The sequence below is a fragment of the Bos grunniens genome, chromosome 6, assembly GCF_055505025.1.
Source record: "Bos grunniens cultivar Pamir isolate PY7600 chromosome 6, Bosgru_T2T1.0, whole genome shotgun sequence".
Classification (NCBI taxonomy): Eukaryota; Metazoa; Chordata; class Mammalia; order Artiodactyla; family Bovidae; genus Bos; species Bos grunniens.
Genome location: NC_141170.1, coordinates 4,245,723 through 4,526,547, shown reverse-complemented (window position 1 = coordinate 4,526,547; position 280,825 = coordinate 4,245,723). Strand labels below are relative to the sequence as shown.

At 52.3% G+C, this 280,825-nt stretch overlaps 5 protein-coding genes and 1 long non-coding RNA gene across 42 annotated transcripts in view; 4 read left to right on the top strand and 2 right to left on the bottom strand.

Annotated features, from left to right (window-relative positions):
- Window positions 1-80,305, top strand: part of KIAA0232 (KIAA0232 ortholog) — an 82,582-nt gene extending 2,277 nt beyond the window's left edge. For 2 of the 17 annotated variants that reach the window (XM_086404690.1, XM_086404685.1), the window contains exons 2-9: window positions 29,517-30,015; window positions 45,440-45,577; window positions 56,051-56,117; window positions 57,334-57,415; window positions 60,934-64,243; window positions 70,795-70,906; window positions 75,260-75,357; window positions 77,754-80,305. In XM_086404690.1, the coding sequence (XP_086260816.1) occupies window positions 29,785-30,015; window positions 45,440-45,577; window positions 56,051-56,117; window positions 57,334-57,415; window positions 60,934-64,243; window positions 70,795-70,906; window positions 75,260-75,357; window positions 77,754-77,933 (4,218 nt within the window). In that variant the 5' untranslated portion in view covers window positions 29,517-29,784 and the 3' untranslated portion in view covers window positions 77,934-80,305. The other 15 variants (XM_086404684.1, XM_086404683.1, XM_086404681.1 and 12 more) reach the window with 15 other exon arrangements.
- A 21,472-nt stretch (window positions 80,306-101,777) lies between these two features.
- TBC1D14 (TBC1 domain family member 14) lies at window positions 101,778-211,152 on the top strand. Of its 21 annotated transcripts, none has more exons than XR_015165116.1 (15): window positions 101,778-101,817; window positions 112,376-113,111; window positions 147,233-147,353; window positions 174,795-174,913; window positions 176,811-176,893; window positions 178,204-178,321; window positions 181,697-181,803; window positions 185,646-185,726; window positions 186,820-186,914; window positions 187,684-187,755; window positions 188,588-188,716; window positions 189,860-189,969; window positions 204,952-205,210; window positions 206,282-206,446; window positions 208,682-211,152. XR_015165116.1 is itself a non-coding variant. In XM_086404658.1 (14 exons), exons 2-14 carry the CDS (start codon window positions 112,393-112,395, stop codon window positions 208,745-208,747), a joined length of 2,079 nt encoding a protein of 692 aa, XP_086260784.1. In that variant the 5' UTR covers window positions 101,778-101,817; window positions 112,376-112,392; the 3' UTR covers window positions 208,748-211,152. The 21 variants fall into 21 exon arrangements, 17 of the variants coding, with proteins under 17 accessions (XP_086260784.1, XP_086260787.1, XP_086260800.1 ...); XR_015165115.1 differs by lacking the exon at window positions 101,778-101,817 and adding an exon at window positions 102,213-102,366; XR_015165117.1 differs by lacking the exon at window positions 187,684-187,755 and having other exon boundaries at window positions 208,682-209,064.
- Window positions 127,055-127,616, top strand: LOC147370216 (uncharacterized). The gene is made up of 2 exons (XR_015165120.1): window positions 127,055-127,368; window positions 127,469-127,616. It is a non-coding gene; the product is annotated as an uncharacterized LOC147370216 (long non-coding RNA).
- A 2,873-nt stretch (window positions 211,153-214,025) lies between the features above and the next one.
- On the bottom strand, window positions 214,026-217,909 carry CFAP184 (cilia and flagella associated protein 184). Its single transcript, XM_086404675.1, has one exon. It carries the CDS (start codon window positions 217,642-217,644, stop codon window positions 215,983-215,985), a length of 1,662 nt encoding a protein of 553 aa, XP_086260801.1. The 5' UTR covers window positions 217,645-217,909; the 3' UTR covers window positions 214,026-215,982.
- Window positions 217,910-218,277: 368 nt separating this feature from the next.
- Window positions 218,278-234,088, top strand: TADA2B (transcriptional adaptor 2B). The gene is made up of 2 exons (XM_086404676.1): window positions 218,278-218,641; window positions 230,420-234,088. The coding sequence occupies exons 1-2, from the start codon at window positions 218,372-218,374 to the stop codon at window positions 231,431-231,433; spliced, it is 1,284 nt and encodes a 427-aa protein (XP_086260802.1). The 5' UTR covers window positions 218,278-218,371; the 3' UTR covers window positions 231,434-234,088.
- Window positions 234,089-235,488: 1,400 nt separating this feature from the next.
- Window positions 235,489-249,544, bottom strand: GRPEL1 (GrpE like 1, mitochondrial). Its single transcript, XM_086404677.1, has 4 exons — window positions 249,463-249,544; window positions 246,045-246,207; window positions 244,092-244,173; window positions 235,489-236,589 (listed from the first exon to the last, which is right to left on the bottom strand). The coding sequence occupies exons 1-4, from the start codon at window positions 249,522-249,524 to the stop codon at window positions 236,243-236,245; spliced, it is 654 nt and encodes a 217-aa protein (XP_086260803.1). The 5' UTR covers window positions 249,525-249,544; the 3' UTR covers window positions 235,489-236,242.
- Window positions 249,545-280,825: the final 31,281 nt, after the last annotated feature.

Genomic DNA, 280,825 nt, shown 5'->3' with positions numbered 1-280,825 from the left:
TGTTACACAAGTTGCAACCATTTAAGAAAAGTAAATGGAATTTTAGCAACTCTTAAAGATGTCATAGATCACTCTGTGCTTTATTTTGCAGTAGCGTTTTCGAAAGCAGTAAGATTGTTTTTATTTTGCTTTGTGTGGAGCAGTGGGGAGCCTAGGTTCTCCCTGTTGTAGCAGCATTTGACTTGGAGCAGTTAATGGCCCTCTGAGCCAATTTTCTCATCTGTAAAATGGGGAGAGTAATGATACCTGTCTCACAGGATGGTTGGAATGATCAGGTGAGGGGAGATGTGAAGTCGTTCTGTCAAGATTCAGTCCCGTTTAAAATATTAGTTGGTGCTAATGTGTCAGGGCTTCCGATTCCTCTTCTGGCTTACAGCTTTCTTAGGCTCCTCCCTGACCCTTCCTACCTGCACTTTGCCCGGCTGTCAGGCCATGTCTCCTAAACACAGATTGGATCTTGTCAGTGTCTGGCTCAGAAAGCTTCTAAGCCTGCCTGTTGTGTGGAGACCGGAATCCAGACCCGGCAGTACCGCGTTTCAGGCCCCCGCAGTCTGGCCCCAGCTGCTCTGAACCTCACCTGTCCTCTTGGTTCCCTTCTCACACTGCCCCGCGAGAGGGCTCTCGGTTCTCGCATCAGCCTAGCCGCTTCATCCCTCTTGTAATCTTTTTCTCCGGTTGGAATGCCCTGTCTCACTTCCACCCACTCCACTTTTTTAAAAGTCCACATCTGATTTTAGGTCCTCTCTGGAGCCCTTTGGAAACCCTATCAAAGTGAATTATTCATTTCTGCAGTCACAGTCCTCTATTTTTACTTTCATTATTGCCTGTGTCACGTGTTGTGCTTGTTAAACTCTGGCTGTGGTGACCGTGTCATTGTTTTATCCCCTACCTGAAAATGTCTAAATGTTTGCTGAATAAAGCCAAAGTCTGTAATCCACCTTATGAAGAATATTATTATTATAAAGTATTTTAATAACAAACATCAGTACCAACCACGGCACTGGGAATCTGGGAATGAGGTTTTAGGATGTTGAAGATACTGAGCATATTGCTTTTCAATTATTTTTGATCTCTCATAAAACACCAAGTGGTATTTTTATACAAAAATAACAGCCACTTCTGCCCTGTGTGTTGAAACTTTGAGGGTTCACAAAGCCAGCACTGCCGACTGAAGCCAGTCTCTTGGGAGAGGGGATCGGAGCACACGTTTTAAGACATTCCTTACCTTTGAAATAAAATTGCATTCCCAGCAGATTACCAGCTTTTTGTTTAAAACATTTTTGGTGGGTTTATTTTTTGGAGATTTTTATATTCATAAAAAGTAAACTGCTTTTGAGTGTGCTTGTTTAGAGTCCGTCAGGTCCGGATTTGGAAGACTCAAGTTTGTGTCGGCTCATCCCTCACCCCTGGGTCACTGTAGGCAAGTTAGCTGAATCTCTCTTGAACTTCTGTTTCTTTATTTCGTGAGAAGTCTGTGCTATTCTTGCTTTGCAGTGTCACTTAGGGTGGCTGTTCTTTGTGTACCGTGTGGCCTCGTTCAGATAAAAGGTAAGAGGATGGCATAATTCACAGAACGTTCGTCCTCCTCGTCCCCCAGCCTGCAAACTTTCTTGAGTCTTCTTTTTCTTGACGAGATTTTTACCAAGTCTGCCTCTGTGTGCCTTTTCCATCAACCTTTTTTTTTTTTCCTTCCCCCAGTAGTTCCTCTGTCCCTGCCGTCCCTGGCTCTTGTCTGTCCTTGTGGAGGTTGTTCCTGTAGGTAGGCCTGCTGACCGGCCTCCCTTTCTTGAGTCCTCCTGTGTTCTGTTACCAGAATTATTCAATATGTAAAATCAGGTCATATCATACCTGCCTCCCCCAACCCCGCCCCAGGCATATAGCAGAGGTTCTTAACATTTCCCTCCATTCCATCACACCTGAGGGTTATGACCTAGTTCTGTTGGTAGGCTTACTCCCACAAAGATTTTCACCTTGGAGGCATCACCACCTGGCCAGCTGAGAATTAGTGTTAAAGGGTTAGGAAATCATTGAGACCTGTGCCATCTGGCACCATTGTAACTTTCAGCTTCATCTCTCACCACCTGGTATTTCGACACTTAGACCTCTGGCCACTTCCATGATTATTTGTCCGACTTCTTTACTCTGGAATGGCTTTTCTGCCTTTTTTTTTCTTCTTAGCAGAATCCTTGATACCGAAGGCTTGACTTCAGTGCCGCTGCGTCTATGAAAGAAGCTTCCTCTGACTTTCAGAATCAGCTCCTCACTGTCTGCTCACACGGTGCTTGAGGCTGCCCCACTCAGCTGTTTTTTCTTTCCGACTTTTTAGTTTATTCGTTCCATGGATTATAAACTCCTTAAGGAAAGAGAGGAAGTTCTTGGCCGTGGCTGACTCTCCCTCTACTGTGTCATGCCGTCTCTCACACAGTTCTTGCTGGTTAAAATGCTGGGTTGAGTGCACGCGAGCAGGCTCTGTTCCCTGAACTAGGCAGAAGGGGCGTGGGGTTGGGATGGCTGCACGTGCGAGCCTCATGGATCCACGTGACACTCGGAGCAGGGCCCAGCGCGTGGTCAGTGCTCAGGGAATGGCAGCCTTCACCTGGTAATTGCAGCAGGTATAGTGGTTGGGTAGGTGTGTCGATTGAGTATACGTTGGTTACTGTAACAGCGTTCCCAGATTTAGTTCTGGCTCCTGTGTAAAGGAAAAATAATAATCATCCGGTCTCCCCACCTTCACTCGTCCACTGGTTTTGGGAAGAAGCGAAACAGTGAGTGTTGGGTTGGAGGGCGCTTTTACAGAAGCAGATGCATGGTGGTGGTCCGGAGTCGCTCTGAAGACCGAGTACGTCTTTCTGTCGGTGAGCTTAAGAGAGTGGAAGAGGGATTGCCGTGTTTTCTCCTCTGTTGTTCTTTGGTGTTTTTGTTGTAATCTGGCAGTAGAATCTTACACCTATGTTTCTGTTTTCCTCTGCGGCTGCGCGGGGTCTGGTTGCAGCGCGTGGGGCCACTCCGGTCGCAGTGCCCAGGTGTCTCCCCAGTGGGGCTCCTGCTGCGGAGCGTGGGCTCGAGGACTGCGGCTTTGGCCTGTGTGGTGCCCAGGTTTATCTGCCCCTCAGCATGTGGACTCTTCGCAGACCAAGGGTTGAACCCACGGCCCCTGCACCACGGGCAGCTTTTTAACCACTGAACCAGAGGGCCGTCCTCCTTCTGCAGTATCTGTCATCACTTGAAATGGTGTTGCTGCCATCACCTCCGAAGCGCCTTCCTGTCCCTGGGGCTTCTCCGTAGTTCTCTGTCGCTTCCTGTGTCTGCTCAGCAGTCTTGCTCCCGGGCTGGAGAGGGAGAAGCTTGGTGCTGAAAGCCAGCTGTAATTCTGAAACTTTTAATTAAACATTTAGTTACTGTTTTTAAGATTATACGCATTAGTGCTTGACAGGTTGTATCCAGCGTGGTGTCTTTGATTTTAACGTAATATGAAATTCCCTAAACTTGCAGCAGCATAAGAGTGTGTATCGATTGCTACTTTACTTACGTTGACCTTACTTATGATTATGAACTTAAAAAAAAAGAATCATTGGAAATCTATATATTCCTAATCAGTCTCTCTTAAAACCCGCCCCAGAGAGTTGAGGGCAACAGGCCTATCCCAGGGGAGGAGCCTAGCGTGAGTTAGAACTAAAAGCAGTGGGACAGTTTAGAAGGTGAATGATCGCAAAACCGTCTGCAGGCGTGTGGCTTTGTGTCCGTGCTCTTCGTTAAGGGAGTGGTGGGAGAATGTGCGTTCTGTGAGCGCGGGCTGTGTGTGTGTGCGTGTGTATCTGCATGTGGTTATGTGACAGGAAGCAAGGCCGGGCGCCGTGTGTGTGTGTGTGTGGGGGGGGGTGTGTGTGTGTGTGTGGGGTGTGTGTGTGTGTGTGGTGTGTGTGTGTGTGTGGGGTGTGTGTGTGTGTGTGTGTGTGTGGTCTCTAGTACCGGCACAGGCAGTGGTCACTCCGCCCAGTGCACCCCCTGAGCCAGTCACGTGTGGAGGCGGCGGCGGGCCTCGGCACGTCTTCAGATTTCTTTTTCGGTGATAAGCGTTGCTAACCTCAGTTAACGGGGTGAGGTAGAGAGCAGACAGGGATTTGTTTTCCCTTCCAGCCAGGGGTCTGTTTCTAGCCCAGTTACATTTCCCAAAGTACCTGTGGTGTCTTAATCCCAGGACGCAGGACTGTTTCACAACTGTTTGCCCAAGTTTGGGCATCTAGTCAGACTTTTATTTATCTATTTTTCCTTCGGTTACTAGCCTTTTCTTAGGTGTCTGATAACCTTTTGCTCCTCGTTAGCATCTTCCTTGAAGATTTTCACGGTGAGAAAGTTGAAAACAATACTTCATTGAAGTATAGTCTACTTACAAAACTGGATTAGGTTTGGTCTCACGACATACTGATTCAGTTATTTTTACACATCGACAGAATGTCACCAGGAGAAAGCGGAAATTGAATAGACGCGTTTGTGGCCCTTTATTTGGCGATGGTGGTGGTGGTGACTTGCCACTACTTCCTTTGATTACCACCCTAGATAATGATTACTGATCATATTGTTAATTTTTTGTTAGTATTATCAAAGCTGTTTCTTATTTTTGTAAAATATAAAACTTAATTTATTAAAACTGTATTTTGTATGGTTTACCAAAACACTGTTTTGAATATGCGTGTGTGCTCAGTCACTAAGTCGAGTCCGACTCTGCAACCCAATGGACTGTAGCCCTCCAGGCTCCCCTGTCCATGGGATTCTCCAGGCAAGAGGACTGGAATGGATTGCCATGCCCTCCTCCAGATCTTCCCGACCCAGGGATTGAACCTACAGTCTCCTGCTTATCCTGCCTTGCAGGTGGATTCTTTACTCACTGAGCCACCTGGGAAGCCCCTGTTTTGAATACAGGCAACTCTTTTAAAACCTGTTTATTTACTTATTTTTTTAAGCCAATTTTTTTTTTTTTTTAAAGTACATGTTGCAAGGCGATCCAACCAGTCCATTCTAAAGGAGATCAGCCCTGGGTGTTCTTTGGAAGGAATGATGCTAAAGCTGAAACTCTAGTACTTTGGCCACTTCATGGGAAGAGTTGACTCATTGGAAAAGACTCTGATGCTGGGAGGGATTGGTGGCAGGAGGAAAAGGGGACGATGGAGGATGAGATGGCTGGATGGCATCACCAACTCGATGGACATGAGTTTGGGTGAACTCTGGGAGTTGGTGATGAACAGGGAGGCCTGGCGTGCTGCTATTCACGGGGTCGCAAACAGTCAGACACGACTGAGCAACTGAACTGAAATCTAAAAAAGCAGTAAGTTTCAGTTGATTAGACAAGCCTCCTCTTTCACTCCCCGCCCATCCTGTACTCATCTTAAAGAATGACTGATCAACTTCTTGGATGTCATAGAAGAAAAATTATGTCTGTACTTGTAACTTGTGGAGTCATAGTGGAGAGTGTGATGTGCAAACACTTTGTATCTGGAGTGCTTTCCGTGTCAGCATCTGTATCTTTACTGCTTGTGTAGATCCACTTCACTGTTTTCTTTGATGTGCCTGGTTTTCTGTGGTATGGATGTGCCAGAATTTAGTTGATGGAGCAGACTTCCAAGTTGTTATTGTAACACAATAACAACATTTTTGTACATAATGTTTTGGTGAACTTTCATGAGAAACCCCCTTACTCTAGGCAGCCTAAAAAAAGAAAAATGAACCAGCAAGTTTCTAATTTCTTTAAATTATCATTGATAATGATTATGATATTAATAATTGTCATAATCATAGTATTAATGATTGCAATCATTAATTGATCAATTAATGTGCTCGATTAAATGATGATATTAAACATTTTCTTGGTGGCTTTATTAGTTTTAATAATTTTAGGACATCAACCTGGGCATTTTCTTCTTTAAAGTAGTTGTGAGGATTCAGTTCAGTTCATTCGCTCAGTTGTGTCTGACTCTTTGCAATCCCAGGGACTGCAGCACGCCAGGCTTCCCTGTCCATCACCAACTCCTGGAACTTGCTCACACTCATGTCCATCGAGTCGGTGATGCCATCCAACCATCTCATCCTCTGTCATCCCCTTCTCCTCCCACCTTCGATCCTTCCCAGCATCAGGGTCTTTTCCAAGAGTCAGCTCTTCACATCAGGTGGCCAAGTATTGGACCTTCAGCTTCAGCATCAGTCCGTCCAATGAATATTCAGGACTGATCTCCTTTAGGATGGACTGGTTGGATCTCCTTGCAGTCCTAGGGACTCTTAAGAGTCTTTTCCAAAACCACAGTTCAGAAGCATCAATTCTTTGGTGCTCAGCTTTCTTTATAGTCCAGCTCTCACATCCATGCATGACTACTGGAAAAACCATAGTTTCAAGTAGATGGACTTTTGTCGGCAAAGTAATGTCTCTGCTTTTTAATATGCTGTCTAGGTTGGTCATAGCTTTTCTTCCAAGCAGCAAGCATCTTTTTATTTCATGGCTGTAGTCACCATCTGCAGTGATTTTGGAGCCCAAGAAAATAAAGTCTGTCACTGAGGATGACAGTCCTTAGGGTACTTACGGTCATTTGGGGCTTTATTTAATTTACAAGTGGTCAGAGTTGGTGGTGAAGGAGGAAGGCGAGGGATTCTTAGAAGCAGCTACAGAGGAGAGTGAGCTCACGCTTGTTAAAGCACTTCCTCCACATGAGGCCTCTTGTTGGGGACCTTAGGTGAACTGTCTGTTGTACTCCTCCTGACAGCTCTTGAGAGAGGTGGTGGCGTCTTCATTTTACAGATGAGGAAGCTGGAGCCCAGAGGTCTCAGGACACTTCCCTAAAGTTAACACACGACACATGGCAGAGGAGGAGCCCCAGCGACTGTCTCTGTAACTTAAAAATGGATGTCCTGTCCACGGCCTGGCTCTTCTGGAGATTCATTCATTTCCACAGTACTTGGCTGTGCTCACAGTGTCCCAGGCGTAGATGCCGAGATGGTTAGACGTGTGGGAGACTTCCACGAGGGGCCGAGGGAGGGAGTGGGGTGCTGGGAGGAGCCCTCGGCTTCCCCCTGATGCCATCCTGCTCATGCAGGAAGGAGCAGTGGCAGAGGGCTGGGCAGTCTGGAGACAGCCTCGGCCAGGCTTTGGGCTCTGTTGGAAGACGAGGGCTGGCACCCCCTCTTGGTCAGCACTGCTGGGAGCAAGCAGCCCGAGGGACACGTGGCCTGATGTCTTGGCCCTGGAGACGCTGCATGTGCAGCGGCCGGAGGCTCTGGTCAGCTGGGCTGCCCATGGCAGGCGGTCTCAGGGGACTGTTTGACCACCCGTGGCCCCCCACACCATCCTGTGCCAGTGGGTGGGGGTGGGGGAGAGTCAGCAGATGGACACACGAGCCATGTGAAGACGTAAGGCCAGAGGGCTGCTGTGTGTTTAGGGTGGACAGGGAACGGCTCCCTGGTGAGAAGACCCTCGAGCAGAAACCTGGGGGAAACGAGACAGATGGAGAGCCATCTGAGAGGCAGAGCAGCGCTCGGGAGGGCAGAGCAAGTAGAAGACCCCCATCCTGGGTCATCATGAAGGCAGGACCAGGAGGACTTGCTGATGGGTTGGATGATGTGCAATGTGAGAGGGACCGGAGGAGTCCAGGCTGATTCCAGAGCCTTTGGCTTGAGTAGCAGGAGCATGGACTTGCCCTTGATTGATGTTGGGAAGGTCATGGCAAGGATGCTGGTGGTGGTGGTGAGAATGTGTGGGTTTTTATTTTTTTTATTTTTAAGAGACGTGAGTTGAGATACTGATTAGACACCTGTCTGGTAGCTTGATGGCTCTATAATTTTGGGATTCAAGAGAGAGGAGGAGGTGAGAGGAAGTGCGGAGTGATCTCTTTGTAGACATATTTACAGTCATGGGAGTGGAGGTCAGCTAGGCCTAGCTGTTTAGTAAGGTAGCCGCCTGAGCCACATGCAGCTTCAGAGTGCATGAAATGGGGCTAGATTGACTTGAGATGTTCTGTGTCAAATATGCACCAGATTTCAAAGACTTAGTATGGGGGAAGAACGTAAAATAAGTCACTAATGACTTGTACCTTGGTTATATTTGGAGTGATATTTGGGGTCTCTCAAGTTATAAATATATTATCAAAATGAATTTCATCTGTTTTTCTTCTTTAATATGGCTGCTAGGAACTTTTAAATTACATTGGTGTGACTTGGGTTTTGCTGCTGGATCGTGCCAAAGGAGGAAGTGAGTGTAAATAGAGAAGTGCCAGTGAGGCCAGGGCAGAGGAGGGGTGGGGTGGGGGTGGGCATGGTTGTAGTCTCTGCAGCTTGAGGGAAAGAAAAGTGCCAGGGAGCAGGGCACCCCGAGCCCCTCTCCCAGACGGGCGTGATTCCAGGAGGGAGCAAGGCTTGGAGCTGGGCTGTCGAGTGGGCTCTCCCACTACCTTGTTTTGTTTTTGTGTTTTAAGTGCATCTCATCAGAACAAGAAGGCACCTTTCCCACAAGAGCTATAACATAGCCTCTGCGGACGCAGCCCTCGGCAGCAGGGAGGACCCCACATTCAGAGGACTGGACGCAGTTCACACAGGCAAGTGACTGTAATCCTCAAAGCCTTGCTCCCGAGGCTTCCCCTCATCTTGCAACCTTCCCCTGATGAAACGACCGTGAGAATTCGTTGCCTTCCTTTTCCCGTTCTCAGCCCCAGAGTGAACCTCGCTACCGTGTTACCGTCCGCTGCCTAAACCTCTGTTTGGTTTTCTGGTTTACAGGTAGCTCGGGTGGTTGGTACCTGCTCGGCGTGATTTCCACCCAGCCCCATTCCTCACCCCCAAGCCCACTTGTGGCCTGCCCAGGGCTCTGGGGCTGCAGGCGTGCCTGGGCCTTGGCTGGCAGCATGTGGCCCGGGGGTGCCTGGTGCCGCTCGGGACTGCTGTTTAGTGTGTCAGGAAGTGGACCAGGCGTCCCTGGTGGCTCGGGGTCAGCATCTGCCTGCAAGTGCAGGGGATCTGGGGTCAGTCCTTGCGTCAGGAAGATCCCCTGGAGAAGGGAGTGGCAACCCTCTCTAGTGTTCTTGCCTGGAGAATTCCATGGACAGAGGAGCCTGGCTTGTAGCATTGTGCAGGAGGCAGTGACCAAAACCATCCGAAAGGAAAAAAAATGCAAGAAGGTAAAGTGGTGTTCTGAGGAGGAGTCAGACACGACTGAGCAACTGAACTGAAGTGAGGAGGCTTTACAAATAATTGAGAAAAGAGAAGCAAAAAGCAAGGGAGAAGGGGAAAGATATAGCCAACTGAATGCAGAGTTCTAGAGAATAGCAAGGAGAGATAAGAAAGCCTTCTTAAGTGAACAGTGCAAAGAAATAGAGGAAAACAAGAGAATGGGAAAGAGTGCAGATCCCTTCAAGAAAATTGGAGGTATCAAGGAAACTTAATGCAAAGACGGGTATAATAAAGGACAGAAACAGTAAGGACCCAACAGAAACAGAGGTTACGAAGAGGCGGCAAGAATACATGAAGAGTTATGCAGAAAAGGTCTTAGTGACCCGGGTAGCACGACGGTGTGGACACGCAGCTAGAGCGGACATCCTGGATGGTGAAGTCAGTGGGCCTTAGGAGCATCGCGGCAAACACAGCAGGTGCAGGTGATGGAATTCCAGCTGAGCGATTTCAAGTCCTAAAAGATGATGCTGTGAAAGTGCTGCACTCAATATGCCAGCAAATTTGGAAAACTCAGCAGTGGCCACAGGACTGGAAAAGGTCAGTTTTCATCCCAGTCCCAAAGAAGGAAGGTGCCAAAGGATGTTCAAACTACCGCACAATTGCACTCATTTCACGTGTTAGTAAGGTTATGTTCAAAATCCTTCAAGCTAGGTTTCAACAGTTTGTGGACCAAGAGCTTCCATATGAACAGGCTGGGTTTAGAAAAGGCAGAAGAATCAGAGACCAAATTGCCAATATCCACTGGTTCATTGAGAAAGCAAGGGAATTCCAGGAAAACATCTGCTTCACTGACTGCGCTAAAGCCTTTGACTGCAGATCACGACAAACTGTGGAAAATTCTTAAAGATGGGAATACTAGACCACCTTACCTGTCTACTGAGAAACCTGTATGCAGGATAAGAAGCAACAGTTAGAACCGGACATGGAAGAACGGACTGGTTCAAAATTGGGAGAGGAGTACGTCAAAGCTGCGTACTGGCACCCTGTTTATTTAACTTCTATGCAGAGGACATCATGCAGAATGCCAGGCTGGATGACTCACAAGCGGGAATCAAGATTGCTAGGAGAAAGGGCAACAACCTCAGATATGCAGATGACACCACTCTAATGGCAGCAAGTGAAGAGGAACCGAAGAGCCTGTTGATGCGGATGAAGGAAGAGAGTGAAAAAGCTGGCTTAAAACTCAGCGTTCAAAAGACGAAGATGATGGCATCTGGTCCTAAATTCATGGCAAATAGATGGGGAAAAAGGAGAAGCAGTGACAGATTTTATTTTCTTGAGCTCCAAAATCACTGTGCACGGTGACTTCAGCCATGAAATTAAAAGACACTTGCTCCTTGGAAGGAAAGTTATTGACAAACCGAGACAGCCGTATAGTCAAAGCTATAGTTTTACCAGTAGTCACGTGTGGATGTGAGAGTTGGACCGTAAAGAAGGCTGAGAGCTGAAAAATTGATGCTTTCAAACTGTGGTGCTAGAGAAGACTCTTGAAAGCCCCTTGGACTGCAAGGAGATCAAACCAATCAATCCAGAAGAAATCAACTCTGAATATTAATTAGAAGGACTGAGGTTTCAGCTCCAGTATTTTGGCCACCTGGTGCAAGGAGCCAGTTCATTGGAAAAGATCCTGATTTGGGGAAAGCTTGAGGGCAGGAGGAGAAGGGGGCAACAGAGGATGAGATGGTTGGGTGCCATCACTAACTCAGTTAACATGAGTTTGAGCAAGCTCCGGGAGATTGGTAAAAGACAGGGAGGCCCGGTGTGCTGCAGTCCATGGGGTCGCCAAGAGTCGGACACGACTTAGCAACTAAACAACAACCTATATCAGGTGAATGTTTGTGCTCTTAGATGTTATACGTTTTTTTCCCCTTCATTTCATTCTCTTGTTTCCAGAAAAACACACTTGCAAATCGAAGAACAGTGTTTCTAAGCTTTTTCACTGACCATGCGATAGACACTGTCACAGAACCGAAACGCGTCTGAAGTGGAACGTATCCGGGCCCTGCCTGTGCAGGCCGGTGGTAGCCTTGAAAGGGCTCAGGGAGCGCCCTGCCGTCTCTGTGGCTGCACTGGAGCAGGGCCCATCTCGCTTTCTCTCCAGCTCAGGCCTCAGGTCTCCCAGCTTCTCAAGATGCCTCCAGACCTGTGGGGACAGTGAACCGTATCCAGAAACCACGATTAAGAAAGATATGCTGGGGGTGGGGTGGGGTAAGAATCTGCCTACGCACACAGGGGACACAGGTTCGATCCCTGGTCCAGGAAGATCACACCTGCCTTGGAGCAGGTAAGCCTGTTCACCACCACTAGCTCAGCATAGCCCTGGAGCCTGTGCTCTGCAACCAGAGAAGCTGCTGCAGTGAGAGACCTGGGCACCGCAGCTGGAGAGGAGCCCTCGCTTGGCTCAGCTTAGAGAAAGCCCAGGCGCGACAGTGAAGATCCAGCACAACCAGATGAGCAGATTAATAAAAAGAAGGATGTGCTAGATGTGAAGCAAAACGGCTTGTCTTTGACTTCAAAATCGTATGCCAGCAAGGCTGCAAGTCAGATGAGGGGTGAACGGTATGGCAGAGAGGACACAGCTTTGGACCTGGGCCCACAGTGACCCCCATCCTGACCCGGGACCTTGAGTGCTTGCTTCAGTTTCGTAACCCATCAGACGAGGAGGTTTGGCTGAACTCAGTGCTTGTTGATGGCTGTGAAGGCCGGATCTGCACAACTTAGGGGCCCAAACGTTTGCTGAATGAATGAATGGGGAGAAGAATTCTTAGCCCAGGGGACTTACTGCATGAGGCAGTGGGTGGGGTGACGGGCAGGCCCCCCACCCCTCCCTTGCCTGTGCCCCTTCAGCCCCTCTCAGATTTAGTCCTGGGATCTACCACTTGATAGCTCACATGGTAAAGAATCCGCCTGCAATGCAGGCGACTCCGGTTCGATTCCTGGGTTGGGAAGATTCCCCTGGAGAAGGGCTAGGCTACCCACTCCAATATTCTTGGGCTTCCCTGGTGGCTCAGCTGGTAAAGAATCCGCCCGCAATGCAGGAGACCTGGGTTCGATCCCTGGGTTGGGAAGATCCCCTGGAGAAGGGAAAGGCTACCCACTCCAGTATTCTGGCCTGGAGAATCCCATGGACTGTGTAGTCCGTGGGGTTGCAAAGAGTCGGGCACAACTGAGCGACTCTTCCTTTCACTTTCTACCACTTGGAGAAATGTTTGAACAACCCTGGGTTAGGTGACCCCTCTCTGAACGTGAAGATGGTGTGCTTCCAGGGCTTCCCCTGTCACTTCCCTGGACACCTTTTACCAGGATAGAAGTTGCAGGAGAATAAACGCAGTTGAAGTCACACGTAGGGTGAGCTGTGCCGCAGACATGTTGTTTCCTGGCGCAGCTGAAATAGGGTCCCACTGCCCCGGCGGCTGTGAACCACAGATGTTTGTGCTCGGTCCTGGAGTCAGCAGTCCCCTGTTGTCGGCAGGATTGGCTCCTGGAGACTCTGCAGGACGACCCTCTTCGTGCCCCTCTCCTAACCTCTGGGACTGCATTTCTCGGTCTGCAGGCACACCAGTCTGGTCTCTGCCTCTATCTTCGTGTGACGCCCTTGAGTGTGTCTGCCCAGATTTCCTCTTCCTTCTGAGGGCATCAGTAGCTGACACAGGGTCTAAACAGGTAGATCGAATAATGAATAGTGGTTGGTGGGAGAATGAAGAGGAGTTACTAACGGAAAGTGATTACGTTGCCTAGAACTTTGGTTAGCGCACTCGAGTTCTTAAACATAAAACAGCGTTTCCATAGAGCGGAATCGTGGATTCTGCCTCTTCTGCAGAGCGAACGATGTGCAAGCACAATCGTTCCGTGCATGTGCTGAAGTCACGCTCTCTGAGCTTTTAAACCACTGGGCAGCACGCCACCACTGCCTTCCCAGTGAAGCCGCCTGTGCCCCCCACGGTGTCCTGCACGAAGTAGACTCACCCCAAGTGGCGGCTGTTTCTGATGTTTCAGCTGAGGGACCTGTGACTCCGATGGGGCCTTTGATTCCTTTGTGAGTCCTTTGGTGGGCGGGTGCTCTGGAAAGCAGGAGCAGACAGTTCAGCATGCAGAGTGGGGATTCGGACCTGCCCAAGGGGGCCGCACCTGCACGCGGGAGGGAGCCCGTTGGGCTGCCGGGCAGGCCCCAGCCCAGCCTTGCTCCCCTCCCGCCACGGGGAGCCGTGTATGCGCGCCAGTCAGTCACCGCTTGTAGGGCAGTCCTGGGGAGGGGCACAGTGCGGCCAGTGGGGTGGCATTTTTCTTAGAGTGTTTTTTGAGTGACTTGGTTTACTGGTTGACCTTCTGGAGAAATGCAGGATAGGGCTGTTCCCCTTTGTCTCTGACTCCACTCAACTCCGCCCCCCCACCGTCTGTGTGACATGTACATATGTGTGTAGGGGGGTGACACCCCCTGTGTATGTAATGTGTACATATGTATGTGCAAGGGTGATACTCCCACTGTATATGTAACATGTACACATGTGAGAGGGGCTACACCCCCACATGTATGTAACATGTACATGTGTGGGGTGACACCCCCACTGTGTATGTAATATGTACGTGTAGGGAGGGACACCCCACCATGTATGCAACATGTACGTGTGTGGGAGTGACTCCCCTCACTGTGTGTGTAACATGTACATGTGTGTGGGGGGAGACAACCTGCATGTGTGTAACATGTACGTGTGTGGGAGTGACTCCCCTCACTGTGTGTGTCACATGTACATGTATGTGTGGGGAGACAACCCCCATGTGTGTAACATGTACATGTGTGGGGTGACACCCCCACTGTGTATGTAATATGTACGTGTGGGGAGGGACACCCCACCATGTATGCAACATGTACGTGTGTGGGAGTGACTCCCCTCACTGTGTGTGTAACATGTACATGTGTGTGGGGGGAGACAACCCCCATGTGTGTAACATGTACATGTGTGGGAGTGACTCCCCTCACCGTGTGTGTAATATGTACATGTATGTGTGGGGAGACAACCCGCATGTGTGTAACATGTATGTGTGTGGGAGTGACTCCCCTCACCGTGTGTGTAATGTGCATGTGTGAGGGGGGGTTGGGTGGTGAACAGAGTGATGGTTCACATTAAGCTTTTCTTTCCCAGATTAAACACACTGACTTCCTGAAACTTACATTATTTCACGTGTTATCTATGCTGACCCACTGTTTTCTTGGTGTGGTCTAGACTTCCTTGATTTTCTGCGTGTTTTCAGATATTTATCAGTCGCATGGAGATCCTTGGAGCAACAGCTTCTCAAAAATTTGAAACCCTGTATGCTTCTGCTGCTGCTAAGTCGCTTCAGTCATGTCCGACTCTGTGCGACCCCAGAGACGGCAGCCCACCAGACTCCCCCATGCCTGGGATTCTCTAGGCAAGAACACTGGAGTGGGTTGCTATTTCCTTCTCCAATACATGAAAGTGAAAAGTGAAAGTGAAGTTGCTCAGTCGTGTCCGACTCTTAGCGACCCCGTGGACTGCAGCCCACCAGGCTCCTCCGTCCATGGGATTTTCCAGGCAAGAGTACTGGAGTGGGGTGCCATTGCTTTCTCCAGAAACCCTGTATAATGTGGATTAAACTCTCATCTCATTTAATCCTGCCTCTCTCTTTCCCCTGCTGGTTCAGCCGCTTTGATGATCATTGGGTCTCTTATAGAACCTGTGGTCCACTTGTGCTGTGTTCATGCAGGACGGGATCCCTGGAAAGCCAGACTTAGATGCAGACCAGCGCCTGAGGTCACCCACTTTGGGGCCAGAGGACCCTCTTGGGTGGTTGTGAGTCCTTACAGGATGGTCTGCATCGGTGAGGAGCTTGACTGACTCTGGCATCAGCTCAGCCTGCTTTCAAATCCCAGCTCTTCCTCTTTTTTTCTGGGGAAATTCATCTTCTCAGTTTCAGTTTCTTCATCTGTAAAAAGGGGACGCTTAGGTGGTAAGGCTTAAGTAAGCATAAGCTGCTTCTGCTGTTGCTAGAAGAAAACCATAGCTTCTGCTATAAGGAAGAAAGGATCTTTGCTCACTCATTCTGGATACAGGTGACTGAGCTGTATCTATGATCTTAGATGTCAAGTAGCAGGAAATGTGCTTAACCAATAAAGAATGTTTGTGGAAAACCTAGACAGACATCCTTCTTAGTGAGGAAGTGTGGAAACGTTTCCTGAATAATCACGTACATGACACAGGACGCCCCGCTGGGGCTGCTGCCCTTCCCCGAGCTCCGCAGCCCAGACCATGCGTCAGTGGGGGCGGGATGCGGGGAACAGAGCCGCCGGCCTGCGCAGATGACGGCCGTGGAGAGGACCTAGGAGCATCTGGAACCTGGTATCTGGGAATAAAGCTAACAGCCATGGTCCATGTAAAAAACTTAACGATTTGAACACATCCATGAAATCTTAAGGTTTTGACCTGTATTGGGGCTCTTTATATAAATCATTTCACTCTGTCTTTTGAGGGAAGGAGTTACTTGGTTTTGTTTTTTACATTTAAAAAGAAAATTTTTTTTGGCTACCCCTTGTGGCTTGTGGGATCTTAGTTCCCCAACCAAGGATCCAACCCACGCCCCCTGCATTGGAAGCATGAGTCTTAACCTCTGGGCCACCAAGGAAATCCCAGAGAGTTTTAATTAGTATCAAATTCCAATCCAAAATGTATCACCTTTGTTGAGTACCACACTTTGCTGAGTACAGTATTTTAAATACATATTTTTAGGAATGTTGTACTGTTAGTCTGTCTTTAAAGTACTTACATTTGGGGGGTTTTGGAAAAGTATATCTGTTTCACTGATCTAAGGAGAATTACATAAGACAAGTAGGAACTTGGGCTCCAAGTATCATCGGGCCTCTCAGGGTGTTTCCCAGGTTCAGGAGTGCCTCGAAGCACACTGAGTCAGTAGCATTTCTGAGGTTTTCCACACATTTGTTGGATCAGGTACTGTACTTCTAGCCCGCGTCTCCACCAGCCCCAGAGTGTACCCTCTGAGAATCATCCTTTTTCCTCCAGTGTGGATCCACTGGCCAGCTGGATCACTCTTGGCTGTGGTTCAGCCCTTAACATCGTGTGTTAACATCAGGTGCCTGCCTTGATCCCCTGAAAAATAGCTTGGTGGTTGTGTGAAATAGAAGCAGACCCGAGACCATCTCAGTGGCTGTGGGCACCCCCACGGTGTTCAGGTGCCTGCCTGCCTGCTGTGCTTGTCTTCTGCGCCACTAGATAGTCACAGCGCGGAGGATTCGGGCATCAGCTGGTGGCCTCTACGTGTATGTCATCAAAGATAATAAATGAGGACCCAGGCATGCCTGGGGAAAAGGGAGACTCTGGAAGTTTCCAATACCACAAAGGGGTGCTGATTGATTTTACTAAATAGAATAGTACAATTTATGCAGATTATTTATAGAAAAGGAGAAGGATACACCTAATGATCTCATTCCTAAATTAATCTTCAGTTTTCTTTTTAAAAATTTTTTTAAATTGGAAACTTTTGAAAATTATTGTTTTGGCTGCGCTGAGTCCTTGTGGCTGCTTCCTCTGGGTGCAGAGAGTGGGGACTGCCCTGCAGTTGTGTTGCGGAGGCTTCTCATCGCGAGGGCTTCTCCTGTTGCAAAGCACAGGCCCTGGAGCGCTCGGGCTTCAGTAGGTGTGGTGCACAGATAACTGTCCCGCAACACGTGGGAGCATCCCAGACCGGGGATCGAAGCCTTGTCCCCTCCACTGGCAGGTGGATTCCTAACCACTGGACCGCCAGGGAAGTCGCAGGTTAACTTTTCAGCCCTCTGGAAACTGAGGCTGTAAGGACCTTAGGTGATCTGTGTCTTGCTTACAATGTGGGCCTTAGAGAAAGTGTTAATTCTTTGTGGTTAGAAGATTATGTTTACCAAAGCACATTCTGAGGAACACAGAACCAGTCGGTCTTCAGCAAGCGTGGAGATGAAGCTTTGTCTCCTTCCTGGAGGCGCCACAGGCCTATTACTCCCATAGTAAAAGTTTCAAGGTGTCCTAAAATTAAAAAAGAAAACACTGCTTTTATTTCAGCCCTGGTATTTTCCTAACTCATGCAGAAAGGAAGTAGTTCTATAACAGAAGTGATACATTTTTATGCCACCTAGCAGGCTCTCTCTTAAACCTTGACACTGTTCATTTAAATACCTTCCTAGGGGCTATACTATGGTGTCTCAAGAGTCGCATCTAAACCTTGGTTTAACCTTTGAAGCATGTGATCAGTGGGCGCAGAATGGAAGTGTGTATAGCAGCCCTGTTCTGAGTTCTCAAATCTATATCACTTTGCAAAATCAAATAGACAGTTTTATTTTGATTCTTTAAAATTTCTGACTAGTAAGATACGAGTCAGATAATCTGTATAAAATTTTTATACTGAATTAGGTATCTCTCGTTGACAGACCTAAAACATTACCAAATATTGTTTATTACCTAGGTTCATTTTAGAGAACTGTAATATGTATTAGTACTACTGTTCATGGGGTTCTCGAGGCAAGAATCCTGGAGTGATTTGCTGTTTCCTCCTCCGGTGGGCCACATTTTGTCAGAACTCTTCACTGTGACCTGTCCATCTTGGGTGGCCCTGCACGGCGTATTTCATAGCTTCGTTCAGTTAACACAAGCCCTTCTTCCATAGCAAGTCTGTGATCCATGACAGGGGAGCCTGGCATCTGCATTCCACGGGGTCACACAGAGTTGGACGTGACTTAGTGACGGAACAACAACAATACATATTGAGTAATACAGTGGCTTTTAATAGTAACTACCAAAAAATTGGCTCACTTGTCTTACTCTTAGTGAGTTGTAGGATTTCCGGCCATTTTTCTCCCACTCATTGAAACTCAAGATAGATGACTTTGTAGTTTTGAGATGAGTAGTTGAAAGCTGTAAAATTTCTGTACATAGACATTTTGACAAGCAGCAAGTATTTGAAAATTTACTGTAATACACAGTGATCTGCTCTTTTACTTGATAGAATGTTTCATCCTTGACAGAGTAGTTTTCATTATGTTGGAGCTTTTTGCATTTTTAAAAATTCCAAAAATCTGCCTTTTTTTTTTGTTTGTTTTGTTTCCAAATAAACTTGCTTTTGAAACTTCACCGGGGTCCAGTGGTTAGGAATCTGCACCCCACTGCAGGGGCACAGTTGCCATCCCTGGTCAGGGAAGATCCCTGTGAAAACAAAACTAATAAAATCACTTTAGGTTTGTGAAAATATGCATTTCTTAGAGTAAGATCAATTTAACTTGCTCCTAACTGAAGTTTTTAGGTTCCTAAAATTTAGTTTGTCTCTTTTCCAACATTTTTTCTAAAAGCTGTCTAGAATTTCATAGTAGTGAACTTTGTTTGAATTTTTGGGTTTTCTTTGATAGCTGCTTTGTAATCTTTGAGACTACTTCTTCACTTCATATATATTTCCATCTCCCTTCCCTGGTGGCTCAGACGGTAAAGCGTCTGCCCGAAATGTGGGAGACCCAGGTTCAATCCCTGCGGTGGGAAGATCTCCTGGAGAAGGAAATGGCACCCCACTCCAGTACTCTTGCCTGGAAAATCCCATGGACAGAGGATCCTGGTGGGCTACAGTCCATGGGGTTGCAAAGAGTCAGACATGACTGAGCAACTGCACTTTCCTTTTGACCCAGATGGCTTCATATATGTTTTTTAATCCTAGGAACTGTATGACATGAAATTTGCCCCTTTTAGGGGAAAAGGGGGCATTTTTCTAAATCTCTATAAAGACTTTTTTAAAGGCATAAAAACTACCATTTTACAGCCCTGCTAAAGAATTCTGATGTCTAAGCTAAATACCTCATTGGTTACTGTACTGTGACAACCTGCAAATAAATTATAATCCTTGAAAAAGCAGTTCAACTTTTCAGACCGGAAGTATTAAGTGGTGAGTAGTGAATCAGCAAGTAACTGCCAGTCAGGTCAACACTTAGAAACAAAGCAGGGTTACTTGACGTAAGCAGTTCATCTCCTTCATATTTAGCCCAGGTAAAGCTATCAGAACATAAAGGCTGGTCTGGACTTTGGTTTCTATAAGCATTTGACAACAGCACGGTCAGTAGAGAAGAATCCCCCCAAGTTGGACAGTTCTTGCCTTTTATTCATTCCCATGTCACACTTGATCTGCGCCTCATCTGTTTGCTTTAATGGGAGTCTGTTCGGTGCTTCTGGTTCTTACGCAGAGCAGAGCGCTTTCACCTGTACCTTACCTTCATGTAGTCGGTTCTTCCTCTTAAACAGACACTAACCAGGGTCTGCTACGAGCAGCAGTCTATTCAGGCATTTGCTAGTTACTTTTGCTATCAGGTGGTAGTCTTATTTTACCCCACTCCAGTACTCTTGCCTGGAAAATCCCATGGATGGAGGAGCCTGGTGGGCTGCAGTCCATGGGGTCGCTAAGAGTCGGACACGACTGAGGAACTTCACTTTCACTTTCCACTTCCATGCATTGGAGAAGGAAATGGCAACCCACTCCAGTGTTCTTGCCTGGAGAATCCCAGGGACGGGGGAGCCTGGTGGGCTGCCATCTACGGGGTCGCACAGGGTCGGACACGACTGAAGCGACTTAGCAGCAGCAGTAGTAGTCTTATTTACATTCATGAAAAAATTCATTTTGTTTGTCCCTGAAGAATCTACACTGATCATTTCTGGTTACCTGGCTAGTAAAAGTGGAATTTCTTAATCTATTATGCAGTTCTTCCTGTTTGCACAGAAGGAACTCATGTCCTGCACTAGATTTGTTGATTGCATTATTTTATAATGGAACCTTATTTCCTAGGTCTGGACACACTTCTAGATGGGAAAGAGACTGTAGATCTGATTGTCCATTTCTGTGTAGTTTTCCAGTTACATGGCTGAATAGGTGTACATGACCAGCTTTTAGCCCCTGATCCTGTCCTCAGTGACAGAGCTGTGGGGTAGAATCCATAGATTCTCTGTGGGTTTTCCCTTCTAGCCATACATTGGCTCTGGAGCCAGGCTACCTACTAAAGAGAATAAGCTGTACCTTGTGTTCCAAATCTGTGCACTGAGATCTGAAAATAATTGGCAAGGATTAGATGTATATGCCTAACTCACGCATTATATGAGTGCCCTCTCTGGTTTCCTGGCAAAAGTTATTTAGGAATTTTGTGAAAGTGGTAGAATATGAAGAGTCAGTGTTTCAGACGTCTATCTCTTTATTCTCGTTTCTGTGTTCTTTTTTCTATTTTATACCCTTTACCCTTCCCCTTCAAAGGCTTTTCAATCCTTTGGACACCCAAATTGAAAAATTATGAAAAATTATGAAAAGATAGTCTCAGGTAATATAGGCCCCTTTGATGAATACTGAGCACTTTTTAACAATTTTTTGATGAAACTGGTAGTGAAAAGGACCAGTTAAAAATAGAGTGAAGGCATGAATTACCCCATACTAGGCCACAGGGAGGGCAGTGGGCTCGGTGGGGAGAAGTCTGCACCATGCCTGAGACGCGGTGAGCCCCTGGGAGGCGTGTGTGCTTGGGGCTTCCCAGGTGCCCCCAAACACCCCCTCCCATGCCAGTGTATGAATACTGTTTTCTCTCCCAGACTCTCTCCCTCAGAATTCATTCCCCCAGTTAGATTGGGGAGTATTTGGCCAGACAGTTTTGATCACCTGCCAAAGGGCTCAGCACTCTGCTGTACAGCACCTGGACCATGTCAGGCTAGGCCCTGAAGACCAACCTCATTTGGAGGGAACCCCCGCACAGGAGGCGCTTGCAGAAGCATGTGAATGGGGGGTCCCTGAAGGACGAGGCTGCTGAGGACAGTGAGAGGCCTCAGTGTCGCCAGAGAGCACAGATCACCCTGTGCGGAGAAGGCTGCTTAGGGGCCCAGGGCGGGACTCCACCGCATTACCGCCTAGCTGCTCTTATCTTTGCAGCGTTCATGCCTGCCAGAAACCTTCCTGAGTGTTAAAATGAGTCTCTTGTATGGATTCTTTTTGCAATGTTTTAATTCATCCTTGGCTTTGAATATTCCATGTGAATATTTACCAGATGGCTGGGGTCAATGTTTGGAGAAGGCAATGGCACCCCACTCCAGTACTCTTGCCTGGAAAATCCCATGGATGGAGGAGCCTGGAAGGCTGCTGTCCATGGGGTCGCTGAGGGTTGGACACAACTGAGCGACTTCACTTTCACTTTTCACTTTCGTGCATTGGAGAAGCAAATGGCAACCCACTCCAGTGTTCTTGCCTGGAGAATCCCAGGGACAGGGGAGCCTGGTGGGCTGCCGTCTATGGGGTCGCACAGAGTCAGACACAACTGAAGTGACTTAGCAGCAGCAGCAGCTGGGGTCAACGTTAGACTTACCATGTCAGACTGTAGAGTTGTTTCTTGTCGAGCCCCCTATTTGTTGCCCCTTGAAGTAACAGTGAGGACTGGGGCTGTTGATGCCTGTTGCTGCCCGCCCTTCTCCTCCCTGGCACCCCCACCCACCTACCCACACCCCTTGTGTAAATGAAGTGAGCCCCTGAAACTTGGGTTGGTTGATGAGGTGGGAGTGACTCGCTCCAGGAGAAGCTTTCAGAGCTCGGGTACACACTTGGGTTCAGATAGTCTGTTTTTTCTCTCACTTCTGGACTGGCGGGGTTCAGGGCTGGCGGCCAGGGTCGTCCTGTGTCCCAGAGTGGTTCTGCTCAGTGATCGTGCCAGGCACCCATGCCCGTCCAGGACGGACACGTAGCATGAGCAGGATACTGGCATTGGTGTTCGTCTCCAGCCATTGGGAGTGGTTTCTGCAGCACACCCGCTCCTGGACTAAATAACCTTCCTCCCAGATGTTGCCCTTGGCCCCCCGTCCTGTGTATCCTCAGCTTTCTTTTGTCTTTTATTTTTGCTCTGTTCAGTTCAGTCGCTCAGTCTGTTTGCGACCCCAGGGACTGCATCCCGGAGCCTGCTGAAACGCATGTCCGTCACGTCACTGATGCCATCCAACCATCTCATCCTCTGTCGTCCCCTTCTCCTCCTGCCTTCAATTGTTCCCAGCATCAGGGTCTTTCCCAGTGAGTAGGTTCTTCACATCAGGTGGCCAGAGTATTGGAGTTGCAGTTTCAGCATCAGTCCTTCCAATGAATATTCAGGACTGATTTCCTTTAGTATGGACTGGTTGGATCTCCTTGCAGTCCAAGGGACTCTCAAGAGTCTTCTTCAGCACCACAGTTCACTGCATCTCTTACCATTCTCTCCAGTCTGGCTTTGTTGTTCCATAATCATAACTGTGTGCGTATGTTCTGCTGTAATGGAGTCTAACTTGTTGAGATGTTTGAGGCCTCTCAGACCTAAGGGTGACGCTTTGCCAGGTCCCTCACACAGCTCCTCTGGGACGCAGGTAGGCACCCCACCTTCTGGTACAAGGAGGAGTGTCAGTGCAGTTTGCAGGCACGTGAGGGGCGTGGGAACTCTAGAAAAAAGAGCTGACGGTTCTCATTTAGCCCAACACAGTCATCTGCTGGAGAGCGTCAGAGCCAACCTCGTCAAGTAGAACTTCTGTGATGAGAGAAATGTCCTGTGTTCCGTATTCACAGGGTCACCACTAGCCACATGTGGCTGTAAGAGCACTTGAAATGTGGCTGAGGAACTGATTTTTTTAATTTAAATAGCCAGTGTGACTAGGGGCCACTATTAGACAACGTAGTAAGGCTCTGGAGCAACACTGGGGTGACATAATGTTAGGTGAAAAATGCAGAATATGAAAGTACATATTCATATTTAATAAGTAGAAGTGATGAAAGCTTTTAAGTTCTGTGTGAAAATAGTCACACAAACACTGACAATCATACCAGTATACTAACAGTGAACTACACTAGAGTGGAGAAATTGTGTATGTCTGCCCTTCCGCTTCCATATTTTAAAAAAATCCTTTAAAAAACCTGTACAGTAAGAATTACAGTGTATTATAAACTTGCACATAAAGAAAAGGGCTCCGAGACCCTAAAAGAATGCTTCAGCAAGTGAATATTTGCTTGAGCAGAGCTTCGCAAGATTTACACCTGGCCCAAAGAAGCCATGTTTACGACTGGTCATGGTCCAGTGCTCTCTGCGATTGGCTGTGCTGTGACACAGCTAAGTTGAGAAGACAGCCCACAAGTAACATGTATGTTCCGTGTCAGAAAGAGTGTGCTTTTTGAAATAATTTTTATGAGTCTTTGAGCAAACCTAAAAATATGTATGTCACCAAAAAAGAAGTGGGGGGGAGCACCTTAGTATGTTTTAGTTTCTGCCGCGTGTCTTTTCCACTTGGAGCACTAAGGAAGCTGAGCTGCAGAGAGTGTCTCCTGTAGATTTGAGAACACTGATGGGAGCTGCCGTTTGAATTCTTTTCATCACTGTTTGTGGTGCTGCAAAGAGTGTAAGAGGAGGGCACTGTGTTTCTTACAACATTGTTACACAGGGGAGGAAAATTTGAAAGGTCAGTGGACTTCTTCAGAACCCCCCATCAGCACCCCCAGCCCTGCAGGAAAAAACCGAAACTGCTTCATCATTAAATTACTCATTTGAAGATTGTGGCATTACCATGTTTTGTCTGGCAGTTTGCTGAAAAAATTCTTACGTAATGACTTAGGTACTTAGACGTGTTTTCTTTTCTTCTAGATAGAGAAATCATTTGGGACTAATTGTATCACTCTGAAAACGTGGACCAGATAATTAAAGAATTAAATGCTTTCATGTTTAGGATTCAGTTTGTGGTTCTGGTTCCCTGTCTGATCGTAATGTGTCACAGGCCCCAGGGCCCTGACTGCTGGAGACGGAGAGTGACGTGGGGTTTCTTGTGTGGGGGGCGGCGGCGACGTGGGAGTGAGCAAGGCTTGACGGACGCTACCCCCCCTGCCCCCCACTCCACCAGGCTCACAGTAATAACTTGGCCTGGAGGCTCTCTTCAACCCCCAAGTGTTCGCGGGGTGATGTTCATTCACTCCCAAGACTATTTTTAATTCTAGAGCCCTTGAAACACGTGGAAATGGTACAGTGGGCCGCACAAGGAAAGTGCTGTGTGCTGAGCGCCCGCGTCTGTATTACTGGGGACAGTGTGGCCTAACAGTGCATCTGCCATGGTCCAGACCACGGGAACCGGGCCGAGGGGTCCTCGGTGCTCCTGCGGATGCGCGCGGTCCAGAACACGGGAAATGGATCCAAGGGGCCCATGGCGGTTCTGCGGATGCGCACAGGCCGGAGCACGGGAAACGCGGCCGAGGGGTCCATGGCGCTTCTGCGTCCATCCTCTGCACTCCACGACTTGAGCTCTTCACAGTCCCATTGGAACTTGTGCTAGAGACAAGACTGTTCCTCACAAAAGCAAAGACTCTGCTATGACTAGAACTAGGTTATTGTAAACGAAGGTGATTCCATAGTTTTTTTTTTTTAAGGATAGTGAGGTAATTGAGTATTTTTTGTACTAAAAGCTTAACGTATTTTACATAATTACTGTTCTTCAGATAATCTTATTAGTGAAGAATCCTGTAAGAGTAAGCAGACAGTTGACAAGGGGAGTTTACAATAATACCCCCTTCCACGGGTGTGACATTTGGTGAAATGCAGAGGCCACAGATACTTGGAGGCGTTTCTCGCTTGCTCATTTGCAGCAGCCTTGTGAGAAGTTGAGGGGTCGGGAGAGCAAGGATTTACTATTCTCTTTTCCAGATAAGTTATGGGCACCAAACCTAGGTCGGTGCGCTTTCCACTCGTCTGTCTTGCCTACATGAATTAAAGAAGGCGCATCCTTCCATGGGCATTTGATTAGCTATATATGTATGTTTTGGTTTCAAACCATTTAAAATTTAAAGTAAAGACAAATTCTAAAATGAGAGTATTATTCTTGGACCTTTAAAATTATCATTTATGCAGCTCACTCTTTAGGATGGTTTGGGTTAATTTTGCATGGGAGAAGGATGCTCAAGATAATTTGAAGGCCCTTTTTTCTCAGTGTAAACCTTTGTAGAAGAAAAAGTTGGAAAAATGGGACAAAACAGCCTGTGAATATATATGGTTGTGCTTTTTCTCTTAGAGAACTTTAACTAAATGCAGTTTACCTTCATGCTAACTAAACTTCATGTTCTGAAATGAGTGTGAAGGCAAATAGACAGAGTTTGGCATTTTGGTGTTTGCCAGCTGTGTTCTTGAACTTGCCAGGTGAATAATAAGTGGGTTTTGCATATGCTTGTTGCTGCTGCTGCTAAGTCACTTCAGTCATGTCCGACTCTGTGTGACCCCAGAGACAGCAGCCCACCAGGCTCCCCCATCCCTGGGATTCTCTAGGCAAGAACACTGGAGTGGGTTGCCATTTCCTTCTCCAATGCATGAAAGTGAAAAGTGAAAGTGAAGTCGCTCAGTCGTGTCCAACTCTTCGCAACCCCGTGGACTGCAGCCTACCAGGCTCCTCCGCCCATGGGATTTTCCAGGCAAGAGTACTGGAGTGGGGTGCCACTGCCTTCTCCAATATGCTTGTTAGATCCCGACATTGTTTTGGCCAAGTGGTTAAGCAGGTAACTCTCAGTTCAGAACTAGAATATAAAGGCTTCCATTGGGTCAAATGTTTGCTCCTTTGCCAAAGGCTTGCAGCTTAGGAGAAGGGAAGCTTAGTTAACAGCCCACTGTTTATCCCTGGGTCACCTGTTAACAGTTCAGGTTCACAGCGAGGAGCTTCAGGAACGTTTAGACCTGTCACTGTGGTACTGGAGTGCTGTCTCAGACCCTTGTTGTTAGGGTCCTCTCCCCGGCACTGCTCCACTGACCACGTAGTCTGATGCCCCTCCTCCCTGACACACTGGCCTTTCCTCTCTTTCCTCCAGTCCTCTGAGTCTGTTCTGTGTGGACAGTAAAAGCAAACTATAACCCCTAATGACTGTAAGGATACGGGCAATTTAAAATTTATATGAAATTGACTATGAACACATTACGGCAAGACTCTCTTAGGGGTAATGATGCAAGGTTTTAACTGGCTTTGATGAGATTATGGGCACTTGGTGTGTTTGGCTTTATTTTGTCTCTCACCTACTTCTTGGGTCCTTTCCCTTGGCTAAATCTCTTAATGACAACAGAGAGAATCCCACAACCATTTTAAAATAAACATAGTACACTAAATAGTTTTTGTTTTGTTTTGTTTTAATCAGTCTTTACAGTGAACCGAGTCTGTTGTGTGAATTTTTAAAGTCTTTATGCATTTAAAAAATGGAGAAAAGCCTTCCACTAAGTTGCTCGCAGTGAAACAGATTTGTAGAAGTTCTCTGGCCAAGACAATTAACATCCCCTTCATTAATGGTGTTTTTCTGATTCCACTGTACTCTGGATCTGACGTATATTGTTGGATTCAGGTTCCTAAACTTTTGTTTAGAATTTTTTGCATCTGTGTTCATGAGCCATCAGTTCAGTTCAGTCGCTCAGTCGTGTCCGACTCTTTGCGACCCCATGAATCGCAGTACGCCAGGCCTCCCTGTCCATCACCAACTCCCGGAGTTCACTCAGACTCACGTCCATCGAGTCAGTGATGCCATCCAACCACCTCATCCTCTGTCGTCCCCTTCTCCTCCTGCCCCCAACCCCTCCCAGCATCAGAGTTTTTTCCAATGAGTCGACTCTTCGAATGAGGTGGCCAAAGTACTGGAGTTTCAGCTTCAGCATCATTCCTTCCAATGAACACCCAGGACTGATCTCCTTTAGAATGGACTGGTTGGGTCTCCTTGCAGTCCAAGGGACTCTCAAGAGTCTTCTCCAACACCACAGTTCAAAAGCATCAATTCTTCGGCGTTCAGCTTTCTTCACAGTCCAACTCTCACATCCATACATGACCACTGGAAAAACCATAGCCTTGACTAGACGAACCTTTATTGGCAAAGTAATGTCTCTGCTTTTGAGTATGCTATCTAGGTTGGTCATAACTTTCCTTCCAAGGAGTAAGCGTCTTTTAATTACATGGCCACAGTCACCATCTGCAGTGATTTTGGATCCCAAAAAAATAAAGTCTCTCACTGTTTCCACTGTTTCCCCATCTATTTCCCTTGAAGTGATGGGACCGGATGCCATGATCTTCGTTTTCTGAATGTTGAGCTTTAAGCCAACTTTTTCACTCTCCTCTTTCACTTCCATCAAGAAGCTTTTTAGTTCCTCTTCACTTTCTGCCACAAGGGTGGTGTCATCTGTATATCTGAGGTTATTGATATTTCTCCAGGCAATCTTGATTCCAGCTTGTGCTTCTTCCAGCCCAGCGTTTCTTATGATGTACTCTGCATAGAAGTTAAATAAACAATATACAGCCTTGACGTACTCCTTTTCCTATTTGGAACCAGTCTGTTGTTCCGTGTCCAGTTCTAACTGTTGCTTCCTGACCTGCATGCAGGTTTCTCAAGAGGCAGGTCGGGTGGTCTGGTATGCCGATAGTTGCATCCTATATTTTTAATCTCAGACATTGTAGTTTTCATCTTTAGATATTTGATTTTTATTATCTTTTTTGAACTTATGGAATATAGTCATAATTGCTGTTTTAAAGTCTTTTTCTCCTCCTTCTAACTTTTGTGTCAATTCTGGATTGGTTTCAGTTCATTTTTCTCCTCATTTCCACTCCCTTTGTGTTCCATTTCTTTGCATGCCTCCTAATTTTTTAATTTTTTTGGCCACACTGTGCAGCTTGTTGGATCTTAGTTCCCTGACCAAGGACTGAACCCAGACCCTCAGCACTGAGAGTGCAGACCCTAACCCCTGGACCGCCAGGGAGTTCCCACATATCTGCTAATTTTGATTAGGTGCCAAATGTGGTAAATTTTATCTTCTTGGGCGGTGGATATTTTTGCATTCCTGTAAATTTCTTGAACTTTGTTTGGGGGCCTTAGTGAAAATAGTTGGAAGCAGTGTGGCCTGTGGGGCCTTGAATTTTAAGATGTACTAGGCAAGTCCAGAGCAGTGTTTACTGTAGGGCTAGTGACTGCCCATTACAGCGTCAAGACCCACTGAGCCCTCTGCCTGATGTGGCCGGAACTGTGAGGTTTTCCAGCCCCGACTGGTGGCAGCAAGCAGTGCCCCCGGCCGTGCTGAGCCCTGGGCCCGTCTCCGCCTGTGCTCTGTGATGACCCTCTCCTGTGTACTGGCCGGGTCTTCGCCTGCGTGCCCCGATCAACACTCTGTGGAAGGTGCAGGAGCAGCCCTTGCCAGTGTCTGCTGATTTCCTCTGGGCAGCTTTCCCCTCCTGGTACATTTTCCCTGTGATCTTCAGCTGCCTTACCTTCTCTCACCTCCTAGAGCCCCTGCTTCAGGTCCCCGCCTCGTCGTGGGGCGCCGTCATTGGATGAGCACTGCCTCGTCTACCTGCTTCAAGTGGTGTCCTGATTGAATGTATTGTTTAATTGGTGATCCTCCTGGCATCCTGAGATCCACACATGTTAAAAGAATTTCGGAAGATGTTTTAATTTTGAGAGTCAGCTGGAAAAGTTTAGCAAGTAAAAACAGAAAATCTTTGCTTTGATTTATCTAGTTTTTATAATTCAGAAAAGACAGTATGGTAAGGAAGATTTTAGAAAGTAGCAGAAGCCATATGACTGTGTTTGCATGGTCAGTCGTGTCCAACTCTTTCTGACCCCATGGACTGAAGCCTGCTAGGCTCCTCTGTCCATGGAATTTTCCAGGGAAGAATACTGGAGTGGGTTATCATTTCCTACTCTAGAGGATCTTCCCTACCCAGAGATCAAACCTGCCTCTCTTGTGTCTCCTGTGTTGGCAGGTGGGTTCTTTACCACTGTGCCACCTGGGAAGCCCAGAATACATTAACCTAGTAATACATTAATCTAGTGATATCGTCCTGGGGTGGATTTAAACCTGTATGTAACATCTAATGTGTAGTTTGAGATGAAATGCAGGAAGCTGAGTCTTAAATTTTTGGTAAGGAGGGTCTGTCTTTCTGGCTTGATGCTCTTACTAGAAATAACTATTGATACATTTTTTAAAAGTCATTTTTGGTAGCCCTCTGATTGTCTGCCAAAATTCCTATAAAAGCTGATCCAATGAGATTTACCTATTACTGTTAGTCTTCATTTTCTAGTGGCATAAATTAATCAGAACTCTAGCATAAAGCATATTATGACTTAATAAAGCCATTGTTAGATTAGTTTGACATGTTGAAAGGGTTAATTTAGTGAGAAAAGCTATTAAAAGAGTGGCCTGTATCACAAGTGATCAGAGAGTCAAACAGGAATCGTTTATTTGGATTTTTTTCAAAAGATCAATAATTTATATCTGTACATAATGCTACCTTTTTTCTCTCTTATTTTTGTAGGTTCTGCTGGAGACTTACATTTGGCCTCGATGTGAAATTAAAGTAGAACATCGTATCTAAATGTATGTTAATATCAGGATGTTGATTCATTGGTCATGCCTGCAGAGGGAAATTCAGTTGTAGATGGCTGACTGCCAGCAGAAATAAATGTTTACCCTAGATGTCCAGCATCTCTCCTTTTTACTGGAGTGAAAATCCCCTCCAGACACCAACAGAACGTCACTGCAGAAAATGCTTCGCATCTTAAGGATGTCAGCCACCTCAGTTCATGCGCCCTGTCTGTGCAGTTGCTGTGGACGATTTACCATCTGAAAGCTCCTCCAGCTCTTACCCAGGCCCCGTATCTGTCTCTGAAATGTCTCTGCTTCATGCTTTGGGTCCCGTGCAGACCTGGCTGGGACAAGAGCTAGAGAAATGTGGCATTGATGCCATGATTTATACTCGATACGTCCTCAGTCTTCTGCTGCACGACAGCTATGACTACGACCTGCAGGAACAGGTATTTACGTGCTGTAAATGTTTTGTGAAAGCTCATGATTGTGTCTGCATGTCTGCATTTTTCCTCCCGAGAGTGCTTTCGTACTCTGGAGCAGGTAGACGGCTGTGGTCCAGAAACTTTTAAGCTGATGAGCCAAGTCACCGAGCACACTGGTGCAGTCACTGTCTCTGAGACTTGATCGACGTTCTGGCAGACTCTGGATCTTCTCGTGGATGGTAGTAGTTAGGTGACCTGCTGCCTTGGAGTAGCACTGCTCCAGAATGTTGGTTTAGGAAAATGAGACATGATGATAACAAGTTTTAATCATTGTGTCTATTAATACTGCTTAACGTTTCAAACTTTAATATTTCATCTCCAACAGTGATGATAAGCTGCTTATTAATCCAAGTGTGTGTTTTGAATCAGGAGAGTTAAAATTTTGATAAAGCATATAACTTTAAATACTCAGTGGATATGAATTTGAGGAAACTCTGGGACATAGTGGTGGACAAAGAGCCTGGCATGCTGCAGTCCCTGGAGTCGCAAAGAGTTGGACACGATTTTGCGACTGAACGATAACCAAATGACCTTAAATGAGCCATTATACATATTACTTGACTTAGGTGCGTAGGTGAATAAAGCAAACAAATCTGTGTTCTTGACAAAGATCTCAACTTTGGTCTCACTCACCAGGAGAAGCTGCTGAGTATGAGGCTTGCTGAAAGGGAAGCAGAGCTCTCAGCACCGAGCGGGTGGTTTCTGAGTGACTGCGGGGCACAGATTTCACCTAAAAGGGAGTGGTTGGGGACTTCCCTGGTGTCCGGTGGTTAGGACTCTGCGCTTCCATTGCAGAGGCCGCAGGTTCAATCCCTGGTTGGGGAACTAAGATCCCACATGTGGCGAGGCGCAGACAAGCCAAAAAAAAAGAGTTGAGTGTTTTGTGGGCAGTTCTTAGTTGTTGTTTTAAACCATTGTTAGGAACACTGAAAGCAGGAACAGACTTTCATTGACACCAGAAACTGGCTTTGACGTTCCGAACCGCAGAGGAGTCTCATAAACACGGGGGCTTCACGGCAAGCCCCGCCCATCACGCGTTGCTGGTGCAGCGTGCTCTTCACTGCTGGGGTTTGCTCGTTCTTTCCACATTTTCCTCGCTTCCAGATTGGCTACTGGCCTGTCTGGTGACAGTTGGGACAAGTAAGGTTTTGAGGGAGTTGACGTGTAAAAACCTAATCATCAGAAAATGTGTTATTTTGGTGGTCAATAGTTTGTATGATTTTCTTGCCGAAGCTCTATTATGTTCCATCATCTTTCCAGTAAATGTAAATATACTTTTTTAGGGGCAAGTAAAATGTTAAATCCACCAAATAGACTAGAGATCTGTTCAAGAAAATTAGAGATACCAAGGGAACATTTCATGCAGAGGTGAGCACAATAAAGGACAGAAACTGTATGATTCTAACAAAAGGAGAAGGTATTAAGATGTGGCAAGAATACACAGAAAAACTGTAGCAAAATGGTCTTAATGACCTGGATAACTGTGATGGTGTGATCACTCACCTAGAGCCAGACATCCTGAATGTGAAGTCAAGTGGGCCTTAGCATGACTATGAACAAAGCTAATAGAGGTGATGGAATTCCAGCTGAGCGATTTCAAATCCTAAAAGATGATGCTGTGAAAGTGCTGCACTCAATATGCCAGCAAATTTGGAAAACTCAGCAGTGGCCACAGGACTGGAAAAGATAAGTTTTCATCCCAGTCCCAAAAAGCACTGCACAGTTGTACATATTTCACATGCTAACAAGGTAATGCTCAAAATCCTTCAAGCTAGGCTTCAACAGTATGTGAACCAAGAACTTCCAGATGTACAAACTTGATTTAGAAAAGGCAGAGGAACCAGAGATCAAATTGCCAACATCTGTTGGATCATAGAAAAAAAACAGATAATTCCAGAGAAACATCTACTTCTGCTTCATTGACTTCACTAAAGCCTTTGACTGTATAGATCACAACAAACTGTGGAAAATTCTGAAAGAGATGGGAATACCAGACCACCTTACTTGCCTCCTGAGAAACTTGTATGCAAGTCAAGAAGCAACAGTTAGAACTGGACATGGAACAACAGACTGGTTCATAATTGGGAAAGGAGTACATCAAGGCTATATATTGTCACCCTGATTATTTAACATCTATGCTGAGTACATCATGCGAAATGCCGGGCTGGATGAAGCACAAGCTGGAATCAAGATTGCAGGGAAAAACATCAATAACCTCAGATATGCAGATGACACCGCCTTAGGGCAGAAAGTGAAGAAGAACTAAAGAGCCTCTTGATGAAGGTGAAAGAGGAGACTGAAAAAGCTGGCTTAAAGCTCAACATTCAGAAAACTAAGATCATAGCATCTGGTCCCATCACTTCATGACAAACAGATGGGGAAACAATGGAAACAGTGACAGACTTTATATTCTTGGGCTTCAGAATCACTGTGGATGGTGACTGCAGCCATGAAATTAAAAGATGCTTGCTCCTTGGAAGAAAAAGCTATAACAAACCTAGGCAGCATATTTAAAAGCAGAGACGTTACTTTGCTGACAAAGGTCCGTCTAGTCAAAGCTATGGTTTTTTCAGTAGGCATGTATGGACATGAGAGTTGGACCATAAAAAAGGCTGAGCACCAAAGAATTGATGCTTCCGAACAGTGGTGTTGGAGAAGACTCTTGAGAGTCCCTTGTATGGCAAGGAGATCCAACCAGTCAATCCTAAAGGAAATCAACCCTGAATATTCACCGGTAGGACTGATGTTGATGCCGAAGCTCCAATACTTTGGCCACTTGATGTGAAGAATCAACTTATTGGAAAAGACCCTGATGCTGGTAAAGATTGAAGGCAGGAGGAGAAGGGGTTGACAGAGAATGATATGGTTGGATGACATTATTGACTCATGAGTTTGGGCAAACTCCTGGAGACAGTGAAGGACAGGGAAGCCTGGCGTGTCACAAAGAGTCAGAACTGACTGAGCGACTGAACAACGAGCAACAACTAAAGTACAAGAATTAATATTTCCAGAAATGAGGAAGGTGTTTCTGTTAACTTAGAAATCATATACTTCAGTTGTAAATATATACTCATGAAACAAGTCAGAAGTATTTAAGTGTTAGATGCTGTAGGACATTGAAAGGGAAAAAACGCAGGACTGCTGCTGAGATTCCCGTTGAACACTTAGGTGATCAGAGTTGTCTGTGAACTCCTGAGTTCTTTCTTCACTGTAGGAAGCTGGGGACGGGTCCTGGCCGCCATCAGCACGCTCCGTGTTTGCTCCTCCCTGTTCTGGTTCATGTTTAGGACACAGGACAGATAAAGGTCAGTGGAAACAGAGCATGCCGAGAATCACAAGGAGAATCCACTGGGAACCAGAAGGATCCTGAAATCCTTTTCTGCTTGTCCCAGGCTAGCACGGTGCCAATAAGTCTCATGCTGATGGGGAAGGTCATATTGGAAATGTCCTTTCATAGGAGAGGACCCAAGGGTCAGCCAGCCCCTCGGTAACTTTTCCGATCCTCGAGGAGGAGGATATGCTCAGAGTCAGGGCAGGGAGCCACGGAAGGCGCTGAGCTGACCTCCTATGGCTCAGTCTCCGGCCAGCAGGTGTGCTCGGGAGCCCGCTGTAGGCGACGAGGCATGCCACCTCCCTGGTCCCTGGGTCACACCCACGGTGGCCTCACCCCCCCACCCCCGCCCTGTCCATTGGAGGTCAGGTGACTCCGCCTTGGGGGTGTTTGTTTTCTCACATCTTTTCTCATCCCTCAGTCCTTGAATTAGCCTGACCTTGAAGACGACTAGTTTTAAGGTCATGGCTGCAACTACTGACCTTATTTGTCATGATGAATTCATGGCTTTCTCAGTTTTGGTTAAAAGAAACAGAGCTCCTGAGGTCTAAGAAACAGGTCTGTGCTTGTCCCACCCTCCCTGGACCACCGGGGAGGAAGTGCAGCTGATCAGGCCCTCATCTAGGTCGAGGCTGACAGGCAGCCAGGGTTTTAAGTGTGACCCTCTGATCTGGGCGGGGCTGGGAGTACATTGTGGCATCAGCTGATGCCTGTGTAGTCCTGGGCAACAACCGCCTTCTAATGTGTAGATACTGTAGTTGGGTCACAGTAATTTTACTTCCACAAGGTTTTCTTCGTTTTTTTTTTTCCTTTTTGGTTATGATTACCATATTCTGATAAACGTATGCTTAGCTAAACCAGGTATTCAGTATAAACTACTTTTAGCTGTAAATATAAACCACTTTTCTAATGCATCCTTTCGAGGCCCAGATCACCTTTCTGTGAATGCACTTCTGACAGCTCCTGACGAAAACAGTGTCTTCCAAACTTGACCAGGTTTCTGCTCTTCATTATGGTTATTTGAATGTCTCTCCCAGTAATTTATACGATGTTTAATGGCAGAAATCATATAATCATCTTAAAAATTTTTTGAAATGATTTCAAACATCCGAAGAATTGGAAGAATAGAGCAAAGACTTTCAGTCAGCCCCTTATTGCTAACACGTTCCCACTTTTGCTTATTTCTCCCCTCTGCTTTTGATGCCCATCTCTCCTACATGAATCAGCCTATTATTTGTTGGTTGCATTTTCTCTAAGCCACAGGACAATTATAAAGTCCAGGAAATTCACTCCAGCACGTTATGGCCTAGTACACTGCTGATGCTCAGTGATGTCCTCCACTGTAGTTTTTTCCTCGCCTAGGGTCACGCATTGACTTTCGTGGTCACGTCTCTTTATGATTTCTTTTAACCTGGAGTGGTTCCTCCTCTTTCCTTTGTGTCTCATAACGACATTTTTGATGCGTACAGGCCAGTTATCTTGCAGAGTGTCCCCCTATGGGTGCGTCTGCTTCCTCTCATTTAGAGTCCGCTTACGCCTCAGTGGGGAGAAGGCAGTGGCACCTCACTCCAGTACTGTTGCCTGGCAAATCCCATGGTCGGAGGAGCCTGGTGAGCTGCAGTCCATGGGGTCACTAAGAGTCAGGCATGACTGAGCGACTTCCCTTTCACTTTTCACTTTCATGCATTGGAGAAGGAAATGGCAACCCACTCCAGTGTTCTTGCCTGGAGAATCCCAGGGACGGGGGAGCCTGGTGGGCTGCCGTCTACGGGGTCGCACGGAGTCGGACACGACTGAAGCGACTTAGCAGCAGCAGCAGCAGTATGCCTCAGGGCAGTGGCATGACACAGGCGGCGAGCCTCCTCCTTGGTGCGTCGCGGCAGACAGCACGCAACACCGGTCTGTCTCACCCTGGTGGACGCTGACTTTGGTTCCACTGATGGCCGCCAGGTTTCTGCACTACGAAGCTGAGCCCCTCGCTGTGTGGTTTTCAGGTCACCAGTTCAGAGGAGACTTGATGAGCTTACGTCCATGGATGGCTCCCACCTGGATCCGTTGCTACTCTGATGGTCACGAAATGGTGATTCTTTGTCTGACTCAGTTATGCCTGCTCCTTCAGTCATCGATGTTCTGCTCGCAAGGGCCTTCATCTTCTTAGCGTTCGTGTTCCTGTGGTGTAGAGAGCAGACCTCAGGCCAGGTGCAGTGCCGCCGGCCGCTTCCCGCCATGTCTTGAATTGGTTTACTTTTTAAAAGAGGGTATTTGTTTGTTTACCTGTTTAGTTAGGTGTTTATTTGGCTTGTCTTAGCCTCAGTCTTCCTTTGACCACCATATTTAAAAAGAAACCTCCCATTCTCAGTCTTGTTTTCTGCTTTATTTTTCTTCATAACACTTGTTTAACCAGTGAAGTTGCTCAGCTGCGTCCGACTCTGCGACCCCATGGACTTTGGCCCCCCAGGCTCTTCCATCCATGGGACTTTCCAGGCAAGAGTACTGGAGTGGGTTGCCATTGCCTTCTCCAGGGGATCTTCCCGACCAGGGATCGAACCCAGGTCTCCCGCATTACGGGCAGATGCTTTACTGTCTGAGCCACCAGGAAGCCCGTGACACTTGTTACTGCCCAGAATTGTGGGATTGTTGGCCGTGTTTTCTGTCTGTCTGTAAGCCTCCTCCGCTGGGATATACAGTTCACAGAGCTAGGGACCTTGCTTGCCATGTTTTCTGCTGTATTCGTAGCCCTTGAGACAATTCATGGGATGCAGGAAAGGCTCAGATGTTTATTAAAGAAAGGAACAGACGTGTGCTTCTTTCTCAGGCGTGTGACTTGTGTGTGGGTCGGGAGGGGAGCATGGTGGAGGTGAGTGCAGAGGCCGTAGCTGCACGCTGGGGCCTGCCCTTCAGAGAAGCTACTGAAGTTTCTTCCCTCCTCAGCACTGCCATCTCTCCCATCTTGAAGTGTACACATTTCCGTGGTATCATATGCACTCATAATGTTATGCAGCCATCATCCGTCTCTGAACCCTTTTCATCTCATAAAATGGAAGCTTTACAAAATTCCCCCTTCCCCCAGCCCCAGGCAACCACCATCATATCGGTTGGCCAAAAGGTTTGTTGAGGGTTTTTTCCCCAAAAATGTTAAAGTAAACTCTAGTGAACTTTTTGGCCAACCCAATGCTTTCTGTCTTTATGACTTTTGACTACTCTTAAGGACCTCTTATCAATGGAGTCATGTGATATTTATTTGTTTCTTTGTGACCAACTTATTTCACTGTGCATCATGTCCTCAGGGTTCATCCGTATTGCAGCAGGTGTCAGAATCTCCTTCCTTTTTAAGGCCAAGTAGTAGTCTATCATTGTAGAAGGCAATGGTGCCCCACTCCAGTACTCTTGCCTGAAAAATCCCATGGACGGAGGAGCCTGGTGGGCTGCAGTCCATGGGGTCACTTAAGAGTCGGACTCGATTGAGCGACTTCACTTTTCACTTTCATGCATTGGAGAAGGAAATGGCAACCCACTCCAGTGTTCTTGCCTGGAGAATCCCAGGGATGGGGGAGCCTGGTGGGCTGCCATCTATGGGGTCACACAGAGTCGGACACGACTGAAGCGACGCAGCAGCAGCAGCAGCAGTATTCTATCATACGGATATGCCACATTTTGCATATCCATCCATCCAACAGTGGACACTCGGGTTTCTCGCATGTTGAAGCTACTGTGAGCAGTACTGTTGTATGAACGCAGGTGGGCGAATATCTCATCAAGACGCCGCTTTCAGCTTTGGGAGGTATTTGTCCGGAAGTGGAACTGCTGGACCTGTGGTGGTTCTGCTTTCACGTGAGCTGCACTCTGGTGCATTCCCACCAGTGATGAATGGGGTTCCGTTTCTCCACATCCTCACCAGCACTTGTTCTGTCCTGTTGGTTTGTTAGTTTTTCACAGTAGTCATCCTAATCGGTATCTTGTAGGTTTCACTTACATTTCCCTGATGAGTAATGATGTTGAGCATCTCTTCATTTGTTTATTGGCCATTCGTGTATCTTCTTTGGAGACTCTCAAGTCTTTTTCCCGTTTTTGAATCTCTCTTTGTTGTTGCATCTTAGGTATTCTCTACAGGTTTTGGATACTAACCCCTTATCGGATATGTGGTTTGTGGATATTTCCCCCTCCTTGGGGTTTGCCTTTTCACTCTCTTCATAGTGTCTTTCATTGCACTAAATTTAAAAAACTTAATGAGCCCAGTTTGTCTGTTTTTTCTTTTGTTACCTGTGTCTTTGGTGTCATATCCAAGAAATCTTTGCCCAGCATTTCTAAGTTTTAGCTTTTGCGTATAGGTCTTTGATCCGTTTTGAATTAACTTTTATATACGTTGTGGGTTAAGAGTCAAATTTCCTTCTTTCGCATGTGGTTATCTAGTTTTCCCAGCATCATTTGTTGACAAGACTGCCCTGTCCTCATTGAATGGCCTTGACACCCTTGTGAAAAACATTTTGAGCATGACTGTAAGGGTCTGTTACTTGGCTCTCTGTTCTAGTCATTGGTCTGTATGTCTGTCTTTATACCAGTACCTCACTGTCTCGATTTCTGTCTCTTTGTCACAGTTTCTTGTCTCTTTTTTGGCTTCTCCATGTGCTATGTGGGATCTTAGTTCGCTGACCAGGGATAAAACTCCAGCCACCTGCATTGGAAGTACAGAGTCTGCACTGGAAGTACAGAAGACCACTGGACTACCAGGAGAGCCCCAGTTTCAGTTTCTTTTAAATCCCTTAATTAATTGTATCTTCTCCCTCAGAGTCCATCATTCTACAAATGTAGCTGGATTACTGCATTTTCTATTTTTGCCTACAGGTTGAGAAAGAATAATCCTAGAACTAATTGCTCGTTGAGATGGATCATTTCTGTATTCAGCAGAACTTTTTGTTCTTTTAGCCCACTTGTAAAGTACTTTGCAGTATATCCCCATTAGCTTAGCATTTCACGGCTTGGAAAGGCTAGCATTTGCAGTGTTTTCCTTTACCATAATCTTTAACAATAGCAACTGACCCATCCTGCGTTCCTCAGGCGTCTTGCTGCATATACTGTATTTCAACAACCATTCACTTAACAGACATTAAATTAACTTTATGCATAAGGAGTAGGAGTTAGTAATAATGGTGGGTGCACAAGTTCATGTCCGCAAACTCCCTCAGATACCATAGTAAAAAGGGTGGGGTTTTTCAGTAAAATCTTTTCATGCAATAGAGAAGATGGTCTGACTAGAAATACTGCATTTAGTGCACATTTATAGGTTTTTACTCACCACGTGAGTGCCCATGACATGCTGGGCATTGATGGCGGCAGGATGGTGGAGATGACTGGGGATGGGCCCTGAGAGACAGCTGCCAGGTTAGGGGTCCCTGCCACGCTCTGGCTGCAGAGTCTGGAGCAGAACGGTCTTGAAACAAACTAGCGGTCGAAGAGGCAGCAGGGCCTGATGCTGGGAGCCCGGGGGCGGGGGGGGGGCGGGGAGGGGTGCAGTGAAGGGTGGGAGGAGATCAGCCTGAGAAGGGTGAGCAGGAAGCAGGTTCGCAAGAACCTGTCATTGTGCTCCACTGGGGGATGGATATTTTAGTCCCAGAGACAAGACCACCTGCTGCTGTATTTAGTCAGCAGTGCCAAATGGCAGCATTGTGGTGGGTGAGCTGGGTTGGGCAACTGAAAGCAGGAAGGCCAGTGATGAACATGTTGTCTGATGACCTAGTAGGAAAAAAAGGATGTACTTAAGGTGACATTATGCTCATTTAATTTGTGCTACTCACTGAGAGGCAATTTACAGTTCCTTTGAGCTGTTAGAAGTGAATTTATTACTGAGGCCTCTCTTCAAATTCTAGCTGCATCTTTCATTCACACGCAGTCACAAATCTGGCATACATTGGATTAATTGGGAAGGAATGTCATATATCTAGAAGTCCGGAATCAGGACTGCCCCCGCCTGGTTCAGCAGAGCTTCCCTGGGTGTCCTCAGGGCATCCGCTTGGCACCCCTCCCCGCCCCCGCCTCCCCTTGGTTCTGCAGCTTGGTTCTGCAGCTACTCCCCAGGGCTGGAGGGCACAAGAAGGTGAGCATCACATTTGGCAGACGTTCTGTGCACACGCTGTGGTTTTTCCAGTGGTCGTGTATGGATGTGCGAATTGGACCATAAAGAAAGCTGAGCACCGAATAATTGATGGTTTTGAACTGTGGTGTTGGAAAAGACTCTTGAGAATCCCTTGGACAGCAAGACAATCCAACCAGTCCATCCTAAAGGAAATCAGTCCTGAATATTCATTGGAAGGACTGATGTTGAAGCTGAAACTCCAATACTTTGGCCACCTGATGCGAAGAGCTGACTCATTCAGACCCTGATGATGGGAAAGATTGAAGGAAGGAGGGGAAGGGGACGACAGAGGAGATGGTTGGATGGCATCGCCGACTCAATGGACATGAGTTTGAGTTCACTCCGGGAGTTGGTGATGGACAAGGAGACCTGGCGTGCTGCAGGCCATGGGGTCGCAAAGAGTCTAAGCGACTGAACTGAACTGAACCACAGGCTCCAGAGGATGTGGTCCCTGCGTTCCCAGCAGAAACCTTTCTGGGCAGGGGAGGTGCTTTATTTAAACTGCTCACTTCTGATTGGTCATCTGCCTCTCAGCCAATCCTGTGGCCAGACGCATGAAACGAGCTTATTACTATTCAGCCAATCAGGGCGCAGAGCTGGGAGGAGCCTTAGTCCCATTCAGGCGCTGGTGGTTCTGGAGTTCCAGGACTGCTAAGGGGAAGCAGTGGGCGACGACAGCAGACATCAGTGATCCCAGCTGTATTTCAGAATGTTGTGTTCTTTTTCTTCCTCCAGCTCTCAATTGCCTTTGTGATAGAAGACAGCAAGACAAAGTCAATCAAAACTCTAGCTTTAAGTTCCCTCGCGATAGTGTCCAAAGAAGTACCTAATAATAGGTTCTCGGCCGTAGCTTCTTTGGGGACTTGATAATTGCGTTTTATCTTCAGGGTTATGACTTTGAAAAATCATAAGTTGGTGTAGTGAATTCATTGTTGATCAGTCGCTCAGTCATGTCCGAGACTTTGGCGACCGCATGGACTGCAGCATGCCAGGCTTTACCGAGTCTACCTACTGCATGTTCTGCACACGCTTAATGTTGTATGTTCGTGTCCAAGTGGACTTTTAATGAGTTTGCAGCATAGAAAATATAACAATAGAAGTATAGAGCTTCTTTTACACTGTTCTTTTAAAACCTAATTGCTAGTTTAATTCTAAAGGTTAATAAGTCATAATACATTCACAGAGTACATGAAGCCCGAAAATAGAAAAGGGGAGCTCTCAAATATAGTAAGTGGAAAGAGCAGAATACAGAACAGTTGTCGCATATGCTAGCGTGTGTATAGCTTTACCTATAGACTTGATGCTGTTTCTTCATGAATTCAGCCTAAAATCACAAGGCAAAATAGCACTTAAATGAAAATTTGTAATATGGTAGACTCACTCTGGAGAAGGCAATGGCACCCCACTCCAGCACTCTTGCCTGGAAAATCCCATGGATGGGGGAGCCTGGTAGGCTGCTGTCCATGGGGTCGCTAAGAGTCAGACACGACTAAGCGACTTCACTTTCAGTTTTCACTTTCATGCATTGGAGAAGGAAATGGCAACCCACTCCAGTGTTCTTGCCTGGAGAATCCCAGGGATTGGGGAGCCTGGTGGGCTGCCGTCTATGGGGTCGCACAGAGTCGGACATGACTGAAGCGACTTAGCAGCAGCAGCAGACTCACTCTAACAGCTAACGTTGCTTGAGTCACAATTAATGTCAGGTTGCATCATTCATTATGTCAAAAGTTAAAACAAGAAGCAAAACCTCCATTCCCGCACAAATCTGCACTGGGTATGTTGTGCAGTTCCAGCAGCATCTTTCATGCCTTAACACAGTGCAGAGGAAAATGTCTTATTTTGAAATCTGTAACGGTTCAATGCAAAGCTCCCACTTCACTTTCACTTGGGAGTGATTGATCTGCAATGTGATAACACGTTGAAAAGGTACATATCAAGAGAGGAAGCGAGCAGAATTTTATAAATGCCTTCTAAGCAACAAATAGTTTCCATTAAACCCATGCCTGTTGATTAATACCAGTATTCAGCAGTATCTATTTGTGTGAAAAGGCATTTTCAAAGATGAGATACATAAAATCTTACAAATCAGCATTAACAGGACAGTTAGGTAAGGGGGGAAAAGTCATCAGGTTGGAAAGGAAGAACGAAAACTCTTTCTAATGACTTGATGTAGTGTTATATAGTAGAAAATCCTAAGGAAGGAAATTAGAAAAATTCCATTTACAGTAGAATCAAAAAGAATTAAATTACTAGGAATAAGTTTAACAAAAGAAGTCAAGACTTGCACAGTAAAAGTTACAAACATCATGGACAGAAATCAAAGAAAACCTAATAAATAGAAAAGCATTCCATATTCATAGTCGGAAAGCTTAATATCCATAAAGTTTCAGTGCTCACTAAGCTGATCTGCAGGTTCAAGGCAACCCCTGTCAGAATCCCAGCTGCCTTTGTTGCAGAAATTGGCAAGCCAATCCTGAAATTCATGCAAAATGCAAGGGATCCAGAATAGCCAAAAGAATTTGAAAAAGAACAAAGTTGGAGGACTCACACTTCCAATTTTAAAACCTACTGCACGGCCCCTGTAAGCAAGACAGTTGATCCTGGCCTGCATGTGACTGGGTGTATGTAACAGAAATGAGAGTTCAAAAATAAACCTTTGTAATTTCCAACTAGACCCTTCAGTGGGCAAAGAAACACCTTCAGTAAAATGTGCTGGGACAACAGGGCAACCGTGTGTAAAAGAATGAAGTTGGACTCCTGCCTCATACCACATGTAAATATTAAGTCAAAATGGGTTACCGGCTGAAATGTAAGAAATGAAACTGTAAAACTTGGGAGAAGACATGACTTGGGTTAGGCAGTGATTCTCTAGATAAGGTACCAAAGCACAAACAGCCAAAGAGGACATCAGTGAATTGACTTCATCACAGTGAAAAGCTTTTATACATAAAAGGACATCATCAAGAAAGTGAATAGACAAGCCTGGTGTCTCTTCAGAAGGTTGAACCCTAGAGTTAACCATGTGACCCAGCAGTTCCACTCCTAGATATATCCCCAGCAAGACTGGAAATGTATGTCCCTAGAAAAACTTTATTTGAATGTTCATAGCTGTGTTATTCACATTAGCCAAAAGGTGAGAAGAATTCAGATGTCCCTCAGTGGATGAATGGATAAACAAAATGTGGTGCATCCATGCACTGAAACATTGGTCATAAAAGAGGATGAAGTACTGATGGTATGCCACAACATGCTTGAGCCTTTCAGGTATTACACTGAGCAAGAGCAACCAGGCAGGAAAAGAAGTGGATTGTGTAATTTCATTTATACGAAATACCCAGCACAGGAAAATCCATAGAGACAGCAGGTTAGTAGTTACCAGTGAGCTGGGAGAGAAAGGAGATGGGACCTGACTGCTGGTGGGTGCAGGGCTTCCAATTGGGGTGATGAAAAATGTTTTAAAATAATGATTTTGCATTACCCTGTGAATTATACCCAAAACCCCTGAATTGTATATTTAAAAAGTAAATTCTGTGGTATGTGACAGACGAAGCAAGTACCAGACACTTGTTCTAGGCGAAGAGCTATAGGAACTCTTTTCATTTCTCTATTTTTGACTTACAAATTTTCCATTAAAAAAAAAACAAACAACTTTTGACTGTTCAGGGAGTCTGACCTACAAGAAAAATTGTAGACTCCTCTTCTGTTCACCAAGAGTCAGGCTCCTTGGTGGTCTCTTCGTACATTTTTCTCAGACATTTGAATGCACATTAACAGGTGTGTGTGTTTACTTGAACCCAAAATGAAATCATACTGTTGTATGAACACCTTGTCTCATATATGTTGGGAATAGCTTCTCATGTCAGTGGGTGTGCTTCATAATCTCCTTAACAGCTGTGTCTTACTGCCTGGTCAGTTATAACTCGTGCACCAAGTCCTCCTCGCTTGACATTTAAGTTGTTTGTCCATGTTTGCTGTTGAGAACTATATGATGAACATCACTATAGCAAAATCTGTGCACATTTTGGTGTGTTTTTTTTTAGGCTAAATTTCCAGAAGTAGAGTTATTGATCAGAAGTGCATATTCGTGTTTAAGACATTGGATGTGTATTGTCAAACTGCCCTCCCGGAGGACCGTGTGTCCATGTGAATTTTGAAAGTCCCTCTGTCTGTCTATGAAAACTTTATTTGGACCTTTAAATGTGTTATTACTCCTGCTGAGCTTAAATATGGCTTCAGTAGAGAAACGTGTTCATAATGCTTGGTAAAGGGAAAGCCAGTCTCAGCAACTGAAACAGAAAAGAGCTCTGTCCTGAGTAATTACACAGAAGTTTTCTACCTTTACTTTATACACCCTGAGCAGCAGAGCCAGATTATGACGGTTCTCCGCCTTCAGAAGCTTTGGCTGTCCATTGTCATGGGTCTGTTCCCATTCTGTGAAAGGACAAGCTCTATCTCCAGAAGATATCACTGATAAGAAATGTCAGTGTCAGGCTTTAGATGTCATGTAGCCAAACATTAGATAAGCTGGAACAGACTTGAGAGCTCTCACTTGGCCATCAGGCACATTTTCCCTTGGCAAATGGAATCGACACCACTCAGCCAGAAAATGGTTTTTGGATTCATGAGATCATCAGACGTGCCCAAGAAATTACGTAAAAAGTATGTTAATTACAATGTGTATGGAGAGAAGGGTCCTCCCACTCTTTACCTGGTGTTAGAAAAGTAATTTTTATGTATTTGATCAAAGTAAAGACTAGATAGACAGTTGATGGTATATGAATTTGATCCTTAAAGATCTTTTGAATTAATTATTATTGTGCTTTTCCTTCTTTATTCCAGCTCATTCATTAATTCATATCCATTTCCTGAGGGCTTACGGTAGGCCAGATATTCTTTGGAGTAGTTTTCTTAATTTGCCTTAGTCTTTCTTTCTAATCTTTTTTTTTTTTCCTAACTTGTTGTATGTCCATTGGTTTTAATAATAACTTACCAAATGAAAGGCAAAGTGAAATAGCCGAGCAATTAAAAATATTCAAGTCCCCGTTTAGGGAAGTGAAGTAAACCTATTGGAATATTATGTAGCCAAAGAATTTGTAGTAACATGCAGGTAATTTTTACAATATAAGTTAAGTGCAAAATTATACAGACAGTGTGAATTCAATCATGCTTTTTCTTTTTTAAGTGTGTGAAAATTGTTCTAATTTTCACTGGTGGTAGGATCATGGAAGATTTGCTTTCTTCCTATTTTTCAAATTTTCCTTAGTTTTTATAACAGGCATATATAATCAAGGGGAAAATAAGAATACTAACATAGAATATTTTATATCTGTTGCTTTCTGAACTGCAAGATATAGAAATAGGAATGAACCATCCAACTGTTAAATGTTAAAATCTGTTAGTAAGGGACTTCCCTAGCTGTCCAGGGGTTAGGACTTTGCCCTTCTACTGCAGGGGGCCATGGGTTTGGAGATCCCGCATGTCATGTGGCATGGCCAAAAAAAAAAAAAAAGCTAGTAATATGAACACTTGCTATTGACAGGTGGGAAGTACAGAAAAGAGGACATTTGTGTGTATAGTTTTTTATACTGAAATTTAAATAACACTGAAATTTGCATATGAATGTCTGAGTTGTTTATTAGCATTTCCTACAAACATAAATGGGTGAGATTTATTGAGATCATAAATCCTAAATAATAATCTAATACTAATCTCAGTAATAGGTATTAAAATGATGGATTATCCTGAATAGTCTGGTTGATTATTCATTACTGTTCTGATTGACATCGTTCTATGGCCTCATAATTTATTAATGTGTACCAACTTGTGAATGAAGATATTTGTAGAGGAAATGTGTACGTAAGTATGTGGGAAATAATAAGTGTTTGAAACTATGTTGATCATTGAATCTGGTCTTAATTTTATTTCAGGAGAATGACATCTTCCTGGGCTGGGAAAAAGGAGCTTATAAGAAATGGGGAAAGAGTAAGAAGAAGTGCTCAGATCTAACTCTTGAAGAAATGAAAAAACAGGCCGCTGTCCAGTGTCTTCGATCTGCTTCTGATGAAGTGAGTTTACATTTGGTTTCTAATACTTAGGGGAGAAAAAGGGGGGAGGTGTTTCATAAAAGTTTATAAATAATAAATCTTGACAAAAAAAAAAAAAACTTAGAAAAATAAAGTACTCATTATCTTACCACTGTTCTGTAAATATTACCATGTTTTCCTTTGTAGCATTTTTCTGTATGTATTGAGTTTTCTATGATGTGTTTTTTTTAAGTACTATTGTGATTAGAGAATACCTCATTTTATATCTTTTCCCCACTCAACATATATTTCATTTTGTTATTACATTACCTTTTAGTGGCTAAGTTGCATTATCCAGTAATATTCCAATAGCCATCTGGTATTGGCGTGCTGCGATTCATGGGGTCACAAAGAGTCGGACACGACTGAGCGACTGAACTGAACTGAACTGATGCTCTTTGTTACTGGATGTGTAGATTGCTCTTTATTTTTTGTTACACTGTCTAGAATATTTTCATGTGTGCTGTTTCCACGTCTCTATTATTTCCTTTGGACGCGTTGCTAAAAGTGTGATAACGACTCTAACATTTAAGATCACTATATTTGCTTGATTCGTAACTTTTTGGTTGTTTTTAAAGAAAATACTGTAGGATGATGTTATTGCTCTTTTAACATTTCATGTCAAATATTTCTCATGTCCTTCAGCAACCTGAAATAGAATCGTTTTAGAGTATAATCACCTATTTAAATTCATGCAACGAGTTCTTATTTTATTACTCACTATAAGATGTAATCTCTAAGATCATAACTACTTAGAAAATTATTTTGCTTTTACCATGCTATTTGACCTAGGCGCTTTAGGTGCCTTTATAATACAGAGTTAAAGTGAGAAGATTCCTACAGCGTTTCTATTATAGAGAGGCTTCTGGCCTTCAGAAACTTCCTCCCTAAATTATCTCATGGTCTGATGTTGGGGTAGCCAGCTTCGCTGCACTTGATAATCCGCATATTCTGTCTGACTGCCGCCTACCATATGTGTCTTTCCAAGCTCGTTCAGCACTTCCCAGCTGTGTGTTCTCATCCCGCTCGGAGCCGTCTGTGGGAGCCCTGTCTGTACGTTCCTGTCTTCCCTTCAGAGCTGTGCCAGGACTCTTGCGTTCCCCTGCTTTGCCTCTCTGGGTGCCAGCAGAGTGCGTGCCTGTCACGTAGAAGGTACTGGCTGTCTCTCGAGCTGAGTGAACCCCAGTCTCTGCAGGAAGAGTTCCGCGTTCACCCCGTCCTCGTCTTCCTTTCCCTCCCCCACTTCAACTTTGTTAACTTCAGGTTTCTTGAAGCTGTTGCCTCATAGACTGTGGGCTAGGAGTTTGGAAATACCGCTCAGGTGGCTGTCTTAGGAACCTTTTCGTTACAGAGCGAAAAAACGTAATGAATCTCGTTTAAGACAAAGTGGAAATATACCTGAAGGAAACAAGGGTCTCTCACTGCAAATGCAGCAGCCTGAGCTGGGAGCCCAATGATTGACAGCCAGAGTTATTGTGTCTAATGACCCACAGTCTCTCATCTGCTCCTCTCCCTGTTTCTGGGTCATTCCTTCTCTACCTGAAGTCTGGTATCCAAGCCCGTTCAGTTAGAGGGAAAATCTGATTGGCTGGACTCGGGCCATTTTCCACCTCTGATTTGATAATCTGCATCAAGGGGACAGAGCCGCCTGGAGCAGGGGCTGAGTGACAGAAAGTCCTCAGAGAAAAGGGGGTGGCTGGACAGTTACCCAAAGAGTGTTTCCTGTGTGACCCTGAAGAGGGTAGTAGATTGGGAAAGGAATTCAGAGCTTTTAAAGGAATTCAAAATGCAGATGGCTTTTGAGTGAGAGGTTAGTTCAGGTAAATTCTCTGGGCCAGACCCAAAGGCACTGCTGCTGAGTCATGGCTGGGAGGAAATCTGAGTAGGGGCTTCAATCTGGGAAAGGATCTTATTTCTGCTTTGGACCAAAGTTGCTGAGAAATGACTCTAGCCTTTAACTCGTGGCGAAGTGGAGCGAAAGATGAGGAGCTGAGGTCAGTGGGCGAAGGGGGAGTAGAGACAGCTGAAGTGCAGGACAGGACCCTGTCCTCCTGCAGCGAGGAGCCGGTGGGGGGTTGGGGGTGCCCACGGGAGCTTGGTCAGGCAGAGAAGACAGCTCTTTAGCCTGGCTGTCAAAGGTGGGGTTTCTGTTTTCAAAACCAATGAAGCATATATGTCTTCTTTCCTCCTTTTATTAAAAACTGTTGCATTGCTTTTCCCTAACAAGGTTTTTTTTTTTTTTTTCCTAATCTTATCAAATGAAAGTTGGCTGAGGAAGTGGACTTGCCAGGCATTCACCAGGAGCTTGGTGTAGGCCGTTTGCAAGTCCCCTGGTTTTTCTTTCTAGACTCTGCTTCATTGAAAAGAGCAGAGCAGAGAAGGCCCCGTGTGGGTAGTTTCAGCACAGATGTCTTCTATTTTGGACACAGTGTCTGTTGTATGCGGGTGTGTTGTTCCTTCCCCAAGTACCGAGGACGGTGATATCTGCGGTTTTGCGCTTTGCTCTCTCCCACGCAGGTTTGATACCAGCTTCACGTCCTTCTCCGTGCAGCTCTGTGTGGTCACGGCAAACTGATGAGGGCCAGAGCCACTGACAAGTTTACAAGCTGATCGACTGCAGGGTTAGTGGCGCAATCGCGAGACAGGGACGCAGGTGATGCTCCTGCTGTGTTAGGTAGGTAGATAGGTAGCGGTGACGTCACGTGTTACGTGTGAGATGAGTCTTGTTTCTTGCCTGTGTGTGCGTGTGACCGCTGCAGCTGCCGCGCTGGCCGTTCCTGTAAAAGCACGCACCGTCTTCAGGCTCTCAGCCGCACCGTGGTTTACGCAGAACGGCGGCCTTCTCTGACTGCACTCCGCATCCCTGTGATGTGATGCTTGTCCCCATTCAATCCTGGCACCAAGCTGTCCCCACGCTGGAGCGGGCCTCTGGACCTGCCCCCCCGTGTAGTCCTCTGAGAGGAGCTCAAAACCGCAGGCGGGTTCAGTCATGTCAGAACCTCGTACGCCGGCTGGTTTGGTGGCACTGTGAAGCGGCGTGAGCTGCGGCTCACTCCTCCAGGGGACCCTGCTCTGGAATGGGCTTCGTGGTCGTCAGGTCCAAGCTGAAACTGCCTTTGCTACACTCTTCATTCGCACATGCAGACAGCATGGGATTCTCTGGTACTCGTTGTTCTCTGTGACGTTTCGCATTCGCTCCGAGTGCAGCTGGTCCCGGGGCCGTAGAGAGGATGGTGCTGTGACTCGGTGATGGCCACTGGACGTCCCCCAGTGGGCATGTCTCACACGTGATGTCAGCCTGAGCTGCTGTGGGCAAGGGCATGTGCTGCTGTGGTTAAGTGGACCTGGACCCCCTTTCCCCCTTTCGAGAACGTAAAACCGAAAGTTGAACTGTGCCAGTGATTGTTTCTTGAATCCTCAAGTTTACTTGGTTTTGTTTTCTCTCCGTAGAGTTAGAGCTTTTCGTATCGTTTGGTTTTGTCTTTAATAATTATATTTGTTTCATTTTTATTGAGCTAGTTAAAACTGAATCAAAGCTAGTATTTCATCTCCCATTTGGGGAATGATTAGGATATTAGAAACTCAACAAGGGCCCTGTTTGGGGAAGAAATAAAATTAGGATGCAATGATCACTTATTGAAAGTTATTTCTGTTAACTTAGTTTTGAAAGTAACAGCATGCTGCTTACCCGGGGTCCCTGACTCGATCTGGTTATTTAAAGACCAGAGCCTTGTAAAGAATCTATGTCTTTGGTACAGGGGAGTCTCATTGCAGTTGCTCATGTTTTCTCAGTGAGCTAAGTTCACCAGTGACATTCTTTTTGCCAGTAAAAGTTCACAGTACATCTCAATATTTCACATACGTATTGTTTATGTGCTCTACAGAGATGTGTATAAAAAAACACGTAAGGTTGTTCGTGGCGGTTTACTGTCAGGGTGAATTTTGACCAGGTCCATTGTTCCTTTGCCCGCCAGCATCTGAACTTAATTCATTCTGGATTGCAGAGCGTCCAGTGATAGCTGATACTTACCGAGCCTTTGACTGTGCAGGGCCCGTCTGGGCGCCCTGTGTGCACCGCGAGGGGTGACGCCGTGCTCCCTCTACAGGCCAGACCCCCAAGAAGCCAGCGGGTTTCAAAGCTGAGATGGTCCCAGTCGCTGTGTTTCACAGCCAGCCCTGCCCGCGGAAGCCCAGGCCTTATCTCCTTGGGCAGAGATGGAGCTGGGCTTTCAAGGAAGCCTATAGGCCCTAATGAGGGCTCCGGCTCTTCCTCGGAGAAGCCTCGAGTGTTGGAGAGCTGGGAGCAGAGGAGGGATGCCACTTGACTCACCTGCCAGCAGCGTGCCGTTGGCCGTTACGTGGAGTGCACCGGCCGGGAGAGGCTGGGGAGGTCGCCGGGTCACCTGCCAGCAGCATGCCGTTGGCTGTTACGTGAAGTGGACCGGCCGGGAGAGGCTGGGGAGGTCGCCGGGTCACCTGCCAGCAGCGTGCCATTGGCCGTTACGTGGAGTGCACCGGCCGGGTGAGGCTGGGAAGGTCGCCGGGCAGAGGTGGACCCAGAAAGCAGGTGAGAGGCTGTTACAGGAGTCCAGAGGCTGACGACGATCAGGCCTGGTTGGATTCTAAATACATTTGGAAGCAGAGCTGACAAGCTCGGGTGTGGGGTGGAGCCGCAGCCCCCAGCCTTTTTGGTACCAGGGAACAATTTAGTGGAAGACAGTTTTTCCCTCTGATGGGATGGGGGGCAAGGGGGATGGTTCAGGCCGTCCTGTGAGCCATGGGGAGGGCAGATGAAACTTTGCCGTCCCCCCCAACCTCCTGCTGTGCGGCCCCAGCCCTGGGGGGGTGCACCCCCTGCAAGGAGGGCAGAATCAAGGAGGACAGCCCTGAGCACCTGCAGGAGTGGATACGTCCCTTACCAAGGAAAGGGAGTTCGGGAAGGAACACTAGCTCTGAGTGGATGCATATGAATTAAGACTTGAATGTGAGGTGCCTGGGAGAGCTGGCAGAGATCTTGAAAACGCAGTGGGATACGCGTGTCTGGGGTGCAGGGGCTGGTGGTCTGGGCCAGGAAGTCATGTAACAGCCCACCTGACGCTGGTCTGGCTGGGGGCTGAGTCTGTGGTCTCGCGCGTCTCCAGGGGCTGAGCCGGCTGCTGGGAGAGGAAGACATTGGGGAGCGCAGTCCTGGGGGTGTCGGGTCTTTTTCTCTCTTTAGGAAAAGGTGGGGATATTTATAGGAAATTTCCTGAACTCTTAAGCACTCTAAGCGAGGGTGTGAAAAAGGAAACAAATGGGACGTGCCCCCCTAACCATCTGAGGGTGAGGGCATGAAAAGAGGCATACGGGGGCTATGGTGTGAAGCCCGGAGCAGCGTTGAGCCCCTGTGGACACGGCCGGGGAAATGCGGAGCTGTGAGCAGGGCTTGAGTGGCCACGTGCCCTCCCTGAGCATGCCCTCTCTCTCTGTGGGCACCGCCACTCAGAACCCACCGTTCATCTCCTGTGCACGTCCGTGTCCTTCTACTGAACGTTCTGTGAGACGGCACCCAGACGCGGGACTGTTCTGCATGTAAACTTTCGATGAACGGTATCGTCCTGTATGTGTTTTATAACTTGTTTTTAGTTAACGTTTTGAACGATTTTATCTATGTTGATAGTATGACCTTTTCACTGCTCACTGTCCATTGTAACACTTATAAAGCTGCTTCTTCTCCGGGTCATGGCCCTCTCGGGGGTTTCCCAGTTCTGACCGTGGTAAAGACCCCAGCAGGGACTGTTTCTGAGGCCCCATCCTGGGCAGTGCTTTTCCTCAAGGATGTCCTCTGTCGTCAGCCTGCTGAACTCAAGTCGGCTGTTTTTCACCATTTTTTGGCATCACAGGCTGAGTATCTGATGAAAGCTGTGGACCTCACTGGAAAGATCGTCTTTTCTTACACACCTTTGGCCCGTGATAGGCTCTTCTCTCCTCCTCTGTAACGCAGACTAGAGAGTGCTCAGCAGTGAGAGCTGGGGACAAGGCCGTGGGCGGGTGGGTGTCGACGCTCCTATGTTCAGGGATGGGACTCAGAGCCCTCACAGGAGGGCAGAGAGAGCCTTAAAGTTACTTACCCTTGGATGTGTTCTCATCATCGTGACCACGTGTCCCACTGCTTCCTGTGGCACCGTGCTTTTATGACTCCCTGGCCACCAGAAGGCCTAAGTCTGTGAGCCCTGGAGTACATTCTCGGCGCCCTCCCTGCTCTCCCGTCTGTTTCTTCCTGAACGGTGCTGTGGGCCAGGCTGGGCCCCTGTGTGAGGGCTCAGCCCGTTGCCACCCACGGAGCGGGGACCGGGCCATCCGGGCTTGCCTTCCTGGCTTGTCCGGTGCCTCCACAGGGCCAGCTCGGAGCCAAGACCCTCTCCGCACGAGGCTGAGGCTCTGCTGATGGCAGATGGAGCCAGGAGTCAGCACCCCCAGAGGACAGGCGTCGCCCCTGCCCGTGTCTCGCCGAGGAGTCCCTGCAGACCCGTGGGGCGAGTGCCCAAGACCCGGTCCCCAGAGCGCATGGCGAGCAGCTTCCCCATCCCATCAGTACTTCCGGAGAGGTGGGAGCCAGGCAGGAGTGCAGCAGCCAGCGCCTCTGCGGGAAAGTGTGAGATCTCATGGTGAAACCCGGAGGCTGATGGTGGATCCGCATGGCCCTCTTCTCCCTGGCTGCCACAGCTCTGAAGCCTGGGGAGCTCCTCACTGAGGAGAAGGTTGCTGCAGAGAAGAAACAGTCAACTGGCAAGATGGTCTCCTGAAAATCCTAAACGTCATGATGGAAATGAAAGGCTGGAAGAAGGATGGGAAGGTGTAGCTGAGGAAGTCTCCCAGGAAGTAGACCCACAAATGAAGCAGCGGCAAATAGAAAAGATAAAAGAAGTTGGGGATCAGTACAAGAAGTCAGCTTCCCTGGTGGCTCAGAAAGAATCTGCCTGCAATGCAGCAGACCCAGGTTCGATCTCTGGGTTGGGAAGTTCTCCGTGAGAAGGGAATGGCTACCCAGTCCAGTATTCTTGCCTGGAGAATTCTGCTGACAGAGGAGCCTGGTGGAATCCATGGAATCGCAGAGTCGGACACGACTGAGCAACTGACATGCATGAAGTGAAAACCCCGCTATTTGGAAGCGGTGCTCTTATCATTCCCAGACGTGGAAAGTAAGGCTGCAGTAGGTGGATGAGTCACAGGCGGCCACGTGGCTAACCCTGAGGTGAAATTCAGACCCACGTCTATCTGACTGCACCCCCCAGCCCCCGGTCCTGCATGAAACAGGCAGTTGAGTGTCCCTGCGTGTCACACCTGTCAGTGATCACAGGGTTGGTGTGGGGCTATCTGTCCAGCACTTAGGGGCTGTCCAGTCCAAAAAGGTTCTCCATAAAAGGTTAGCCTTTGAGATGATTAACATAGCCACAGAAACCTTTGTGGAGAGGAGGGATAACCAGGCAGGACAAGTCAAGACTGCCTTTGTTTTCTTGATGCTAAAGATTAAAATCCTTAGCTGAGAAGGATGGGAAGAGAGGAGGAAGAAGCACCGTGCTGTGGGGTGGGAAATGATAGAAGTTTGTTGGGAAACCAATGAAAAAGCTTTCCCAGAAGCAGGGGGACAGTACGTCGCTGAGGGTCTGACCGGGGGCTCCCTCATCCCGGAAGTGCCCCGGGTCCGCCCTGAAGCCTGGGGGGAGTGAAGGCAGCAGAGCCGCACCGTGCCGTCCAGGCAGGACCCGGAGGACCTTGCGTTCTCCGGATCAGGTATGTTTCTCTTTCTTAATCGTCCAACCTCAGACTCAGAGCAAAAACCCCAAGTGTTGGAAAAGCTATGAATCAAAAAATGAGACTCTAGGAAATGAAAATCATATCCACTGTCTAGAGATGGCACCAGTATGCGGGTGACTTGACGTGACAGGCACGCTCACCTTGGTTTACTCTGGGGAAACTTGAGACGGGGGCGTTCAGAAACGAGGAGCGGGCCTGCGCTCGGGGACCCAGGCCCAGGTCCATTGCTCCGGGCTGTCTCCTGGGACATGGGAGTTGGTGGAGTGTAAGCTCCACGGGGACGAGGGGCTCATCTCGCAGGCTGTTCTGAGTGAGGGAGGAATAAACGAGTGAACGGTCGTTATGGAAGACTGCCTCCCGGACCTCTCCTGAAAGCACCAGGCTCTGTGTCTGGTTTCCCAGTGTAAAGATGTGGATACTGTGATTTCCATTTTAGAGTGATCCTATAGCCTGCAGAGAAATTTTTCATGTTGGTTTGATACTGGGTATTATCCATCTTGCAGCCAGAAAAGTGGTTCTTGAGTTGAGTGGTAGAACGTTAGTGTTTCTTTTTTTTTATCTACAGCGTTTTTCTCCCTTTGAGTTATCCCTAAAGCATGAATATAATATACTTCTTTTTCCTTAAAATACTGTAGGCTCTGGGTGTTCTTGAATGCCCTTGTGGATATGCTACGCTATTAAAATATGATAATTAAAATTATCTAGTTAATATAATTGGGAAGCAGGATAAGATTTCTCATTAGCAGCACCAAGTCCACGCTTCAGAATGCCTGCTGGGAGATGACAGGGTCCAGTACAGCTTTTGACGCCCTTTTTGTCTCTCAGTTTGCTCATGTGATAATCCATGGTCTAACGATTGTGTGTGTGAGTGTGTGCGTGTGTGAGTGTGTGTGTGTGTGCGTGTGTGTGAGTGTGAGTGTGTGTGAGTGTGTGTGTGTGTGTGTGTGTGTGAGAAACTGTAGTTAGGATGCTACAGGAATCAAGGAAGGAAGACAGGCCTGATGGGAGTGCCTGTCCCTTGTGGAGCACGCATGTTGCTTCTCTCCCATTTGCACTCCTAAGCTGCATTACTGTCCAGAGCAACTGAATTTTACAGTTGCTTGGAAGGAATTTCCAAGACAAAGCCAAAAAGTGAGTAGTGTCCGGTGACTGTTGTCATGGCTGGCCTGTGGAGGACAGTACGTGCCCGCTGGCTCAGAGCCCTGACCGGAGTGGAATAAGCGATCCCTCGGGCTCGGTGTTCGGCACTGGAGGCTGGCGCCGGGTTTAGGAACGGCGACACAGGCTTGCTGTACCGAAGAGCAGCGTGCCGCCGGCAGTCAGCTGACACTGGTGTTAGGTTCATGGTCCGGAGGAAATGGAATAAAGCAGCCATACTCATCCCACCTTGAACACTATGGTAAGCGAGTCTCCCCGGTGGAATTGTGTAGTTGGAGCTGTGTTTATGACTTAGTCCCTGCCATGGTTTCTAGGGCTTCTTCAGGAAAGGTCAGCTCTCTCCTGGCCTGTTTCCCCTTTTCTCCTTCTGTCCTGTCTCCCGTCAAAAGCTGTGCTGTGATGTGGATAGCGTGTAACTTAATCAGTGTGTACAATTAGCTGTTCTCATTGTGATCCTTCTCGCTGCTCAGACGGTGTGACTGTGCGGTTTCTCCTTTAGGATATCTCTAATGCTCGTGCTGAGTCATTTTGAGGGACGCAAATGGGGTAACGTTCTATTTTTAGCTCCTCGAGGCCCCGAGAGGGCGAAGGGCATTGGGATCCTGTGTGTCCGCTCGGGTCATGCCCACCTAGAGGGATTCGGTTCCAGTTTAAGTAGGACTTTTCAGCTGCTGAGTAAACACAGAGCTCCTGGGAAATGCGTTCACTTTTCCGGTACCTTGTGAAAGGTTGTTTCCTTTTCCTCCCTTGAGAGAAAGAGAATTTTACAAGTTTAAAAGTCTGCCTAGTGAAAGGTTTGCTCACGCCTGTTTGCATCATTCATTTTTCCGTCGAGTGAGGCTCTTATTCTCCCCCCACCCTCCCACCAATTTCCGACTCTCCCACACCCTCTCTTAAATTTTACCCTGATTCTTCACAGAGGCCAGTACCCTATCCATGACCCGTGCGGTGCAGCTTCACATTTGTTCACAGTGATGACATATGTTTTCCATCTGCTCTTTCTGTTCCAGTCATGAGTGTTCACTTTAAAGAGAAAAAAAGAAAAAGAAATCACCTGTTTTCTTTAGACCGTGAACTGCTAAGAGGACCGGAAGGCGATTTTTGTGATTTTAATTTGTATTGAGCCCCGTACAAGCTCTTTGCTCACCAGATGTTACAGATGTTGGATAATGTTTTTTTGATAGTGACGGACTCTTAGCTGTAACACAGGCATTTAGGTCCTGAGGCTCCCCTGTGAGCAAGCTGCTGTACCCGCCGGAAGACAGAGCCAGTCCGGGAGTTTCCTAAGAATTGTTACATTCTATCGGCAAGTGCTGGCGAATATGCTTTATTAGTAAACTACATCTGCTGGGTTGAATCTACTGTGTTCATTTAAATATGGATGGTGTATTTCTTTTGAAACGTGAAAGATTTCTAAAGCTTTCCTGTTAAGACGACAGTGTACAAACAGCTTGACTCTTCCGTACCTGGCAGTTACCATGTGCGTTTCTGTCCCCACAGAGCTCTGGCATTGAGACTTTAGTGGAGGAGCTCTGCTCCAGGCTGAAGGACCTGCAGAGCCAGCAAGGTGAGAGCGCTGTCCCCGCGGGCTGTCCACGTCCACCACGCAGGGCACAGGTCTCAGAACTGATCGGAAAGAAAGAGCACGGAACCACAGTCTTCATACCTGGCGTGTCGCCAGGCCGGTGTCCTGCCCCGTCTTTGGCTGTGGGGGGCTGCTGGTCAGCCCATGGCCATCCTCTGCAGAGAGGTCCCTGCTCTCAGAGGAGTGACTTCATCCGCCGGAGCACTCCCGGAGAGGAGATGAAGCTCTGGATCGGGAGCAATCATCTCTCGTCTTTTCCATCCTCCCCGCTCCTCCCCATCATCCCAAACTAACACTTGCCCGTGTGGCAGCGAGGCCTGCAGAGGTGTGTCGCCTGTCAGTTCAGGTTTGCCGCAGGAATTTCTGCCTTGCGCCTTGACGGTTTGGGAAAGGCAGACTCGACAGGCCCATCGAGTCATTGTGATCTGTGAATGCTCACAGCTTCTTTCCCCAGCATTTCTGCATGCCCGTAGAATGAGAATTACCTGTTAAGGGTGTTTCTTTTGCTTGTCCCCTTCATGGTCATCTTGCTGTGCACCCCCAAGTCTCGAGCCTTTTTAAAGGCACAGTTTGTTTCTAATCTGAGGGCAGGATCGTGAGCTAAGAGTTGAAACACAGCCCTTGCTCCCCTAGATGCTAAGTAACAAAGCTAATTGTAGTAACTTTCTTTACATATCAGTTTTAATCAGGAAGAGGCGATATAAAGTCCGTGAGTGCGGAATCTTGTGAGAAAGTATTTTTGGAATCCAAAGAGATGTTCTGTTCTTGCAGTGTAATTAATAAGCACCCAGGGGATTTCAGTCTTGTAACCAAGTGCCTCTAGCGTGCTCTGTCAGGGATGAGGTCAGAGGTCTCAGTCCAGTGTTAATGTGGCTGAGCAGAGTTTTCCCTGGCTCACTGAAGAAAGAGGTTTCTTTCTTTTTGGCCGTGCCACGGAGCATATGGGATTTTAGTTCCTTGACCGGGGATGGAACCCACGCCCTCTGCAGTGGAACCGTAGACTCTTAACCCCTGGACCACTAGGGAAGCCCGTGAAGGAATAGATTTTTATTAAAAAGATAAACTGGTGTAGAGGTCTTTTTAAGCCACAGAAGCCTGTGTAATTTCTGATTAAATTTACTTGAGAAACTTTCAAAAATACGAGCATTTACCGACTTGATACAAGACAAATCTTTCTGAATTTTTGTTTCGTTAACAGAAGAGAAGATTCACAAGAAGTTAGAGGGGTCTCCCTCTCCAGAGGCAGAATTATCGCCCACAGCGAAGGATCAAGTGGAAATGTACGTCAGGTTGTTCCGCGATAAAGCCGCGCTAACGACTGCCCTGCTGCGTGGTTGACAGGTTTAGTTTGCCATCTTCGGTTTAGTTGCTATTTTATGACTCAGGAATCTATTGAGCACTTACTGTGTGCCTGACACAGAGAGCTCAAAGGTGAAGGAGCTGGTCTTATCTTTTTTTCACACACATTGAATCAATATTTGTGAAACTGATAAAATGAACAAGGTTATTATTTATGGTCCGTTCACACATGACCTTTGAAATCCAACGCCCGTCCTTTGAGCCAGCTGTGGGAATTAGGATTGTCCTTGTTTTACACACAAGGAAGCCAGCTTCCCACTACTGATTACCAAGGGAACCTGGGCAAGTCATGAACCCGTGTCAGACTCGTTTCCTGAAGATGCTTTTCTGCTTTCTTCATAAATGGTTTGTATTTAAATTGGCCTCATTGTAAGCAGACTTCCTTATCATACAGGTCATTGGAATCTTCCAAACTTGTAAATCTTAAGCGGAAAGCAGGATGTCGTTGGTCGTGTGGTGTGTGCTATCCGGTGTGGCGCGTGCTGTCCAGCGTGACATGTGCTGTCTGGTGTGGCGTGGCGTGTGCTGTCCAGCGTGGTGGCGTGTGCTGTCTGGTGTGGCGTGGCGTGTGCTGTCCGGCTTGGCGTGATATGTGCTGTCCAGCGTGGTGGCATGTGCTGTCCAGTGTGGCGTGGCATGTGCTGTCCAGCGTGGTGGCGTGTGCTGTCTGGCATGGCATGGCATGTGCTGTCCAGTGTGGTGGTGTGTGTTGTCCGGCATGGCGTGGCATGTGCTATCTAGCATGGTGGCGTGTGCTGTCCAGTGTGGCATGTGCTGTCCAGCGTGGTGGTGTGTGCTGTCCAGCGTCATGGCATGTGCTGTCCGGCGTGGTGGTGTGTGCTGTCCGGCGTGGCGTGTGCTGTCTGGCATGGCTTGGTGTGTGCTGCCCAGCATGGCATGTGCTGTCCGCGTGGCAGCGTGTGCTGTCTGGCATGGCGTGTGCTGTCCATCGTGGCGTGTGCTGTCCAGCATGGCATGTGCTGTCTGGCATGGTGTACTCTGTCCGGCGTGGCGGTGTGTGCTGTCCAGTGTGGGTTGCATCCCGACCCCTCGAGTCCAAAGATTTCATATAAAAAAGAATGTAAAGCATTACATTAGTGTTTTTACTATTGCATATATGTAAACTGATCATGTGGATATATTTGGCTGAGTAAAATACACTGTCGAAATTAATTTCATTTGTTTCTTTTTACACTTCTAACGGGACTCTGAGAACATTAAAAATGACTTACAAAGCTCACAGTATGTTTCCATCAGACAGCTTGGTGTAGACTGAAAAGGAGAGTCCAGCGTAGGCCCTTGAAAATCCGGCCCTGCATCACTCTGTGTGTGACCTTGGCTGGCCTCCGCGATGACAGTCCCCACTCTGGCAGCCAGTCTGACTCTCCTGAGTCTTCCTTGGCCAGTCTAGTCTGTCTCGCTCTGAAACTTTCCGTGGCTACCAGTTTCCTAGCAGACCGAAACCCTGTCTCGAAACGCTTCCACGCCAGCCTCCTGGTTTCCCGCCCCATGTTGCAGGAGCCACTGCTCTCCCGAGGCGTGGGGCCAGTGTCTTCGTATCCTCGCCCAGGTTCCCACGCCGCACAGCCGGCGCTCACCAGACCGCAGCATGCCTGGAGCATCAGGCTCAGGTGTGGTCCACCTCATCTGATTGTTTCGGGCCTCGCCAGAATCCATCCCCTTTCCCGAACCCTTAAATCCCACGATCGCTGCCATTTCCGATGGCCTGCTTAACCAGCGGGGCGTCGCACTTGGCTTCTGAGGAGGAGACACGGTGGCAGTCAGCGACTCACTGTGCATGTTAATTCCTCCCCTCTTCACAGCTCTGTGAGGTAGGTACTGTGTTCAGCCGTTTTCTAGGCCACGGGTTTAGGACCTGTGCCTAAGGTCACAGAGCTGGCAGAGAGCAGAATGAGGACTCGGGCCCAGGGAGTGTGGCTTCAGAGCGTGTGCTCACAACAACTTTGCTCTCCAGCTCTTCACCCATATGTTTCTAGTGCATGCGGCAGCCGTGTAAGAGAGGCCCCGGTACCCCCGTTTTCCAGGTTTTCTGTGCGTGCCAGCCGTGTGAGAGAGGTCCCGGTACCCCCGTTTTCCAGGTTTTCTGTGCGTGCCAGCCGTGTGAGAGAGGTCCCGGTACCCCCGTTTTCCAGGTTTTCTGTGCGTGCGGCAGCCGTGTGAGAGAGGTCCCGGTACCCCCGTTTTCCAGGTTTTCTGTGCGTGCCAGCCGTGTGAGAGAGGTCCCGGTACCCCCGTTTTCCAGGTTTTCTGTGCGTGCCAGCCGTGTGAGAGAGGCCCCGGTACCCCCGTTTTCCAGGTTTTCTGTGCGTGCCAGCCGTGTGAGAGAGGTCCCGGTACCCCCGTTTTCCAGGTTTTCTGTGCGTGCCAGCCGTGTGAGAGAGGTCCCGGTACCCCCGTTTTCCAGGTTTTCTGTGCGTGCCAGCCGTGTGAGAGAGGTCCCGGTACCCCCGTTTTCCAGGTTTTCTGTGCGTGCCAGCCGTGTGAGAGAGGTCCCGGTACCCCCGTTTTCCAGGTTTTCTGTGCGTGCGGCAGCCGTGTAAGAGAGTTCCCGGTACCCCCGTTTTCCAGGTTTTCTGTGCGTGCCAGCCGTGTGAGAGAGGTCCCGGTAACCCCGTTTTCCAGGTTTTCTGTGCGTGCCAGCCGTGTGAGAGAGGTCCCGGTACCCCCGTTTTCCAGGTTTTCTGTGCGTGCAGCAGCCGTGTGAGAGAGGTCCCGGTACCCCCGTTTTCCAGGTTTTCTGTGCGTGCCAGCTGTGTGAGAGAGTTCCCGGTACCCCCGTTTTCCAGGTTTTCTGTGCGTGCCAGCCGTGTGAGAGAGGCCCCGGTACCCCCGTTTTCCAGGTTTTCTGTGCGTGCGGCAGCCATGTGAGAGAGGTCCCGGTACCCCTGTTTTCCAGGTTTTCTGTGCGTGCGGCAGCCGTGTGAGAGAAGCCCCGGTACCCCCGTTTTCCAGGTTTTCTGTGTGTGCGGCAGCCGTGTGAGAGAGGCCCCCGTACCCCCGTTTTAGGAGATGGCCTGTGCCATTGCACGCGTAGCTTAATGTCACAAGCGGAGGAAATGAGCTGACTCACGTTCAGACAGTCCTCATCAGAATGTTAGCATTCTTCCCACCGTATCCCATTTGTACTTTGTGACTTTACGAAAATCCAAAGTTTAAAGTCGTCAGCTTAACATACTCTCTAAGTATTCCTGTAGCACTTATCTCGGTGTTGAACTTCGAAGGTGCTTGATCCATGGACCTAAATTTAAAGGTTTTACTGTATTGTCAATTTTTTTTTTAAGTTGCTCACTCATGGATGCCGTGTAAACACTGACTCTGTTGAAATGAAATACCCCATTTCTAGACGGGTGACATTGTTTTTCTATATTGGGTAACGCCCTGAGCGCCCACTTCTGAAATCTCTTGCTTGTTTTTCCAGGTACTATGAAGCGTTTCCACCGCTGTCCGAGAAGCCAGTTTGCCTGCAGGAAATCATGACCGTGTGGAACAAGTCCGCCGTCGGCTCCTACTCGAGCTCGTCCTCCTCGTCCACAGCCCCTCCAGCCAGCACAGACACGCCCTCCCCCAAGGATTGCAACAGCGAAGGCGAGATCATCCGGGAAAGAAGCGGCGACGCGCCGCCCGCCAGCCTGCACGAGAGAACACAGAGCGGCCGCAGCCACAGCGAGAAGGAGAACAGGTTCAGGAATGGGCCCAGCGAAGAGCGGCCCGCGCCGCCGCCGCCGTCCAAGAAGCAGAGCCGGCACCGGCCGGACGGGAAGCCGCGCCCGCGCTCCTGGTCATCCGGCTCCAGCGAAGCCGGCTCGAGCTCCAGCGGGAACCAGGGGGAGCCCAAGGCGTCCGCGAAGTGCGTGAAGTTGAGGCACAAGGTGCGGGAGATCCGGAACAAGAAAGGAGCGCGCAGCGGGCAAAGCCGGCTCTCGCTGAAGCGCGGCGAGAAGGCGGAGAGAAGCCCACACGCCGCCGGGAGCAGCAGCAGCAGCGGCGGTGGCGGTTCCTTCCGACAGCTGTGCAAGCGGGGCAAGCGGCCGCTGAAGGAGCTGGGCAGGAAGGAGGCGGGGGGTGCCGAGGGCAGAGACCTGTTCCTGGAGAGCAGGACGGACAGGGAGTACAAGGAGGAGCCGCTGTGGTACACCGAGCCCATCGCCGAGTACTTCGTCCCTCTGAGCAGAAAAAGCAAGCTGGAGACCACGTACCGCAACAGGCAAGACGCCGACGACGTGACCTCAGCGGCCGTGGAGGAGTTGTCCGAGTCAGTGCACGGCCTCTGCATCAGCAACAATAATATTCATAAAACATACCTCGCAGCAGGTACTTTCATCGATGGTCATTTTGTAGAAATGCCTGCAGTCATAAATGAGGACATCGACCTCGCTGGGACCTCATTCTGTCCTCTGCCAGAGGACGACAAATACTTGGATGATATTCATCTGTCAGAACTAACACACTTCTACGAAGTGGATATTGACCAATCCATGTTGGATCCCGGTGCCTCAGAAACCACGCAAGGAGAAAGTCGGATTTTGAATATGATTCGACAAAAAAGCAAAGAGAAGACAGATTTTGAGGCAGAATGTTGCATAGTGTTAGATGGAATGGAGTTGCAAGGGGAACGTGCAATATGGGCAGACTGTACCAGCTCTGTGGGCGCCGAGGGCTTTCTCCTGCAAGACCTTGGCAGCCTGGCCCAGTTCTGGGAGTGCTGTTCGTCCAGCTCTGGCGATGCCGACGGGGAGAGTTTTGCGGGAGACTCCCCGGTTCGACTCTCCCCGACCTTAGACAGCACAGCGCTCAATCCGCATTTGCTGGCCGGCAATCAAGAGCTCTTTTCAGATATTAATGAAGGATCTGGTATAAACTCCTGTTTTTCAGTGTTTGAAGTGCAATGCAGTAATTCTGTTTTACCATTTTCTTTTGAAACACTCAACTTGGGAAATGAAAATACAGATTCTAGTGCTAACATGCTTGGGAAAACACAGTCTAGATTACTAATATGGACCAAAAATAGTGCCTTCGAGGAAAATGAACACTGTTCTAATCTTTCAACAAGAACTTGCAGTCCATGGTCCCATTCAGAAGAAACACGTTCAGACAATGAGACGTTAAGTGTCCAGTTTGAAGAGTCCACACAGTTTAACGCAGAGGATATTAACTATGTAGTTCCTAGAGTCTCGTCCAATTATGTAGATGAAGAACTCCTAGATTTTTTGCAGGATGAAACTTGCCAGCAAAACAGTAGGACTTTAGGAGAAATCCCAACGTTAGTTTTCCAAAAAAAATCTAAACTAGAATCTATCTGTGGTATTCAGCTAGAACAAAAAACAGAGAACAAAGCCTTCGAAACTACGCAAGCGTGTAGTGAAGGCAGTCCGCGTGGAGATGGCTACAGCTCAGGGGTTATTAAAGACATTTGGACAAAGATGGCAGACAGAAATTCTGCAGCTCTACTAGAAATAGAAAGCGTTGATGATGAGTTGTTTCCGACAGATGTAAATAACTACTGCTGCTGTTTGGATGCTGAGGCTCCAATGGAGCCCCTCCAGGAGCCAAACAAGGCCGTGCAGAGATCAGAATACCACCTGTGGGAGGGCCAGAAAGAGACCCTGGAGAAGAGAGCCTTTGTGTCCGGCGAGCTGTCCAAGGTGGATGGCGGGGACTACACCACCCCGTCGAAACCTTGGGATGTGGCCCAAGACAAAGAGAACTCATTCATCCTGGGAGGAGTTTACGGGGAGCTCAAAACGTTTAACAGCGATGCAGGGTGGGCAGTCGTACCGCCCAGTCACGCCAAAGGGAGTTTGCTGCAGTGTGCCGCTTCTGACGTGGTGACCATAGCGGGGACAGATGTCTTTATGACCCCCGGAAACAGCTTCGCTCCTGGTCACAGGCAGTTATGGAAACCCTTTGTGTCCTTGGAACAGAACGACCAGCCGAAGAGCGGGGAAAACGGATTGAATAAGGGATTTTCCTTCATCTTCCATGAAGACTTACTAGGAGCTTGTGGCAACTTTCAAGTTGAAGATCCTGGACTCGAGTATCCCTTCTCTTCTTTTGACTTAAGCAATCCGTTTTCACAAGTTCTCCACGTAGAGTGTTCCTTTGAACCCGAAGGGATTGCATCTTTCAGTCCAAGCTTCAAACCGAAGTCAATCCTCTGCTCTGATTCCGACAGTGAAGTTTTCCACCCCAGGATATGCGACGTCGACAGAACACAGTACCGGGCTATCCGGATCTCCCCCAGGACTCACTTTCGCCCCATCTCTGCATCTGAACTCTCCCCCGGAGGAGGAAGTGAGTCAGAATTTGAATCCGAGAGAGACGAAGCAAATATTCCCATTCCTTCTCAAGTCGACGCATTCGAAGATCCACAGGCAGATCTCAAACCGCTTGAAGAGGACGCAGAGAAAGAAGGCCATTACTATGGGAAGTCCGAGCTTGAGTCTGGGAAGTTCCTCCCCAGGTTAAAGAAGTCTGGGATGGAGAAGAGTGCCCAGACATCCCTGGATTCCCAGGAGGAGTCAGCCGGGGTCCTGCCAGCAGGAGAGCGGAACCCGTGTCTGGAGTGCAGCATGAGCGAGCCTCTGGAGATCGACCTGGAAAGCCCAGAAGCAAACTGTAAAATAATGGCACAGTGCGAGGAAGAAATTAATCATTTCTGCAGCTGCAAAGCAGGTTGTCAGTTCCCTGCTTATGAAGATAATCCAGTTTCTTCAGGACAGCTGGAAGAGGTATGTGTCAGTGGGGATCGGTACTTGGTGAAAGGATTTGATCAGACTTTAAGAACAGCCATTTCAGGCAAAGAAAAGATAGAGTTAAATTATTGGGAATTTAGCTTGAACGTCTTAAAACTTAGCATCCTTGGATTTGATGTTTATCAATTTGAACTAGACAATTGACATTTTTAGATAAATCAGAGTATGAGGTGTTTCTGAGTGGTTTAACATGCATGTGCTATGCTTAAAGCAAAGCTTTCCCAACTGATGAATCCAGAAGTGGCCATTCACTCTTCGGAAGGCCCCTTGCTCCTCAGAAATGGCGGCGAAAGGTTTCTTGAAGTAGGAAGCCTGTCTGACTGTCTCTGCAACACTGATTAGTTTATAAAAAGTTAACGTTTTACATGTAAGATAAATTATATCTCTGTAGAATTCTCTGAAATTTTTTGTGGTACATGTAGCAATTAACCCTCAATACAAATGTAACAAAATAACTTCCACAGAACCCCTGCAGGTGTACCCTTGCTTATTACAAAGTATGTATTCCTGAAGTTACCTGAACTGTATGGGTCAGTCTGTCAAATGAGGTTAATAGGAATAGTGTTTTAAAGGAGTCATTGTGCCGTCTGACGTTGCTGAGAAGTGATCTGAGGGTAAACTGTACAAGAAGAAACAGTGACACTGATGACCTGTGCCCAAGGAGAAGCCTGGGGCTCTGCCCCCACCCCGGCCCTTTTCCAGGTGCAGCTTTTTAAAAAGTCAGGTGGAGGTATCGAGAAGTCAGGCCACCTGTGGCTGGACAGCCGCTGGGTCATCCCTTCCTCGCCTCCGTCGTCCTGCACGCTCCGCCTGCCTGCCCGCCCTCCACGTGGTTCTGTCCAGCTGGACCCAGGAGGCGCCCCTCCCTCCCACGTCCCCCGTTCCTCTCTGCTCCACCCGCAGCAGAAATCATTTCTGCTGCTGCTAAGTCGCTTCAGTCATGTCCGACTCTCTGTGACCCCATAGACGGCAGCCCACCAGGCTCCCCCGTCCCTGGGATTCTCCAGGCAAGAACACTGGAGTGGGTTGCCATTTCCTTCTCCAGTGCATGAAAGTGAAAAGTGAAAGTGAAGTCGCTCAGTCGTGTCCGACTCCTAGCGACCCCATGGACTGCAGCCCACCAGGCTCCTCCATCCATGGGATTTTCCAGGCAAGAGTACTGGAGTGGGGTGCCATCGCCTTCTCCAGAAATCATTTCTGCTTCCTTTTAATTTTCATGTGCTTTATGCCTTTCCTCTTAGTTGCATTTGCCATTTTTCATGAGTCATCGGTGTCCTTTCTTTGTTAAGTTGTGAGCTCCTCGTGGATTCAGATGCCATATCATTCATGTGTCCAGTCAGTGCACAGGTGTGGCCCTAAGCGCAGGTGGTGGTGGGAAGCCCCCACAGCAACCCAAGAATCACTCTCGGAGGCACTTGCCTGGGGATATTTAGCCAGGAATTGAATCCCACCGAAACACTGACATCTGAGTTGCTCAGAACAGCAAAAAAGTATAACGCTGTTAGCCTTCATCTGTTTGCTGGTCACCCCACCTTTCATCCTTAAAAGTGTCCTCACGTACTTTGTGTCTCGCCTGGCTCCAGACGGGGAATGAAGAAAAAGAGTGAGAGCGAGTCTGCATCACAGCCACCGCTACAGGCCTCCACCTCCTGGTGTGTTGGCATCTCTGTGTGTTATCAGAGCTCTGTCTTGTCTGACAGGTCTGTTCAGTTCAGTCGCTCGGTCGTGTCCGGCTCTTTGCGACACCATGGACTGCAGCATGCCAGGCCTCCCTGTCCATCACCAACTCCTGGAGTTTAATCAAACTCATGTCCGTTGGGTCGGTGATGCCATCCAGCCCTCTCATCCTCTGTTGTCCCCTTCTCCTCCTGCCCTCCTCTTTCCCAGCAAAGCTGACAGGTCTGGGGCGCCAGCTAAGTCCTCGGAGGACCCTCGCCGTCCCGGGTCCTCTCAGCCCTTGTCTCAGCATCGTTGCCTACAGCTCCCACCTCGTAGCTTCATCTGAGCTGCAGAAAGGTTGAGGGTGGCCCGAAAGGCCCCAGTTTGGGGCCAGGATCTTGCCTCTTCACTCTCACGCTGCCTGTCCGTCTCGGAGATCTCCAGCCAGGTCGTCTCCCCCCCACTTCCCTGAGTGAGGGCAGTCTTTGCAGAGGGCAGGGCTCTGTTTTTTTAAAAAGTCACTAGTTGCCCATCTGTTTTAGAGCATAGGTGGTCTAGAATGTAGGGTTTCTGATAGAATTGGTACGCAGGAGCCTGAATTAATGATGCTTTTCAAAAGGTTAGTTGAGTTCAGTTCAGCAAACATTTATTAAACACTCGCCCGTCCTGGGCACATCCCTGCGGCAGGTGCCCTGAGTGAACCAGAGGCTGTCCTTGCCCCGGGAGAATTCAGCCTGGTCCTGAAGACCAAGCGCGAGCAGCTGATTTGCTCTCCGTCACGCAGGTCATTGTCTGCCATGGTTCCGATGCGGGCGCTCCGGGAGGGCGTGTCCGTGGCACCAGTCCCCTCCTCGCCGCGACATGAGTCCCAGCGTGCTGCCCCTGAGGACCCTGCGTGCTTGTGGAAGCACATACATGCGCGTCCACATGTGTTCTGTCTGCTGTTTTTTTTGGTCCCACTTTTCTTTTTTTTTTTTTTGGACTGAAATGACACTTTATTTAGAATCACCCTTCTTTATTTTCTGCATATTATTTCTGCACATTCTGCATTTTCTCCATCATTTGGAGGTACTATAATTTCCTAGCTGGTTCCTTACATTTGAGGGTGTTTGTGTGTGTGAGTCACTCAGTCGTGTCCAACTCTTTGCAACCCCATGGACTGTAGCCTGCCGGGCTTCTCTGTCCATGGAATTACCAGGCAAGAATACTGGAGTGGATTGCAATTCCCTTCTCCAGAGGAACTTCCCAACCCAGGGATCAAATCCTGGTCTCCTGCTACAAGGAAGTCCTTTGAGGGTGTTCCGGCCCACATAATTTGAGGTGGCAGGGATGACAGCCTGGGGAGGGTGAACACAGGAGGAGTGGGAACCCAGAGGAGGACCGACCCGGCCTGAGAGTGCAGAGGAGGCTGGTGCACAGACTGGCGTGTCCCGGGGCGGAAGGGAGGAGGCGGGGCCCGCCAGGCAGAAGCAGCAGCAGTCGAACCGGTGAGCGGCTCACCTGTGCAGGGTGGCAGCCAGCACGCGGTCGCGGCAGCTGAGGTGTGAGGGAAAGGTGAGGACAGGTGAGCCGTGGGCCTCGGTGCCCAGCTCTGCGTGCCCTTGTGGCAGGAGCATCTGCTCTGTCGTGCCCTCGAAGGCGCAGAGCAGCAGCAAGAGGCTTCATCGTGCCTCCAGGAGTTTGCAGTCCAGGAGGGGAAGGCGTCCCTTGGGACAGGCAGCAGTGCCATGGGGGTCAGGGGCTCTGACCAGCGGAGGGTGTGAGGGCCCAGCCCACCTGCGCCAGACACTGTGCCCTCTATTACCACCACCCCCCTACCGAATGCCCGCAGTGACATTCCCCACCCCTCCCCAGGATGGCTCAGGGCACGTGGGCCCGGAGGGTGGGCCACCCGCCCCAGATCCCTGCATGAGAGCCAGAGCCAGAGTTCCTTCCAGGGAGGGGGCCCGGACTTCAGTCTTGTCACCAGAAGCAGGAGTGTGCAGTGTGGATTTAAAGCAGCGAGCATTTACCCAACTTTCATCTCCTGGAGAATTACTGACCGTTACATCTCCTGCTACAGACGTTTTCGATAAGGCTTTCTGGGTAGTGTTCACGTCTTCCCTCTTTACCATTTCCTTCATCCATCACACGTTTGTTAAGAGCCGCTCTGTCTGGGCACTGCTCTAGGGGCCAGGTATAAAGGAACAGAGAGAGATGGCTCCTGCATCCTTGGATGTACGTTCCGTGAGCAGCGTGAAGCTACGCGTACGTTAGAACACCTGTGCCGTGGGAAGGCAGAGCGGATGAGGACGTGGCGGGAGGGGGTGCTCAGAGCAGTGTGCCTCAGTGGACCCCCGCGTCAGGGCAGGCCTCGTGGCCGAGGCGCGGTTGAAGAGAGGTGTCCAGTAGCCAGTCAGCCTGGAGCGGCCTGGAGGGGAGGGAGCAGAGCTGAGGCAGAGGTTCCGGGACCACCCAGGGCTGTGCCCCATTCTGTTCTCCGTCTCCTCCAGCATGTCTTCATTATTTCATGCTCAGCCATGGCAGAAGCTGAATTAATACGTTAAACAGACATTAGTCAAGCAAGGCCTCCTGGTCATCTTTGGCGTGCAGGCTTCAACGCTGGAAATAGCTGAGTGGAAAGATGTCATAATGTAATGCATATTCACTGACCACATATTCAATGTAAACAAAACAGAAGAAATAAGTCCTCGCCATTGGAATTGACACTCAAAGGAAGGATGCAGGAAAAAAAACTTAAGAGACGATGGCAGAAACTGCATGACCCAACCAACAGTGGTCTCAGCAGGCCGTGGGAGCAGCGTGCTGGACCATCAGGGCCTCCGGCTGGGAGGGGGGCTGTTCTCAGGCCAGCGGCCGTGGTGTCCCCGCTCTGTGCCAGCCCTCCTCCTGCAGGGGTGCCCATCAGTGAGACGCGGCTCCTGCCCTTGCACTCACTGTCCGGTCGGCTTGTGTCTGTCTCATCTCCTCCTCCTGTCCTTGCTGACCCAGCCGCCTGTCTGTCCCTTGACGCCCTCTAGCCTGCTCTTCCCCACCTGTCCTGTCCGTCCTGATGGGTCCTCTCCCTCTTCCTCTTCCTACTCTTTACCCCACGCCCTGAATCCCAGGAAAGGATTAAAGGATGAGCAGTCCAGCTGTGCCCACCTGAACAAACACTCGATCGTCCCACGGCCGCCCCAGGTGTTTTTCTTCGCAGGTAGGAGCTGGTCACCTTCGAATCCATCGCCCCTCGGTAGTGCCTTGGGTGACGGAAACGCGTTTGTCCAGGGAGCCGTCGTTAGCACTGAGGCGCTGAGGAGGGCCGGGGCTTTCCAGCGAGGCCTTCCAGTGCTGTGAGCTGCGTGCCCAATGCAGGAATCATCACCTCGAATTAACCGCAGCCCTGGCACATTGCTGGCTTCATCTGCGAGCCCTGGCCTCCTCCGTGCAGTTGACCTTGGTGTCTGCTTGTCTAATAGCTTTGCTAATCGTTGTTGTTAGGATACGCTGCAAGAGAGAATGGTGGCGGTTGAGTGGCTGCTCTGGGTGGACAGAACGAAGTCCTCTTCAGCTTCTGATTGAAGAGTATTTCTAAAAAGTTAAATGAAAATCAGGATCTGACATACATTTGCCATTTAGCTTAATAAACACACATTCCTGAGTCCAAAAAGTTTTTGATAAAGTGATTTACGTTGTTTGTTTAGAATTTAAAAAATCCTATCAGAGAATTGAAGATCATTGGTTGCTGAAACAGATCAGGTTTTAAACTTGTGATGAAACACCTTCTGAAACCAAGGTCTATGCAGTGTTCATAGAGCTGCATCGGTCCAGCAGACCCTTGTTGAGGCTGTGAGGGGTGGTGGGAGGTGCGGATTTGCCCAAAGCCGGCCTCACCCTGGAGGGCAGGCCGAGCAGGAAAGGAGCAGGGAGGGGGGGTGCCCTGTCCCCAGCATCCCGGGGTGCACCTGTGGTGGCCGCGGCTGGCCCCGCCCAGGATGGTGGGCAGGTCCTGCTGGAGCTCAAGAGCTCTGCCAGTGAAGGGTGGGGCCTGGGCTCGGACTTGGTCCCCCTCCCCGGCATGGGCGCCTTCCGCTGTGCCGGGGCCTGGGGCCTGCACAGGATGTGGGGTCTCTCCTGTGCTCCAGAGTCCCGCTTTCCTCTCTTTTTCCATGTATGTTTCCTGTTTTGAAGCTGAATTATTGTCCGTTTGGTTATTTGGTTTTAGTCTCAGCTTCCTTCTGGTTCTCACTGAAGCAGATCATTGCTGTAAAGACCATTAGGTTGGTATTGCTTCTTTGACTCCCTCCTGCCTGAGTGTGTGAAGAAGAGAGTCCTCCCCACACTTGAGTGGGGAGGAGGGGCTCAGGGCCACACACACCTCCCCCCGCCACCCCCGCTAGGTCTGCTGTTCCAAAATCTGGAAACTTGCTTTCCTCAAGGCTGTTTCCTGTTGTTTTTGTCTTGTGATAATCTTGTTGTACTTTTCGTATTCCATTTCCAGTATCAGTGCTTTTCTTAAGAAAAACTTCCTTTATGTGCTGTGAACGTGGCTTTTTTTTTGTTCACCTTGTCTAGTAGAACAGTGAGAGTGAACATCGCTCAGTCGTGTCTGACTCTCTGCGACTTCATAGACTGTACAGTCCGTGGAATTCTCCAGGCCAGAATACTGGAGTGGGTAGCCTTTCCCTTCTCCAGGGGATCTTCCCAACCCAGGAATGGGACCCAGGGTCTCCTGCTTTGCAGGCGGATTCTTTAGCAACTGAGCTATCAGGGAAGCCAGTAAAATGGTAAAAAATAAAACCAATTAACAGTCACTAGTTTCTAATGCCTGAATTTTCCCTTTTATCTTGAAAGTTTGTAAACTTGGTCTGTGTTTGGTTTACTCTAAGCAGTTCCCTGTACTGAACACTGACGTGCATGGAATGAACCGGAGTCAAGAGAGACAAACCTGGTGGGAAAAAGCCTTGTACTCGCCTCTCTTCCCCGCCTCGGAGTGTGAAGGTAAGGAGGCCTGACGCGGTCCTTCCCCTGCTCAGATCTCTTAGCTCCGTAAAGAGCAGTCTGTTCCTTTTGCCGTGAATATCGGTCCAGGAGCATTTGTGTGGCAGGCGTTGGTCAGGGGCAACTGGGGACACAAGAGGTGAGCACGGGCTGGACCCCACTCTTATGCCCACCAACAGCCTAGGGCGGGGTGGGCCGTGGAGACACGTAAGCCCCCAGTGAGGGGGGCAAAGGCGGGAGGGGCGGTGGCCAGTCAGGGTGGGAACCAGAGGTCCCCCCAGGCCCAGCCGAGGCTGGAGAGACCAGCAGGGGATGAGCCGAGTTGGTCAGCAGGCTCGTGAGTTCTGCCGCGTTAGGTGGAGTTTGAACAGGGAGGAGGAGAGGGCCTCTTGCAAGAGCTCACCTTGGAGGGTGTCAGGTCAGGTGCTTTTTTTTTCTAAAGCAATTCTAGCAATAGAATCAGAGTGGGGAAGGAATGGAAAGACTGGAGGACACCTGCCGGGGCTCTTGGGCTCTTGCTGTGGTCTGGGATGACAAGATAAAGGCCCCTGTTGGGGAAGGAGAGCAGAGAGCAGCCCTGGGGGGCTGTGTGGAGGAGGCCAGAGTTTGCTGAGTGCCTTTCTGTGACAGCGAGCCGTGGGAGAGCACTTGGGCAGACCAGGGAGAGGGACATGGGGGCAGACTGGGGAAGGGCTTCTCGAACCTCCCGGCAGGGGCACCTCCTCGGAAGCAATAAACAGCCCGGGCCTGCCATTCTGGGGGAGGAGAGAACCGAGGAGGTGGCCAAGCGGTCAGCTCGGCCTGACCCTGTGCGGCCAGCCGTGGTCGCCTGGGCTCCGCCGGCTGCGGTGCTGGTCTCGTGGTCTTTCCGCTCAGAGCCCTGGAAGGAGGCCAGGCTCTGGTTGGTATTCACGTGTTCACCTGTGCGTCCCATCTCCCCTCCCCGCCCGCGGGGCAGTGCCCTCGCAGCCTGGCCTCAGCTGACAGGGGGACCTGGGGTTGTCCACGTCTTCGTCCTGTGGGCACAGAAGCAGCTCCCCACCTCTGCCTCCCCAAGGGTCATCAGGGCAGCAGAGTCTTCATTTCCAGCATCTTTTTTATTTAACAGCCTCTATTGAAGGCCGGCTCCTCTGCCATTAGCTAATATTTAGCCACTCTTCATTATTTCCAAGGTGCTTCAATCTTTACAGCCCCCACAAAAAGCCTGGTTTTGCCTCAGATGGTGCACCCATCTGAATGGTTCCAGCTGTTCGGCCCAGGCCTGAGTGCTGGCCGTAGCCCTGAGGTCCAAGCGTGCTCTCTCTCCAGCGGCCTCTGCACACTGCGCTCTGGAGATGCAGGGATGATAGGAGTGCAGACTGGACCCTGACCTGAGTCCAGTGGGAGCCCTGACTGAGCAAGTCCCAGTTGCGGTCACGGGGAATGCAGATGGGGAGGGCCAGGGGGCCCCACACCCAGGAAGTGCCGCCTGGGACGGGGGCGGGTAGGGGCCTGCACGGGGTGACTCCCAAGCACCCTGAGTTGGCTTCATCCCTGGGCCGCGGGGGTGACCCCCAAGCACCCCGGGTGGGCTTCCCCTGGGCCGCAGAGACGTCATGGTGGCCTCGGCCTGGTTTCCTGTCACTAGCGAGGCAGCCGCTCCAGCTCTTGGCCTGTGGTTTTCCGTGCCGTGCCTTGTAGGTGCTGCACCGGCTCGTGGCACACAGAGCTCTTTGTAATTGCCGTGTGGCGTGCAGGAACGTTCTCAGTGGACAAAGCACGGTAGCCAGGTTTTCAGATGACCTGCCACTCTCAGCTACCCCTGGTGGTTGCCTGGTGGTGATGTCATGAAGCCTGGTTCTTCCAGCCCGGGGTAGGGGGGTGCCGGAGGGCAGGGTGCAGTCTGAGGAGCAGCTCAGCCCGGAGAGCAGGTGGCCTCACCGGCTCAGCAGCCAGGCCTGCCGACTCCCCTCTCTCCTGAAGCTTCTGACGCCGCTCACGCCTCATAAGAAGCCTGTGCAGCTCTGAGTCAGGGCCTGACTGGAGAGCCCCAGCCTCCCTGTCGGGGAGGAGGAAGTGTTCCTTTTTCCGAGCAAGTCGGGAGATGGAGGCCCCAGAGGGCAGCAGCACGACCCTGGAGGGCAGCGAGGGAACGCCCCCTCCCTTGCCCTGCTGTGTGTCCACACACACACTCCTTTGGTCAAAGCCTTCTTGTACACTCATCTCATGCCAGGCGCTGTTCTGGGCGCTGGGAACACAGGGACCCCAGGGAATCAGGACCCAAGCCGGGACTACCTGCAGGCGCGGTTCATGCAGGGACCAGGGCAGGTGGCATGTGACAGCCGAGAGCATGTGCAGACAGGTGCCCGCAGGGGCGCCCACCGGGGGAGCAGGAGCGCACTTGCTGTGCCCAGGGCGCCCGCCGGGAGGGCAGGAGCGCACTTGCTGTGCCCAGGGCGCCTGGCCACGAGGGCCGTGCAGACTGTGCCTCCGCTGGGCTGTCCTGAGCTTCCGCCTGCAGGGCCCACGCACTGGGTTCGAAAAGTGTGCGTGTTCTTTTGGTCTCAGAGGGCCCTGCAGGGACTCAGTACAGGTGATGGTTAAGGGTTCAGCAGACAGAGCTGAGCTGGAACCCAGTGCTTCCCTTCACCAGCTGCTAGACCTCCGGCGATGACAGGCCTTTCTGTGCCTCCGTAGTCTGTATTTGTAAAAAGAGGCTAAAAGTGATGGCTCCCTTAGAGAATAGTTGTAAAGACTGAAATGCCCAGAACTGGCCTGGCCTGTGGTCACCAGGGACGTGAAGAACCCTGACAGCAGTCAGCATGGCCCTTTCCTGATGCCTGTGGCATCCACTGACCCCTTCTGTCCGCATAGAACCCCTAAAGCAGGAAGAGAATGGGACGGCAGTGGGGTTGGGAGAGACCTGCTCCACCTACTGGCATGTCCCAGCCAAGGACATAGTCACCTTCCCACCTCATCCAAGGGGTAGCCGAGTGCCGTGGGGCGCCGGGATGATGAGAGCTTGGCAGGTGAGCTGAGAAAAGCTGAGGCCTGGGCCGGGTGCTGGGTTCCTGCCTCGGTGGAGCCGGGGTGTCTTCACCAGCTGTCTCAGGGCGGGTGGGCCCAAGGCCAGGCTATGGGCAGCAGCACTCGAGAAGACGCTTACCGTGTGTACCAGCCTTGCACTTGAGGCCGCGCGCCTGTCTTAACTTGCACAGAAATCTCTCTAGAGATGAGAGCACTGGGGCTCTTTCAGTAACTTGCCCCCAGTTACAGCACAGTTAAGTAGAATCTCCCCGAGTCAGCTGACTCACGGAGGAGCACCAGGGAGGTTGAGGGCCCCAGGCTGTTGGAACTGAAGGTTGCGGAGAGTGCAGCCTTTTGTGGGGAGGCCAAACAGGGCACACAGGCCCTCCCCTGGGGGTGGCGGGAGGGAGCAGTCCTCAAGCTGGCCTGCCGCCGCTGCCGTGGGCCCCATTTCATCGCATGCAGCGCAGTGACTGCAGGCAGCCAGATGATGACTCACGTGACGTCAGGTCTCCTCCCCTGCACCCTTCCCACAGAGCGAAGGCGCCTGGGGGCTGATCTGGGTTAAGTTGGGCCTCAGTCTAACCCTGCGTCAGGATCGCGGGGAGCCCCGCCGGAAACGGCTGAGACCAGAGCCTGACCATAGCCTGCCCCAGAACGAGTGCGCCGAGTCTCAGGCGGGCCTGGGGCTTCCAGGCTGGTCTTAAGGCTCCCCAGGTGATCCTCACGCAAAAGCAGGGTTGAGAACCACAGGGCCAGGTGACTCGCGCTTGATGCCTTGAGTCCCAGCGTGCAGTCCCGAGCCCCGCCCAGTCAGCCCGCGAGCCCCTCCCCACACACCGCGCCCCGCCCCCCCGCCCCCCCCCCTCCCCCCCCCCCCCCCGTCAGATGGCTTAGTTTGGTGCTGAGCTGAGATGCGATGCGTCTGTCCCCTTGTTCCAGGAGCGTGTTCCTGGAGCATCCTCCGTCTCCCTCCACACCACGTCCACCCCCGGGGCCTCGCGGGCCTTTTTTATTCTGTGTTCCCAGGGCCTGTCACTTGAGAGGTGCGAGTGTGTTGTTGAGAGAGCGTCTTGTGGTGGGATTAACAAGACTGTGAGGTTATGTTGGCCTCTTTTTTTTTGTTTGTTTTTACTCCATGAACAATTAATTAGAAGCATTTTTTTTAAACTGGCCTAACGTTTTCCTGGCGCACACCTGGCTAGCTGATGCTGACCATGTCTGCTTTTAGTGATCTGACTGTTCAGCAAAGAAAAATGAAACAAGAATGGTACGTTTCATGACTGTGTCTTAATGAAATCTCCCCCCCTTTCCCTCTTTTCCCTTCTCCATTCAAAATGATTTAAGAATGTTATACAAATGCCAAGGGAGAGAATGGTATAGAAGAGTATCCAGATGTTAAAGAAATGCCCAGTAATGAAGAGCGTCTGTTAGATTTTAATAGGGTAAGTGGACTGTCCTCCTCCTTACTACTAACTCGCAGTGGCCGCCAGCGCCCCGCACAACCCGGGAGTCTCGCGGCTGCCTCTCCCGTCACCGAGCTCTCGGCTGCGACCCTTTGGTCTGCCTCGCCTCCCACTCACTGCCAAGGCCTCCCGCCGCCCCCCTTCTCCTTGCAGTCCGTCCCTCACTCCTGCCAGAGCGTGTTTGCCCCACACACGTCTGACCCTGTGGTTCCCCCTTAAGATGCTTGGGTGGACACCCTTTCCATCTTTCAAAATGCGCAGCAGGAAGGAGCCCCTCCAGTCACACCTGCACCTCCCGGCCACCACCCCCCTTCCCAGGGGTGTGCCCTGCCCGCCCCCTGCCCCCATGGAGCTCCACTGTGGCCCCCCAGCAGCAGCTGAAGGCACCGTGTGTCCGCCGCCCCCCGCCTTCTGCCCTGCCCGAGCTCTTGGGGGGCCAGCTCAGGAAGGGCCCGGACCTCGCCTGGTTAAGCAGGCAGCTGAATAAATCCAAAGGAGCCCCTCTGGCTTCTCTGCGTGATTCGTCAGTGTCAGTGGAAGTCTTGTGAAAGTCGTCCGTCCCCCGCCCCCGCCCCGAGCGCCCCCGGGGTCTTTGTGTCCGTGGACCTGCTGGACTTAACGCATCAAGACAGGCGTCTGGGGCATCCCCAGCGTTCTCTGCATCCAGCTCCGTGACCGTTCTGACCCGACCGCCACCCCAGCTTCAGTCCCCAGACCGCCTGGCTGCTGGTCCCTCCTCACCTCCGCACACAGCCGGTGTGCCCGTCCCGCGCACCCACCTTGCAGCCGACCGCAGTCCTCCGGGCTCCTCCGGGCTCTCCCGCCTCCACCGTTCACACTCCCCCGCCCCCTTCGCCGCCCCGCCCCGCTGCCGTGCGCTTCGCCGCGGGCTTCCTGCTTCCACCCGCCCCTCCACCCCCCAACAGTCTCTCTCACACCACAAGGCACAGCGGCCGCACTGTTACCTCACTCCGTCGCCCAGGAGGTGGGTGCTGTTCTGCCAGTCTGCAGACGAGAAAACTAAAGGCCCGGAAAGATTCTGAGGGCCTTCGCCGCTGGCTCAGGGGGTAAAGAACCCGCCTGCCAGGCAGGAGACGCAGGTTCAATCCTGGGTCGGGAAGATTCCCCCCGGAGGAGGACACGGCAACCCACTCCAGTATCCTTGCCTGGAGAATCCTGTGGACAGAGGAGCGGGGGAAAAGGGGGGGGGCTTCAGTCCATGGGGTCACAGAGAGTCCAACACGACCGAGCACACACGAGCACAGATTTTCCAAACACGCCTCTGAAGTCGCACAGCCAGAGCCTGCGCGTCGACCGAGCCGTGCCCTCAGCCCCTGAGTTCAATGCCCCCGCCACTGACCGCGATGTCCTTCCGCCCTTGTGCACGGAGTGGGTGCTCTCTCCCTGCCAGGCCTGTGTGTCCGCCCTCGCGCGCCTCTCTGCTCCCATGCCCTCCGCTCCCCGGTTGGTGTGGCAGTCTCTGTGCTCCTTCCTCGGGGGGCTCTCAACCACGGACAGTACTGCCATCTGGAGATGGGGGTGGGGGCGGGGTGGGTGTTTCTAAGCCACTGTGACTGGCGGGGGGGCATTGCTAGTTACTGTAGTAAGTACGGGGTGCTGGTCACCACGAGGGAGGGGCTTTTTTCTAGCCACTTGTTAGTTACTATGAATGAGGGGCACTGCTCATCATTGGGGGAACGGGAAGAATTACCCAGTCACTGTCAGGGGAGGGTGGCTTGGCTAATTAACCGTGATGCAGGGAAGCACTGCTGGGCACTGTGACGGGAGGGGCCACCACTTGCAGCTAGAGTCCCGAGGGCCGGGAAGTTGCCCGTCTGCTGGGTGGGGGGGCAGTCCCACACAGCCAAGAGTTTCTCTAAAACGTCCCCCATGCCAGTGGGCCCCCCATTCAGAAGCACTGCCCCCAGGGTCCCTGCCAGCTCTGCTTTTTCTGTGGCCCAGCTCTCTTCTCAGCACCTCCTTAAAAGAACTGCTGTCCCCGCCACTCCTGTCTGGACCCCCATCAGCGACCCCCTGCCCGCCCCAGCTGGTCGGCGCAGCAGGAAGCCGGGAGGAGTGTGGGTGGATCTGTCTTCTTGCTGTCCGCCCCTGGAATGGAGCCCCAGGAGGGCAAGGCGGCGCTCAGAGACTCCAGAGGGCGGGAACGTGGAGAATCAGGGTCCGGGGTCCTTTACAGGTCAGGAGGGAGAGCTTGTTCGTTTTGCTTTCAAACAGGAAAACTTCAAAGTCTGGTAACTCTCCACCGGAAAATATCCACCAACAGTGTGTTCCTTAATCTCTGTATGTGGAAGAAAGCGTCTCCCCGGCCCTTCTGTGGCCTTTCGAAAACTCGTTCCTTGTCCCTCTCCCCTCAGGTGTCTTCTGTTTATGAAGCGAGGTGCACAGCAGAGCAGGACGCCGGAGCCCAGCCCAACGGCTTCCACCGCACGCCGCGCTGCAGCGCCGGCTCCGCCGCGGAGGACTCCGGCTCGGAGGGTGGAGGCGAGTGGGCGGACCCCGGCGCGGAGGCGCTCTTCTCCCGGACTCATCTCTAACCCCGCCCCCCCGCAGAGCAGTACAAGTTTTTTTTTTTTTTTTTAATTGCTATGTGAGGGGGAAAGTACCCTTTTGTGAGGCCTGTTAATCTAAAACAACAACTTAGGTTTCTTCTTCAATTAACTGGTTCAGATCAGTAATTCTCTTTCTCTTCTTGCTTATTTTAGAGTTGAGGACAGCTGTCCTGTTGAAGATTTTCTTTCTTTTTTTTTTTTTTCTTCTTCTTCCAAGCTGTTAAAATTCTTGGCTCTCTGAACTAGACTAGAACCGGTGTGCATGTGCTCGTCTTAGAAGCATCACTGCCTTCCGCGTCCTCCCGCTGCCGCAGCCCTCCCCACCTCCGGCCGCAGTCCGTCACCGCCCCCCCTTGCTAGCACCGCAGCGTCAGCGCCCACGTCCACTCCTCAGAGACTCTAGCTTCGGGGACACGCAGGCTCTGTCCTCTCCGATCTGGGGTGTGAATGCTTACCCCTGCGGCGGGTCAGTGCCTGTCTCCGGAGGCCAGAGGGCAGCCTGGGTGACTCATCCCCGGTCTCCATTCAGTAAAAAAAATCTCATGTACATTTAACGTAGGAACTGCAAGGGTGTGCTTTTAGAGACTTAACAAAAATACTGTGTTTTCTATCTTAGGATCTTCCCCTAGAGTATGTACCATGGACAGTGCCATGGTCGGTGACCTCCTCGCTAGCTGAGGCAGCCAAGGACTTGGAGGTATGGGGTGGCATGTAAGGCCAGGTGGGGCAGAGGGCGGGGCAGTGCACCCCAGCCTGCTGTCGTCGCAGTCTCTTTGCCCGCCCCCGACACCGGTCAGGGTTTGCGGTGAGTCTTGGCAATACTCGGTGAGGACCTGGGTTGCAGGTGAGATTCTTGCAGTGACCGACATGGAATCCAAGCCCCTCCCCCCCGCCCTAGAACTTGAGATTGTAAACGTCTGACCTGAAACAAAGGCCACCTCACGACCCCAAAGAGACCTTGGCTGCAGCAGCTGGCTGCGCTCCTGGCTCTGACTTAGAGTAGCTTAGATCTTCTTTTGTGTTTGAGAGAATGTTCTGGGCAAGTTCTGTGTGGCGGGTCTGAGAGCAGAGTCCTGGTTTCTCCCGTACCGGTGTGAGGGCTCCACGGGGCCACTGGCCCGTGTCGTCGGGAAGCCAGGGCTCGCTCAGTCTCGTCCAGGCCCATCCGTTTCACGACGGTCACTTCCTCAAGCTTTTCACACCGCCGCGCAACAGGCTGAAGTTAGAAGGAGCAATATTTGCAAAACCTAAATGTTTAAAGTTACTTTTCTTTTTTTAACCGACGTGTGAGATCAGTTGAGCGTGTCTGTAACGTCGGGAAGTCTTAACTGGATGAGACAGCTCCACCACTGATTCTGGCAGGCACTAGACACTTAATATGTTCTAGCTGGGAGCTGAGCTGGCCGAGAATATGAGGTTTGCTTCAAGCATTGGGTTTCGTTGCCTTGCCTTCATGATGACACAGGAAACTCCCTCCAGGGCTGTGGAGTCACCCCCTCCCCCGGCACTCTCTGTCCTCACTGTGGGAAACCTGATGGGCCGTGGGGTTTGGTCTCACCACACGTCAGGGTTTGTTTTTATACAGCACATCTTTGACACTTTAAAGTGGGTTTGTGTGTGTGTGTGTGTGTGTGTGTGTGTAAGGTTTTTATGTTGCTGTTATTTATTTATAGACTTTATAAGGGTTTATGTATTTTTCTTTCTTCCAGAGCTTCCTAAAAATTGATTAGCATCTGCACTGAAATATAATTTTTAACAGCAAAGGCAAAAAAAGAATTGGAAGTTGTAAAATTCCTTTAAAAAAATCACTACAGTGACGATCATCCTAGAAATCGTTGCTCGTGTAGCCGAGACCAAATAAATAGATTTCAGACACAACCTTTAGCTCGGTGATTTCGGACAGCTGCTTTTTTTTTTTTTTTTTTATCATGAAAAGGCTCCAGGTGGTCACGTGCAGACTTCCTCACGCTGGTGGGAAGGCGACGCACCTCCCACGGGAACGGGAAGGGATTAGAAATGGGCGAGGGAGTGAACAGATTACTTATTTATTTGTTTTTGTAGCTAAGTGGCTGAAGCCGGAGGCGCTCAGCGACAGAGTTGAAAGTTGTGGCTTTCAGGTTTGTGAGTGAGTGATCACAAGGAAAAAGCATCTCTTTAAAAAGCTGGCAAAACGCCGGAACACACTGTGGTATGAGGCGCGCTGCACGTCTTGGCGCTGAAGCGCCCGTTCCCCTCCTGGGCCGAGATTCTTTTCCCGTGGCCGTATCGTTCTGATTTCACGTGCACCACAGTAACCGATTTTTTGTTTTGTTTTGTTTTCTTGTGGAGTTAACACCAAATAAAAAAGTTAAAAAGCCGTTGGTTGTCTTTGTTTATCACAGCAAAGATTCTTTTATAAAAGAACACCAGCCTCCTCTTAGCAACTTACTGACCAAAAGTCATGTCGATATTCACTTATGTAACAAATCACCTTACGTAACACCCACTTACCTAACACCCACAGGTGTTAATTTCTGCAAAGATCACCCTGAGTCAATAATGCGTTAAATTCCAGATGAAGGTTATTTAGCTCTTCCTATGGGCACTGTTGAAAGTCCTGGCGTCTGCTTTGCTGGAGAAGAAAGTGGGTCGGGCCTTGCTGAGAAAAGAACCTACCCCGCCCCTCCACCCCCCATTCCCACCTCTGGGAACTACTGCCTGAATCCTGCTGAGAAAAGAGGCTACCCCCACCTCTCTATTCCCACCCCTAGAAACTACTGCCTGAATCTTGCAAAGAAAACACCTTTTTGTCCTGTGGTGGTAGAAAAAGCTTAGTCTTTTTGTTCGTGGCGGGGTGGGAGGGGGGTGAATGTGTATTTATATTAACATAATGACTGTACATTTCAAGAAAGCAATATAGTATTTTAAAAGTATAAAAGAAAACTCATCCATACTTCCATCACCCTGAGAGGATAGCTTCTAAGCTTTGTGCGAAACACCTTCCTAGACAGCTGAGTGCATATGTGAATATATGTATAGAGAGAGACATTTACAGTAAGGGTTGTACTACGCTTGCTCTTCTGTAGCTTCAGAAATAGGTTTTTCCTTAAGAGATCTTCCCATTGTCAGTAACGATCTGCATCACTTTTACAGCTTATGACTCTATTACATGGATTTAATAAGTTCTGCCAACATGGAGAAAGTTCCCCTCGTGTCTGTTCGGTACCCTAAGTCACATTTCTCTGCTGACCACCTTTAACCATGGGCATCCTTGGGCAGTGGCTCTGGAAGGCCAGTTCCAGCTTTCGGGACGCCTGCTGCTGGACGGACATCCACACGGACGCGTGGTCTGTGGACCCATGTGTGAGCCCAGACGTCCTTTTCTCTCACCATCCGGACGCTGGGCACTCGCCTTCCATGGGCACAGAGGGTTCGAACTGTGTTCAGCCCGTCCTTTTGGCTTCTGGGATGTGCAGGCATGTTTTTACAGGCTTCCCAGTTAGTGCAGTGGTCAAGAATCTGCCTGCCAACGCAGGAGACACAAGAGACTCAGGTGAGAAACCTGGGTCAGGAAGATCCCCTGGAGTAAGAAATGGCAACCCACTCCAGTATTCTTGCCTGGAGAATTCCATGGACAGAGGAGCCTTACGGTCCATGGGGTCGCAATGAGTCGGACACAACTGAAGCGACTTAGCATACATATATTCATCTCCCTCTGAAGAGGGTAGAGCTGCTCTCCCACATTTATGGGGGGTAGATCTCTGAAGCATGGGTCTCATAGACAAGCTAAAGGGGTCAGCCTCACTTTTCCCAGCCCGCCTCAACCCCGCTTTCTGTGAAGTCCGTTGGCAGCCCAGGCTGAGAGCACATCTGTAAGGGGACGCCCAGGGCCCAGCTCCTGGCACCAGGTGAGCCCCTGAGCGCCGACTTGCAGGCCCAGCACCGGGCGGCATTGCTCCGGCATGCCCCCATCACCTTCGCTGGCCAGACTGTACCTCTTCCCGTTTGGCCCCGGCACTGGCTGGGTGGTCAGTGCGGCAGGGGCCGTGTGTCCGCGGAGACGGGCGGTGTCCCAGGAGCGCGCCCTCCACTGTGTCCAGGGCTTCTCTCGTCCATCACCTCCCGGCACAGATGTGTGCCTTACGGCCACACCAGCCATCAGCTCCACCTTTTCACAAAGTATCGTGAGCTTCACAAGGGCACCCACCTGCCAAAGCAGGGTTGGGGAGGGGGCGCCCTGGGCACAGTAACTAGTCACCTGGAGACTTTCTGTTCCCGGGAATCGAGGCGTCACAGCCAAGTGGACGGCGAAGGTGTGGTGGCCCGTGTGGGTGTGTGCCTGCAGAGCTGGGGTTCAGTGGGTACCACTGCAGGTGCCACCCGGCAGCCCGGGCGCATGGGCTGAGTGGCTGAGTGGGGGCCTGGAGGCCAGCTTGTCTGCACAGTGGTCTAGGGGGGCAGCAGGCGGGGCCCGGCTTCCCCTGAGCGCTGCAGGTGGGCGGCCTCCCCAGCTGGGCTGTAAGAAACACAGAGACCAGGACGTGGGCTGCTGCCTTTAGACTGCAGCTGGCCTTCATCGCTGGTGGGGAGTTAACAGCTTTTCAGGGGCAGTTGCCTTGGTTTACCGAACTAGTGGCAGCACCTGGCCACGTGGTGGGGGCGCAGGGATCACCCTGTCTGTACCAGGAACACTACCAGCCAGCACTGGAGGCTCGCCACGTGCCAGGCACTCGTCTAAGCAGGGTTTACTCACAACCCTGTGAGGTAGGTACGGTGGCCCCAGTTTACAAGTGAGAAAACAGACACAGCGATCGCTTGCTAAGGTCTCACAGCTTGTGACACGGCTCAGATGATTAAAGAATCCGCCTGCATCGCAGGAGACTCCGGATTCAATCCCTGGGTCGGGAAGCTCCCCCGGAGAAGGGAATGGCTTCCAGCATTCTTGGCCCGGAGAATTCCACGGATGGAGGAGCCTGGTGGGCCACAGCCCACGGAGTCACAAAGAGTCTGATGCAACCGAGCGACTCAACATTTTCTTTTCCCTCTCTTCACACCTGGTGGACGGTGGAGCCAGCATTCGAAGTGGACTCTGACCACAGAACCCATCCCAAAGAAAGCCTATGTCTCGCCAAAACCCCACCCCATGAAGCGTGTGGGGCCAGTCGCTTCCGGCAAGCGGTCTCTTTCTGGTCCTGTGCAGTGAGGCCGTCGGGGGCCAAGTCCCGGCCTAGCCACCTGCCCCCTACCCCAGCCCTCTCTGGCCACACACTTCTGGGTGAGCGTCCACTCCTCACCACCCTGGCTGTCAGTGGAAGCTGGCATGCCCAGCCTGGGATGGCTGGGTACCCCTCCTCCCCTCCCTCCACCCAGTGGCTGCCCAGCCCTGCCTCAGGGTCAGGCCCTGCAGAGCATGGGGGGCTGGGTGCTCAGTGTGGTCACGTGGCCTCCAGGCGGTGCCTTAGCCCTCCTCTCACCTGTCACGAGATCACCGTGTCCCTCCTGGTGGTGGGGGGGGCCGTGGGTAGCAGCAGGACCGAGTGTGCCCGTTGGTTCAGGGCCACCAGGTGGGCAGGAGGGTTCCAGGCACCCGGCCCTCTGCGGCTCAGACCTGGGGCTGGCCACTTCCTGCCACAGCCCAGGGGTCATGCGGGGGCCCCCCAAGCGGGGGAGGTCTGTTTCAGGGGGAACCAAGGAGGCACCATCCTCTGGGCCGCCACCCTAACAGGCCCTGGCTGCCCTGGACCACCCCCAGCCTCGTCCCAGAGGGGGCTACGTGAGGGCCTGCGGACCTCCCTTCTGCTTGTCCACCCAAGAAGGGGACTGGCCAGCCTGTGACCCTGGGCTGGGCACCCTCTCCCTGACCATGGATTGAGGACGCCCCCCTCCCCAGGCTCCCAGGGCCAGGCTGGGCCACCCCGGTGACGGGCAGGGAACCCTGCCTCCTCCCCACCAACCCCTGGTGTTGGGGGGACAGGCCCCGAGCCCACCTGAGCCCCCTACCCACCCTGTTCCTCCCCTCCACTCCTCTCTGTCCCTGAGGGTGGGGCTACTGTTCTGAGCTGCCCCCTCCAGCCTTGGGAAGGCTTGGTAAGTCTAGGGGCCTGGCGTGGAGCATCACCCACTCGCCCGAGTGAGCAGCTGTGAGGTCACCCCTGGGTGGGGTTCCCGCCTCTACCCCGAGCAGCCTTCGCACTGCCCCCCTCCCACCCCACCCCCCCAAGAAGGGGAGCTGAACTGACTGCAGAGCCGTGGGCTCAGGGAAGCCTCGGGGCCACAGGCTGTGAGACCAGGGGCGGCAGCACAGGTCCAAGCCGGGTGCCCAACTTCGGGGCAGGCCCTCCCTCTGCCCAAGAGGAAGCCTGGCTGTGTGCTGAGACCTCCAGGCTAACTGAGGGTCAAGTACCGCCACTCCTCCGGGCCTGCCTCCCAGCTCTTCTCCTCCCAGGCCTGGGGCCCCTCCCGCGGCCCTGCTCAGGACCCAGCTCCTGCCCGTCACACACGTCCGATGTGACCGAGGCGTGCTCCCGCATCCCAAGAGCTGCTCCCCAGCAATCGCAGGCAGCCTTGCTCAGCCAAGGCTCACCAGGGCCCTCGGGTTCCCCCCGGTAGCCGTCCAGGCCCCAGGGTGGCTGGCTCAGAAGGACTGGGGACCCTGGAGAGACGCCCTCATTGTGGCAGACCGTGGCTCTGTGCACTGGTCACCCCACACACACACACACACACACACACACACGTCTGTTCCTATCTCCATGCCCAGCCTTGGGAGCCTAAGACTGCCGAGCACTCCATCCAGTTGGCTACCCCTGCCCCAGTAAGGCCTTACCAGGGTGCTAGGTGAGTCTGGCCTCTGTCCCAGGATGCAGGTATTTGTAGCATCTCAAGGATCCTTCTGGGCGCCTCACTGCTTCAGGCTCGTCCCTCACGTGGACCTCACCTTCCCAAACTGGGGAGGAAGTGGGGAGACCTGAGCCTCTGAGTCTTGTCCTCATGCTGAACTCTGGTCCTCACTCGAAAACGCTTTTCCCAGGCCTGGTGGCATCGCGCTGGGAGGGCCTTTTGTTAGCTGGATGAGCCTGGTGAGCAGAGGACCCTGGAGTCCACGCCTGGACCTTCCTGAGTCGTCACGTGGAAGGAGGGACAGTCTGGGGCCTTCTGGGGGCCACTGTCTCTTCATGTAGGCATTAAGCTACCAATTAGGAAGAAACGGACATCTCTGGGTCTTGGTTGCAAAACTAGAGTTTGGAAACTTGCATCCATTCGTTTGACAAACACATTTAGAGCCTGTGGTGGTGGTGGTTTAGTTGCTAAGTCATGTCCGACTCTTGAGACCCCCTCCAGGCTCCTATGTCCAAGGGATTCTCCAGGCAAGAATATTGGAGTGGCTTGCTTTTTCCTTCTCCAGTTTAGAGCCTACGATGTGCCAGACCCTGAACCTGATGCTGGCAATAAAGTTCATTTTTCTAAGCCAGTCAGCCTCCCTCGGCCCTACTTGTGCAATGATTCAGTTCAGTTCAGTTCAGTCACTCAGTCGTGTCCGACTCTTTGCAGCCCCGTGAATTGCAGCACGCCAGGCCTCCCTGTCCATCACCAACTCCCGAAGTTCACTCAAACTCACATCCATCAAGTCGATGATGCCATCCAGCCATCTCATCCTCTGTTGTCCCCTTCTCCTCCTGCCCCCAATCCCTCCCAGCATCAGAGTCTTTTCCAGTGAGTCAACTCTTCGCATGAGGTGGCCAAAGTACTGGAGTTTCAGTTTTAGCATCAGTCCTTCCAAAGAACACCCAGGACTGATCTCCTTTAGAATGGACTGGTTGGATCTCCTTGCAGTCCAAGGGACTCTCAAGAGTCTTCTCCAACACCACAGTTCAAAAGCATCAATTCTTCGGCGCTCAGCTTTCTTCACAGTCCAACTCTCACATCCATACATGACCACAGGAAAAACCATAGCCTTGACTAGATGGACCTTTGTTGGTAAAGTAATGTCTCTGCTTTTCAATATGCTGTCTAGGTTGGTCATAACTTTCCTTGCAAGGAGTAAGCGTCTTTTAATTTCATGGCTACAATCACTATGTGCAGTGATTTTGGAGTCCCCCAAAATAAAGTCTGACACTGTTTCCACTGTTTTCCCATCTATTTCCCATGAAGTGATGGGACCAGATGCCATGATCTTCGTTTTCTGAATGTTGAGCTTTAAGCCAACTTTTTCATTCTCCTCTTTCACTTTCATCAAGAGGCTTTTTAGTTCCTCTTCACTTTCTGCCATAAGGGTGGTGTCATCTGCATATCTGAGGTTATTGATATTTCTCTCGGCAATCTTGATTCCAGCTTGTGCTTCTTCCAGCCCAGGGTTTCTCATAATGTACTCTGCATATAAGTTAAATAAGCAGGGTGACAATATACAGCCTTGACATACTCCTTTTCCTATTTGCAACCAGTCTGTTGTTCCATGTCCAGTTCTAACTGTTGCTTCCTGACCTGCATACCGGTTTCTCAAGAGGCCGGTCAGGTGGTCTGGTATTCCCATCTCTTTCAGAATTTTCCACAGTTTATTGTGATCCACACAGTCAAAGGCTTTGGCATAGTCAATAAAGCAGAAATAGATGTTTTTCTGGAACTCTCTTGCTTTTTCGATGATCCAGCAGATGTTGGCAATTTGATGTCTGGTTCCTCTGCCTTTTCTAAAACCAGCTTGAACATCAGGAAGTTCATGGTTCACATATTGCTGAAGCCTGGCTTGGAGAATTTTGAGCATTACTTTACTAGCGTGTGAGATGAGTGCAATTGTTGCGTTTCTTTGGCATAGGAGACCACAGTTTCCTCTTCCATCTCTCCGAGATAAACTTCTGAGGGTCTTTCCAGCCTGCCTGAGCTCTGAACATCTAGAATTTTTCAGCAGTTTGAAAGAAAGTGGGGAAGACCCCAAGCCCAGGCAGCCATGCCATTAGAAGGCTGGTTCTTCTTCTTGCCCCACAATGTCCCTGCCTGGCAGCCCCTAAACTCCACCCTACTCAGTGGCCTCGGAAGTTGGCCGGCTGGGGCGTGTTGGGTGAAGCATCGGGACCCAGTTCTGCCCTGGATGGCCTTGGCAAGGCCACGTGGTGTCCCTGAGCAGGGCACGTGGGGCAGGAAGGAGATACAGTCCTTGACTTGACACCCTCAAAGGGCCTTCCTATGGAACGAATTACCCATTTCATCTGGAAGAAGCATTCGGGGCTCCGTTTCCACCACAGGACTCTGCAGACCAGCCGTTAACAACGTGGTTTCCTGCTTGGTGGTGATCCGCCCTCCAGGGCTGCTGCAGATTACAGGAAACAGAGGCGCCTCCCTGAGAGGTCTGATAGGAGTGTGGCGCAGGGGGCCTCCGCCTCCCTCCCAGCCCAGGGCAGGACGGCTGGCCGAGGGCCGTCGGGGGAGCCCAGGGTGGGGCCAGCCCGCCGGTCTCCCCCTGGCCTCCGCCGTGCGGCCTTTGAAGAGATACTCAGTCTCTCTAAGCCTCGGTTTTCTCATCTGAAAAAAGTGGAAAGTGAAATCCACGTCCCAGAATTAAAAAGAATAATGTGCCTGCACCTGTGGGTGCTGAACAGGGGCTAATCCCCCCCCTTAGGGCCCACAGGGTCAGAACAAGAGTCCAAGTTCCCTGTCCCAGTGGGTTTGGCTGGGGTGGGGGCAGTGAGGTGGGAGACAGTGGGGAGAGGGCCTTGAACGCCCCTTGAGAGGGTCTGGATCTCAGCCTGGAGGCGGCAGGGAGCCCGAAGGGGGGTGATCTGGGCACCCCTGTGTCCTGGGTGAGCAGTGGTCTCCGAGGTTGGAGGGGGATTTTAGAGAATCTCTTAGAACTTTTGTAGCTTTTTTTTTTTTTTTCTTTAAAGAAAATCACACGGGAGATCCTGTATGCCATGAGGCTTGGCAAAAAACTAGAAAAAATAAAAAGATCACAGACCGCTTCCTCCATACCCTGCTGCTGGGTGAGCTCAGTACATGTCTGCGAGTGGCCCTCTGGGTGGCCCCGCTCAGGCTTAGCCTGGTGCTCTTACTGAGCCGTGGGGTCCTGTGTCACTTTCTTCCTCTAAGCTCAGTCTTCTTGTGTGCAGAAAGTTATTAGAGGTTTATCGTACCTGCCTCCAGCAGAGCAGTGAGACAGCCTGGGTTTTCCATCCTGGATGGGAAAGCCCTTTGCAAACTGTACACGAGAAAGTGTTAAAATCATAATGGTTGTTGTTGAGTCGCTCAGGCATGTCCAACTCTTTGCGACCCCAGGGACGGCAGCACGCCAGGCTTCTCTGTCCTTCACCGTCTCCCTGAGTTTGCTTAAATTCGTGTCCATTGAGTCAGTGATGCCATCCAACCATCTCACCCTCTGTCGTCCCTTCTCCGTTTACCTTACACACACACACACACAAAACAACAGGTCTCACCGTTCTGCAACCCTCGTGGCTGCAAGACCATGATCACCGATGGCTGCAGATTCATCAGCTCACGTGCTATCGGCACTGGACTGACTGGTCCAAGGTGACGTCATCACCGAGACAGGGGATGAGCCGTCCACTCCTGATGGATGCGGAGCCAGTGCCCACGCGTGGACGCTGGGAGTGACCCCTAGAAGTGACCCCTCCCCCGGGCCTGCTCCCGTCTCCAGCTCAGTGCCTCCTAAGGGACCCTCTTCGGAGGACACTGCAAAATGTTCCCCTGGGAGCAAAATTGAGACCCACTGCTTGAGATGAAAACCAAGTTGAAAGGGAATCCTGGGGCTAGAGGAGGAGCTTGTTGAACACCGCCACACATACACAATCCACTAATCCATACTTCAGAAAATTCTGCAAGACAGATAATGCAAGGTCATCAACAAATACACGGCTCAGGAAAAACCACGGGAGAGCCCTTCAGACTGAAAGAGACAAAAGGACTCTTCTACCAAAGACTTCCCTGGCAGTCCAGTGGCTAAGACTCCACACTGCCAACGCGGGGGCCCAGGTTCCAGCCCTGGTCAGGGAACTGGATCCTGTGTGCTGCGACAAAACTCGGCACAGCCAAATAATAAATAAATACAAATGAATGTGTATATATGGACCTGTTTGCCGAGAGCAGTGTGTCACCTTTGGAGCTTGATTTGGACAAACTATAAAAAGACATTTTTAGAGATGATTAGAGGATTATAAAACATTGAGGAATTGTTAATTTTATTAGGTATCTGATGGTATTGTGACTATGCCTCAAAAAAAAAAAAAAACCCACTTACCACTACAGATGTGCGTAGAACAAGCTGAAGTATTTTCATGGGCTCTGATATATCAGAGATACACGCTAAATGAATCCAGGAAAAATAAAAATAACAAGAGTGGAGGGAGGGAACAGGAGGGACAGCATACAGATCTGTGCTGAGATGGGCTCGCCGGGACCCCTGTACCATTCACTCTACTCTGTGTGTGTGTGAAACTTTCACAATAAAAACACTCTCAAGAGGTAAAAAATAATAACTTAGTGCAAAGAGAGGTTTTCCGGTCAGCACGCGTGCTAAGTCGATTCAGTCATGTCCGACTCTGCGACCCCATGGACCATAGCCTGCCAGGCTCCTCTGTCCATGGGATTCTCCAAGCAAGAACACTGGAGTGAGTTGCCATTTCCTCCTCCTGGGATCTTCCCGATCCAGGGATCGAACCTGCGTCTCCTGTGGCTTCTGCATCGCAGACAGATTCTTTACCATCCGACCTGCCGGGGAAGCTCTTTGGGGCAGTGGGGGAGCCTAATTCTGGAGTCTGCCTGGACCCAAGGGAGGAGGAGCTGTGACATCTGGGCCTCCATCTGGGCCTCCCTCAGAGAAGGGAGCTCTGCTGGTTCTGTCCGGGGACCCTGGTGAATTCGTAGGCCCCTCTGCAGCCCCGGCCCTCAGCTCCCAGAGCCCCCACCCCACCGCACAGGAAGACACAGGGAGGTTTGAGCTGCGTGCGTTCCAGGGGCTCTGCCCAGGAAGGCAGGACTGCAGGCCCCTGTGTTCTCTTCTGTGGACACGTCTGCATTTGCCAGACTTTCCACAACCGGAGTTACTCTCTCACACGGAGATAAAGTGAAAGTTTGAGAAAATGCAGTATCCTTTTACACACCTGTCTCCTCCGTAAACTGAGAAAGGATTGTTCCTGAATCATTCCTGGGTCCTTAGCTTTGAGCAGATGACTGTTGGGGGGCAGAGTGAGGCACTCCGCCCGTGACAAAGGTCATGAGGAAGGAGGCTCGACATACGCAAAGGCGGGATCGAGCCTCAGGAGTCCCCCTGGAAATCCTCGAGCGTCTACCCCCATAACCAGAGCCTGCCTACTTTACTACTTTGTGCTCTCACCTACACCTCTGACTTTACGGGGGGCTGTCCCCCACCACCTCTTTCGGAGAAGGAGTTAACCTAGAGCTCCAGTTAATAATAATTCCTGGGCGTGACAAGAGTGTTTTAACCTACAAACTCCTCTGAAGGTTCTCTAGCCTGCCTGACAGGCTTGTCCGGCCACATGCGATTGCTCACGGCCTCCCAACCATGAGAGGCACGAGATGCTTTAAACCTTCTAAAAACAGGTTCCTTAGAAAAGTTAGAAAACTATTAGTATAAGTATAGTGGGCTGATTAGAAATTGTATTGGTGAAGGGTTTTTCATTTGTTGAGCCAATGTTTGTTGCTAAGTCTCCACATCCCCTGCCCTTACACACATTAATGAATATATAGAAGAAACAAGTATTAACCTTTGATATTAATCACGTTAGACCTTAGGCTAAGTAAATTCTTTCCTTAACTAAAACCCACTACACCCTCACCCTGTAGGAATGTAACTTTATTTGGGTGGCGTCTGTTTTGAGAATAATCAGCCCTAGAGAAATAAGTGTCCTGGTTGACTGACCGCTGTCACAAGGAGAGGGTCGTAAATTGTCAGCAGGCCCCCTGGCCAGAAGATGATGTAACACCCCTAAGACCTCTGTATACATTTGTATGAAGCACCTGACTTTGATAAAAGTCAGGACTGCTGACCCCGCGTGACTTTTGCATAACATGTATAACTTTTGTATAAAAGTAGACCATGGAAAATAAAGAATTGGGATCAGTTTCTCAAAATACTGGTCTCCCCATGTCGCTCTCTCTCTCACTCTGGTTGAGTCTCCATCTGGAGCGAGGAACCCGCCATGCTTACTAATTATGCCTGGGCTTCTAAGATCCGACCAGGGAGGCCTCAGTGTCTCCTCTCCTTCGGGAGAACGGAAGGACACCTGCGGCCTACGTAAGTGGTGCAAACTTCTTGTCTTGAAGTTTTATTGGTCTCCCGCATAAACCAAGCTACTCAGCCTCTTTTCTCCACTGAATTTTCCTACTGAGCTATCCTCATCCTATTACTCTGTATATCTTTGATAAAATATTTAAATAAATAGGTCGCCGACGCTGTCCCTGCTTCGAATACCCTGGATCAGCCGGGGCAGGACCCCGGCACATGATCTGGCATACAGGAGATAAATTTTAAGTAAGTAAGTCATGTCCGACTTACAGTCGTGCCCGACTCTTTGTGACCCCATGGACTGCAGCCCACCAGGCTCCTCTGTCCATGAGATTTTCCAGGCAAGCATACTGGAGTGGGCTTCCATTTCCTTCTCCAGGGGATCTTCCCAACCCAGGGATCAAACCTGGGTCTCCTGCACTGCGGGCAGATTCTTTACTGACTGAGACCAAGTTTCTTAACCCATAGACGGTAGGCAAAAATCACACCACCCGCCGTAAGCCGTAAGCAGAGGCCCAGACTACCTGGGCCCTGGACCCATCGAGGGCCACTCAGGGTCTCCAAGAAGACGCTTTATATTAATAGCTTCTGCAAATGGAAGGCCAGCCTTTTCCACTTATTTCCATTTACTATCTAAAATGCAAAAAAATGTAAGCGCTTATCGCTGTGCCTCTAAAATCACCCTTGTGGGAGTCTAGCTCATCTCACTCCACACGCATATGTTAGAGTTTTGTCTGTGCCACATACTCCACGCCTCAGGAAAATCCATGCTTATTTTTTTTTTTTTGATTGTGGTAGGTTTTCATTATAGCGTGCCAGCTTAGTTGCTGGGTGACATGTGGAATCTTAGTTCCCTGACCAAGAATCAAATCCACAACCCCTGCATTGCGAAGTGATTCTTAACCACTGGCCCACCAGGGAAGTCCTAGCCCCACACCTCTTCATGTGCCCGTTTCACAGATGAGGAGACTAAGTTCGGGCACATTAAACACACCAACCCCATCGTCACGGGGAACAATGAGCACCACACCCGGGATGGGGACCCTGGTCTCCTGGCTCTAAGCCTGGGCCTCTTTCTGGCCCTACATTGTCTCCCCGAATAAGACTCTGGAGAGGCTCAGGGAGGCTTCTTGGGCCTTTCCTATAATTTCAACGTAGACGTCTGCTGGGAGCCTTGATGGAGCCCGGGTCAGGGCCCCCCGAAACCCACCCACTCACCTCCTCTGGGTGGTGCTGCACCTGCCCTGTCTACACTCAGCTCCGGCCTCTCCCTAGAGACACAGTTACCCAAGGGCTCCCAAGAGCCAGGGGGAGTGGCAATGGTCACCCCCATTTTACAGATGAGGAATCTGACGCTCAGAGAGGGGCAAAGTCCAGACAAACCGGTGCCAGACAGGTGCCTCCAAGCCCCGCCGTGTGCGGGGGGCGCAGCGGTGAGGAAGCGCGGCTCTGCCTCTCACGGGCCACGAGAGGGCGGGAGGCAGCGTGGACAGCAGCGTGTGGACTGCTCTTTCTGGAAGCTCTGTCGGGCCGGTTTGGTGGCAGCTGGAAACGAGCCTTGGAAGAGGTTTGTCTCCTGGGGTGGGAGCTGCTGAGCCACATGTGGGCTGGGGGGGAGGGGTGGACCTGGGGGCTAGGGGGCCTGCAGGGAAGGGGCCTTGTGGACCCTGGGGAGGCCAGGTGACCAGCTTTCTCTTTCCTGCCCTTGAAGCCCAGACCCAGCTCTGCTCAGCATCCCGGGGCAGCCCCAGGCGGGGTCTCCCCTGGGGCGGTGGCCGTGCTTGGTGGGCGAAGCCTGGATCTCCCTGGAGGACTGGGCCCCCTGGGATTGGGAAGGCTGGAGGTGGGCCCCTGACCTCCGAAAGAGCCGCCCTCCAACCATCCTGAGTTCTGCCTGTGTGCTGGGGTCGGACTCACAGCCTAACGGGGAGACAGATGGACAGACAGGTCTAGAGACTGCTGACCAGTTCTGAGGGTGCAGGGAGGGGTCTCCAGGGCGCTCAACCTGGTACCCCGGCGGCTCCGGACAGCACCCTTCACCACCTTCGGTTCTTGGCGAATCTCTTGGCCGATTTTAGATTTTAGGAGTGGTCCTCTCCACCCCAAACCTACCCCTTACCCCCAGAGATGGGAGGAGGAGTGGACCGGTTGGCAGGTGTTCACGACCCAGCACTCCCCAGGCCGAGCTGTGTGGGGTCGGGAGGCCCTTAATTCGGGGGCCACGCTCCTTCGGAGAATCTGGTTCACCTGCCACGTCTCCACTGTGGAGGGCCACAGGGCGTGAGTAAGGGGCTCCCCAGCCTCTCAGGAGGGAGAGACCAGCTCCACCAGGCAAGGGCAATGGGGCGGCTGGGGTTGGCACATGGCCGAGGGGCACCTGGGTCATGACAGCTGAAGAAGGCACGAAGGGGGTCCAGGCAGAAGGAACAGGACAAGCAAAGGTGGGGTTTGTGCAGCCAGGATTGTGACCTGTCTAGAAAATGCCAGTCTGGATGGGAGAGGGGAGGCACGGGGCTGAGAGGTCAGGCTGGAGCCAGATTGGGAAGGGAGGGGCTGGAAAGTCAGGCCAAGGGAGACACTCTGGTGGCTGTTGGAGGCTGGACTTAAAGGAGCCGCGCTCTGTAGGTGCGTCTGCCCATATGTCTACTGGGTTGCCCCGGCTGGCCTCCTGGGACACTGAGCCAGGCTCCACTTTGCTTCTCCCGAGCCCACCCGCTCTCACCCTCACCTCTCCAGGCCCGTCCCTGGGAAGCCCCCTTGCCCATATTCAAGCAAGAACAAAACCTAGCAGCCAACTCTCTCCCAGCCACGAGCTTGCCCTCCACAGGCAGTGGGCGGCCAGTGCCCAGAGGATCACCTTGATTAGCAGAGTCTCAGGGTCTTTCTTGGAGACTTCTGAGTCCATAAGATGGACCTGGTTTATGCATTCACCTGGGTGTCAGTTGGACATTGGAGCCTCGCACAAGGCCTGGTGCAGAGAGGGTGCCTATAAGGTCTGGGGCTTGAGGGTGGACTGGCAGTGGGAGGGACAGGTCTCCTGATGGGTGATGCCTGCCAGGGAGGGGGGTCAGCAGGCTTGGGGCCCCTCAGGGCAGAGACCCAGGGTGGGGAGGCTGAGGTCTTGTTGTTGTTCTATCGCTAAGTCCTGTCCAACTCTTTGCAACCCCTAGGACTGCAGCACGCCAGGCTCCCCAGTCCTTCACCATCTCCCGGAGTTTGCTTAGGTTCATGTCCGTTGAGTCAGTGATGCCATCCAACCATCTCATCCTCTGTCGTCCCCTTCTCCTCCTGCCTTCAATCTTTCCCAGCATCAGGATCTTTTCCAATGAATTGGCTCTTTGCATCAGTTGGCCAAAATATTGAAACTTCGGCTTCAGTGTCAGTCTTTCCAATAAATATTCAGTGTTGATTTCCTTTCAGATTGACTGGTTTGATCCTCTTGCAGTCCAAGGGACTCTCAAGAGTCTTCTCCAGCACCACAGTTCAAAAGCATCAATTCTTTGGCACTCAGCCTTCTTTACGGTCCAACTCTCACATCCATACATGACTACTGGAAAAACCATAGCTTTGACTAGATGGACTTTTGTCGGAAAGGTGATGTCTCTGCTTTTTAATGCACTGTCTAGGTTTGTCATAGACCTGCTCCCTCCCTAAAGAGGTGGATGGGCTGCTCTGGAGAGGGAAAGACAAGGAGCCTCCAGTTGTGTTTTTGTGAGACCTGGGAACACCTGCCACTCCAGGTGTAGGACAGAGGAAGGATGGGAGCTGGACTCCACGCTGGGACATTTAGGAAGCTGACTTCTATAGATAGGATGGGGCTGGGGCCAACTGTGTGCATGTGTGTTTGTGTGTGTGTGTGTGTGCATGTGTGTGTGTGTGTGTGCGTGTGTGTGTGTAGTTGTTTATTGGTGAGTGGATGGATTAGAAGGAAATAGGGGCTGAGGTCTAAGAAGAAGAGGAATGTGGGGTGCATCAGAGAAGGTTCCTCTAAGGTACATGAGACCTCGGGTTGTCTCAGGATGGTGGAGCGAGGGAAGAGGCTAAAGTCAGTGGGTCAGGGCGGGTGGATGCATCAGGAAGACAGACAACACATATCAAGCACCTCCTTTGCGTGACATCCAAACCACTCCCCCACCTGAGGTATGTGGGGCACCCCTTCCTCTGAAAGAGGAAACCGAGGCTCAGAGAGGTTAAGAAACTTGAGCAAAGTCACACAGTAAAAACATGAAGAGCTGTGACTCCAGCCTAGACCTGCCTGGTATGAAGGCTCACATCCTCTCCTATCATCGCCTTCTTCTCAGGGGCTGGAAAAAGTGGGGTCTCGGATGGAGGAACAGCGGGGAAGGAAAGGTGGGGAGGGTGTGGAGGGGGCAGGACCTCAGCCCGGGGTCCCGTCAGTCACCCCCAAACAAGCACCCCAGCTGACGTTACCCAGAGCCAGAGGGCCTGGGTGCAAATCCTGCCTGTATCCTCGGCAGCTGTGGGGCCTGGGCAGGAAGGTTTCTCCCCAGCCTCAGAAGCCTCAGGTCCTCTGTGCACCCCCGATGGCCGTGAGGATGAAGTGGGGGGCCTCCGTATGGGCCCTGGCTGCTACTGGGGACCTGGAGACCGCACAGAGACCCAGCAAGGCGATAAGGCATATGGAGAGTGGCTGGAGGTGGGGGGTGCTGGAGCCTGGTACAGCCTGGGGATGGGGGTGGATTAGAGTTGGGGATGCTGTTCTTAGGGTGGGAGCACCTGGAGCACCGTTCTGGGCCACACCCCGCCAAGGGGACCAGGAAGTATAAGAGTGGGGAAACTCAGGAGGTCCAGGCCCCGGGGCGGAGGGCAGGGCAGGCGCAAAGGTGAGGATGTAACAAGAGTTCAAGATGCTTCTGGGGAGCCCCTGGACCCGAGGGAGAGCCTCGCGCATGCAAGGGTGCTGGGAGGGTCTCCCACGGCAGATCATCGGGCCTGGAAGCGTTTGCCTCCCCTGCCCCCACCTCACGTGGCTCCCATGGGAGACCCGATCCCGCAGCTTCTAAATTGGGCTTAGCTTCCCGATGGTGGAGGCAGCAGCAGGCGACTGGGCGATGCCTTTGAAAAAACAAGGCTATTTGGAAAATTCCACTGTGGTGCACTGCAGCGTGGAGCCCACCCCCTCGGGCTCTCTGCCGTTTCTCAGTACCCGGAGCCTTCAGGCCTCCAGCCCCGGGCACCTCTTAAGCATCAGGGGGCCGCGGGCCACAGGGGGTCCCCTGCAACACTCCCCGCCACCACGTCCCATTGCCAGGCTGGGGGTTCCAGGCTTTTTGCAGAGTCTATTGGTTTCTTTATAATTTCCTCTTCCGAGCAATTACATGCGCTACCCTGAGATTTAGTGACCTTTGAATCCACACCCACCAGGAGTCAGGTGTCCCCAGTAAACAGGGCTGCTAGAGACGCTGTGACTGACCCTGGGCTACACACCACGGTCGCAGGGCTCTGTCGTCGGCCATCCTGCCACAGCAAGTGTGTCTGGCTGAGCACAGATTACCTAACCCCGTGGAGCAGGAGTGTTCCCTGTCACAAAGTGCTAACAGGACTTGTCTTGCTCTGGGGAGAAGGGTCGGGCGGCAGAGCCCTCGTCTGCTGGCCCGGGCGCCTGTGCCTCTTGAATTCTGTTGGTTACCCATCAGTTGGCATCTGAACACATCTCATCACACAGCACGCATTTGTTGCGGGACATCTAAAAGTTTCAAAATACAGAAGAAATACCAGAAGAAATCACGTGTGTTCTGATATCATTTTGGGGTGTCTTCCCATTTCTTTTTGTGGATATTTCACAGTCTTCTATTTTACTTAAAATTCAGTGTCACTCTTATAACAAGCATTTCCTGTTTGCTATGATAAACTTGTTTAAAACAGAGTTTTCAAAAACATTAATTTGTTTGTGGCTGTGCTGGGTCTTTGCGTGGGCTTTCTCTAGGGGTGGGGAGTGGGGGCTACGTGTTAGTTGCGGTGCATGGGATCCTCATCGTGGTGGCTTCTCTTGTTGCGGAGTACAAGCTCCAGGGCGCGAGGTCGTCAGTGCTTTCAGCTCACAGGGTCTAGAGCACAGGCTCAGGAGTTATGTAACACGGGCTTAGCTGCCCCACGGCACGTGGGGTCTTCCCGGATCAGGGATCGAACCTGTGTCCCCTGCCTTGTCAGGCAGATTCTTAAGCACAAGACCACCAGGGAAGTTGTATACTACACTATTTGGAAGGCTTTAAAATAGCTGCGTAGAAGTTTCTCTGTTTAGTTAACCTTTCCCCCCGTGGATGGACATCCACATCACATCCATTTCCCTGTTGTAAGCGACACTGCAGGGAGCATCTTTTTACAACAGTTTTGGCCTGAAACTGGGGGTAATTTTATTAGTTTCCCTTCAAGTGTACCATTAAATAGTATTCATTGTCTTTATAATCTTCTTTTCTGCTGCAGCCATGCCTTTTCCCTCTTATAAATGTGCTATTTCTGGGAGTTCCGCCTCTCTGAAGCCTCTGGTTTTAATCTCTGATGGTAAGAAACAGGTAAGCTGAGTAAATGCGAGCTGATGGCCTGGGGTGAGGGTCGGATGCTGCTTCTAGGAGCAAGGCGCAGAGGCTCGTGGTGGCCACCCTGTTTGTTGTGACTCTTCTGCATCTCTGTGTCTCTGCCTCTGTCTTCTACGGGCCTGAGGTTGCCAGAAGGCTTACCTCCAGCTACCTGGACTACTCCTGACTTTGTTGTTGTTGCTGTTTTTTTTTCTCAGTTTTCAGAAACAAGAGAAACCCAAGTTCCAGGCACTGTGTCCTAAAAACGAGAACGTCCAACTCGATGGTGATTTCCCGTATGCCAAGGAATAAAGACAGAAAGGATAGGTTTTCCTGGATTTCTGCAAGCCCCGGGCCAGAGGAAAGCTCTTCTGAAATAAACGGTGGTTGCACAACCTGCTTCTGCCCGGTGGGGACGGGCCCGCTGCCAGCCTGAGGGGAGAGTTACTGTCGCAGATACCTTCATTCACACCCTGCCCCCCACCAACAGTGGCCCTGACCGGAAGCTGTGTGGGGGCAAGGCGGGTGGGAGGGGGGCGAGTGGGCTGGAGCTTCTGGACAGTGGGGGGCAAGTGGTGAGACCCGGGCTGAGCGGCCTCGCTTCCCAGTGCGTTTCCTCACCTGTGAAGTAGGTGCGCCAGCTTGGCAGGTGTGGGGCTCACCTGGCAGGTATGGTGAGAGGGTGAAACAGCAGGCACGGCACAGGCTACCTGGAGGGCTCACGTGAGTGCAAGTATGAGAAAGGCTTATTCACCCATTCAACAAGTATTAAGGAGCTCACCTTTGGGGAGGGCTGCTGGGGAAGTCAGGGTAAAATATGCATTTGGGAGACTGGATCCCCACACCTCCTGAGAAGCGATGCCAGGGCAGTTTGGCAGGGCAGGGCTGCTAGCCTGGGTCTGGTGCCCACCTGCTTCCCCACCTGAACTCGGGCCCCTCTGCACATCTCTCTCTGAGCCTCCGATTTCCCGCTAAATAACAATAGGGGTGGGCTTGAGGACTCATAGGGGTCCCGTCAGCTCCAACACCCTCCTTGTGACCTTTCTGGGGCCTGCACCTGGTCAGTTACCATTTTCTTGGCAAGGGGACGTGGCTGCATTTACAAGTTGCCACGTCGGTCTGGCCCTGGGGCTCTGTGGGGCAGGAATCGTGGGCTGTGGACTCCTCTGGTGCTCCTGGAGCCCGGAAGGCTGGCACAGAGTGGGCTCAGGCCTGGTTTCCATGGGTATCAGACAGCCTGGGAAGGGCTTCCCACTCCTGCTGAGCAAGTCTGGGGAGGTTCAGAGGTCAGGCTTGGAGAAAGAAGTCCCTCCATGGGGCCCCTGGAGGGGGGTGGTCTCAGTGTCTCTCTCCTCACCTTGGCAGTTTGACAACACACTTTCTATATACATTATACTTCTAGGAAGGTGCCAACAACTCCCCAAACATGCCAGAAACCAACAAAGCCAGACAGCTGTTTTACATTTAATCACCACACAGCTCAGGAGGTGGAGATGCTATGAGCCTCGTGGAGATGGGGAGAGTTGGGGAGGGGAGGTTTCGGGGCTTAGCGAGGCCTGGGCCCAGAAAGGAGGCGAGGGAACTGCAGGCCGGGAGCTTCTCTACATCAAGCAGCGGCTCCACAGTCCCCAGAGGTGGGACCAGGTGAGGATCAGTCTGGGACCTGGGCGTTAGGTCTGCACGGGGTAACTGTGATGGCTACCCACCCTCCCGATGGGCAGCGGTGAGCCAGCAGAGTGGCACAGGGGGCTGACCACCCTCATCCAGTTGTCATCTCCACATTGGAGATGGGGGCCGGGAGGTGTGAGGTTCTGAGAAGTGACGTGAGTGCCTGCTGCTACGTGGCTAATCTTGTTCACTGTAGTTTTAATTGTTAGACTGAAACTGCAATGAGGATTTGTCTAGAATGTTTGTGGGTGCTGGTGACAAGGGGTGAGACGGGGGTCAAATCACAGAGGGTATGAGTGACACATGGGCTCCGGGGAGGAGCTCTGGGCTGGAGTGGGTGGCCGCAGGGTGGCAAGAGGGAGGAGCAGGCAACAGAGGGCGCCCAACACAAGTCCGTGGACCACAAACAACTTTCTTGGCTCTGGATTTAGAACAATGGTTTCTGTCGTTGCGAGCTTTCAAAACCCTAAGACTGAGAATGAGGGCAGGTAGGAATTTGGAGAGTCGCATAGAACACTGTAAAAGCAGATTTATTAATCTGAGGTATTAAATTGGGGATTAAGTCAGGCCCAAAGCAAGTCGGTAGTTCTCTGGTAGTGTTTTCTTAAAATAAGCTCGGGAGGGGACACTGGGCTTTGGAGGAGCCCTGGTATTAGCTTTCCTTAAAACATCCAGAAATGCAACCATTTATAAAGCTTCTATTATGCCCTAAGCACTGTGAAGGGTGTTAATGTATTCTTTTAACAGATTTGCTTTTTGAAGCTCTCCCTCCTCCTGCCGTCATGACTGCAGGCGCGGAGTTTTTAGAGCTATGACCCCGGCAGGAGAAACAAGCCTGGGCTTCTCAGGACCAACACTAATGACTACAGCCAAAAGCAATCTTCACTGTACGCCTCCAGATGTTCCGATGGACAGATCACCCTTCCTGTCCCTCTGAGGTTTCTTCTCCGGTACTTCTGCCTGGGGTGATCCTCAGCGCTCCTGGCAGTCAGGCGCCAAGCCTCGCTTGGAAGCCAGGCCTTCCAGCTCCCAATCTCTGGAGTCTTTTAGGCTCAGGGAACATACCAGTAAACAAGATAAGCCCATTTTGGCTCAGGCAGCCCACATTCTTGGAGGACAATGAGGAATGGGTCAATAACTAGCGAACAAGAGCTCTCTTATTCCGGGGCTTTGCATGACCCTAGAGGCGGGGCATCTGGCCTCCGACTTCTCTCGGCTACTCTCGGCACTGACCAGCCCTGGACCTTGGGCAGGCGACTTCATCTCTCATCTTTGTTGTTCAGTTGCTCAGATGTGTCCAAATCTTCGCGACCCCATGGACTGCAGCACGCCAGGCTCCCCTGTCCTTCACCATCTCCTAGAGCTTGCTCAAACTCCTGTTCATTGAGCCAGTGATGCCATCCGACCATCTCCTCTGTCACCCCCATCTCCTGCCTTCAGTCTTTCCCCAAATCAGGGTCTTTTCTAATGAGTCAGCTCTTTGCATCAGGTGGCCAAAGTATTGGAGCTTCAGCTTCAGCATCAGTCCTTCCCATGAATATTCAGGATTGATTTCCTTTAGGATGGACTGGCTTGATCTCCTTACAGTCCAAGGGACTCAAGATCTTCTCCAGCACCACAGTTCGAAAGCATCAATTCAGTGCTCAGCCTTCTTGTCCAACTCTTATATCCATACATGACTACTGGAAATACCATAGCTTTGACTAGATGGACCTTTGTTGGCAAAGTAATGTCTCTGCTTTGTAATACTCTAGGTTTGTCCACTCTCTACCACCTGTGTTTTTTTGGGGGGGGGTGTCGGGGGAGGACGCCTGCATGTGGAAGCCCTACCAGGGACCCGCGCCACTGCAGTGAAAGCGGCTTAAGCACTGCACCGCCAGGGAAGTCCTGCGTGACGGTTTTGATCACAGACCGTGTCTCTAGATTCTGCAATACTGACGGAAATAATGCAATGAACACTAGGCCAGCGGTTCCTAAACTTGTCTGCACATTACGCAGCTTCCAAAACCGTATCTTACCTCCAGAGACTGTGATTTAGTTGGTCTGAGGCGTGGCCTAGCCTTTAAAATTTTCAAAGATCTGCAGGTGATAGAGAAGTGCAGACAAGTTTGGGGAGGCGCGGCGCTGTGCCCTGTCTACCGGCTCAATAAGGGAACTATCAGAAAAGCCCGTTTTACGGATGAAGGGACAAGGCCCGGCCGGGAAGGCTCAAGGCTCCAAGTCCCGGGACCGAGCTCCGATATTGCCCACCTGGCCTCCAGCTTGCTGCCAGGTGAGGGGCGGCACCTTCCTCTCCCACACACCTGCCCGGGGGTGGGCAGGGCCACCCATCGATGCGCTCCGCCGCTCGGCTCCCCACGCCTGGTCGCTGCCCGCTCGTGCCCCTTCCCCCTCCCAGCCGCTTCCCATTTCCAAGATGGCCGCGGGTGGAGCCGACCAGGTAAGGAGGCCCCCTGGTGGGTGTCCACAGGGGCTCTGCGGGCATGAAGATCCCCTCAGGCCACCCCTCGCGGCTCCTCTTGGCCTTCGGGAGAGAAAAGGGCGGGTAATGCCGTCCCGGGGCCTGTGGAGAGCGGGCGACCGGGCCGGGGAAGGGGCAGAGGGACGAGCGTCGAGCTTAAGGAGCAGCGGCGGCGCGGCGGGGGTGGGGCGGCAGCCCGGGCGGAAGAGCGGCTGTGCCGGCAGGGGGCGGGGCGAGGGCGCGCGGGGCGGGGCGAGGGCGCGCGGGGCGGGGCGAGGGCGCGCGGGGCGGGGCGAGGGCGCGCGAGGCGAGGCGGGGCGGGGCGGGGCGGGGCGAGGCGGGGCGGGGCGGGGCGGGGCGGGGCAAGGGCGCGCGCCGCCGTTGGCCGCGGGCTCCTTGCCGGCACCTGCCTGGTCGGCTCGCTGCCTGCAGCGCCCAGCGTCTTCGCCGCGCACGTTGCGGGTCCCGCGGGGCCTGGGCTGCGGGCCCGCGGGCCCCGGGGATGGCGTCGGAGCCACGCTGACTCCGGTACTGAGGGCCTGCGGCGGGAGCCGGGCCGCGAGGGAGGGAAGGGGCCGGGCCGCGCGCGGGGCCGCTGCCACCTGCTGCCGCGTCGGCCGGAGCGGGGAGGCGGCGGCCCTGAGGCGCGGCGGGGCGCGCCTGCCTGGCCTACCCCCTCGCCGCCGCGCGATCACCGCTCTTTCCCGCGCCCGGGGGAGTGCGTGGGGCGCGGGGAGCTCCGCTCCTTCGTGAGACGCGCGCCCCTAACCGCACCGTTTCCGGAACTTGACGGAAAGTTTTCACCCTCAGACGCGCGGAGCTCCGGGGCGGGAGAGGAGCCGGCTCGGCGCGCGGAACCGCTCCCCCGACCCGCGAGAGCCCCGGGACCCCCTCCATCTCAGAGTCCCTGAGCCTCGGGATCCCGCCACCTCAGGGTCCCTGAGCCCCGGCCCCCCCACCCCCTCCACCTCATTGTCCCTGAGCCCCGGGACCCGCTTCATCTCAGAGCCCCCCGGGACCCACTTCACCTCAGAGTCCCTGAGTCCCGGGGCCCCGTCCACCTCGGAGCACCCCCCCCCCGAACCCTCTCCACCTCGGAGTTTCCGCCCCCTTGCTTCTCATGTCCTTGTCCTCCCCCCATTCTCTTGGGATCCCCGTTGCCCAGGCCAGGGACTCCCTTTTTCTTCGGAGACCCGCGCCCTTGGGCTGCAGCCCCCAGCCTCAGACCCGGACCGGGGCTGCATCCCACCGCAGCGACCGTCATTCTGAGGGTGGGGGGCGAGGAGGGGGTGGGGGCGGCCCCCCCAGGAAGCGGCGGGCTGGGCCGCGGGTAGTTGGAAGGCCTCCTTGCCTGGCCCCTGGAGACCACGTCTGTTTCCAGACTGCTGAGGCACCGTGTGCTCCAGCGTGCATGTGGAAGCTTTGGGAAGTTCCCTGTGCGGCAGGCTCCCGGGCGCTGCCGCGTGTGCCCAGACTGGTGGTGGAGGGGGCCCGTGTCCGGCGGATGTGGGCACCTCACCCTGTTGTCCTGGCTGCCTTTGTAGAGGGTGGTTGCTGCTGGCCTCGGTGAGGTCCCTGGCATGGACCAGGCACACCTTACAGCCGTTGCTTCCTCCTGCTCGGTTTATCTGGCCAGGACCAACTGGGTCTCATGTTTGCCTATGATTTCTTCTCAACTTCACACCTCCCCTCTTAACTGGGGTGCTCCTCCCTCAACCTGCCCCCTCTTCCCCCAACCAAGACTGTCTTACTCCTGTCTTGGTTGTGGTATGTTTGATCCCTTGAGACTGTGGACTCCCAGCCCCTGATTTCCAGCCCTGGTGAGAACCTGCCCGTGTCCTTGGGACTCATGGCTGTTGAGTGAGTACACCCTTTGGGAAACATCAAGAGAGGTACCGTAACTGGTTCGGGGTCATGCAGCTGGACAGCTGGAGAGAGGCACGGATGAGATTCAAATAGTGAGGTCTCGGGGCCAGACGCTGCTCACTTAATGTCCTTCGTGGTCCCAGCAAGTCCTGGCAGGTCCCTGCTCAGCGCTGCTGGGCTGGGCTTACTCTGGGCTTGTGAAGCTGAGTTTTTGCAATCTGCCCCTAGTGCTCCTCTCACGTTCTGCATCAGCACCGCCTCACCCGGCCTCCACTGGTCCCTGCCCTTCCCCTCAGCACCCTCTCTTCTGCTTCTCACCCCTCCACTCCTCCATCGCCCCCCCCACCATCACTGCCCTTCTCCCCTCTGTCCAGCGGCCGAATGCCTGTCCATCTTCCCTCCGCTTGCCGTTGCTTGTGCTCTGCTGAAGACCTCTATGGAGTGGATTCAGCTTGTCAGAGCAACAGCTTATTTTGGAATCTGTCCTTCCTTGGTCAGAGCTTCTGACCGCCGTGTCCCCACCCTTAGCACTGAGGATGCATGCCCAGCATGTCGTGGGTGCCGGTGGAGCTTTGAGACCTCAGAGAAGATTTGTCATCTTAACAGGCGTTTATACACAATACGGGAGAGAGGATTTTAGGCACGTGGGTACGTGTTGTTTGTCCATGTTTGTTTCAGAGAGGGTATAAAGTTTCTAAGGCCTGGGTTTAGACTTCTAGACTGTCAGGTTGGGAGGACCTCAGATAGACTGGCTGGGCTAATCGCCTCATTGGACAGGTGGGGAAGCTGAGAGCTAGGCTCAGTCAGTGCCCGAAGCAAAGGTGCGAGGAGGATGTTGGTGACAGCCGGAAGGTGTAGAGTGAGGCCATGCAGACTGGCTATGTCTGGGCTTGTTTATGCAAATAAGTTGCTAAAATAGTGGGCCTGAGCTGGGTGCCCAAGGAAGAGTAACACCAGCAGGCGTCTTCTAAGGCTTGATTCTAAAGGCTTTATGTGGATTTCTTCGCCCCCCACCTTGTCAACTGCCTAATGAGATAGGGTCTGTTGTCGTCCACCTCTTACTAGGTGGAAATTAAAGCACAGAGAAGTTAGACTAATCCAGGATCACACAGCTGCTAAGTGGAGGAGCCAGGACTCAAACCTAGGCAGTCTACCTCCAGAACCTGCGTTATCTTTACCCCTCGCATATTTTCTTTTTGAAACTTTCTGTGGAAGTACACAGAAAAGTCTAAATATTGTTGGGTTTATTTTCTATTATCACAGCGTTTAGGATCTGTATTCTTAAGCACTCCAGCAAGCCAGGTAAGGGGTTTGACGTCAGAACCTGGTTTGCATCCTGTTCCCTTGCTGTGTGACTTTGGGTGAGTCACTCAGCCTCTCTGGAGCTCGGTTTCTGCGGTGTACTTGACAGGCTTGTGATGATTAGAGAATGCAGCAGCTCCTAATATGTGTATGTATATGTGTGTGAAAGTCACTCAGTCGTTCCAACTCTTTGCGACCCCATGGACTGTAGAGTCCATGGAATTCTCCAGGCTAGAATACTGGAGTGGTAGCCTTTCCCTTCTCCAGGGGATCTTCCCAACCCAAGGATCAAACCCAGGCCTCCCGCATTGCAGGCAGATTCTTTACCAGCTGAGCCACAAGGGAAGCCCCCTGATATGTTTGGTCTGTGGCAAATGTTCAGTAAATTGTTTACCATATTAATAATTAAGATCGTACACGGGGCTGGCCTTGCTGCGTGCTGTCTCCCTAAGCCGTCAGTTGCCTCTCGGTCACTGTACAGGTCCTTATGAGGGTTAGTTTTGGTAAATCACTGTAGGGAACTGAAACGTTCTGGGCTGGTGGGGCAACCGCCCTTTGCACCGAGCGCCTTTGATCTAAAATGTCCCACCTGTGCCTTTTAAGCCCAACTACCTTTGGACAGTTTAAGTGAAATATCTGTTTTTTAGGGTTGGGAAGGAGCCTTTGGGGAGCCTCAACAGTTTAACACCAATTTCCGCCTGATTTGCTGCTGGATGGAAACTTACTAACCTCCATTGTGTTGAGTTCCAGGTGCCTCAGAGTTGCCATTCACTCTTCAGAGAAATACATCGGGCTTCTAGAAAATTCTTTTTTACGGTTGTTTTTATTCCTGAAGAGTAACTTATTTGAATAACAAACTACTTTTCTAGTTGCCTTTCAGGTTCTGTGTGTGTGTGTCGGTGTGTGTGTCTGTGTGTGTTTTGGCTTCACGTCTTGGCATGCGGGATTTTAGTTCCCTGACCAGGGATTGAACCCGTGATTCCCGCAGTAGAAGCATGGAGTCCTAACCACTGGACCACCAGGGAAGTCCCGACCTGCCCGTCCTGTGTGACGCACGTTCCTCCATTGTTTTCGGCTTGCTTGTGCAGCAGTGGAGACAGTAATAAGCACCCTAGAGTCAGGTCCAGGTGAGATCTGGATCCAGTCAGGTCCAGATCCGGGTCAGAGCAGGACCACTCCACCTGCATCCTGTCGGGGCCTTGGTCTTGCCTGTGAGATGGTGACCATGGTGTCCTCGGCCCCGGGGGTGCTGTGGAGGCAGCAGAGAGCACACAGACAGCGGGTGTAGACCTGGACTCGGTGCCCCACACGCAGCTCGCACTGGTGCGCGGAGGCAGCTGCTCAGGGTAGCTGCTCCTGCTGAGGCCCTTGAGGTCCCGAATGGCCTGTGCCTTTCTTTTCAGGCTCCTTTCTGGCTAAGCCAGGGTTTGAATTAAAAAGAGAAAGGTACTCACAGCGGTTGATGCTTGGGAACCCTTTACAGAACAATCTGGTTCTCTTTTTTTATTTTAAAATACATATTTTTAAAAATTTTATTTATTTATGGCTGTGCTGGGTTTTTGTCGCTACGCGTGGGCTTTCTCTAGTTGTGGCGAGTGGGGGCTTCTCTCTAGTTGCGGGGCATGGACTTCTCATTGCAGTGGATTTTCTTGTTGCGGGATACAGGTTCTGGGGTGCATGGGCTCGGTAGTTGCGGTGCGTGGGCTTCGTTGCCCTGCAGCGTTGGATTTTAGCTCCCAGACTACGGATTGAACCCATGTCCCCTGCATTGGCAAGTGGATTCTTAACCACTGGGCCACCAAGAAGTCCCAAACAGCCTGATTCTCATGGGAGATGTCAGTGGGTTCTCCCTGATGTTACATCCAGGCTCGAGGGGAAGGCCTCAGGGAGCCACTCCTGTGGGGAGCCTGGTGGTCCCACCAGAATCCTCCCCGGGAGACATGAAGGACCCCGGAGAGGCCTTCAGGAGGGTGACGGGGCGTTGGAGATAGGAGTGTCGGGGGGCCCTGCATGTGAAACTTCGGGCAGGTGGCCACATCTGACTCAGCAAGCTGTGTCGTCGTTCCCATCTGTGAAATCCTGCTCTTTCGCTGGAGCGGTGAGGATTTGAGGAGGTGCTCCATGTCTGCATGAGGGCTGCAAGGAGCAGAGCTTACCGAGGGGCTGCGGGGTCGCAGACTTGGGCTCAAGCCCCAGGTGCTGCCGCATCCAAGAGGACACGTGGGTGGGCTCTGTGCCTCAGTTTCCTCCTCTATGCAGTGGGGTTAGTGCCTGGCAGAGGACTGTTGAGGGCCCTAGAACAGACTGGCGTGTCAAGAGCCTCCAACAGTGCCTGGTGCTCATGAGATTGTAGTTTTATGGTGATGCTCTGGGTCGGGAAGATCCATCCCCTGGAGCAGGGCATGGCAACCCACTCCAGTATTCTTGCCTAGAGAATCCCCATGGACAGAGGAGCCCAGCGGGCTGCAGACCATGGGGCCGCAGAGACTCAGACGTGACTGACTCAACAGCAACAGCTGGTGTTGTCCGGACTTGCAGGCCTAGTGCCTGCCCTCCTGAAACTTCAGATCTGTGACAGATGTGCCTGTAGACCATGGCTGGCAAAAAGGAGCTCTGTGCGCCCAACTCTTAAGCGGAAGGCACAGAAATAGGCGGCAGGGCTGGGTTGGTGGGAGGCTTGGCAGCGAAGGGGAGTGCACCCTCCCTGGAGGGTCGGGGGCGCAGCGCCGTCCCCGTGGGATGGGAGCATGAGGGGGCCGCTCTCCCCTGCGGTATCCGGAGAGGAGGCGGTACAGGAGGCCGCGTGTGGCTCACGCCCTGTAGACGGGAAGGAGCCACGGGGGACAAGCGCAGAGGATGTGTGCATGGACGGGCAGAGCGGCTTCTGCCCGAGGCCGCCTGGGGTGGGCTTTTTTTTTTCCCCCTGGGGATATAACTAAATCACTTAGTTGTGGTTTCATGAACTGTTTCTTTTTTTTTTTTTTTGTATTTATGAAGAGTTGGTTTGAGTCCTGTTACTTTGTAAGGAGGAGAAAATTAAATTGTTGCTTCGAGCCGGGCTTGTCTTCCAAAGCCTCGTTCCCAGTCTCCGGTGGCAGAGCTGCTGTCCACTGTCTTGACCTGTGTTAAACTAAAGGTGGGCCCCTGGCGGAGCGAGATCGTTCCAGCCTCTCAGGGCGGCCCTTTGCCTCTTTGTTTCCTTCACAACTCAGTTTCTGGCAGGTAAATAAAACTCCGGCAGCCGCCTGGAATAAAAAGCCTTCCTCTTACCTGTGCTTGACGGCACGTGTGTTTCTGTGCCTCGGGCGGTGATGGCTGCTCATGGTCAAACTGGCCTCTGGTGCCAGGCTGTGCCCGGGGACGCCGAGAGCCCAGGTCACATGCTATGATGCCCGAAGCACGAGCGGTCATGTGTGACTTTGGGAAAGGGTGCGGAGGGAAATTTTGTTTTGCTGTCCTGAGCCGTCAAAGGTCGAATGTGTCAACCCTTGCCGTCTAGTCTAGCAGGCGACATGGCGCGCAGGATGGTCATGGCCCACGGGCTGGGTCCGCCATCCACACACTTTGCCGGGAGAGTGTGGTTGCATTTGCTTCTCTTCCGTGAGCTCCCCTGCCCACCTTGTTGTGGAAACACAACCCAGCTCCCAACAGAGGTTTCTTGGATGGACGGCCCCTGACACCCCCCGCAGCTAGAATCTAGTCGTCGGGAATACTTAATTCAGCAGATAGGTTTTCTCATTCTTCACCGTTGGAGGCGTTTGCCCAGGCATCGACATCCAGGTGCCTTGCCTGCAGCTCGGGAGCCCGGGGAGGGGACCCCAGAACTGCTGAAGGTGGGGTGCAGCCACAAGGAGCCCCGGAGAGAGGAGGGCCCACAGCTTCCTGGGGGCGGGGAAGGCTTCTCAGAGGAGCTGCCTTGGGGGCGTGCTCCGTCCCGGGGACACCAACCCCTGGGGCGCTGGTGGCTGAGTAGGAGACAGAGTCCCCAGGGCAGTGGGTGTTGAGAGAGGCGTGCTGATGGCCCGAGACTGGCGGGGCTGGCGGGGGACAGGTGGGTCCTGGGGGTCCGGCACCAGCCCACAGAGTCGAGGCTTCCTCTGTCTTGAGAAAACGTGTGACTTGGAGGCCAGCCGTGGGCAGCTGCCTGCTGGCTGCCTTCCAGCGTCCACGCCGCTGCCTTGCTCGGAAGCACGCCCTTTCTTTGTGCCGCCCCCTACGCGGGCCCGGTCGGGAGGCCGGCTTCGCTTTGTGCTCTGGCCGCCCCCGGTGGAAGTGCTTGAGGGCGGGTGGCTTGGCCCTCGCAGAGTTCGGTCTTAGAGGATGTTGCAAGCGGAAGGACTTTTTCCCCTTTTAAGCTTCTTTTTCCAGAGTCTGTTCTCTGAGGCTGTTTCCCAGGTTTCAGGAACTGAAACTGGACCTGGAACCCTTGGAGCCTTAGAGGCCCCTCAGCTCCTTCTTAGAAGGGGCCCTGGGGCTGCTCCTGGTGGCCCCGAGCCCGAGGCTGTGGGACGGGCCATGGGCAAGTGGCTTCGAACTCCATCCCACCTGTTCTTCTCTTCCCTGGGCTTCTGTCTTCGCAGCGGAGGAGCAGGGGGCCTTGGGTTCCCTTAGCACACTTGTTCCTGTTCCTGTCTATTCTGGTGTCAAAATGCCAGTTTAAATCCGTCCCCTCCGTGCGTGTCCACTGTGCCTGTGGCTGAAGTAGAGGGCGCCTGCCACGTCAGAGGCTCCCCTCGCTCAGAGGCCTGCCCGTGAGTTTCATGCTGTTGCCCCATTTTACTCCTGGGCTGGAGGGCAGTTGATTCTCAGAAAGGTTAAGTGTCTCCCACACTGGCAAGTCAGGAGGGTTTCCACTGGCCTGCCAGAGGGTCTCCGCTCTGCTGACTGTATGGCCTTTTGTGTTTATGGGTTTTTTTTTGTCAGTTTGACCTGTTGGAATGTTGATGGTGTCTGGATAATTCCTATCACCTTTGCCACTGCCCAAGATAAGCTCTTAACTATGTGCTAAAAATGTTTCTTGCTATATTTTCCTTTTAATTAGAATTTTTTTTAGAACTTTAAAAGTTTGTACACAGGTTTGCCTTCCTGCTGTGAATGTTGTGGCTTGACAGCGTAGTTCAGTTTGGGAGTTTTGCCAAGTCAGGGTTCCAGGGACAGTTTGCCCTGGCCTTGCCTGGGAGGGCTTCCCTGGTGGCTCAGAGGTTAAAGCGTCTGCCTGCAATGCGGGAGACCCGGGTTCGATCCCTGGGTTGGGAAGATCCCCTGGAGAAGGAAATGGCAACCCACTGCAATATTCTTGCATGGGAAATCCTATGGACACAGGAGCCTGGTGGCCTACAGGCCACGGGTCGCAGAGAGTCGGACACGACTGAGCGACTTCACTTTCACTTTGCCTGGGAGGAACTCGTGGCTGGGGACTCAGGGTAGGAACTGCAGCCCCGGGAATTCAGGGCAGCGTGAACTGCAGAGCATTTAAAATGTGTTCCGTGTGGTGAGCTGATGCCCGGGCCCTTTTGGTCCTTTCTGCTCTGTAGGTTGAAAGTGAAAGTGTTAGTTGCTCAGTCGTCTCCGACTCTTTGTAATCCCATGGACTTGTAGCCCACAAGGCTCCTCTGTCCATGGGATTCTCCAGGCAGGAATGCTGGAGTGGGTTGCCATTTCCTTCTCCAGAGGATCTTCCTGACCCGGGGACTGAACCTGGATCTCCCACATTGCAGGCAGATTCCTTACTGTCTGAGCCCCTAGGGAAGCCCTGTAGGTTAGGGAAGCGCTTTACTTAGCGTGATCACCTTTATGATCTCATTTTTGTATTACGCTCTCCTTTCGTTTGCCGTCTTATTTTGGTGTCGTGCAATGTGGTTTCGTCTTGCCAAGAAAAACTGATAACCAGTTAGTACGACACCACAGTTAAATGATCCTTCCCTACCACTGGGTCACATTTCAAGGTTTTATATACAGTTCGGTCTGTTCCTGAACTGTGCATTTTGACTTTGCCCCTTATTTCTATCTTTGCTCCAGTGCTGCACTGCGTGACAGGCCCCTTCAGTTTCTAGGGAGGAGGGGCCTCACCCCTCCCCTGTTGTCTACTTTTAATGAATGTGCTTTTGCCGACTTGACATTGAGAGGCCCGGCCAGCTTCCTGAAGGGCAGCAGGACGCTCACTGCAGAAGCTAAAGTAACGCCCGAAAAGGAGTGGTTATCGGTGTCACTGCCAGGCTTCAAAACTTGCCGTTTGATGATAGCAGCCGCCCGCAGAGTGCTTGTGGGAGTTCGGGGTGGCGGGGGGGCGGTGGTCGGTGCCTGCTGAAGCCTTTCTCGCGGCACTTTCTCTCATTCCCCCGAGCCGTCTAGTGGAGTTGGGGTTAGAACCCAGGAATGTCTGAGTCCGGAGATCCCTTCTGTATGTTGTTCTGTTCCATGGATCAGATGTAAATGCACCACCGGGTTTCTTTAGTTTTCAGTATTTTAAAGGACAGTGGGAAGGAACACAGCGGAACGCACCAGGCTCTCAGTCCGTGAGGACTGCGCCTCTCACCCCCTCGTCCCCGCCTGAGACTGAAACCGTAGGCAGGGCCTCTGTGTCACCAGCAGCTCGGACTCTCCCCATCAGGTGTTTCTCCAGGTTCGTGGCCTTTAGTTTTTTCTTTTATCGATTATCCTTCTTCATCGAACCAGCCTTCTGACCTGGGTTTTATAGCCCCAAACGGAGCCATTCGTCCCCTGGGTGGCTGGTTTGGGGCCAGCCCTGTAGATCCCAGCTGAGCCGCCAAGTGACAGCGTGACCCTGAAGGCTTTTCTGAACCCGAGCCTCAGTTTCGTCCGTGGGGAAGCGGATAACATGCCCTGCCTTGGAGACTCGAGTGAGGTGACTGAAGCACTGTGGAGAGCCGCCGCTCACCTGTGTCTCGGGTCGTCTCGTTGCTCCTGGCGCTCGCGGCCCATCTTGTTTTCTGTCCTGATGGAGACGTCTTGATGTTTATGCTGCCCACACATGTCGCACCTTGACTTGTGTGTGGGTTATGAACTCACATGCTTTTGACAGAGGTATCACGTGTTTATCATTTTAGAAAGCAAGGAAAACCAAACCCCTTTGCTCTGCTGGGCACGGCCCTCCTGCTCCCAGCGCTGGCCTAAGGCCCACGGTTGTGATTGGTGGGGTACTTTATAATATCGTGATGGTAGTATGTTAACATGCTAGCGTCTGGTCCTGAATTCATACTTTGGTATATAGGGCTTTTTAAAGTTTTATTTTTCAAGGATTCCTCTTTTAAAAGGGGGTGTCAGAACATTTGAACTCCAGAGGAGTTGCATCTTTGGCTTTTATATCCACTGTCTTAATTTCCATTTTTGTGGGTTTTTTTTCCCCTAGTTTTTCCTTGGACCAAGATGACTGATGGAAACCTTTCCACCTCTACAAATGGCGTAGCCTTGATGGGCATTCTGGACGGTCGACCAGGAAACCACATTCAGAACCTGCAACACTTGACTCTGAAGGCGCCCAGGTCCCTCTCGTTGCCCGAGTATGGGCCCAAGCTGAAACTCAGTGCTTTAGAAGATCGGCACAGCCTTCAATCGGTGGACTCGGGCATTCCTACCCTCGAGATCGGCAACCCGGAGCCTGTCCCCTGCAGCGTGGTCCACGTGAGGAGGAAGCCATCCGAGTCGGAGATCGTCCCTGAGCGAGCCTGCCAGAGTGCCTGCCTGCTGCCCTCCTACGCGCCCCCGGCTCCCGCCGGTGCCGAGCGGGAGCAGAGCGTGCGCAAGTCCTCCACGTTTCCCAGGACAGGCTACGACTCGGTGAAGCTCTACAGCCCCGCCTCCCAGACCCTGCAGCGCAGCGACAATGTCTCGGTGTGCAGCGTGTCCAGCCTCAGCACGGAGCTGTCCACCACGCTGTCTGTCAGCAACGAGGACATCTTGGACCTCGTGGTCACGAGCAGCTCCAGTGCCATCGTGACCCTGGAGAACGACGACGACCCGCAGTTCACCGACGTCACCTTGAGCTCCACCAGGGAGACCCGTGACCTCCAGCGGGACTGTGCTGGCGAGACGGAGGAGGGGAGGAAGCTGAGGCTCCTGGGGCCGTTCAGTCACTTCTTTACCAGGTAACGCTGTCTCCGTCTCTCTAGCAGAGCCAGGCTGTTCAGCTCAGACCCTTGCCTTGCTGTTCGTCCGAAGCGTGTCGCATGTTTCCTGCCCGTTGGGCAGATGCTGTTGTACAGATAATCAGGCCGTCTGTCCCCAGCAGCCCAGCATCCTGTGGGCTCGGCGGAGGCCTGGCGTGTTGGCGATTCTGCGGTCTGATCCCTCGCTGCTGGCTGTCACTCCTGAGGCCCTGGCTCACGCAGCCTCTTGTCACTTCCTGGCCGCCGGCCTCTGACGTGCTGTGGCTGAGGGTGGCCTGTAAGTGGCCATTGTTACTAAGTCAGCACCCTTTGTCAGCCTTATCCTCCGAGGGGCCCTTCAGGCTGATAACTGGAGTTTCCTGGGCCAAGCGGAGGTGCTGGTGAGGGTGATAATCGAGTTAGCAGCCCCAGGCCCCGCTACTGTGACGGGGGGCTGGGATGTCTGGGCGGCCCTGGGCGCGTCCCCTGCACTCCTGCATGGCCGAGTTCCTTTGTTTGCGTCTGTTCCTGGGCCTCCTGCTGAGGTGTGCGGATCACCGCCCCGCAGCCACCCACGTTCCCGCCTGTGCTAGGAGCGGGCTGCGCACCCCACTCCCCTTCCCCACAGTGGCCTGCCAGCCGGGCGCTGAGCAGGGATGCCGGGCTCCCCGTGGCTGTCCTCCAGCTCCTGCAGCATCTGCCCATCTCTTGTGCCTCACGTTTACGTTCAGCATGCGTCTTGTGTGTGTGTCCTGGGCTCTGCTCCTGACTGGGAATGCAGGAGTAACACGGCCATGACTCTGGGGGACTTGCAGACCGACGGTGGTGGGGAGGGGACACTCAGTCAGTCACACAGGCAGGCACAAGCTCCCAAACTGTGGAGCGCTGCGAGGAAGTGCCGGGGGGTCTGGAGAGCGGGCCCGGAGTGGCCGTAGGCTCGCCAGCGGCTCTCTGGAGGGTAGGAGCCAGGGCCGGGCGGCTGGGCCTGCTTCTGGGGTCGGCCTGGCTGCCTTGAACACGTCTGTTGTGGAGCCCATGCTGGGCATGTGGTGCTGGGTGTCCCTTCAGTACGGCATGATGTGCTGGCTGGAGTCAGCTGGAGACCTCTGTGGCTGTGGGCACTCGCGTCCACTTATGGCTGCCTCAGCTGTGTCATCAGCCGAAGTGGGGGTCATTTTGCATGAGCCTGAGTCCAGTCCTGAGTGAGAAGGTTCCCCGACATAGGCTCTGGTTTCATGGGGCACCTCTTCTCCATGATGCACCCATCGACGTGTACTGCTCTAGCCCCAGGAGAATTCCCGGCTGCAGACCTCGGTGACTCCATGATCACTTTCAGTGGAGGAGCCCAGGAACTGTTGGGGACACCCATGGTCCCCTCAAACACTGCTCTGTGGTTCAGATTTGAGTGGCCACACCATTTCCTTTGCTCAGATCAGAGTTTCTAACTTTCCCTGTTTGTGAATACCACCTGTGAAAGTCGCTCAGTCATGTCCAACCCATTGTGACCCCACAGACTATACAGGCCATGGAATTCTCCAGGCCAGAATACTGGAGTGGGTAACCTTTCCCTTCTCTAGGGGATCTTCCCAACCAAGGGATCGAACCCAGGTCTCTTACGTTGCGGGCGGAGTCTTTACCAGCTGAGCCACAAGAGAAGCCTGAATGCCATCTGGGCGCCTGTTAAATACGGCTCTTCAGGGCCCAGCCTAGGTCTCCAGGATCAGAGTCTCAGGGAAAATGCCTTGGAGACGGGTTTTTAGAATCCCCTGGGGTTCTTGGCAGATTTGGGAAGCCTAGCTTGAAAATAGAGGTTGCTGGGAAGTAGCATGGAGGAAAGAGCTTAGCTTTGGAGTTCAGCAGACCCGCGCCTGTGTCATCGCTGTGTGACCTTGAGCAAGTTACTTCACCTCTCTTGAGTTCTCTTGTCTCTGAAACGGCAGTGGCGAGTGCCTGGCATAGGCGCCTGTTACGTCACTGGCATGCGCCTTGTGCATCTTACCTGCGTCATCATTGTTTGCTTTCCACGTCAGTCTCTTCATCTCCATGGTGGGTACGATGAGACCGCCTCGTCCGCTGGGCTGGGGGACGCGGTGGGCTCCCGTGTGTGAGGCTCGGTGCAGACCCAGACAGAGCAGACTTGGAAGAGTCTGTTGCTTGATGTGAGCGTCCTGACGGCAAATACTTTGTCTGCTGCCTTTGTCTTACTGTGTTGGAGCCCCTTCTCCTTTGAGAGCAGACGCCGTCCGTCACTGCAGATGGTTTCTTGAAAATCTTTCTCAGCTTTGTGCCACGGAAATCAGACATCTCCTCTTTGTTTTATGTCTTACTTCTTGTCTCCTTACCCTTGTTTTTGAGGACTGTGATACTGTAATTAGGAGCCGTTACTAAGTACCTTTGGAATATTAATGACAGATGAGTCAAGATGTGTGATGTCATGGGCCGAATGTAGTAGCCCAAAATTTGTAGCACAAATTTTTTGTGCTAGACTCTTGAGTGTTAGAGAAGAGTTTCAGCCTATAATCCCAGAGGGGAGAAAGGGTGGCAGCTCTATGCCAAAAATATTCGGGACCCACTAAACATTTTATAGGTGGGTTACGGAGAGGGCTGGCCCACAGCGGCGCTCAGAGGCCGGTGGACCGCGTGCGTTTTTGTCGCAGGCAGGGCTGGGGCTGGAGCTGGGCCACTGTGGTTCCCAGCCCAGGCCCCTGCGTCATCCTGCTTCTCCACTCTCCCCTGCTGGAGCCTGGGCCGCCTGCTCTCCTGTTCCTCACCGAGTCCACTCTCCACAGCGTTTGTGGGCAGCGACGCGGGCAGTGTGGGGGAAGGCCAGTCAGGAGACTCAGGCGTGGAGGCACTCAGGGAGCCGGGCACTCGGGGAGAGGTGGGGGGGGGCTGACCTGTGAGCGCCCTGACCGCCTGATGAGGGCACACTCCTGGGGAGCGCTCCCCCGGAAGCTGGGCCCAGCTCCCGTCTGCGCCTTTGCCCCTTTCTTCACATAGGCTGCAGTGAGTGCCTCTGGTGCCGGCTCCACCCTGAGCTTAGAGATAGTCCCTGCCACCCGGGGAAGACGGACACACAGCTGGGCCGGGAGCACAGGTCTTGGCGTGTGTGTGTGTGTGTGTGTGTGTGTGTGCGTGCGTGTGTGTGTGCGCGCATGCGTGTGCATGTTGGCAGGGGTGCTGAAGTCAGGAGTGCTGGTAAAGGAGTCAGGTTTGCTGGGTTCAGTGTGAGCTCTCCTACTTAATATGACCTTGCCAAGTTACTTCACCTCTCTGCGCCTTCAGGGGCGTAAAACTCCTGGGCAGGTTCACAGGTTGAATAGGTAAAGCGTCCAGGACGCTTCTGGCACTCTCTAAGTAGAAGTTATCAATGATGCTAGCATAAATATGATCGTTTCTAAAAAATATGTTTTGTGGCGCGCTCTGTAGTTCTCGTCCACGTATTGTGCTTTGCTTTGATTGGTCCGTTAATGGAAAGAATTGGGGTTTCCCCACTTTGGCTCTGCTGGCGCCCTGGGAGGGGTGAGTCTTTGTGGTGGAGCCTGCTTTGTTCATTGAGCTGCTGGCCTCTCCTCGCTGGTTTTCAGCAGCACCTTTCCAGGGTGGCCGCCAGAAAGACCCTCAGCCGTGGGGGGTGTCCCCAGAGGGCCAGGGCAGGCGGGGTAGGAGGTGGGCAAAATCACCCAGCTGTTGAGAACCACTGAGCTAGCGTGCTGCAAATGTTGGTATTTAATTGCTTCTTTGAGGGAAATTTACTAATGTTTTGTATGTATTCTTTTAATTAAAGTGTAGTTGGTTTACAGTATTACTTTCATTGATTCAGTATTTTAATAGATTTACTTCATTTAAAGGCTTCTCTTGTGGCTCAGTTGGTAAAGAGTCTGCCTGCAATGCAGGAGAGCCCGGTTCAATTCCTGGGTCAGGAAGATCCGCTGGAGAAGGGATAGGCTACCCACTCCAGCGTTCTTGGGCTTCTCTCGTGGCTCACTTGGTAAAGAATCCACCTGTAATGCTGGAGACCCCCGTTCAATCACTGTGTTGGGAAGATCCCCTGGAGAAGGGAAAGGCTACCCACTCCAATATTCTGGCCTGGAGAATTCCACGGACTGTATAGTTCATGGGGTCACAAAGAGTTGGACATGACTGGAAGATTTTCGCTTTTTCACTCCGCTTAAAGTTATTATAAAGTGTTGGTGGCCTTCCACTGCTGTGGTATGTTTTGAGCAGGCCCCTCATCTTGTATAGACGAGAGGGATGGTGTTAAGGGATCCTCTGAGCCCAGAGCACGTCAGAGCCTTCCTCTAGAGGGCTGGCAGCACCGCAAGAGGGCCGGGCCACACACTTGCCTTCTGCGGAGACAGGGCTGGGGCGTCTGTGAGGCCCAGGGCCGACGGCTCTGCTCTGGTCTGGGAGGTGGGGGTTAGCTCTGACCATGTCCATCTCCTTTTGCACAGCCCCTCGTAAAGCTCTCAGGAGAGGGGATCGGAGCGTCCCCTGCCTAGAAGACATGCTGGCACTGCATCCGAAGGATGAGAGGAGTGCGCCAAGTGCCCATGTGGAGCGGAGGGAACCGCCTGTGGGTGGCCGGGAGGCGTGGGGCACCTGGCTGGGTTTAAAGGACTGTAATGATGTGTTTTTCTGCTCTGCTTCCCGACCTGGCTGGGAGCTCCTCAGTGGTGCGCTGTGTGTGGTTTGTCCTGGCACCAAGTCGTGACTCGAAGGTGGAGACAGGAGGTGTCGGTGGGCGAGAGCCAGCGCTGCTCTGATGCCAGTTTCAACCTCCACTCGGCCGTTTTTGACCGCTGTGGCCTCCAGAAACTTCGTTACCCTCTGTGACCCCAGAGCGTGCTGGGTGACGGGGTTGACTGTACCTTTTGTAAAGAGTGGGCGTGGGGATGAAGTGAGGTCACGCAGGGGCAGCTCTGGGCGGAGCACACACCCAGTGTGAGCATGTGGGCTCCTGGGCCCACTCTCTTGCTTTTGTTGGGTTTCACCAAGGTTGCTCTTTTTAAAAAGGGCCTGCCATCTGAAAAAGCTCGCAACCACTGGCCTAAGAGAACTAAATCTGTGTGTGGGCACTTTGACTTGGCATGAACACGCGCAACTGAAATTTTAGTTCCTGTACTGGTCTAGGCTTTTGGGGATTTGTTCATTTGAAAGGCAACCTGAGCAGTGCTAAGGAACACGTTTGCTCCTAGCTTTCTGATGAGGGAGGTGAGCGGGAACCAGAGACACATGGCGGCCGGAGCCCCTGGCGCCTGGGGAGCAGGCAGAGCGCAGGTCCCGCCAGGCGTTGTTCTCAGCCCTTCCATGCGGCCTCTGGGTTTGATCTTCAACTACTCAGGCAGAGGGTGGGTGTTAGCTGCTGTGGGCTGGCTTGTTCATCCTCCTAGGGGACCTTCCTGCCCTGGGGAAGCCTGAGAGTTAAACATGTGTGTTTCCCTGGTCGCTGGCAGCTGGGGCTCCCGGCAGGAATCAGGTCCCATTTATGAAAGACGGGAGGCAGGAGTCAGGCGGAGACCGTTTCTTTCCCCCTTTGGGCTGTTTCCCGCTGACTAGTGGTGTCACCAAGACATGAGCCTTGCCTGTAGCATCGCCTGGTGTCCCTGACCATGTGGCAGCGGCTGCGGCCTGCGTTCCGTTGCAGCGGCCCTGTCGCTCCCTCGAACTCGGTCCTTCCCGCGCAGCTTGGATGTGACCACTCCCCTCGTTCGTCAGTCCTGTTTTGTTCAGGGAGCCATTCCTGGGGCCCCAGTTTAGAGCCAGCTGCTTCAGCCCTTAACAGCGATTGGAAGTCATCTAATTCCTTGAGATAAATCCCTTTCTGCTTAAAATTCCTAGAGTGGTTTCTGTATCCTGCGCTGAAAACCAGTGGATTCAGGTGAGTACGGTGATAATTCTCTCCCCTAGGGGAGGAGACTGCAGCAAGAGGTGGTTGCATAGCTTCACGGGGTACAAAGATGGTCCGGGTTTGGACTCAGTGCTTAGGCTTCTTTTCTGGGACACAGAAGCTCATGCTTCAGAAGGTTGCTGGGGTTAAAGGGGAGGAAGTGTACATGCCTGTGAGGCGCCTGGCCCGTGGCAGGCCTGTCAGTGTCTATTTGTTTACTTATTGCCCGACTACGGCTTTGACCGGGTTAGAATTAGTGTCAGTAAATTGAGGTGTAACGTTGTAACTAAGACTTTTCTGTGCCATCTGCTTGCCAGTGTTCTTTTTAACTGAAGGATGATTGCTTTACAGTGTTGTGTTAGGTTTTGCTATACAGCAAAGTGAATCAGCTACATGCATATCTGTATATCTGCCCCCTCTGGAGCCTCCCTCCCCCCATCCCCCCATCCCACCCCTCTAGGTCATCTCAGAGCTCCAAGCTGAGCTCCCCGTCTATACAGCATCTTCCCACTGTTTAATACTAAGCAGCGATTATAATAATATCAATATTAATATCAATAGTATCAATCACTGTTTAATAACAAGCAGCGATCTGTTTAATACTTTGCCTGTATTCCTGATGACTTCGATCTGGCATTAGTGATACACAAAACGCCTACTGTATATCTGAGCTGCTGGGGCACGTGTGCGCACACGCACTGCTGTGGTGCTTGGAGGGAGCAGTGATGGGCGCTCTCTTGCCCTCCCGCCTGCTGGGCTGGGGTCTTGGGGAACCAGGCCCTGAGCCTCTCTGGGGCCTGGTGTCCTTGCTGCAGAAGGAACTGAGGGCATCCGCCTTTCAGAGCTCTTCTGAAAGTGAACGCAGGGCTCCGGTCAAGGTGCTGAGCCCCGGTGCCAGGCTGGAAGGCACGGAGACGGGCAGACACACTGCAGGCGGCCGTGTGAGTCCCTGCGCTGGGCAGTGTGATGAGGGCTTGGGAAGAGGCAGGAGTGCAGCAGCAGATCCCTCAGGGGCCAGCAGGCCTCTGGAGCTGCCTCCTGGGTGCTCTCTGGCAAAGTCAAGGGAGCGGGGAGAGGCACAGCATTTCTCGGAAAGCGCCTTGACAAGAGGTGCTCAGGATGGAGCGCAGAGCTGGGAGAGGAGATGGGAAGGTGGTGGAGCCCAGAGTGGGTGGGGCTTCTGGGGACCACGGCACGTGGAGACCCCAGATCCGAAGCATGTAAGCGCCATAGGGAGGAAGACACAGGTGTGCGCAGGGCTGCTGAGCTGCCTCCAGGAGAGAGGGCGGAGCCTGGAAGAGGCGGGGCCCGGGTCCCAGCACAATGTGCGCACAGGGGGCGCTTCACCCCCTCGGGCGCCTCCCAGCTCTCAGGTCGAGCCGGCGAGCACCCACCCCTGACGCCACAGAGGCCCGCGCCGCCCCGGCTCGCATGCGGGGCTGGGGCAGGGAGAGAAAGAGGAGAGGCGCCCTGGAGACCCTGCAGGCTGGTGGTTGGAGCGCGCCTTTCCCCCAGGTGTTGGACTCATCCAGACCGCGTGTTCCAGAGCGTGGAGCAGGCTGGTTCAGCTCTGAGTCCCGAGGCTCGGGCTCCGGGCCGGGGAGACCTCGGCCGAGAGAGGTTAGACCCGGCGCCGCCTCGGCCTTGAGCCTGAGAAGCAGGGAAGGTCCCAGCAGGCAGGGCGCCCCGTAGGCGGTCTCCGTTGCTGCCAGTGAGAGATCTGCGGGGTCTCCAGTGCTCCCAGCCCGTCCTTCCTCCTCGGGTCGGTGCTTTCCCAGGCACGGGTTGACCCTGGCTCCCTCAGCGCAGGGTTTTCTGTCTTCCGATGTGAATTCCTGCACCAGATGGATTTGCAGTAGCTCAGCTCCCTCGATTGTGGAGTGCCTGCGCTTGGCTTTTCAAACCCCGGTTACACAGCTGGGCTCTCACCAGCTGTGGTTGTGACACCTGGGAGGTCATCGGCGGCCTTGACCAGAGATGTTTCTCTCGCTCCCCCTGCACTTCGGTCTGAGGTTGCCCTTCAGGTGTGGCGACGGTGCAGCGGATAGGGTCACTCGCAGATGCGGGACGGGAGCGTCTGACAGGCCCTCTGTCGGGACACAGCTGGGCTCGGAAGGGACAGCTGGGTCCCTGAGGGTGTGTTGCCTCCTTACACTTTGCTAGGCTTTGTGGGTTTGCTTTGCCAGCAAGTCACAGGCATGATAGTTTCTTCATCGACGGCCTGCAGTGGACCAAGCCTCATGCTAGGCACTGTGTTTCTCATCGTCCGTCCTTCCCAGGGATACTTAGAATCTGCCATTTGCCAAGACACCGTTCTAGGTGCTTGGGATTCATTTCTGGATGAAACAAGGACCTTTGTCCTCAGAGAGCTTAGACAGTGTTCTAGTGGGGGGGTGCAGATAATACTCACAGTGAATAAATGAATGAAGCCATGATAAGCGCTGTGAAGAAAATGAGAGAGTAGAGGCAGTGGGTGGGACGGGGCACTGGAGAAGGCGGGTTGTGGAATGGTCAGAGTGCCCAGTGAAGCCGTGCTTCTCAGGGGGACGAGGAGGGGAGGTTCTAGCAGAGACTTGAAGTGCGTCAGGAAGGCCATGAGCGCAGACGTCTGGGAGCGGAGCAACTTAGGTTGAGGAGGGGCGCGGGCAGGCCTGGTGCGTTGGAGGAGCAGTGAGGAGCCTGTGAGATGGACCAAGTGAGCCGTGAGGAGGGGCGCAGTGAGGTCAGTGGGGCCCAGTCCCATGTGGGCCTGAGCCTGCGGTCGGTGATGGCAGGGATGCCCGGACTTGGGCAGTGGGGTCTGAGCAGGAAATTCAAGTTTGGAGTTGTTGGCCTCGTCCAGGGTTTGGAACAGATGAGGTCACCGCTCATCAAGGAGTGAGCCTGAAGGCGCGTGAAGGCTGAGAAGCCTGGGGAGAGGAGGTGGCCAGCTGGGGTGGGAAGCTAGGGGGAAGCCGGGTGGCAGGGCAGGGCGTGATCTGCTGGGCCCAGGGTGCTGGTGTCGGGGAGATGCGGGTTGACCCGTGACTCAGCAAGGGGCCCAGAGCTGTGCCAGTGGAGCGGTGCAGGGCGAAGCATCACCGGGGTGAAGCTACCGGGACGGGAGGAGGCAGGCTGGAAACAGCGAGCACAGCGATTCTTCCGGTGGGTTTTCTGCATCAGGGCCAAGAGTTGGGTGAGAGCTGGAGGGAGCAGCGCTATGGGGTTGGTTTCTCTTTTAAATGTTGGGGAAACCTTTGTTTTTGCTTTTGTCACTGTTTCTGCTCACCCTGTGAGAGAGAGGAGCAAACTCCGGTGCTTGGTCCTGGCGTTGCCTCCACAGGGGTGGTTCTGGTGCTCAGATAGAGGTGGTGGCTTTGGCCGGCGGGGCCATCCAGCGGGGCCGGCGGGGGAGCCGGGCGTGGGCACAGCTGTGGAGGCTGGACGTGGCCACCAGGGTCCGGAGTCCTCTTGTGTTCAGCGCACATAGATGACTCCATTGCTTTCAGGGCTGCTGGATTGTTTTTCTATGTGCAAACGTAGGTTTTAATCAACATATTTACTTTTTCAAAGGTCATTGTATCTTTCAGAGCAGTTGTAGGTTCACCGCACAATGAGGCAGCGATGCCATGTACCTGCCCCCGCAACGTGCATAGCTTCCCGTGCCATCAGCATCTCCCCCGCCCCACCCAGCACCATCAGCACCGAGTCCTTCGCTTGCATGAGGCTTCACTCTCCACACAGCAGGTTCCGTGGGTTTGCACAGACGTGTAACGACAGGTCCACATCATGGTGCCTGTCGTTCCGGCCCTGACAGCCCCTCTGCCCATCCCCCATTGTCCTCTCCCCCTCAGCCCCGGGACGGCTGACCTCTCTTGGGTCTTCATGGCGAGCATACGGTATAGAGCCTTTGCAGACTGGCTTCTCTCACTGACTCATAGGCCTTTAAGGCGCCTCTGTGGCCTTCAGTGCCTGCCTGGCTCGTCTCCTCTTGGTGCTGAATGCTCACGGCCTGGGAGATGCCACGAAGAGAGGTCCGAGGGGAGCAAGACCGGCACAGGCTGGGTGTGAGGTGTGAGGTGTGAGGTGTCCCTCCTCGTCTGCATCCTTGGTCTCCGGGAAGCCGCCCTCCTCCGGCTGCTGCCCGAGAAGACCCTTTGGCCCCTGTAGCCCAGGTCCAGGCCTGCTCGCTCAGGGACACCTCCATGCTTCTCTGCGCGCACGCACCCTGAAGCGTTTCTGCAGTGCTTACCACTCTCGGGAGGGCTGGTCCAGGCTCCGTGGGGGACCAGCCTCACGGGCCTTCTGTGACCTTCCGTGTGTCCTGAGGAGCTCGAGTACACATGGGGGGCTCACGGGAGACCCTGGGGGAGCTCGTGTGTGTCACCTCAGCTGCCCCTACTACGGCTTTGGCTGCCCTCCTCCTGGGGGGCCATCGCCCAGTTGCTCCAGGTCCGGGGGCCCCCTGCAGCAGCACTCCCCAGAACGTGGAAGGGTCTGGAGCCCATGTGAGGGCAGCGTGGGGTCCACACCAGTAAAGGCCCAGACGTGCAGGGACATGACAGCAGCTGTCGTTTCCAGGGCTAGGGTGGGCTCGGCTGGAGAAACCTGCCTGCAGCCCTCGCTGGCATCAGAGGGCGCACTCTTCCTTGGCAGCTCTGCCTTCTACGCCCCCAGCCCCCGCCTCTGCACCGGCAGGGTGCTCTGCAGGGCCGTGTCCCGTGTGTGCAACAGTCCATCCGGCAAGAGGAACCATCTCATCTGCGGGTCGCCCCTCTGTCCCCCCACGGGCCTGCCGACCCCTCCTGGAGGACGTCCCACGTCTGCCCCTCGTGCTCTGGACGCTGTGAACGTGGAGACTCGCTGAGGTCCCCAGGGAAGGGTGGGGGCCCCCTTGCTGTGGTTCCACAGCTCCCTGCTGTTGCTATGGCAGCGCCATTGTGCGATGTCATTGTTGGGTGCCCCCGGAGGGACTCCGTCTCCCTCGTCCGGTGCTGGCACCTGGTCAGAACCCAGGAGACGCTGGTCAGGTTGCTGAATTCAGCCTCCTCCATTTCCTCTGTGGATACCTGTGGGGGCCCAGTGCTGGGGTGCAGCCGCCGACAAGCCCCTTCCCCCAGAAAGTGCCACAGGGCCCTTGTGGTCTCTTGTGACCGCAAGTTGTGAGAGATGCTCCGTGTCAGGCTTGAGCTGCTGGTGGGGGATCAGAAGCACAGTCTGGGGAGAGGAATGGGGGTGGTGGAAGGCCGGGCTGGGGGGCCCGTTTGGAATAGGGGAGTCAGGGAGGGCCTCGCTGAGCAGGGACAGGTGAGCAGAGGTCTGCACGAGATGAGGAAGGCCACGGCAGGCCCAGAGGCTCTGAGGCTGCCGGGGACTGGCCGGGTCTCTGAGGTATGTGGGCTCCGCTGCCCTTTCCCCACCTCCCCGAGAGGCAGCCGGCGTGGTGGGCCCCCCGTGCCTGGTCCATGGCGGCCTGTGCAGCCTTCACCTGAGGCGCCCTGCGGCGCTTACTGCTGGACCCCAGACCTGTGCTGTCCAGCATGTTGGCCACTGGCCACATGTGGCTGTTTAAATGGAACTAAAATGGGTATTTTGGCTTCTCAGTGCCACTGGCCACATTCCAGTGCTCAGTAGCCACACGTGGCCAGTGTCTGCCACACGAGACGGCTTGGATTTACATGTTCCCGGCACTGTGGGGCGTTGTGTTGTCCAGCGCTGGTCTAAGTGGTCCAGATGACATCTCTGACTTGACTTTAAGCCTTTGTTATCACGTGTGAAAGTAGCACGTGGTGGTTGTAAAACAAGTGAGTCAGTAGGGAGGTGTGTGAAGCCCAGGGGAGCCTGTGGAAGGAGCCATCCCCGGGACCCTGTGGAGAGGGAGCTGGCAGACAGGGGGCCTGCCTCCTCCTCTGGAAGGAGGGGTGGGGCAAGAGCCACCTGCCGCGTGTTGCGGGTCTCACCTGAGGCCGGTCTGGCACTGCCTGTGAGCTCGGGGGTGAGGTTCAGAGTCCCCGATACTGACGGGGGGAGCCTGCCTCTCCAAGGGGTGTTCTGAGGTGTCTTGTCCCTCCAGCGACTTGAGGAGGGGCGGTTCAGAGAGTGCCGTCCTGGAGCCAGAGACGTGACTCCGACCTGCCCTTCGGGCTGGGGCGGGCCCTGGGCTTCGTTTTCCTGAACCCTGGTCTCCTCGTCTCTGGTGTGGCAATAACCAGGCGACACACACTGCCTGGCATAGTGGTCAGTGCTATGCCCTGTCCAGAATTTATCAGGAATCTCTTCCCCGCTTCTTGGTTTAGTAAACGAACGAGTGAAGGAATGCTCAGAAGTGCCAGCTTGCCCAAGAAACGAGCAGCCAAAAAAAGAGAAACAAAGGGTTCCGTTGGTCCTGGAGGGTGAACCTGAAGGATCTCTTTCACGTTATGGTGACTTGATTAAAGTCAGGCCACCGGCTGGTTTTTTGTGGTCTCACTAGTTCTCTGTTAGGTGGAGGAACTCAAGGGAACAGGAAGGTGTTCTGGGAAATCCCAGCTGGGTCTGATGATCTGCTTCCTTCTGTTTGAGGATTAGGAAACTTGTCTATACCTGAGGAAAGAAAGCCTTTATGTTCAGCTGCTTGCTGTTGGGTGCTGACTTTGACATGCCCGTTGGCCTCAGGTGGGGGCAGTCAGGGACTTTTTGTTCCAGAGTGCTGGAGCCAGTAATCAGGAGCGGCTCTGTACGTGCCCTGTTCAGTAACCGGACTATGTTCCTGGTAAACCTCATGGGCTGCACTGATTTCTCTGCGTCGTTTCTGCCCTGGCTTCTGCAAGGTGTTCATGTCCTTAGCAGCTCCACAGCCACAAGCAAGGTAGTTTTGGGGAGTGGGGGGTGAAGAGAAGGTCTTTGTTCTTTGCAAGATTCGTTTGGCTTCCTGACTTGATGCCACACCCATAGTGTCCTGCACTGTCGGGAAGTCGCGTGCTGCATCTTTATGGAAACTGAAGTTATGGTCAGCCTGGGAGGGTGACTCAGTGTGCGTTCAGGACACTCTGTGGGGGTACAAGGGCGTGGAGGAACCCACAGGCTGACCCATTCCTGCAACACACTTCTTCGGCTGCCAGCTACTCACTGCTCAGAAATAAACTTCCCTCTGCCCAGTTGAGTATAAGAGCTGTTCTACTTAAAAAATGTTAGTGGAACGATAGAGCGGTTAACACTGTCTTGCTCAGTTTTCCACCTTGAGTAGTGCCTATTTTAAAACGACTGCGTGTTTGCTTGTAGAGCCCTGGACACTCGATGTAGCTGACATTTAAACTCTGCTGTGCCTTCTGCATTTTTCATGTGCACGTCTTACTGGATTGCCACATCAGATCAGCTAGTTCCTGTTTATGTGAACTGAGCTGGGTCTGTAAGGGAGAGTTGTTTCAATTCCACTTCTGCTGATTCTCTGTTGTGAGTCGTCGTGGTTTGTCTCGGGATTCCTGTAAGGCTCTATATATGGAGGAGTGATGAGTCATCCAGATTTGCCTAATGGCCGTGGTAACCCCCCCTCCCCGCCACAGTCCACTTTCGCATTCATTCCCCTTTGCTTTCAGCCAGAGGCTTTTAGAATTCAAGCTCTGTGTACAGTGTTACAGGGAAGAGTGAATGTTTGTAGAGGTCTGAAAACTAGGGTTTGGAATTAAGTTCTCATTTCCTTTAGGTTTCAGGATTGGGTGGTTAAATACATTTCCTAGCAGGAGAGGAAAGAAGTGAAAGTGTTAGTCACTTAGTCGTGTCCGACTCTTCAAGACCCCATGGACCTGTAGCCTGCCAGGCTCCTAATTCTCCAGGCAAGAGTCCTGGAGTGGGTTGCCATTCTTTTCTCCAGGGGATCTTTCCAACCCAGGGATCAAACCTGGGTCTCCTGCATTGCAGGCGGATTCTTTACCATCTGAGGCACCAGGGAAGCCTAGGAGGGGAGGTCCAGGGGAAGAGGTCAGGAGGGCACGGGCTCTGCCTCCCAGCCCACACCCTACAGGGCTGTGTCGGCTGAAAAAGTGCACCACCCAAAACGGAGAATTCTGCGTCACTCCGTGCGTTCCTGAGGACCGTAGCCCGGGAAGGCAGCCTCTCTGATAGCTCTGATGGCCTGACTGTTCCAGAGAGATAAACAAGGAGCCAGGGTCTGGAGTTTTTTGATGGGAGAAAGAAACAACTTGTAGTCAAACACAAAAGATTATCGTTAATCACAGAAAGACGATATCTCAAGTTAATGGGTTTTAGAGCTTTTCTCCATATGGGAAGATGCAAGAGTCTGTGCTGATTGAAACCATCGTTTAATTATCCAGGGCCAGTCGTCTGGTTCTCTCCACCCTGAACCCCCCAGGGTGCACCGGAGGGTCTTCTGCAGTAGCTGCTGGCCGGATGGTAGGCAGCGTTCGTGTTTACTGGGGTGGCGGCTCGCATGGTTTACTGGGATTTACATGGGTTTACTGGGTCGCATGTTTTTTGTTGTTGTTGTTCACAGGTGGAAGAGAGCCTAGTATGAGGAGGAAGAAGAGGGCAAGCGGCCAGTTAGACGAGAAGGAATGTTTCCCGGTCAGCCCCCACCCTCCTATCTGACTGTTTACTCTGAGCCTTTACCCTGGAACGAACAGGTTTCATTCTTTTTAGAAGTTCCTTTGACAGCAGTTGTTTTTAAAGCAGAGGAAATTGAGTGGTGGTGAGAGATTATGGAGAAGGAAATGGCAACCCACTCTGGTGCTCTTGCCTGGAAAATCGCGTGAACGGAGGAGCCTGGTATGCTACAGTCCGTGGGGTTGCAAAGAGTCAGACATGACTGAGCGACTTCACTTTCACTTTTCACTTTCAGAGTTTGTGGGGAGAAGACATAAATACATATTTGCTTAGGTGAATACTAGCTGTTGTAACAAACTTGAAACATGTTTGAAGATTCAAACACAGCGGAGGTTCATTTCCACTCTCTTCCGTGTCCTCCCCATCTCGGGGCTCTGTCCATTTCAACCTGAGGACTCCAGGCTCCTCTGCATCAGCTGGAGAGGGGACAGAGTCTGAATGTGCTGCATGTGGGGGGTTTCCTGGGGAGCGCACACTTGAGGGGGTGCACATCACCCCACTCACAGCTTATTGGCTGGCGCTCTGACCTGTGGCCACACACATCTGTGACTTGGGCTGGGAAACAGGCCACTGCCTGGATACAGATTTCTCAGGACGCAGGTCAGGTGGTCTGGTATTCCCATCTCTCTAAGAATTTTCCACAGTTTGTTGTGATCCACACAGTCAAAGGCTTTGGCTTAGTCAAATAAAGCAGAAGCAGCTGTTTTTCTGGAACTCTTGCTTTTTCGTGATCCAGCAGATGTTGGCAGTGTGACCTCGGAGCCTTGGCTGGCTGTTTTTCTCCACCCGTGGCCACACACACCTGTGAAGGAGGCTGGGAAACGGGGCCAGTGCCTGGATAATGAGGAAGTGGGTTTGGTGAAGAGCGAGGAGCCTTGGCCGGCCATTTTTCTGAATCATTTTTCTTGATCCCCTTTCTTCATAAGAAGTAATGCCTGGGGTCTATATGTTGAATGCTCTGTCACCCTCTTGCTTAAATAGTAGTTCTCGCCATCTGCAGCATCAACACCTCAGTGCCTGACATGACCCAGGGAGCATTCTGCATCCAGCCCCCGTCCTATGCCACAGCCACAAAACCCTACCAAAACGTGACTTAGAGTAACAGAGACAAAACGTGACGAAACGTGACGTAGAGTTCTCTGGGGACTCCCCAGGTGGTCCAGTGGTTAAGTCTCTGTGCTTCTAAAGCAGGGCACACACATTCCATCCCTGATTGGGGAACTAAGATCCTGCAAGCTGTGCGACTCAGCCCCCGCCCCCCCCCCCAAAAAAAAAGTGAATTCTCTGAGCCAGCGTGGGTTACCCCTGCACTTTGGCCTGCTATGCTGGCAAACTCTCGTTGTCCCTCTGAAAAACCTCCTCTGATCAGTTGTCCCCTGCCCAGACCCCCTCATTTGGATCCACAGTCCGTGGTCTTGTTTTGCAACAGCACCCACACCCTCTGCAGCCCCTCACCGTGAGCTTCCTGCGGGTTGAAGGCAGGGGCTGCGTCTTAGGCAGCTTATTTGTTCTGGTTCTGTTTTCCTGGCCAGTGCAAGCGCTTAGTAAGTGTTCGGTAAATCCTTTTAAGTGAATGAGGGATAGATTGTAAATCTAAAAGAGTAATAAAGAGATCTGGAACACTTAGCTCTTAAAATCTAAATATTTTTCTTCTCAGCTTTGTTATTGTTCTAGAATTTGAGAGAAGCTCCCCCCGTCAACAGTTTGAGCTCCCGCATCAGGTCACCCCGCGGTGTAGGTTTCAGATTGCACGCGTGGCGTCCACACTGGTGGTGTCTGCGAAACTGGCGTGTTCTTTCTGGGAGGTTTTTGCCTTTTGTTTTTAATGGTAAGCCTTCTTTTACATGTTTTCCCAAAGCTTGTATTTGTTTAGAAGTATGTAGGCAAATTTTGACCTTTTATGTTATCATTTTGTTTTTGTCGTTTCCACTTTTACACCTGCTGCTGATGTTCCTCTTTATAGTATTTCCCTACAGACTTTCTCTGAATTTTATCCATAAAAATGTGTTATCGCCACAGCTTGATATCCTGCTTTTTTTTTTTACTTATTGAAAACATTTTCTCACACGATTAAAAATGAATTGTTCATACATACTGGTGTCTTTGTGGTGGTATTCCATCCTGTGAATCATTTACTTATCCCATAATAAGGAAATGGCTTTTGTTCCTACTTTTTGGTGATAAAATGGGCTGAGGGCACCTCAGTGCGCACTGTGTGCATTCTGGGTGATTTCCTGGGGCACAATCCCAGAAGTGCTGCTGCTTCCTGACCGCGGCCCTGACCCCGGGTCGGCTCTGATCTGCCGCCTCCCGAGGTGAGGATGAGAGCCTCCGGGAGCCCTCTGTCCTGGCTGCAGGTTGATGGCAGCGAAGGTCCAGCCCCTGCTGTGTGAACGAGGAAACTCAGTGAGGGCCGGCGGACTGTTAGAAGCGTCCATAGCTCTGGCCTCTGGTTACTGAGTTCAAGTTTGGGAGGATTTGTCCTTCCACGTCCTGCGGTCTGCAGAATGCAGAGACTTTGGCTTCCTCCCTTCCTTTCCTTGGGCTCCCCTGGTGGCTCAGACGGTAAAGAATCTGCCTGCAAAGCAGGAGACCCAGGTTTGATCCCTGGGTTGAGAAGATCCTCTGGAGGAGGGCATGGCAGCCCACTCCAGTATTCTTGCCTGGAGGATCTTGTGGACAGAGGAGCCTGGCAGGCTACAGTCTATGGGGTCCCAAAGAGTCGGACACGACTGAGCAGCTAACATTTCTACTTTTCCCTTTTCTCCTTCCCCCGGGCACTTGCTCTGACTCATGGGACGGTGTGCTCTGAGCCCAGCACTGCTGGCTCGCCCTACCCTGCCTTTACCTGACACTCTCTCTTTCCCTCTGCCCTGGTCCCCGGGGCCGATTTCTGCACAGCTTCATGGCCCAGCCCAGCTGACACCTCTTCTGTGACGCCTACCCCGCCGTGGCCAGGGCAGAGGCAGCCTCCTCCAGGCGTGCTGCCCTCTGTTCCCGTAGCCTTCTTGGTTTAGTTCAGTGGTGTTCTGTCTCGCTCTTACTGTGGGCCCCTCAAAAACAGGGCCTGGGGCTTAGTCATCCCTGATGCCCAGCTGGTGTCCTTGCCTGGCCCTGGAGTGTTAGAACGTGACTCGGTTCTGTTCACCTGGCCGGCACGAGCTCTTGTTCTGGAGCTGCACGTAAGAGGCTGGTCTGTCTGAATCCTCACGGGCAAGGCCTGCGGTGTGCGCACTCCGGGCTGAGTGTTTTCCATACGAGAGAAGATGAGGATCTGCTGGGCTCCAGCGAATCCTGGGGCAGGGCCTGGATTTGCTGCTGTGGAGGGAGAGGGCGCAGGCAGGTGGGCTCCACAGGCTCCCTGGGTTGGGGACCTGCACTAGCCTGATCCTGGGAACAAGATCCTGGAAACGTTCTCATTACAAAGCAGGTGTTCACAGTTCGGTTTTTCTTTAGCAGATAGAATTGTTGGGCCGTTTAAAGCAAACTCTAAAAGTAATTCGCTGTTCATGGAAACTGCTGGAAAGGAGTTAATCTTAAATTCAATGCGTAGATTAAAGCATCAGTTAAACAGATAGCAGGGGAAGGGAACATTTATTAGTGAAGGAACAAAGTCCTCAGCCTTTGCAGCACAATAGAATTATTCAGAAAACTTGAAAAAAAAAAATTGTGCAGGCCCTGCCCTCAGAGACCAGTTTTAATCGGTTTAGGGTGAGAGCGAGGCATTAGGAGTTTCGAAAAAGCTGCCTAGGTGATTATAGTTTGCAGCCAGGATTGAGAACCGCTCTTGGAAAATACAGACTTAAGTCCAGATCCAAGTGTTCTGGTGTACTGTGTGACCTGAGGCAAGGTTATGTCTCTGAATTTCCTCATTTTGAGGAAAATTATGCATAAGCCTGTGGAGGACGGACACCTGTGTCTCTGGTCGTCATCGACTGTGTTTCCTGAACTTGGCCCTGCCTCGGAGATGAGCAGTGCTCAACATGTATTTGTTGAGTGAAAGAAATAACGTGTGTGACTGACTAGGTGGTGGTGGTTAGCCGTGCAGTCGTGTCCAACTCTTGCGACCCCATGAACTATAGCCTGCCAGGCTCCTCTGTCCATGGGATTTCCCAGGCAAGAATACTGAAGTGGGTAGCCATTTCCTTTTCCAGGGGATCTGCCCAACCCAGGGGTCAAATCTGTGTCTCCTGCATTGCAGGCAGTCTCCTGCATTAAAGATGGATTTGTAACCGCTGAGCCACCAGGGAAGCCCCGTGTGACTAGGGTCAGGATTCAACGAGATGCGGTGCTTGGCCCTATATAATGAGCAGACTGCTTTCAGTGTCATTGATAAGCACTCCTCACAGTCCCAAAGTGCGTAACCGGGAGGTGGTGCCTCAAAACCAAGAGGTTCTTTTCTTACCCAGAGTCCAGCAGCTTGTTAGCAGGGTGGGATGGGAGCCCAGCTCTGCCTGGTGCTGAATGCTTTCTTCCGCATGTGCTTTTTCCACCTGAGGTCTGATCTTACCGTCAGAACCCCTAAAACGGGAGAGCGCAGCCATTTTGTCCCTTTGCTCTGCCGCCATTGTGGTCGCGCCCACTCACAGTCCATGGAGCTTGCAGCCTGTCACTAACGAGCAGCGCCATTCTCCCTCTGTTCTTTGGTGTCCAGACAGAGATTCAGAATAAAGCTGTGTGTTTTTTCCCCTTAGCAGTGTTCTGTACTACATTATGTAGGCATTTCGCAGTGTCTTCTCTTTCTCTCTTCTTAAAAACCTAAGCTGATGTTAGAGAAGGCATCTCTGTTTCATCTTCCCTTCCTCTATTTAAATGTTGGGAGTGTTTGAAGGAGATTTCAAGGAGGTTGTGGCCCAGGATAACACGGGGTCTTGTTTTGCTCTCTGACTTATCAGTGGGAGGCTCTGAGGTGGTGGTGCAGTTTCAGGGTTAGTTAATGAATTACCTGTTAATGCAGCAAATCCAGCAGGTTATGCCAGGCCTTGGGGGTACAAAGACCAAGTAAGGTTCCCGTGTATGTAGTGGGCAGTGGCGCATAAATAACTGAAACATAGCCCTCAGCTCTCTGTCACAGTCAGTGTGAGTGCGCTGGGGGCACAGAGGAGGGACTTTGCGGAAAGGGACTCCATCAGCCCAGAGGCTCCAGAGGAGCACGCTTGCAGCTGACTAGTGTTTGCTGAATGGGGACAGAGTGAGCACCCACTCGTGTGCCCCTGGAGAGTCACGCCCCTTCTCGGTCAGGACCTCGCTCCCCGGGGGCCACCACTGTTCCGACTTCTGTCACCATAGATGTGTTCCGCTCGTTTTGAACTTTAGATGTGTGGTGTCACACGGCGTATTCTCCGGTGTCTGGCTTTCTTTGCTCGGTTTTGTCGGCGGCTCGCCCAGGTGGTTCCTGTGCGGCAGCAGTATCCATTCTCTCGTTTGGGGGGTGTTCAGGTGTGCAGATAGACCCACCCCTTTGCGTTCTGCCGTGGGTGGGTGTTCGCTTGTTCCGCTCGTGACCACCGGGAAGAACGCTGGTCGTAGTGTCTCTCTATGCGTGTAACCCTCAGGTGGACTCGCTGGATCTGCTTTCGTGGACACGGCTGGGTGGTCTTCCGGGGCGGCTGTCCCAGAACGTGCTCGGACTGGCGTGTGCACACGGCTCCCTCCTCTCCCAGACTTGGTGGTGTCGGTTTCCTGGCTTCTTTCCGCTTTTTGCCGTTCTGGTGATGGGATAGGGGTATTTAGCTTTCCTTTACATTTCTCTGATGACTCATGATTCGATTCACTTTTTCATATCTTGCTGATTGAGAATCTCCCTTTGTGGCTTGCCTGTTGAGGTGTGTCTTGACTGGTTTGTAGGCGTAATGTCTGTATTCAGAAGGAGAGTCCTTTGTGAGAGGTGTGTGTTGCAACATCTTCTGGTGGTGGTGGTTTAGTCACTAAGTCGTGTCCAACTCTTGTGACCCCACGGACTGTAGCCTGCCCGGCTCCTCTGTCCATGGGATTCTCCAGGCAAGAATACTGGAGTGGGCTGCCATTTCCTTCTCCAGCGGGTTGTCCCGGCGCAGGATTTGAACCTGGGTCTCCTGCATTGCAGGCAGATTCTTTACCGACTGAGCCGCGAGGGAAGCCCGTATCTTCTACACTATGGCTTACCTTCTTATTCTCTTAATATTTTAAAAGTTTGGTTTATTAAACTAACAAAAGTTCTTCATGGTGATGAATTCTGCTTAATAGAAGTTTTCTTTTTATGCTTAGTGCCCTTTGTGTCCTGTTTAAGAAAGTCTGAGTTATCTTCTGGGCTGCCCAGGTGGTGCTAGTGGTAGAGAGCCTGCTCGTCAATGCAGGAGACCTGAGAGACACAGGTTCGGTCCTTGGGCCGAGCACGACAGCAGCGACCTAGCATGCGTGCACGTTCTCTTTTAGAGACTTTGTCTTGCCTTTACCAACTAGAGCCGTAGTCCATCAGAATTAATGTTCTGTTAGAGTGAGAGGTAGTGAGCGGGTTGTAGAGATCACCCATCCCACTGAACCTTTGAAAGAAGTCAGGTGAGTGTGTGTCCGTCATCTGTTTGTTCTCTCACTTGTCTCCTCTTAATTACTATTACCCTGTCATAGCTTTTGACATCTGTAGAGGAAGCCCTCCTGCTTCGTTCTTCTTTAACATTGTTTTGGTTATTCTAGGTCATTTTCATTTCCCTGTAAATTTTAAAGGTCAGTTTGGCGATTACCACAGAAATCTGCTCTGATTTTGTTTGGGATTACATTGAATCTGTTGGTTACTTTTTACTATAGAAGACTTGTACAGTAGAAGACTTCTAATCTATAGTAGAAGACTTCTGATCTCTGAATATGTTATGTCCTTTCATTTATTTAGTTTTTAAAAATTTTTTTCACAGTATTTTATAATTCTTTATGTACAGGTTTTGTGTTTCATTAAATTTATTCCAAGATACTTGTTATTTTTGATGGTTTTCAAAATGCCGTTTTATAAGCGTTAGTTGGAAACGGAGTTAAGTTTTGTCTGTAGACCTTGACTCCCAGAATCTTGCTCAGTTCAGTTCTTACAGTTTATCTGTGGTTTCTTTTGACTTTTCTCTGTAGAATACCATGCTGTCTGTGGATGGGGTTTGTTTCTTTCCAATTCTTACACTTTGTATGTACTTTTCTTAAGTTATTGCGTGACCAGGGTCTCCGATGCAGGTTAGATTGAAGTAGTGCTGGCAGAGAGCCTTGTGTGGCGCCGGCCTCGGGGAAAGCTTTCTCTGTTTCCCACTAAGTGTGATTTTTGCAATAAGATGTGTTTTACTAGATGCCTTACTTTATAGTAAGAAGCACTTTTTAAAAATCAGATTAAGGATTCTGATAAAAATCGTTTGCTTTTATTCATAGTTGTACGATTTAAAAAGTCATGAGTGTGTTGCATTTATCAAATGCTTTTTTCCACATCTATTGATGATGCGTTTTCACCTTTATTTTCTGTATGTGGTGAATAACATTTTTCTAATGTTAAGTAAACTAACTTGGCTTCCTTAGAATCATCTCAACTGTTCTTGATAGATCATCCTTTATATCTGTCGTTGGATTTGATTTGCTAATATATACATTTGAAATTTTTTCTGCCTCTGTTCATAAGAGTATAGCCTGTAATTTTTCTTTCTTACAATATTCTCTGTCCAGTTTCGGTGTGAAGATTATGTTGACCTTATAAAATCGGTTGAGGAATGTTCTTGTTTCTGTTTTCTCAAAGACTTTCTGTAAGATTTTCCCCTGGTGGTTAAATGAACTGACCAGTGTGTTAAAACTCAGAGACCTGCACACCAAAAAGTCTGCTCTATTATATATGAATTTTTAAAAATAATAAAAAGGCTTTGTGGGAATTTAACATGTATACACGTACATACTAACCCATGTCAGATAACCCTCCCAGGGTCGTCAGAAAGTCCTGTTTTTTTTGGTGAATCAGACGTATAAATGCATCAGTTGAGTGACCTAATAAATTTGCTGTGGTCGGGGGGCGGTCTAAAAGGTTTGTTCTCTGAAAGAGTTTGTGAAGGTTTCTTCCTTAAATGTTTAGAAGGATTCACCAGTGAGACCATCTGGACCTGAGTTTTCTCTGTGAGTTTTAAAATTATGGATATTTCTGGAAGCATTTTTTTTTGCTGAGGTATAATTATAAAACATGAATACTGCAGGTTGAGGAAGAACTTGGAAGGACTACAGGAACATGAGTGTTCTGGAGCGTAGAAAGCACAGTGGCTCCCGAGAAGGAGACTGCAGATGAAGCCGGGAAAGCAGGCTGTTGCTGGGGGGCTTTGACTAATCTCTTCCAGTGGCTTTGTGAGGAGTCTCTTCAAGTGAACTCTTTGTGAATCTCCTATAGTGGCTTTGTGGATTCTTAGAGTGAATCTCTTATATTCACTTTGTGAATGACTGCTCTGTTCTCACCCTGAGCTACAGATGGAAAAACGTCAGTTTGATTCCTCGGGTAGTGAGGGATTTGACCAGAACTGCTAAGTAGGAGAGCAGGAATTTTTTGAAGTGTGTAAGTGTAGTCAGAACAGTGCTTCTCAAACCTTAGCCGCATCCGAGCCACCTGGAGGGCCTGTGAAACAGAGCTCGCTGGGCCGCGCGTGAGTTTCTGACCCAGTAGGTCTGGATGGGGTCAAGATTTGTATTTCTCGCCAGCTCCCAGGTAGGTGACGCTGCCCCTGGTCCAGACCCCCGCTCTGGGGTCCCCGGCTTTGTAGAGTGTGTTCGTTAGCATCCGCTGCACTGGGGTGGGAGTCGTGTCCGTCTGGGACAGGCGTGTGCTCGGGGCCACGCTGTACCCTCTTACCGCCCATGCTTGGCTGTCTTTTCTTTTTAGTTGCAAAGGTTTGATTTTTAAAAAAAATAAAGTGGCAGTATAGTAGTTTGTAACATAAAGTAACTTTTTCCTCTGTTCCTCACCAGCTCCTCTTGCCAGAGATGTCCGCCTGCTGTCTCCAGTCAGATGTCTTTTGTGTAATTTCAGACATACAGACATGTGCCAGATAGGCATGGACGATGGGGCTGCTTAGTAGCAAGTGAGCCCTAGCTGGGCGCGTGGGCTGATTGTTGACAAATGATTGAATGATGCCTGCCCCAAGGGCCAGCCAACCCATGGTATCTTGTGGCTTTAGAATAGATCAGTTCTATAGACTGGACGTTGTTAATTAGATCTTGTCCCTTAAAAAAGCTTTAGCACTATTTGAAGTCATGGAGGGACAGTCCCCTAGTGACGGTTCTAAGGCAAGTGTTTGGACAGAGATTGAGTGACCATGTTTGTGACTCACCAGAAAACCTGGTTGCTTTTGCACAGAGTGCAGTGTCTGCCCAGAGGAGGTGCTCAGTTGTTTCAGATGCCCTTCGCCTGCCTTCTTAGTCTGCAGCACCCGTGGGTTTTGGGGTCAGGTGAGCCTGTCCTGCTGTGCTGTGGCTCTGGGTCTCTGCCGGGTGCTGAGCTGCATGAGTGGGTCTGTGTGGGGCCCTGGAAGCCTGGTCGATCAGCCTTCCTCCCAGACTGCCCACACCCAGCCTCCTGGGGACTGACTAGGAGTCAGAGCCCCGCACACCCCCACCGCCTGGCCTTTCCAGCCGGGCTGCTCTGCCCAGCCTTCCTTAGCCTTCCAGACTGCGTGGAGCGGGCTCGGAAGGGCGCCCATGGTGCTGCTTGGGACTGCGGCTTGGGCCGGGCAGGAATGTTCCTGGGGGAGGCGCGTGCTCCTGTGGCTGCCTCAGAGCCAGGCGCTTCCCGGAGGTGTGATGGCTGTCTCCCCTGCGTTGCTGTTGATGGACAGGTTGGTGGTTGTGGTCTTGCCTTTCTTGCTTCGGTAATTGCAGACTTAACTGGAGCACGGTTCCTCCCATGTTAGATAGCTTTTAACGTGGTTTAGCTCCCCTCCTCCAAGCCTGCGTGGGGCAGACTTGTTTCCTCGGCTGTTCCTCAGTTTAACATGGGGGTGATCAGCGGGGGTCTGCTGTGTGTACCAGGAGCTCGAGGGCCCCATTTTATATCCGTGCTCATGTCCGCCGCCCCCACCCCTCACCCCGAGGGTTAGCATTGCTTTTAGTGGATTAAAGGTTTAGCGTCAGCTGCTGCTTGGGTAACATTTTTGAAAAAGGAGAGGGACTCCTGGGTACTTTTAACTGTGTGTGGAACTAGGAATTTGGGCCACAATGCTTGTGGCCATAAGACCTCGGTGTCTCCCTTACTTCCTTTTTCCCACGAGGTAGGTAGAATCTGATCACACGGGAGGTTTGCTCTGCAGACTGCGGCTTTCCCTTGGTGTCTCGCTGACGGTCGAAGTGGGCCAGCCTCTTCCCCTTGTGCTTTCAGAGCAGAGCCAGGCCCGGTGTGCGTCTGTGCAGCTGCGGAGCGTGTCAGTCGTGGAGGGGTGGGAATCTGGAAGAAACACACGGGAGGTGGACTTCCGAGGAGTCCGTGGAGCTTCTCCCCTTCTCTGCCGCTGATGGGTGTCAGGGTTTAGATGTCTCTCGAGTGAATTTTTGACCTCACTGAGCCTGTGTGAGCTTATGCTGTCTGTATCGTAGTAACTATAGCACCGTTCCTGTAGCGTTGTTTCACACATGAAGCACAGGAGAAGTGCCTGCTGCCGGAGCCTGACAGGTGGTCTGTGACTCAGGAGACGCTGAAGGAGATACCCAGCTGGGCCAGCCAGTCCTCGGGGGAGCCAAACACTGTTTCTGCTGGTTTCCGGTTGCTGTGGGATCAGAAGTCGCCAGCAGTTTGTCACTGAGACAGGAGCAAGAGAGCGGGAAGCCCCAAGTAATTACTGAATCACAGCCAGGAGTTCAAATGTACGGCCTCTCAAAGGAGGAAGACATCGGAGGTCTATTTCTCAAGACTCTGAGAAACCCTGGGGAGCGTGGGTGGCTTGTGGAACCTGCTCCACCGGGTCGGCGAGGACTGTCCTCCCGTCCCAGCCCTCCTCCGCCCTCCGGGACAGCCTCATTCCGTCTCTCCCTGGGCAGGACTCCTCGCCCTCTCCCAGTCCTGGCTGCTTTGGTTTTAAATGGACAGGAGTAACTCTCCGATAATCTTTATGAAAATTCCCTGTAAAAGCACACGTTTGATGAGTTTGAGTCTTTTCCTGCAGGCCGGGAACCGTTCTAGACACTGGAGGCACCACAGCAAATGGAAGAGGCTGTGTTCGTGCCCACGGACTCTGCCTGCTGGTGGCGAAGACAAACACAGCCGCAGTGATAGCATCTAGGAATGTATCCGTGTGCCCGTGTGTGGCTCAGCTCACACATGGCGCGTTGACACCCGCGAGGCCAGGGACCCAGGTTGAACGCCTCGCAGGCCTCTTGTCAGCGAGCATTCTTACTTGCTCCTTGAATCGCCTTCTTTTGGCTTCAGTAACTCGGGAAAGTTAACTTGGGGGCGGAGGTGAAGGTAACAGCCTCAGCCTCACCACCTGTGAAGACAGCCTCTCAACTTTTGTGTCGGCCCTTGGCTCTGTAATCACTCAGCTAAAAGCAGAGACGTGGGATGCTGGACTGTGCCGGAGTTTGGTGACCTGTGAGCTCTAGTGGCTGCTGCGTCCCTCGTCCCAGGGTTCAGAAGCATATAAAACTGGGTTTATGACATGTTATAAACCTGACATCAGGACCTCTCCAGTTCCAGTTCAGTCGCTCAGTCGTGTCCGACTTTGCGACCCCATGAACTGCAACACGCCAGGCCTCCCTGTCCATCACCAGCTCCCAGAGTCCACCCAAACCTATGTCCATTGAGTCGGTGATGCCATCCAGCCATCTCATCCTCTGTCGTCCCCTTCTCCTCCTGCCCTCAATCTTTCCCAGCATCAGGGTCTTTTCAAATGAGTCAGGATGACTTTGTGTACCTAATTAGTATTTTTTTTCCCTTGAAGAGCATGCCCCAAAGTGTGTGACCTTCGAGGCTCCCCAGACGTAGCTCTGCCCTTGCAGACGGGCAGCGGGAGGAGGGTGAGGGGTGAGGCACTGGGGGCGCCCGGCCCGCAGCCCAGCCAGAGGCCCCGCTCAGCTTGGGCTCACGCTCGCGCGGGAGCCAGGCCCGGTGCGGCCTGCTCCTTAGTCTTTCTGTCTCCACCTTTTCATCTTTCTCGTTCCTCCCTACCCCACGCCCTTGCAGCTTTTTGGCTCTCCGGTGGGAAAAGCATGGGGATGGGCCCAGAATGTGCCTGCTGCGCATGTCCCTCCCAGACTCCCTAACCGTCCCCTCCTCCCGGCAGCCATAAGCTCGTCCCCCGAGGCTGGGCGCGCCATTACTGTCAACGCGACTCGGTCGTTGGTGTTCTGTATCTTGTCCTCTGAGTCGTGCCTATTGAGACAAGAATAGATATTTTGCCAGCCATGGGTAAATGCCGGGGGAGACCCCGGCTCCCTTTTCTTGCCTTTGGCTTTCTTGCCCCTCAGGCTCTGAGGATGACGCTCTTCCCTTGTAGCTGGATGTGGCTCACCTGTTACAGACTCTAAGGTGTGTTTCCTGAGGCTCTTCAGCTTTATTGGAAAGTGGATCTGACGTGCGTCAGCCATAGGCCTCTGGTGGGGCCTGCGCCCCCTGGGTCACCTTCCCTCAGCCGCCGGCTTTGACACCTGCCTCTGGGTGCAGAGCGCTGGCTTGGAGAGGTGGGTGGAGCCAGGGGACCGTGGCTGCCTTCTTGGTTCCCCGTGGACTTTCTGGGGCCCCATGCATGTGCAGGTCCTGTGTGCAGCCCGTGAGGCTCAGCACCTCCCCGTGAGGCCGACCCTCCTGGCTCCCTGTCAGGAGCACTTTGAGGGTCGGGGGTTTAGTCAGCAAGTCGTGTCTGACCCTTGTGACCCCATGCCAGGCTCCGCTGTGCATGGGATTTCCCAGACAAGCATACTGCAGTGGGTAGCCATTTCCTTCTCCACGGGATCTTCCTGACCCAGGGATCGAACCTGGGTCCCCTGCCTTGCAGGCAGACTCTACCATCTGAGCGGGTGGAGGGAACATCGAGTGTGCAAGTGCCATGAGCTCAGGGGAGCCGTGGAAGGGGTCGGGGCGGGGGCTGGTGGGTCCACCTGCGCTTTCCAGAGAGGGCCCTGGGCTCTGGGAGGCATGGCCGGTGGAGTTTGGCAGGGGCCCAGGGCTCGCGGGTCTTGGAGCTGCGCCTGAGGGACTGCTGAGGCACAGGTGGGGTGACCAGCCCTGGAGGCCCCAGGGTGGAGGGGCAGTGGGGCAAGACCAGAGTTGAGGAGGAGAGCCTGGTGGTCTCTGAGCACGGAGGGCTGCCTCTCCCTGCCGCGCTGCGGTGGAGGCCCGCAGCCTGGGGGGTGTGGAGCGGCACCACCCCCCGCCTCTGGGGGTGCTTCTGGGGCAGCGCTGCCGAGGCCCCCACGCTGCAGCCAGCCTCAGGGCAGGCGAGTCCTCTGTCTCCCCAGGGTCTCCTAGGGTCTTCAGGTGCGTCCCTGCGGCCACCACGCCCGCAGCCCTCACCCGCCAGCCTTGAGGGAGGGGCTTGGCAGGAGTTAGGTTGTGCCCACCACGTGTGTGTGTCAGACTGTGTGTGTTGGGTATGTTGGGTGTGTGCGTATGTGTGTCATGTGTGTGTGTGGTGTGTTGGGTGTCTATGTGGTGTGTTGGGTGTGTTGAGTGTGTGTGGTGTGAGTGTGTGTGGTGTGTTAAGTGTGTGTGTGGTGTGTTGACTGTATGGTGTGTGTGTGAATGGGTGTGTGTGTGGTGTGTTGAGTGTGTGTGTGTGTGTGTTCAGGGGGCCATGCTGGTGTGCCTGCGTGTGCGGATAGGCAGCGCGGGACTTGTTGTCCAGAGTCCTGGGAGGCTGTGGACGGTCTTGTTACAGAAGCCCGTCGTCGTGCCCGCGGACTGGAGACGGCGCAGCCCTGGTTCCCTATCAGCCCTGGTGGCGTCGTTCCCTTCAGTGTAGGGGCGTGTCCCCTCCGTTCCCGTGCTGTTTCTGCTCTGCAGTCAGAGACTGCAGGGAGGCCAGCAGCGGAGGTCCCGGTGCTGCCGGTGGAGGACGCGCTCGTTTCCCTGCAGCGGAGCTTCCACCCTCCCACCCAGGGCCCTCCTCTGGGGCGGCCGGTCCTCCTCGCCGCCTCGAGCCCTCATCACCCCTGCTGGTGGCCTCCCTTGGGAGGCGAGTTGGGTGTCCTGCTCGGCCACCCCTCCCCGGACTGCTAGCCCCTCCTTCTAGGAGCCCCTGGGGACCCTCCCCCGCTCAGATGTTTCCTCTGTCTCATCTGAGCTCTGATTTGTCCAGATTGTCTCTGTTGCCTTGAGCCTGTGTGGATGCCCGTCTGTGGGCCCCACCCTTGGAGGTGGCTGGCTCCCCCTGGCCTTGGGTGGGCCCCAGCCTGCCCCCTCCTCTCATGTACTTGTCCCCCTGAGGACACACGCGGTGGAAAGACCACTGCCTTCTCCAGCAGCACGCGTGCGCTCTCAGCCTCTGGGACCCAGGCTTGGGCTACACTATGGTCACAGAACTTGCGTGGGGACACCCCCAGGGATCCAGACACCTCTTCCCTCTGGGCCCTGTTGGACTGGCAGGAGCAGCCCCGTGTGTGGGCGTCCCCAAGGGCGTCTCTGAGCCCCACACTAGGACCGCAGCACAGGGCTGAAGGCACAGGTCGGCCTGGGGGCTCGCCCTGCCCCCGGCCCCCAGAGTGGGTCCTGTGATGGGCAGAGGTGCGCCCTTGGCTCCACCTGGCTCCTGGGCCCAGCAACCAGCTCCACGCCAGTCTCCCCGTGACCGTGACCTGAAAGGGGAGCAGGGGGCGGGAAGCCTTTGCTGGCTGGGCTCCCTGCTCCCCGCGCTGGCGCCGGAGCTGCAGGTGACACGCAGCTGAAGCTCGCAGGGAGTCCTTTCTGCTCGGAGCTCCTGGGTACTTGTGGTGACCTCAGCATCACAAAAAATAATACATCCAAAGATACTGTTACAGACCCTTCAAAAATCATGGCCTGTAATGTATAGCTTAAGCTCTTAGGCTAAAAATAATTATACAACGCTGATTTTTTGGTTTTTTTGGCCTTACCGGGTGGCATGTGGAATCTTTGTTCCCCAACCAGGGATGGAACCCATGCCCCTGCTCTGAAAGTGCAGAGTCATGACCTCTGGACCGCCAGGGAAGTGCCCCACCATTCTGAGTTTTGATAAACTTTATCTGCACTCTGTTTGTGTGACATGGTGTAGCCTTAGCAGTGGACAGAGAAACCACGGTTTCTGTTGCTCTTGGTTCACTTCCTGTCAGTCATCTTCAGTGAACGGCACCGCGGTTGACACCCAGCCTCCCGGATCACAAAGCCCACAGTTCTTCTGTGTTTCCCCGTGCCCAGTCGCCTCTGAGTGCTTCTCTGCTGTTAGCCCTCCACACCCTTAGCGACTCCCGTCCCTGCAATCTGGTCAGGGTCCTCGGGAAGGCGGGCCTCTCATCCCTGGCCCTCTCCTTTCCAGGTGCCTTTGATTTCCTCACCTTTGTCCCTTGGCACCCAGTTCTCTTCCCCAGAGGCACCTCCTCTCTTTAGCAAAACGTAAGCCCTTAGAACCCAAACTCTGGATGCCCAGATTCTTAGAACCCTTCTGGGTGCCAAAGGATTCGGTGTGGTTTTAACACATCAAACAGGTTGGGCCTGGAGACACCTCAAACTTCATTTCTTACAAATGTAAATAGACGTTGCCTTGGGGATATGATACCAACTTCTGAATAGGTTCCATTATAAACCACAAGAGAAAAGCAAGGAAGAATACAAAGAACCTTTTTTGAAAGTTTTTGTAACATTTGGGGGATATAATTTTAAATTTATAGAGACTTTGCAAGAAAAATATAAGGAACTTCCATATATCCTTTATTCAAATTCACTAGCTGTTTACATTCCATTCCTTTTGTTTTATTCACTCTGTGAACAAGGCATCTATTCTACATAAGCATATGAGAATTTTGGGGAAGCATTAGAAGAGGCAATTGGAGATATCCCCCTTTGTTCGATCAATCGTATCGACTCTTTACGACCCCATGGACTGCAGCACGCCAGGCTTCCCTGTCCTTCACTATCTCCTGGAGCTTGCTCAAACTCATGTCTATCGAGTTGGTGATGCCATCCAACCATCTCATCCTCTGTTGTCCCCTTCTCCTCCTGCCTTCAATCTTTTTCAGCATCAGGGTCTTTTCCAATGAGTCAGTTCTTCGTATCAGTTGGACAGAGTATTGGAGCATCAGCTTCAACATCAATCCTTCCAAGGAATAATCAGGACTGATTTCCTTTAGGATGGACTGGTTGGATCTCCTTGCAGTCCAAGGGACTCTCAAGAGTCTTCTCCAACACCACAGTTCAAAAACATCAATTCTTCGGCCCTCAGCCTTCTTTATGATCCAACTCTCACATCCACATGACTACTGGAAAAACCATTGCTTTGACTGTTGGACCTTTGTCGGCAATATCTCTGCTTTTTAATATGCTGTTTAGGTTTGTCATAGCTTTTCTTCTAAGGAGCAAGCGTCTTTTTAATTTCATGGCTGCAGTCACCGTCTGCAGTGATTTTGGAGCCCAAGAAAATAAAGTCAGTCACTGCTTCCACTGTTTCCCCATCTATTTGCCAGGAAGTGATGGGACCAGATGCCATGATCTCGTTTTTTTTGAATGATGACTTTTAAGCCAGCTTTTTCATTCACCTTTCACGTTCATCAAAAGGCTCTTTAGTTCTTCTTCACTTTCTTCCATAAGAGTGGTGTCATCCGCATATCTGAGGTTATTGAGATTTTTCCCAGCAATCTTGATTCCAGCTTGTGCTTCATCCAGCCCAGCATTTTGCATGATGTACTCTGCATACAAGTTAAATAAGCAGGGTGACAATATACAGCCTTGTTGTATTTCATTCCTAATTTTGAACCAGTTCATTGTTCCATGTAAGATTGTAAATATTGCTTCTTGACCTGCATACAGGTTTCTCAGGAGTCAGGTAAGGTGGTCTGGTATTCCCATCTCTTTAAGAATTTTCTACAGTTTGCTGTGATCCACAGTCAAAGGCTTTAGCATAGTCAATGAAGCAGATGTTTTTCTCAAATTCTCTTGCTTTCTATATGATCCAATGGAAAGTATACCAGAAGGGCACTCTCTTCCGTAACCATAGCAGAGTTAGCAAGACCAGGAAATGTAACATCACCCCAGGGCTGTTGTGCTCTGTCATCCGTGTTCACGTTGCATCAGCTGTCCCGGCAGTCTTCTTTATACCGTTTTTGGCCCATGGTCCAGGATGTGGTACAGGATCCACCTGTTGCTGCTGTTGTTCAGTCGCTGAGTTGTGTCTGACTCTCTGCGACCCCATGGACTGCGGCACTCCAGGCCTCCCTGTCCTCATTGTCTCCTGGAGTTTGCTCACACTCAGGTTCATTGAGTCAGTGACGCCACCCAGCCATCTCATCCTCTGTCGCCTCCTTCTCCTCCTGCCTTTAATTGTCAGGTCTCTCTGTGTGTGCTGTGCTGAGTCACCTCAAGTCCTGTCAGATTCTTTGCAACCATATAGACTGTAGCCCACCAGGCTCCTCTGTCCATAGGATACTCGAGGCAAGAATACCGGCATGGGTTGCCATGCCCTCCTCCAGGGGATCTTCCTAACCCAGGGACAGCACCCACGTCTCTCACGTTTCCTGCACTGGCAGGTGGCTCTTTACCACTAGCGCCACCTGGGAAGCGCCCAGGTCTCTAGCCTCCTTTTAAGCTGGAACAGTTCTTCAGTCTTTGTCAGCTGAGGAAGATGCACCACGTAAAAGCTGAGAATTCTGTTTTATTAGGTGGCCTTCCTGAGGACTATAGCCTGGGAAGGCAGCCTCTCTGATAGCTCTGATGGACTGTTGCAGAGAGATAAGCAAGGAACCTGGGTATAGAGGAGTTTTTGCTGAAGAAAACAAAAACAAAAAACCATGTAGTGAAACATCGAAACATTACTGCTAATCACAAAAACAGCCATCTCGTGTTAATGACTGTAGAGCTTTTCTGTGTATGGGAAGATGCAGAAGTCTGGGCTGATTGAAATCACTTCCCTTGAAATACATCATTACTGTATGGGGCCAGTATGCTGGTTTTCTGCATCTTGAACCCCCTCAGGATGGACCGTTAGGGATGGCTACAGTGGCTGATGGCTTGGTGGGAGGCAACATTCTTAGTTTACCAAAGGCAGTGTTTTTTTGTCCACACGGGACCCTGACATTTTCAGAGTCAGATTTATCGTTTCCTTGGCTGTCCCCCTGTTTTGGTGTGTTTGTGTTTCCTCACGGTGATATTCAGGTGATATTCATGCGTTTTTTGCTAACTACAGGCAACCTGGTGTGTTGTTCTCAGCATCAGAGGAGGTGACCTGCGCTGTCCATCCTGACGCTGAGGGTGCCCACTGTGATCGCTTGGCTAGTGAGGTGTCTCCACTGTGAAGTTAATTAATTTTTCTTTGTAATTAACAAGTCATTTGTGGGAGCTACTTTCAGACTGTGTAAAAATCCTTCTCTCCATCCAGCTTCATCTACTGGTTTAGCATCCGTTGACTAATCCATAAGCCCATCAGTCCTTCTCTACTTACTGTTGTCATTGTTTAGCTGCTGAGTCGTGTGTGACTTTTTGCGACCCCGTGGACTGTAGCCCGCCAGCCTCCTCTGTCCATAGGATTTCTCAGGAAAGAATACTTACTTGGGGCATTCTAAGAATTTTCCTTCCACCTTCACTCATGTGTTCATTTTCCTATTTGTATCCATATCCATTTGGGCTCATGGATTTCTTTTTTTATTGGGTGGATTATAATCCTTTGTTCTCATTATGTATTTTGATGATTACATTCCAGATTTAGTCAGCGAGAGCCCTTTCAAGCCGGGTACTGTTTTTGTTAAACCTATCGCAGTATTTCTTTGAGCACCTTCTTTCTGGCACACAAGACGCTTCATGCTCATCTTAAACTTTCCAGTGAGCCCTAGAAACCATTCATTTTCAATGAATGAGCCAATGCAGTACGTTCCAGAACAGTTTATCTGTAGCACCATTTATAACTTATTTGTGTTATTAGGGTTTGTTTACATGTTATTATGAGAGAAGATCATGTGACTGTCTCGTGAGTGGCTTTCTTTTTATGATACATGGAGACTTTATAAACAGATAATATAGATTTACCTTATAGATAATTTAAACTAAGTTAGAGGTTCAGTACAAAAGCAGTTGTCATCCTTTGAGTACTGATCATGTACCTGTCCCTTTAATTCATATAGTGACCCTTGTTAAACATAAGGAAACTGAGTCTCAGAGAGGTTAATGTACAGATCAGAGTTACACAGCTACTGAGTGACTGAGCCAGGGTTTCAGTTCAATTTGGTTCGACTTCAAAGCTCACTTTTTCTGGATATACTTTGTTACGCTGTAATGCATATCCTTACTCTGAATGATACAACTTGTTGTATATATTTTCATTGAATTACAAAAAGCTTACTTGTTGTGGTTCAAGAGCTTTTCACCTGCTTCATAATTCCGTGTCTACGTGAGAATCAAGTCTGCAGAATTAAAGTCTGTGATTCAGCACATTGATCTCTAAGGAAAGTCTGCTTGTTTTCACTAGAGTGATTCAGCGGTCCTGGTGTTTCTGTAAGTGTCCAACAATTCCCTAACTCTTTCATTTTCTTCTTACAGGAATTCGCTTGCTAGAAAACAGAATGCAAGACTTGACAAACAAAGTGACTTGGGATGGAAGTTATTTGGAAAAGTACCACTCGGAGAGAATGCTCAGAAAGATGCAAAGAAGTTACAAAAGGTATACAAGATACAAAGACACAGAAATATGGGGTACAGCATCCATTTATGAGCCTTGCATAAATGACCATCATTGAGGCTTTGCAATTGGAAAGCTTTGTTATAACTTGCATGCTAAGTGCCTGCTATTTAAGTCTGTCTTCAGAACGTGGGTGACTTCAGCTTTTTTCTTACAGCTTGTATGCATGCGCACGTGGGAAAGTTGAGACGGCTGGGCTTTAGAACTTGATTGAATTTAATCAGTTTTTTCCCAATAAGAGTTACAAGTGTGATCAAATTTTTATTAATTGTGTTTGATATTAAATAATTCTCCCTTCCTGATCCCAAGGGCTTTAGCTTTTTCAGTTCAGTTCAGTTCAGTTGCTCAGTCGTGTCCGACTCTCTGCAACCCCATGAACCGCAGCACGCCAGGCCCCCCTGTCCATCACCAACTCCCGGGGTCCACCCAAACCCGTGTCCATCGAGTCAGTGATGCCATCCAGCCATCTCATCCTCTGTCGTCCCCTTCTCCTCCTGCCCCCAATCCCTCCCAGCATCAGGGTCTTTTCCAGTGAGCCAACTCTTCGCATGAGGTAGCCAAAGTATTGAAATTTCAGCTTCAGCATTAGTCCTTCCAGTGAACACCCAGGCTGTTTAGAACTTGATTAAATTTAATCAGTTTTTTTCCAATAAGAGTTACAAATGTGATCACACTTTTTATTGTGTCTGCTATTAAGGAATTCTCCCTTCTTGGGACTTACCCATTCCTGTGCCGCCTGGGAGCAGGGCAGCTGGGGCCTTCGTTACCCAGGCTGCTGTGTGACCCCCTTCCCCTCGCTGGCGGAGGCTGCCCACCTGTCCTGGGGGAGAGGGTGGGGTTCCGGGTCAGACCAAGCCTGTGGTGTCTCACTACTGTGGGCTCCTTTGCCCACTGCGGCGGGGAGGGTGCCAGCCCTGGAGGCAGGTGCTCATCCTTCCAGGGAGAGGGCTCAAGCACAGACTCAGCAAGGCCGGGGGGTGTTTGTGGCCTCAGCTACCCCGACTGTGACCACCTACATCTTCTGGTTGGCCCCAAGCCCCAGCTGTCCTGACAGTGGGGCGTTTGCCCAGTGCCATGACACTGCCAGTAGCCGGCCCCCCTACCCTGCCCAAACCTTGGTTTTTTATCCACTGACACTTGTTCAGTAGACACTTCTCTAAGAGCCAGCCTCGTGCGTGGCCCTGGAGTTAGAGAAATGGCACTGCCCCCAGGCTCCAGAGCACCCCTCTGGTGCACAAATGATTCCAGGGCAGGGTCACCGAGAGGGAGGCAGGGCCGCCATGGGGAACACACACTGGGGTTAAATGAGTCATCATTTGGGTTTCTAGTTCATTTAAAACTCGCCACAACCTCGTGAAGAAATTAGTTACCGTCTTCATTTTACCAAAAGAGCCCTGAGAGCAGACCGAATGAGTGTGCAGCTGGAAAGCAGAGGAACTGGAGTTCAGCCCCAGGCCTGTGGGTGCCAGGGCCTTCGCCGTGGCTCTTCCTCTGCAGGAAGTGGAGGGGGGCAGGTGCCAGGCGGCCCGAGCTCCGGGCTTCATGCAGTGGGAGCCCGGGGAACAGGGGCGGGTGGTCCTCTTGGTGGGACGTGATGGGCTTGGAGCCTGCCCCTAACCTAGAGGCTGTGGGGAGCCCCCCACCAAGGGCTTTACGCATGCAGGGAATGATGAGGCCCCCTGGCAAGTGTGCGGCTCTTGGACTTGTCCGGGTGAAAGAAGGGGGTCTGGCCCAGTGCCCGTGGAAGTCGTGGGACTGCTAAGTCTTGTGGCCCCTCCATGTGTAGACGTGTTAGGTCCGGGGGTGCACTGTGTAGGGCTCTGGCTCAGACCGCAGACTGGCTTTGTACAGATTTCATTGTTTATGTTTTGGCAAATTCATGGTGTTTCAAATGGTGTCTAATGCTCCTTACAGCAGTTGTTGGGACCCAGGAGACTTGCAAAATAAATCAGTGTTGAAATTCATTTTTAGAGACTGTTACATTTTGAATTTGGATCACTTATTGTGTAGATTGTTAAAATAACACACAATTAAAATGTGTATTCACATGCAGAGCTTAGCTCTGCGGTTTCTTAGGAAACTCAGTAGCTAAGCTGTTACAGAATTTTTAAAGAAATCTACGCTCTTCTAAAAAGTTATACTTTTTATATACATTATGCTGCGTAGATTTTCCCATGGCTCTTAATGCCACTTGCATCATGCTTGAATTTCTGTTATCTTTGTCGTACCCCCCTTTTTTAAAGGCGAACGTGGATTATGTTCTTAGAGGGTTTCTGTGAACTGAAGTGACTAGGTCAGCTAATTCTGTAGTAACATGATACTGCAGAGAAGAGGACCATCTGGCTCTGAGCATCAATAATACAGGATGTAACGGTACCTGCATGCCTCATACAGCCCTGCCTCCATCCTGTTTGCTCCAGCTTTGTGTCTGGGCCGCCCATCCCTCACCCTGGGCCCTCCCGCAAGCTGGGAGGAAGCTCCTGGGTGCAGGCTGGAGCTGGCTGCTGTCCAAGGCGTCGGTTCTCCCTGCCTCCCCTCCCCGCTTCAGAGGGCCCGTCCCTGGGGCCTGAGTGTCCAGACTGGTGATCCCAGATGGTGGCAGTAGCTCTAGTTAGGGCTAAAGCATAATTAAGATATTTAGTAGACTTTTAATTCCTTTCCCCTTTCTCTTTGGAAATATTTTGTAGAAGTGGCATCCTGTGGTGATTTAAAAACATGGACTTTGGAGTCAGACTTGCTGGGTTTGGATCCCAGCTCTGCCTCACACATGGGCCTCCCGCTGCGTACCCGACAGCTCCCTCTGGACGTCTGGTAGGCCTTCTCTGATGAACAAGCACCAAAGCTAAACTCTGATTTTCTTTTTTTCTGATCTGTCAGACCTATTCCCTTTGCAGCTTCCCCCGTTTCGGTGGATGACAGCCTTTCTGGTCAGCTTTAGACCTGCTGGGCTTCTCTTCCTGACGCCACCTCCCAGCCTGACAGGTGTTTTGTTTGTGTTTGTGCGCTGTGGGTGAGGCAAATCCGATGTGCAGTCAGGTTTGAGAAGTAGTGACTTGCTGGAAAATTCTGAACCTCTGCTCCAATGAAGTCTCATGGACAAAGTCTTACTAAAGAGGTGTTCCTGGCGTAGGCGGCAGAGGTGGTTGTGGCTGAGTGGTCTCCCAGTTGCTTATGTTTTTGGGAAATGGGGAGTGGATTCCTTTAGATAAGTTAGTCACACTCACTTGGTTATGGGCTTCCTTGGTGGCTCAGATGGTAAAGAATCTGCCTGCAATGTGGGAGACCCGGGTCAGTCTCTGAATTGGGAAGATCCTCTGAAGAAGGGCATGGCACCCTCTCCAATATTCTTGCCTAGAAAATTCCATGGATAGAGGAGCCTGGTGGGCTACAGTCCATGGGGTCACAAAGAGCTGGACATGACTTGTGACTTCCCTGGTGGCTCAGATGGTAAAGCATCTGCTTACAATGTGGGAGACCCGGGTTCAATCCCTGGATCGGGAAGATCTCCTGGAGGAGGAAATGGCAACCCACCACAGTATTCTTGCCTGGAAAATCCTATGGACAGAGGAACCTGGTAGGCTACAGTCCATGGGGTCCCAAAGAGTTGGACACGTCTAAGCGACTTCACTTTCACTTTAGCGACTAACACTTTGACTTGGTTATAGTGATGTGTAGACGATGTATAAGAATATTAGGAAATAAAATAACACTTGGAATCTTACTGTCCCCCACATGATCACTGTTTGCATTTTGGTGTTTTTCCTTTCAATATTTTTCCATGTGCTTTTCTTTTCTTTTTTTTTTTAAAGAAAAGACCATTTGAAAAGTGATAGCGAGTCTTTGTAATTTGAGTACATGTCAGAGGGACTCCGGACTGTGAACACCTGGGATGATGCTTCAGAACAGAGTCTGTGACTTTGTGAGGCCTCATGCTGTGTGCACAGATGTGAGGGACTGGCAGTGTTGTCAGGAAGTGAGGCTGAGCAGCAGGTTTCAGTCCTGGGCGGGCTCTGAGGCAGCCACTGCTTGTGGCGAGGATAGCAGCAGCGGGGCAAGCTTGCAGGCTTCACCGTCCTGGACAGAATTCTGTCAGGCAGCACGAGTACATGTGCTTGGGTTCGTATAACCTGGGATGTCTTCAGTGGCCTTCTGGAATTTCAAGTCAGCTCTTAGATGTTAAAGAGAGAATCCCAGAAGAAGGCAAAACCAGGACAACTTAAAAGTGACATTCATTCTCACCTCTGGGTTCTCAGGAAATCACGAATGATCATAAACTGCAGAAAGGAAAAGCCTTGAGTGCTCGCTCACTGCAGGTAACTGGTGGCTGGCCTACAAGTATATCCTAAAACAATTTAATTTCATTTAAAAAGGAAACCTTTCTTCATTCTTATAATCCCTTATGCATTTGGAAAATGAGTTTGAACCAGTTCACAAAAAAGATCAGGTCTCAGTTAAGGAAAAGAAGAACGAAGCGTACTCTAAAGTGTCTCTCCCAGAGAAGGGAAGCGCACCACTCGGATGTAAACACAGTGCCTGGGGCAGCAGCGTGGGGTTCTGGAAAGGAAGGAGTAGCAGGTGGTTTGGAGAGGAAGACTGGAAGCTCCGCTGAACGGGCCACACTCACCACTCTCTGCGTCCTCTGGTATCCCCAGCTTGACACAGCGTAGTATAAATAAGGGCTGATTGTGTCGCAAATCTTGCGAAAGATATAAACCTACAGATTCGGGGGACCAGGAGGCTCAGTGAGCTCCAGACAGGATGAACTCACAAAGTCAGTGCCCAGACATGTCATAACCATGCTGCTGAAAATGTAGACAAAGAAAAAAATCTTAGAAGCAGCCAGAGAAAGTATATCACTTACTGGGGAGGGGCAGTTTGGATGACTTGCTTTTCCCATTAGAAACTGAGGAGGCCAGCAGGAAGTGAAACATCATCTTTTAAAGCGCTGAAAGGAAAAAACTTTTCGTTGTTGTTCAGTCCCTGAGTCGCATCTGCCTCTTTGTGACCCCATGGCCTGCAGCACGTCAGGCTCCCCTGTCCTTCACCATCTCCCGAAGTCTGCTCAAACTCATGTCCATTGAGTCAGTGATGCTATCTTACCATCTCATCCTCTGACTGCCTCTTCTCCTTTCCCCGCTCGTCTTCATCTTTCCCCACATCTGGGTCTTTCCCCAAGAGTTGGCTCTTTGCATCAGGTGGTCAAAGTATTGGAGCTTCAGCTTTAGCATCAGTCCTTCCAATGAATATTCAGGACTGATTTCCTTTAGGATAGACTGGTTGGATCTCCTTGCAGTCCAATGGCCTCTCAAGACTCTTCTCCAGCACCACAGTCCAAAAGCATCAATTCTTCAGCACTCAGCTTTCTTTATGGTCCAACTCTCACATCCATGCATGACTACTAGAAATACCATAGCTTTGACTGTACGGATCTTTGTTGGCAAAGTGATGTCTTTGCTTTTTAATACTTTAACTCTTTTTAATGTCTAGGTTCGTCATAACTTTCTTTCCAATGAGCAAGTGTGTTTTTTAATTTAATGGCTGTAGTAACCATCCACAGTGATTCTGGAGCCCAAGAAAATAAAATTTGTCACTACCTCCACATTTTCCCTTTCTGTTTGCCATGAAGTGATGGGACCAGATGCCATGATCTTAGTTTTTTGAATGTTGAGTTTTAAACCAGCTTTTTTTCACTTTCCTCTTTCACCCTCATCAGCAGGCTCTGTAGATACTCTTCTCTTTCTGCCATTAAAGTGGTATCATCTGCATATCTGAGGTTTTTGATATTTCTCCTAGCAATCTTAATTCCAGCTTGTGCGTCATCAGTCCTGGCATTTCTCATGATGTACTCTGTATACAAGTTAAATAAGCAGGGTGACAATATAACAGCCTTGTTGTTCTCCTTTCCCAATTTTGAACCAGTCTGTTGTTCCATGTCTGGTTCTAACTGTTGCTTCTTGAACCACATACAGGTTTCTCAGGAGGTAGGTAAGGTGGTCTGGTGTTCCCATCTCTTTAAAAATTTTCCACAGTTTGTTGTGATCCACACAGTCAAAGGCTTTAAAGTAGTCAGTGAAGCAGAAGTAGATGTTTTTCTGGAATTCCCCTCCTTTCTCTGTGATCCAGTGGATGTTGGCAATTTGACTCTGTTCTTCTGCCCTTTCTAAATCCAGCTTGAACATCTGGAAGTTCTTGGTTCAAGTACTGTTGAAGCCTAGCTCTGAGAATTTTGCACATTACTTTGTTACTGTGTGAGATGAGTGCAATTGTGTGGTAGTTTGAGCATTCTTTGGCATTGCCTTTCTTTGGGCTTGAAATGAAAACTGACCTTTTTCAGTCCTGTGGCCGGCCACTGCTGAGTCTTCCAAATTTGCCAGCATATTGAGTGCAGCACTTTCACAGCATCATCTTTTAGGACTTGAAATAGCTCACCTGGAATTCCATCACCTCCACTAGCTTTGTTCGTAGTGATGCTTCCTAAGGCCCACGTGACTTCACGCTAGGATGTCTGACTCTAGGTGAGTGACCACACCATCATTGTTATCCTGGTGATTAAGACCGTTTTTGTACAGTTCTGTGTATTCTTGCCACGTCCTCATATTAATCTCTTCTACCTCTGTTAGGTCCTTACCATTTCTGTCGTTTATTGTGCCCATCCTAGCTTGAAATTTTCCCTTGATATCTTTGATTTCCTTGAAGAGATTTCTATTCTTTCCTATTCTATTGTTTTCCTCTAGTTGTTTGCATTGTTCATTTAAGAAGGCCTTCTTATCTCTCCTTGCTATTCTCTGGAACTTTGCATTCAGTTGGGTGTATCTTTCCCTTTCTCCCTTGCTTTTTACTTTTCTTCTTTCCTTAGCTCTTTGTAAGGCCTCCTCAGACAACCACTTTGCCTTCTTGCATTTCTTTTTCTTTGCGATGATTTTGGTCACTGCCTCCTGTACAGCGTTATGAACCTCCATTCTTAGTTCTTCGGGCACTCTGTCTACCAGATCTAATCCCTTGAATGTATTTGTCACTTCCACTGTATAATCATAAGAGATTTGATTTAGATCATATCTGGATGGCCTAGTGGTTTCCCTACTTTCTTAAATTTAAGCCTGGATTTTGCAACAAGGAGCTAATGATCTGAGCCACAGTCAGCTCCGTGTCTTGTTTTTGCTGACTTGTATAGATCTCCATCTTCAACTGCAAAGAATATAATAATCTGATTTTGGTATTGACCATCTGGTGATGTCCATGTGTAGAGTCTTCTCTTGTGTTGTTGGCAAAGCATGTTTGCTATGACCAGTGTGGTCTCTTGACAAGACTCCATTAGCCTTTGCCCTGCTTCATTTTATACTCCAAGGCCAAATTTGCTTGTTACTCCAGGTATTTCTTGCATTCTAGTCCCCTCTAATGAAAAGAACATCTGTTTTTGGTGTTGTAGGTCTTGTAGGTCTTCATAGAACTGGTCAACTTCAGCTTCTTCAGCATTTGTGGACAGGGCATAGACTTGGATTACTGTGACGTTGAATGGTTTTCCTTGGAAACATATCGAGATCATTCTGTCATTTTTAAGATAGCACCCAAGTTCTGCGTTTCGGACTCTTTTGTTGACTATGATGCTGCTTCATTTCTTCTAAGGGATTCTTGCCCACAGTAGTAGATATAATGGTCATGTGAGTTAAATTCACCCATTCCTGCCCATTTTAGTTCACTGATTCCTAAATTATCATGTCAGTGTTCATTCTTGCCATCTCCTGCTTGACATCCAATTTACCTTGATTCATGAACCTATCATTCCAGGTTCCTATGCAGAATTGTTCTTTACAGCATCGGATTTTACTTTGACCGCCAGGCACATCCACGACTGAGCGTTGATTCCATACTGGCCCAGCTGCCTCATTCTTTCTGGAGCTATCAGTAATGGCCCTCCGTTCTTCCCCAGTAGCATACTGGACACCTTCTGACCTGGGGGGTTGCTTATTTTCCAGTGTCATATCTTTTTGCCTTTTCACACTGTTCATGGGGTTCTCACGGCAAGAATCCTGGAGTGGTTTGCTATTCCCTGCTCCACTGGACCATGTTTTGTCAGAACTGTCCACTGTGACCTGTCCGTCTGGACCTACTTGACATGACTTATGGCTTTATTGAATAATGCAAGTCTTACTTAACTCAAGAAAAGAACTATCAACCCCAAATTCTATATCCAGCAAAAATACCCTTCAGCAGTGGAAGTAAAATAAAGATCTTTTTGGATAAAGGAAAACTGAGGGAATTTGTTGCCAGCAGATCTAAAAAAAATTACTGAAGGAAGTTTTCCAGACAATAGGGACATTATACTAGAAGAGACCTGAAACATTAGGAAGGAAGAGGAACAGAAATGGTAAAAGTCCAGAGGAGCACAACAGACCATTGTTCTCTCAATGAGGTCTTTGAAATATGTTTTGTTGAAAGCAAAAAGTACGTTTTTCTGTGGGGTTTTCAGCGTATGTCGATGTAGTACGTATTACAGCTAGACCATGAAGGGGGAGAGGGTATGATGGTAATGTTTCTACATTCCACTTGAAGCGCTAAAATATTGATTCTAATAAGATCGTGAGAGATATATATTGTAAATTTCAGATCAACCACTAAACTTCACAAAGAGAGCGAAAAATGAAATATTTTAAAATGGAATTCTAAAAAAAAAAGTTCCAGGAAGTGAAATCAAGACAGGCAAGAGGAAATGTAGGAAGGAAAAATAGAACACATAAGATGGACGGCCCAAATTGAAACGTGTCAATAATTTACCTTAATATAAACGGTCTGAGCATACCAATCGTGTGTGACATTGTCAGAGTGGGTTCAGAAACAATGACCCAGCTATATACCGTCTAAAAGACATTCACTCCAAATATGAAACGTGTAGTTACAATTAAAGGGTGCAAAAAGAACACTGCGGTGAAGACACTAGTCAAAATGCAGATGGAGTAACATCAGGAAAAGTAGACTTCAGAGCAAAGAAAGTCACCAGGGACAAGGTGGAATGTTACCAATGAAGACATAATCACGTTGAGTGCATTCTAACAGCAGAGCTGCAAACTGCACGGCACAGAACCTGGCAGACTGAAACAGGTCGGCGCATCCACAGTTACGGCCGAAACGCCAGTGCCCCTCCGAGTAACTGATGGGACTACTGACAGAGGGAACCAGCCCCACTCTGGCCTCCCGTCACCGAGCCAGGCTGCTGGGCTGCTGTTGGAGGAGACTCCACACCCCAGCAGAGCACGACACACCTTTGCAAGCTCACATGGATGGTCACCAAGATAGACCATAACCTGAAAGGATTCAGTTTATACAAAATATCTTCCTGCACCTCAGTAAGGTTACAGGGTCAGAAAGATAAGAAGAACATCTCTCCACACTTGGAAATTAAACACGTAACATGCTTCTAAACCCCTGGAGAAGGAAATGCTAATCTAATCCATTATTGTTGCGTGGAGACTCCCGTGGACAGAAGAGCTTGGTGGGCTACAGTCCATGGAGTCACAAAAGAGTTGATCATGACTGAGCATATGCTTCTAGATAAGTTTTGGGACAATAAGAGAGTCACAAGGAAAATGAGAGAATATTTTGAACTGAACAAAAATACAGTCTATGAAAATTTGTGGGATGCAGTGCTTAGAAGGACATTTTTATGTTTTTGGCCTCACTGTGTGGCTTATGGGATCTTAGTTCCCCAACCAGGGATCAAACTTGGGCCCTCGGCAGTGAAAGCACAGCGTCTTAACCACTGGACTTCTGGGAAATTCCCCAAGAAGGGAATTTATAGCATTAAGCCAGTCTGATTAGAAAAGAGAAAAGTTCTCTAATTTTCTACCTTAAGAAACTGTAAAAGGAGCAAATAAACCCCAAACAAGCAAAACGAAGAAAGTAACACACATGAGAACAGAAGACACTGAAATTGAAAACAAAAATTAATAGTCAGAGAAACCACAAGCTGGTTCTCTGAAATGATCAACAAAATCAAACGCAAACAAAACTGACATAAGAAAGGAGGACCAAATTATCAGTAAGAGAAGTTAAAAGACGAGATACTACTGCAGACGCTGCAGAAATTAAAAGGATAAGAGAATGTTATAAATAACTCTCCAAACATAAGTTTGATAACTTAGATGAAATGATCCGCTTCCTTGAAAGTCACACATCACCAGAGCTCATTCAGGATGCAATAGATAACCCAAATTGTGCTGTAATTATTAATGAAATGGAAATTGTAGTTCAAAACCTTCCAAAAAAGAAATCTCCAAGCCTAGAGGGGGTTTCATTGATGAGCTCTTCCAAATATTTAAAGAAAGACTGGGAGCTGACTGTGGCTCAGATCATGAACTCCTTATTGTCAAATTCAGACTTAAAGTAGGGAAAACCACTAGACCGTTCAGGTATGTCCTAAATCAAATCCCTTATGATTTTACAGTGGAAGTCACAAATAGATTCAAGGGATTACATCTGATAGAGTGCCTGAAGAACTATAGACAGAGGTTCATGACGTTGTACAAGAGGCAGTGATCAAGACCATCCCCAAGAAAAAGAAATGCAAAAAGGCAAAATGGTGGTCTGAGGAAGACTTGCAAACAGCTGGGAAAACAAAAGAAGCTAAAGGCAATATAGAAAAGGCAGGATACCCATCTGAATGCAGAATTCAAAAAAATAGCAAGGAGAGATAAGAGAGCCTTCCTAAGTGATCAATGCAAAGAGATAGAGGAAAACAATAGAATGGGAAAGATTAGAGATCTCTTCAAGAAAATTAGAGATACCAAAGGAACATTTCATGCAAAGATGGGCACAGTCAAGGTCAGAAACAGTATGGACCTAACAGAAGCAGAAGATATTAAGAGGAGTGGCAAGAATACACAGAAGAACTATACAGAAAAGATCTTAATGACCCAGGTAACCATGTTGGTGTGATCACTCACCTAGGAACCGGACATTCTGGAGTCCAAAGTCAAGTGGGCCTTAGGAAGCATCACTACGAACACAGCTAGTGGAGGTGATGGAATTCCAGCCGAGCTGTTTCAAGTCCGAAAAGATGATGCTGTGAAAGTGCTGCACTCAATATGCCAGCAAATTTGGAAAACTCAGCAGTGACCACAGGACTGGAAAAGGTCAGTTTTCATTCCAATCCCAAAGAAAGGCAATGCCACCTACTGCAGAATTGCACTCATCTCACACGCTAGTAAAGTAATGCTCAAAATTCTCCAAGCCAGGCTTTAGCAATGCGTGAACTGGGAACTTCCAGATGTTCAAGCCGGATTTAGAAAAGGCAGAGGAACCAGAGATCAAATTGCCAACATCCGTTGGATCATCAAAAAAGCAAGAGAGTTCCAGAAAAACATCTACATCTGCTTTATTGACTATGCTGAATGAAGCCTTTGACTGTGTGATTCACAGCAAACTGTGGAAAATTCTTAAAGAGATGGGAATACCAGACCGCCTAACCTACGTTCTGAGAAATCTGTATGCAGGTCAAGAAGCAACAGTTAGAATTGTACATGGAACAACAGACTGGTTCCAAATCAGGAAAGGAGTATGTCAAGGCTGTATCTTGACACACTGCTTATGTAACTTCTATGCAGAGTACATCAAGAGAAATGCTGGGCTGGAGGAAGCACAAGCTGGAATCAAGATTGCTGAGAGAAATATCAATATCCCCAGATATGCAGATACCATATGCAGATGGAGAAAGTGAAGAGGAACTAAAGAGCCTCTTGATGAAAGTGAAAGAGAAGAGTGAAAAAGCTGGCTTAAAACTCAATATTCAGAAAACTAAGATCATGGCATCCGTTCCCATCACTTCATGGCAGAGGTGGGTAAACAATGAAAACAGTGACAGACTTTATTTCCTGGGCTCCAAAATCACTGCAGATGGTGACTGCAGCCATGAAATTCGAAGATGCTTGCTCCTTGGAAAAAAAGCTATGACTAACCTAGACAGCATATTAAGAAGCAGAATCATTACTTTGCCAACAAAGGTCCGTCCAAAGCTATGGTTTTTCCAGTAGTTGTGTATGGATGTGAGAGTTGGACCATAAAGAAAGCTGAGTGCCGAAAAATTGATGCTTTTGAACTGTGGTGTTGGAAAAGATGCTGGAAAGTCCCTTGTATGGCAACGAGATCAAACCAGTCAATCCTAAAGGAAATCAACTGTGAATATTCTTTGGAAGGACTGATGCTAAAGCTGAAGCTCCAGTATTTTGGCCACGTGATGCAAAGAACTGACTCACTGGAAAAGACCCTGATGCTGGGAACGATTGAAGTCAAGAGGAGAATGGGACGACAGAGGATGAGATGGTTGGATGGTATCACCGACTTGATGGACATGAGTTTGAGCAAGCTCCGGGAGTTGGTGACCGACAGGGAAGCCTAGCGTGCTGCAGTCCATGGGGTCGCAAAGAGTCAGACATTACTAAGCGACTGAACTGAACCGAACCAGACCCACTTCCACAATATACATTTTAAGATAACAAGATTAGTCATAAGGTTCTTGTTAAGGAGAAACATGTCCTCAAGAAGATACATTGTTACATTGACCAAGACAAAGCAATGTAGAAAAAGTTTGTCCTTTTCTCCTCCTTGACAGACCTGGACCCCTTTCTCCTTCTCAAGGGTTCCTGACCCCTTTCTTCTCCTTGGGGACTTCTTATCAACCTACCCAAGAATTGACTGTCTCAGTCTTAGCAGGAGATTATCTTATAAAATGTCTGTGGTGGTGGTTTAGTTGCTAAATCATGTCCGACTCTTGCAACCCCACGAACTGTGTCCTGCCAGGCTCCTCTGTCCATGGGATCCTCCAGGCAAGAATACTGGAGTAGGTTGCCATTTCCTTCTCTAGGGGATCTTCCTGACCCAGGAATCGAACCCAGGGCTGCTGCATTGAAGGCAGATTCTTTACCGACTGAGCTACGAGTATAAAATGTCTAATGCTTATTAATCTTGGATTTTAGAGAGGCAGCACGTTATGTATCAGGTTTTTCTTTGAGGTGTTTGGGGAAGACAGGGGGAAGCGAGGAGAGAGGGAAACGGCAGCGGGTCATTTAGTTTGGACAGTTTTATTCGGTGCGTGGATTGTCTCCCACTGTTGTCGTGGTGACAGTTAATCCATCTGAGCAGTTTAACTCTCTTGCCTCAGATACCTTAGTATAAACTGGATTCTGGTGCACAGTGCTTCTCAAGGGAGGTTTGCTTCTTTTTCCAGGTGTGGAAGTGATGCCTCTCCCCGTCAGTCTGAGAGGGCAGAACTCGGGCCACAATTCCAGTCTTGCCGCTGGGGCTCCCAGGGGGAGGTGGGTGCTCGAGACCGGGAAACGAACGGGCCGGTCTTTCCGTTCGTTTCTGTTCCTGTTCCGTTCGAACAGGCCACAGACCCTGCTGGGGTCAGAGGGGTCAGGCCTGGGAGGGACTCTGCTTTGAGCAGGGAGCCCCTTGTCTGTGTCCTCGTTCGGTCACTCGCAGTCAGTTGCGTGGCTTCAGGCCGCTGACTTGACTTTGCCTCTCCTAACCCTTGGTCTCCTTCTCTGCAAAAGTAATGCCCCTCTTGCCTGTGCTTGTGAAGGTTAAGTGGGAGGAAGTGAGGGTGGCAGTGGTCCCAGTGGCAGTAGTCACAGTAGTTCAGTGGTTAGAAGACTCTGTGCTTCCACGGGTTCAACCCCTGATACGCTAAGATCCTGTGTGCTGCGTGGTGCAGCCAAAATAAATAAAAACTATGCAGTCATTTTGTGTTTAAGTGTGCGTGTTACTGGAGCAGTGGTTGGTGTCCAGTGAGAGCTCAGTAAATGTCAGTGGCTTCTCGTGTTCTGGTCTCACCTCAGGGACCTTTACTCTTGTGACTGGATAAAAATCTTAAAAAAAATAAAACAACTTTGTCACTGTCAGGAGTGTTCAGTGTGTTTTGGAAATTTGTAGTTGGCAAAGTCAGTCTTGAATAACATCTGAAATAGCTTAAAAATTGTTTTTTTTTTTTTCAAATTATAAAAAATAGTTCATGAATAAAAAACACCTGTAGAATCCCCAAATGGCAGACGCACACAGGGTTAACTGGAAAGCCCTCTTCACCTGAGACTCCGCGCCCTGCCTGCCTACCCTCCCTGGCCTTCCTCTGAGCCAGGGGACGGTGTACGCTTCGCTCGCGGGCACACGCTTGTGATAGAGCTGTGCAGCTTCTCTCTGGCATGTCCACAGTCGGCTCTCAGGAGACTTGCCCAGTCTGACCCTGAAGACGCTGTGGCCGGGATTGTTCAGAGGGGACCGTCCGTCTTCTGAACCTGGTCTGTGACTGACTGTGGGCTCTGGTGATCGTGTCTGCAGCTGAGTAGCCTGTTGAATAACCTGAACCAGAAAAGTGTGTTCCAGGCAAGCAGCTGAATCAAGGCTGCTTCCAAGGAAGATGTAGGGAGGTGGCCCTTGGGAGCTTTCAAATGCTCCTGCACTTCCCTGAACAATTTAATGTGTTGATATAAAAATATTGACAGCCAGAGGAAACTGCTTTTTTTTTTTCTCACATCAATCTAATTCCCAATGGAAGATTGAGATTTTTAGAGTATTTTATAGTCTCTGAGCACTGTTGGATCAGCAGGGAAGACACTTCTTGGGCCTTTCCCAGGGGTTGATGGGCACAGGCCTGGCTGGCTTGTCTTGGGCTGCGATGCATGGAGCATAGCTGACCCTTCTGAGGGCGGTGTAGTCAGCAAGCGGTCACGTGGGACTTGGAGAAACCTCAGATTTGAGAGGAGTAGGGCTCTGAGCTTTAAGTTTCCTCTAAAATGTCCTTTAAATTACTAGTCTGAGTTGCACTCAGAATGTCGCTTTGCATCTTGTCAGCAACCCACTCCAGTGTTCTTGCCTGGAGAATCCCAGGGACGGGGGAGCCTGGTGGGCTGCCGTCTGTGGGGTCGCACGGAGTCGGACACGACTGAAGCGACTTAGCAGCAGCAGCAGCAGCAGCGTGTGGAAGCCCTTCAGGTGGAGTTTTCTCTTTGCCACTGGAAACTCCATTGTTGTTGTTCAGTCGCTCAGTCGTGTCCGACTCTTTGCGACCCCATGGACGCAGCAGGCCAGGCTTCCCTGTCCTTCACTCTCTCCTGGAGTTTGCTCAGACTCATGTCCATTGAGTCAGTGATGCCATTCAACCATCTCACCCTCTGTTGCCCCTTCTCTTGCCCTCAGTCTTTCCCACTCCGTGGTATCCTTGAGTTAACAGGCAAGTGTTACATTTGTTCCTTGATCCTGTGCCCGTGTCTGATAGTTAGTGTGGCCTTAGGACCACGGAGCGGGCACGACTGTGGTAAACTGAAGTCGTAGTTCAAAGGCCGTGCACCAGGGGAGTTGATAGGAAGAGGCTTTGGAGCCAGACTGCCCTGGTTGGAATTGCGCCCTGGCCCTGACCAGCTGTCACTTAACTGGGAAGGTCCTCAGAGCCTCAGCTGCTCCGTCTGGGAAAAGAGGGGGTGGGGAGAGGGTGCAGACGGTACCTATGCTCGTTTCTTGCTGCTCCTCAATAAATCACCACCAGAGTTGGTGACTTAATACAGATTTATCCTCCTATAGTTAGGAGGTCAGAAATCTGAAATGAATCTTCCAGGCTGAAATCAAAGTGTAGGCAGGGCTGGTCCCCTTAGAGACCCCGCAAGAGAACCTGTGCCTCCTGTCCCAGGCTCTGTCAGCTGCTGGCCTTCCTCGGCTGGTGGCTGCAGCGCTGCAGTTGTTTCCTTCAGTGCGTCGCCTTCCCCTGATTCCATCTTCACATCCTCCTCTGCTTTGATCTTCTGAGGACACTTGGGGTTATTTTGGGCCCACCCAGATAATGAAGGATAATCTCCCCATCTCAGGGCCCATGACGTTAATCCCGCCTGCAGTCCCTTCTACCACCTAAGCTAACAGTCACAGGTCCCCGGGATTGACATGGCGTGTCTGGGGCCATCCCTCCGCCTAGCACAGGACTGACTCACCTCGTGGTTGAGGGGGCTGAATAAGATGCGTCCCGTCTTAGCTCAGATGCTCCCTCCTAGGTGGCGTCTTCTAAGCGGTTCTCCCTGGCCACCCTGTCTGAAGGCCCGTCCTCTGCCAGAGCGCTGTTTTCTGCAGCGCTCTTCTCCGTCGTAAACTCTTGCGCACTTGCTGTTGCCTCTTTAGTGCCTGCCTCTCGACCCCTCCCAGAATATGAATCACGAAGCTTAGGAGCAGAGCTTGTTTGCTTTTCAGTCACTTTCTCCCCAGGGCCTAGAACAGTACCTGGCTTTATTGGATGGTTAATACAAATTTGTTAATGGATGAAAGTGAAAGTCACTCAGGTATGCCCACTCCTTGGGACCCCATGGACTCTACAGTCTATGGAATTCTCCAGGCCAGAATACTGGAGTGGGCACCCATTCCCTTCTCCAGGGGATCTTCCCAACCTAGGGATCGAACTCAGGTCTCCCACATTGTAGGAGGATTCTTTACTGTCTGAGCCACAAGGGAAGCTTGTTAAATGGATGAATGAATTTCAAAATTTCAAAGCACACCACTTTGTAGACTTTCTTCTTATCTCTATGACATCATAGACATTTCCCCATATCATTAAGTATTCTCCCATGATCTCGTTTCTACACACTAAGTTACGGCCTTTGTGTAGCCATATCTCCATTTATTTAACCAGTTTTCCTCAACTGGGCACTGGAGCCGGCGCTTTCCTGTGAAACCCAGTGGCCTGTGGCAAGGCGGGGTTTTGTCAGCAGTGTGTTAGGGTGCTGCATGGAACACATCACCCAGTCTCACCTCCTTGACCTCAAAGGGTGGAGACCACCATGTTGTAGGTTAATCAATAAGGAAATAAATCCAGTGTGCTGGTAGCCTGGGAATGAGCTCTGGCTAACTCAGAAACTTCAGGAGGCAGAATTCTTTACAGGTGAATTAAGATAAAAGTCAAATATAATGCCATACTGAGATAGAGTAGAGGCTCTGTTGACTTCTTCTTTTTAAGTTTAAAATTTTAGTAAATTCAGCCTGTCCTCACCTGGTGTATATAGTTAAAACTTTATAAATGGTACTCGGATGTAAAACATGTGGTAGGAACTGTTGTTAAAGTAACTTGCAGGTTACGACCTGCCAGAGGAAATCAGCAGTGTGTTTTTGGTAAGCATATCTTAACATGTGCGTCTCATATTTAATTCAGTGAGCCTGCAGGCTCACCATGGACTAGATGTTGGTAGGAGAGGCTGAGAACCCCGCCTGTCTTTGAGACCAGAAGGAGCTCTCTTCCTGTCTCAGGACTTATTTCTGGAAGGACACAGTAACTCCTCAGGCTGGGTCGGCTGCCTCTCCTGGGGCTCTTGGATCCCCCTGATTCCTCTCCGTCACAGGACCAAGCACCCGCAGAGTGGTAATCGTCTGTTTGCTGGTCTGTGAGGGACGTGAGGACAGGAGCCTTGGTCATCTTTAGTCCTAGGGCCAAGCACCGTGAGTGCTTCTGGGAGAGACGAAAAGATGGACGGGAGAATGGTGGAGTCCACACGGGCCGCGTGTCTCCTCTGTGCTGGGGGCTTTGCTCGTCTTCAGTGGTGGAGAGACAACAGCCAGTCCCCACCCTCAGAGGTTTCCGAGTCTCCTGAGGGAAATAAGTACTAATCAGACAGTCATGTAATTACAAGGTGTGATTAAGTGCTGTGAGGAAACAGAACCTGATGCGAGGAGGGAGGCGAACAGGGCCTTGCTGTAGTTTGCAGGGGAGGGGAGAGAGTCTTTCTGCAGGGAAAGTGTTTAAGATGAGCTCTGAAGATGAGGTCGGCCTTCGTACTGGTTTAGTCCCCTTGTGAAGAAAAACCTTAAACCTAGAGAAGGGTTCAAGGAAGAATTTAATGAGGAACAGCCGTATATCATGCTCCGCTTAGATTGAAGTTGTTGACGTTTTGCCGTATTCATTTCATCCTGCCTTTCTAGTTTTAAAAAATGGAATCACTTGAAAGTGACTTGTAGGTATCATGACATTGTACCCCTAAATACAGCACCATTCAGTGCTCTACACAACCATGAAGCTGTCATCAGGCTTTAAAAAATCATCAGTGATTTCCACCACAGCAGCTGGCCGCGACCACGTTCAGCCGACGTTCATGACCAGATCGTGCTTGCTTTCTCTAGTTGCGCCGCACTGTTCTTTGTGAACCAGCATCCAGCCAGGTTTGTGTACTGACCTCAGTTGTTGGTCACTTCATTCTCTTCATGGAAAACAGTTACTCTACCATTCTCTGATGACATTTACCTTTTTTAAAAAAATGATCATGGGTTAAAGATTCATTTAACACATTGAGGAGATGTGTGAAATGAAGCAGTAAGATGGAAAATTATTCCAAAGACATCTGAGGAAGTAGATAGTTATAGACATAAAACCAAACAAGGAATTAGAAGATTGCTAGGTTAGGTTTAAATAAACGAATAGGGTAAGAAAACATCACCTCTGGAGTTAAGTTTTCAGTTGGACATAAATGTGCAACTTAATACGTCACTTCACAGTTTCTGGGCTCTAATCGAGTGGTAGGTAGCACAGGCTTATCTCCTAGAGGATTAAAAACTTCAGGCAGGCTTGTTAAAAACATCCAGGTATAAATTGAAGAGACACTTCTCCCCCATGCATTTGTCTTACTTCCAGATTTTGAGTAAGTTTTGTAAACAAGGCTTTCCTTAATCCTTCCAGCCAGAATCAGCCTCTCCCTTTTTATCCTATTACTTTTAACAAATGGCTTTATTGTGGTATGATTATCATACCATCAGATTCACTCAGTGTGCATGTTCATGATTTCTTAATAAACTTAAACAGTTACGCAACAGTCACTACAATCCAGATGTAGAATATTTTCATCACTCGAGAAAGTTCCCTCATGCCTATTTGCAGTGGATCTCTGCTTCCACCTCCAGCTCCACGTGAACAGTGATTTGCTTTATGTGGAGAGATTTGCTTATCAAAGACATTTCATATAAATGGAATGATGCGCATTACCTTTCGCTGCCTTTCAGCCCGCGGTGCCCTGAGGCTCGCCCACGTGCTGTCCGTGTGTAGCATGTATCAGTGCCCCTGTTCACTGCTGGAGGTGCTGTGTATCCCGTCCTCACTTAGTGCTTTCTTTTGGTGTTGGGCTACAATGAATAATGCTGCTGTGCATATTTGCTAGCAAGACGTTTTGTGGATGTATTTTTTATTTCTTTTGGATAGATTCCTACAAGTGTGGTGGTGGTGGTGGTGGTTTAGCCGCTCAGATGTGTCGGTGTGTATTGAACTGTATATATAAGACACTGCCGGGTTCTTTCTAAAATGGCTGCAACTGCCAGCGACTTATGAAAATTTCTTGTTGCTGTCTGACTTTTCAACCGCAGCTTGATGGACACTGTAGGTTTCTGAGTGAAGTTTCTAGTGGTAACTTGGTAATGCTATTATTATTCAGAAAGTCAGCTGGGGAAAGCCTCCTTCCATGGTCTGAGGAGTTGGGAGTTTCCATCACGAAAGCAGGGTCTGTGCTGTCTCAGACCCAGAGCTCAGCCTGTGAACATTGGACCCATGGGCTGACCAGCAATCATTTTGACCTCACGGCAGATTTTAAGACTTAAAGCACTGAGGTATGATCTGCAGACAGTGGAATGCTCTCCTCTGAAGTGTACTATTCAATTAGTTTTGAGAATGCTTATCAAGATAGTAATTCTGTCACCCGGGTGATACATTCCGCCCCTTCCCAGCCAGTCCCCCAGAAGGTGTCACTCGCCAGGTTTCTTCTGTTACCTTTGTGTGCAGCCTGACGTTTTAATTGAACTGATATTGTTGTGGAAAACGTTTGAACCGTAGTACAGTAAAGACCCTGATGCTGGGAAAGACTGAAGGCGGGAGAAGGGGACGACAGAGGATGAGATGGCTAGATGGCATCACCGACTCGATGGACAGGAGTCTGAGTAGACTCCGGGAGTTGGTGATGGACAGGGAGGCCTGGCGTGCTGCAGTCCATGGGGTCGCAGAGTGGGACACGACTGAGCGACTGAACTGAACAGTACAAAGAAGAGAAGAAAATAGCCATCACCCCACTCCCCGGAGGTTACCAGTGTTACTGTTTTTATGCAGTTCCTTCTGGTAGCATACGCTTCTCCTTTTCAAAAGTCTCACAAAGCAGAGGTCTGCGCATGCTGCCGGGCGCTGTGCCGCTGGCCTTCGGAGGGAGCGTTTTGCAGCGTGGTGTCTGTGCTCAGCGCGCAGAGTCACTCGCTCAGTGCTGGCAGCAGTCAGGCCCGGTTGTATCGGGGCAGGCATCCCGCATCTAGAACCCCCAGCCCGCGTGGGCACCTGGGGGTCCTGAGGGCGCCGCGTGACCCTCCTGCCTGGCCGGCGGTGCAGGGACCCTAGCGGGCCCGGAGACCCGGTGTCCTCCCCCCGCCCCAGCCCCGCCCCAGCTCCCAGGTCCTCGGTGAGCCAGGCCTGACGCGCCGAACCCGAGCCGCGGATTGGCTGCGTGGCGTCTGCGCGCGATTGAGCGGCCTGCCGCCCCCGCCCGCCCGCCCGTCCGCCGGAGCCGCCGGAGCCGCCGCCCCGAGGTCCCGACGCGGAGCCCCGTTCGCCCGCTCGGGCATGGAGCCGCCGGCCGCGCGCCTCTGAGCCCCGCGGCGTTCATGGTGAGTGGGGCCGGGCCCGCGCACGCCCCTCCGGGGGACCCGCAGGCCCGGCCCCGGCCGGAGGCCCCCGCGTGGTTGCACCCGTGTCCATGTGTGGGCGCTCCACGCATCTTATCTGCTCCAGCGAGCTGCGGCTTGCATGCGGGCCGCGTTGCTGCGCCTTCCTCAACTGCCGTGCTTTGTCTGCGGTGCCCTGGAAAGGGTTGAGTTTTAACGGGTACCGTGGGAGACCGTAAAAGAGAGCACCGGCGCGTCATGATTCTCATCACCCACAAGGGGATTGCAAGCCGGTGTTGAGATTGAGGACAGGCCAGGCACCCCTCTTAGAGGCCTGAGTGGGGGAAGCCTTTGTACGGGGATCGGGGCTGTATTCCCCCCTTTTCCTCCTACTGTTCGCTCCACGTGCAAATAAAAGTGGTCAGACGGCAACAGTAAGCAGGCTTGTTAAAACCCATAGTTCAGATTTATTCCATTTCATTCACCAGTCCACAGAGGCACGTCTGTGTTCTACATGTTTTGGAAGGACTATGACAGGCCTCCTGAGAGTTGTTTCCCAAATGCCAGCATTTCCGGTAACCTAGAGGATGCTTTCTGGGGAAAAGACTGGTAAGTAGGTGAAAGAGGTGGAGTAGGAGGGGCCCCTCAGAGGATCCCGGGGTCCCTCTTACTGTGAGGTCAGCCTCGTTGGTCACAGAGGACTGTCGTTTCGGAAGTCCCAGTGTTTGTAAGACCTGTTCAGGCTACTCCTACCCGCTGAAAATGGCAAAACAAAACCCGTCTCGTGTCCCACATTCCAACTCTACGCTCACCCCTCCCCAGAAGTTGCTCGTGACAAAGGGCAAAGCGTAAAGCCCGCTGCAGTGTTCTGGGTGCTTGACATTCAGCTGGTCTTCAGCGCAGCCTTATTAAGCACCCCTCTTAGCGGGGAAATACTGTGAGAAATAATTTTGTAGTAACAGTGACAGTAACACTCCCTGGCATTTTTTGGATCCCTGCTATGGCTGTGTGTTAGGTTGATTCATTCCCTTTGAAAAGATGGAGAAACAGGCTTGGAGACCTGAAGAAACACGCTCAAGGTCGCGCTGCTGGTTCAGACCCAGGCCTGCTGCCCACTCCAGTGCCTCTCCGGAAGGGGCCTCGCCTGTGCCCAGGCGGTGGCCGTGGTGTCGCTCTTGTTGGCTCGGGGCAGTTTTCTAACAGGTGCCAGGTAGTGACCTGCTGTGCTTTTATTCTAGACATGCCTCTGAAACCTTCTGGTTGTTTTAAAAGCTCGTCTTGATGCTGTAACCAGTTGAGTCCAAGGCGTAAGCACAGGTGTTAACTGATGGCCCTGTCTGCTTATAGCTGGGGTAGATTTCAGGAAGCCGGGGGGCTTCTATTGCCGCGTTGGGGCGTAAATGGCTGCCTTTTACCGCACTCTTCAGTGCTGGGAGTAACAGCGATGCCCGTCTGGTCATCCTCCCAGGAATTCCTCCTTTTCACCGTCTGGGAATCTTGATCGTTTCCTCTTAGGCAAATGTCTGTTGAGGCAGACTTTTTTTGTCGTCTCTTCTTTAACCAGCAGAGTAAACACAATTTCGGAGTCTCATGTGCTGTTCTCATCCTTAGCGCTGTTCCGATCGTGCACAGGAGGACCTTGCCGTTGGATGTATTTAACGGGCTCGTCGCACCCCGGGCTGTTGACTCTCTGGCTCTACACCAAGTCTGGCTCTTCCTTTTTTTTCTCTCTCCTTTGCTCTCAGCCTGTCCCATTGCTTCCAGGTAGCTCGTTATTGAGACCGTAAAATCTGGAACAGAACTTTGACTCAGCATCATTCCCGGTTTAAGGTGCTCATGCTCCCCCTGCAGAGAGGCCTGCTGAGCGTCGTCTCTTGGCTGCTCTCGTGCTGTCAGGATGCCTGGTCCTCGTGGCTTCTAGCCTGGCTCCCCCATCCTCTGTCTGCTGAGATAGCCCCTTTAGGAAATGCTTTCTCTGCCTCTCTGCAGCCTTCGGTGTCCTGTCCTTGGGGCTCCAGCAGCTGTGGCTTGCCCTCTCACTGCGTGTTTTATTATCTGCCCTGGCCTCGCAGCCTCTGCTGGCATCTTCCTGCCCCAGCCAGAATGAGCCCTTCAGGCCTGGGGTCTGCCCGTCCCCTTCACACATGAGGGGGCGTCGAGGCCCTACTGTGTGGCGTCAAGGCCCTACTCAGCTGCCTGGGCTCCCTGCCTGCTTACCTGCTTACTGCTTTTTTCCTGACCTTTTCCTGGGTTATCAGACACGCCCCACACTGGGGCCCTGGTTGTGTACGCTAGGTTTTTGGGGGTGGGGTACAGTAGGTTTTGTTTCTTGTCTCTCTCTGGTGTTGGTCTTTCCTTCCCAGCAGCATACAAGGTAAACCACTCCAGGCGGGGACTGTGACCTGTTCTAAATGAGTGGCTTGCAAACCTGGTTTGGCACAACCCCCGACTCCTATCCCTGGGTCAGACAGTTTGGGTTGAGACTCAGTGCTATCAAAAGGCACAGCTATAACTAGGCATAGAGCTGAAACACACTCTCCTTACTGTTTGCGCCCTGGTTTTTTTTTTTTTTTTTAATTGTTTGATTTAAAAAATGCTGTCATGACCAGTTAAACTGATTTGCCCCTAGAACTTTGAAGAACCCCGTTCTAAATTCCCTCGGGTTATACAGGGTGTTGGAATCTGTAGCCGTTCCTTGAATGGATGTTTTATCCTCATTAGTCGGTAGGACTTCAGATGAGCACAGCAATGAATGGCATTGTTACTTGGTTTAAACCAGGAAACTTTGAAACTTGATCCTGTAAGAGCCCCAGGAGGAGAAGAAACTTTAGAACGGTGACTTGGACTGAGGCAGGGACGACCCTGTCGTTTGCCTGGCACACGGAAAGGGCTCATACTTTATGGGCAGCCATTGCACGTATGTCCATCATCTCATCATCACAGGAGTCTTCACAGTCACTCCTTTTTGTGGCTAAGAGAGAAGCAAGATGATTTGCTTCAGGTCAGAGCCAGGACTTAGAACTGAGTCTTTCTGCTTCCAAATCCCCAGCTCTTGCCACATCACATGCTGACCTCAATGTTGATAAACTCATAGCTGAAAGTTGTTTTTTTCCTGAGAGTGACTCGTCCTCTCTCTTGTTCCTGATGCTGGTTTGGAAGATGAGCTTCCGGTTTGGAAGATGAGCTTACTGTTGACGTCTCTAGGTAACAGTGTGAGAACTAGGTTTGGAGTAGGACCTGTTAACCATCTCCAGAGCTGTTCGTATTCTGAAATGCTGTTTAGAATGTTGAAGAGGCTTTCCCTGGGATTGCAAGCGTGGACGGGACAGGCCTGTTTTTTTAATCATGCAGTGCAGTATGTGGTTAAATCATAAGTATTTGCCTTGCGTCTGCACTTAATTGGCTGTTACAGGTTTGTGTCATAGTCGAAAGCTTCGTTTAGACTGCATGTGAATGACTGAGTTGCTTCTGGCCCAGGCAGTCTTCGGTGGGCTGTGTGGCTGCAGAGCCTGGGCGCTCCTGCTCATCTCCTCTAGCCCCTCCTGATCGCCACCCCTGCAGGTCCTGTCTCTCAGGGTCGGGGGGTGGTGTGAGCCGGGGAGTTGAGCCAGTTCTGTGTGTGTAAAGCCCTTGGAAAGCACGTGGCTCGTTACAGCTGTGCTGTGTTTTATCATCTGTGATGGAGCCTTTGAGCTCCCACTGAAGAGACCGATCTTTTAAAGATCACAAATCAAGGCATTTAATTAACGTTACAACTCCTTTTCATATCTGTGCTCTCTGCAGACTTTGCAGGGCTTCTTGATTGTTGTTTGGCCAGCCTTCCTGGAGCATCCCTCTGCCCGGGGGCTGTGCTGGCTCTTCACAGCCTCTCCTCACTCCGAGACAGCCCCCTCTGCCAGGTGCTGTTACCCTGTTTGCAGATGTGGAAGTGAGGCACCGGCAGGCTAGGCTGTGCTTCGCCGAAGGTTGAGGCTGGTTCTCGGTGGATCTGAATTTGCTGCCGGGCCTTTCTGGCCCCAGAGACCACACTTGACTCAAATGGGCCCTGGGCCCTTCCCTCCACGGCTGCACACCTGTGTGAATGTATCCACAGGGGAGGTCGGGCCTGCGTAGAGGGCTGGAGAGGAGAGTCCTACAGGCTCAGCACCTGGCTGGCTGTGCGTGGGGGCAAGTCACTTCACTCTCAACCTTAGGGGCTCTGCTGGTAAAACACGGTGACACCTGCCGTAGAGATTGTCACGGAGATAAAGTGCACAGAAGCAAGTGGCAATGGGCATCCACATTCTGGGGCATCTAACTTGGGTCTCGGCTTCTTTGGCCTTGGCATGTAGTTCATCAGACCAGGGTCAGCAGATGAGTAGCCCTTTACAGGGTGTTCATTAACAATGCTCGTTAAAACGCAACATGTCTCAGAACCTTTCTGAGCACAGCTCTAGGTAGTTTTCCTATAAAGTTCAAGGTTCTGCATCGGGTGCTACGTATGACACTCCCTCATAGCTGTTTATTACCGTGTTAAGTTGCAGCTGAGTGCCTGGCACATGGAGGTGCCCAAGTATATTAATGGCTGAACATGAGTCCATTTTCCCAGCTTTGGGTAAGTGGAGGTCATTTTAGATTTTCATGGAACTGTTTTACATCAGGACAACTCACTAGAAAAGACCCTGATGCTGGGAAGGATTGAGGGCAGGAGGAGAAGGGGGCGACAGAGGATGAGATGGCTGGATGGCATCACTGACACAGTGGACATGGGTTTGAGCAAGCTCCGGGAGATGGTGGAGGACAGGGAAGCCTCATGTGCTGCAGTCCAGGGGGTCTCAAAGAGTCAGACATGGCTCAGCAACTGAACAGCAGCAACGAACAATGCTGCGCCGTCTAACCCTGTGCATCCAGTTGTACAGAAACTGCCCCTCCCACCTGCTTCTTGGTGCACACCCTTCTCACAGCCTGTGGGTTCTGAGGAAGTAGTTTTTCCTTTAAACTTTTTAGAAACCTCAACAGGCTTTTCTGTCTGACAGAATAATTGCTAGCCAAAGAATTTTACCAGTAACACGCCATTAACAACTACAGTTAATAGAACTCATTTAGCAGTTCATCACTTTCCACTCCTGATACTGCTTTGGTTGCGTCTGGCGTGCTCACTTAAATCTTAGGCCAACTGCTCTGATGTTTATCTACCTTCCCAGCTAGGTGGCCTTCTCTTAAGGGAGAGTCCTGAGAGCCTTGTCTGTAATAGACAACAAGAAAATGCTGGGTTTTATTTTTGCAGAAGGCTAAGGGCACAGAAACTAAACTAACTAGGAATACATCTTGTTTGTGCTTTACATGAAGTATTTTCTTAAAAGGCTTTGTGTGTAATTAAAATGTGTATATTTTCCTACAGATGTCCATTGTGACTTTCAGAGATATAGCCTTAAAAAAAATTTGTCCTGAGGAATTTATTCAGTGTTTTTCCAGGTGACCTCTATACACTGAGGTTATTAGGTCCCCACTAGACCCAGTGGCACCCCACTCCAGTGCTCTTGCCTGGAAAATCCCGTGGTCGGAGGAGCCTGGTGGGCTGCAGTCCATGGGGTCGCTAAGAGTTGGACAAGACTGAGCGACTTCACTTTCACTTTTCACTTTCGTGCATTGGAGAAGGAAATGGCCACCCACTCCAGTGTTCTTGCCTGGAGAATCCCAGGGACGGGGGAGCCTGGTGGGCTGTCATCTCTGAGGTGTCACAGAGTCGGACACGACTGAAGCGACTTAGCAGCAGCAAGGGTACAGAGGAGGAAGGCATGGCAACCCACTGCACTGTTCTTGCCTGGAGAATCCCATGGACAGAGGAGCCCAGCAGGCTACAATCCATAGGGTCGCAGAGAGTCAGTGTGACTCAGTTACTTAGCATGTGCCCATGCACGCAAGGAGATACACATACGTGTGTGTGTGCACACACATAATTTTAGAAACTGGACTCTTTGGTCCAAGTTATTTGGCTCCCCTGAACTCTGCTGGTTGGGTGTTTGGAATGTGGGTCACCAGGTGTGACTGAGGTTTTGTGGTTGCAGTTCACAAGACAGATTAGTGACCTGGAGGTGCGGAGGCTGCTCCAAGATTTCCAGGGCATAGCACAATTATTTATGTACCAGTTGGCATTGATGGCTTCATACATAGGTGTTAAAGAATTTCTTTTTTTGATGTTTCTGGTTTAAGAAAATGAAACAGCTTTAAGCACCTGCAAGCAAAAACTTTTTAACTCCTTCCTCATTTTGGAAAATATTTGAAAAGTTAACAAAAATTGATAAAACGCAGTGGAATAAATGGAAATGCATTAGAAATTAAGGATGGGAGTGGGAGATGAAGCCGGGGGTTCAGAGGAGTGCCAGAATTGGCTGTCACTCTGACTCTGAGCTTCCTGGTGGGCACTGCAGCAATCATTTAAATTTACCGTGTCCAGAAAACAGTACACGCCTCTTACCTGGAACATACATAGACCTGAGTCCATGTTTGTGGTCCCTCCGAGGGGCAGCTGGAGTGATGAGATCTTCAGTGACTTCCTACCCGTGCCGAAAGCCCACAGGCCCTGTGAAGTGATGGCCTGAACTGCAGAGCTGTAGGAACCCTTTTGTTGGCAGTTTTTCCTTCTAAAGAGCAAGAAATATTTTCAATGTGTCATCCTCAAAGTCAACTTAAAGGACTTGACAATTTCGTAACAAAACAGCTTTCTTACTTTGAGAAGGGCTTTGTAACCTCAGAGTTACAAAGTTACAGCCAGGCCTGGAGTTATCCCTGGTCTCTTTGTCCTAGGAATATGAAGACAAGGCTGGACGACCTAGCAAGCCTCCCTCTCCGAAGCAGAATGTGAGGAAGAATCTTGACTTTGAGCCTCTCTCCACCACCGCACTCATCCTGGAGGACAGGCCAGCGTGAGTCTGACCGAGAGTCTGTAGAGAGTTTGTTCTGGGGGATCAGTCTGCTTGCTGGTCACCATTTCATTAGCAAAGGACTGGGTCCTGAGGGAGAGAACACGTTAGCACAACACTTGGTAAAAGCACGGGCTCCTCCCCATCCCTGTGCTGGTGTGCGTTCTGTGTTATAGCACAACTGACTTGGAAACGTTTCATGTTACGTAGAAGTGGGTTTTATTAATTAATTACTTTTTATTTGTGGCTCTGCTGGGTCTTCGTTGCTGCTCAGGCTTTCTTCCTTGGACGTGGAGAGCAGAAGCTCTTCTCTCGTTGCAGGATGCGGGCTTCTCGCTGCGGTGACTTCTCTCGTTGCGGCTCCTGGGCTCTAGAGCACAGACCCAGTAGCTGTGGCACAGAGGGGTGGCTGCTCCGTGGCATGTGGGTCTTCCCTGGATCGGGGGTTGAACCCGAGTCTCCTGTATTGGCAGGCAGATTCTTTACCACCGAGCCACCAAGGAAGCCCTAACCTAGAAGTTTTAACCCGGATTTTCCGTTAAGTGACTTTAATTTAGCATGTCTAAACACTTGCAGAACTGTTATTATAGACTGGCTTGTAACTGTAAGAAACAGCAGAGCGAACACCCTGCAGAGGGTGTTCCGGAGGCGCCCTAGACAGTGGCAGGACGGTGCCTGCATTCGTCTGCTGCTTCTCTGGGACGTGCTGCAGTAAACGGGCTGGCTGGGCCTAGCAAGGGTCTTCCCCTCCAACCTCTGGTTTGCCTCGAACTGACGAGATTGGTTTTGGTGACTGGCCTGCGGATCGTGTTTGGAGACCCTAGTTAGATAAAGGGATTGATCCATCGTACCAGGCCAGAGCTTATCTCTAGTTAAGCATCAGGTTTCCATAGAACCCTGCTTTTGAGCAGAAAGATTCCACAGCTTTTTTTTTTTTTTTTAAATCTTAAGAGAGATTGCAAAACGCTGAGCTAGAATTTCTAAGGTCCCTGCCAACCCTGACATTTAAAATTGATGAAGTCTGAAGAAGCAATGTGTGTCTTCCAATGTTAATTTTTGGTCATTGGACATTGTGGATGTATGGGTAGATGGGAAGAGAAACTCAGACACGGCGGACTCACAGGTAGGTAGGGACTTAGGGAGTGTGGGTAACAGCTGCCACCCTATGAAGCTCAGCCCTTGAGGCACTCCCTGAGACGCGAGCTGTTGCCCTGCAGTACACACGGTCGTTCAGCGAGGCGCGGGGGGTGCGGGGGACACTGCGAGGCACACAGCCAGCAGACATGGCCGCCCGCCCGGTTCTCCAGGGCCAGCAGAGTCACCAGCACGTTTCGGAAAGATAACGTGCCTTTTATTATTTCAACCAGAATTAGAAGATGTCCACCACATTTAGATGTTTAGAATTGCTGTATGAATCTATGTGTGTGTGTATGTATATATATAGATATAGATATGAGACAGATGAACCGCATAGCTAGTGTGAAACTTGCACACTTGAAAAACAGGCCAGGGAGTAGATTCGTGCATATACGTAATATACACCATTGGAGTACTTCACGGGTGACTGCTGACAGTGATTAGTGCATGTGGTCAAATCAAAGTTTCTTTGGAGACCTGGGGTGAAAAAAGACACTGAAAGATTTAAGTGTTTATCTCTGTTGGATTTGTGGGTAATTTCTAATTTCTTCTTTTTGCTAACCTTCAGGTTTCAAGTTTTTAAAAATGAGCTTTATTTTACTTTTGTAAAAAAAATATATTTTTTGGTTTTAAAAGAGCTGTGTCTTTATCATCTAACAAAGGTAGTTTTCGTCTTTGAGCTTCTCATTTTTTAGTAAATGATGTTCCAAGTTTCTCTTTAATATTTAAAATGGTGGAAAAATCTTTTTTTTTTCCTATCAAGAAATCTCCCAGCGAAGCCAGCTGAAGAAGCTCAGAAACACAGGCAGCAGTATGAAGAAATGGTGGTTCAGGCCAAAAAACGAGGTAATGGAATCCACATGTGTTTGGTTGTGTAGGGCAGCACAAGACTGTGTCTTCCTAGGTATTTTCTCTTTACATTTTGAAGCTTTAGAACCTGAACTTTGGTGAATGCCTTTAATATTTTGAAATTTATAATTTTTCATCAGAAATATACATTGCTGCCAACTGTTCATCCCTGGTAACTTTATTCGAGGTGATACTTGGGATTTATGTGAGGGGAGAGCCTGTGTGGGATGAATGTACTAGGGTGGGCATAGCTTTAGCTCGCGGGGATGGGGAGGCGGCTCTCTGCCCTCCGTGGGCTCAGTTCTCTTCACTTAGAAGGAGGTGCGTTGGGACTTGTTAAAGTGCCGCGTGACACCTAAGAACCCTATGACTCTTAGACGGAGAAGTGTATATGATAAAATGACCTGGTCTGCCCATGCAACAGAATACTGTTCAACCTTAAAAAGGAATGACGTTCTGACACGTGCTACAACATGAAGCTTGAAGACATTGTTCTAAGTGAAATAAACCAGACACAAAAAGATAAATTCTGTACGATCCCACCTATGTGAGGCGTCTGTTGGGTTGGCCAGAGTTCCAACAGAAAAACCCAAATGAGCTGCTTTGGCCAACCCAATAGAAAAGTCAGATTCACAGACACAGAAATTAGACTGGAGGTTGCCAGGGGCTGGGGAGCGGGAAAGGGGTGGCATGGGAAGGGGTGTTTCGTGGGGACAGAGTTCCAGTTTGGAAGGTGGCTGTGATGGTTGCATAACAGTGTGAATGTACTTCATGCCACTGAACTGCACACTCAACGGGGATAAAGTGGTACATTTTATGTTTTGTGTATTTTATCCCCCAAAAGGTAAATGTAAATGAAAAAGCGTGGTCTTTCTCAAGGTTGCTGTTATACACTAAGAGTTATTCTTAAGCTGTGAGAGGCGAGGTTGCAGTTGCCGTTGGAAAGGGGACTTGCGGAAGGAGCTCAGAGCTTCTGGTCTGTTAGTGTCTGGTCTCCCAGCTGGGGTGGTAATTTCACGGGTTTGTGTGTTTTGTGATTGTTTTGTCTTGTTCTTGTCTGAGTACTTTTCTGTATACATGTTATACGATACGTGTGTTACAAAAAGCTGACTGTGTGGTAAGTAACACCTAAGGTCTAGACTTCTAAGCTGTGAGATACACTGGGTCAGGCCTTAAACACTGCTGTGCTTCAGTGCTGTCTTCCTGGTATTTCTGCAGCCTGACTCTTTGAGAAGAGTCACCTAGCCAGGAATCAGTGGCTATCAGCTAACAGATGTTTTCCTCTTCTTTTCAATTGTGATGTCTAGAGCTGAAAGAAGCCCAGAGGAGGAAAAAGCAGCTGGAAGAAAGATGCAGACTGGAGGAAAGTATTGGAAATGCAGTCCTCACTTGGAACAACGAGATTCTGCCCAACTGGGAAACAATGTAAGCTCTGACGTCACAGACACTCTAGACGACATGTTGTTTCTTGGCAGAATTTATGGGAAGCAGCTGTATTAAGTGTAGCCATGTCGCAGCCTTTGATGAAGTTACCTGATAAGTTTGAGCCGCACGGTCTCCTTCCCCTGCCTCGGTTTAGCCTTGTTCCTCCCACGGCGCTGTGACAGCCCTCCTCTCCAGCCCCTTCCGCCTCGTCTTGTCCTCAGCAGTCTAGGGCACAAACCTGTGTGACTTCCACACTCAACACTGCAGCAGCCTCCTGTGACTCCAGTGTAGGATGTGAATTTCGTGGCTTAGCTGACGGGCCTCCCATGGCACAGCCGGCCCCTTTCTCTGTGGCCCTGCCTTTCACCTCTCCTTTGCTTGGGCGAGTGTTTCCCTTGGGGAGGCTCAGGGCCATTGCATGTTCTTGTCCTGCTGTCTCAAGTACTCTTGCCCCATATCTCCTTGTCCAGTTAACACTTTGTTCTTTAAAGCTCAGTCTTCCTTGGAGAAGCCTTTTCTGCCCTGGCCCTGGCTCCAGGTGCCAGCAGAGGACCCCCGGGTACACTGCATCGTCTGCTCGAGTGTCTTTGTCCTCTGAGTGAGCCAGGGTACTGGAGCTGCTCTGATGACAGCCTCTAGGAGTCAGGACCCACTCGAGCCCTGCAGCTGCTGTCTTCTTTCTGTCTGAAGAGGCGCTGTGGACCTTTTCCTCCTGTGTGTTCAGGACGGCTAGGGGCCTGTGTGCAGACGGCTTCCTGGGGCCTGGTGTGGATGGCTGGGGACCAGCGTGCGGACGGCAGTCCCAGGGCCAGTGTGTGGATGGATGGCAGTCCCAGGCCCACGCACAGAGGCTGGTGGCTCCTTTTGGGGCCTCCCCCCATCAGCTGGAGCTGTGAGGGGCTTGGGTGCTAGTTCCTTTTCTGCTTTCAACCTGAGCCGTGAGTCAGGAAGTTGGGGACTTGCTCTGGCACGTACCTGGCTGTCATTCGCTTTCGTCACTGGGGGGGGTTGGGGGGAGATCACTGTGTGCTTTCCACTGGGAAGACACGCCGCACCCAGAGCCTGTTTTCCTCAGCGGTGTCTTTAATAGGCCAGACATGGTCAGAAAGCACCTCTTCCCAAATGGGGCCCAGTAACGAGAGTTGAGGTCTTCAGAAGCCTGGACTGTCTCCCCGTGTGGCAGCAGGGCCCGGCCTGGCCCGTCGCGCACCACCTGATACTTGATGCATCCAGAGGCGCGCGTGCACACCAGAACCGCCACTTAGTGACCCACGCCGGGCGCCAGGCTCTGTGGCGGCTGCCTTTGTGGTCTCCCCACTTAATCCTCTCCGGCCCTCTGTGTAGGGGGAGGTTTCATGATCTTGGCCTTAGGGAGGAGGGTGCTGAATGAGAGAGGAGAAGGGGTTTGCTCCGGGGTCCCAGGTGAGGGTGGGACAGGGCTGCAGCTGTCCCTCCTGCACCATCAGCCCGTGCACCTCTCCACCCTCAGCCCGTGCTCCTCTCTGCCCTCAGCCCGTGCTCCTGTCTGCCCTAAGCCTGTGCTCCTCCACCCCTCACCCCATGCTCCTCTCCACCCTCAGCCCATGCTCCTCTACGCTCTCAGCCCGTGCTCCTCCACCCTCAGCCTGTGCTCCTCCACCCTTCACCCTGTGCTCTTCTCTGCCCTCAGCCTGTGCTCCTCTGCCCCTCACCCTGTGCTCCTCTCCGCCCTCACCCCATGTTCCTCTCTGCCCTCACCCCGTGCTCCTCTTTGCCCTCACCCTGTGCTCCTCTCTGCCCTCAGCCCATGCTCCTCCACCCTCAGCCCGTGCTCCTCTCCACCCTAAGCCTGTGCTCCTCCACCCCTCACCCCCTGCTCCTCTCCACCCTCAGCCCATGCTCCTCTACGCCCTCAGCCCATGCTCCTCCACCCTCAGCTCGTGCTCCTCCACCCTTCACTCCATGCTCTTCTCTGCCCTCAGCCTGTGCTCCTCTGCCCCTCACTCCATGCTCCTCTCCGCCCTCACCCCATGCTCCTCTCTGCCCTCACCCCATGCTCCTCTTTGCCCTCAACCCGTGCTCCTCTCCACCCTCAGCCCGTGCTCCTCCACCCTTCACCCTGTGCTCTTCTCTGCTCTCAGCCCATGCTCCTCTGCCCCTCACTCCGTACTCCTTTCCGCCCTCACCCCATGGTCCTCCCATGCTCCTCTTTGCCCTCACCCCGTGCTCCCCTCCACCCTCAGCCCATGCTCCTCTCCGCCCTCAGCCCGTGCTCCTCTCCGCCCTCAGCCCGTGCTCCTCTCCGCCCTCAGCCCGTGCTCCTCTCTGCCCTCCCCCCGTGCTCCCCTCCGCCCTCAGCCCGTGCTCCTCTCCGCCTTCAGCCCGTGCTCCTCCACCTCTCACCCCGTGCTCCTCTCCGCCCTCACCCCGTGCTCCTCTCTGCCCTCAGCCCGTGCTCCTCCATCCCTCCTCCCATGCTCCCCTCCGCCCTCAGCCCGTGCTCCTCCACCTCTCACCCCGTGCTCCTCTCTGCCCTCACCCCGTGCTCCTCTCTGCCCTCAGCCCGTGCTCCTCCATCCCTCCTCCCATGCTCCCCTCCGCCCTCAGCCCGTGCTCCTCTCCACCCTCACCCCGTGCTCCTCCGCCCCTCAGCCCGTGCTCCTCTCCGCCCTCAGCCCACGTTCCTCTCCGCCCTCACCCCGTGCTCCTCCACCCCTCACCCCGTGCTCCTCTCCACCCTCACCCCGTACTGAGAAGCGCTGTGTTGCGTCTTCGGCACCTTTGCGCTTGTCCCGGTCTGTTAGCGGTGTGTGTTCACTGTGCACAGCAGACGCAGCGCCTCCGTGCAGCTCAGAGCAGTGTGAGTTCGCGGGCTCCAGCCATTAGAGTCCAGCAGTCGTTGCCTGAGCGCTTCGCCCGCGTGCAGCGGTGCGGTGATGGGCGGCTCCCGTCACGGGGCCCTGGGGTCTGCCTGCCCCCTGCCGCTCTGCGGTGGTGCCACCTGCCCCCCCACCCCCGCCAGTGTTTGCCCAGCTGTGTGCGGTTCCCGGAGCGGGCCAGGTCGTCTCTTGTTCCTGTGCTTTCCACTCAGAAATCCCTTCGCAGTCTTCATCTGCTCAGAATGCTGCTGTCAGGCAGACTCTGGCTTTGGAACAGCGCTCTGGGGCCCTCTGGTTGCTGGTGCCCGTCTCTGCGTGAGCAGTGCCTGCAGTGGCACGGTCACTGCCCAGTGGAAGGCAGTCGTTGGTCTCCTGGTCTGTACGATCGGTGAACTGTGAGCCCCCTGAGGCCAGGGCTGTGACATTCACCTCTGTGGCTTGGGGTTAAGCATGTGGGCAGACAAGTGTTTCTTCACTGAGAACAAACTCATAAGCTCACGCTTCCTTTTTCATCCAGGTGGTGCTCTAGAAAAGTTCGAGATTTGTGGTGGCAGGGAATCCCTCCCAGCGTGAGAGGCAAGGTCTGGAGCTTAGCCATTGGCAACGAGTTAAACATCACTCACGGTGAGTGGCTCGCGTGGTCCTCGGCCCGGGGAGCCTGGCCTCCGTCCTGGGGCGTCTCTCTCCCCATGTGCCCGCTCAGGAAGAAAGGCAGCCGTTGCCACGAAGCCATGTCTTTCTAGAGGCCAGCATGCCCTCTGGGAGGCGGTGCATTAGGGACCCCGGGTGCACCCCGGGTGCCTCAGTCATCTGGTGGCTCAGAACCAACGCCCGCCTCCCTCCTGAGCCGGTGATCCTCCCTGACACGCGGCGGGGAACACTGGTGGGCTGAGTCACGCCGAGATCTCTCCTCGAGCTGTGTGGAAAGCAAGCTCGACGGGGATGGGAGAGTGGTGTGGGGTGTTTCTCTCTGTGGAGGTGCCGTGTTTGTGGCGTTTGTCGTCCCGCCTGGCCCCGGCGTCTTCTACGTGAGCAGCTTAGTGGGGACGGCACCCTCTGCTCCTGCCACGTCCTTGAGGGTCTAGTAGCTTCAGTCCAGAGGGAGGGGAGCCCTGTACCCTCATTTTTTGGAGGTGCCATGCTGTGCAGCTTGTGGGATCTTAGTTCCCAGAGTAGGGATGGAACCCTGGTCCACAGCAGTGAAAGCCCCGAATCCTAGCCACCGACCACCAGGGAGTTCCTGGACCGTGCTTTCTCAGGGCTGTTCGTCCCACCGCATGCCCTCGTACAGTTCGGGCGGGATTTTCTTCCACAAGGGTGTCCACTGCTTCGCTCCCTCCCTATCCAGCGCTCTGCAGGCTGTGACCCAGAGTGAAACCCACCCTAGGAGCTCGGGCTCACAATGAAGTGTCTGGGAAACAGGAATCTTTACTTCCCTCCCTTCCCCTCTGTCTGCAGTCTGGAATAAACATATTCTACATTTAGACCTGCAGTGTTCTAGATCAGGTTCTTTGTTGTGGTTTTTTTTGGTGTTTTCTTGTCTGGAATTCATTTGTGTTTATTGCCTTACTTGTCCTTACTTCGGTTCCTTACAACAACCGACAGTTGTTGATGAAAGTAATATCGAATTTCCTCTCTGCAGTCTACACTGCCCAGGCCAGGAACTCTTCCCTTATCTCCTCTGTATTAGTGCCCAGCTTGTAGAGTTCGTGGTGGCTGGCTTTTTTTTTTTACCCTCTTGAAGGCCCTTGAGTGTAAAATAGATTGGTTTGTAGCTTCTCCATGGCTGGGGTTCATACTGTTGTTGTAAGTTTTATTTTGTAAGATACCGATCTTACACTGTCATTTCAGCCCTGGCCAGCAGTGTTCTTCCTCTTGAGTAGTGACAGCTGGTTGGGTGGATGGTTACTGGTTCTTTTCTTTGTCATCTCCTCAGAGTTCCATTTTTTTGTCGTTGTTAGTCCATACCTGCCCCAAACTTAACATCTGTAGGTGAAAAGATGGGTAACATTACTTGTGGAAATGGTTTCACAAAAGCTTCCCCAGAAGTCAGCGTCTGGAGAATGGACCACAGTTTGTCTCAGTCCCTGTTCTTGAGAATTTCTAAACGTGTCAGTGGCTCTAAGCCTGCTGGGCGCAATGCAGCATGCTCTGAGTGTGTGTATTCTATTTAATTTTTCGTTCTCACTGTCGGCTGCACTGATTTCATTTAAATTAAAGTCCTCCATAGTCTATATCAGTGTATCAGGCTAAATGGCTTGATTAGTCAGCTCCATGCCTTGACAGTCTGCGTAAGTCTCGACACTGGACGGTTTTATTTAAATCGTGTCTTTCTTGTGTAGCTGAAGTCAGGTGCCCACCTCACTTGGTGCTCAGCAGGGTGGGGCCTCATGCTGTGCCTTCGTCACCCGAAACCCTGCACAACCTCTGCAGTCAGGCCCTCAGGGAGTGTTTGCTGGATGAATGAAGGAGCAGGCGGATGAGTGTGAATGCTGCCTTATTGGGTCCTCCTTAACCTCAAGGTTGGCTGTGTATTGAAGCCACCGTGGCTGCACTGATGAGCTTGAAGCCCCCTCTTGAGGCCAGGCATCGGGTAGGCCCTTTCTCACGTCTCCGTGAACGTTGACCGCAGTCTGAGGGGCAGGGACTGTTGGCCTTGTTTCCCTACTGAGGAAGTCAGCCACCCTGACAGGTTAGTCAGCTAACCCTGAAGCCCAGGCTGCGGTTTGGGAAGCCCCAAGGTTTTGCTGTTTCTGTGGCTGTGCAATTGGAAACTCACTGAAAGTCAGCCTGGTAGTACCGTTACCTTCACCTTTGAGGGAGTTAGCCTTGTACTTCGAAGCTCCTCCAGGAAGAAGGTGGGGTCACTGTTTGAACTCCCTCTCTCCCCACACACGCACGCCAGCTAAAGCGTGGCGGTGTTGTGGAAACTGCCCTTTGCCCCATGTTCCCCAGGGCTGCCTGCGTCTGTGCTGTAACTGTCGGGCGCCTCACTGGGGAGCGGCTCCCAGTGGTCGGGCCACGTGGTGGCTTTCCTCCACCTCCTGCCAAGATGAGCAGAGCTCCGCCCGCCTCCTGGAAGCAGAGTGAGCAGGGGCGCCCCAGACCCTGTGTCCTCCGGCTCAGCACACCCCCAGGTTTGTCCCACAAGCAGCTGAGTTCAGACACCCGCTGCCTTCCAGGTTAATATGACGTGAATGTGATGTTACGTTTCACAGTTGTTCTGCTCTTACAGACAAGCGTAGATTGTACGTCAGGTCCTTCCTTTACAAGGTTAGCAGGAGGTTGGTAATCAGAATTTAGCTTGTTACAACACAATAGTGTTACTAGAATTTGACTTATATTTTTAAAAATAGCATTTACTGTCTGGGGGGCAGTTGTGCTTCGCTTTATATTCCAGAAGTACTGAAGGGAAGAATAAAGTGGTAGGAATTCTCTGGGTAGCAGCAGTTAAGTCTCAGTGATTGTTCCTGATCCAGGGCAGCCAGTGGCTGGGCAGTGTTCGAGCCAGAGGAGCCGGGAGGCGCGGGGGCTGGGTGGGGGCAGCAGAGGCTCGGAGGTGTCTCTGGGTTCAGTCTCTGAGGAAGGGTGGGCCGTGGAGGTCTGCATACGCAGTGAGGTTTGTGAGCTCAAGTTGTTTCACCATGGCCAGACTGCCCGAAGAGAAGAATGAGTAAATACGTCCCAGATGTGAAGACTGGCAGTTGCCTGGTGAGCCTTGCTGCCACTGGGAAGACTTATTTTGAAACTTATGCCTGTGTTGCTTTCACCCTCCTGCGCTTTCAGGCAATAAGCCCAGGAGGACTGGGCCTGGGGGTAGCGCTTCCATCTTGTCTTTATTTGAAACCAGATGGGTTTTCTGCTTGTTTCCTGCTTTGTTCATCGGTCATGTGCTCACTGAGTGTCCTGGTCTGTGTCTGTCCCAGTGCTGTTTGTTCTGGATTCAGACATGACCAGAGACCCTCACAGTCTCACCCCGGAGCTCAGAGTCTAGTGAGGCCATAGCCTCATCGAACACATCAAAACAAAACAGCTTTACGGGTGGGTGGTGTGAGAAACCAGGCGTAGTGACGTTTGGGCTTCCCTGGCGGCTCAGACAGTAAAGCGTCTGCCCACAACGCAGGAGACCCGGGTTCCATCCCTGGGTCGGGAAGATCCCCTGGAGAAGGAAATGGCAACCCACTCCGGTACTCTTGCCTAGAAAATTCCACGGATGGAGGAGCCTGGTGGGCTGCAGTCCATGGGGTCACAAAAGGGTCGGACACGACTGAGCGACCTCATGATAGTGGCATTTTGTGTATTTCTTTGTATATGGTGATGTCTTTAGAAAACAGAAGTGCCTTCCGGCCAGAAGGGAGGAAGTAGCTATAATCGTGGAGTCTGTGGTTGAACTTTAATTATTTGAACGAGGCGGCAGTGTATTCTCTGGTGTGCACGTGATAACTTACCGAAGGCTTTTCTTCCAGAGCTCTTCGACATCTGTCTCGCCCGAGCAAAGGAGCGGTGGCGGTCCTTTAGCACGGGAGGCTCTGAAGCGGAGACCGAAGGTGTGTGTGGCGGCAACACCAGTGGGTTCTTTTGGTCAGCTATACAAGTTGTAAATATTATGCACATCATTATTACTTAACAAGGAAAACTTCCTTAACTGAAACAGCGGTTGGTGCAAATTTATGAAAGCTTCATGGGAAAAGGGATTAAAAAAATTTTTTTTGGCTGTGTAGTATGGCACACCGGATCTTAGTTCCCTGACTAAGGAACCTGGCCTTGAACCTGGGCTTAAGCGCCTGAGTCCTAACCAGTAGACCACCAGGGAATTCCCAAAAAGGGATTTTTTTTTTTTTTAAGATCAAATGAGTTAAAGAAAAAAAAGCTTTTATAAGACAGATGATACCAGTTCCTGAGAGTTGTCTGTGTCCAGACGTGCTGGAGGGCTGGGCATCATGTACGGCTTCCTGTGTTCGCTGATGGACAGTAGCCTGGCCCCCAGGAGGGCTCAAGTGCCGGTTTATAGAGGACAGCTGGAGCGCCTTCCAAAGGGACGGGAACACTGCCTGTTCCTAGGTTATGCTTTCAGAGTTTTCCACGACACACAAATGATTATGGTTGCTTCTGTTGGTTAAGTAGTATCTTTTCTGCTGATCGTTTTTTATACCATGTGGTATTGGAATTTTAAAAATATAAAGCAAGTTATCCATAGTTATTTGTTACAAATAACACACAGTGATGTTATACTGCAGTAACTCCCATATAGTCTACGTTTATAGCAGCAATGTTCTAGATCAAATGATTTTTCTGATGTTATCCATGTCTGGAATTCATTTGTGTTTATTCCCTTACTTGTCCTTAATTCCTTAATTCCAACTATCAACAGTTGTTGATAAGGTAATAACAAATTAGATCGTGATTTCAGACCCTAGAAAATATCTGATGATGACCTAGCCTTAGACGGTGCTGTGAGATTTTTGCTCTTAAAGTAAAGAACTCTGCAAACTGTTGATGCTGTAGGCTCAGGTTGTAATTAGGTCCACATGCTCCTGAAGACTGTCCCTTCCTTGTTTGATTCTCTGAAGAGTTTGAAGCCTTGCAGTCGCTCCACAGACTTGCCTCTGAGAGGTGTGATGACTCCTGGTCTTTTGACAGATGCTGGTTTTTCAGCAGCAGACAGAGAAGCCAGTCTGGAGCTGATTAAACTGGACATCTCCAGAACATTCCCCAGTCTCTGCATTTTCCAGCAAGTAGGTGGTGGTGATCTGTTACTTTCAGTATGTTTTGTCTAAAATGCCAAATTGCATGCATTTGTGATCAGATTTGAAAAGTACTGGGGATCTTTGTTGGGAGGGTGGGTCTTTTGCTAATACTTTCAGACTCTTAAAAATAAGGATGACTAATGATGGACAGGGAAGCCTGGTGTGCTGCAGTCCATGGGGTTGCAAAGAGTCAGACACGACTGAGCAACTGAGGTGAACTGAACTGAATCCTCTCTGACGGATGGTTAATGTGACTTGGGAATACCCAGTCTGGTTCTGCCATGCCCGTGTTCCTAGCATCATGCTTTGCACACACTGGGTAACCAGTAAAGGATAGTGGAGTGAACAGCAGCAGATGAGTCAGCCGCCTGCACCTGCCGTGCTGAAGCGTCGTAAACACAGACAGTGACAGGCAGCGGGGTCAAGGGGGCAGAGAGAACCATCAGGACGAGGGTACGGCTGGAGGCAGAGGCAGACTGACCATGGGCACCTACCTGCTCTGGAGAGCCTGGGTACCCGGTCACCGTGAACTTGACGGGGCAGTACAGTCACCCGGCAGCAGCTGGATTAAGGGTGTTGTTCCAGTGTGGTGCTCACACCGGCGCACCAGCTTGTTTCAGAGCAACTTTGTGGGTCGAGCGCGTCAGCCGTGGCCAGTGGTTCACTTGTCTGGTGCCGTGGCGGTGCCGAGCTGCCGCGGCGGCGGGCCCTGCGCGCTGACCTGGCTGACACGTGTCTCGTGTGTTGGTCCTTGTAGGGTGGCCCGTACCACGACATGCTGCACAGCGTTTTGGGCGCGTACACTTGTTACCGACCGGATGTGGGTTATGTAAGTGAACCTTTCCGAGATTTTCTGACGTTCTCCTCTAGAAAGAAAGTCATGCTCTCCGCCATCTCACCGTAGCAGCAGATGGTGGGTCACGTGCCCCCATTTTTGTGAGCTATGAAAGGCTCACGGTCAATGACTCGCCTCAGTTTCCTCGTAGGGAGATTGAGCTGCCCTGGCTACTCTGTGGCATCCATCTTTTTTTTTTTTTTTTAAAGCCTGACGTACGAGCCTAGTCGCTCAGTTGAGTCCGACTCTTGTTGCGACCCGGTGGACTATATAGCCCACCAGGCTCCTCTAGGTCCGTGAGATTTCCCCAGCAAGAATACTGGAGCAGGTGGCCGTTTCCTTCTCCATAGATCACGTTTCAGTTGGGTTTGATTTTCATGTTTTGCATGTGATTCTTTTTTTTCCCCCGACATTAAATCAAAAAAAGCTTTTTAGTTGTAACTGTTTTAAAATTACACTGCTGCGGTTTCTGCGGCTAGTGGACGCGTGCTGGCACGGCTTTAGGGTGACGTGTTCCCTTAGGTGTGCATTTCCATGGTGCCCGGACGCCGGACCTTCCCAAAGGCAGCGGGTCTGTGAGGTGCAGGAGGAGGGTGTGCGAATGAAGGAGTGCAGACAGGTGGCCGGCGTGGCAGGGCGGCGACTCTGCGTCAGGATGGGCAGGGCCCTCGAGGCCGTGGGCCTAGCCTGCGGGGGTGGCAGCGGGTGGGGGCAGCGTGGGCCCTTCCAGCGCAAGGGCATGTGGGCTCCTCCTTCAGGGAGACGCAGGGGCTGCTCCAACCGCGGTGGCTGCCGGTGGTTTGACCGCCCTCTTTCCTCCTCTCAGGTTCAGGGCATGTCCTTCATAGCGGCCGTATTGATCTTGAACTTGGATACTGCAGATGCCTTCATTGCTTTTTCTAATCTTTTGAATAAACCCTGTCAAATGGCATTTTTCCGAGTGGACCATGGCCTTGTAAGTATCCCCATGTGTGTGTGGTGCCCTGGGTGCCGTGTCTGCACAGAGCAAGAGCAGCTGTGCCCTTCTGTTCGGTGGGAAGCTTCCATTTTCCCCTCCCCGGGGTTACTTAGAGCAAGTAGTGCTATACAGCGTGGAGGATTACCGGGGCACTGTGTTGACTCTGAAAAACGGGCGGTTAATAGCCATACATATGAATTTCGAAATGCATTCTTCCAGCAAGTGTTTCTGAGAATAAACCCTTGGCGTGAGAGGGGACGGGTGCCCCCACACGGACATCCTTGCTTTGTTTCAGAGCAGGCCCTTGGCCCGGTTCCCCCACGTGGAGGTCCGCGGGGGAGGCCGGTGCCCTGCCGCTGTTTCGGCGCCGCACCCTGGTTGGTGCATCGTGCTTTCCCGCAGACCCCGTAGGAAGTTGAAGAACCCGTGCCGGCAAGACGTGGGCTGGGGTGGCTGGCTCCCTGTCCCTTCTGTGTTTTCTCCCGAGCTGTCTCCTGGGCTGCACGTGAGGAGGCCCACGGTCACCCTTCCCTGAGTGTCAGTATCACACCCCCTCTGGGAAGGCCGGGGGTCGGCACGGAGGCTGTGTGTTTCCTCAGATCATCCTTAGATGGCGCATTCCTTTCTGGTTCTTGGAGGAGAATGAGCCGTCAGGGGTCAGCCTTTGCCACGGGCCAGGGCGCGAGTTGGAGGCCGCACCTTGCAGGCGCGCGAGGCGCCCTCGTTAGGCAAGTTACGCACCTGCTCTGCAGAAGGAAGGGCGCCAACCCGGTGTTCCTGCCTGGAGAATCCCACAGATAGAGGGGCCTAGTGGGCCACAGTCCATGGGGTCACGAAGTCAGACACGAGTGAGTGACTAACACTCTCTCTAACACTCTGGGTTTCAGTTCTTTTATCTACAGGTTGAAGAAATGATGAGGTGTAGTCAGTTACAGTGACGTTACAGGGAGGTTAGAGATTATGCCTGTTTAGAAATCGCCGGTTCGCTGCCTGGTTTAGGGTTACCAGTAAATATATGTGAGCAGTTTACATACGAAGATGATTGTTGGAATCTAGGGGCATTAAGTATACTGACTTTCCCTGAAGATTGGAAACGTGCTGATAATGTATTTATTAGTGTATTTCACATTTTCTCCCCAGATGTTGACGTACTTTGCTGCATTTGAGGTATTCTTTGAAGAAAATTTGCCGAAATTATTTGCTCATTTCAAGAAAAACAACTTAACTCCAGACATCTACCTAATTGATTGGTAAGACTGCATTTTTATGCATCTTGAGAGTGTTTTCTCATGTCTGTGCCCCCATCATTCATTCCTCACTGCCGGCTTCTTCTGGGGCCCAGGTGGCCCCCCACCTCCTGCTTTACAGTCTCCCTTCTGTCCCGAGCCCAAGACGCCCTGTGTTCACAGCCCGGGCTGCCGGTTATCAGCTCGTCTCTGGTCCTCTCTTGATGCCACGTGACTTTCACCAGTCCTTCCCAACTCCCTCCAGGGGAGGAAGGTGCCTTGGACCTCTGTGTTTCCAAGATTCTATTTACTTGTTCCTCCCCGAGACGTCACTCAGCCCTTGGCCTGTGCGGGCTCTCCGTTGGGATCGGGGGCAGACTCGGCACTTTATGTCCAAAGCTCCCACCTGGAGGAGCGCCTGGACCGGGGGCCGTGCAGCCTGTGGGGGCGTCAGGGCCCACGGGGATGACCCCGAGCTGGAGCCGAGGCCTGCCGTTAGCATGCGCACTCTGGGATCAGCAGGCCACGGCTGGTGGGGTGGGATGTGGGAGCCTCCTGCAAAGGGCCAGGGCAGCAGGCGCGAGCTCCAGAAGCTGAGTCAGGGGTCGTGGATGCCAAGCTGAGGGGCTCAGGCAGGAGTCCAAGGGCCAGAGGGAGAGGCTGGCGGCTTCCACTTGGGGCGAGGATGGCGGCGGGTTCCGCCCAGAAGTGAGTTTCCGGTTCCCAGGGAGGCAGGGGAACCGGGAGGCAGAGACAGTGAAGGGGAAGGACCGGGGCTTGAGCTGAGGCCGCAGAAGTGGGTGGAGGGCCGGGGGGGGTCGCACTGGCCAGAGGCGGGGCCCTGGGGCATACTGTGGTCGTGAGGGGTGCCGCGGGTGCCATCAGCCGCGCCAGGCTGGGCTTGGCAGGATGGCGAGCCGAGCCGGTGTTGGACACGGTGGTTTTAGGGCACCTGTCGGACATCGAAGTGGCCGTACAGATATAGGGTTCCAGAGAATTCCTGCTGGAGCCTAGACCAGGAAGTCTTCATGCAGGTTGGATTAGTTGCCTGAGGAGAGGCTGGAAAGGCTGGGGTGTCCCCCACCGGGCACCAGGTGAGGAGGCCAGGGCCTCCTGGGGAACAGGGAGCGGTGTCTTGGGTCCCGGAATCCCGCCTGAGCTCCGGCCACTCCCGTTACGTCCCTGTAGCCCGAGCACGGCTGAGGAGCCTCCCTGAGCCTGTGGCCTCGTCTGTCCACCCAGACGACTGGCCTCTGAGGGCCCTGTACGGGGCACCAGCCTTGCGAAGGCCTCCGGCTCGCAGAAGGAGGCGTCTCTGGACCGAGAGGCCGTTTGGGTTTTTGCACCAACGTGCGCGGTGAGCCCACAGCTGCTAGGAACACACAGCGGACTTGGCTTTCCTCTGTGCTACTTGTTTCAGGAGGCAAAGGCTTACCTCTACAAGGCAAAGGCCAAATGTCTTCTGAAATGAGGCCCCGCCCTTTAAGTAAAGCTGATTTGTCTGCTCCCGTGGGAGCAAGCCTGGGGGATGTTGCTTCTGTCCTGAATCCCGGAACCGTTCGAATTCTGCTGAATTCATGCTGGAGATGAGGGTGTGGAGGTCGGGGCTGGTGTCACTGTGGGTCAGTCCAGACGTGAGGCCACGAAGCCGCCACTGGTGGGGGCTGGGCTGGCCTGGCCTGTCTGGGAGTGTTTGGGGCCAGGGTTAAAGGTCACCTCCATTTAACCAACAAATGATTTCTCCACACTGTGAACACTCAACTCTTGCACAGACTGTCCTGCTACACGCCTGTTTGTGCACCTGTGCTGTGAGATTTGACTGTGAACCCTGACCTCGCAGATTCCCAGGCCTGAAGAGTGTCAATGGAGGGTCATATGGGATGAGAGTCTTCAGCTTTGACATTATCTGCTTAGGCCACCGAGTTAGAGTCTTAGGATTCCCGGCTCACGAGGAACTTTGGAAAACACTGTCCTGGAATAGTGTCTCTCAAGCTTATTTTTGCCCTGACTTGCAAAAGTAAATCAGTTGTGTGTTGTGACGCAGTGTGTGGCCGTGTGTTTGGAGCAATATAAGATAACGTATATGACAGAAACAGTTGTAAGAAACAATACTCACCAGCCTTTATTATGTGTAGAGAGCATGCTGAAGTCTTCTGTTTTCTTGGTGCAAAAAAAAACCAGGCTGCTGCTGCTCCGTGCCGATGGTGTTACAGGGCAGCGGTCAGTGACGGCCACGACGGGCAGCATGAGGGGTGCTGTACTGCAGGGAGCGTCTCTGCTTCATTCCAGGGTGATGGGGGAGAGGGGCCCAGGCCACAGGGACTCGCATCTGTTAGCGCTTCTCACGGTATCTCATTTATCCAACCCTTAGAACAGGCCCCAGGAGCGAATCGTAAGACATCTGTTTGACACGTGAGGAAATGGAGGCTCGGCAAGGCAGAATGACTTGCCTGAGGTTGTTGGCTTGCTGGATGGCAGCGCTGGTGTTCGAGCTCAGGGCCAGCTCCAGAGCCTGCATGCGTCCCCTTGGAGTGGGTTGAGTCTGAGGGATTTCTTAACCAAGGCAGCATACCCCGTGCGGAGGGCCCCAGAGCTGCAGTCTATGTGTTGGTGAGCGTGGGCGGCGAGGGTCGGACGTGTGGGTGGTGAACGTGGAGCAGAGCGCAGGTGTCTGGGTGCAGGGCCGCTCCAAGGACTCCTGCCCTTAGACCTTGTGACGTGATGTGCTTGGAGCCTGAGGCCCTGTGGATGCTCGCGGTGCCTGGGTGCGGTGTGGCCTCTGCTGGTGCTGGGGCCTGGCTGCTTCCTGGAATCAGGGCCATGGGTGCCCTGTCTGTGTTTGCAGTCCCAGCGCGGGGCCGGGCGCACAGGGGGTCGTTAGTAGGTATTTGAGTTGATCTAAGCCCAGGAAACCGCGCAGTGCACATCTGAGCGCGTCCGCAGGGACCCAGGCTGTCCGTGCGGTGCTCACGGGCAGGTGGAAGCTCAGAGCAGGAACAAGGAGGGAAGGAAGCCCAGGGAAAGGGTTGCTCAGGACCTGCCCCAGAGGCTGGTGTTTCAGAGACACCGCTGCCCTGTTGCATCTTCACAGCACCTGGAGCAGTCCCCTTTTAGCACAGAGGGAGCCAGCGAGGCCCGTCCCGCAGTGGGCAGCCCAGGTGGCCCTCTCTCCGTGCTCATCCTGCTTCTGCTGTGTCCCAGCCCCTTCCCCGGCCACGTCTGCTCCCCAGCGGCAGGGCTGCCTCAGGCACACACGGCTGTGCGGGTGTCTGCAGAAGATCAGGTCGCTACCCCCACCCCCTGGGCCCCCGGCCCTCTGCACGGCTGTGGGCCCCGCGGTTTGGCTGCTGAGTGTCCTGGGTGAGCCGTGTGGGTGCTCATGGGAGACCTCTCTGCCTGCCAGGAGCCGTTTAGGACTTGCTCCTTCTTCCATCGCGGGACACTTTCTCCACCCCCTGGGTTTTTGCATTAGTTTTATAAGACGTGGTCTTGCCCAGTCTGAGAGCCCCTCTTCCAGAACCCCTCTCTCTCCCCTCCCCACAGCGGTTGGGGTTCCCTTCATGAGAGCACCCCTGTTTCTCGCTGCCCCCGCAGTGGACCCAGTGCAGTCGGTGTCCTCAGTGACCCCCGTGCCCGGCCCCATGCTGGGCTTGGAGTCCTGGACCCAGGGATGCACCCGCTCCCAAGGGGCCCCTTCCTCGGGTCTGAGGTGCACGGAGTCCAGCCTGTGTCTCGCACGGGTGCCCGCCTCCCCACGTGTTCAGGGGCTGCCGTCTGCCCAGCGCTGCAGAGACTTCACGGTGGAGACTCAGATTCACTTGCTGAGGCCGTCCTCCTGGCAGGGATCTTACCCAGTGTGCTCGTCTCTCCTCTCAGCTCACACAGACACAGGGGGCCGAGCGGGCTCTCGCCCTCCATTCCCGGCTTCCTACAGAGTTTCCATCGTTCAGACCATCAGATGTCCGTGTTTTGTGGGAGAACTGACATGCAGTCAGTTAACTTGTCAGAATATTTCCCACTGCTGTCAAATATTAGAGTTATTAGGAGGCATGGATAGGTTTTGTAATAGATAATCCTGAATTAATGGAATAATTAAGCAGAACATTCTGTATCCTGATTAACGTTTCTTGAACGTTTGGTGGTACTTGGAGATCCTGTCATCGTACCGAGTCTCTACCTTAAAGGCAGGTTGGGGTGAAATTACTGACGGAAGAGTTTTGTTTCCATGGCATCCAGCATCCTTTTCATTCATAGCTTCTACTTTCCGGTTTCAGTCAGTTCAGTCACTCAGTCGTGTCCAACTCTTTGCAACCCCATGGACTGCAGCACACCAGGCCTCCCTGTCCATCACCAACTCCCAGAGGTTACTCTCAAAATCATGTCCATTGAGTCGGTGATGCCATCCAACCATCTCATCCTCTGTCGTTCCCTTCTCCTCCTGCCTTCAATCATTCCCAGCATCAGGGTCTTTTCAAATGAATCAATTCTTCACATCAGGTGGCCAAAATATTGGAGTTTCAGCTTTAGCATCAGAGCTTCCAATGAATATTCAGGACTGATTTCCTTTAGGATGGACTGGTTGAATCTCCTTGCAGTCCAAGGGACTCTCAAGAGTCTTTTCCAACTTTCTTTATAGTCCAACTCTCACATCCATACATGACTACTGGAAAAACCATAGCCTTGACTAGACGGACCTTTGTTGGCAAAGTAATGTCTCTGCTTTTTAATATGTTGTCTAGGTTGGTCATAACTTTCCTTCCAAGGAGTAAGCGTCTTTTAATTTCGTGGCTGCAGTCACCATCTGCAGTGATTTTGGATCCAAAAAAAATAAAGTCAGCCACTGTTTCCATTGTTTCCCCATCTATTTGCCATGAAGTGATGGGACCGGATGCCATGATCTTATTAGCTTTCTAAATGTTGAGTTTTAAGCCAACTTCTTCACTTTCATCAAGAGGCTCTTTAGTTCTTCTTTACTTTCTGCCATAAGTCTGGTGTCGTCTGTGTATCTGAGGTTATTGATATTTCTCCTGGCAGTCTCGATTCCAGCTTGTGCTTCATCCAGCCCAGTACCTAAAAACTCCTCCAGAGCAAAGTTGTCTTGCTGAGCAGCAGGTGTTTGAGTCGCATCTGGCACCCCATGTGGGGGCCTCCTCAGCGTATGTGCGGAGGGTGGGAGGAGGTTTCGGAGCCTGAGGCTGGGGGACCTTCAGGCAGAAGGACTCACATAGCCTGTGGTCACTGGTGCACCCACCCCCGCCTGGCGGATGACAGAGCCTGGGTGCTGAGGTAGGGTTCACATTACTTACCTGCTGTCTGCAGCCCCTGCTCAGGGCTGGTGCCTAAGGTGGAAACACCTTTGGGATCAAATTGGAGGGTGCTCTAGGGGCTCAGAGGTGGTTCTCTCTGCTTGCTTCCAGGATTGTGGGGGGAAGAGTTAGGCTTGTTAATTAGTTTCAACGGAGACTTACATAACTACCTTCACTTTTTAAATGCGTGTGGTTCTCTGTTGTTTCATGTTGTTTTATGTAATCGCACAGAATCCAAGGAGGCTGAGTAGTTACCTAGCAGTGTCTATGCTCCTTGTCTGAGTTTTTAGGACACTGGGAGCACCGTGGTGGGGTGGGCTGGGGTTCAGGGCCACTTCCCAAGCCAGCGCTGGGGGCGGAAGCTCCTTCGTAGGAGCCAGTGGGTGGGGAATGCTCTGGGCACAGCTGGACGTCGGTGGTTGAAGGTCCAGGTCTCCGGTGGTGTCTTCTCAGTGAGGACATTGCGAGGTGAGTTTTCCCCTTTTGTTGTTCAGTCGCCAAGTCATGTCCGACTCTGTGACCCCACGGACTGCAGCATGCCAGGCTCCCCTGTCCTTTACAATATCCCGGGTTTGCTCAGACTCACATCCATTGAGGCAATGATGCCATCCAACCATTTTGTCCTCTGTCATCCCCTTCTCCTCCTGCCTTCAGTCTTTCCCAGCATCAGGGTCTTTTCCAATAAGTCAGCTCTTCTCATCAGGTGGCCAAAGTATTGGAGCTTCGGCGTCAGCATCAGTCCTTCCAATGAATGTTCAGGGTTGATTTCCTTTGGAACTGACTGGTTTGATCCTTTCCTCTTTTCAGTTCAGTTCAGGCGCTCAGTCATGTCCGACTCTTTGCGACCCCATGAATTGCAGCACGCCAGGCCTCCCTGTCCATCACCAGCTCCCGGAGTTCACTCAGACTCACGTCCATCGAGTCGGTGATGGATGTGAGTCTGAGTTTCATCCAGCCATCTCATTCTCTGTTGTCCCCTTCTCTTCCTGCCCCCAATCCCTCCCAGCATCAAAGTCTTTTCCAATGAGTAAACTCCTTGCATGAGGTGGCCAAAGTACTGGAGCTTCAGATTTAGCATCATTCCCTCCAAAGAACACTGAGGACTGATCTCCTGTAGAATGGACTGGTTGGATCTCCTTGCAGTCCAAGGGGACTGTCAAGAGTCTTCTCCAACACCACAGTTCAAAAGCATGAATTCTTCAGCGCTCAGCTTTCTTCACAGTCCAACTCTCACATCCATACATGACTACTGGAAAAACCATAGCCTTGACTAGACAGACCTTTGTTGGCAAAGTAATGTCTCTGCTTTTGAATATGCTATCTAGGTTGGTCATAACTTTCCTTCCAAGGAGTAAGCGTCTTTTAATTTCATGGCTGCAGTCACCATCTACAGTGATTTTGGAGCCCCCCAAAATAAAGTCAGCCACTGTTTCCACTGTTTCCCCACCTATTTCCCATGAAGTGATGGGACCAGATGCCATGATCTTAGTTTTCTGAATGTTGAGCTTTAAGCTAACTTTTTCACTCTCCTCTTTCACTTTCATCAAGAGGCTTTTTAGTTCCTCTTCACTTTCTGCCATAAGGGTGGTGTCATCTGCATATCTGAGATTATTGATATTTCTCCCAGCAATCTTGATTCCAGGTTGTGCTTCTTCCAGCCCAGTGTTTCTCTTGACATACTCTGCATATAAGTTAAATAAGCAGGGTGACAATATACAGCCTTGACGTACTCCTTTTCCTGTTTGGAACCAGTCTGTTCCATGTCCAGTTCTAACTGTTGCTTCCTGACCTGCATACAGGTTTCTCAAGAGGCAGGTCAGGTGGGCTGGTATTTCCATCTCTTTCAGAATTTTTCTGGAGAAGGAAATGGCAACCCACTCCAGTGTTCTTGCCTGGAGAATCCCAGGGACGGGAGCCTGGTGGGCTGCCGTCTATGGGGTCGCACAGAGTTGGACACGACTGAAGCGACTTAGCAGCAGCAGAATTTTCCACAGTTTATTGTGATCCACACAGTCAAAGGCTTTGGCATAGTCAATAAAGCAGAAATAGATGTTTTTCTGGAACTCTCTTGCTTTTTCGATGATCCAGCAGATGTTGGCAAGTTGATCTCTGGTTCCTCTGCCTTTTCTAAAACCAGCTTGAACATCTGAAAGTTCGCGGTTCACGTATTGCTGAAGCCTGGCTTGCAGAATTTTGAGCATTACTTTACTAGCATGTGAGATGAGTGCAATTGTGCAGTAGTTTGAGTATTCTTTGGCATTGCCTTTCTTTGGGATTGGAATGAAAACTGACCTTTTCCAGTCCTGTGGCCACTGCTGAGTTTTCCAAATTTGCTGGCATATTGAGTGCAGCACTTTCACAGCATCATCTTTCAGGATTTGAAATAGCTCAACTGGAATTCCATCACCTCCACTAGCTTTGTTTGTAGTGATGCTTTCTAAGGCCCACTTGACTTCACATTCCAGGATGTCTGGCTCTAGGTGAGTGATCACATCATCGTGATTATCTGGGTCGTGAAGACCTTTTTGTACAGTTCTTCTGTGTATTCTTGCCACGTATTCTTAATATCTTCTGCTTCTGTTAGGTCCATACCATTTCTGTCCTTTATTGAGCCCATCTTTGCATGAAATGTCTCCTTGGTATCTCTAATTTTCTTGAAGAGATCTCTAGTCTTTCCCATTCTGTTGTTTTCCTCTATTTCTTTGCATTGATCGCTGAAGAAGGCTTTCTTATCTCTTCTTGCTGTTCTTTGGAACTCTGCATTCAGATGCTTATATCTTTCCTTTTCTCCTTTGCTTTTTACTTCTCTTGTTTTCACAGCTATTTGTAAGGCCTTCTCAGACAGCCATTTTGCTTTTTTACATTTCTTTTCCATGGGGATGGTGTTCATCCCTGTCTCTTGTACAATGTCACGAACCTCAGTCCATAGTTCATCAGGCACTCTTATCTATCAGATCTAGGCCCTTAAGTCTATTTCTCACTTCCACTGTATAATCATAAGGGATTTGATTCCTCTTTTACCTCAGGCTAAAACTTACGTTTCTGCATCCTCCCTTCACTTGTGATTTCCTCACCTGGGGTTTTTCCAGTGGTCATGTATGGATGTGAGAGTTGGACCACAAAGAAGGCTGAGTGCTGAAGAATTGATGTTTTTGAACTGTGGTGCTGGAGAAGACTCTTGAGAGTCCCTTGGACTGCAAGGAGATCCAAACAGTTAATTCTAAAGGAAATCAGTCCTGAATATTTATTGGAAGGATTGATGGTGAAGCTCCAGTACTTTGGCCACCTGATGTGAAGAGCTGACTCATTGGAAAAGACCCTGATGCTGGGAAAGATTGAAGGCGGGAGGAGAAGGGGCTGACAGGATGAGATGGTTGGATAGCGTCACTGACTCAATGGACATGAGTTTGAGTGAGCTCTAGGAGATGGTGAAGGACAGAGAAGCCTGGCGTGCTGCAGTCCACGGGGTTGCAAAGCGTCGGACTCGACTGAGTGACTCACCACCACCACCACCTGTACAATGGAGACGATGACGGCTCTTCCTCAGGGGTGGCCGTGGCTGACCCAGGTGGAGCGTGTAGGGCAGCGCCAGGCCTGGGAGCGTGTGCTGCTTGTTGACTCTGAGGAGCAGCGCAGGACGGCGTCAATTCTCCCACCATCGATTTCTGAGAAGCAGCTTCTGCCTCCAGGCCTGGCTTCCCCGTCTCCCTTCCCTGGCCTGCTCCCTGTTTGTCGGCCAGCAGTTAGGTGAGACGTCGCCACTGGAAACGTGAAGCCTTGGCAGGAAAAAGGAAAACCAAAAACAAAATTGTTCTATTCCCCTTACATACATCACGGGGGAAGTAGGGACACACGGTTTCCATACGTCACGGGGGACGTGGGGACACACGTTTACATACATCACGGGGGACGTGGGGACACATGTTTACATACGTCATGCGGGAAATGGGGACACACGTTTACATACATCACGGGGGACGTGGGGACACATGGTTTACATACATCACAGGGGACGTGGGGACACACGGTTTCCATACATCACGGGGGACGTGGGGACACACGTTTCCATACATCACGGGGGACGTGGGGACACACGTTTCCATACATCACGGGGGACGTGGGGACACACGTTTCCATACATCACGGGGGACGTGGGGACACACGTTTCCATACATCACGGGGGACGTGGGGACACACGGTTTACATACGTCACGGGGGACGTGGGGACACACGGTTTGTCTTCGTTGTCTTTTATGTGCCTTTAGCCCCTTTGTTAGTTTAGCAATATAGAAGGACATTTCTTTTGTAATTAGTTGAGTTGGTACCTAAAGCTGTCATTTAAAAAGTAGTTTTATTTAGTTGCCAGAGCTGGGTCTTCACTGCTGCACGGGCTTTCCTCTGCTTGTGGCGGGTGGGCTTACTCCCTCGTGCCCTGTGCGGGCTCTCGTGGTGGTGGTGGTGGTGCAGACTACAGGCTCCAGGCCACAAGGGCTTCAGTAGTTGTCACTCCTAGGCTCAGTGGTTGCGGTTTCCGGGCTGTTGGCACAGGCTCAGCAGTTCTGATGAACTCTCAGAACTGTTACTCTCTTACTTAGTTCTTAGTTACTCAGTTGCTTAGTTATTTCCAGGCATGGTCTTCCCATAGCACTGATCGAACCTGTCTCTCCTGCATCGGCCACCGAGCCCCCAGAGCAGCCCTGAAGCTGTCCTTTTTTGATACCCAGTGCAGTAACGTGCAGTCGTACTGGGGAGCGCAGGACGCCTGTCCTGCGGGTGAGAAGTCCTGGGGCTCCCGCTTCCTGTGCGGGAAGTGCACCACAGTCCTGGGAGGGCTGGGGAGCCTTCCCTTTCTGTCCTGCCTTCCTCATGCTCATCCTGCTTGGAGCTCATCCTGCTTGGAGAAGGATGATGCTCAGGGCTCCCTGTGGGGAGCAGGTGGGAAGCCCTGAGGCGGGGGGGGTGGAGGGGCCACGTGCACGCAGCAGCCCCCTCATCCATGTGCTCTGACGGCGGGTGCTGGGCTACGGGCCACGCTGGGCTCACCTCGGCCCTGCGGTAGCCGAGTGGCTGTCCACCCGCACCTGATAAGCTCTTCCGATAGTAAGCGTGAGAGCATTGTTTCCGAGTCCTGTTCACTCACTGGTTTTGACTCTGAGCCGCTGAAGATACAGGGAAGCGTTTGACAGCTGCTGCTGATGAACAGTTTTCCAGTGAAAGGGGAGGTGGGAGGGGAGGCAGGAAGTCTGGGGACCCTGGAGCTGTCTGAACGCCGCGCTCTAGGGGAGGATGGGAGGGGAACACTTCCTCAGAGGCAGGAGGCTGGCAGGCAGGGACCCTGGACTCTTGGGTGGGGCACAGATGGCCCCGGGCAGGAGCCCAGGGGCAGGGAGCTGGCTGCTGGAAGGCCTCCTGGGTCTCGGGGCTCAGAGTAGGGAGGGCAGCTAGGGTTCCATCCCCGTTTGATGGCTGTCGTGAGACGGACGTGTGAGGGGCCGTGTGAGCAGCTGATGGGAGAGGCCCAGCCCAGCCCAGGCGCAAGAAGCAGCCTTCCCGGGAGGGCCATCTAAGGCCGAGCAGTGGTGAGGAGACATGTTGTCAGGGGAAAACTTCTACATGCTTTTCTTTAAAAGGCACGTTTTATTTAAGATACAGTAAGATTCGAGGCCTTAACGCTTCCGTTTCAGTACCTGAAGATAGTAAATGGTACTGTGTATCAGACAGTCTATAGTTTCCACATGAACGACAAGCTTGGTGATCACGTCTCTGTCTTGTTTTGACTTTGCAGCAGCATTTGGCATTCTTCACTCTGTGATTCCAGAATATTTCCTTTATCTGGCACTATCTATACACAAACTGTCGCCAGCCCCAGAGCCCTCCTGTGAACTTCAAATTGATTCACGTATCCACCTGGATGTCCCGTGACTTGAGCTCAGGTCCGAGCCAGAGGTCCCACAGCTCCACGCATGGAGTTGCCCTCAGACCCGTCCGCCGCGTTGCCCGTGAGGTGCGTCCGCGTCCGCTCTGCTTCGGGCTGCCCCCTCTGCTGCAGTCTGGTGCCGACCCGCCTGGTGGGTCCAGTGGCCGCGCCGGCAAGGCCTGCGTTCCCCTGCAAGAGCTCAGCACAGTGGACGGGCCCCTCCCCGGCTCAGCGCCTTCACTCGTTTTCCATCTCATGCAGAAGGAAGCCTGCAGGCCTTGCGGCAGCATGTAGGGTCCACACGCTGGGCCCCGGTCCCTGCAGGCATCCTCACGGATTCTCCCTTTGACCGTTATGGCTTCGAGCGCAGTGGCTCCTGGCCCGTCAGCAGACGCACTGGGTTCCTCTGCCTCCGAGCTGAGCTGAGTGCTCCACGTGCGCTCTATCTGGGGCTTCCTCCTCCAGGCTTTGCGGAAGTGTTGCTTTTCAGTCACACGCTCTCCCTGACCGTCCTGTTCACACACCCAGACTGCCGGTCCCTGCCTCCCACCCTGCTTTTTATTTGAATCCACATCTGACGTTCTTTGTGCTTCATTCAGCCTTTCTACCCACGAGGGCAGGGAAAGCTGTCTGTTCTGCTGGATTCTGCGTATTCTCACCACAAAGAACAGTGGCTGGCGTAGAGCAGGCTTTAAAAGCCGTTTATGATGTGCGGCTTAAAATCAGCAGGGCTCAGATCTCAAGAGCTGCTCATGGAGTGATGGGGGTGGTCTGCAGGATCGAGCAGGAGGGCATCACAAGCCTTCAGCAAGGCGTTGCTTTGCGGGGATGGCGGGGAGGACTCGGCTTGGCTAGTTCATCCTGAGTTCAATGTGAGTTTTTGCACTTTGAACAGTTTCTGCACCACAAATGCTACCTGCAAATAATCTGTATTTGCCAACTCAGCAAGGCAGGTGGTTGCTAACAGCTTGACTGGTGAATTCTTGTGAATTTAAAAAAAAATGTAAATTGAGGGACCTCCCCGGTGGTCCAGTGGTCAAGGCTTTGCGATTCCAATGCAGAGGGCTCAGGTTTGATCCCTGGTTGGGGAGCTAAGCTCCCACACGCCATGTGGCCAAAAAATAAAGTTTTGAAAAAAAAAATATCTATTAAAAAATGTTAGTTGAAGAGGGTTAGGTTGATCATATTTCTGAGTTCATGGTAAACTAGTCACTATTTCATTTAAGTCGTTTGTCTGTAGTTACTCTTTTTATCCCATCCTCATTCTGTTCCATAGACAATACTTCTAATGTGTTTAAAATGTATTTTTTGGGGGATACATTTTTAAAACCACGTAACAGTAAGTATCAGGGGAACTACTGCTCCCTGCTGTGAGGGTGGCACTCTTGATCACTGGGACATCGGCTTCACAGTGGATCCGAAGCAGTTTACAAAGACCACGCACAAACCTGAACTGAAGAATATTGTGTTAGAGAAAGTTCTTCTGTTGTTTCTCTCTTTGCCTGTAGCCACTCAATTTTATCAGTCTTCTTTTGCCCTTAAGACTACTCTGTTTTTAAGATGTAAAGGTGTGATTTTTCGCTTGTGAATCGGCAGGTAAATGGTATTGGGGATTAGGTCACTTGCTTTTCATTTTTTAAAAATAAAATGTCCTCTACAGTTGAGAATGTTCAGATTGGGACTCAAAACAAAGATCTCTTAGCGCTCTCTCAAACTGTGTTCTAGACCAAGTGATGAGGTGGCTTTCTGTTTTCTGAGACAGTAGGAAGCGCAGGCAGAGGCCTGTTGTGGCTTTAAAGGTAAGGGGGTCTTCCCTCGCCTGTGCCCGAGGGCTCATGGCCCACGCTGGGCTCCAGGCCACAGGTGCAGGGTCTAGTTCTTTAGGAGCTGCAGTGGTTTTTCTCAGACCTCTGTGTCCCTCTTCGAGCATCTGATTTGAAATCTAACCTCTCTTGAATCTCTGTGTTTAAAGCACTGACAAGGGGTGGCCCTGAACGTGTGTTGCTCAGTCGTGTCCGACGCTTTGCGACCCCGTGGACTGCAGCACCTCAGGCTGCCCTGTCCATCACCAACTCCCGGAGCTTGCTCAAACTCATGTCCTTTGAGTCGGTGATGCCATCCAATCATCTCATCCTGTCCCCTTCTCCTCCTACCTTCAGTCTTTCCCAGCATCAGGGTCTTTTCCAGTGAGTCAGTGCTTCTCATCAGGTGGCCAAAGTATTGGAGCCTCAGCAACAGTCCTTCCAATGAATATTCAGGTTTGATTTCCTTTAGGATTGACCGGTTGGATCTCCTTGGAGTCCGTGGTACTCTCGAGAGTCTTCTCCAGCACCGCAGTTCAAAAGCATCAGTTCTTTGGCACTCAAGCCGCCTTTGTGGTCCAGCTCTCACATCCATACGTGACTGCTGGAAAAACCATAGCTTTGACTAGACGGAGCTTTGTCGGCAAAGTAACGAGCATTATGGGGTCTTTGTTAGCTTGCTGGGTTGAATGCACTGCCTTCAAGCATGCCCGTTCCCCAGGTCCTAGAGGAAAGGCTGTGTTGGGGGCAGAGCACCCTTCCAGGGGTGAGGGTGGAGTTCACACCCTGAAGGTCTCGGCAGGCAGAGAGCCTTGCAACTTGTGAGCAGACTTGCCAGCGTGGTGTAGACCCCACTGCAGGAGAGTCTTGCTGTAAAGGCTGGGTGACAGGACCTCCTGACCAAGGCGGTCTGCAGCCTGAGCGCAGCACCTGAGTTCAAGTGCCTTCACGGCCCTTGCGTGTCTCTTGGAGTCAGCGTGGGCACTCAGGGAATACTGCAGCCTGTGGAAAAGTGATTTCCCAGGAGCAGTGAGGACTATCTGGTGGGAGGGCAGTGAGACCCGCTCCCTGACACCTGTGACATCCCGGAGTGGCCTGGGGGCTTGTGGACACAGGTGTGTCACACAGATGCCAGATGCTGGGCCCGATGTAGGGGGGGGATGGGAGCTCCCTGCCTGGGGGCAGCATCTGTTGGGAGGGTGGGGGCGGACAGCGCGTCCTTAGAGCACTGGGGTCGAGGGAGCCCAGGTGGGTGGCGCATCCGTCTGGGTGTGGGGTCAGGAGATGCCCCGGATTCGGCCCCGGGGCGGCGGGAGGACTGGGCTCCACACAGTCAGCCTGGACTCACCTACCTGTTGACATGCTCTGGTCACCCGAGACTGTGTGTTTGGTGGTTTGAATTGCGATTGTCAACAGTTTTTTAAGGGAATGCATAGCTGTGTCTCACTTACTGTTTTCACCTGATAGTTTTAAATATGAGATCAGTTTCCTGTGATCCACCGTCAGATTTACTTGAAAACTGTACCCTGTTCCTTTTGTGGCCCCTGCCGGGAGGAACGTGTGCAGCACTCCTCAGACACCAGGTGCGTGCGCGTCGATTCAGTTATACGTTTCCGTTTGCAGTTTTTATTTCCCACCAAGCGAAGCTCTGCCTGCCTTATTGACTTAACGTCTAGCGCCTGCCTCAGAGTGATAATGAGCACAGAGTAGGTTCGTGATAAACGCATTGCATGCAGTACGGTGTCTAATTCGGAAGCTGTGTGTTGTTTGAGATTCTTTGTGAAAGCTGATCATGCTGTTTTAGAAAATGTTTGAATTGACCTTCAGCGTGAATGCAGGCCAGAGCCCTTCCACCAGCTCCCCCCACTCCCAGGACTTGAAGTGTGAAAGGGCCTAAGCTCAGGAGCGCCAGCGAGGATCGGCCCTGAGCCAGGGTTCCGTCGTGGAACCTCTGGGACCTGACGCCCCCTCTCTCCCCCAGGATCTTCACTCTCTACAGCAAGTCCCTGCCCCTCGACCTGGCCTGCCGGGTCTGGGACGTGTTCTGCCGAGACGGGGAGGAGTTCCTGTTCCGCACGGCCCTGGGCCTCCTTAGGTTGTTCCAGGACGTCCTGACCAGGATGGACTTCATTCACGTGGCGCAGTTCCTCACGCGGCTGCCGGAGGACCTGCCCGCCGAGGAGTTCTTTGCTTCCATTGCCAGCATTCAGATGCAAAGTCGAAACAAGAAGTGGGCTCAGGTGAGTGGGCTTTTGTTCCCTGTCCCGTCTGGTTGAGGAAGCGGGTTATGTGGAGCGCCCTGTGAGGAACCAGCCCTCTAGAAGGTGCCCTGGATTTGGGGCCTGGCTCTGCCACACAGAGTCTTAGACAGTCGTTTCCTCTTTGAGCGAAGGAGCTGGAGAAGAAAAATCTCCCCACCCTTCCTACAGGGGCTTCCCAGGGGGCTCGGATGGTAAAGAACCTGCCTACAATTCAGGAGATGAAGGTTTGATCCCTGGGTGGGAGGATCCCCTAGAGAAGAGAAGGGCAACCTGCTTCAGCGTTCTTGCCTGGAGTATTCCCATGGACACAGGAGCCTGGGGGTCCAGTCCCCGGGGTCGCAGAGAGTCAGGCACGACCAGGCGACTAAACAGCAGTGGCAGCACAGGGCCCTCCGCCTGGTGACAGCGTTTTGTAAACCAAGCTTCCCCCCTGTTTTTAAATCCCAGAGACAGAGAGCCAAGGGGGCTGACCTGTCGCCATCGCACCGACAGAGGAGGAGGCCCAGAGACGGGCCGTGTGTCCTCAGTGTGGGAGGGGAGGGGCAGGGAGGGCTCCCTGGACGTGTTGCTGGGGCTCCGGCAGCTGCCCTCAGGGCCGTCCGGCGACCGCATGGGAGCGCGTCCTCCCGGGCTCCCTGCTTCCCCTCTGGACTTCGCTCCTAGGCCTGGTTCCTAGTCTTTATCCTATGAAAGGGAACTAGAACACTCGGCCGCAGGAGCTGTGTGTGCTCAGTCCGCCTGAGCAGCAAGTCTGGGGGAGGCTTGTCCTTGCCATACAGTGCTTGTTCCTGATTTACAGGTTTTTTTATTAGTGGAAGATTTAAAGTACATTCAAAATAGAAGAAGAGAGAATAGCCAGTCCCCATGAGCCTGTCAAGTATCCCATCAGCTTTCAGATTTCTGTTTTCAGACATCAGCAGTAGCTTTGTCGTTTGCTTGAATCAAGATCTGGATAAGGCCTACACGTTGTAATTGGATGACAGTCTTTTGCGTCTTCTTACAGTGCACAGGGTGACCCTCCCTTTCCACTTCTCCCTCCCCTTTACTTAGTGAAGAAACGAGGCCACGTCCAGTAGCAGTTGTCACAGTGCGGATTTTGCTCCTTCTGTCCCTGTGGTGTTCATCGTGGTCCTTCTGCTCTCTTTCCTGTAAATTGACAGACCTGGAGGCTCGAGGAGGTTCCCAGTTTTTATGTTTGGCCAGATTACTTCACAGGTGATTTGACTGTCTCTCTCTGATCTTAGTTAGCGGCCTGTTTATTTTTGTTTCACAGCTTTAATAATTTACAGTACCATAAACTTCACCCCTTTTAGAGTACACAGTTTATTACCCAGAGAGGGTCCCCTCTGCCCTGGGCCCTGCGGTCTGCCCCCGAGCTGGTCGTCTCTCGCCTGCTGTGACGCTCTCTGGCTGGTGGCCTGCCTTCCTGCCGGGTCTGTAGGGAAAGAGCACAGCTGCTGTGGGCCCTTGGGTAACACTGTGAAACGCTCCCCTGGTTTTACCAGCCAGAGGGTGGGGGCACTGCTCTCTGCTTAGCTAAGCGCTATGAGTTACAGTTCTGAACTAAATGCATTCAGTTTATGAAAAGGGGTGAAGTGCTGACCCATGCGACAGAACGGGTGCACCTTCAGAGCATGGCGCTAAGTGAGAAAGCCAGACTGCAGAGCACGCACTGCGAGGCCCCGTTCCCGTGCAGTTTCAGAAGGGAGCTGTAGAGATGGGACATGGCGCGTGGGGGGCAGGGGCTACCTGTGCCCCTGTGAAAATGCCCTGAAATTGGCTGTGCTGAGGGCCACATGTTATCTGTGAGTATATTAAAAGCCACCAAATTGAACACACAAAGTGGGTGAATTTTACTTATGGTGTGTGAGTTATGTCTCAGTAAGCTATTAAAAAAACACAAACCTCAGCTCCTGTGTGAGCAGGACCAGCTATATAATTATCAGGGATCTGGTGAGAGGGAAGAAGAGCCTTTCTCTGATTAAGAAATAAATAGGCAACACGTGATGAAGGTATGGGGCCTCGTGTTCAGAATCAGTGTCAAGGGTTTGAGGATGGAGACTGCAGAGCGCTGGACTGGGCAGGGCCTCTGAGTGGGGTCCCCGCTGGACTGCACAGGTGCATGCCCACCTGTGTGTGAGCGTGCTCTGGAGTCTCCCGGGACTCGGCCCCTTCCACTCACGCTCTGAAGTAGGTGCAGAGAGCCAGGGCCCTTCCTAATGACTGTGCCCGTCACTCAGAGCCCTCGCTGCTTTGGCTGTCCGTCGCGCACAGCTGTGGTCTGCTGACCTCCCTGTGTGTTTCACTGGTCCACCCCCGCCCCTGTCCACACACCGGCAGAAACATGCACAGACGGACGGGCCGAGTCCAGATCTGCCATTCTGCTTCTTGCGTTTCAGGTGAACATTACCGGTTAGGACCGGGTCACAGGTTATCCGAGAGTAGGCGCCCCTGATAGTGGGCGTGATGGGAGTTGGCCTGGCAGTGGGTTCCAGGTGCCACAGGAATTGTGGTTTGTGCCCGTTTCTCTAAATACGGTGCTTAAGGGTAAGATCCTGCTGTGCTTTAGCAAACAGTTAAGTGGTTGTGTTTGGCTGGCCGTCTCACTCAGGAAGAGAAGGGGGCTTCTATCTGCCATTAGCCCTTCTGTGCCATGTATTTGAAACCCTCATACCCCCTGTAATTTGTACTTCGCCTAAAGAGGTCCAGTGCTGGGCCCAAGGAGGTTCAGGAACTGGTGCTCTGGAGATCCCCTTGGTTCCGAAATAAGACCCATGTAAGTGTGGATCTGTGTGAGTGGTGTGGCCTTTAGCGGGTCGCTCGTGTGAGTGTCTACCGCTCCCTGCCTTCCACGCTGTGCGGGTTACACGGCTGCTCTGTGGGAGGTGCCTGGCGGTGCTCTGCGTGGCTGCAGCACTTGGGCCCGTCCTGTCCCTGCTGTTGTTAAGCGATCACAGTGGGATGTCATGCTTTTAAAAATGAAGGTGTTAACTTAGAGCTCCGAGCAGCGAGGAGGAGGGAGCTAATCACCCTGGGGATGTGTGGAGAGGCCTGGCCGGGAGCTGGTGTCTTGCGGGCCTTCGAAGGATTGGTCATTCCCTGGTGAGGAGAAAGGGACGGGGCGGAGGGACCAGCAGCGTGGGAAGGCGCAAGGGCATGTGAGCCTTCTGGAGGCAGGGCCTGGCCCCGCTGGTGGGGAGCGCGGGGGCTGGAGCCAGACTGGAGAGGGCAGAGCCCAGGAGCCCGGCCTTGACTTCAGCGGCTGGTGCTCGGAGGGAAGTCCCTGGGCTAACGTTCTAGCCCAGAGAGGGTGTGACCTGGATTCCGCGGTAGAAAGATGAGTCTGCAGGAATGTGGAAGGTGGACCAGAGGAGTGGCCACCAGGGAGGACGTGAGGACCTGTGTCCGTGTGTCGCCAGTCGCCCACCTGTGTCTCCCTGTGATTCCCAGGTGCTGACCGCCTTGCAGAAGGACAGCAGGGAAATGGAGAAAGGAAGCCCATCTCTGCGGCATTGACGAGGCAGGTGGACTCGTGATCAGCTGGGAAGCAGGCTCCACGTGGCACCTGTGTGGCTTCAGGCGGATGCCCTGGCAGCTCCGGAGGAGAGGGGCTGTTTCCACGTTTGATCCCTAATGCTGGAGTTGGCCTTAAACACAATACAACAAACAAACACTTTTAAAGAATTAAACCAAGGCTAAGCCTTAAGAAGCTCAGTGGAATGATGACCATGGCCAACCACTGCGTATTCTGCATGGTTTAAAAATAGGGCAGTGGCTAATTCCCTCCCCTCATTTCAGCAAAAGTTGATTAAATTGTAATGCTTTTATGTCAACTACCGGAAAGTACATTACAATTTTTCATTAGCCAAGTTGCATGAGAAATGTTACTTGGGAGACCTCAGAGGTGGCATTGGCCCATATCTACATATTTTAGTCCAAAAGGGACTGCTGATTTTAGTTGCCGAGGTAATCCTTCCAGAGCCGCAGGTCGTGTTTTTAAAGCCCGCCTACCAAAGACAGCAGGACAGGAAGACGGGCTCTCAGAGGACAGCCACTGGTGCGCATGGTCTCCCCGGAGCACACACGATCTGACCTTCAGGCTGACCTTTTACCACGTTGCCTTGACAAAATTCCAGCACCGGGGCTGACAGTGCACGCTCAGGTTCCGGGGGGTGCCCCGCTGTCCCAGAGCCCGCAGCCCCGTTTGTCCAGCAGTGGTGGCTCACCCAGACCCTGCGGCAGCAGAGACGGGCGTTAGAGCAGAGCCAGCCTCTCTGAGCCGGGCGAGGGGAGGCAAGACGCCCCGCCCCTGGCCGCCCGCTGGTTCCCCGGAGACCGGGCCAGCCCGCGTGGGGTGGGGCGCTCCTCCTGTCCCTGCAGGGCAGGTGTGGTCCCTGGGGCGGTGACCCTGACACGGTGGACTCAGTGGATGGCTGTGGGGACCGGGGCGAGCAGGACGCGTCCAGTTAGCTTGTCAGGAATTCTCAGCATCCCCCCCCACTTCATTAGCCACCTTTTTGTCCCAGCTTTTCTTGATGCATTTGGCGAACTTTGCATTGAGAGCTTTGGTTATCTGAATTCAGAGACGTGAAGACCGTCGTCACAGAGAAGTCCAAAGGACAGGCCCGTCCGCATGGACACGGCTCCCACGCGCGCACGCGCCGGTCTCTGGGGGAGAGAGGGCCCGTGGGCACCTGCCGCCCAGCCGCCCTTCGCAGCCATACGCCCGCCCCCGGGGTGGAGCCTGACCACGGCGTTACTTTTATAGGTTTTTCTCCACCTGCCTTGCCCGCCGATGACACTTCAGGTACAAAGCAGGCTGCCCAGCCGCTGGCCGTCCTCACGCCCTCCACCCCGGCTCTGTCCCACGTGTCCTTTCCCCCTCGTGTTCCTGGCTGAACTCCCCGGGGAGCTTGCAGAGCATCCCCCACCACTTCCTGCCTCAGCCTTGAAGCACTGACCCGCCTGACCCCTTGGAGGAGGCCTTCTGTCTCCGCCGAGCGCTGAGGCAGCCGGTCCCGGACTCCTCAAGAGGCTGAGCGTAACCGGGCCAAAAACGGGCCGCCGGCCCCGTCACGCCCTTCCTCGTGGACGTACCTGGTCTCGTCCCATGACGTGGGCTTTCTGTTTGTGAAAGATGTGTATATTTTCTTACTGTACATAAAGACATTCCCAAAGTGGTGACAGAAGGCGCCGCAGCCAGGCCGCGGGCAGTTGCTGAGAATGCGTTTGTGCACCTCCACATGCCATCAGCCCCGCCCCGCCCTTGACGTGGCTGTCGAATGGTTCGTCGTAAGTCTCTTTGGGTAGCACCGTATATGCATTGCGTTTTTAAGCAGGATTCCAGGCCATTCTGCAGCCCTTCCGGATCTGTAGTTTAGAGGACGTTTTCATGACCTGTTCAGGGACCACACGAGCTCTCTGCTGGCTTGCTGTGTCCACCTCGGAGTCTGGGAAGTTCAAGGTCCCAGTCCAGGGTCGCTCAGCCACTTGCCACAGAGGGCAGAGGGCTGCCGGACCGCACAGGGCTGCGCTTCTCTGCTTACTGTTCTGGTTTCGGAAAACTGGAAACAGAATTGGAAGCGCAGCCCCCTTGGGAAGTTGGCCATCTCCACTTCCGGTGCCACTGATTTTCAGAAGGTGAGATGTCAGGCTTGGGGCCTCTGTGGCTGGCACCTCAGAGCCGGTTGCTGTGTCCCCACCAGTTACTGAAATCTCATCTAGAACAATGTCCACTTTAAAGGGTACTTTTTAACTGCTCCGGTTTTGACTATTTTAAATAATTTGCTGATAACACTTGCTACATATCATGTTTTAATTGCTTGTACAGTTAACGTTTAATTTTATTTAGTAAAGTGTATCAAACTAGGGCTTTTTGAATTGTAAATACGTGGTTTTATTAAATAAAAAGTCATGTAAAATTGTTGCTTACATTCACTGCCGTTTGGTTTCAAGTTAGAGTTCTCACCCCGAAGTATGGTAAAATTTGACTTTGAGCATCGTGCTATTTGAATATTTTCAAATGCACTTACTAGTCTCAGTTAAATAAAAGAGGTGGTTCAGTTACGGTGATTTGGTCAGGGGATCGGAAAGTTAGCGCTGTCCCCCTTCCAGGCCGAGGGGAGCCCCAGGCTTGCTGCCCCTTGAGCCTGACCGCCTGCAGCTTTAGCCCCTGGTCACCCAGCCCACGCACCTGCCCCGCTCCCCTGCTCACAACCCCACCCCCGCGCCTGCCCCCCATCCCAGAAGGGCGTCAGGGTCTCCCGGCTGGGCTTCAGGACCCCCAACCTGCCGGGTGCCCTGCGGTGTCCGCGGGTACCTGTGGTCTCTCCCCGTCCTGGGGGCGGAGACCAGTGGCGCTGCCCCGCCACGGTGGCGGTGCGCGTGAAGCGGTCCTCCAGGTCCCGGAGCCGGGCAGGGCAGTGGACTCTCACGTTGCTGGTGTGCGTGCTGGTCCTTCCGGGATCAGGTTCCCGGCTTCTGGGCCCTTTGGTCCCATGTCGCTGAGCCTTGCACGGCTCAGAAACAGCACCTTTCCTGTGCACGGGCGCCCTGCCCCAGGGCTCCGGGCCACTGCCCTGTGGTCTCCACCCCCTGCAGGCTGAGACTGGTGGAGAGTTATCGAGGGTTGACAGCTGGGGGTTCGCTCACTGCTCCACCCACACCATGCCTGGGGCTCAGTCTCCAGGATGACCTCATTTATCTCCGCAGCAGGTCACGCCCTGTCCTCAGAGGTGTGGCTCAGAAGCCATCTGCTTGGGCCCCTCCACCCAATGGAGGGGCTCAGACTCTGGCCTGCGGCTCCCCAGCCCTTGCTCAGAAACACGGCTGGCTCCCCAGAGAACGTGTTGCTCTGGGGCTTCTGACCTCAGCTCTGAGGAGGCAGAGCCATGCCTGACGACTGGCCCTGAGGGGTGACCCCCAGCCAATGCCCAAGCTGTGGCAAGGGTGGAAGTTGGGGAGTGTTTTCCTAAGAGAAACTAGGGGGCTGACGGTTCAAAGACACCACCCCCCGAAGTGTGCAGCCTGCCAAGAAGGCAAGAGAGGGAAGGAGGTGCTGTGCCAGAAGGGCAGAGAGGCGGGTGCCCCCCAGCTGGGCCTTGCGGTGAGCTGCGGGTCACCAGGAGGACCAGAGGACGGGTGTGGTCAGCAGAGGGAGGCCTTAGAGCCAGGTTCTCAGACGGGACGCGGTGGGAGTCGTTCCTGGGGTCCCTTTCATCCGTAGCGTCTGCATCTTCATCACCCTGACTAAGACCATCTCAAAGTTTAAAACAAACTACGTATTGGGGGTGGATGAACTCTCTTTTTATAGAAGACACGCTTCCCAGGTGGCTCGGTGGGTAAAGAATCTGCTGGAAATGCAGGAGGCACAGATTTGATCCCTGGGTCAGGAAGATCTTCTGGAGAAGGAAGTGGCAACCCACTCCAGTCTTCTTGCCTGGAAAATCCCGTGGACAGAGGAGCCTGGCGGGCTACAGTCCAGGGGGTCACAAAGAGTCAGAGACGACTGAGCGACTGAGCAAGCATGCACACCTGACTAGTGGTGAAAATCTAAATAATGACTGCAGATGAACTCATACGAAAAGAAAAGTATGGATTTCCACTGAGGAACTGAAAAATCTTACATGTGCTGTCACCAAAAAATGGTTTTCATTTAGTGGTGAAGAAGTGTTTCCTTTTCAGAGGCCTTGGGCTTTATCCAGGTAGTGCCTGCGTCCCTCCTGCCACCGATGCCAACAACAAACAAAAAGCCCTCTGTAACAGCGGCCACGTCCAGCTCAGACCTTAAAAAAAAAAAGGCTAGTTCACCCTAAATCTCCCTTGCCTGGTAGGCTGCTGTCTGGCACGTACGCAGCTACATCCCTGAGGTGAGCCTGTCACTGATTATCGTTCTCAAGTTTTTTTATGCCAATGGTGGTAGTTATTGTATTTACACAATTCAATTAAATGCTATGTTAAACCAGTGTTGTGAAAAGAAACTGTTGCTTCTAAGAACACTAAAAGCTTTGACAAGTCTCAAAGGCAAATCTCTTTCAAATGCTGTTGAATGGGATGTGGGAGAGACAGCTGGAGAATACTTAGTATCTGTGTATGGTGGCTGTGTGCCAGGCACTACATTAAGCCTTTACTTAAAGTATGTTTGATCCTCACGACAACTCTGAAGTCAGTACTGAGGAAACCGAGGCACACAGAGGCCGAGCCACCTGCCTGATGAAGTGGTGTGGCCAGGATTTGAAAGAGGATAATGCAGTCTGCACGGAGGTTATTTTGCAAGAAATTTAAGATGCCATAGACAATTCGAGAATCAACGATTCTACCCTTAAGGAAAGGCCTTGGCCATCTACCTGAAGATTAGCGAGTGGTTGTCGTTTTATTTTCTAAATTAGGATAAAATGTTGAAAGCAGAAAATCAAGAGGCCAGCTTCACGGACATCTCATTTAGATGTTCTTGTGCCTCCACTTTTCAGGCCCTGTACTTTTTGACAAAGAGATGAAAAAAAATCTGTATAGCCTTTTAGTGTTTGTAAGAATCGTCTTAGTTTTAGGGGTTTCTAGTCTGGACTGGGGCACTGCTCTGTAACTGTCCCCTCAAGGAAGGGGTGGAGCTGTGTGTCTCTGGGGTCCTCCTTCCAAAGCTACAAGCCTGCCTTCTGTCCTTGTCCTCATTGGCTCTGCTTCATTGAGACATCCTCATTACTACTGTAATCATTTTTGAATCCGGCACGGGACTTGTGCCTGACACCTAATAGGAATTCAAGTAACGAATACATTCAGCAAATGAGACTGACATGAATGTTATTAACCCAACAAATTTATTGAACCCCGACCCACTGTCTGCCTTCCAGGGTCTTTGTCTCCTGGAGGTACAGTCACAGAGGGGTGGGTGGGTCACAGGCCAGGGTGGGGCTCTGCCTGCAGACAGCTGTCAGGTGCTGAGGGAGGGGGACAATGATTTTTGGGTCCCTGGCATTCTTCCTCGGACGTGGTCTGTCTGAAACAGCTTGTGAGTTATTAGAACTTTGTTATGAAATAGTCAACAGAAGATTATTACGTTCTAGTCAACTGGAACATCTTCAGCACAGGTAACATAATTTGAGAGGACATCGGTAACTTTGCAGCTTAAACACGACTGAATACACACACACACTCAGAGACGTACTGGTCACCAGGTTGAAGGCTGATGAGGAAATCTACCTGGGTAATTGCCGGTGGTTCAAAGTCAGCTGAAAATACCTGTTCTCTCTCTAGTGAATCAAAAGCCGGAGACTCATAATAAAAGCTGTAGGCACCGAGCCTGTTGCCAGTTTGAACCTCCCCAGCCAAAAAAAGAGTGAGCCACTGCTATCCCCAGTTTGAGGCACAGGAAAAACCAAGTTCTATCTGCCAGGGAATCACTATTTGACTTTGGTCTTGATGAATAGGATAGAAGACAAAAATTGTAGAGGAAAAAGAGAAGGGAAACAGGAAGGCAAAGCTTTTTACTCTCCTCACTCTTACGTTTGTGTGCTTTGATTATGATATTATAAAAGAGTATTCATGCTGTGGAAGTTAGGGAATTTTAATCAGTCTTTATTGGCTTTAAAGGGAAAGCACTTTAGAAAACAAAATGTCATCAAAAGACAAAAGTTACTGTGATAGTCTCACGAGTGAGTCATCTGCCTGCAGTGGGGTTTCCTAAAGGTATTTAGCACCAAAGAAGAGATCATCCTTCTTATGATCCTTCTTAAATTTAGGGATGGAAGAATACTTTTAATCCCAATCTGCACATCTCAAAATTCAAGCTAAAACTAAGAAGAAATAAAGCCCCTGATTCCCAAAGCATCAAAGAAACCTTAAAACAGCCATCGCTGACTTCAGGTTAAGGGGATAGACCTGTCTAGTGTTTCTCACATTAACTCAAGGAATGAAAGAAATCTTAATATTTGACACAGTAAATCATGTGCTTAGTGACAGTCTAAGATCTGCAAATATCTTGCTGAAAACGAAAGGCTTATGGACACTCAGCAGTCACATCACTGTGTATTTTGCACCTGCAAAACACAATACAACCACCATTTTGTCTTCACTGGAAAACAAAATTTCATTTTTGGCACGGATCAGTGCATTTCTTTAGTGGGTCCAAGAAAACGTTTCATTAGCATTGAAGACTGTCCTTGAGCCAGAAACAGACATTCACAGTTAGACAGACTGAGCCTCCTTTCATTGGACAAGGCTCTTCTTCTCCCTGTTTCTCGTCCCTCCTCTTCCTGGGTGTTGATTACCCCAGAAGCTAGCGCTGTTTACATGCAAAACAGTTTTAAGGGAATTGGTGAGGTTTGACCTGAAATGAGCGATTCAGGACCACACAGTTCAGTACATTCAAAGAGGATTTACTAATGCGTTTAGTGCACAGGAATTTTCTGGGCACTCTGCCCGTTTGTTGAACCCTCTTGAACATGGAGGAGGATCAGTTCTCAGTGTCAGGACACTGAAATTATAAAATTGCTCAGATAGAAAAAGGTCTGTGACAGCTTTTTATGAGAAGTCGGTACATTAAGCCATCCCTGTTTGTTTCCCTGTACCTGTTTTACTATTTTTTCTATATTTAACTCAATTCTGTGCTCAGCATTAATTTGGAAGCTGAAAAATTAAGAATACAAAACACAATTTCATCCCAATCATCGGGGGCCTTTTAAAGAGTGGCAACAAAGGCAGAACAGGAGTTGGTGAAGGATGGAGTTTGCTGAGATGGAAGTCGCCTATCAATTGAGTCAGGAGGGCAGAAAGGCCTTGGCCTCCCTGATCTTCTGCTTCACGCCTTTGCAGGACAGAACGAGGCCGGCGTGGTGGTGCTTCAGGCTCGCCAGGCGCTGGTTGAGCACCTCCGTCCTGTCCACTTTCTCTTCCATGTCCCGGAGGAGGGATTCCTTGCCCAGAAGCCCACACTTCTGATTCAGCCTGATGTTGTCAAGCCGCAGGCCATCTCGTGCTTGCTTAGTCTTGGTCAAGATGTCCCTCTTCTGGGCCACCTGAGCCTCAATGTCCATGAGCTCTGCCTTTTTACACATGTTTTCTATGTCCACAAAGTGTAACTTTTCCTTCACGTGAGTTATTATCTGCACGTTGTTGGTCACCTTGCCGCGCAGTTTCAGGAGCTCCTCATTTCGCTCCTCGACCTTTTCATTGAAGGTCTGGTTCTCGATCTTGAGCTGTTCAAAGTCTATCAGGAGCAGGCCCTCGGTCAGGTCCTCCTGGGTCCTCATCCTGGTTTCAAAATGCACCAGGCTCTGCTTCAGCTGCACGTTCTCTAGCCTCACGGTGCTCATCTCCTTCTCCTTCTTATCCTCCAGTGCCTGGATCTGCTCCACCTCTCGCAGAGCGACCTGGCGGCCGCCCCTCATCCAGCAGCTGCCCATGGCCTGCATCACCACCTGCTTCTTGAGCGCCTGGAAGCGCCGCCACTCCTTGTCCACCCGGGAGACCTTCTCTTGGCACTGCAGCTTCAGCTGGTCCAGCTCGTGGTGATACCAGCGCAGGTCGTCGGCCTCCTGCTTCCGCAGGTCCTCCAGGACGGCCAGATGGCGGAGGTAGGCCTGCTCTTTCTCGGGGGCCTCGGGCTCCGCGCCCCTGTCGCCTCCGGGCGCCTCGGCGGCGGCCTCCACACCCTTTTTCTTGCGCAGCGCCTCGAAGATCTTGTGCTGCAAGTAGATGTTGTAGCGTTGGTAGCGACCGCGCTCCACCACCAGGGCGCGGTACTGCTCCAGAAGCTCGGCGCGAAGCTGCTGCTCCTGCTGCTTCCGCACCTCCTCGCTCCAGTCGTAAGGCTCGAGCACAAGCCCCTCGTCCAGGTTTCTCAGCTCGTCCTCGTCTTTCCGTGGGACCCGGGCCTCCAGCCCCTCCTCGCTCGCCTCGCTCGCCTCGCTTTCTTCCTCCTCCTCTACCTGGCCTTCCCGCTCAGCGCCCCAGGCTGCCGCGGCCTCTTCCTTGCCGGCCGTGGCCTGCTGCAGGGAGACCTGCGACGGGACTTCCTTCCTCCCAGGCTCCGCCGCCGCCGCCTCCTCTTCTTCGCCCTCCTCCTCTTCTTCCTCCTCCTCGGGTTCCTCGGGCTCTGGCTCGGCTGGCTCCTCAGGCCCGGCCTCCCGCGGCTCCCCTGGCTCGGCTTCCTCCTGGGCCTCGGCCGGGCTCTCAAGCTCTCCGGGCCCCTCCTCGCCAGCAGCTTCGGTAACCGCCAGCCCTTCCTGGGATTTGGCCGGCTTCGGCGCGGCGGCGCCTTCCTCCGAAGCCTCTACGGTCTTCGTCTCCGGCTCCGGCTCCGGCTCCACGGGTTCCACCGGGGACCGGGGGACGGAGCTGGCCTTGATCCCGGACAGCCGCGAGGCCAGGCTCTCCACCTCTCCATCTTCCGTCTCGGGGTCCCCAGTGTGGTCATCCATCTCCCGTCCTCCCGGTCAGCGCCGCAGACCCTCCAGCGGGGAGCTGCTGGCTGTCTGGTTTCCAGGGGCAACCAGGGGCGCGCGCGGAGGGGCCCGGCGATTGGCTGGATCTCTGCCCCACGCCCCGCCCCTTCTCCTCCCCGCCTTCCCGGCCGGAGCAGACCAATGGGAGGCCGCTCCCGAACGACGGGGGTCACCTTTGATTGGCGAAGAGCGTAGGCTCGTACCCAGAAGGGGCGGGGCGCGTCCCTCCTCGCTTCCTTTTCCGCCCACTTTCCAGGGCCTGGGGCTCCGCCCCCTTCTCCTCCCGGCCTCCCGGCCAATGCAGTCCAATGGGAGGCCGCCCCCGGACGACGGGGGGCTGCTTTGATTGGCGGAGGGCGTAGGCTCGCACCGAGAGGGGGCGGGACGCGTCCCGCCCCGGCTTCCTTTTCCGCCCTCTTGCCGGCCTCAGAGCGTCTGTGCCTCTGAGGCCAGGCGGCTGGCACTGGGTTAGGGGGCGCGCAGGCGCAGAGCGGCGGGCCGGGCGCCCGGACTCCCACCCCCCTCCGCGCGGCGGCGCCTGCGCGGTGCGCCGCCGGGCCGGCCCGAGGGCGCCTGCGCGCTGAGGCGGGACGCGCGGCCCGGCAGGCCGGCTGCAGCGGGCGCCTGGGGCGGGGCGGCCGCGGCGGCGGCGGCCGCGGCGGTTTCGCTGGAGCGCGGGGCGGCGGGGCCCCGGTGGCGGAAGATGGCGGAGCTTGGCAAGAAGTACTGCGTGTACTGCCTGGCCGAGGTGAGCCCGCTGCGCTTCCGCTGCACCGAGTGCCAGGACATCGAGCTGTGCCCCGAGTGCTTCTCCGCCGGCGCGGAGATCGGCCACCACCGCCGCTACCACGGCTACCAGCTGGTGGACGGCGGGCGCTTCACGCTCTGGGGGCCCGAGGCCGAGGGCGGCTGGACCAGCCGCGAGGAGCAGCTGCTGCTGGATGCCATCGAGCAGTTCGGCTTCGGGAACTGGGTGAGCCGCAGGGCCCCGGGCGCACCTGCGGGGGTGCGGGCGCCGCGAGGGCGCGGGGGGTGGCGATGGGCGGTGGAGGCGGGGAGGCCCGCGCCCGCCTCCCCGGGCAGGGCCAGGCGCACAGAGAGGGTGAGCCAGCCGCCCAAGGTCACACAGCAGGAAGTAGCGGAGTGGGGCGGGGAGAGGGGGGGGAATCGGGCCACGGCTGGCTGCCCCCCAACCCCCCACCCCAGGGCTGTTTTCCCAGCCTTTTGGGGTGACCTCCGCTGGTGTCTGCCGAGTGCACCCCTTGGGCGAGGCCGGACTCCCCAGAAGGGAGTCAGGGGGACACAGGCGGCTCTGAGACTTGACAGCAGTAGGGTACCCCAGGAAGGAGTGGGTTTTGCCTGGAGGACAGTGTGCTGAAGGCCAGAGGAGCTCCTCTCCACGCCCTCTGCCGTGCAAGCAGGCGCTCCTGGTCCTCCCTGCCACCCTCACCGCCACCACCACTCACTTTGTGTCCCCTGCCAGGCACTTGTTGACCCTCGCGTCCCCGCGACACCCTGGGCTTCGTGTGCCCCGGGCTAAGTGGGTTCTGCCATGGAGTGTATGGATCGGACCACGCCTGACCTTTTGCCTTTGGGTCTCTCCACTGGGGGCTCAGTTGGTAAAGAGTCTGCCTGCAGTAGACCCCGGGGTTCGATCCCTGGATGGGGAAGATCCCCTGGAGAAGGGAAATGGCAACCCACTCCAGCGTTCGCACCTGCAGAATACCCGTGGACAGGGGAGCCCGGCAGGCTACAGTCCACAGGGTCGCAAAGAGTCAGGCACGACTGAGCGACTTCACTTTCTTTCCCTCAGGAGGTTTCTTTGGGGAAGTTTATCGGAGAGAACACAGAGCTGGACTGGACTCATTCACATCGGGCTCTCGAGAGAGACACGTGGTGGCTCTTCTCCAGGTGGTCTCTGAGGGGTGCTTTTCGCACTCTCCAAGAGGAGGCTCTTGTCCGTGTTAGGAGGAGAAGGCCTGGCTGGCTTTTGGCCCATAACCACCAGGGACTTGTGGCCACCTCCAGGCATTGTGAGGAGTGCCCGGGGGGAGAGACGGGAGCCCACTCCCTCATCTTTCCAGACCCTTCCACATGCTGGTCCCCCAGCTCCTCGAACCACTTCTCCAGCAGCACAGCCGTCCCTCATTATCCACGGAGGATTGTTCCAGAATCCTCCCAGGCCACCAGAATCATCCCATACTCTGTCCCTTGTCTAAAATGGCCGAGCGGGGTTGAGCCCACAGACGCTGGGGGCCGACTGCCGGCCCCTTCTCCTGGGCTTGCTGGTGGAGACGTTCCACGCTTCTCCCTGCATCCCCAAGCCTGCCCTGCCTGTATTTAGGTTAGCTTTATTCTATCGGTCAAGTGAGCCAGTCTTCGGGGACCCGTGCCCATTCCGCAGCCCTGGAATCTCGAGCCTCTCCCAGCTCCTTAGAGACCCTGCTCCGGGTTCTCAGCTGAGTGCCTGCATCACGGAGGCCACGCTCCAGACCCCCCTCACTGTCCTGAAGTGCTGCCCGTGGACGCGTATGGAGCCTCTGCTCTGTGCTCGTCCTGCAACAGTGAAGGAGTCCGGAAAGAAAGGTGTCAGCCTGGCCTTCATGGGCATTACAGGGTCGTGGTGGGCTGGTCCTGAGGTCCAGCCCCCAGTCACAAACCCATCTCTGCTGTCCCTGTGTGTATCTCCTGGGCTCCTCCACTTCCCTTGACCCAAATCGCACACCTTGATTGGTTGGCTCCTCGGGCTGCAAATGGAGTACCATTCTCAGGGTCTTCTTCAGGGTCCAGTTCAGCGGCAGCTCTGTCTTCAGAATCCTCCAGAAGCTAGCCTCTTCTCACAGCCTCAGTGTAGGCTGATGTCCATCTCTGGCCTGATCGCTCCTGGAGCCTCCGGACTGGCCTCTCTGCTTGGTACCCGGGCCCCACAGCCCATTCCAGGCAGCAGGATTGGAGCTGTCTCTGAGGACAGGTCCTGTCCCGTCAGCCTGCAGCAGCTTCCAGTTCTACAGAGATGAAACTTGAGGGCCTGCGGGGCCTTTCAGTGTCTACCTACCCCGGGATCCTTTGAATCATTTGTTATTTCTTCTGTTGAGAGCACTCCCCCACACCGCCCCAATCATGGTTTGTGACTGGTCTTTCTGCTTCCATATCATATCTGCTTCAGAGAGACTTCCCTTCCCTGCTTCATTCTTGGAGCTCTTATCTCTGCAGTCGCCACTAAAAATAGCTGGCATGGACCAAGAGGCTCGCTGGGTGCCAGGCACTGTGTTGAGCTCGCGTGGTTCCTTGTGAGAGCCTCCCAGCGCAGGTCTGTGCCACAGGTTCGGACCGAATCGTTTGGTGACCAAGTCTGTGCTCCGAGCCACCCCGTCAGCACTGCCTCCCTGCAGCTTTGCGGAAAATACTCGAAAAGCGAGCCCGGGACTGAAAGATGTATTAGAGTGTACTGAGGGAGGCCGGGAGGGTGCTCTGAAAGCAGTACTACTTTAACTTGCACGGGAGCCATCTGGAGACCGTGCTGAAAGGCTCTGAATCGGGGCAGCAGCAGGCTCAGCTGTTCTGAGACAAAGCCGGGGGCTTCTCCCTGCTCAGCAGGCGTTGCGGTCTGGGGTCGGAGGTCCATGGGCCAGGCCGAGGTGCAGCTCTCCTGTCTCTCCCTCTCCTCTCTGGGGCGTCTTTGCCCTGAGCTTGGCCGTGCTTCCTCAGAGGCTCCTCTGCAGTGCTGAGAGGCAGGCTGTTTCCAGGCATGAGCCCCGAGCCGCGTGTCCCATGCAGGCTGCCATCAGCAGGTGCGGGTTCTGGGTGAGGCGCTTTGCACGCGTGTCTGCGTGCTCCTCTCAGCAGGCTGTGGGCTGGTTCTTGGTTGAAGAGTGGTGACCCCGAGAACGGAAGGCCCTGGTGCAGAGCCCGGGCTTAACCTCCTGGTGCGGCAGCAGTATCTGCTGTGGCTGGGGGGCTGCACGCCCCTGGCTGGAGCCGGGTCTTGACCCGACTGGGTGGGGGGTGAATGTGGGGGCCGGGGCTCGGGGACAGGGACTGGGTCCCAAGGGCGGGTGTGGGTGTGGGGACAGTGGTGGAGAGGCAGGTGAGACCACTGTGATTTCTCTGGTGGTACTCATGGGCGTGGGGTTGTGGGGACTCCGTGTGGACAGGCCCTGCTGAAGTCTGGATCATTTGCTCACAGTCTGTCCCAGGGTCCGGGCCCGGCTGAGGGGTGCTGGCCACAAGGCCAGGAGGGTTTGGGGATGAGCAGCAGAGAGGACGGGGGTGAGGGCTGACACCCATGACGGGAGACCAGAAAAGGGCTCAGGGTGGGCGGGGCTCACCGGGTCCCAGCACCATGGGTTTTAAGCCCCCCGACCCGGGCAGCTGGTTGTGTGGTGGGCGCTGTGCAGATTCAGGATTGGAAGACACGGATCCCGGGGGGACACAAGCACAGACGTGAACGCCAAGCTGTGCTTTCCCACAGTGCCAGGCATTTGTTAGCTGGTTGCTGGAGCATCGACCAGTTTGAAGGAGGCGTGGGCCTCCCCCACGTCCCATGGTCAGGAGGACTCCAGGGCAGGTGGGGTTCACGCTGGCCCTGAAGCTCGATTTCAAGTTGCAAAAGGACGCAGAGTGCTCTGTGGACTCTGAGGCCCTGTGCTGTGAACGGCACGTTCAGGCTGATTCCGCAGGCGGGCGGAACGTCGTGAACAACGGCTTCCTTTTGTAGATGACAGCGGGGCCCGGCAGGCGGGGTGGCGGATGCGCCGTGGGCCTTCATCATCCAGCGCTTGCTGAAGACCCACTTTGTGTTGGACCCTGTGCTACACGCAGAGCACCCCCGGGTGAGGGCTGGACACAGCGGGTTACAGAGAGTCCAGGGCCTCTGACGCAGTGGGTTCTCAGCATGGTCTCCTCCTCAGCACAGTGGAGCCCTTCTGTGTGTTGGTGAGAGATGGATGGGTCCATCCTGTGAGCCTCCTGAGAGTGGGGGTCTTAATCGCCATCAAGAAGGGGCAGGGAAGAGCTTGGCTGGAGAAACCAGCTAGAGTTCAGAGGGTTATGCAGAGCAGGGCTTTTATTGTTTGGGGGACAGACTCTGTGGGACCCTTGTTCCCTGGCTCGGGGTTGAACCCGTAGCCCTACAGTGGGAGCATGGAGTCCCCCGGAGTACCAGGGAAAGGAAGTCCCTGAGCAGTGGGTCTTAAACTTGCAGAGTGAGTGAGGACACCCTGGGAGGCTCCTTGGGCACAAGTCCTGTCGTTCTCCCCCGCCACCCCAGCCTTCTGAAGCCAGTAGGTCGGGGGCGGCATGAGAGGCTGCAGCTCCAACAGGTTCACAGGCGATGCTGCTGCTGTCCCAGGGACCCTACTTTAAGAAGCACCGATGTAGCTACAGTAAAGCATGCAGCTTGTAAAACTTTTACTATTCAAAACAAAGTATATATTTTTATTGTGGTAAAGTATACATTATGTGTACATAGTGTATATATAAAGTATATGGAACCAGGTGTCTAGTGTACACATAAAGTATGTATCCTGATACTCGATGCACCGTGATACACAGTGTACCCTTTATGTATACATTAGGCGCATGGATCCATGTATACATAGACTTTATGTATACATCAGACATACAGTGGGCTGCAAGGAGATCCAACCAGTCAATCCTAAAGGAGATCAGTCCTGAATATCCATTAGAAGGACTGATGCTGAAGCTGAAGCTCCAATATTTGGCCACCTGATGCGAAGAACTGACTCCTTTGAAAACACCCCGATGCTGGGAAAGATTGAAGGCAGGAGGAGAAGGGGACGACAGAGGAGGAGATGGTGGGATGGCATCACCGACTCAAAGGACATGAATTTGAGCAAGCTCAGGGAGTGGTGATGGGCAGGGAGGCTTGGCGTGCTGCAGTCCATGGGGTCGCAAAGAGGCGGACACGGCTGAGCGGCTGAAATGACTGACAATGTGAAGCTCGCCGTTTTACCTGTTTGTCGGCGTCCAGTCCAGTGGCGGGAAGCACATCAGTGCTGCTGGGCAGCCGTCACCGCTGGCCACAACTCTTGTCGTCGTGAACAGAAAGTCTTCCTCGTTACACGCTAGCCCTGTCTCCGTCCCCCCACAGCCCCTCTTAGCTGCGGTTCTGCTTGGCGTCGCTGTGGGCTCACCTGTTCTAGGGACCTCACCTCAGTGGGTTCACATAATGTCTGTATTCTTGTGACTGCGTTGTGTCTTAGGATAATGTCCCCCCGGGTTGGCCAGTGTTGTAGCAGATGTCAGAACCTCCTTCGTGTTTAAGGCTGAGTAATAGTCCGTGGTGTGGACGGACCACGCTTTGTTTATCCAGTCGTCTGTGGGTGGGCACTCGCTGTCAGGAATGCTTCTGTGGTGAACACAGGTGTCCAGATAGCGCAGAAGTCCTTGTTAGTTCGGGTAAACACCAGGAGGTGGAATTGCTGGATGGTGAGGTAATCCTGTGTGTTTCTGGAGGCCCCGCCATGTGGTTTTCACAGTAGGGCCCGTGGCTTCGTAAAGCTCTCTCACAAGTATAGCCTGATTTGACCTGAGAAGCTTTAGTCCCCCGAGGGGCATTCACAGGTGTGAGCTGGTGAATTCTGAGTTCAGGGAGGAGGATGGGGACCCTGGAACAGAGGGGAGGCTTATGGAGCTTTCTAGCTTTAAAAAAAAAAAAAAAAAAGGCCTGTGAAACAGGAGCGGTGGCCCAGGGACACAGGGCACCTGGAGTGGCCTGGAAGGATGGGCTGGAGACCAGTTCTCGTGGCAGCTGGCCTTGACCCGGCCAGCGGCGCATGGTGGGGGCAGGTTAGGCTGGAGGTCAGAGGGAGCGTCTGGAGATGCAGGCTGCCAGCCCAGGGCGTCCTCCCAGCCCTCGAGAGGCCAGCGGGTCGTTCCCCTCACTGTAAAGGTGACCGGCCTGGCTGGAGAGGGAAGTGGCCGCATTCAGGGCCCCATGTGGGTGTGATGGGCTGGAGTCCCCGCTGCGGGGAGGGCGCATGCGCACTGGAGCATGTGGGAGGCCGGCGGGGTTGCAGGCCCCAGTCCGAGTCCAGAGCCCAGGTTGGGTCCTCGGGGCAGGCCGGCCGGCCTGGAGCGCCCTCCTGGGCCTGCGGCTCTGACTTCAATCGGTCCTGTGGGCCCACTGCCCCCTCCTTGGCCTTGGACCCTGCGCTCCTGGCCCCGCAGGTGGCTCCCCCTGCCGCCCCCCGAGGCCCTGCAGCGTCCTGGCTGGCCCCTGGGGTCTCTACCCCAGCTGCCCATGCTTCTGTCCCCTTGAGATGTCTTCCTTTAAAGAAGGAAGCAGGAGCCACATCTCCCTGAGGGAATGTAGTGCGCCTGGCCCTGGAGCCTCGGGAACAAAGCCAGCCTCGTGGCCCCCGCCCCCGAGGCAGACACAAGGCTGGTCAAGAAAGGACGTGCACCCTTTCTTGACCAGGCCCACCGACCTGCTCGGGAAGGGCGCCCTGCGACGCGATTGAGAGAGTCGTCCTGATAGAGGCCCTGGTTTGCACAGAGACGGGGGACTGGATGCTCTGCACCAGCAAGATGTGGGTCCGCGGTGTCCCCCACACGTCCCAGGGGTCAGAGAGGGTGCCGCGGCTGCACGCTTGTGAGGTGGTCCGTCCGGGAAGGGGAGCGCTGGCACTGCCCTGCCTGTGGGTGGGCTGCACCTCCTGTGCCGGGGTGCGCGAGAGCTGGCCTGTGTCCCTGGGGTGGCCGCGCCCGAGGTGGTCCTCCTGATGTGGGAGGTGGGGGACGCTGCTCGGAGGATGAGATGAGGTGAAACCCGTACGCGTTAACTGCGGTTGTTCACAATGATGTGTTTTATCCTGACAGACACTTGAGAGGAGCAATTACAGATCATAAGCAGGAGCAGAGACGATACATGTCTCACAGCAGCGAGTAATTGAGCCAGGATGTGAGCCTCACTCTGGGCATCATGGAAGCCTTCCTGGAGGAGGTGACCTGGGTGAACACAGGCCCTGGAGGCGATGCTAACAGCTTTGTAGTAGGAATAACAAAGCCGGCGTCCATGGGCCAAGCGTGCCCAGCACTGGACTGAGAGAACGTGTATTCCCTCATTTACTCTCCAACCGTCCTGTGAAGGTGGTATTTAGCAGCACCCTCGTAATCCAGACCAGGAAACCGAGGCACAGAGAAGTTAGTGACACGTCCAGGTCACGCAGCAGTGAAGGGGTGGGGCCTGGAGCGGGGCCCAAGGCCTGGCCCCAGGCTGTGCAGAGAGGGCAGCTGGCATTTGTTGGCAGAGGCCAGGTCACAGGGCAGGGGAGGCCTCGGCCAGAGGGGAGAGACCCCGCGGCAGTCCCAGCAGGAGCTGGCCGGCCCGCGGTGGGACTGGCCTGCATCTTTTCCCTTCGGTGACCTCACGGGCCCAGCTCAGCGTCTCAGAGATGCGTTTTCTTTATTTTTCAAAGGACTCCAGGAAGCAGCATACCGAACTCTCCTCATCTTGTTCTAAAAATGGGAGTCCTTTTTTTTTTTAAGTTCGCGTATAGAACAAACCTCCAGATTTTGGGCTGCTTCCCAGGGTGTTACCGCAAGCTGCAGTGGGAAAGGGGCCACCTTCAGGCTACAGCTGGGTGCCTTGTTCCATTTCAGTCGTACTTGAACTTTCCCTTCAAGTCTCTTTCCCCGAAACTCACTTCTGCTGCTCCTTGCCTGCCCAACGGTTCTGTCTGTCTGTCCATCCACCCATCTGGATGAAGCAAAACAACTTGGACCTTGAACACGCGAGGGACAGGACCTCCCCTTCGCCCACCCTGCCCCCTGCCATCACGGGCCGCTGTAAGGCGCAGATGGGATGGTCCCTCCCTGGTGTGACCCGCTGACACATGGGGACTGGAGACACGTGAGATGAGACAAGCGGGACGCCAGGCCAGCGGCCGGCGTGAACCATCATCGTCGGGGTGTGTCCGTCATCGCTTCCCGGAACCTGTGTGTCCTCTGTGGACTCTTAGGGTCAGAGCCTGGCCGTCCCCTTCCGTCACTGCCCTCAGTCTCAAAGCCCGTGGAACTCAGGCTCCTGTGGACTTTCCTGGGCCTTTTTCACTGGCGCCGAGCTGACGTGGCAGCCCCCAGGGTCGATTCTCAGCAGTCGCTGGCCGGCATCTCCCCGAGTAGCTGCCTCCCCCTAGGCAGCGGCCAAGGTGGTGATGCAGGGTCCTGGGGGCCTGGTGACAGGGCACCAGCCTCGCTGACTTGTGGCTTCATGAACAGCCACTGCCTGGGTCTCTCTCAAGCCAGAAACCCCTTGTGTTAACTGAAGAGGAGCTGGGTCACCGAGGTGTCTACGCAGGGCCCACGGCTGTGCAGCCCCTTGCCTGGTGGGGCTGGAGAAACCCAGCCTGTGTGTCTGGAGACCGCCCAGCTTCTTATCCCAGGCCACCGGCCTCTACGAAGGAGGCCCCAGGAGTGTGGACGTTTGCGGAGCAAGACGCAGAGCAGAGGGCCACCGGCCCGTGAACCCCGAGGAAGCGCGCCTGCGCACTGCCGGGGGGCGGGGCTGCCTCCCGGAACAGAGGTCTTCTCTTTTAAGGACTGTGTGTGTGTGTGTGTGTGTGTGTGTGTGTGTAGACACACACACATACATATTTGATGCAAGGGGGCGGGGCTGCCTCCCGGAACAGAGGTCTTCTCTTTTAAGGACAGTGTGTGTGTGTGTGTGTGTGTGTGTGTGTGTGTGTGTAGACACACACACATACATATTTGATGCAAGGGGGCGGGGCTGCCTCCCGGAACAGAGGTCTTCTCTTTTAAGGACAGTGTGTGTGTGTGTGTGTGTGTGTGTGTGTGTGTGTGTAGACACACACACATACATATTTGATGCAAGGGGGCGGGGCTGCCTCCCGGAACAGAGGTCTTCTCTTTTAAGGACAGTGTGTGTGTGTGTGTGTGTGTGTGTGTGTGTGTGTGTAGACACACACACATACATATTTGATGCAAGGGGGCGGGGCTGCCTCCCGGAACAGAGGTCTTCTCTTTTAAGGACGCTGTGTTGTGTGTGTGTGTGTGTGTGTGTGTGTGTGTGTGTGTGTGTGTGTGTGTGTACACACACACACATACATATTTGATGCAAGGAGATCCAGCCAGTCAGTCCTGAAGGAAATCAGTCCTGAATATTCATTGGAAGGACTGATGCTGAAGCTGAAACTCCGGCCACCTGATGCGAAGAACCAACTCAATGGGAAAGAACCCTGATGCTGGGAAAGATTGAAGGCGGGAGGAGAAGGGGACGACAGAGGATGAGATGGTTGGATGGCATCACCGACTCGATGGACATGAGTTTGAGCAAGCTCTGGGAGATGGTGAAGGACAGGGAAGCCTGGCCTGCTGCAGTCCATGGGGTCATTTTTCATGAAAATCTTAGACCTGTTTAAACAGAGAATTGAGGCAGAATTTAACTTAAAAAAAAAAAATCCCTTTTAGTTTTACTGAAGAAGATGAAAACTAGTGCACAGAACCTCACCTCCCTTCCCGGTACCCTCAGAACGTGAGCGTCTTGCATCTCCTCAGGGTAGGCAGTGCGCAGAAACGGTAACTCCGCGCAGACCGCGCCTGAGGGGCTGCCGGGGTTGCACACCTCCTCCTGCGTCTCCGGGGCACTCAGGAGTGCTGGCGCGGGGCGTGCGGGCGCCTGTGGTCGGGGGCGGCCCCGCGTCCTGGCCCCCAGCGGCCCAGGTTCCCCCTCCTGCTTCTCCCATGCTCGGGACTCGTCCTTCGTTTTCAAAACGGGCTGTGCCTGCGTCCAGCGGAAAGCGCCAAGTCCTCAGAAGGCAGAGACGGTGGAGGGCCTCCCTCCCAGCACCCCCACCCACCCCGCTCCGCGCCCTGGGCACCGGGCTGGGGGCCCGGGCCCCGAGGGAGTGTCTGAGGAGCACAGGCGGGCCGCCGCCGTCTCCCGCGTGTCCTCACCGCCTCGCGTGGGGGCTCACGGGGGCCGGTCAGTCTTGCCGGAGGACGGCTGCACAGCCCCTGCCTGCTCCGTCCGCAGGGCGCAGGCTGACGGAGAGGCCCTCGGACAGGTCACGGGGCTGCCTCGGTTCGCTCAGAGGCCGCGTCGCTGCTCGGCCTCCCCCTGCGCCCTCGGGCTGTGAGTCTCCCCCTCGCCGAGCACCCGAGGGGCGCCGGGGCCATCGGCCTTTCGGAGGGCAGAGCTCTCCCGCAGGGCCGCACTGGACCAGGCCCGGGGACCCGGCACTGCACTGGTGAGGGTTGGATGCTGAGGGCGTGGCTCCCACGCCCCTGGCCGCCCGCCCAGCGCGGGCAGCTCAGCTCAGGCTGATGGCACCCCCGGCTCCCTGGCAAGCACAGCCTCTCCTCCTGGAAAGACATGTGTCCCGGGGGCTCCTTGGGCCCGGCTGGGGTGGGCTGGGCTGCGGGGAGAGCGTGAGCGCTCCCCAGCGCCCCCTGTTCTTTTACTGTGAGGCCTGCGGGCTCCAAGGCAGGAGTGGCCAGCCTGGGAGACGGTGACGGTAGTGATGGTTGTGACTTCCTTTTGTTTTTTTGGATGAAATGTTTCCTGGGAAAGGATAACTGCACACTTGGTGCTGAGAGAGGTTTTTAAAGAAAGAAGCATGTAGTTTCTCCAGCAGACAGTCTGCTCTCAGCTCTGATCCTCGCTGCCCCTCACGGTGCACAGAGGTGGCCTGGCAGGGTGGGTCCCAATGTGGCCTTCTCTGTACCCCCCTACCCCCCACCCCGAGCGGCGCTCCCTGGGGAGAGGCTGGCAGGGCGGACGCCGGTCTGGTTTCTCTGGGGGCCTTCCTGACACCTTCCTCCCCTCTGTGCCCGGTGGTTGGCAGGGTCAGCCCCTCAGGGGACCGGCTGGTTTCCTGGGCTCCCATTCGGGCCTATGGGGGTGCAGGGACCATCCCGACTATGGGGGGACGCTGAGTGTCTCTGGGCGGGTGGGTAGAGCTGGGGGAGTGAGGCCAGCGGGGCGCAGAGTGGCTGCTGGGAGCGAGTGCACAGTGCAGGCGGCTGCTTTCTCAAGTGGCTTTAGCGGTTCCCTTTAAGGAAGAGGCCTCTTGGCAGAGGAAAAGATTGAGAGACTTGTACAATTTCCTCCCATTAATAACCCTGTGCGCGCAGGGCGGGTCCCTTCTGGAGGCGTGACCCCTGCCTGCAGCCCGGGCTGGTCTCCAGCTGGTTGCTGGACCCCAGGGGCCGGCAGAAGCGGTGGCCCAACGCCCGGGTCATCTGACCGCCACCCGGGGAAGGAACACGCCGGCCCGGGGCCGGGGCATCAGAGACGGAGCCTGGCTCTTTGCGCTGGGACACAGGCGGCGCGGTGAGCTGGCACCTTCCCTGGTGGGGAGGCCCCGGGCTGCATCTGTTCTCCTAGTTCAAAGAGCGGAGAGGTCACTGGAGCTAGTGGGGACCCCCCACCCACCCACCCACCCCGGGGCTCTGGCTGCCCACCCAGGCCTAATTGCTGGCGGGCAGGGCGGCCTGAGCCCCAGGGAGCCTCTGTTTGTCCTCTTAAGAGAACCAGGAGAAGAGCTGGGGTCTGGGATGTGGCTTTCTTTGCCCTCCAGGCCGGTTGCCCATCTGGGTACTGATGTTCTCGGGGCATGGATTCCCCGAAGGTCCTACCCCCAGCGCCGACATCCAGAGTGGCTGTGGGGGATGGACAGCACGGCGCCCGCAGGCCGCAGGGTGGCGGCGCCCAGGGACCTCCGCGCCCAGCCTGCGTCTGACCCTCTGACGCTTCTTGTCTCTGCAGGAGGACATGGCGGCTCACGTGGGCGCTTCCCGGACTCCCCAGGAAGTAATGGAGCATTACGTAAGCATGTACATCCACGGCAACCTGGGGAAGGCCTGCATCCCCGACACCATCCCCAACCGGGTGACCGACCACACCTGCCCCAGTGGGGGCCCCCTCTCTCCCAGCCTCACCACCCCCTTGCCTCCCCTAGACATCTCGGTGGCCGAACAGCAGCAGCTGGGCTACATGCCGCTGCGGGACGACTACGAGATCGAGTATGACCAGGACGCCGAGACGCTCATCAGCGGGCTCTCGGTCAACTATGACGACGACGACGTGGAGATCGAGCTGAAGCGCGCACACGTGGACATGTACGTGCGCAAGCTCCGCGAGCGGCAGCGGCGTAAGAACATCGCGCGCGACTACAACCTGGTGCCCGCCTTCCTGGGCAAGGACAAGAAGGAGAAGGAGCGGGCGGCGCGGCGCAAGGTCACCAAGGAGGAGAAGGAGCTGCGGCTCAAGCTGCGGCCGCTCTACCAGTTCATGTCGTGCAAGGAGTTCGACGACCTGTTTGAGAACATGCACAAGGAGAAGATGCTGCGCGCCAAGATCCGCGAGCTGCAGCGCTACCGGCGCAACGGCATCACCAAGATGGAAGAGTCGGCCGAGTACGAGGCGGCCCGGCACAAGCGCGAGAAGCGCAAGGAGAACAAGGCGGCGGCGGCTGCGGCCGCGGCGGCGGGGGGCGCCAAGCGCGTCAAGGAGGACGGCCGGGACGGCGAGTTCGCGGCCATCGAGCACCTGCCGGGCTTCGAGCTCCTGTCGGACCGCGAGAAGGTGCTGTGCAGCTCGCTGAACCTGAGCCCCGCGCGCTACGTGACCGTAAAGACCATCATCATCAAAGACCACCTGCAGAAGCGCCAGGGCATCCCCTCCAAGAGCCGCCTGCCCAGCTACCTGGACAAAGTCCTCAAGAAGAGGATCCTGAACTTCCTCACTGAGAGCGGGTGGATATCCAGGGACGCCTCCTGAAGCCCGCCGCCCGGAGCGCCCGGAATGGACGGACGGACGGACGGACGGATGGCTGGATGGGTGCCGCGAGGGCCACACCGACAGTGAAGAGGGGAAAAAAAAAAAAAAGCTTTGTGAGCCAAACGAAAGGGGGTGGGCGGGAGGGGGAGAGGAAACGCTTTTCCGCCCCCACCCCCACCCCACCCCGCATTGTTGCTCTTTTTTTAAAACAAATCGAGTCCTTTTTTTAGGGTATCAATTCTTTTTATGGTCCTCTGAAGAAGCAATAGCAACAGTCGGATCAAAGGGAAGACAAAACCTGTGTATATTTTAACTGAATCCCTAAACGTAGTTCTTTAAGATGACGATTTGCCTTTAAGTGTTCAGTGTGGAGCATATGATGAGATCAGGAAATTTCCTTTTTTTGTTGCTTCCCAGTGGTACAGGACTGTTAGATGGGCAGAGAGGAGCCCTTCCCTGCCGGCTGCTGGCTCACCCCCGTGACCTGAGCTCCGCTGCGGCTGCGCTCGGCGTCGGGCACGTGGCACTTTAGGCGGAGGGCGCCGGGCCCGGCAGGAGAAGAGGCTGGGGAAGGGCGGGACGGGCATCTGTAGGGAATCGCCAGGAGGAATCTGGTGTTGAACGGGTTGGCCAAACAGCTTCCCCACGACGGCTGGCGGTGGCACTTTAAGAGAGCTCACCGCGGTGTCTGGAGGGGGACGCGGGGCCCAGCGCAGACTGGCAGAACGCGGGGCCTCCTCCCCTGGGGGTGCTTCTTGCTGGGCTTAGAACTTGGCCTTGCATTTTACTTGGAAGAACTCATTTTAAATGAAGTTCACCGAGAGTTGAGAGTTCTGGGTTTTGGGTCAGCTCCTTCCAGGGTTCTCACCCCAGTGGTAAGCCCCTCTTTCTCTGAGACTGGCCACGTGTCTTGTCTTGTATGGTCTCAGGCCCTGGGCTAGGCAAGAGGGACCCCTGTGGCCTGGAGGCCCAGGCACTGCTTCTCTGGGAAGAAGTGGCTTAGAGTCTTGAGCCAGACTCTGGCGTGCCTCTGCCCAGCCTGGTTCAGAGAGGCTCTCAGGGGCGCCCTTTTGTGATGGGCACGGTGCCTTCACGCGGGAACCTGAGGAGTCGTGTGTCTTCCAGCTGCCTGGGGCTCTCGTGTCCAAGGCCCTGCTGTAGAGTCAGTGGAGTGGCCAGACCCCAGTGCTTCTCCTGTAGTCTTGGGGCGCATCCTGCCTCTCACCCCCTGTAGTTACCAGACTGTTTACCTCCCAGAATGCTTGGGCTTGAAGTTAAATTAAAGTGAAGGTATTTGAGAGAGGAAAAAAAAAAAAAAAAAAAACCTCATCATTTCCAAGGATGGCTTAATTATGGTGCCTTTTCCTTTCACATCCTCTGTCTGTCCCCTAGGGTGAATTTCCAGCATTAAATATACACGTCAAGTATATTGGGGGCTTCCCTGGTGACTCAGATGGTAAAGAACCCAGCTGCAATGCAGGAGACCTGGGTTCAATCCCTGGGTCGGGAAGATCTGGAGAAGGGAATGGCAATCCATTCCAGTACTCTTGCCTTGGAGAACCCCCACGGACAGAGGACCCTTGGCGGGCCACCATCCACGGAGTCACAGAGAGTCAGAGGCAATTAAGTGCCTGACACTCAAACACGCCGTCTGTGGCTTTAGTTGTAAACCGCATCACATGCTGGCAGAGCAGAACTCCCCGCAACCTGACCACAAGCCTGGGACAGGGACCGACCTCTCTGACCATAAAGCAGCGCATGGTGGTGTCACTCCCAAGCGCCGCCTCCCGCCGTCGCCCGCAGGGTAACCGCGGCTGCCAAGAGCGTAGACACAGTCTGTGCCGAGCAGAGGCGGAGACGGTGCTACGCCCTGCCAGGGGTTCTCAGCCAGGGTTCCTCAGCCAGGGTTCCTGGAGCAGCAGCGCATTGTCCCCAGGGGGACCGGCTGGCCCTTCAGGGACGTGGGCCCCTCCCCTCCCAGGCCTCGGACACGCGGGGCGGGGCCTCGCAGGGCACTGGGACAAGGGCTGAAGTCTGAGAACTGCGGGCTTTAGCTGCTCCAGTGTCACCGATTTTCTACATCAGATTCCTAGTTTGGTGAGGTTTTAAATTTAAGTCTTATTTTTATACAAAATGATTGCCAGACTTTCACTAAGCTTGAGAAGCAAAAGCTCCCTGTAAAATGTGCGTGGCCCCGGCCAAGAGCTGTCAGACGAGAAGTTCTGTGCTTAGGCAGGTTGTCAGTGTGTGTCTCTTCTCGATGGTATGAAGAATTTATTTAGGCTTGACTGTTTTTAAACACCATAATGAATGTATAATTTATGTTAAAAGTGTGAACCCTTTGTTACAAGGGAAAAGTAATTTTATGATTGGTTCCCTCTTGCCCCATCAACTCCAGCTATTACTGTCGCATTAGTCCCGCCCCTGCTGTTTGCTTGGAGCCTTTAAATTTCTGTATTTAATTCTTATGATAAATGAGTCACCATGATCCCATGGAATTAGGTCTTTTCAAAACTGAAACTCTCTCGAGTCACAGAAGATAATCAGCTGTTCAGAATGATGCTCTGGACGGCCAGCATTCCGAGAATGTATTCAGACCGAAACTCTGCCTACCGCCTTTTTTCCTTTTACACATTAAACAGGTTGAGAACCAAACAGTGTGACCGCCTGCTTTTTACTGCCTGCCTCTGGAGCCACAGCTTTCAGTCTCATGGATGGTGCGAGCAAGTCTCAGAATCAGGATGGGGAACAGCTTGTGACACGTCTCAGTGTGGCTCTTGGACGTCGCGCCTGTTTTCCCTCCAAACTGTTGAGTTAAAATAGATCTCCTGTTAAGCAGAAAAGCCCTTCAGGTCAGCGCTCCTTCCCAGAAAGGAACAGACCTTCCGTGGAGCCAGGCTGCGGAAGTCTGTGGTGAGTAGACAGTGCCGGCTCCATCACCTACACGGAGCAACGGATCCAGGCCACAGTTAGGGAAAACCCGGGAACCCGACCCGGGTGCAGCCCACGGGCCTAACTGCGGTGTCAGCATGGACACAGGTAATGCTTTCCTGTTGGTGGTGACCGTGGATGAGTGGAACTGCAAACAGTTCACACCGAAGCCAGACCATCTCTGGGTTTAGCACCTTTTAGTGGGTACAGCTCCAGCTGAAAAAGGGTGGGAGGGGACACACAGAAACTAGCGTGACAGTTACACACACTCAGCGTGCAGATGCATCCAGAGGCAAAACCGCGTGCCCACAACCTCGGTGTAGAGCCGGGCGTGACCCCTGGCGCGGTTTCCTCAGGGAGCTCTACCGCCTTCATTATATACTGTTAACATGTATTTATTGGGCCACCTCCAGTCGTAGCTGCAGCACGCAGGACGTTTCCTTCAGAGCACAGGTTCTCTGGTTGTGGCTTAGTTCTCTCCCTGTGGCATGTGGGATCTTAGTTCCTCAACTAGGGATCAAACCCAAGTCCCCTTCATTGGGAAGTGGATTCTTAACCACTGGATCACCAGGGAAATCCCTGGGCTATGCTTTTGACCAAATAATTTAAAGCAACTGAAAAGGTAAATTTTTTTGCAATTTTAATAATGGGATTATCACCTATACCTTTCAAACTTGTGTGCCCCCCATTTTTATGCAGTAAATAGATGTAACTGTACTGATCTTCAGTCCCTGAAGTACCCCCCTCAGAAGCAAAGATTGTGGGAGGTTACTTTTTCTCTGGCTCCATCATTCAGTTTTCCCTTAGTGTGAGGAAAGGAGGGTCCTAAGGAGAGTCACAGGGTCAGCATTTGCCGGTTGTCTCTCTCTGCTGGTGCCGCTCCCGAGTGTCTGTGGTCCCCTCACGGTCGTGGGCGGACCCAGGCCTGCCCCCAGCACCGGCTGCCAGCCACCAGCCAGGGGGAGCCCTGGAGGAAGCCTCTCGCCCTTCCGGAACACAAGCCAACACGTCTGGGTGTCAGGCACACAGCTGCAGGGTCTGAGCAGAGACCCGGAAGGCTTCGTCACGCTGTCCTTAACGTGAGGATCTCCGCCATCAAAGCACACAGAACAGCTATCAGAACGTAGGAAAATATCAGGGCTTTAATCCTCTTAAATAAAATGTAACATTTAAAATATACCAAGCACGCAGTCCTCAGGTTTCTCTAGGAAAGTCCATCTTACTAGGGGAATCACCTTTAGGTCACTGGTCACTAGCTGGGTATGGATTTCAACATTTCCAAAGGCGAACAAAACAGGACAACGGTAACTGATTCCGTCACCCTCAGTAACGGGCAAAGTAGAGAGGTGTGGTTGTTCTTGGCAGGCAGGCAGTTACTGATTATAAAGGAACTCAAATCACATTTGTCACCAAGGGCCTCATAAACCTCCCTCAGCAATCCCCTCCACTGCCTGAGTGAAAGCCAAGCGTCCTGGGAGCTCACAGGCCACCATGAGACGCACGGGACGCAGAGCAGCCGGCACGGCCAGCCAGCAGACGGGATTCCTGAAGGCCTTTTATTTACTTCACACTCTGACGCCGCCAGAGTCTGGGCAGACACAGTGTTTCTCGAGATACCCCAGAGTCCAGCAGTGTCCCGTCAGCCTGTTCCGTAAGCACGTGGAACATGTGTTAAAAATCAACGGACAGACAGACTCCCGTATTCCAGTTCGTTAACGCAGCTGTGCAATCGGCTGGCTTTTCTGCAGGGCCGATGGATACCAAAGCCTTGCAGCAAGGTTTAGGAAAAGGTCAAGAGTATTCATAGGTGAGAAAAGACGAACCCGCCCTGGGAGAGTCAGCGAGCGATTACGACAAAGCGCTGACACCCACGGGCTGCTAAGCCTCCTTCACCACCCCCACCAGGGCGGGCCTCAGGGTGCGCCCGTGCAGCTTGTAGCCCACTTTGTTAACCAGCGCCACAGTGCCCGGCTCCTTCCCCTCGACCGGCGTGTGGAACAACGCCTCGTGCTCGTACGGGTCGAACTTGGCACCCAGGGGGTTCAGCCGGAGCAGGCCGTGCTTCGTGAACACCTTCTGGATCTGGACCTCAGTCATCACGAGCCCCTCGTAGAGGCTCTTCAGGTGCGGGTTGTCGTCCCGAATCTCCTCCTGCGGGACAGACTGCGTGGCCTTCTCCAGGATGTCTGCCACCTCCAGCAAGTCCTTGCAGAAGCCCTGGATGCCTGCGTAAGGTAAGGGAGAACGTCACTGCATTCCGCATCGACTGCACAGGCAGCTCAGAACAAGCCCTCCTTATGTGACGTGTGTGTGCTCACTCGCTCCGTCGTGTCCCACTCTTGTGACCCCGTAGACTGCAGCCCACCAGGCTCCTCTGTCCGTGGGAGTCTCCAGACAAGAACACTGGAGTGGGTTGCCATTCCCTTCGTCCAGGGGATCCTCCCGACCCAAGGACTGAACCCGCGTCTCCTGCAATGGCAGGTGGACTCCTTACCACTGAGCCACCGCGGAGTCCTTCTGTCACCTTGTTTCAAATCACTACTTTGTGCTAGAATCTCACTGGGCTGGATTAAACAACAAACTTCCTAAGGTTTAGACAGAAGCCAATGAGGTGTAAAGACAGGGAGGTGAAAACCTGCAGAACCAGACTGAAAACTCCCAGTCCTGCTCGAGACCAAGAGGACACAGACTCCCGAGCACATCAACCCCACGTCAGCCGCCGAGCGCGGGGCCTGGAGCCACACCCCCGGCTGTCACAGACAGCCCTGGGACTGTGTGGAACCCCTCTGGGTTGAGGCTGCTTTGCTTACAGCACAGGGCCAACAGTGGCTGACACACGGCGAGCTTATGAGGACAGGAAGTCACGCACCTCACGGCGCCCAGAGCACTAAGTGCTCGATACACGTTACCATTACTTGGCACCACGAGGTCAGAGTTACCAGGACACAAGCCTTGATCTAACAGAAGAGGTAACAGTTTAAAAAATTTTATATAAATGCAAACGTCTATGGTTTCAAGACAACCCTTCAGATGCTGAAAGCAGGAAGCTGGGGCTGACGAGAGGCGCCCCCTGGGCCAGCCCGTCCCCCTCCCCCGCGGCGCAGCAACGAGGCTCCAGCACAACCCGCTCACGGCTTCTCAAGTTTCAAAGGCTCTACACTTTGAAAAAGGCAACGCTTGTTTACAGCTTCCCTTGTTTTACACAGTATTTTCACCCAGTTGCTGTAAATGAAATTAAAAAGTCTACCCATCCAATAAAAATGTGAGCATCTAGTAAGGACGAACCCCTCGTGCGAGCTGCTGGGGAGACGTCTGCCAACGTGGAGTGTTGGTCTGAGACATGCAGCGCACGATCGCCACAGTGAGACACACAATTACCAGTTATACTTCCAGGACGGAGCCCTCCTGAGTGCTGAGGACGATTAACCTCAGGGACATAGCTTACTTAGCCTGGGGTGTGGACTCAGAGTCAGGACTGAGCCAAGCATTCCAGGAGCCCAGGGCGCCAGTCCACCAAGAAGACACAAACCCAGAGAAGCTGACAGCTCCGGGTGGGGTGGTGGACTGAGTGGAGGGGAGCTGAGGCCACTCTGCCAAGGGTGTGGAGCAGAAGCGCGGGAGCTGAAGCTGGCCTGGACAGCGGAGGACGTGGCGGAAGGGCAGCGGGCGGAGTCCAGCCGCCCCGCCCCCAGGGAGGGAGGGGGAGTGGGCGGAGTCCAGCCGTCCTGGACCCCAGGGTGGGAGGGGAGTGGGCGTGGGGGGAGAGCATAGTTTCAGATGCCTGACCTGAACACCTGCGTGCTCGAAGGTATCATTTACTCAAACGAGGAAGGGAAGCAAAGGGGAGAATTCAGTTTAAAATACCTCGGAGACATCCAGGTAAAGACAGCCAGGACTAGAATGGGGAAGAAACGTCTGAACTGGCAGCTCACCTGTGTGTGGACACCACTCAGCCCTGTTGGAGGGGGAGTCAGTGGGGGTGGTGAGGGGAGGCCTGAAGAACACGGACATTTAGAGGGCAGCAGGCATGCAGCCAGTGCAGGGGATGACCAAAGAGGAAGAAAAACAGGAGCGGAGATGACGGCATCTGAGAGCGAAACGCGTCTGCAGAAGCAGTGAGGCTCCATGGTCAGAGGGCCCGTGGAGGGAAGGTGGGCCCGCCCCAGCAGCCTCCTGCTAAACACGGCCTCTCGGAGCCCTGGGAGCCCGCCAGCGCAGGCCGCTCACCCCCACGCAGACGCGGCTCTGCAATCCACACTACTGTCGCCCAACCTGTAAGCTCAGGAGCATCTGTGGGACATCCGAGGGGACTGGTGCTCCCGTGGCTGGGACGGTCCCGGCCTACTAAGGCCTGAATCTGTGGGCTTGGTGGGCGTGCCCACAAAAGCAAGGCTGGGTCTGGGCTCCAGGAGGCCTGCGTTGGTAGCTCTGGGAACACGGTAGCGGGGCGCGCCAGGGCTGCCTGCCTGCACTCCCTCGGAGGTGGGGCCTGGGGTAGTGTGACGACAGCACACCCTGTGAGCCGGGCAATGGGAGGGCTTCCCCGGCGGCTCGGAGGTGAAGAACCCGCCTGCCAACGCAGGAGATGCAGGTTCCATCCCCGGGTTGAGAAGATCCCCTGGAGGAGGGCGTGGCACCCCACTCTAGTATTCCTGCCTGGAGAATCCCATGGACAGAGGGGCCTGGTGGGCTGCAGTCAGTCCACAGGGCCACACAGTCAGACGCGATGAAGCTCACACAACAGCGGCCACCACGCAGCACGCTCCCTGGGGCACAGCTGCAGTGGGGCGATGCTCAGTGGCTCCCCTCCCAGAGGGGGCGCTCACTCCCGCCTACCTCACTGTGCAGCTCAGAAACAGATCTGGGGGATGTCCACTCTGACCAGGAGGGAGCAGATCCTTCCCCTGACAGGGCTGTGACAACCACAGAGGGGAGGCCCCGCTCAACCAGTCACGCCCCCCATCCATGGACAGTGGCCAGGACACCCAGCAGCACCTGTACTATAAAAGCAGGCCTTGCACCAAAAATGTTAGGCCCACTCGGGCTACTGCACAGGGAGGCTCCCACACAAGGAAAAAAAAGCCCTCCAAGACCACGGTAAGTAACTGTTTCTCCTAACAACATAAGAAATCTGAAAGGCAGAATAATGAAAATCACCCAATCAGAACAGCAGACAAGAAAGCCAAATGAAAAAACATGAAAGCAACATAAGAGACCTATGGGATAATTCGCCAACGTACACATGACAGGGATTCTAGCAGAAAAGAAAGGGGGGGTGCAGATGCATTTGCGTGCCTCACGGCTGGGCCCTTCCCTGGCGGTCCAGTGAGCTTACACGGCCTCACAATGCGGCAGGCGCGGGCTCAATCTCTGATCAGGGAGCTGAAACCCCACGTCTTCAAGTCAAAAAACAAAGCAGAAACAATGCTGTAACAAGTTTAGCAAAGACTTTAAAAATGGTCCACATGGGAAAAAAATCACTTAAAATGGAACAGTTAGAGAGAGGATTCTAAAGACAGCAAAAGGGGGAGTGAGCTATGGGGGATCCCATGCGGCTGTCAGCCGGCATCCCCACAGAGACACTGCGTGCCAGAAGGAAGGGGAGGGCATAGTAAAGGCGTGCAAGGGAGAAGTCTGCAACCTGGAAACCCTACCAGCAAGGTCATCATTTACAAGGAGACAAAGAACTTCTTAGACCAGCAGAAACTTTTTATACTTTTAACACAGCAATACTAAACCTATCCTAAAAGAAACATTAAAAAAAGTCTTCCCTAAGTAGAAAAGAAGAAGCTATAGGCAAGAGAAAACCCAACTGTAAAGTGAATCACTTAAAGCCAGTACAAAGATTAAAAAAAAAAAGTCTGTGAAATCAATGATGCTGCAATGAACACCTGAAGGGTCAACACGAAACATGTAAAAGACAACATCAAAATCATAAAGTGTGGGGAAGGAGTAAGAAAACGTTGACTTTTTTCCCCCTAGAATATGTTTGAGCCTATATGACCACCAGTCTAAAGCAAGCAGATCTAGAAAGAGATTAACATACTATAAAAAAGCTGAGCGCCGAAGAATTGATGCTTTTGAACTGTGGTGTTGGAGAAGACTCTCGAGAGTCCCTTGGACTGCAAGGAGATCAAACCAGTCCATCCTAAAGGAGAGCAGTCCTGGGTGTTCATTGGAAGGACTGATGTTGAAGCTGAAACTCCAATACTTTGGCCACCTGATGTGAAGAGCTGACTCATTTGAAAAGATCCTGATGCTGGGAAAGATTGAGGGCAGGAGTAGAAGGGGACGACAGAGGATGAAATGGCTGGATGGCATCAGCGACTCGATGGTCATGGGTTTGGGTGGACTCCGGGAGTTGGTGATGGACAGGGAGGCCTGGTGTGCTGCGGTTCATGGGGTCGCAAAACGTCGAACACGACTGAGCGACTGAACTGCACTGAATATACTTGAAAAACATGGTAACCACAAATCAACAACGCACACTAGATTTACAAAATACAAAAAGACAACAAGCACAATACAAAAAAACAAAAATACATCAAACTACAATACGCAGTCTACCAGAGACCTACTTTAACCAAAGGACACACACAGGTTGAAAGTTGAGGGGACTACTTCATGCAAAGGTAAATAAGAAAGTGGGGGGGGGGGGTCACGATATTCATCAGACAAAACAGACATTAAAACAGAAGCTATAAACACAGAAAGAAAAACACTATATAATATTAAAAATCAATCCAAGAAGATATTATATTCCTCAACATATATGCACCCACACAAGAGCACCCAAAGTGCATAAAACAAATGCTACAGACATAAAGTGAGAAACTTCATGGGATACAACAGCGGGAGACTCTCCTGCCCGCCTCGCATCGATAGACAGAGCTAGACAGGAAGTCAATAACAACAGAGATCCAAAACGATACAACAGAGCAGCCAGACTTAACTGATACGCTCAAGACATTCCATCCAAAAATACAGAATACACGTTTAAGTGCACACAGAGCCTTTTCTAGGACTGACCACACACTGGGGCACAAAACAAGCCTCGACAGCTTTAACAGAACAGAAACTATTTCCAGCATCTTTCTGACCAGAGCTGCATGAACCTAGGTATCAACTACAGAAAAAGAAATGAAAACAAAACAAAAGCCCAACTGTATGGAATTAAACAACACGCTCCTAAAATGCCAATGGGTCCACAGTGACATAGAAGCAGAAGTTAAAAACTGCCTAGGGCCAAATGACAGTGGCCACACGCCACACAAAGTCTGCACGACGTGCAAAGCGGTTTTCAGAGGCAAGTCCAGTGATACAGGGCTTCTTTAAGAGAGAAGAGAAATCGCAGAACAACCTAACCTACCACCTGAAAGAATCAGAAAAATAAGAACAAACAAAACCTGAAGTCAACAGAAGCGAGGAGATAAAGATCAGAGAGAAACTAGAGATTAAAACAAACAAACAAACAAAAAAACCCCCCAAAAAACTGGCTCACCAAGAAAAGGGAGAGGATCCAAATAAAGAAAATAAGAAATGAAAGAGAAATCACAACTGATGCCACAGAAATACAAACCATTAAGAGAATATTATGAACAATTAATTATATTCCAACAAACCTGACAATCTAGAAGACAAAAACAAGTTCCTACAAAGACACAGCCCACCAAAACTGAATCAAGATATACATAATCTGAACAAACTGATAACTAGATGTGAAACAGAATCTGTAATTAAAAGAAATTCCCTACAAACAAAAGTCCAGGACCAGATGGCTTCACAGGTGAATTCTATCAAACATAGAAAGAACTCCTACCAATTCTTCTGAAACTCTTTCAAAAGAATGAAGAGGAAGGAATACTCCCAAAGACATTCTATGAAGCCACCATTACCCTGATACCAAAACCAAAGACAGACCCTACTTAAAAAAAAAAAAAAAAATTACAGGCCAATATCTTTGATGAATACAGATGCAAAAATTCTCAACAAAATATTAGCAAATGGAAATTAACAACAGATAAAAAAGATCATACACCACGACCAAGATGGACTCATCTCAGGGTCGTAACAATAGTTCAGCATATGCAAATCAATCAATGAGATACACCGTGTCAACAAGAGAAGAGACAAAAACCACATGATCATCTCAACAGATGAAGAAAAAGCATCTGATCCAACACCCACTCACAATAAAAACTTACGACATAAGGATGCCCACTCATCACTTTTTCAACACAGTATTGGGAGTCTCAGCCTCGATGTACAACTGTCAGGATATACTGATGACATGATAAAATACTTATTGAAAGCCCTGAGACTCCACACAAAAACTACTAGAATAAATGAATTCAGCAAGGTAGCAGGATATAAGATTAATATACAGAAACTGGCTGAATTTTTTTACACTAACAATGAAATATCAGAAAGAGAATGTAAAGAGCAATATCCTTTAAAATCACATCAAATAATAAAAAAAACTTAGGAACAAACCTGAAAGGAGGTGAAAGACTTACATGCTGAGAACCATAAACCATTAGTGAAGGAAACCGAAAATGATTCAAAGAAATGGAAAGATATTCCATGCTCTCCATGGAAGAATTAACATTGTTAAAATGGCCACACTACCCAAAGCAATCTACAGATTTAATGTGATCACGATCAAATTACCAGGGTTTCCCAGGTGGCTTGGTGGTAAAGAACCTGCCAGCCAATGCAGGAGACACAGGAATCTTGGGTCAATCCATGGGTTGGCAAGATTCTCTGGAGGAGGAAATGGCAACCCACTCCAGTATTCTTGCCAGGATGCCCATGGACAGAGGGGCCTGGTGAGCTACAGTCCATGGGGTCACAGAGTTGGACACGACTGAGTGACTGAGCATGCACACTATCAAATTACCCGTGACATCTTCTACAGAAGATGAGCAAGTGCAAACTATTATATACAGAATGAACAACAGGTTACCACTGTGGAGCATATGGAAGTATAGTTAATTATCCTATAAGACAATAATGGAAAAGAATGTAAAAAGATGTGTAACTGAGTCACCTTGCTGTACAGCAGAAATTAACACATTATAAACCAACTATATACTTCAATAAAATTAAAAAAAGAGAGGTTTGTTCTCTGTGCTGAACTTGGGTCTGTCCCTGGGCAGAGGATTTCACCTCCTACAGTTCTGCATCCAGAACAGGGGGACTGAAAGCTCAGTCCCCTAAGTGCTCAGCGGTCTTCTGGGTGACCAACACAACGTATGTGGGGCTGGGAGACGGGCCTTGGCGCCAGGGCCATTTTAGTGCAAATCATTTCAGCCTCACTGACCTCAACTGTAAGGCGGGAAGCATGATGACAGAAGGAGCCAACGGTGTTGACACAGACCGCGACTGACGAGGTCTTAAGTGAGGCCAGCGTCAGGGCTGCTCCAGCTGAGGACCCGAGCCTCACAGGGCACCTCTGCTGGCACCTGCAGCCTCACACTGAGGTCCTCATGCGGAAGAGAGAAGGATACTCTCCTATGGAAGGAACCACGCTCCCCACTACGAGCGTGCATCACAAGCCAGCTCTGCTCCTTCTAGGCAACAGCTGACTCATCTCAACCACTGGAGGAGTGCAGCCAGCAGCCGCCCCACCTCCCCACCTGATCCATCATGCTGTCTAGGACCACACACACCCCCACTTCCTTGTCCATGTTTCCCAGGATCAATATCATGTAGTGTTTAAAGTTACCATATAGTTTTGCCTCCTCCACCAATTTTTGGCTCCTCTGCCGCAAGTTCTCAGTATCTGCTAGAGCTCGCTTATATTTTTCCTTTAAAAAAAAAAAGGAAGAAAAATTCACATGAAATAAAGCTGGAACAAATTCATCAGAAAACAAATGTGATATAATAAACTGCAAGTCAAAATACAAACAACAGCTATCAGTACTTTGGAGACTGGATGCGGAATATAAACAGAAGTCAATTAACCAGTGCCACTATTCCCACTATGTGGGGAATAAGATGGCCAGGCGTCACATATTCATAAGCCCCCAAGGCCATTCTCACTCTGTGTACAGCTGAGCCAAGGACAAGAAAAGCTGCTAGTTTCCCCTGGTTCTGATGGTTCCTCGAAAGGAAGGACCAGTCATTCTTCTGCAGAATCTCCAGCTCAAGGGAACCCTAGAACCCAGGGTAAGGGCTGACCTGGCTTGCTTCTCACACCCCAAAGAGAGGGTCAGGAGAACAACCACCCTTAGCAGACAGCTTTGGCCTCTACCCCACAGAAGAGGAAAAACCTCAGGAATGAACCTTTGGTATTTTTAATATTGCCCAGATACGGTTCAGTTGGAACACTTACTGTGTAACAATCATTTCAATTCTTGTATTTTCCTCATTTTGCACCAACTCTTCTATAATCGTATCCATCTCCTGGCATTTCTATTTTTCATGGGCACTAGGTTACTGCCTTGTGCTTTCTGGGGGTTCCAGTGCCACGGTTAAGAGCAAGGTCTCACAGGCTCAGACCGTGGCCCTGCCACTGGGTAGCAAGGTGACCTTGGGAAGTGTACCAAACAGTCCTGGGCCTCAGTTTCCTCATCTGTAAACAGGGGTATTAATGGCTGACTCACAGGGCTGTTGTGAGGATTCGTATAAACAAAGGGGTTAGCAAAGCCCTAGCACAGTGCTTCACGGCAAATAGACGGGGATACGACGGAAACAGTGACGCACTATTTTCTTGGGCTCCCAAATCACTGCAGGTGGTGACCGCAGCCATGAAGCTAAAAGACGCTTGCTCCCTGGAAATAAAGCTGTGACAAACCTCAACAGCTTATTAAAAAGTAGAGACATTACTTTGCTAACAAAGGTCCATCCAGTCAAAGCTATGGTTTTTTCAGTAGTCACATTTGGATGTGAGAGCTGGACAATAAAAACGGTTGAGTGCCATACTACTTTACTGCAGCACTGGAGAAGACTCTTGGGAGTCCCTTTGACAGCAAGGAGATCCAACCAGTCCATCCTAAAGGAAATCAGTCCTGAATATTCATTGGAAGGACTGATGCTGAAGCTCCAATACTTTGGCCACCTGTTGCGGAGAACTGACTCATTGGAAAAGACCCTGATGCTGGGACAGACTGAAGGCAGGAGAAGATGGTGAAGACAGAGGATGAGATGGCCGGATGGCATCACCGACTTGGGGGATATGAATTTGGGCAGACTCCAGGAGATGGCGAGGGACAGGGAGGCCTGGAGTGCTGCAGTCCCTGCGGTCGCAAAGAGTCAGACACGACTGAGTGACTGAACAACAACACTTTTCCACATGAGGTCATAATCTGTATTACTAATTAGTTCAAAAAACTCCAACATTCCTAGGAAAGCACCAGATGACTTTACCTCTGGCTCCCACCTTTGTCCTCCCAAAGACCCAAGCTCAAAGGTCCTACTGAATATTCCTCACTTGTAAAGGCCATTTTCAGTCTTAATTCAATATAATCTATGTAGCACATGAAGATAATTCTCATGACAACCAGAGTCACAGTGGATTTGAGTTCTATCCCTCCTTCAGCAGTAACTTGCTAGAACCCAACAGGGACAGAATTCGTCTGGCTTCCACCTCTGTTGTCAGGGAGGCCATCTTGACATCCCCAGGAGACAGACCTGGAGTTCCACAGACCACACTCCTCACAAGAGCCCACAGCCTTACCATGGTCTCCTTCAGCTGCTCTTCCAGCTTGACCTTCTCTTCCATGAGTGTCTTCTCCGTGGAAGGAAGATCTGTCTTCTGTTCATTCTGACCCGCGTCCTCTTCCAGGTTCTGGCCGTTGTTCTTCTGTTTTGCAGCTGTGCACAGCAGCCGAGGAGAAGACCTGAGGCAAGTCCACACGACAGAAATTAAGATCATGATTCTTCTGCTTGTTAAAGTCAGACGGACGACTTTAAATTGTCCAAATGGACAATGGAAATCAAAGGTAATTTAAAACTACTTGCTACATGGGGGAGAAAGGATTTGTCTTAGATACAATAAACGCAAATTGCATACGATGTATGGAAGCTATTTGTTTATGTAGAGTCTTCTGCAATACACGCCTAAACTAAAACGTCAGTGCGCCAAGGCTACAGCACTTATCTCCCCTTCTCCTCACCCTCAGGAACTCCTGATCATCCAGACCCCACCACGAGCTGAAGAAGAGCTACAACTGGAGGTGAGGTCCAGCGCTGCTGTCCCTTACAAAGCCTCGTGGGCAGACATCTTGCCCACAGGCTACTTCAGTTCAGTCCAGTCGCTCAGTCATGTCCGACTCCTTGCGACCCCATGAACCGCAGCATGCCAGACCTCCCCGTCCATCACCAACTCCCTCAGTCCACCCAAACCCATGTCCACTGAGTCGGTGATGCCATGCAACCATCTCATTCTCTGTTGCCCCCTTCTCCTCCTGCCCTCAATCTTTCCCTGCATCAGGGTCTTTTCAAATGAGTCAGCTCTTCGCATCAGGTGGCCAAAGCCATGCAAAAAGGTATCTATATACACAGAACTGTAACTTGGGTTTGAAAGTGATAAAAGAGGAACCAAGTGCTTTGGGAGGCCCAGAGTAGAATATTTCTAGCTTTGGAGAAATGGAAGTCTGGGAAAGGATTTGGGCAGAGGGACTCTGAAGAACAGGCAAGAGTTCACATACAGAGCCAGGAATAGACAAGACAGACTCACTTCAGGAAGGGCATGAACAAAGGCATGGAGGCAGGAAAGCACAGGGGTGGTTACATACAGGGGAAAGCACAAAAAGCTCTAAAAACTAGCGCTGGGAGTGACTTGGGGTATTACCCAATCTGATCCCCATGTGGAAAAGGTTAAGTAATAAGCCCAAGGCCACAGCGCCATCAATGAATAATACGGATCTGTTCACCAGGTCCAGTGGGGCTCTGAAGTATGCCACAGCCCAATCTGAAAATAAACTACATTCAATTTCCTCCCCAGATTAAAGCAAGCTGCCTCAGTGAACAGAAAAGCTAAGGGCACACAGAACATGTGTACAAGGGTGTTTAAGACAGCACGTACAGATGTTTTCCAGGATGAAAAGCTTGAAACAGAACACTGCTCAGAAGGACACGGGGGGACAAACTGTTGCTTCCACGGTCTGGAATACTGAGCAGCCACCAAATAGATGGCAGTGTTAAACTGCCATCTTTTGGCTACACCACGGGGGTGCCGTGCAGGAAGAAATGCAACGTAGAGAAATACACAAAACATGACCCCAGTTTTATAAACACAAACCAGAAATCCTATTTTGAAAAGAATAAAAGGATACACTAGTCTGTTACCAATACTTTGGCCACCTTATGTGAAGAGCTGACTCACTGGAAAAGATCCTGATGTTGGGAAAGATGGAGGGCAGGAGGAGAAGGGGACGACAGAGGAAAAGACGGTTGGATGGCATCACAGACTCAATGGACGTGAGTTTGAGCAAACTCTGGGAGAGAGTGATGGCAAGGAAGCCTGGCAGGCTCCAGTGCATGGGGTCGTGAAGAGCAGGACACGACTGAGCAGCTGAACAATCACCTGGGGGTGAAGACCAGTGGCCGTTATGCTGCTGTTTTTACTTTTGCAACTGAAAAACGAACCATCTAAAGACGGAGTGTGCTGCCATGACCTGCCCTCGTTTCCAGCTGTCCTGGCATCTGGGTGTAACAGTCACAGCCTTTCACGTGGGCTCCACTCAGCAGAGGCCCTCCTGCAGCAGCCAGTCTGGGTTTGCTCCAGAACTGGCTCCCAGAACTCAGTTACTCCCAGAGCTCCGCACACAATTCAATTTGCTCTCTCCCCTACTTGAGCCTCCTTACACAAAACCTATTCCTAGAGGCAGAAATGCACGCAGGCCTGGCAATCAACTGGATTTCCCAGGTGGCTCCAGTGGTAAATAACCCAGCGGCCAATGCAGGAGACCTAAGAGAAGCGGGTTCAATCCCTGGGTCAGGCAGATCCCCTGGAGGAGGGCCTAGCAACCCACTCCAATATTTCTGTCTGGAAAATCCCCAAGGACAGAGGAGCTTGGCTGGCTACAATCTAAATGACTGCAAAGAGTCGGCCACGACTGAGCACGCACCCAAGTCCAGGCAATCAATGCCAGTTACAAAAATCGCAAATGGAGCCAACAGCTTCTCCTCACTTGACTCCCCAGGTGGGTTTGTTCCCACACTGTCTATACAATGGATCAGGCTAGAACAGCAGCTTCATCCCCTCGCCCTGTCCTCGTCCCGGTTTATCGTCTCACCATCACTAAATAAAGCTCCTTGAGGGCAAAGTCCGGGTCCTGCTCCGCGCAGCTTCTACCCCATGTTCGGCCCAGAGCAGCTTGTCCTAACAGATAACCTGGTTCCCCGAAGCTCCCCTCAATGTGGAAGGTGCTACTTCAGTTCAGTCGCTCAGTCATGTCCGACTCTTTGCGACCCTATGGGCTGCAGCAAGCCAGGCCTCCCTGTCCATCTCCAACTCCCGGAGTTTACTCAAACTCATGTCCACTGAGTAGGTGATGCCATCTAACCATCTCATCATGTCTTCCCCTTCTCTTCCCGCCTTCAATCTTTCCCAGCGTCTTTTCCAATGAGTCAGTTCTCCGCATCAGGTGGCCAAATTACTGGGAGTTTCAGCTTCAGCATGAGTCCGCTAAGCACGGGCTAAACTAAGTTAGGAGGCCGGACTTTGAAACGGCAGAAACCGCAGGTTTAAAAAAAAAAAAGGCAAAGGAAAAGCCAAGGAGAGGGCAGGGCCTCGTGACCTCCGCCGCGGCGTCACTGCTCTAAGTCAGCGGCTCTCCCCACGGTGCGTTAGGTAGGGGCTGCGGCCCTTCTGTGCTCGGACTCCGCAGCACGCGGAGGTGGTGGAAGCTCGGGCCGGGCGGAAGGAGCCCGCTCGCCACCGCCGCCTCGCGCGAGGCGCCGTCCCGTCCGCCCCGCGGGCAGCAGGGACAGAGCGGCGGCCGGGCAGGCCCCACAGGAGACCCCAGCGGAGCCCGCGCCGCGCGTCTGGAAGCCCCCCCACGACGCCCGGGCTGGAGCCGGGCAGGGCTCGCGTCCGAGCCAGCGGGGACAGCGCGCCCCTCCTAAGCCTGGCCATCGGCGCCCCTTACCTGAGAGACAACGCGAAAGCCGGGAGGCTGCCCCGGGCCAGACGCACGCACCGAACCGCCATGACTGCTGCCGGCACTGCGCGCGCGCATCGGGCATGCGCGAGACTCTATTCTTGCTTCTCCCGCCCAATTGCTTCCCCTCAGCCAATCCACCACCGTTCTTCCTCTGATGGAGAGGGCATATTCACCAATAATTGCCGGCCTGGACGGTGGGCGGGGTTTGAGGCCTCGAGAGGCCCCCGAAAGTGAAGCTGAGGTGAAAGGTGAAGGAAACAGACTCCTCCGTTGGGGGGGGGAGGGAGGGAGGCGTGGTCAAGGGAACAACCAATAGAGAGAGAGCATGGGGGAGGGCGCCGGAAGTGCGGACTGAGGGGGCGCGGAGACTCTGGAGCGCGGTTTCCAGTGAGGCCCGCCCTTTCTGTACATCCACCTTAAGCTTCAGGGCGCTCTTTGTTCTGGGAGGTGGCGAGACGCCAGGGCTTTTGTCCTTTTCTCCCTCACAGCCCGAGCTCCTGGGACCGAGCCAGACTTTGGGTGCTCAGTGTAGGCTAAAGGCAAATAGGTCAAGGACGAAAGCTCGTGGACGGGCGACCGCAGGGCTCCGGGAAAGTCGGTTAAAACAGCGTTAGGCGGTCACCGCCGGTCCTGCCGGCGACTTCGCGGCGCAGGAGGGCGGACTGGTGGCCGGAGGGGGCCTCCGTCGGTACTGTGGGTTTTATTAACGCAAAACCCGGGAAGCCTCTGTGGTCGAGCGCGGAGGCGTCGGGGCTGGGTGAGGAGACTTGGGAGGTGTGTTTTGTTTGCGCTCTTCTTGCACCTTCATTTTTCTCAGTGTGTTAGTCGCTCAGTCGTGCCCGGCTCTTTTCGACTCCATGGACTGCAGCCCACCAGGCTCCTGTGTCCATGAGATTCTCCAGACAACGATACTGGAGTGGGTTGCCATCTCCTTCTCCAGGGGATCTTCCCTACCCAGGGATCAAACCGGGGTCTCCTGCACGGCAGGCAGATTCTTTACCGACTGAGCAACAAGGGAAGCCCAATTTTCTCAGAGTAAGACTTACAAAGCATACCAAGAACAGCATCGAAGACGACTTCTGGGGACACAACCAAAGCTCATAAAATCCAAATGTTTTCGTTGCTCTTAACAAATGCCACTGCTGCTGTGTCTCGTGCCACGAAGGAGCCCAGGTGCTGCTTGTACCTGCGTCCCGCATCTACTGTTCCCTCTGCCCGAATCGCAGAACCCGTGGTGTCCCCAACGGAGCGCTGCCTGCGTGTCCCATCTGTGAGGACCAAACCTCTGTTCTGCTTTGCTTCCATTGAGAGCATTCATCACGTTGAATATTAGGCCCTGGGCCACTCTCAGGAGGCAAAAAGTCAAATGCAGAACGTAAGACGTTCTGTTGGGCAAATGACCCAGTTTATTAGTTAGGGTCTAGAGGAAAAAAGCAAGTAAGACTGTTTGAGAATTAGAGTGCATAAAAGGTGGGATGTGTGGACCTTTATTTGAATCATGATCGAACAAACCAACTGTGGAAAAAGACATTTGAGAGACAAAGGGGAGAGTCAAATATAAACTGTTAGATGACAGGAGTTATTGATATTTTTGTTAGGGAGAGGTGACCTAGTGTGTATATAAAAATACCATAATTGTTGGCAGATGTCAACGGAAGTATTTTAATTGCCACAGGATTTGGAATTTGCTTTATGATTATGCAGGCTAAAAAAAAAAAGGATGGAAGAAACAGGCAAAATGTTGCTAATGGTAGCTGGATGATAAATAGTGTGGGAGTTACGACCATTTTCTTCTCTGTGTGAAGTTTTCTATAGTAAAATTAAAAACACGTCATGGGGAAGGGATAAATTAGGAGCTTGGAACTAACATACACTGCTGTATGTAAAATAGATAACCAGCAAGGACCTACAGTATAGCACAGGGATCTCTACTCAATATTCTGTTATCACCTATATGGGAAAGCAGCCTGAAAAAGAATGAATATATGTGTGTATTTAACTGAATCACTTTGCTGTTTACCTGAAACTAACGGCGTAAATCAGTACACTCTGCTGGTTCACTTTGTTGTACAGCAGAAACTAACAGCATTATGAAGCAATTACACTCCAATAGAAAACAAAAAGCTGTACGCTAATAAAATTTAAAACATGTTTCTCATTGGCTGTGACCTCGGGCAGCATCATTTAATTGCTCTCAGCGTTGATCTGCTCACCTGTAAAACTCGGACTATATCATTTATTTTGAGGATTAAAAGGGGTGCAAATACTCATTTCCTATCTCAGGACTCAAGGGAATCAGATGGGAACCCTGCTGTAAAGCTCACAGTACAGTGATGGCTTCCGTGTCTTGAAACAGACATTGGATGGCTGTGGCAGTCGTGATGTTTCTGCTGTCACTGAACGCGGGTCCAGGACAGCCGAGAGGCCATGCCCTGGATCTACATCCAAAACAGTCGATTTTCCTGAGCGGAGGCCTGTCTGTGCTGCCACTTGGTGGCCACATTGGGAACTGTATCCTTGACAGCCTGGTGAGGTCTGCAAGTTCACCCCAGAGCAAGTCATCAGCCCTTGGACGTGAAGCTGCCCGCATGGGGAGACTCCTGCGTCAGGCCTTGGAGCAATTCCAGCAAAGGGAGTGCGTGGCCCGGGCAGGGGGTGCAGGAAGAGCAAGCTGAACAGCCTGCGCTGCCCCCGACAAAGGTGGAAAAAAGTGAAAGTTGCTCAGTCGTGTCTGACTCTTTGTGACCCTATGGCCTATACAGTCCTTGGAAGTCTCCAGGCCAGAATACTGGAGTGGGTAGCCTTTCCCTTCACCAGGGGATCTTCCCAACCCAGGGATCAAACCCGGGTCTCCTGCATTGCGGGTGGATTCTTTACCAACTGAGCCATCAGGGAAGCCCAGCAAGGATGGGGTCACATGTAAAAGAGAATGTCCTCAGGAGAAGGTCGTGCAGAAGACACAACAGCATGTGGGCCATGGGTGTGATGCTTGTGACCGCTGAGTGCTTGCAAGTGCCAGGCTTCGCACAGGTGTCTCCTCTTGGACCAGCCCACCCTGCTGTGGTGGGGAGACAGGAGATGGTCCAGGTTCATCACACACTTGGAAAAAGGCAGAGCTTTTGCCTGTTTTTCCCAACCAATCGCAGCCCACGTAACCATCACAGTTGAAGCCAGAACCGTCATCAGAGTGTTGGCTCCTGCCACAAGCTGCATCATCCTCTTTATTATTACTATCCCTCAGCAGGGGCATGGATTTGCATCTTTTATTCAACTCTGAAATACGCAAATTAAAAATATATATATGGTATGGGTGTGACAGACAGAATTCTAAAAATGGACTCAAGCTACCCACCCCTGGTTTTCCAGTCAAACACTAATCCAGGTGCTGCTGTGAAGGGACTTTGCAGATGTAGTTGGAGTCCTAAGCCAGTGACCTTTTGTAGAGAGTATCTGGTGGGCTCAATTTTGGTGAGCCGTTTAAAAGCAAAAAGTTTCGTCCTGCAGGCAAAGTCAGAATGCTTCATGGCATGAGAAGGACTCAGATCTCTGCAGCTGGTGTGAAGATGGGGTCTAGTGAGAAGGTGGCCTCAGAGCAGAGATCAGCCCCCATCTGGCCACCAGCAAGGACATGAGGGCCTCAGATGTGCTGTCTCAAGGAGCTGGACTCCATGGACCTTCTGAGCAGGCCCCCACATCAGAGCCTGGCCTTGTGAGATGTGGCACAATGGAAACCCCACCTGCTCACTAAGCCACATCTCTATCCTAGGAGGTGGGCATTACGGCCACCCTCTCCACTTTATCTGTATTTGGGCTCCCGGTACGCAGAATGGATTAACCATACACCTTGTTCCGATTCCCATCATAGTGTCTCATTCTTGGCCCACTTCTGTTTGTTCACTTGTTTCAGTGCTACAGGAGAGCCACCCCTCCCCACCAAAAAAAAAGACAAAAAACCCTCCAGCTGGAGGAGACAGGGGCTTCCTGGTTAAGATATTTTCCTGGAAGAGGGACCTGACAACCAGCAGCAAATGGCACTGCCATTCCTCTGGAGCACACGGGCTCCAAACTGAAGTGTATATTCTTGGTGAGAAAAATGCCACCAGAAGGGGCCACAGACGTTCAGACTGAAATAACCTTCTGCAGAAAGAGCCAAATCAGTTGCATGAGGAACTAACAAACACGTGAACTGACAGTCGAGAGCATCTGGAACCAGTGGCTTCCATGTGTGGCTTGGGTGCGGGGAGGGCTCTGTCGGCTCCTCCTGCAGAGACACCTGAAGGACAGGGAAGGAGGGGGTGGTGGCAAACTCCTGAACCCCAAGAGGAGTGTCTTACAAAGCCCGTGGACATGAGAGAGGATTTGAATCTGAGGCTGATTAAGTTGTTCATCACCAGTGCTCTGCGATTGGAATACTCCTGTGCATCAACAGAATCAGCTGTTAGAAGAAAAATGAGAGCTGTGTGAAGCATGAGGGTTGGCAGGAGGGAGAGCTTCTCATTATGAAAATAGTGGATGCTCATTATAGAAATGTTAGAAAATGTAAATGGTAGAATGTTGTTCTTGAGTCGCTAAGTTGTGTCCGGCTCTGGGACCCCATGGACTGCACATGCCAGGGTCCTCTGTCCTTCACTATCTACTGGAGTTTGCTCAAGCTCATGTCCATTGAGTCGGTGATGCCGTCCAACCATCTCATTCTCTGTCATCCCTTCTCCTCCTGCCTTCAATCTTTCCAGGCATCAGGGTCTTTTCCAGTGAGTCAGTTCTTCACATCAGGTGGCCAAAGTATTGGAGCTTCAGCTTCAGCATCAGTCCTTCCAATGAATATACAGGACTGATTTCCTTTAGGATGGACTAGTTTGATCACCTTGCAGTCCAAGGGACTCTCAAGAGTCTTCTCCAACACCACAGTTCAAAAGCATCAATTCTTCAGTGCTCAGTCCTCTTTATGGTCCAAACTCTCATATCCACACATGACTACTGGGAAAACCATAGCTTTGACTCTGTGGACCTTTGTTCCTTTTTCTCTTGTCGCTGTTGAGACCTTGGGCACCTGCCCTCTTTGTCTCCCCTTGAACTCTTGACCCTGACCTTGGATTGATCAGAAATCCAAAGCCGGAGCTGGAGGCCTCTTGAGGTGACAGCCGTGACCCTGTGATGAGCAGAGGTGAAGTGTACCTCTTGCCTGTTTCATGAGGCCAAACACAATCATGAAAAGCCTGGGCTTCCCACAAGCAGGGCACAAGGGCAGAGGGGCTCTCTGGAGCTATGGCTGAACCCAGAGTGCCTCGGAACCTCCTTCCCCACCACTGGTGGCCTGGTTGTCAGAAAACATGGACATGGATGTGGGGCCCATGGAAGCAGTGGGCACACCTGCCCTTGCCCTCATCCTTACACCCTCCTGGACTAGGAACCAAAGCAACAGTAACTTAAACCAGAGAAGTTTAATTCCCCATCTGCCAAAGTCCAGGTGGCTCTGTGGCCCCAGGTCTTCAGGGTCCCCTGCTCCTTCCTGCTCACAGCTCTGCCTTCCCCCGGGTGTGACCCTTGTCCTCACCATGGTTCTCACAGCAACATCCCAAAAAGCAGGCTGGCAGAGGTGAGGGAAGGGAAAGACCACACTGCAAGAGTCTTCTGAGGAGGTGCCAGGTGCCATATCAGCTCACACCCTGTTGGCCTGAGTCACATGGTCACACCTAGCTGCAAGGGAGTCTGGGAAAGGAGGTCTTCATTCTCATAATCCCTTCCCAGCTTAACATTCTAGTCCTGCAGAGGATATCAGCAACAGCTCTATCTGGGATCTTCTGTGACCCTCCACCTGCTCTGGGTATGGGAGACCCCTCTCCTCAACATCTCAGGAATCTGATCAGACCTCCTGTGAGCCAGTGCTGTGCTCTTACCAGCTTGTGAGGTTGGGTTCTCCATCCACTCATTCAACACTGCTGAATTCTAGGCTCTGCCTGTTCTCCCTACCCCACTGGCCGATAAACTGAGAGAGGTCCACAGCCAGTGCACGGTGGAACCAGCGTTTGAGCCCAAATCTGGTCCCAGATGGCCAGCGTGCTCCGTCCAGACTTCACTCCCCCTTGCCGGTCCACCCTGCTGCGCATCTGTCTTGCTTGTTCGTCTCGCCTTTTGTGGGCCTCTCCTGACCAGCACTTAAGTTTGGGAGGGCAGAATGGGTCTGTCGTATCTGCTGTGGATCTCAACAGCCCACGACTGCCCCTGGCGCTCAGCGCAAGCCCCTGCAGGTGAGTGGATGGATGAGTGAAGGCCTTCTAAAGTCCTTTCACAACCACACCATTTCCCTGTCCATGAGGGCATGTACGCTAAGTTGCTCAGTCGTGTCCAACTCCTTATGACCCCATGGACTGTAGCCCCCCCAGGCTCCTCTGCCCGTGGGATTGTCCAGGCAGGGATACTGGAGTGGGCTGCCATTTCCTCCTCCAGGGCATCTTCCCGACCCAGGGATGCCGCTTGTGTGTTTACATCTCCTGCATTGGCAGGCATGTTCTTTAGCACCAGCGCCACCTGGGAAGCCCCTGTTCCTGCCGGGACTCAAGTTAAAGCGGCTTCGCGGATTTGACTGCTTTTCCCTCAGGTGGAACGCTGGAGAGCACGTTCTCCAAGGGGAGTTTTCACAGCCGAAGATTCTCCCATCAGCAGGAACAGAGCCAGTGTCCGGAGGTGCCAGAAAAGCCAGTTGGAGCCCTACTGGGCCGGGACCCCAGGGAGAGCCGGGCACTCCTGGCGGGCTTCTCCACCCCCTGCCCGGGCCTCTGGTGTAAGCGGCTCTGTGGGCTCCTGGGCCTCTGCCTGTCTCTGCTCTGTCATATTGCACCACCCTCCCCGTCCCTTCTGGCCACAGGGGAGCCTCGGGCTTCTCTCACGCCTGTCTCGATGGCCCTGCTGCTCACTGCACACGGGGCAGCACGCAGAGCACACCCTCCTGAGTGTGTCTGTGTGTGTGTTCCTCTGTGTGTATACCTGTGTGTGTGTCTTTTCTGTGTATGTTCCTCTGTGTGTATGTGTATATCTGTGTGAATGTCTTGTCTGTGTGTGTGTGTGTCCTGGCTCTGGGAGCCTCAACCCTGGTGTCATCTTGCTTTTCAAAAGTCAGCCGTCTGACTTCCCCTGCGATGTTTACTGCCCATTTTTCACCTCAGGATCCTTTTCCTAACAGTGCTCCTGCTGGGCATTAATCCCAACCGAACACAGCCAGAACTCAGGCAACGTGAGCGAGTCCTAATATCAGTCTAACAGACTGCAAACTGCGCAGGAACCCTCAAGTCCACCCCAAACCAGTTTCGAGTCATCAGGTGGGCACCCCTTCACCCCCACCTCCCCAAAGGATTAAAGACAGCTGAGTCAAGCTGTTCAGAGATGTCACCTCTTATGTCTCCTGCATTGGCAGGCGAGTTCTTTACCACTAGGGCCACCAGGAACCCCATGTTATCTATATTTTACCACAATTAAAGACAATAATATAAGAAAAAAAACCTAGGATAGGCTTGGAAAAGTTTCACTAGATGTGGGCATGGACATGCTTAGGAAGATCCTGGCAGAGCATCAGGAGGAAGGGAAGTGAATTAAACCTCTCTGTGACCCATGGCTTAGTCAGTTTCAATTTCTTCTAAGTAGAAAAACATACAAGACCAACAATTTAAATGCTTCTCACAAAATCAGAAAAGTTTTATGGCCCACTTAAACATTGTAAATCTTCAATTAAGACAAGAAATAAACCCGTTCTGGAACTCTGAGTAGATGTGATGGATTAAATTGTGTTCCCTCAAAATTTACATGTTGAAGTCTCAACCCCAGGGCTTCAGGATGTGACCTTATTTGGAAATAGTCTTTATAGATTAATCAAGTTAAAATGAGATCATCAAATATTTGCAGGGCAGCAGTGGAGATGCAGACGTAGAGAAAAGACTTGTGGACGTGGGGGGAGAGGAAGGAGAGGGAGGGCGAAAGGAGAGGAGCGTGGAAACATGCACATTACCGTGTGTACAATAGACAGCCGGTGGGAACATGCTGTATGGCTCAGGGAGTTCATCCCGGTGCTCTGGGACCACCTGGAGGGGTGGGAGGTGGGAGGGAGGTTCAAGAGGAAGGGGGCGCCTGTACACCTATGGCTGATTCATGTTGTACTGCAGAAACCAATACAATATTGTAAAGCAGTTATCTTTCAACTAAAATAAAAAGATGAGTCATCAGGCTGGGCCCTGATCCAATATGACTGATGTCCTTATAAAAAGGGGACATTTGGACACGGACACACGGGGAGATGTCATGTGAAGATGAAGGCAGAAGTTGGAATGATGCTTCTTCAAGCCAAGGAGCCCCAGAGATCGCCAGCAAACCCCCAGAAGCTGGGAGAGAGGCAGGGGACAGGTTCTCCCTCAGACTCAGAAGGAGCCATCCTGGTGACACCTCGACCTTGCACCTCTGTCCTCCAGAATTCTGAATCTATAGATTTCCGTCTATTAAGCCAATCAAGCTGCAGTGTTCTGTTATGGCAGCCTCAGAAAACTAATACATGGGGCTTAAAACAACAGACCTTCTCTTCTTTCCTCTGTGACCGTGTTCAAATGTTCCTCTTCTCAAGGGGCACCAGTCAAATAGGATCAGGGCACACCATTCTCCATTGTCACGGATTATATCTACAAAGACCTTATTTCCAAGTAAAGTCGTATTGACAGGCATGGGGTAGAGGCAGGGTGAGGATTCTCAGGCCTTTGCACTCGGACTGAATTACACCATCAGCTTTCCTGGGCCTCCAGCTTGCAAACTGTGTGACTGTTGGTCTTCTGAGCCTCCACAACCCTGTGAACCGAGTCCTCTAATAAATCTGCTCTTGTGTAAATCTGTCCCTGGTTCTGTGTCTTTGCAGGGCCCTGACAAGCACTAACTCAGACTTCTGCTTCTGGGCTCTGAGCCACTGACAGGCAGCGGTCCTAGTGTGTGAGGTCGGCCAGCAGAGTCGGAGCACACTTTTCTGGGCCCCATGAAGGAGGCCTGTCCACACTGTGAGGCCTGGGGCCCAGTGTCAGTAGACCCATTGGCCCACAGATAGAAGACACATTCTCCGAAATCAACTTGTCCAGCCACAGAGGGAATATTTTGGTTTCCCATCTGCCAAGTCGTTTTCCTGACATCGCCCCTGGTTGAGAACATAGGTGAGGCGCCATTGGCTGGGCCCCTGGGAACATCTGACCACGTGGTTCCTTTCTGCCACCCAAGGGTGGCTCCCTGCTGGCTCTGGGCTAAAGCTCACATTCCTAGGATGGCCAGCCTCAATTCCTTGCCCTCCAGGCCCCAGCAGCATGCTGAACTGACATCTTGCAGACCCTCTGTTCTCCAGAGTCCCAGCCTGGAGCATCCCTTCCTCTCCTCCTAGACGTCTGACCCCAAGCGGCCTTTGCCTGGCTGATGGTCGTATTGTTGTTCAGCCGCTCAGTCATGTCTGACTCTTTGCCACCCCGTAGACTGCAGCACTCCAGGCCTCCCTGTCCTTTACTATCTCCTGGAGCTTGTTCAGACTCATGTCCATTGAGTCGGTGATGCCATCCAACCATCTCATCCTCTGTTGTCCCCTTCTCCTCCCGCCTTCAATCTTTCCCAGCATCAGGGTCTTTTCAAATGAGTCAGTTCTTCATATCAGGTGGCCAAAGGATTGGAGCTCAGCTTCAGCATCAGTCCTTCCAATGAATATCCAGGGTTGATTTCCTTTATGACTGACTGGTTTGATCTCCTTGCTGTTCAAGGGACTCTCAAGAGACTTCTCCAGTACCACAATTCAAAAGCATCAATTCTTTGGTGCTCAGCTTTCTTTGTGGTCCAACTCTCACATCCATACATGACTATTGGAAAATCCATAGTTTTGACTACCGGGACCTTTGTCGGCAAAGTAACGTCTTTGCTTTTTAATATGCCGTCATAGTTTTGTCGTAGGTTTATCATAGTTTTCCTTCCAAGGACCAAGTATCTTTTAATTTCGTGGCTACAGTTACTGTCCACAGTGATTTTGGAGTCTAAGAAAAGAAAATCTGTCACTGTTTCTGATTTTTCCCCTTCTATTTGCCATGAAGTGATGGGACTGGATGCCATGATCTTAGTTTTTTGAATGCTAAGCTTTAAGCCAGCTTTTTCATTCTCTTCATTCACCCTCATCAGAGGCTGATAAGTTCCTCTTTGCTTTCTGCCATTAAAGTGGTATCAGCTGCGTATCTGAGGTTGTTGCTATTTCTCCCAGCCATCTTGATCCCAGCTTGTGATTCATCCAGCCCAGCATTTCACTTGACATACTCAGCATAGAAGTTAAATAAGTAGGGTGACAGTATATAGCCTTGACATACTCCTTTCCCAATTTTGAACCAGTCTGGCTGGTAGCTATCTTTCAACTCGGCTTCCAATCTGGCTGTCCCCTCCTCCAGGAAGCATTCCTGGATTGCCCTGGCTGCTTAGGTCTTTCTCTGTGGCCTCCTTCATTAAGGCCCTGATCACACCAGGAGTGAGAGGGGGAAGGTCTTTGCGCTTGTCTTGGCTGCAGCTGTGGGCTCCGCGTGCCTCCTCTCAGTGTGCTGAGCAGAACAGAAGGAACCGTTTTTCCTCCCATCCTCCCCCGTTACTGCCCCCTCCAGTTTCTCTTCCTTCCTCCTCTACTTCACCTGATCCTCCTTCAATCTGCTGATTCCCTCACATGTCAGGATAATGAGAGAGCTGCAAGGGGCCTCCCCTCAAGCCGCTGACACCCCCTCTCAGAGTTCAGCCTTCTCTCCCAGCTGCCCCCACCTTCAGTTCCACACCAGCCTTGATTTACTGCACGGGTCGGGCTGTTTGCCAGGTGTCTGGTCCTGTCTAGGAGCAAGCAGTTAGCTTCGAGGTGATAAACGTGGCTCAACGGAGCTCAGCCCAGCCGTGGCTCCCAGGTCAGTCCCCAGATGCCTTGTAGTTCCCCCACTCCCCATCTCTGCAAAGAGTTTAGCCAAGAGAGACGATTTATTTACTCATTTTAAAAATGCTTTTATTTATTTAGGTTTTTTTTGGCTGTGCTGGGTCTTCAGTGCTGCGTGGGCTTTCCTCTGGTTGCAGAGAGCAGGGGCTATTCCTCTTTGCAGTGCACATGTTTCTCGCTCTGATGGCTTCTGTTGTCGCAGAATATGGGCTCCAGGGCACGTGGGCTTCAGCAGTTGTGACACGTGGGCTCAGTAGCTGTGGTTCCCGGGTTTAGTGGCTCTGCAGCACGTGGGATCTTCCCGAATCAGGGATCGAACCCGTGTCTCCTGCACTGGCAGGTGGATTCTTTACCACTGATCCATCAGGAAAGCCCCAAGAGAGATGATTTAAATAAGCTGCCTCCAATTCTTCTTTGTTCCTGGAAATGTCTCATACACACTATATTTTGAAAAATCCATGTAGCAATTACACTCAATATGCTCCTTAGCTGGGAAAGATGGACTCCTTTCTGCCTGGGCATTTCTATCCTGCCGGCAGGGAATGCACGCGGGCTGATGGACGCCGACCACAGGGATGGCCTCAGGTGTTTGGGATTTGTCTCCGGAGAGCCGAGGAGGGGCAGGCACTCTGGCTGCCTTGTGCAGCTGAGAAAAGATGTGTGTTAAATATCTCTGAGCTCATGAAGGTTTCCAGTGAACAATGTGACAATATGCCCTCAGAGTGACCCCCCCTGCAGGACCCAAGGCAGAGGACGTGCCCCTGGGTCACGGAGCCATCTCAGCAGGGACGCTTGTGTGGCAGGAACAAAGCAAAGGAAAGAAAACACCTGGTCATCAGACACAGAAAGGCAGCTGAATAGCCCCTGGAGCTCTGAGAAGAAATACTCTGCGTTTGGCCACAGTGCAGGCGACGATTCCTCAGAAAGAACATACGAGGCAGTTCATGTGGGCTTCCCCGGTGGCTCAGTGCTGAAGAACCCTCCTGCCAGTGCAGTAGACACAGGTTTGATCCCTGGGTTGGGAAAATCCCCTGGAGAGGGACATGGCAACCCACTCCAGTATTCTTGCCTGGAGAATCCCATGGACAGAGGAGCCTGGCGGGCTGCCGTCTGTGGGGCCACAAAGAGTCAGAAACAAGTGACTGAGCAACAACAATGTGGCAGAGTTCTATCTTGTAGGCAACGGTGGGGTGCCGCGGAGGGTCCAGGTTTGGGGAGCTGTTCGGGGCGTGGAGCAGAGGGCTCCATCTGTGAGCCCTGAGCCTGGTGACAGCCTGTGTGCGGACCTGACTCACAGCTCCTGGAACCCGCATTTTTGCCCAGTCCTTCCGGGCCCGACTGTCCACATGCACATGTTCTGGGTATCTGTCCACCCCAGTGAAGACGCCTATTCAACACACTATGGGTGTTGGCCAGTGCCCGGCTCTGCTGTGGATTCCGGTGTTGGAGGAGGTGGTAAGACACCCTGCCCTGCCCTCGGAGTGCTGCAGGTGGGACAGTCAGAAGTGGCATATATATCAGACCCGCTCTCTAGGACCTCCCCTGTGGGACCCCCACGCAGCGACGCAGACTCACCACAGCCAAAAAATTAAAATAAATTAAAATAGTAATAAGCGTGACTGGTGCTGTGTACAGAGCACTTGCTCTGAGCCCCCTGCACTGCTGAAACCTGCCCCCTCCCTGAACCTGCACAGCCTCCTGTGGGCTGGTGCTGTTTTCCCAGGGTCTTTAAGGGAAGAAGTCAGTGTTAGACGAGGGGCAGGGGGTGTTGCTAGCCAGGGAGGGGTGGAGGTGGGCTAAAACTTGGGCCCATCAGACTCCAACACTCACGCCCTTGTCCTGCCCCAAACATTTCCCCTGGAGGAGGTCCTGCAGGTAACGGGGCCTGGGCTGCACCAGTGAGGGGCAGGACCCCATCTGGGTCCCCACGTGTGCGGAGGGGCGGAGCAGGGTGGCCCCTGGCTCCAGCTCCCCTCCCTGCTCTTCTCTCGAGACCTTTTAGCAGCTCCACTGGGTGCACACGGAGCCCAAAGAAGGCTGCCCTGGCCGGAGCAGGCGGCCAGCCATGTCCTGCCCGACTGCTCCGGTGTTTCCTTTGGTCGTGGTGGGCGGGGGGGGCTGCGCTCTAGTTACAGCGCGTGGGCTTCTCACTGCGGTGGTGTCTCTGCTTGTGGAGCGCGGGCTCGTGGGCTCGTGGGCTCAGTAGTTCCGGCTCCCGGGCTCTAGAGCACTGGCTCAGTAGTTGTGGTTCACGGGCTTAACCGCTCCGTGGCGTGTGGGATCTTTCCAGATCAGGAACCACTGAGCCACCAGGGAAGCCCTGAGGTCACTGTTACTGGTCTTGACCCTGAAGGGCCGTGTACTGGGGTGAAGATGCAGCCACATATTCCAGAAGTGTGCACCCCCTGAGAAGCCCAGGAACTGGCCCCAGATCCGGACCCTGCAGCTAGCTGCTCTGGGGTGGCTGTAGAGGGAGAGAAGTCTTGTTTGTTAGTTTCCTTGAAACAGGCTCTGTCCCTTCCTGTGTGGCCTTGGACACATTGCTTAACCACTCTGAGCCTCAGTTTCCTCATCTGTAGGAGGGTGTGGTCTTGAGGTTATGTAGAGGAAAGTGCATGGGGGGAGCGGCCCCTGGTGTGATTTCAAGCTGCTGCATGAAGCTGCCAGGAGTGAGGCTGCTGTGTCTCTGGACATCACATCCACATCCCAGGCAGAAAGACGTAGGACAGAAAGACCTTGAGGTCAAGAAGGGGAGCTTTGTGGGCAGAGTCCCCTTGCCTCTCATTGGTTATCACTGGGTCACATGCCCACCCTTTAACCAATCACAGGCCAGAGGGATGTGGTGCCGGGACTGGTGTGGACCAATCACAACTCATCCCTTTCATGGGTGGCCCTGCCTTTGAGATGCTGAAAGCTCCAGGTGCTGTCTGCCACCTTTCGATGTGGGGGTCAGGATAGCATGGTGGCCGGTGGCCGGCAGGTAATGCAAAGTTCAGGCTTGCGTAGCCTTACCTAGGCAGGAGATGCCCTTGTGCCTTGTAAAGACAAAGCAAAGAGGATGGGTGACCTGGTCCTGTGTGCAAGGCCACACCTGATGGGGACTGGCCCCAGGCTACCACTGTCCACGCCTGATCACGTTCCCCTGGCAGATGCTGGAACTGAGACTCTGGCAGGGGGGTCTCCGGTGAGATGTTACTTAAATGGTGTTACATGCAGCTGGCTATCAAGACCCTGGGAGCCATTGGAGGCATCCCTGGCTTGCACACCTCCTGTGATGGGGAGCTCTCCACGTGTCCAGGACTGGCAGCTCTGGTCAGGCACTGTGGCCACAGAAAGAACCTCTCAGTCCCTGGGGAGGCCGGAAAATGAACAGACAATGGAAATCCAGCCAGGAAAATTTTATACACCATCTGCGCTCTGGCCAGGGTGTCTAGAGAAAGAGCCTTGAAAAATGCAGCCTTTGAGCCAGACCCAAGGGTCAGGGGTGGGCTCGTCCAGCCCCTGGCTTTCAAATGGTTAAGCAAATCTCTGTAGCCCTCCACCCACCCTCAGGCTGGTCCCTGTCCCCAAGGCTATGAAGGGTAAATCAGCTCCAAGGGGGGCTTCAGGTGTCTCCTCTCTGTCTGTCTCACCCTGTTTCTGTCTCCTCTCTCATTAAAGCTCAAAGAGTACTTAACAAAAAACACCTTGAGAATTTCCAAGGCCTGGATGGAGCTGCCAAGAAAACTGCAAACTCTGGAAAACAAACAGCTGGCAATGGTCCTTCAGCTGACCAAGGAGGGTCTGAGGAGAGATCTACTCCCTCCAAACTCCCCTCCAAAGACAGAACCCCGTCCTCAGGAGGCTCCAAAGTAGGGGCACCAAGGCTGATCTCAAGGGGTCCTGTGGGCAGAGGCTGATGGGCGATCCCCGGGTGGAAGAGAAAGAGGATACTCTCTGTTGGGAGGAAACTGTGAACACCCGCAGAGACTGTCGTCTTTTCCAGACCCCGGGCCAGGGTCTGTGTGCTGGTTTGCAAGGTCTGGCTCAAGAGCAGAAACGGTCCTCGAGGGGGAGGGGAGCAGCGCCCACAGGGTGTAGGAGAGCGAGAACCAGCTGGAGAGCCTTGGCCGCTCCCAGTGCCACGTGGGCCTGGGGACCTGGGGACTGGGGGGACTCACCGTCTCCCCACACCCCACCCTGCACTGGTAGGTGGTTAAGAGCGTCCACCCTACAATGGGGCAGCTCTGCCAGCCAAGCCTCCTCGGCCACTGGCTCCCTGAGCCTTTCGTTTGCATCTCCAAACGGGATCACAGTTCTCGGCTCAGCTGAGTTTTGCTGCTGTAACAAAAAGCTCTCCAGCCCCAGAGGCTTAGAGCAAAGGTTTATTTCCTGCTCAAACATGAGGAGGAAATATGAGGGCCCCGCGAGAAGTCCTTCTCATCCCTCGTCTGAGGTTGGGGTCCTCAAAAGCAGTCCTCGAGATAAAGCTTTGCGGGGCAGGCAGTTTACCTGGGAGATGATAGCCAGTAGGGGAAAGAGAGAGGGAGGGAAGGAGGCACACGAGGTTGCTTTCTTTGGGGCTGACGACCCCGTGGACAGCAGGCTCACTCCTACAGGGCCGTGGGAGAAGGTGTAGGACTGCCCCACCCAAGCGCAAGGTTATCTAGTCCGGGGCGAGGAAGCTGTGGGTCCTGGAAATGGGTTGCCCAGCCTTTTTATCTGCCTGTGAAGAAACCCAGGCCAGACACCCAGAGACAGAGCAGGGCTTCTGCAGGGAGGCCCGAGCATCAGTGACTGAGCGTGGGCACCAACGCTGTCCGCTTGGCTCCGGAACCCTGGTCGCCCGGGAGCCAGAGTCCTGCCGGAGATTCTGCGGAAGGACAAGGGGACGAGGTGTCCTGCCCTGGTTCTGAAGCTTCCGCCGGAAGTGATGGGGGCACCCAGCATTCATAATTATTGGCCAAAGACTGGGATCTGCCCTGAGGGCTCCAGGGTTTACGTCAGCTTAAGGGTCTGATGGCAAGTAGGAGCTAAGTAAATGTCATTTTCTTTTTTTTTGCATTAATTTAGCAAGCATTTCTGAGCCCCTTTGTGGGAACCAGGCATAGAGCTGGTGCCAGCCCCTGCCTCTGTGAGCGCGGGCTGGAGGGGCCAGCCACGTTGGCACATCATTGCCATGCTGTGGGGGAGCTGTGCTTGGAGTCTGTACCCTGGAATCCTGCATGGAGGAGTCATGAAAATCCTCCCAGAGTGGGGATGTTGGGGTGGGGCTTTGAAGGATGGCTGGGAGCTCTTCCAGAGGGTCTCAATAAAAAAAAACTTTTCTCATGAAGTAAAGTGCTGTCATGACAACTCATCGATGCCTGCGACCTGGCGGTTTACAGCAGCATTTCTTACATGTAATTTCATTCACATGTCAAAACAACTCTCTGTGGTAAATATTAGTGTCCCTATTTTACAGATGAGTAAAACTGAGGCTCACGGTGAAGTCAGTTTCCTGGGGTGATGTGGTTAGAGGGTGATTCAGGATTTGAGCCTGGGTCTCGTAGTTTATGCGAAGTATCTTACAGAGGGCTGTGTCTGCCCCTCGGTAACTGTGATTTTGCACTGGTCACTCTCCTGCTCTGAGTTCCTCATCTGTAGATGGGGACAGTCCCCTGGGCTGTGCACCTCAGCATGAGCAGGTGACCTTGGACCAGAAGGCCCTCTGCTGACATCCCAGGCTGCAGCGGTCATGCCTGTCTTAGCTCAGCGAAACTCCACCCACTGGGGGCTCAGACCGCCCAGGCTACTTCTCACAGCTCTGGACACCCCGGTCCAAGGCCAGGGGGCCAGCACGGTCGGGCTCCTAGGGGATTTCTCTTCCTACCCTGGGCATGGCTGCCTTCTCCCTGTGTGTCTCCTCCTCTGAGGAGGAGGGCACAAATCCCATCAGGAACCCTACCCTCATGACCTAATCACCCAAAGGCCCACCTCCAAATACCACCTCATGCAAGGAGTGGGGGGCGAGATGTTAGGGCCTCAACGTATGAATTTTTGGGGGACAAAAACATTCAGTTCACAGGAGACCCCTCTTCTTTATGGGTGCAGTACCGAGCGCTGGAGTGCTGTGTGCCCTCTCTTGTGGCAGCTTCTGTTGGTTTACCTGCGTGTCTCTGCTCGGTCGCTCAGTCATGTCTGACTCTCTGCGGCCCCATGGATGGTAGCCCACCAGGCTCCTCTGCCCATGGGATTTCCCAGGTGAGAATACTGGAGCGGGCTGCCATTTCCTCCTCCAGGATTATCTGGATCGCTTGCTATTTTTGTCTCCCCTGCTGGTGTGAAGCAATGGGTGAGCGCTTCTTTATTAGTGATGGTCATAGGGCAGAGTGGCACCTGCTCTGAGCACCTGCAGCACAGCTTCTATGATCACGGGGAGGGAAGTCTCCAGAACGGTTCACTGAGTGTGTCCAGCCCAGTGGTCACCGTCCTAGTGGTCTAAGACAGCAGCTACTGGGTCACCTCTCCTCTAACCTACCTTCTATGTGGTACCCCGAGCATCTTTCTAAAAGGCACATTGCACCTTGGCAACCAGCTGCCTCACCCTGCCACGCCCCCTCGTTACATTTACAGGAGATTACCTCTGCTTCTCTGGCTTCCCGGGTGGTACTAGGGGCAAAGAACCCGCCTGCCATGCAGGCCACAGAAGAAACAAAGGTTCCACTGCTGGGTCAGGAAGATACCCCGGAGGAAGGCATGGCAACCCGCTCCAGTGTTCTTACCTGGAGAATCCCATGGACAGAGGAGCCTGGTGGGCTACAGTCCGTGTTCCCAAAGAGGAGTCAGACGCGACGGAAGCGACTTAGCACGCAAGCACCTCTGCTTCCCAGTTTCGGGGGCCCAGGGTCTGGTCCTCAGCTTCCTCTGTGAGGTCAGCTTTTCCCTGCTTTACTCCCTAAACACCAGGCCGCGGAATGGGTTTTGGCTCCGGCCCCATGCCCTGCTCTGCACTCCACGGGGGTTGGGGGGTGTGGGTGGTGGGGAGGCTCGTTGTCTCCTGCCTCAGGCCCCATCAACACCCCGGAGCCTCCCTGACCCCTCCCACCAGGGAGAGGCGGGTCAGTGCTGGGGGTGGGGGGCTCGGGGCTCTGGGTCCCCCCTATCCCACAGGTTCCCCCCACGCCACCGCCCCCCCACCCCCACTTCTGCTACCTTCTGGCCCCCACCTGGCGGGGAGCGTAGGAGGATGGAGTGATCCGTGGGAGCTCCCCGGTTGTCTGCGGTCTGAGCAGGCTGGCGGGTGGGTCGTCAGGGAAGCACTCGCTCCACCAGTGCGCCGTCTGCTCTCTGCTTGTCCACGGGCTCCCCAAAGGCCAGGCTGGGATTCATCCACCCGCGGTGCTGCTGTTGGCCTTGGGGATTCTTGTGTGTTCCTTTCCTGGCTCCTGTGATGCAGATTTGATACTGCTTTACTTTGCCTAAATGACCAGCAATTAGAGATTTATGTGCAAAGCCCCTGCCAGGTCGATACTAGGCTGGCCTTCTGCCCCTAATCTTCTCCCCCTCCTTCCTTCCCTCCTCCCCCTGCCTCCTGGCCTCCCTCCCATCCTTCCCCTCTGCTCAGAGGCGCTCAGAGGCTTCCCAGGGGGCGCCAGTGGTAAAGAACTTGCCTGCCAATGCAGGAGACAGAGACGAGGGTTCTATCCAGTTGGTGGGCTCTGTCGGTTTTGATCCCTGGGTTGGGAAAATCCCCTGGAGGAGGGCAGAGGAGGGCATGGCAACCCACTCCAGTATTTTTGGCTGGAGAAGCCCATGGACAGAAGAGCCTGGCAGGTCGCAGTCAATGGGGTGGCAAAGAGTCCGACACGATTGAAGCGACTTAACATGGCTCGCTCAGGGTTCCAGGCTGAATGAGCCTGCCCTTATGTTATGGTTTTATGGGTGCTTCCAGTTCTCTCCAAGGTAGGCACTGAAGGCGGGGTGATGACACAGGTGTGAAAGGAGCATGGCGGTCAGAGGTCGAGAAGGTGAGAGGCAGCCAGGTGACAAGGAAAGGTCTGGCTCCTGGGATTGGGAGGTGCACGTGCTGAGCTGGTCCTGGCTCTGCCAGAGTCAGCCCTGTCCAGTGGGAGGAAGGCTGAGATCTTACCACCCTCCCTACCCCACCCCTGACAGGAGGTGAATCCTGCCTCCCAGGTGGTTTTGAAGACCAAATAAATCAGGGACTGTACAAGTTCTCTGTAAATAACCACAGGCACTGCACATTTTTGATTCATGGAATTCTACCTTCCATGTGAATGAAATTTTCTTGTTAGAATATATATTTAAAACGGCTAAACTAAAACACGTGTGCTGAAAAAAGCTGCGCCCCACTCAAGCTGGTAAACAAAACGTGGAAGGTTTCTCTCCGAATCCAAAGATGCTCCGCTGTTAGCATTGTTTACGGGGTAGATGCAGAAACAGCCAGAAAGCGTGGGGGCTGGGCTCTCTGCTGTGTGTTCTTGGTGCTACAGACGCACTCCGCACCCCGAGCCGCGGCTTTGCCAAGTTTACACTGGGGATGAGCGTCGGCTCTACCTTTTGTGCGGGGATTAACTGATACTCAACAGGCACGGCCTCATTGCAGGCAGTTCCACCACTGTGGCTCCAAGGCCCCAGTGCGTTTATGGAGCAGGCTTGGTTCCCAACTAGCGATTTGCAAAGGCCAAACACAGCAGGACTCCTGTTACAATTCCAAGAGTGATTGTAATGGCAGACAAGTTGCTTTGGGCTTCCCTATTTTGTTTGCCGAAGTTGCTTAATGCCTCCCATTCAGTGTGTTTCAAGCCCTGCGTTCCAGGTTTTAAAAAATTGTGATAAAACGCCCATAACCTAAAACCACCTCAGCCATTAGGCGTGCGTTCAGTGGCATTACGTGCGTTCACGTGGTTGCACAACCATCATGGCCATCCACCTCCGGAGTTTTTCCATCTTGTCGAACTGAACCTCTGTCCCCATCAAACATCACCCCCTGCTCCTCCAGCCCCAGCCCCTGGTGCCCGTCATTCTACTTTCTGTGTCCAGGAATTTGACAGCTCTGAGGACTTATATGAGAGGAACCATACTTTTACAAGTGGATCTGTCTTTTTATGAGTCACTTACTTCACTGAGCAGAAGGCCCTCAAGGTTCATCCGTGCCGTAGCATGTGTCAGAACTCCCTTCCTTTGTAAGACTGTTCTGCTGTGTGGTTGGACCACATTTTGCAGATCCATTCATCCATCCGGGGACATGAGTTGCTTCCATCTCTTGGCTCTTGTGAATAACACTGCTGTGGACATGGATCTGCACATATCTGTTCTAGTCCCTGCTTTTGGTTCTTTCGGGTATAAACCCACCCAGGTTTTTAACACCTTCCAGGCCTGGCACCTCATTGATGCTGAAGCTGAAGCTCCAGTACTTTGGCCACCTGATGTGAAGAGCTGACTCATTGGAAAAGACCCTGATGCTGGGAAAGACTGAAGGCAGGAGGAGAAGGGGACGGCAGAGGATGGGATGGTTGGATGGCATCACTGACTCGATGGACATGAGTTTGAGCAAGCTCCGGGAGATGGTGAAGGACAGGGGCGCCTGGCGTGCTGCAGTCCATGGAGTCGCAAAGAGTTGGACACGACTGAGCGACTGAACAGCAACAACAGGCCTGGTGCCGGGTGTCAGGGGCGAAGAGATGAGGAAGGGGAGGTTTCTGTCCTCAGGGAGCTGGAGTCCGGAGCAGGAGGTGGAAATGGATGGGCAGGTAGTGATGCTGGGTGGGAGAGGCCAACCGTTCCTCTCAGCAGCACTTTGACTTTCTGGCGTGCTGTCTCATCTGTTACTTCATCACTTCCTCATGGGTGCTGAGAAGCAGCCTCGAACATCAGCTCCGTTTTATAGGTGGGAAACTTAGTCACAGGGGGATGCAGCGCCTCGCTGAGATCACCTAGTGAGTCATGCGATCGACTGCCAGAATTCAGGTCCGCAGAGCCCAGTTCACCAGGCTGCTCTTTAGAAAAGGATCCCCCATGCAGCTGGTTTGAGACATTTTTGGCTGCACTTGCAGCTGACAAATGCAGCTCACACTGGCTCCAGGGAGGAAGTTGATGGCACGTGTAATTAGCAAGGCCAGGTGTTGGGCTGGCTCCCGGCTCTGCCAAGCTTGAGGGTGGGGGCTGCCTCTGCTGCTCTCTCCGGCAGGGGCTGCCTTCCTCTGGGTCTTTATTTAGCAGTTCTGGGCAGCTGGGGAAGCTGACCCCCTTAAGTCCAGGCTTCCGTGGTCCTCAGAACTCAGATCCCAGAGCCCCCCACCCCGCCCCTGGCTCAGGGGCCCAATTGTTGGAGACCTTCTGGGACCTAGCTTGGTTTCTGAGCCTGGGCTCGAGCGAGTCGTGGGCCAAGAGGACAGATTTTGAACTTGCAGGTCCGGCAGACCTCACAGTGGGAGAAGCAGGCTGTCAGGAAAGTCACGAAGTCCTTGCAGGGAGGGCTCTGACGGCAGAGCCCAAACAAGAGTGGAAATGAAAAGCCAACCGTGGGCGCCAGAGGCCCCACGTGGTTGTCATCTCCTATGTGCGAGCCCACTCTGAAGATGGCTGCAGTAAAAATTGCTGCCTTTCCGGGCACCTCATGGAAGTTTATCATCCGCAGGGATTCGTATATGAAAACCTTTCTTGTTTTTTGATACAATATTTTAACTTTGGTTTTTCAGTGTGCAGATGGAGACCTCTGCCAACTTTTCCTCCCAAGCAGAGGTGCTCCTCCGAGTCCTCTCCTGGGTGTTGCCCACAGGCTGGGCTAGCCACGTACATGCTGACCACCTGCCTTCTGGGGGTGGAGCGTGCGAGACCCCGGGGCCAGACGCCTGGTCCCGTCTCCACATCTATGCTCGCCTCTAACGTGGAGGTCGTTATGCACAATTCCCAGCGTAAGGTTTAAATAAAAACAACGTGGGTGAAGAGGCTTTGCAACCTGGAAGACGGAGGGAGTGAGGAGAAATCAAACCGCCTTGCAGTTTTCTGTGCCCACTCTGCCTACAGGGAGGCAGAGCCCCCCAGGACCCTCGCCCACCGCCCACCTGCAGATGCTGGCACTTTTAAGGAGCTACTGACTGTCAGGGGGCTTCCCTTGGCATCTTTAAGACCTACTCATCGGAGAGGCGGTGCTTGGTGGCCTGGCCCGGGGTGGTGGCAGTGTGATTGGGGGAGTGGATGGAGGGAGGTCCCATGGCGGGGGTGCCGTGGCTCAGAGTAGGGAGTGCGATGGAACCCGCCCTTCTGACCTGCGCGTGGACGCCTGTGGGAAGCTGGGGGCCACCATATCCCCAGGCCCCTCTGCTTTATTTCTGGAGGACACTCCCGGTCATTGCTTCTTTTGGAGGGACTCAGGGTCCTCGCTTCTGTTCCCTCCGACCCACCCCTATCTTCTCCATTTCCCAAATACATTTTTAAGTTCTGGGTGGGTACCCGGCCCTGTCTCTGGAGCTGGGTATACAGCTGGCAACAACAGAGACAGCCCCTCTTCCCTGAGCGGGGCTTATGATCCAGGGGGGAGAAGTGATGGCAAGCAAGAAACAAGTCACCTGCCTGCTGCGTGTGTTAGAAGATTCGGGGGAGGGTGTGGGGCATGGGCAGCCCCCAGGGACAGGGTGAGGCAGCTGAACCTGGGGGAGAGAATTCCGGGAGGAGGTGGGGGCCACGAAGGCAGGAGGGGCCTGGCTGGCGGGACGGGGGTGAGAGGAGGCTAGGCACACACAGGCCATGGCGTCTTTTTTAAAAATTTTTTTAAACATGACATTGTAACGCAACCATGCTCCAGTAAAAATTAATAAAGAAATTTTAACAGTTTTATTGAGGCATAATTCTCGTACCATTTAATCCACCCATTAAACAGACAATTAAACAGGTTTAATATATTCGATGGTTGTGCAACCACAGTCAATTATAGACCAGTTTCATCATCTCGAAAAGAAACCTGCGCCATTTAGCCTTGGTCAATCCCATTCCGCCGCCCAAGCCCTGGGCACCAGCTCTCACCGGCTTTCTGTCTCAGCACATTTCCTGTTCTAGACATTTCATAGGAATGGAATCCCATGGGGTATGGCCTTTCGTGTCCGGCTGAGCATCTTGTCCTGGAGTTTCATTCATGTTGCAGCCGACATCAACCCTGCTCTTTTTCGTGGCTGAATAGTATTCCACCATGTGGATGGACCATGTTCAGTTCACCCGTTCATCCCATGTGGAGGAGTGTGGTTTCCACCGTTTGGCCTCTGTGGGTGGTGATGCTGTGAACGCACGTGTACACATGACCGTATGGACACGCTCTCACTGGTGGCAGTGTGTTGGGTGGAGGAGAGTCACACTCCAGCTCACACCGGAAGTTCTTGGGCAAGTTCAGAAATAGGGAATGTCAGCCCCAGATGGAAAGATGGAACCCAGGTGGCCCCCGTGGGGGGAGGAGCTCCCCTTCTAGCCCCGCACTTGCTGAAGCGTGGGCTCAGGCGCACCGGACCCCGCCAAGCATCCCTCTCTCTCTGTGATTAACCGTGGGATAGTTTCAGAACGGCCAAACATCAGCTTCCCCTAATGTTAACTGTGAGTCTCACAATGAGAATAACTAATTAAAAAGTTAAGTAACTCACGTACAGAACAAAAGGTGTGTCCTGAGAGATCCTTCTCAACCACCAGCCCATCCTCTGCTGACCCGCCCAGGCCCTCCTGCCCTCACCTGGGAAGAGAGTGGGCTGGTAAAACATGGGGTGCCCAGTTAAACGTGAATCCCAGATAAACAGGGAGTCACTTTTAGTATAAGTATGTCCCAAATAATGTAGGGGACATATTTGTTACTAAAAATCATATCACTTAATCTGAAATTCAAATTTTGCTGACGGTCTTATATATATATATATATATAATTTTTTTTTTTGGCGGGGGAGTTTCCCTGATGGCTCAGTGGTAAGGAATCCACCTGCAATGCAGGAGAGGTGGGTTTGATCCCTGGGTCAGGGAGATCCCCTGGAGAAGGAAGTGGCTACTCCTGTGTTCTTCCAGGACAATCTCACGGACAGAGGAGGCTGGCAGTCCATGGGGTCACCAAGAGTCAGACACGACTGAAGTCACTGAGCACTTGTGTTTGTTTTGCTACAACTGCAATGCTGCCAAAGAAAGAAAGCAGCCCACAAGAGAGAGATTCAGCTGAAGAGTAAAGCAGGGCTGGGATGGATCAGCTACTTCTGGGCTGCAGCTGGTTCTTGATGATTTGTGTCTGGCTTACCCTCTTCTTATCTGGCACATTGGTTCCGCAGGTCTCATTTTAGTTTCTGTTTGTTTATTCATTTGTTCAACCCAAGACACCTACTGCGTGCAGGCCATAGTAAAGGCAGAGGCTGGGCCCACGGCTGCTCTTCCCAAGCTGCTAAGAGAACAGATGAAAGAGGAGCAACCTCCCCAGCATGCCTTTCACTGTTTTCCTCTAAAACATTAGCCCCGTGAGGCTGGGGTCGGTCCTGCGTGTCTTGGCCACGGCTGAAGCACCAGTGCCCAGGGCAGGGCCTAGGGCGGAGCAGAGCTTTCAGTGAGTATTTGTTAAGTGGAGAACTCTGAACATGGGCGCTGGGCACTAACCATCGTGTGAAACTCAGCGTGGTGATGGGGGCAGGTCATTAAATCTGAAGCACCCTTTCTGGGGTAATTTCATTGGAAATACTTGCAGGATAATGAGTTTCTGCTAGATTGCATCTTTCAGTTACTGCCCAGGACAACAGCTCAATTTTCCCCATCGTTGTATCAGTGAACATTGCTGGGGATTCTGGAATCTCTTGCAAATGTGTATCCTTGGGACCTGGGTCAGCCTTATACCTCCTGGGTTCTCCCCACCTTTCCTCCCCTCCCCGGGTTCCTTGGTCTCCATGTGACCTCCGCCATTGAACTGTGTGCCGGGGACTTGAAGCCAGGCTGTCGCCTCAACTTTGTGAGGTGTATGGACAGAAAGAGAGGCAGGGTAGGGAGGACGAGCCAGAGTGACCTTTTGCGGCACATGTACAGTGTGTGACTGGAAGACGCAGGTGTGTGGTGCCTCCCCACAGCGTGTATGGTGGGTTCTGTGTGCGCTGAATGAGGTAACAGGGACCAAGGCCCCCCGCCCTGTCCCAGCACATGAGGGCAACACGAGACTGCCTGATGCTCCTTAACAAGGATGCCACTCCACGCCCTGAGCACCCCGGTCACCCGGAGTGCTTCCAGCTGGAACCTGGCATTGCAAAAGTCATCTTGAAGTCTCTGTGTGAACACATGTGCATGCACGCATGTCCTGTGCACATACGTGTCACAGATATGTGCATGCATGTTCGTGTGCATGCACACGCACGTGGATATGTGTGAGTGCACGCGTACTTTGTGTGCACACATGTGTTCACAGTGCACATGCGTGTGCATACATGTGTGTTCACGTGTGTGTGCACACACATGGAGGAACTATCTGGGGGAATGAGAATTTGGCAGCAATGCAGCTGAGTGGGATTTTTATGGGGCGTCTCCTGCTTTAGGGTCCCACCTGCACCTTCTGCAGACAGCGAGTTTCTGTCCAGACCCATTTCCTTCCATCTGGTCCACGCCTCCTTCCACACCCAGGTCCACAAACCAGCCCTTTTGGAGATTAAGCTAAAACCAAGAGGTTTTTAGCCAGCATCCAGCGTGCACCCTGGGGAGGGCTTTTGTTTGAAAGGGGTGGCTGTTAATGTCTCAGAAAAGTAGTCTTGCTATACCTCCCTTTGAAGGTAAAAACACCATATGGGCACCATCCTCATGACCCCCATGCTGGGGAGACAGGATCATCAACCCCTATTCGTCTGTCCAGTGTCCCGAAGTTTTGGGAACTCCTCCACGCTTCCACGCCTAGAGGGGTTTTCAGAGAGGGGCCACGACCTCCCTGCCACAAGCTGGGCACAAGCCCCCAGCAGGCAGGCCGGAGCGCCCTGTGAGTCTGCACGAATGATTGGGCCGAGGCCGAGTGCACAACCGAGGCAGAGTCCAGCGTCCCTGTGCTAAGCTGTGGCCATTGAGACCCAGAGAGGTGCAGTGACCTGCCTTAAGACACACAGCTGGACTGGAAATGGAGAGGCCCCAGGGCTGTGGCACCTCCAGAGGAAGGGCAGGAGGCTGAACCCTGGGCCCTGAGCAGGGAGGGAGTGACGGGGGAGTTCTGACTCCGACCGGAGAAGGCCCCTGGGGGTGGGAGGAGGGGGCGGTGCTGGGACCCCCAAACACAGCCAGAACGTTCTGACAGAGACAGGGGCAGCCAGACTGCTCCTGAGCGGCCGGGAGAAGACGCTGGCCCGCCAGCTGTGGAGGGTCTTGGCTGTGCTGGGGTGGCGAGAGCAGAGATGTTGCCTGGGGAGTCTGCTGGAGTGGGGCCGGGACCGTGGCGCCTGCACGGGGAAGGAGCCTGGAGGAGATGGCCCAGCGGGAGAAGACGTGGGGTGGGCAGCCCTGCCCTGCGTGATGAGGAGGGAGAGTAGACCGGCCATGTGGTGTGGCCGCAGCAGGGCCACTGGGCCAGGCCAGGCCATCCTGGCAGGGTGGGTGTGCACTCTGGTGGGCATGGGAGCGTGTGGAGAAGAGGATGTATGTGAATATGTGAGCATGCACACGTGTAATGGTGTGTACATGTGAACACGTGCATGCGTACACATGCACGTGTGTACACAAGCACATGTGTGTAATGTACACATGCATGTGCGAATGCAATGTGTGCACACACACGTGTGTGTACAGTGTGTGCACCAGGGCATGTGTGTGTGGTGTGTACCTGGGCATATGCGTGTGTGCGCATATATGTGTATAATGCGGGTACACATACACTCGAGCACATGTATATGGTGTGTGCACCTGTGCATACGTGTGTGTACATGTGTGTACACATACATCTAAGCATGTTTGTGTGGTGTATGTATCTGTGCATGTGTGTGCGCACGTGTGTACATGTGTGTGTAATGTGTGTACACATATATCCAGGCACGTGTGGTGTGTGTGTGTCTGTGCACGTGTCTGCATGTGCATATGTACGTGTGGCGTATATGTACACAGGCACACATGTGCAAGCTGCATGTGACCGTGTGTTCTCTCGGGGCTGGGGCTGTGGAGGTGGCAGAGGTGGGCGCACTGCAGGCAGGGCTGCTGCAGAGGGAGACGGAGGCGGCTTCAGGCAAACCAACGCCCCCGTCAGGGCCTTGCTGCTGTTGGCTGCGGGGGGCAGGGGGGCACAGCAGGGAGAAAGTCCGGTTCAGATCCCGGCCAGGGCGCTCTGCTCCCCCCACCAGCGCTCACACACAGTCCCACCCCAGCCAGGGAAGAAGGCAGAGCTGCAAAGCTGCTGTAGATTGGGCGGCTTCTGAGGCATAGCTTTTGGCCAATGCCAAAGGATTAAAGGCGGGAGAAGGGGCTGACAGAGGATGAGATGGTTGAATGGCATCACCGGCTCAACGGACATGAGTTTGAGTAAACTTTGGGAGTTGGTGATGGACAGGGAGGCCTGGCGTGCTGCAGCCCATGGGGTCGCAAAGAGTCAGACACAACTGAGCAACTGGACTAAAGCGTTAAACCTAGGAGAATACTAAGAAAACCACCCAAGCACCCATGGCCACAGTCCTCCAGTCCGAGGTGGCTTCAACGTGTGCATGCCACCCACACAGGGAAGGGAGTGGACCTGGGAGTCTTTATAAAAGGACGGATCCAGCCTCAGCTGCAGGCCCACACCGCCACCCTGGGCCCATCCTGCCCAGGCTGCCCCTGCCCGCCCTCCTCTGGGCCTGGGCCGGGCCTGGGTTGGGCACTCAGGATAGGATGCCAAGGAGAGGCCAGGAGGCCCCTTGGGGCGAGAGGATGGAGAGGCGGGGTGGGGGACGCATGAGGGTGGCCGGGGACGGGGCGAGGGGGTGTGCGGATGGCCCCACACACCCAGCTTCGCAAGGTTGCGGGCTGCGGGGGGACCCGCCCGCAGCCTCGGCCTCTCCAGCTCGCTCCTCCCATGGACCAGTGTGGGGCGGCCCTGCTGTGGGGCGTACTGTCCGCTCCCCCTGCTCCAACCCCAAGGTCTTCCCAGCTGTCATCTGGGCCATTGCCTGGCCCCCTCCCTGGGCTCCCGCCTCCATTCCGAGCCTTCCCACCCACCCTCCACAGTTGGAAGAGGCTGAGCCTCCTACCCAGTATTCCCTTCTCTCTTTACATCAGGCAGAACCCTGGTTTTGTAATGGAGGAGGGGCGCATCATGTCTGGATAAAATGCAGACTCCTCAGGCTTGGTTACCATGTGGGTGGCCACATGACTCAGTGCTGGCCATGAGAATGTGAGCAGAATTCCGGCCTGGGGCTTTGGGAACATCTTTTGTTACTTAGCCTGTTCTCTTTCTTCCTGCCTGGAATGGCGACATGATGCCTGGTGTCCTGGCAGCCATCCTGTGACCACCAGGAGAGAACACATCCCGGGATCCTAGAGACAGAGAGAGTCTGGGTCCCTGAACAAGTTCTGGGACTTTCCGAGGAGCTCTGGATTGGTGCTTATCTAGCCTGCTTATTATCTAATAAAGGGTGGTGGGAGAGCGAGCCTTCCGAAGCCTCACAGTCGGGGACACAGCTTGTTCCAAGGAATGGAGATAAGAACACAGTGGAGAGGCCAAGGCACGCGTTGCCTCCCTATGTCTCCCTGGCTCTTGGCCAGAGGCATTCTGCTCTGTTCCTCTGGCCCTGCCGTCCCTGATGGAGCATCCCAGGGTGAACTCAGGAGAGACCAGCCTCCCCCGCCCCCCTGTTCCCAGCCTCTACCTCCAAGTTCAGCTTCTCCGTGCCCTTGAGGGCCCCCTCGCCTCCACAGTGACCCCGAAGCCTCTCTCTGATGCCTGTCTTCTGCCCCAGCTGGAGGGGCCAAGCCTTCGCCACCCCTGCTGCCGCCCGAGCATGCTGGGGTCTTGGTCCCCAGGCAGAGATTCCTGGATTCAGGACATGGCAGCTACACAGAGACGGGGGTTTGGGCATCTGTAATGTGACAGCTGCGTTCACAGGCTCCTAGGACCTCAGGTGGCCAAGGGGCTCCTACAGCCCAGGGGCTGGGGTCCAAGCAGATGGGGGTGATGGTTTGCCACGTCTCTCCAGATGGCATGGCTGTTCAGACATCTGATGACTGAAATGCCGTGCCCAGCACTGCCTCCTGGGCAGCCGGCCTGTGTGTCTCCTTCCCACATGTGGACAGGGTTGTCCCAATTCTCTGGGTTTGGAGGGCTGCCCCAGCAGCACGCGGGTGTGCGTGCACAGGTGAGTGCTCTGATGATCAGGCCCTGCCCTGTCCTCTCCCCTGGCTGCACCCTGGGCCCCAGGACCTGTCCTCCCTGGACGCTGAGGGGGTCTTCACCGCTCTGGACCCCGGGGCAGCCCTTGTGCTTCCCCCTGAGTCTGCCGTCGGGTCGTGGCTGTTCCTCAAGCGTTGTCTCTGAGAGCGTCCAGCACTCTCTAGGGACACACGTGCTACATCTTGGAGTCCCAGGCTGGGCCTCCGGGAAGCTGACCCGAAGTGGTATGATGAGCTGGGGCTGTATCCAGGGTGCCCTTGGGAACCAAGCCCCAGGAAAGGGAGAGGAGGGAAGCAGGATTCGGCAGAAGTTGTTCAGCGGAGCCCAGGCTCAGGGCAGCTCAGGGAAGCCTGGTTCAGCCTGGCAGAGGGCTCTAGAGCTCGAAGGCCCTTTCGATCTGAGAAGCATCAGGTCCTTCTGCTGCAGCCCGGACCATCCTTGAATGTGGGCTGTCCCGCAGGGCCGTGGCCTCGGGTGCAGAGGCCTGTCCTGAGCAGGGGTGGAGATTGAAGGCCTACCGCCTCTGCCCTTGATGGGGAGTCTAGGGGGTCAGTCCCCTCGATGTGGTTTTTGAAACCTCACCCCCTGGTGAAAGTGGAAAGTCCACCCCCCCACAGCCCCCGCCGGTGCCCTTCCAAGGGTCCATCCTCCTCCCCAGGAGAGTCCCCAGGGCCTGTGGGCACCAGTGGGGATGGTCAGTGTCCAGCACAGCCCCAGCCCTGCCCGGGGCTCTGACTGTGCAAAGGGGGCTGCTGTTAGGAGCCGCCGAATGGAATCCTGGCCGAAGCAGACTTTGGTGGCCAGAGGTGGACGCGATGAGAAACAAAATAGAGACTGTGGGCTTGGCTGAATGGGAAAGGAAGGAAGGGCTGTTCGGGCAGACCCAGCACAGTTGGAAGGCTGGAGACCCGTGCGATGCGGCAAAGGAGGTTTAATCTGACAGTCCTCGGCTGTGCTGTGCTGTGCGGGTCGTAGAGTGAGGGGGTGGAGGGCAAGGCTCAGAACATTGGCGCGCGCTGGTGTCTTGAGACACGTGTGAGCTGAGACCAGAGCCGGCCCGTCTATAAGGAGGGATGGAGGAGGACAGTGCATACGAGGCTGTGCCTGCTGCCTACCATCACCAGCTCAGGCCTCCAGGGTGAAAGGGTCAGTGCTTTTCCACCCCAACTGAAGGTGACATGGGCAGCTCGATACGGGGAGGGCACAGGCATAGCAGGAAACGGGCCGGATGCCGCAGTCCTCCTGCTAGCAGGGACCCGTGAAAGAATCTCCCAGTAATAATCCGGCTGAAGGTGGTCTTTCCCTCCGGAGCTTGGTGTCTTGAATGACCTCAGGACAAACACAGCTGGGCTGAGGCTGGGGCTATGGGCACAGCACAGGGTGGACACGCTCAGATGTTCAGGCTTCGAGTCTAGGCATGGCTCTGGACGTGTGCACGTGGAGCGGACTGGAAACTGCCTAGGTTTTGAGGGAACTAGGTAACTAAAGCAGCCTGGGCCTGTCTGGGCTCATGGCTGTTGAACCCCTCAGACTGTCCCTGGGCTCCCCAGGTGGCACCAGGAGGAGGCGGGCCGTGGAGGGGTCGGCCCCTGGGAGAGGTGGCCTTCTCCCCAGTGTTCATCTCAGGCGGCCGTGGAGCCCCCTGGCCCAGCAGACTCGTCTCCACGGAGCACTGAGCCGGGGCCGTGGGGGACACTGCGCAACAGAACGTCTCCCAGGGCAGAACGGGGGTGGCCGTTCGCTCTCTAAGGCACAATCACTGCTCAGGCTTGACGGTTGCCAGGGAGCGTGTGGGTTTCCTGTTCTGCAGTGGTCCAGCCAGGCTGAAATCATGATGGGCACGGCCTGCGTGCCCCGACTACACCGTCCTCTAACGCAGCTTCCCTACAGGCTCTGCGTTCTTCCCTGCCTTTGCGCCTTGTCTGTGGTTACTCCGTCAGCTGAGAGAGACTTCCAGCTTTCTTTTCCTACCTACCCTTCAAGGCTCAGGCCACATGTCGCCTCCTCCCAGAGGCCTTCTCTAACTGCTCAGGGCTTCCTTTGAGCTCGCCTGCATTTACTTCCAAAAGGGGCTTCCCTGGTGGCTC

What these genes read in the sequence shown, in the direction of transcription:
- TBC1D14 (XM_086404658.1), top strand. Translation starts at nt 112,393, where the DNA reads ATGACTGATGGAAACCTTTCCACCTCTACAAATGGCGTAGCCTTGATG. An exon ending in ACCGACCGGATGTGGGTTAT is followed by an intron (nt 187,756 to 188,587) that starts GTAAGTGAACCT and finishes TCCTCCTCTCAG; the next exon opens with GTTCAGGGCATGTCCTTCAT. An exon ending in GACATCTACCTAATTGATTG is followed by an intron (nt 189,970 to 204,951) that starts GTAAGACTGCAT and finishes TCTCTCCCCCAG; the next exon opens with GATCTTCACTCTCTACAGCA.
- CFAP184 (XM_086404675.1), bottom strand. Translation starts at nt 217,644, where the DNA reads ATGGATGACCACACTGGGGACCCCGAGACGGAAGATGGAGAGGTGGAG.
- TADA2B (XM_086404676.1), top strand. Translation starts at nt 218,372, where the DNA reads ATGGCGGAGCTTGGCAAGAAGTACTGCGTGTACTGCCTGGCCGAGGTG. An exon ending in AGTTCGGCTTCGGGAACTGG is followed by an intron (nt 218,642 to 230,419) that starts GTGAGCCGCAGG and finishes TTGTCTCTGCAG; the next exon opens with GAGGACATGGCGGCTCACGT.
- GRPEL1 (XM_086404677.1), bottom strand. Translation starts at nt 249,524, where the DNA reads ATGGCGGTTCGGTGCGTGCGTCTGGCCCGGGGCAGCCTCCCGGCTTTC. An exon ending in GCTTTCGCGTTGTCTCTCAG is followed by an intron (nt 246,208 to 249,462) that starts GTAAGGGGCGCC and finishes GACTTGCCTCAG; the next exon opens with GTCTTCTCCTCGGCTGCTGT. An exon ending in AGCAGCTGAAGGAGACCATG is followed by an intron (nt 244,174 to 246,044) that starts GTAAGGCTGTGG and finishes TTTTTTTTAAAG; the next exon opens with GAAAAATATAAGCGAGCTCT.